This window comes from Primulina eburnea, chromosome 6 (genome assembly GCF_022965805.1).
Source record: "Primulina eburnea isolate SZY01 chromosome 6, ASM2296580v1, whole genome shotgun sequence".
Taxonomy (NCBI): domain Eukaryota; kingdom Viridiplantae; phylum Streptophyta; class Magnoliopsida; order Lamiales; family Gesneriaceae; genus Primulina; species Primulina eburnea.
In genome coordinates this window covers 37,730,030-37,954,608 of record NC_133106.1, presented here as the reverse complement: position 1 = coordinate 37,954,608, position 224,579 = coordinate 37,730,030, and the positions used below count along the sequence as shown (strand labels likewise).

Sequence of the window (224,579 nt, the reverse complement as noted above, 5' to 3'; positions counted from 1 at the left end):
ACCCGGCGAGGCCTTCCACGACTCTCTTGTTTTCTAACATCACTTTTGTTTTGTTTTGTACTATGTATATATTTGTCGGCTTCAAGATTTAATCATAATAAATATTTTGTTGTCTCTGTTTATAAAAAATATTTCTCTTTTACTCAAAAACATGTATCTTACTTAAAATAAAAAGATTTAGGAGAAAAATGTTAAGTCATACTCATTACGAAAATTAGAATCAATTATATCTCTTATTCAATGAGTGAGTCTCATGTGAGACCGTCTCACAGATTATAATCTGTGAGTCGGGTCAACCCTACCCATATTCACAATAAAAAGTAATACTTTTAGCATAAAAAGTAATATTTTTTCATGTGTGACCCAAATAAGAGATCTGTCTCACAGATACGACTCGTGAGACCGTCTCATATAAGTTTTTGCCTATCAATTTCCCTTTCAACGGCCAAATGTTTTTGTCAAATTAATCTTGACAAAAACTTGTATGAGACAATCTCACATATCGTATTTTGTGAGATGAATCTTTTATTGGGTAATTTATGAAAATTTATTACTTTTTATGGTAAAAGTATTATTTTTATTGTGAATATCGGTAGGGTTGACCTATGTCACAGATAAAGATTCGTGAAACCGTCTCAGTACAAGAGACCTACTTAATTACATTTCAATCATTCACAAAAACTTTTAATAGATTATCTCATATATCAATTTTATGCATATTTTTGCACTGTTCCAAATCATAAAAAATGTTTTTTATAATAAAAATATTATTTTTCACCCTAAATATGAATCAGATCGATCATCACAAAAATATAAATTTGTAATATCCTTCCGGAAAAGAACTACTATTAATCTTTTACTAATAAAATGATAATTAACAAGGCACAAACTTGTGTGAGACTATCATTCCGAAAAAAAACTACTATTAATCTTTTACTAATAAAATGATAATTAACAAGACACAAACTTGTGTGAGACAGTCTAACGGGTCGTTATATTGTGAGACGGATCTCTTATTTGGGTCATGCATGAAAAAAATATTACTTTTTGTGTTAAGATTATTTGTTTTTATTGTGAATATCAGTAGGGTTGATCCTTTTCACAGATTAAAATCCGTGACACGGTCTGACATAAGACTCACTCAAATAACAATAGTTAGAATATATAAAATATTGATTATTGTGTTTCAAAAAAAATGATTATATTTAACTATTTGTTTTATATTGCTGATATTAAATGAGTAGCGACGATTGGACGAAATATATAGTCACGGAGATTTAATTTTTTTATAAATATGACATCATATTTGATTTGTATCATTTATTTAAATAATCTCGTTATAATTAATACGTCTATCATAATTTATTTCTGTTATCATAAAAGACAGAAACCTCTTACGTAGGATATTCTCCTGCCATAAAATTAATTGATTGGCAAAATTTACAATAGATTCAGATATATAAATATATATTTTATATGCTCATTAAAAAAAATTAAAAAATCTATAACTATTAACTAAATGACGGACATTTCTAATTCGCTTTTACCTAAATTAGTCTCGTTATTCTAACTTTTTTCTGTGTTTATTTTAAAGAAGTAAAAATTAATAATTATTTTAAAATTTATTTAAAAATAATTATCATTTTTATTTTCATTTTATTTTTTCCATAATATATAAATTTTTCGGTTTAGTACTTCAGATGGTAGAAATAAAATATAAGTTAACATTAAAAATATATATTATATATATGTTTTTTTAATAATTTTTCCATTTTAATTTATATTATTAAAATATATAAATTTATTATTTAACTATTTTGCCTGCAATTATTCCGAGCAAAAAGCTGACGTGGTGGTCAGCGACGTTGACTGGGTCAACATCCACGTGGAATATCTGAGGATGTTGATTGGTGGGAACCACACTACTTGTTAGGGATATGGGAAACACCAAAGCCCACCACTTAATTTACATTTATACCCTTTTATTTTTATTTAATTATTATTACGAATTAACGATGATACCCATGCAATTTAATTTAAACTAGTGGTAATCTTTGTTTACCGGTAACAAAAAATTGGTTTTATTAATAATTTTTGTGTGAAGTGATTTTTCTGTAAAAAATTTATATATTATTAATTAAAACTAACAAGTATTAAATATGGCCTTTATATAATTAGTTGAAATAATCTTTCAAATAGAATCTTCTTGTTATTTTTTAAATTCAATAGTTTTTCCGTATTTTATTTTAATATATATAGTTACAATGAAATAGAATGATACAATATAGTGTGTGAGTTGGATATAACAAAGTCTGTGATATCAAAGTATATTAAATAATTAATTAATTCGGTTCGAGAATTTTTTTTTTAAAAAACATGAATATATTTGTTTGTACTATGCTAAGTATTCCATTAATTCAAAATTAGTGCACATCATAATATTAATGTATTATCGACTAGAAACACTATAATAATAATAATAATAATAATAATAATAATAATAATAATAATAATAATAATAATAATAATAATAATAATAATAATAATAAGGATGGAAAACAGAGAAATATCAAAATTCACACACACGCATACACACACATATTTATTTTAAAAAATACGGATTTTTGTGGTCTTTTTAATTTTTTTTAAAGTTTGGATTAACTATTAATTACTAGTTTATAGGTATATAAAATCAATTATATACACACACACACATTATCAAGAACATAGATATTATAGTAACTCATTTTTGGTAAGTTGGTATGATAATTTTTTAATTATATTTTTTTACTAATTAAGAATTTCTTTCGTATAATATTAACCATTATAAAGAAAAAACTATCCAATTAAGAAAATCGTTTCTCGATAGAAAATTTAAATAACACGAAATTTTTTTGTAAGATTGTATCAAGATTCAACTTTGTCAGACGAATATCGTATTTGGGTTGTTCATGAAAAAATATCATTTTTTATGTCAATAACAGTATTTATTATTATAAATATGAGTATTTTTTTAATGTCAATAACAATATTTATTATTATAAATATGAGTATAGTTTACTTATCTCAGGCATAAAAATCAAAGGAATTAAGAATTCATATATTTTGTAGTTTATTACAATTATATCCAGGGTGTGACAACATATTTGAACATTTTGACTAAATATGAAAGGAATTAAGTATGTATATCTATACTACACTATATGGCATAATATATTTAGGCAAAAACTTGTGTGAGACGGTCTCACGGGTCGTATTTTGTGAGACGGATCTTTATTTGGATAATCCATGAAAAAGTATTACTTTTGATGCTAAGAGTATTACTTTTTATTGTGAATATGGGTAGGGTTGATCCGTCTCACATATTGTGATCCGCGAGACGGTCTCACATGAGACCTACTCATATATTTAATAGCTCAACAAATATCATGATTCATGATCATAATATATATGATAACTCCTCAAGAAGAATTCAATTTGTCATCGATCATTCTGATTTTAATGCTAACGAAAAAGCAGAGAAATTAAGTACGAATTGATCCAAGATTATGTCAGCTGTCTTTTAAGTCTTTATTTTTGGGAATTTTCTACCATTTACACATCCGTCAATCTTCACCAGCGAAACCATTCAACGTACTTTCAACATATGTATATATTTTTCACGAAAATTTTTAACACCTCTTTCTTCGTCTGCTTACGGAACGGTTTTTTTCATGGAAGCTGCAGCTGGAAAGGTGACACTTGATAGAATTTGCTTGCTTTGATTACCCATGGTTTGTTTACTTAATTTGTTGCATTTATTTATTTTCTCCTGGGATTTGCTAATCATAAGAAGGAAAAAATAGGCAAGAGAAGAAATAACGTAACTGGAGAGCTCCACCAAAAACTGAAGTGATAAACAATGTGAGCGTTCTTATCTAATCCGGCCATTTAGTCATTCAACGCGATGGCTCAAGGGTTGTGCCAAGACGTGACTTAACTTACGGAACGTAAGAACTTCCTACATATTTAACCAAAAGAATGTGGCACAAAGTTGATGGCATATTTTTCTCGCTTCTTGTTTCCTACTTTGAGACTTACGATAATATTTACAAACTAAACTATTATCTGCATTGGCCTCAACATAAGATTGACCTTAAAAGTTTGTAGATGAATATTAATTGTATGGGCATATACAGTGTCAACCACAATCGCATTTTAGGCTGGCTTATGTTGCTCCGGAGTCTAGAGTCGTGGGAGCTGAAGATTTAGTTGATGACCCTAAAAATATTGCATTGAATTATTTCTTTGGATATTTTATCATTGATCTCTTTGTTGTTCTGCCTCTTCCACAGGTGAGTGGATGTTCTCTTGTTGCGGTTTTGTCCATCATAATATTGTGATCTCTTCACTTTTACTTTTATAGCTTTCATGTCAAGTGTTGATCAAAACAAAGACTGTCCGTGGGGCTATCAAAATCAAGTATACGTTACTTGAATGCTACTCCAATCTCCCTTATGCTAATTCATCTGTAGTGTGAAAATTTAAGAAATATTTACAAATTTACTCTTGCTTGGAGTCTCTTTCTGTGATTATTTCATTCATATCCCCAGGAATAGGATTGCTTTCATTCTCTTTCTTGGATTCCTTGAGTATATTCAGCGGTTACAAATTTCACTCCTAGTTTGACACTGATTTTTCCCTTGTGTAGATCATTATATTGATGGTCTTACCAGATTCCATCGGAACATCTGAAGCGAAAAATCTCTTACATGCATCCATTCTTGTTCAGTACATCCCTAGGCTTTACAGATTCTTACCTCTGTTAGCTGGGCCAGTCTTCAAGTGGTTTAATATTTGAGTCAGCCTGGGCAAATTTCATCACTTTCATGTTGGCTAGTCATGTGGTGGGCTTATGTTTGTATCTGTTTGGCCTCCAGGTTGGCGTTCATACTTTAGAAACGATTTCATTTATTCCCTCGTAAATCTTGGGGCTTCTTTATCTTAAACAATCTGCTTCAAATTCCAACTTTTACTACGAACGGCATAATAATTATGTGTGAATATGGCCTTTATGGGTGAATCCCATAAGTAGCCGAAGCAGTTGAGGTAGGGAATCGTTGGGTCTGCGGATTATTATGTGTGACTGCTTATGTCATATGTCAGAATGGAGAAGAACTCCTCACATGGTGCCTTGAGCATTCTTCTGTAAACGAAGGTTCCTACTTTTGGCACTAATTTTTCGATATTTTATTCTTCAGTTGGAAGACGAATAAGACTTCCAGGACACAGATTGCTGAGCAACAGGTTGGCAAGATGCTTAACAAACGTGGAAGCTTTTGTTTTACAAGCTGCTGATCTCGAAGAAGTCACGAGTCTTTTCGCTACATTCTTGAGAAGTCCTCGTGTTCAAGGAGGCATAACGTAATTTTCAAGTATCAAACAAATAAATGCACAGAATTCTTGGAATTTATCATCTATCCTTTGGGAGCAACGAGTTTGTGTCTGCTATCGGATAGTTAACTATAATTTCGACAGGAACGAATCGCCGGCGTAGTTGTAAATTTTATGGGCAGACGAGTTAAATTGATATGCAATAAGAAAAAAGTTTTCTTTGTACAAGAAACTTATATTACATGACTCCAGAAACGAGAACCATTCTATCGGACATGGTTTCTTGTTGCTGAATAGGATTTCAATTTCTAAAATCATATATTTAAATAAATAATGTGTATATTCGTAAAAAATAAAATAAAATAAAATCGGTTGGTCGATGTTTTTGTAGGCAGACTTTTTGAAACCACGAATAAAAATGCTAGCTTATAGCCTTATACATTCACACACAGATAGTTAGGTCATAGGTAGGCTAAAAGGCCAAATAAAATATAGCTAGCTAGGGAGTCGATTTGATAGAGAAATTGAGTATTTAACCGATTATCAGAAGTTAAATTTTTCCAGACAACATTTTTTTATAAGTCCGTCGAATATGATTTACTCAATACAGTTTATATTGATTAGCGTGATTTGTAGATTACTACGTTAGATTAAGAATAGATTTTCTATGAGACAGTATCACATATCTAATTATTTATACAGATCGATCCATTCTATATTTAATTGAAAAATAAAAATTTTTATATAAAAATATTATTTTTATAAATCAAGTCGGATTTTCGTCTCGTCTGACTATGCCAAGTGCACTTATAAAAAAAAATTTGATTAGTGATTTTTTATCAATCTTCCTAACGATGACCGTATTGTGGCTCCGGCGCCGGCGGGCCATACCATTAAATACGACCTCACCAGCTCCAAACTGTACACTTTTTGTGAGTTAATATTTTGAATCTACCGATAATAAATTTTTTCTGCACACTCATTGTTGTTTCATGCAATTCCTAATTTATATATTTATTTGTTTCACTCTTTTTTTCAATAATAATATAATATCAAGTAAAAGACATAATTCATTTTTTTCAAAATGAAAACGATGATTTTTTTCCCTTAAACCAAATTAATATTTCAATATCATGTACGTTTATGTAATTATAATATTAAATGTTTTCACCATGTGAAAATAAAGGACACGTGATTATGATCATAGACAAAAATCCAACATCTAATTAAGTGGACATTGAAATATCATTTGATTAAATAAAATTGAATGAAATAAATCATATCGAGTTAATTATATATGGGTTCTTTGAGTCATAATTATCAATCCATTTTTAAAATAAAATAAATTATACCGACTTAATTATCTATGTGCTCTTTGGGTCATGATTATCAATCCATTAATGATATTATTCGACATATATAATATGATATTCTAAATTAACAATTAATACATTTAAACAAGTCGAATAAAGTCGAAATATACAATCAATATATGAATACAGTTAAATACAAGTTGAATAGTTGTCCGAGTTTATATATATATCTATATGACATAAAACTCGTATATATTGCTTGATGTGCAATAAACTAACACGGTAACTTGCAAATCACAATAAAACACATTGTACAAACTCTGTACGAAAAACTTACATGAGAAATTGTTTATAGAAAGAACTCAACCCATGAATATTTAAAAAAAGTAAAGTGTTTACTTATTTCAACAACTCAAATATCATAATAAGTAAGTTATTTATTGATATTATGTTGATATTATATAAAGATAAGATATACTATCATTGGTGAAAATATATATAATGATGATTTAATTCACAATTTTAACGTGTATATATGTGTGTGTGCAAAAAATTTAAGTCCTTTATTTCAATTTTGAAAGTCTTTATCAAAATTTTATTTATGTTTTTTTACAATATTGAATAAATAAAACAGGGTTGACCAAAAGTTGTTTTGAAATATTCATGGGTTTTCGTTATTAATTTTATTTTAGTTAATATATTATAGTTAAAATATATATATAACTAATATATAAAAAGTTGTTTTGAAATATTCACGGGTTTTCGTTATTAATTTTATTTTAGTTAATATATCTATATCTATATAAATATACCAATTGAATTGTGAATTTCCTCAATTATCCTCATTAAAATTGTACTATAATGACACTTTATCTTCTTTTTATGTAATTAGTTAATTATTATTAATCAATTATTATTAATCCATTGACTAATTATTATTTATTACTCTTTCACTCATTTTCATGGCATGACTACAAATAATATCAAAATATTTGTTCAACAACTAATGATTCGAATCAATATGTAATAATATTATTTATAAAATGAATTGGTTTTGTGAAAATACCTTACAAATAATAGTATTAGTGTTATACATTCTTTTATCTATATAAATATATCAATTTGTCTTCCTTTTATGTAATTAGTTAATTATTATTAGTCCATTGACTAATTATTATTTATTATTCTTTCACTCACTTTCATGGCATGACTACAAATAATATCAAAATATTTGTTCAACAACTAATGATTCGAATCAATATGTAATAATATTATTTATAAAATGAATTGGTTTTGTGAAAATACTTTACAAATAATAGTAATAGTGTTATACATTCTTTTATTAAAATAAATAATAAAAAAAATTATACTAAATGAGGTTTCGAACTTATTTTTACAATTTATGTATTAATTATATTTTTCATAATCTTAGTTTTTTACAAAAAATACAAAAAAATTTATAGTTTTCGAACTTATTTTTACAATTTATGTATTACTTATATTTTTCATAATCTTAATTTTTACAAATAATACAAAAAAATTTATATTTAACAAAACATAAAATAAGAAATTATAAATTTATATGTCGAGGTTTAATCTATATCTATATCTATATACAAATCTATATATATAAATGTGAATTCTGAATTTACATAAATATCTTTATCTTCATTTAATAATAATAATAATAATTTACATAAATATTCTTACCTTCATTTAATAATAATCATTAATAAATATTTTTTTCCCATATATTCTTTTAAAAATAATCATTTCATTAATACATTTTTATTTTTAAATTTAAAATTAATTACTTTGATATTTACATTGACATCAAATTCACAGAAAATCACTATCATAAATACATGTTTATTTTTTATTTGTTTTTCATCTATTCATTTAATAATAATCATTAATATATTTTTATTTTTAAATTTAAAATTAATTACTTTAATATTTACATTGACATCAAATTCACATAAAAGCACTATCATAAATACATATTTATTTTTTTTGTTTTTTTCATCTATTAATTTAATAATAATCATTAATATATTTTTATTTTTAAATTTAAAATTATTTACTTTAATATTTACATTGACATCAAATTCACAGAAAATCACTATGATAATGTTATAAATTTAAATAAATTGTTAATATTACGAACATTAAGGTAATAATGGGAAAACAAATAGAGATGAGTGTGATTGAATAAAATTAAATTATTAATAAATATTAACGTCATATAAAATATTTTTTTCCTATTTAGAAGGTAGATATATATATAGATTACTTATATATCAACAAAAATATGTGATTGAGAGAAAATGTTTGTATGTAAGTGATTTCATTGCAAACATTTAAGTTATTTAATCAATTTTCAATATATGATGCTAAATACATATTACATATTACTAAATAATATATTATCTATTAATTAATCTATTAAATATTGACTTTCATTCGTGAGCTTACTATTATATTATTTTTTTGTTTTACAATTTGTCATGTTAATGGTGTTATTTAAGTCATTTTTTATCTTAGTTTAATAAGATCATTAATAGTATATTTAACTCAATCAAAGTAATTATTATTTTAATTTAATTTTAAATTTAATTTTTATTAGTTAAATTTATATATTGCCGTCAAATAATAATAGGAAGACAAAGGGAGATGAGTCGGACTGAATAAAAATAAATTATTAATAAATATTAATGTCATACAAAATTTCTTTCTGTCGTTTAAAATAAAAATATTTTCAGACTCTTTATGTGTCAATAGAGATATGTGATTGAGAGAAATGTTTGTCTGTAAGTGATTTCAAACACTGTTTTTAAGTTATTTAGTCAATTTTTTTATAAATGCTGCTAAATAAATATTACTAAATAATATGTTCCATTTGATTATTTTGTGTTCTTGCAATGAGAGGAGTTTTTTTACCCTAGCGTTACATGTTTGATTGTTATATGTCATTTGTATTGATCATGTAATTGTGTTTGAATTGTTTATGTGATTTGTTTGTTTGTACAAAGAAAAGAGAAACAAAATCAAATATCCAACAAAAATGTTTATTTTTCAATTTTTTATTGTTGAGATATTTTTTTAAATTTTTAAACACATAATGCATGTTTTCTGTTTGCTTATATTACTTAGTTTGAAGTGACTTACAAAATACTAAAAAAATTGAAATATTTCTTCGTTTTTACCTTATGTATCAGAATATCAAGAGATAATATTTTTTATTTATTGAGGTAAATATATTTCCAAACTTCTGTCTATAAATCAATATTTAATTTTTTTACGATATTATTATATTCTCTAATCAATTTTTTTTACTTAGATTGATAGAAGGTATTTTAATTTGAGTTTTTATGTTCTTGCTTATATTATTTTTGTAATATTATTTATTATGAAAATAATAGATGAACTACAAAATTTGGTCGGTCTAAAAGTTCTCTGATGAACGACAAATATGGATAAATTATTAAAATATATAATATCCAATAGATTTTTGGAATGCGATTTTGTTCTAATTCAATGATTATGCATTATTCTAAATTTTAATTATATCAAAAGTTAACGCATGTTTTGTTGTTGCTAGATATATTTTGTCAATAGTATAATATTTTTCTATGGTTTAAGAAAAATTGTGTGACTTTGTATTATATTTTTATGGCTGCTTTTCTAAATGGTTTTATTATGATTTCAAGTCACCATTTTTCATTTGTGTTTTTTTTAAAGAATTGGAATGAATATCTATAAAACGATGACATTAATAAGGCGTCTTCTCTTTATTTGAAAAAAATATTGGAAAATTTATACAAATTGTGAATCATGTGAGTTAATATTTAATTGAAGAGTGATTTATGCTTTCTATTGCTCGTATATACTTCAATTTCTTTATTATTGTACTAAATAAATTATTTTAAAACTTTGAGTTATCATTTTTTTTTCTTATCGAGGTTCTTTGCGTTATGATTTTTTTATACGTTTTGGTTAGTATTGTTGGCGGCAATTGGTTAGTTTATATAAAAATAAGTATGAGAGTATACCAATCAAAGCCACATATTCTGGATCTTCTGTTGTACGAAGAGAATAATAAATGATTTATGTGAATTATATAATTTCTTGGTTTTTCATACATATAGTCTACGAAATGCGTCAAATTTCGAACAAAAAAGTTAAGACAAACATAGTGGATGAAAAAAAAGAGACATGTTGCACCATAGTGGTCGAACCATGGTGCTTGAGCTACTATGCGGTTTAAAAGATTTGAGTTGCACCATTACTACTAGCTATAGCTTTTGGTAAAGCAGCAAGCGCTCGGTCCTACAATTGGTATCAGAGCCAAGATCACGGGTTCGATTCTCATTAATTGCAAGGAGTTCAATTCTTGGGAGGAAGATTGTTGGGTGCAATAATTGTCCCTGCTTGGTAAAGCGGCCGAACCGTGGTGTTTGAGCAGATGTGAGGTTTAAAAGATTTGATTTGCACCATTACTACTAGCTATAGCTTTTGGTAAAACAGCAAGCGCTCGGTCCAACATATTATGTCCTAATTTCTGTATGATATAATTCAAGCACATTTTTTTTATAGATATTTGAAATTAGGTCCAACTAAGTAACATGAAACATATACATATATATTAAATCATATTTAAAGCAAAATGTTAAGATCAAGAATGATTCAGATTTAAATTTCAACGAAGCACAATGAAGAAGAAATTTAAGAATTGTATGTGTACGTTAAGTGTTATGTAATGATTATGTTGCTACTTCATGGTTGTGCGATGTAGTGACCCGTTCCAGAATCACCTACTAGGCAAGAACTAAGCATGCAATTAACCTAATTAACAATAATCAGAGATAACAGCGGAAAAGTCAACAAAAATAGTTATACAACCCAATCGAAGTCTAGAATAACTCCAAATAAAATATCCAATACAACCATATCGAATCAAAACAATACCGATAAACTAAACCAACCAGCTACTCAACGTCCTCCTCCTGCTCCTCCTGAGCTGTCCAACCTGAGGCCTGCCCCGTGGGAATGGGGTGTCCAAGAATAAACAAAACCGAGGACGTGAGCGATAAGAACGCCCAGTACAAAAGTATGAGTATACAGACCTATATGAAATGCACATGCTATGATCATGATACCGGGGTAGTCAAGAAACAGGAGTCACAAAAGGATCTCAACAATGCTCAGTCTAGAGGCGCCAAGTGGATAGTGCCGCGCGGTACACCTCTGGGTCACTGCATCCACTACAAGACAGACGTGGACCTAAAATGTCCCGGACCACCGAAGCCCTCCCGACCCGTCGGCCACTGTGTACTCTCGGTGTCCATGCGTCCACAAGACAGGGCTGAGCGGCCCCAAAATATAGCTTATCTCGAAAGAGATACAGCTCAACAGTAAAGGCTATCTCGAAGGAGAATACGGCTCAACATGAAATGCAACGTGCAGTAATAAACGTGACATAATAGCATGCATCATATGACATATATCAATGCACCACATAATCATGCAACACATATAAGAATGTATACTCAACCAGGATATCTCGGATAGTACTTTCGTACCTCTATCACAGCAAGCCTAGCCTTACGCAACACCGCTAATCAGGTCTAGAACAAGCCTACGCATCAAAAGCATACTCAATCAATACTACCATGCTCGACTAGCAAAACCAGTACTCCCTAGTACTACCAAAGGTTTAGGGTTTACCTTCGTCCGTCGACAGCCCTTTGATGTCGATTGCCTTGAAACTCAGGCGCCGCTACGCTACTACTCCTGGCAGCTCTTGGCTATCGCTCGACCAACAACTAACCCTAGAAACCTTCCAAACTCTCCAAAATGAGAGAAAACTCAAGAAATTGGCAAGTCAAAAATGAGAAATCCGAGCACTATTTATAGGCCATGTTCGGATCCTCCGAACAACACTTCGGAACGTCCGAACGCTACGTGTCCATTGGCTCTTGACAGCTCATGATCGGATCCTCCGATCATACACTTCGGACCGTCCGAACATGCACGGAAAATGACGTGTCGATCAACACTTGACACCTATGATCGGATTCACCGAACTACACTTCGGATCGTCCGAACTCTTCGGTGCTTCCGAACCCTCTTCGGTCCGTCCGATCATGACCATAGCCAAAATTACACCTTAAACCTTCTTAATCACCATTACTCCGTTAATTACCCAATTTGGAATTCGGGCTACTACATTCTCCCCCCCTTAAAAGATTTCGTCCTCGAAATCAAGTTTAGAGAATGAACAAAACGAAAATAACAACATCATTACCCTCAAAATCTAAGGGACAACCCATCACTAGACGCTTGGCTAAAACCGAATGACCCATCGGAGTAGAAACGGAAAGAATGACATCTAGAGAAACATGCGGTAACTTATGACGCTTAACAAATCGTCCTGGTCACCCCAACGACCTACACTTCCCTGACTACTCTCATCACCAAAGTGGTCAGCCATTGCTACAACATAGAATAGGGAAGAATGGTAAAATGGTCAACGGAAATCCCAAAACAGAAATCTATATCCCAAAATCGTATGCATGCTCTGATACCATAAATGTAGTGACCCGTTCCAGAATCACCTACTAGGCAAGAACTAAGCATGCAATTAACCTAATTAACAATAATCAGAGATAACAGCGGAAAAGTCAACAAAAATAGTTATACAACCCAATCGAAGTCTAGAATAACTCCAAATAAAATATCCAATACAACCATATCGAATCAAAACAATACCGATAAACTAAACCAACCAGCTACTCAACGTCCTCCTCCTGCTCCTCCTGAGCTGTCCAACCTGAGGCCTGCCCCGTGGGAATGGGGTGTCCAAGAATAAACAAAACCGAGGACGTGAGCGATAAGAACGCCCAGTACAAAAGTATGAGTATACAGACCTATATGAAATGCACATGCTATGATCATGATACCGGGGTAGTCAAGAAACAGGAGTCACAAAAGGATCTCAACAATGCTCAGTCTAGAGGCGCCAAGTGGATAGTGCCGCGCGGTACACCTCTGGGTCACTGCATCCACTACAAGACAGACGTGGACCTAAAATGTCCCGGACCACCGAAGCCCTCCCGACCCGTCGGCCACTGTGTACTCTCGGTGTCCATGCGTCCACAAGACAGGGCTGAGCGGCCCCAAGATATAGCTTATCTCGAAAGAGATACAGCTCAACAGTAAAGGCTATCTCGAAGGAGAATACGGCTCAACATGAAATGCAACGTGCAGTAATAAACGTGACATAATAGCATGCATCATATGACATATATCAATGCACCACATAATCATGCAACACATATAAGAATGTATACTCAACCAGGATATCTCGGATAGTACTTTCGTACCTCTATCACAGCAAGCCTAGCCTTACGCAACACCGCTAATCAGGTCTAGAACAAGCCTACGCATCAAAAGCATACTCAATCAATACTACCATGCTCGACTAGCAAAACCAGTACTCCCTAGTACTACCAAAGGTTTAGGGTTTACCTTCGTCCGTCGACAGCCCTTTGATGTCGATTGCCTTGAAACTCAGGCGCCGCTACGCTACTACTCCTGGCAGCTCTTGGCTATCGCTCGACCAACAACTAACCCTAGAAACCTTCCAAACTCTCCAAAATGAGAGAAAACTCAAGAAATTGGCAAGTCAAAAATGAGAAATCCGAGCACTATTTATAGGCCATGTTCGGATCCTCCGAACAACACTTCGGAACGTCCGAACGCTACGTGTCCATTGGCTCTTGACAGCTCATGATCGGATCCTCCGATCATACACTTCGGACCGTCCGAACATGCACGGAAAATGACGTGTCGATCAACACTTGACACCTATGATCGGATTCACCGAACTACACTTCGGATCGTCCGAACTCTTCGGTGCTTCCGAACCCTCTTCGGTCCGTCCGATCATGACCATAGCCAAAATTACACCTTAAACCTTCTTAATCACCATTACTCCGTTAATTACCCAATTTGGAATTCGGGCTACTACATGCGACATATGTATGTCATATAAAATGTTAATATTTTTCAATAAAATAGTTTTTCAAAAAGAAAAAATTCTTCATTCAGAAAAAGAAATACATGAAAAACAAATTGTGCATAATTCTCATTCTATTTATAATGGTATGAGAACAATTCTAAAACTTTATTGACACAATATAATAGATCAATTCTGTGCATTTTATTGAGACATTAACCCAGTTTCACTTTATTTCCTCCAATATTATCTCGATATATTTCGAGGTGACTACGAGATTGTTTTTGTCTCTTTTTTAGTCAAAGTGTCTAACCAGCTAATTCATAACATATATGATGGTAGCATAGAAAACTCCTCGTCAAATAAATTCACTTAGCCAAATATTGAAATTCAAAAAAATTTCTACAATATTTTATTAAATTAATTTTGACTATCATAAAATGCTCATGAAATCTAAGTGGTTATATTATTAGATGAGATATTGAATAAGACAAATACTTTGACATATATTTGAATGATATCTCATATGCATAACTTAATTACATTATTCGTATCTCTTCTCAATATTTTTAAAATACAATAATTAATTTTGTATATCGTTCCACAAGATATAAAATATTATAAAACAAAATATAAACTCGATATAAGAAAATTTGTTTTGTTTCAATTAATAATATAATATTATGTTCTAAACGCAATAAATGATATTGAAACTATATCATCCTCATGACATGATGCACGCAATCATTATTTCAAAGCTTCCAAAAAATGACGATCAAGATGACTTTCTTGAATTGCGTCAAATTAAATGAGAACACAATTCTAGGATATAGCCATTTGAAGAGATTTCAAGTATTTTTCTCACAGTGATTGAGAAATAGTTGTTAAAAATTTGTTAACCTTATAGCTATATGATGTAATATCGATACTAAATATATAAAAATGATATCACAAATATCACAATATTTGAAGAAGGTGCAACACTATTCATTGGTTATGTTGTTGAAAAATATATATGTTATACATACTTTTAGTCACAAGTGAAAACTTATCACGAGTAAAAGCATTTTTTCTTAGGAGTTATAGTTGATGATTTTCAAAAACTGAAAAATCATTTAACAACAAAAAAATATTCGGAAAAATAAGATTATCAGATAGAAACAATGTAGAAAACCGAAAAAATATCGTGATAAAGAAGCAAATTTTGAGCATGTCAGATCCCGGATAAAGATTGTAAATAACATAAAAGATGTTAAAGACGATCAGATACTTGCTGAGCATACCAAAATAGTTATATGCATATTATAACAAACTACGACAAAGAGTTGCTGAGTTATCAAAATCAACCAAGAAGCATATTGGAAAGTGTGTCGAGTGGATAAGATAATTTCTCTGATTCATATACCATCTATGGTCATGATTTTTTTATTTTATATGGCTTGGTTTGTTTCAGCTGAGAAATATTATTAGCCATGTTTTAATTCAAATAAATATTATCAAAATTTCGTACATATATTTTCAGTAGTTTAGGTTTTTACGTGCAACGCACGTGCATTTTTCTAGTTATAGTTAAAATATATATATATAACTAATATATATTATGGGTCTGGTCTCTTGTTATTTTGCATTCACTTGTTTGCTTCTCTCTTAATTACCCACACCTTCCTCTTCCACCTTCCCAACACTCCATTTCATCTCCTCCAACCCAACCTCAACTTTTCTCCACCCAATTGCACCCCTCTTAATTATATATATATATATATATTATATATATATATATATACATGCGCACATACAAGTGTGTGCGTGTGTGTGAGTAATTAAGATTATTCTTATCTTCTGGTGCGAGCGTTACTGAATCTAAGCTACCAAAAATGAAATCATGGCCGGTGCCTTAACCATTGCTAATCTCCACCCAAGAATCCATATCTTTTCCTGATATCAGATCCCATATCATTTTCTCTTTCTTTCCGTTGAATCTTGAAGATAAATTGCAAGCACCCTTGATTTTCTTTGGTATAAATGATAAAAGTTTTGATACATGTACCTGCTGCATACAATATTTTTCTTTTTTGAGAAAAGAAGATCAGACGTACCTTAAATTATGATTGCTGTTATTAAAATATAGTAAGTGTAGTTATTACAGTTATATTATGGGAATATCTTGTAATCCGCTGGAGCTTATTCTTTACGAGCACTGCTGCTGTGTGAATGCTTTTAATATTATTTTTATCGCAATTTCCAAATTCTCGGGTACGGAGATTTTTCCTCCTGGTGAGGTGAAGGGATCGTCAATGGAGTTTGGCGGCGATGGCGGTGGCGACCACCCCGATGGCTCCGATTCTCATCGGAGAAGAAAGCGTTACCATCGCCACACGGCTCATCAAATTCAGACCCTTGAATCGTACGCCTCTCTTCCTGCTTCCTCCTCCTCCTTGCAGTGTGCATATTTGCAAACTCAACTGCATGTGTACACATACGCACGCGCAAATAGTTTGCTGATAGAACTATATTTTTACTAGGATTTTATTAGAAAAGAAGCTTTCTTTATTCTTGAACACAACTATAGATTTCGATGATGCCGAGGTTTAATTTTGTGTCTAGAATGTTTAAAGAATGTCCCCATCCAGACGACAAGACGAGGAATCAGTTGAGCAGAGAGTTGGGTTTGCATCCTAGGCAGATCAAATTTTGGTTTCAAAATCGGAGGACTCAGATGAAGGTAATTAGTTTTTTTTTTATTTTTTCATTCTTTTATGTATTTTGAATTTTAATAGATCGAAATAATTTCTTCCTTTGCAACTAATCTTGATTATGTTCTCTTTTTAATTGTTATTTTGTTTAGACACAACATGAAAGATCAGATAACTGTGCGCTTAGAGCAGAAAATGATAAGATTAGATGTGAAAATATAACAATCAGAGAAGCCCTCAAGAATGTGATCTGCCCCTCTTGTGGAGCCCCTCCAGTTTCTGAAGATTCATACTTTGACGAGCAAACACTGCGATTGGAAAACGCCTATTTGAAAGAAGAGGTCTAGAATGTTTCATTTCATCAGTAATTTTCTTTAGATTAATTGCATGATATCCAATTTTAGTGACCTTTTTTATGTTTTTGTATCATTTATAGCTGGACCGAATCTCAAGTATTGCATCAAAATATATAGGGCGGCCTATTTCACAACTCCCGTCGTCGCTGCCTAATCATGTATCTTCATTGGGTTTATCCATGGAAAGTTTTGGAGGTCATGGAGGTTTTGTTCCAGGCCCTTCCCTTGATCTTGATCTTCTTTCTGGAAATTCATCAAGTGTAATTCCAAGTTTAGTCTTCCCTTCAGTGAGCATTTCGGATATGGATAGATCTGTCATGACAGAAATGGCAGCTAATGCCATGAATGAATTGATTAGACTCTTGCAGAGCAATGAGCTTCCTTGGGCTAAGTCCTCAATAGATGGTAGGGAGATTCTTGATTCCGAAAAGTACAAGAGTTTCTTCCCAAGGCCTAATAGTCATATAAGAAATCCGGAGATACGAATGGAAGCTTCGAGAGCTTCTGGTGTCGTGATAATGAATGGTTTGGCTTTGGTCGACAAGTTTATGGATGCGGTTAGTTTATTTTTCATGCTTTTCTACATGTGAACAGGTGCTGAATCAAATTGGGAGGATGAGGGGCAAACCTTACATTTTTATAAAAATTATAAATGCACAAAATTATGGACTTTTTTTTTGTGGGACAACCACTTCCCTCGCCTTCATTTGGATCCGCCTGTCACATTGAAGACGTTCCTGGTTCAGTGGTGTAATTTGTACGAGTATTGACAGGATAAGTGGGTAGAAATGTTTCCGACTATCGTTTCGAGTGCAAGGACTATATGCGTGATATCATCTGGAATTCATGGAAGCCAAAGTGGCACATTGCAATTGGTAATGATAAACATATAATCGTGATTCTCTCCCCCCTTAAATTTTCTTATTAAGATTGTATGTTTCTTGTGTAGTCGTGTATCTGATTCTCGGATTACTTGCTTCATATCACAGATGTATGAAGAATTGCAAGTGCTTACAGCATTGCTACCAATTAGACAACTCTATTTTCTTCGCTTCTGTCAGCAGATCGAGCAAGGCACTTGGGCTATAGTCGATGTTTCTTATGATCTTCCTCAAGAAGAGAGCCGATTCACTTCTTTGTGTAAAGCTTACAAGCTTCCTTCTGGATGCTTGATACAAGAGATGCCAAATGGTTACTCTAAGGTTAAATTTAAACCGAAATTAGATACGGTTACGTGATTCCTTGTTCTAATAATTGATGATATATAATTGAGATTTTTGGCTATGTTTGATGCATTATTGAAGGTTTATTGGATGGAACATTGGGAGATAGAAGATAAAGTTCCAGTTCATGGACTTTATAGAGACCTTATTCAGAGGGGAGTGGTTTTTGAAGCTGAAAGATGGCTTTCTGCTCTTCAAAGGATTTGTGAAAGATTTTCTTGTTTAATGGTTACTGGGAGTTCAACTACAGATCTTGGCGGAGGGGGTGACGGAAGGGGTAAATCAGGAGAAACTTTCTCTGTCTTGATTTATGAAGCAAAATACAACGTGCCTTTGGTTGTTTCACTTTTTATTATTGGTAACAATGTCGTGTATTGATAGTGATTATTCCATCAGCTGAAGGCAAAAGAAGCATGATGAAACTTGCACAAAGAATGGTGAAAAGCTTCTGTTCGAGCTTCAACCCTTCGAATGGCCAACAATGGACCACAATATCAAGATTAAATGAGTTTGAAGTCCGAGCCACATCTCATAAGAGCACTGACCCGGGCCAGGCCAGCGGTGTCGTGCTCTGTGCAGCTGCTACTCTCTGGCTTCCAGTCCCTCCACAGAACGTCTTCAATTTTCTTAGGGACGAGAGAACTCGACCTCAGGTAACTACGCACAACTCGAGTTGATAACATTGGAAATATTGAAATCATGGATTGACATAGTTAATTTAAAATTATAGTGGGATGTTCTCTCAAATCAAAATCCGGTTCAAGAGGTTGCTCACATTGCAAATGGTTCTCATCCCGGGAACTGCATATCCGTGCTTAGGGTATGTTTCATTTCTTCGACCATTCCTCTTCCTTTCAACACTTTAGTTCGACGTTAATTTATGACCAAAAAGGACCATTTATTTTCCAAAAAGCATTCAAGACTTTGGCATATCTAACTCCGAATTCTGAAACCAGGCATTCAACGCTGGCCAAAACAATATGTTAATCCTCCAAGAAAGCTGCATAGATGCTTCTGGCTCGCTCATCGTGTACTGCCCTGTCGACGTACCAGCCATCGAAATAGCAATGAGCGGGGACGACCCTTCCTACATCCCGTTACTCCCGTCCGGTTTCACAATATCCCCCAGTGGCCAGCCTAATCACCTCCATTCCACAGAGGGGGGAGGTGGATGTGACGGGGCTTCGACTAGCTCCACATCCGTCATTGCTACCGAATCCTCAGGTTCACTCCTAACAGTAATGTTTCAAATACTCGTGAGTGGCTTGCAATCCTCAGGAATGACCGCCGAATCCGTTGCAACAATTAATAACCTCATTGGCAACACAGTCCACCAGATTAAAACCGCCTTGAACTGCAGCAGTCCCTGATATTCGTTAACATGCATTTCTTAAATTCTGTCCCCATATCAAGAAAGACAGATCTTTCCGAGCCATCCAACCTTGGGTTAGTTGAGGAAAATGGTATTGAATGAAGTCAGAAACCATTAAATCTTTTGGTTAGTTGAGGAACTTGAATGCTCATTTCTCACACCATCAATAGTTGATGGAGCTGACTTATTGATGCGCCTCAGTGCTGCTGTATTTATATGCCAGCCTCATTACAGTTCAGGACAACTTTTAACAGAGATGCCATTTTTCCCCCCAAAAGAAAAAACCCTTCATTAATATAAGTTGAAACAGGAGTCAAGAACGAACCATTATCTACATTTCTCCATTTTCTTTCCCTTTGATTAGGGTTTTAAGTGACAGTTAATTTGGTTCTTGTGTTGATTAGTTTAGCATGAGCGAGAAATGTTGTACGTATGGTTCGGGTATTGACTTGTGTTTCATGCATGGAATTTGTTTTGAGGATTTAATTTGCCATATCATAATATATTCTATTTAATTTCCTTGATTATGAATTGATGGATGCATGCATTACGGCAATATATAATAACAGAACTATAACTTTTATATATATATATATATATATTTATGTGTGTGTGTGTGTGCGTGTGTGAAAAAGTATGTAAATATTGTGTGAATTAATAAAAGATTCATGCTATATAATTTGCACGCAACACATAATAATTATAGGTTGGGTAAAGGGTACGTAGAAGCAAGATCTATGACTGAAAGAGACCACTAACGGTATTGTGCAGACTCTAGTGCATGCCATGTCATTATCTTAACAAAGTAGTTAAATAGGTAGTAGCTGTACATGTAGATGATATCCAGGCTTAAACAAAAAAAAAACGTGATAAACATAATATATATAGAACATCAGTGCATGGTAATTTTTTATTTTATAGAATTTGAGTGCAAGGTAGGTTAACAATTCATGCGGGGATATATTTAAAGTTCGCTATCTTTCTTGAGAAATAAATTTCAGTCGATATAGAAAAACTATCTTTTTTTAAGGCTAAAATTACTCAGATGTATTTGAATTGAGCCATTTGCTATCGGTCACCCATGAGTATTTAGCCTTACAAAGTCTGAAAAAGTATATAAAAATATCAAAATTCTATATTTGTATTTTGTCGAAGTAAGAAACCATGTCATATATGTTTGGAATAGATTCTATTTTGAGAGAGTTGAAAAAACACTAATTAATGAGGCTATATCAATTAGTATTTGTTAGTTGTCCCACATCGATTGAGTTAGATACAAGTTCCAATCTTAACATAATATCAGAACTCAGGTTTCATCGATATATGTTTGACTACCTATAGTTGGGCCACCCGTTTTGCTATAGTTGGGCCATTTGTAAAATTCACGCTCCATCGATTGGATAAAATTCCTGTGAATTGTATACATGGTCCTGGACAATCTACCCTCCTTGAGCTAGCTTTTGAGGTTGAGTTAAGTCCAAGTTCCAATCTTAACAGTATTACAAAAAGAAAAAAAAAACAATTCTAGACACTAATACAATTAGATCAGCTCTTCATAGACAAACTTGGGATTTGCGATCCCAGGCGGTTCAGGATCATGGGATCTTTTTTATCAGATAGGAAGGGTTGTTGTTGCTTTTGAATATATTTTTTTTTGTTTAAATAACTTAAACAAAAGAAATTTAAATATATCTCCTCCTTCATATTGACATTATAAGTGTACTAATCATAAATATTGGAGATTTATTATGATTAGTGCAGCTATAGTGTAAATAAGCCGGAGATGAAGCTGTGTTTATAAAAAAAAGTTATTTAACTCGATTCAAATGCACCATAAATTTTAGAATACAATAATTTGCAAATCAAATACTATTAATAAATATTAGATATGATATATCATACTTGATCTGTGCCGAGTCAATAATCGACATATTCATTCTATCTGTCCGTATTTTTACACTTTTTTTTTTATTTTTAATGATAAATGGAGGTGGAGTAAGCTGTCTCGCAGGCGAAACGACACAACATGCCAACTGAGCCAGAAGCCGGTGGCTATGTTTGCACTATTTTAAGGTTGGGGATAACGGGCCTCTTCGCTCACTTGCCCACATCAAATTGTGTGAAATGTTTTATTTAGTTGTGTTTGAAAAGGGACCGATTCCCAAATTAGTGGAGTAAACATGTTTAAATATGGGCTCCTTCTCAACTCTCTCGAGCCCATTCCATATTACTAAAATTTCATGATGATGGGAGAGATTTTTGAGAGGTTGGAAATTACTTTTATATATAAAAATTATAGAGGTCTAGTTTCCAAAACCACAACTTGTATTAAATAATTTTATGGTAAAAAATCTAGAGATTATATCATGGAGGTGCCCGAGTTCTGAAGCATCAAAGCTCTGAGAGTGGGATTAGACTCAATAATCCCGAGCCCCTTGAGCAGACCCACGCACCCGTATCATGGTCTAGGATTAGTCAGGCATTGGGCCCGTCAAAATCCAAAGGACAGTCGCCGCATTCGTTTGGTGACAGATACGTGCATAAGCATACCCCTTGGACCAAAATGTTTCTGCTGCAATAAAAACTAGCTAGGCATATGAATCCAACCAAAATTCTTAAAAAACACGAACTCACATAATATATGCTGCTGGCCTTTTCTTCCCTATCAAAAAAACCAATAACTCATTAAACATACACCAATAATTTAAAAGAAATAATTTTCAGTGTTTTTTTAGTACAATTTTTACAAGTTCATAGTGGTTTAGGGGAAGGACGACATTTGACTGACGTGGGTTGAGAGGCTTCTGGCAGCTGAGTCAATTGGTTTAGCCAGTGATCAACTGCCACTTTTCGATCTTGGTTCGAAAACAAATCCAAGTTATTGGTTTTGTTAATCATATATCCAAATCAATTTCTTGGTTTTTAATACTTTACATATTGTTTTTATTTACATAGTTATGAATTGGAAAATACGCAGGATCGGGAAATTTAAATCACTTTATGTCTTACAATATATTTTAAACTTAAGTTAGATAATTTCTCATAATACGATTTTATTATGATATAAATTCATTTTCGTGTCAAAATAATAAAGTTTTTTTTTCTATATAAAAAAACAAGTCTCCAAACTATATCTCGATATGACGAATTAAGTCGTCCGCGAGCTATTCGAAGTTCGGTTAGATTAAAATTTCTTTCAATATCATTCATTAACGTTATCGAATCGAGCTTGTTCGACAATTTTGTGAAACAGAGCTCGAGATAAAAAAAATATCCGGCTCATAAAATAAGAAGTTTATTATTTGACTTTTCATATATTAGTTGTCTTTTGGTTAAAAATATTCAAAGAAATTGAAAATGAACTTCTTTAACGAACTTGTTTAATGAATTCGAAAAAGAGTCGAATTCGAACCACTCTCATTAAATATAATAAAAAAATTATTAACGAATCGTACTCGAATTTAAATATATTAAATCGCTATTATCTCGGTTTTAAGACTGTAAAAAGTATTTCGTATTATTTAAAATAATATATTTATATATATATATATATATATATAATATATATATATATACATATATAATTAAAAATTAACCAACTCCCACAAAACCAACTCCCGCGAAACCGTACGAGTGATCACTTTCCTCTCTTGTCCGAAGCGAAGAATTGGCGTCACATAGAGCGAAAATGGGGTCTCTTTCTCCGCCATTTTCCAACCTTGAAGACCAGAATAGAGAGAAGTTAACCACATTGGACCAAGCCCATTTGCTTAATCTCTTCAAATCCCAGCAAAATTACCTCAACCATTTCTTTCAAAACCTCGATCTATCCCAAACCCTCACATTCACGCAAACTCTTCTTGATTCCAAGGGCACCATTTTCTTCTCCGGGGTTGGGAAATCCGGCTTTGTTGCACAAAAGATTTCGCAGACCTTGATTTCTCTCGGGATCAGATCCGGGTTTTTATGCCCCGTGGACGCGCTTCACGGGGATATTGGCATTTTATCCTCTCAAGATTTATTGGTCCTCTTCAGCAAGAGCGGGAATTCTGAGGAGTTGTTGAAGCTCGTGCCTTGCGTTAAGGCCAAGGGAGTGTACTTGATATCTGTTACGTCGGTGAGGCCAAATGGGCTCGTAGGATTGTGCGATCTGAACGTGCATTTACCTCTGCAGCGTGAATTGTGCCCGTTCGATCTCGCGCCAGTCACATCGACGGCTATCCAGATGGTTTTTGGGGATACTGTTGCGATTGCTTTGATGGGAGCCAGGAATTTGAGCAAAGAAGAGTATGCGGCGAATCATCCTGCTGGAAGAATTGGGAAGACTTTGATTTTCAAGGTGAATTTTTTTACTTATTATCTTTTCTTTTGGTTTCATGTTGCGGAGCTGTTCTGTTGAAAGGAGGTTTGGATGAAAATTGTCGGCGGAGAGATTGTAGCTTGGATACGAAATTAATTGACTGGATAATGTTTTGTAAGTGCAGTATATTAGAATATCTTTAAGTTTCAAGTGCGGATGTGACATTTAATCAATATATTTTTTTAACAAAAAGCTTCAACCTTTTTGAAGAAAAGCGCAAGCACAAAGCTCTATTTCCAGGGTTTTCTAAAATGCCTAATTTCCAATTCCCTGATCTCACCTAAACAACAAGAAGCATTTTTTATAATGACCTCTCTATCCAAATGCACTCCAAGTATGCCTTGAGGTGTTTGTTGGTTGATTTAGTTTGATCTTGTGAAATGAAGGAACTTGGACCGAGTTCTCTGGCCGTATGTTGTGCTTTATGGACGGTTTCTTAATCTGGGTGAACATGTGTTTTTTCTTTTCCGAGAAAATTGGATATTCTTAGTGAAGGTAAAGTTTAAGTATGATAAAAAGTCGCTAGAGAACTAATTATTCTAAAGATATGAGAGACACCATTTTATTTTTGGTACCTACTTAAATTGCTCATGACTTTGTGTTGTAGGTGAAGGATCTTATGAAGAAGAGAGAAGAGCTACCAATATGCAGGGAACGGGATCTGATAATGGATCAGCTGGTTGAGCTAAGCAGCAAAGGTTGTGGATGCCTTCTTGTTATAGATGACGATTATCATCTCCTCGGTACGTTTACTGATGGAGATCTGCGTCGCACATTGAATGCCAGTGGTGAGGGAATCTTCAAGCTCACAGTGGGAGAGATGTGCAACAGGTAAAACAGTTTTTTTTTCACATTGTGGTTCCTATTTTATCATGCTACTATCAACGAGTTGATCTTAAGTTGTGCGAACTTAGGAGTCGGAAGAAGTAGTTTTGATATGATGACTATAGACGTAGATTGGTATCATAAAAAACCTCAGTAGATAAAAAGGGTTTTAATTCACGCTGTATCTTTATATTTTGTGCGACCAAGTATTTTTAAATTTTGTGTATTTTCATACTAGCATCAAACCATTGGCTGTGACTTGAAAGGTGTTCTTTCCCATAGCTCAAGATCCAAACCTTTAATAAACCTCAAGGTTCGAAACATTTATGTTGTGTATCTATTGTGAATGGAATTGACATCTTTAGTCGGTGTTACAGGAACCCGAGGACAATTAGTCCAGACGCAATGGCCGTGGTAGCAATGCAGAAGATGGAGTCTCCCCCCTCGCCGGTGCAGTTCTTGCCCGTCATCAGTGACCATAATGTCTTGATTGGTATCATTACTTTGCACGGTCTTGTCTCTGCCGGCTTGTGATTCCTGCACGGCCATATTGTCTTGATCGACATTGTTTGTGTATGCCCGTGTTATTTTTGGACCATGTACTCTCCAGTTTTTTTTTTTCCCTTTGTTTTATGGTAGTTTGTTATTTCTAGATAATCTGATCTTATGTGTAATGAAATTCTTTAATATGAATGTTGCAGCATTTCGTTATTTTGTACATATCATTTGCTCTATGTGAGCTGTGTAAGCTACACTTGGAAGAAGATGACTCCTTATAGTCTCTCATCTATGTAAAAATGTTTATATCATCAACCTGTGTTTTTTATTTTCTTGTTCATAGTTTCACTAATTTGGGTTGCCTAAAGACAATTAATTGTGATTTTTTTTTCCCGTTTTTTCTCATCACCGCTTAACGAAAAAAATATTAGTTTTATCGAAACTCTCCATAATTTCCGATTCAAACATTTGAAAAATAATCTCCAAAATTATTTTTATATTACAGTTGATCTTGACTAACTTGATTTGTAAATTATTGTATTAGTCATGATGGTAAACTGTTACAATAATCGGAGATAGTATGAAATATTTATGCTTTCTTGAGTTATAATTTATGTGCACTCGATTACATATTATTCAATTTATTTGTGGGCATATTTATGTAAATTGACTTCGTAATTTTTGATTACGTACTAAAACAAATTAAAAAAGGAAAATTTTATAATTAATTAGCAAAGATTTGGAAGATACCATTTACTTTTTGAAATTTGTAAGATACTACTTTTTATTTTTTTTAAATAGAGGAAGATAACATTTTGATGTTAACATGTACGACAATTAATTAAAATAAAATAAAATTTTAGAAAAGGACACGTAATAAAAATCATGAATTGGACAGATGGACTGGACCTTGACATCACGCTGCTCTCTGCCACCCCTCTCCCCGACTGGGAACGGTGTGTTGAGAGAGTGCCGTCCATGTCTTCGCCGCCGACGGTGGCTACTGTGCTGCCAATCTCTTCTCTCCCGCCTACCTACCAATCCTTACTCTCCCTTCAACACAACCTTTCTTCCGTTCTCAATTCGCCAGTAAGCTTTTCAGCAAATCTTTTTCATGTCACTGCACTCATTTTCTTTTTGATATTGATTTGATGTTATTTTTCTCAGTTCTTTCTCAAGTCACTTAGGAGTGATACAAATCGTGGGCCAACTTTAAGAATCTTGTTAAGGCGTCCTCATGCTTCAATTTCAACACACTACATGGGTTGCGAATCCATATAACTCTGCTGATAACCTCAATCTTCTTATAGAATAATCTTATTGGTTGGATTTTCTTATGTGCATGATTGATTTGCTGACAGAAGTTAGTGCAAGCAATGCTTACGATCCGGAGCTTCGTTCTGTACTTGAACTGGCCACTAATTCCGAATTATGTGAACTTGAAAGAATTTTGTTTGGACCCAGGTGATCATCCCTATTTTTTTTGCCTCTTATAGACTTCATTGGTTTTATACTCGCGGTGTTTAGAGATTCTGTTCAATTATGTTCTTGAACTAAAGATCCTGACTATCTGAAATGTAACAAGATGTAGACTTCAACTTTGATTTCCTTAATATAAAATTTTTCCTTGGAGTATGTTGAAATCGCAGGATGTTAGCATATGATACATTCTATTTGGGAGACATTTAATGGTCTCATCATTTTGTTGTATCTTCTTTTTATGCTTCCCCTTGGTTGTCTTTCTTTAAACATGCTTGGTGATGCATAATATTTTATTTTAGGATATTGTAGCTTGTATATTACCATAAATTGACTGTTTGAGAATTTGCATGGCAACAACACTTACCTTATTCGATTTCTGCGGCCTCTGTGTGTTTCGTCGCAGTTGTTTCAGTCCTTTGTTGAAATCAATCTCAAAAAAAGCTGAGGTTGACTATGTTATGATCAGTGAAGACCCAGACGAAAGGGAACATTTTATTTCAATGCTCGAAGATAGGTTTTTGTTTCTTGCAGCTGATGCAAGGTCAACTCTGAGGTTGTACTATCTAGTCGTTAGTATTTATTTATAATGAGATGCTTATGAAACTGTTTCCATCAAGTATGGACAAAGTTTTTCTGAGGAGTTGAATTGAACCGTTTTCTCGACAGTCAAGCTTTTTTAATTCTGTCGAAAGTTTTTTTCCCCTCGTCCCCTTTTCTCTTTGTCTTTCATTCTCCTCTTCTTCCATCTATCTTCCACTTCTGTATTCTCATTCTACATCAAATGTGCCCCTAGCTGAGCACCTCTCATGTTATTAGTGTTAGTATGAAGAAATAAATTAAATCTTCGATCGATTATATCTAGAACCCTTTGGGAAACTTATTAAAAGAAAAGCTTTTTCTTTAGTCCCACTTCTTTAAAAGGAAAAGCCGATGGTTAGATCTGGGCAGCATTATCTTTCATGTTTCGTGAATAGATTTATTTCTATTTAACATTTATGATTCAAGAGCCAAATTAAGATCTGGTTGGTTTTATTTGATGACAGGGGTTGGAGACCATCATACAGAAACGTGTTGCTTGAACTAAGGAAAAAATTAAACATACCTTGCTCAACCAAATTGTTAGCTGAAGACCTAGAAGTTGAAATTTTTCTTCATCTCTTTCAAGAATACTCAAGGTACAACTTTTCTCTTCTTTCTTTTTTTGTCCTGAAGTCACAGTGCCCAGTGTGGATCAGTAGTGCTTCATTGTTTTGCTAACTGATCAACCCTGGAGGTAATATGTTATCGTAAATTAGTTTTGAACCAGTATACTATAATGGTTATGCTTACTCTGTTTTATGCTTTTGATTCTTTGCAAATTATTGAATCTGCAAATTAAAGTAGTTAACACATCGACCTCGTTCGAGATACTCATAAAGCTGTCTTAAATGGAGAAAATCTATATAAATCTGTTAATCTTTAAGGCTTTCGACAACCTTTTCATTTTAGGCATGTCCTTAACATCTGTAATATTAATTTTTTTTATACGTTGTTAGGATCTCCTATTCAACCCACAATGAGCTCTCTAGTTTTGTCGTTAATACTTTATCGTATCATTCATAAAATTGGGAATGTCATCTGTTTAACTGAAAATCTGCAGTGCTTCGCCATGTTTTGTCTTCTTTAGTCTTGAATTATGCAAATTGTCCACTCTCTCTCTCACTTCTTGTTAGGTTGCATTGTGGGTAATTTGGCTTTTATCATGTTGATATTTTGGTAGTCTAATCTTGATGCCACTTTGTCCCTCTGGAACTTCCTGTTTGAGTTTTTCTATACACTTCTTTTTCTATTTCATATATATTTTTGTGTGAACTGATAGATCCATTTTTTTCCTGTTACTTTTATGTCCAAGCAAAAAGTGAGCATGAAACCTGTCATATGCAACATTCTACAAATGTTTATATGGGAACTGTGAAACTTTTAGAAAATATTATGCAAATGTTGTATATAAGTTTGGCTGCAACATTATCTTTACACGTGTACAAATATTTATGTGTACATTTATTGGAAAATATATGCGCGCTTGTAATTGAAATCCCCAACTTCTCAAACTTTATGCATCCTTACTTTCCCTAGTGAAGGACTGGGAAGTTTTCCTAGCACAAATGGTAGCCCAACGAATTCTGATGGATTAAATAATCTGGAAATGGGACTCAACCAATGGAAGTTACAGAAGCTTGCAGCTCTAGGAATAGGTGCAACAGAACTCCGCTCGTTGATATTAAAGGTTTTGTAGTTTCCATTGTTTTCTCTTATTTTTGTGTTAATGTGTGTTGTATATCGACTCATTTTAGTCTTCAGAGTGGTGGGATTCTTACTCTAGCGAAACTGTTTAAATAGTTAACAAATGATTGTATTTTATTTGTTTTTATGCAGTGTTTATATTTTTAACACTGACTCAGTTTCCATGCTATCGCAGTTGGCTAGGAGGTTATCTGGAAAGTTATTCTTGGAAGCTGCTAAATATCAAGTAAAGAAAGAACTTATTAAAAAGGTTCATATTGAGAGCTCTTTCTGTTAGTTTGCCAGTTACATTTCTGGGATGCAATAGTTGAAGATTTCCTTGATTTAGGTTCTGAATATTGCATTTAGTTTTTTCTTTCCAGGGCGGGCAGTTGGCAGCAATTAACCTAGAATCTGGAATAGCGTTGCTGGCTGCCAGACAGGTTCGATTTCTGATTTTTTTTAAATCGTTGATCTAGTGCCACTTCAATTCAATGTAACTTCTCATTTTGGTCCTTTGGTCTGGTGCATTTCTTTCTTGGTGGCTCTTTTTACATGACATAATATTATGATATTTGAAATGAATTTTGTGTTTTTCCTAAATCTAATCCCCTCGACGAAAAGAATTTGTATGGCATCCTTTGACCCAGACTTTTTTTACGCGCCCATTACAACTATGGTATTGGCCATTAGAAAACCAGCTCATGTAATGTAGGAATATAATTCTTCATCAACAATCCCGGGTGCTTAGATATATATATTTCTAAATTACTATCTTATGGATATGTCATTATCTATAGCTGCAAAATAAGATTGATTATTGTGTTTTCTTATACCGAGCGCGCTTAACAGGGACTTAAAGTTGCAGCCAGTCGGTATTTGGGGATCAGAGGCATTGCTCAGTTACTTGGCCTACTGTATGATCCATGCTCTATGAAAATCTATTTCCTTCACGGTTCTTCAGAATATTATCTCATCATACAGCATACAATTTTTCTTTGTTTTATGTCCATCTCTTGCATCCGTTTTCAACTTGTGTAGGATGTGGGGTACCCTTCTGGCAGATGTTGTCATTCAGATGCTTGGAACTGATTACTCCAGGATTTTGCGAGCCATATACGCATTTTCTCAAGTAATGATGCTTCATGTTTTTTTAATATATTTTTAATTTGTCGTTTTCACAATCTCAGATCGTTGTGAAATCATTATTGATTCTAGACCTCCAAGCTTTTAACATCCCTTAATTTATCCATATGAGGATTAACATTTTTTTGTTTTATGAACTTATGTTGTTACCTATTCCAGATTCGAATCTACCGCTCCCATAAAACGTCTGAAATGATGTGAGACGGGTCAGTTTTACTCCGACGTTCCTCCCCTATTGTTTCGTGGAGAAGGTTGATCTTTGATTGTGGTTGTAATGGCACTAGAATTGAGCATATGCATATGCATATCCATTGTCAGATCAGACACATAGACAATCTCCCGAGCAAAATACTTTCATCTCTAGCTCCCAAACATTTACATTTATTGAGTTACAAGTATATGTACAATGAAAGTTATACAAACGATTATAATTTTTTTTTGAAATTACGAAATAAATGCACTATAATTTTAAAAAAATATTTTTGGGGTAGTTTTGTAATGTAAAAAACAATGTATAACTTTCGTCGTGATTTTTGTGTCTTTGAGATTTAGTTGTTCTAATTTATGTTGTATGTAAAAGAACTTCAAAACTTGTGACAATGGTGTAATATTAGCAATCCTTCCCAAAAATTAAATTGACTAAGTAAGAGCCCATTAGTAAAATTTAGAGGAGAGATAAAACTTAATCATTGTGTTTCAAAACAATACGCCTCAACTCCGGTAATATGTATTTATTTTATTATATTTTTATTGATATATCAAAATATATTTTAGTTGTATTTATTGTCTATTGATATGTAATATAATTGTAATGCTATAATATAAACATATATTTTAAATTTTATACGTATTGGATGATCGAGTATATATAAATTTTGGAGATCGTGCAGAAACCAAGCATTTCAAACGGAGATCATGCAGAAGGCAATAGAAAAAGAGAGGTTTTCGACTTAAATTTACGATCATGATGAAAACAACAAGATTGGAGTCCAAGAACTGTTCCAAAGGTAAAAGAAGATTTTGCAATCCTTAAGGTTTAGTTGTGCTCGCTCGTTATACGTTGTGAAAAAGTACTTTACTTTATCATTTGTATGAATTATAATTTAACCTTAGTTTGTTGTATCCAAGTCAACATATAATTCAGGTATTCGACAGTCATTATTTCTATTTTTCGACATTTCGTAAATGTTTCATAGACAGCTGTACTCTAGTTCATCAGCCTCTTAAGAGATGTAAGTATAACAATGCTAGTCTGTTTCAGGAAAAGAGAACTTTAAGCACAATTCTTGCGTTCATTACATCTATATATATCTATATCTATATCTATATCTATATATCTATATCTATATCTATTCTATATATATATAAATATACAGATTGAATTGTGAATTTACTCTATTGTCCTTATCTTTATTATTATCTATTAATTACAATTATGTATTTACTTTTTTGTCCTTATCCTTATTATTTATTTACTAATTACTAAACTTTTAAATTCAATCCTTATTATTAATTATTAATTACAATTATGCATTTACTCTTTTGTCCTTATCCTTATTATTTATTTACTAATTAATAAACTTTTAATCCTTATCCTTATTATTTATTTACTAATTACTAAACTTTTAAATTCAATAGCCGAGATTAAAATTTGTTTTGTGAAAAAACCTTACAAATAATCTATATCTATCTATACTAATCTATACTAATATAAATATATGAATGTGACATTCATTTAATAATAATCATTAATATATATTTTTTTAAATCAATTTTCAATATATGATGCTAAATACATATTACTAAATGATATATTATCTATTATTAATCTATTAAGTATATGACTTTCATTTATTAGCTTACTATTATATTATTTTTTTGTTTTACAATTTGTCATATTAATGGTGTTATTTAATTCATTTTTTTTCTTAGTTTAATAAGATCATTAATAGTGTATTTAACTCAATCAAACTAATTATTATTTTAATTTACTTTAAATTTAATTTTAGTTACTTAAATTTATACATTGTCCTCAAATAATAACAGGAAGACAAAGGGAAATGATTCGGATTGAATAAAAATAAATTATTTATAAATATTAATGACATACAAAATTTCTTTCTCCCATTTAGAATAAAAATATTTTCAGACTCTTTAAGTGTCAATAAAGATATGTGATTGAGAGAAATATTTGTCTTTAAGTGATTTCAAACATTGTTTTTAAGTTATTTAGTTAATTTTTTTATAAATGCTGCTAAATAAATATTACTAAATAATATGCTCCATTTGATCATTTTGTGTTCTTGCAATGAGAGGAGTTTTTTTTTACCCTAGCGTTAACATGTTTGATTGTTATATGTCTTTTGTATTGATCATGTAATTGTGTTTGCATTGTTTATGTGATTTGTTTGTTTGCACAAAGAAAAGAGAAAACAAAATCAAATATCCAACAAAAACGGTTATTTTTCAATTTTTTATTGTTGAGATATTTTGTTAATTTTTAAACACATAATGCATGTTTTCTGTTTGCTTAGATTACTTAGTTTGAAGTGACTTAGAAAATATTAAAAAGATTGAAATATTTATTCGTTTTTACCTTATGTCTCATAATATCAAGAGATAACATTTTTTATTTATTGGGGCAAATGTATTTTCAAACTTCTGTCTATAAATCAATATTTAAATTTTTTACGACATTATTATATTCTCTAATCAATTTTTTTTACTTAAATTGATAGAAGGCATTTTAATTTGAGTTTTTATGTTCTTGCTTATATTATTTTTGTAATATTATTTATCATGAAAATAATAGGTGAACTACAAAATTTGGTAGGTCTAAGAGTCTTCTGGTGAACGACAAATATGGATAAATTATTAAAATATATATCCAGTAGATTTTTGACATGCGATTTTGCTCTAATTCAATGATTATGCATGATTATAAATTTTAATTATATCACAAGTTAACGCATGTTTTGTTGTTGCTAGATATATTTAGTCAATAGTCTAATATGTTTCTATGGTTTAAGAAAAATTGTGTGACTTTGTATTATATTATTACGGCTACTTTTCTAAATGGTTTTATTATGATTTCAAGGCACCATTTTTCATGTGTTTTTTAAAGAAGTGAAATGAATATCTATAAAACGATGACATTAATAAGGCTTCTTCTCTTTATTTGAAAAAAATATTGGAAAATTTATACAAATTGTGAATAATATGAGTTAATATTTAATTTGAGAGTGCTTTAAGGTTTTTATTGCTCGTATATACTTCAATTTTTTTGTTATTGTACTAAATAAATTATTTTTAACCTTTGAGTTATAATTTTTTTTCTTATCGAGGTTATTTGTGTTATGATTTTTTTATTCGTTTTGGTTAGTATTGTTGGCGGTAATTGATTTTTCTGATATTATATCATGTGTCTTGTTGTTTATATAAAAATAAATATGAGAGTACATCAATCAAAGCCACGTATTTTGAGTCTTCTGTTCTACGAAGAGAATAGTAAATGGTTTCTGTGAATTATATAATTTCTTGGTTTTTCATACATATAATCTATGAAATGCGTCAAATTTTGAACAAAAAAGTTTTGACAAACATAGTTGATGAAAAAAAAGACATGTTAAATAAAAAAATAATGTTGTGTATTACTATGTTGGGTGCGATAATTGTCCCTGCTTGGTAGAGCGGTCGAACCGTGGTGCTTGAGCTGTTGTGCGGTTTAAAAGATTTGAGTTGCACAATTACTACTAGCTATAGCTTTTGGTAAAACGACAAGCGATCGGTCTTACAATTGGTATCAGAGGCAAGGTCACGGGTTCGATTCCCATTGATTGCAAGGAGTGCAATTATTGGGAGGAAGATTGTTGGATGCAATAATTGTCCCTGCTTGCTTGAGCGGCCGAACTGTGGTGCTTGAGCTGCTGCGCGATTTAAAAGATTTGAGTTGCACCATTACTACTAGCTATAGCTTTTGGTAAAGCGACAAGCGTTCGGTCCTACATACTATGTCCTAATTTCTGTATGATATAATTCAAGCACATTTTTTTATAGATATTTGAAATTAGGTCTAATTAAGTAACATGAAACATATACATATATATTAAATCATATTTAAAGCAAAATGTTAAGATCAAGAATGATTCAGATTTAAATTTCAACGAAACATAATGAATAAGGAATTGAAGAATTGTATGTGTACGTTAAGTGTTATATAATGATTATGTTGCTACTTCATGGTTGTGCGACATATGAATGTCATATAAAATGTCAATATTTCTCAATAAAATAGTTTTTTTCAAAAAGAAAAAAATTATTCATTTAGAAAAAGAAATACATGAAAAACAAATTGTGCATAATTCTCATTCTATTTATAATGGTATGAGAACAATTCTAAAACTTTGTTGACACAATATAACAGATCAATTCTGTGCATTTTATTGAGACATTGAGTCAGTTTCACTTTATTTTCTCCAATATTATCTCGATATATTTCGAGGTGATACGAGATTGTTTTTGTCTCTTTTTTTAGTCAAAGTGTCTAACTAGCTAATTTATAACATATATGATGGTAGCATAGAAAAATCCTCGTCAAATAAATTCACTTAACAAAATATTGAAATTCAAATAAAATTCTACAATATTTCATCAAATTAATTTTGACTAACATAAAATGCTCATCAAATCTAAATGGTTATATTATTAGATGAGATATTGAATAAGACAAATACTTTGACATATATTTGAATGATATCTCATATGCATATCTTAATAACATTATTCGTATCTCTTCTCAAGCTTTTTAAAATACAATAATTAATTTTGTATAACGTTCTACAAGATATAAAATATTATAAAACAAAATATAAACTCGATATAAGAAAATTTGTTTTGTTTCAATGAATAATATAATATTATGTTCTAAACGCAACAAATGAGATTGAAACTATATCATCATCATGACATGATGCTCGCAATCATTATTTCAAAGCTTCCAAAAAATGACGATCAAGATGACTTTCTTGAATTGTGTCAAATTAAATGAGGACACAATTCTAAGATATAGCCATTTGAAAAAATTCAAGTATTTTTCTCACACTGATTGAGAAATAGTTGTTAAAAATTTATCAACCTTACAGCTATATGTTGATAATATGATACTAAATATATAAAAATGATATCACAAATATCACAATATTTGAAGAAGGTGCAACACCATTCATTGGTTATGTTGTTGAAGAATATATAGGTTATAAATACTTTTAGTCACAAGTGAAAACTTATCACGAGTAAAAGCATTTTTTCTTAGGAGTTATAGTTGATTATTGTCAAAAGCTGAAAAATCATTTAACAACAAAAAAAATAGTCGGAAAAATAAGATTATCAAATAAAAACAATATAGAAAATCGAAAAAATATCGTGATAAAGAAGCAAACTACGAGCATGTCAGATCCCGGATAAGGATTGTAAATAACATAATAGATGTTAAAGACGATTAGATACTTGTTGAGCATATCAAAATAATTATATTTATATTATAACAAACTACGACAAAGAGCTGTTGAGTTGTCAAAATCAACCAAGAAGCATATTGGAAAGTGTGTCAAGTGGATAAGATACTTTCTCTGATTTATATACCGTCTATGGTCATGATTTTTTTATTTTTTATGGGTTAGTTTGTTTCAGTTGATAAATGTTAATAACCATGTTTTAATTCATTTAAATATTATTAAAATTTCGTACATATATTTTCAGTAGTTTAGTTTTTTACGTGCAACGCACGTGCATTTTTCTAGTATGTCTAAAAGTGGAAATACGTAAATATGCGATTGGAATCTGTAGCTTGAAGCTAAACTACATCTAAAATAGCTAAGAATACCTTTATCAATGGCTGAGGTAAATTCGAGGTTGAAAGTTGTGTTAACATATTAACTGCAGAAATAGAAAGAATGCACAACAAACTAAAAAGTTGGTAGCTTGTGTTATGGCAAAATAAGAATCTATGCAAGTTCCAGAACATTCACATGCAAATACATCTAAATTTTACCAATTCACATCAACTGCGTACAGTGCCAGAGACATGCACAGTACCATAGTTATTTCACTGCATTCCACATCCTCTCATCAAAGAATTCATAAGCATTATAACAAATTATCGCCTTGAAGCCTGAGCAGAGCCAGGAGTTCTCGACCGGTTCTTTCTGTTCTTCCAAAATTCATCCTTCTTCCCTTTTTTCTTCTCTTTCAACAAGCCCATACTACTTTTTATAATACCCATTAGAGCACTCTTATCCTTCCTGTTCTTTATCTTAGCTTTCACATCCAGAATTGCCCTGAGCTTCTGATATGATTTGGCATCAGGTACCTGACCATTTTTTACCATCTGTTTATGATAAAAGAATGCCCTCTTGAAATCACGGACTCGAATATAGGCATAAATCATGGTGGAATAAGTAATAGAATCTGGTTTCAGACTAAGAGCAGACATCTCTTTCAACAGCTGTGGTAACTTTGATTCTTGCATTCCCCTTGCATATGCATTTATCAGCATGTTATACGTCAACACGGTCGGTTGAAAACCAAGCTTTCCAAACTCGCATATTACATCTCTTGCTTCGACATAATGACCTTGCTTCGCAAATCCATCAAGAAGAGTGTTAAAAGTAACTTGTGTCCCTCCCACTTTATCCTTAATCATCATCTTCCAAATTTTCATCAGATTATCAGTGTCTCCAGCACGTCTAAACGCATCCAACAGAGCAGTATACGTCTCGACAGAAGGTTTTATTCCCTCCTTCAACATATTTTCAAAAGCCATAAAAGATTTCTCATGCCATCCATCTACTGCGTAAGCATGGATAAGGGCTGTATAAGAATGAGAGTTGGGCTTTATACCAATTTTCTTCATCCTCAAAAATGCATCCGCGGCCATGTCGCTCATTTTCATCCCATAAGAACTAATCAGGCACGTATATGACCTCACATTTGGCTCTAGCCCACCAGCTTCCATCTCCTGAAGTAATCTTTCAACAATCTCAGGTTGCGATCTTTTACTATAGGCATCCATCAATATGTTGTACGTGGCAGCAGTTGGTGCTATTCCCTTTGTCTTCATCTCAGCAAAAAGACATTCCGCCTCTTCAACCTGGTTAGATTTACTATAAGCATCCATTATTGTATTATAAACAATAGCATTAGGCAAAATACCCTTTTTCTCCATTTCAGATTGGATTATAAGAGCTTCTTTCTTTAGCCCCTCGTCACAGAATGATTTGATTAGAGCCCCGAGAACTTCCAAACTCCATTTGACTCCCTTTCCATTCATCTTTTCAAAGAATTCCCATGTATTTTTGGCACTACAACCATCCTTCCTCATGATTGTAATCATTATAGAACACGTCACAGGATCAGGTCTTATGTTACTTGTTTCCATTGACTCGAACACTTTCCATGCGTCTGCATACCTTTGAAAATGGCAGCACATAATAAATAACACGTTACCTTGCCATAAAAAGCATGATCAACCGTAAATACACAAATGTTTTGATGATTACATCCTAAATAAGTCTAAATTCAAATGCACATAAATGCTTTGATGATTACACATATGTGAACATTATGAGCAGATAAGACATTGATGCTGCTAGAAAATACAAAATGAATGAAGAAAAGCAATCGATAAAACTGCTGAATAGCACTAGAACTACAAACGACAAATTTCAACTATCCTAAATCAGTCAAAATTAGATACCTTCCACAAAACAAAAGGCCCGAAATAGCAGCATTGTAAACAAGTACATCTCTAAATCGCTTGTTTTGATCAAAAGGCAAGTTCTTGAACACTGTCAACAACTCGTCCCCCTTCCCCGCTCTCCCAAGAATAGGAAAGAAAACCGAACATGCCCGAGGAGAAACTAAACAAGGCTCAGTCATTCCCATCCATTCAAAAAAATACAAACAACCCATCACATCACCATCTTCACCCAATAATCTTATTACCTCCACACACTCCTCTGCCCCTATTTTCCCACCAAAATCACATCTTTCCAGTGCCTCTCCTAGCGTAACGTTCAGCGGTAACGCCCTCGCAATACCCAAAATTTCCCCGACAACCCCCTCCACTTCTGGTGAAATTTGTTCAGTGTGAGGAACGGGTAATTGAGGGGTTTCACTATCGGAATCAGAATCGATGTTATCAAATGCAGAGGACAAGTGCCAGGAAGTTTTCCGGTTCTTCTGGAGGGTAATTCTGCCTTCTCGAGTCGGGTCAGGGTCTGAAGTTCGGGACTTGAAGAATTTGAGAATCGGGTCGTTTATTTTTTCAATATTATCATCATCTTGCTGGGGTTTTATTCCTGGGTTTTGTAGAAAAGGGAGGAAAATGGAGGAGTTAGGGGTTTCGGTGGCGGCAGAGGAGATGTCAAACTTCAATCTGTTTCTTGAGCTTTCGGGTAGTTTCAGAATCTGGAAGTGTTGGGGTATTTTTTTATGGTGGGGAGAGCAGAGCGAAGGAGTGAAGGAGTGAAAAGAAGAAGTAGCCATGATGCACAAGGTACAAAGAACTAAATAAATATATACAGCATAAGAACGACCCGGCAATTATTTTTTCGAAAAATCACAAAAACTTCTATCGTAAAACAATCTTGAGTGTTTCTTCAAAAAAAAAAAAACAAAAATCGTATGTAAAATAAAAGTAGGACCTTCGTGATAAATTTCCTTTTAGGGGTCTGAAATCGATTTAAGCTTTTCTTATAAAGTTAAAATCGGTCCGGTCTATTTTCTAGTTTAATTGAATAATTGCACACCCTCATTACTTTTAAATATCTGAATTTATTGGTTCTTAATCGAAATGACCGAATGAATTAGGCCTAGACCACGGTCTATGTACATGATTGAATGACTTAATGAATTAAGCCTAGACAACGGTCTATATACCAGATTACTCGTCTACTGGAAAACACGGCTTCGACCCGAAAAGTTAGTACAGTGAACAACAAGTTTATAATCTGATATATGGTTGATTTGAACAACATTACTTTTGGTTCGAAAATGTGAATTCACTTTAGCTCGTAAATGATCGATTGTACTGATTCTACTTGGCTACACGGGAATAAATATTATATGCAATATTCGTGGAAGGGATTTTGAGCAAGGGCGATTGAGATGTACTCGTACAATTTGAAGGTGGCCACTGATACTTGTATACGGATCTTCTGATCAAATGTAGCCTTTATTTGGTTCGTTCGATCCTACAGCCCCCACAGATGGTCCAGATTTAGCCACATTTGTGATTTTTTTAAAAAAATAGTGGACCTCGTGTACTTGTGGCTAAATCTGAACCCTTGATCATGTAGGGTGAAATATTCCCCTTTATTTTGAGCAAACGCAAGGAAGCTTCAAACACTCGAGGCGAAAAGATTACGTTTTAATTTTCTCACAGATCGAGTTCAAGTTTCAAATACTATAAAATACAAAAAGCATTTAAATTTAAAACAATAAAATTAAGTGCCAGTGAATTAAGTTTTAAAAATTAAAGTACGGAAAATTAATCTGCCCCATTTTGAGCAAGGGCGATTGAGATGTACTCGTACAATTTGAAGGTGGCCACTGATACTTGTATACGGATCTTCTGATCAAATGTAGCCTTTATTTGGTTCGTTCGATCCTACAGCCCCCACAGATGGTCCAGATTTAGCCACATTTGTGATTTTTTTAAAAAAATAGTGGACCTCGTGTACTTGTGGCTAAATCTGAACCCTTGATCATGTAGGGTGAAATATTCCCCTTTATTTTGAGCAAACGCAAAGAAGCTTCAAACACTCGAGGCGAAAAGATTACGTTTTAATTTTCTCACAGATCGAGTTCAAGTTTCAAATACTATAAAATACAAAAGCATTTAAATTTAAAACAATAAAATTAAGTGCCAGTGAATTAAGTTTTAAAAATTAAAGTACGGAAAATTAATCTGCCCCCATGCAGGATCGAACTACAGACCTCCAGTTTACAAGACTGGCGCTCTACCACTGAGCTATAGGGGCTGCTGTTTACTTTCTTCCTAATTTAAGATATAAAAGATGTTAATTATTTTATTCAGCTTTTTTCATCGAGTTTGCAGAGACTATACTCGGGATCTACATATAGAAATAGAAATGTGAATTAATTTCCACATGCTCTGGGAAAAGCCAACTTGGTGGTATTGGGCTGAAGTCCATGGGCCAACTCAATAAATGATTTTAGTTTTCTTGGCCCAATTAAGAAATCAGGCTTGTGTCCAATGTATTGGAGAGCAGCTGGCCCAAGTAGCAACAATTGGGCTTCCACACGCAGTTGTGTGGCGGCGCCCAGAAGCAAGTGGAAGCTCGACAGAGAGGCAGGAAGCAGGCGGTGAGCGAGAAAATATGCATTCCACGTCACACTCGGCCATAATAGCTTGGGGTAGCCGCTATCGTGCGCCTATTAAGCTATCCTCCTTGTACCTCACTCCTCTCCTCCTCCACCGCCGCCGCCGTACACGGGAACTCCCTCCGCCGCCGGTCGCCGTCCTCAACACCTCCACCATATCCTCTGGCTGCCGCTTGCTCAATCCTCACTTCACGGGGAACTCTCTCTTTTCCCGCATGGAGGTACTATTTTATCGAGTGGATTTTGCCTCGGTTTTTTAACGTGGGACATCGTAATTTTACCGGAGATTTTTCATTTCTCTGTCAGTAGGATCATGTATATTGCCTTGTTGGCACTGCTTTTTGGCATGAAGTGACTGAAACTACTGAAAACTTTTCATGGAAATATCTTACTTAGAATATATTGATTGTACTGAAGCTGGATTGAGTTTTTTTCTGCCGTAGGAAATGTTATGTTGGATATCTAACCGGTGAAGAGATTCAAAATTAGTCTTGGTTATGCAGTAAAAAGTTGAATTCAACTAGTATATGAATGGAAGCTTTATCAGTTGAATGGGATGTGGAAGGGTGCTCTATCATATCCTCTCTCTTCGGAAAAGGGGAGAATGACCCTTCCTGGCTTCATCAGATTCAGATCATATGGCAGGTGGTATTCACGGGAACTATTAGGTGGCCGGTGCAGTGTTCCTTGTGATGTGATCTAATGAACAAAATTAAGCTGCTGATGCGAGGTCGAGGATAAAGTATATTTTCTCGACCAAATACTTCATTGTGTGCAATGGCTTTTGTAGGATTTGTTAGAATGATAATCTTATCTTGGTAAGGAGGATGGTTTAGCTTCTGTGTTTTTTTCCTGAGGTTATGTTTGGGAATTTATCACTGAATGAGTGCTTTGAGTAGCTATTTTCCATTCAGTGATTGACTGAATTCTAGATTTGTCTTAAGAAAATCATGGTGTGATATTTTCATTCAGTTTCCTGTTCACTTTGTGACAGATATTAATGAGAGGGACGGTCCTGTCACATCTTATCTCAATGTTGTTTTATGTTTCTAAGCAGCGGATCTGGACTGGAAGTTGTATCAATAAGATTAATGAAATGCTGGATCATTTGCAGAGATATGGAGCGATAAAATCAAAGAAAACAGCTGAAGTAATGAAAAGTATAGACAGGGCATTGTTTGTTCCTGAAGGTACACCACCTTATGTTGACAGTCCCGTGCAGATAGGTTACAATGTTACTATTTCTGCCCCGCATATGCATGCCACATGCCTTGAATTGTTGGAAAACAATTTGAAACCTGGCATGCACGCTTTGGATGTGGGCTCAGGTGAATATATATTACCTTATCCTTAAATATCCGGAAGTTTCATTTTGCGTATATCTGGTCGCTGACTATCACATTGCAGCGCATACATTCCATGTAATTAAATTGATTTACACCGGAAATAATAAAAATAGAACGGTTTAAAAACTCTTTTATTGACTCTGTTTCTATTATATATTATGTTTTTCTTGTGGCAAATTTGGCAAAAATAATCTTTTATTCGATGCAATTTTTGGCTTCCGGAATTGAGTGCTTTCAGATTTGCATGTACTGAAACATCTTTGCTTGCGCCTTGCAGGCACTGGGTATTTGACTGCATGTTTTGCAGTCATGGTTGGGCCACAAGGTCGTGCTGTTGGAGTGGAACATATACCTGAGCTGGTTGACTCCTCTATTGCAAATATCCAAATGAGTGCTGCTGCCCAGCTACAGAAAGAAGGAATCTTATCCTTGCATGCTGGCGGTATGTTGTTGATTGCTATTTCATTTCCATTGCAAATTGGCAATTGTGCATTCAAGGGTTGTTTTGTTAGTTTTTAGGCATTTTCTGAGGAAAATGGTTTCATGTGCTTTGTGACTGTGTTTGTCGCCTAACCTATTTAGAAGACAGCTGACATCTGGTAACTTGCTGCGTCATTTTTATGAGCAACATATCTTGCAGCACTTCATAGAAGATTTAACTATAATGTTAAACAAAAGCTTTCAATTTGAAGAATGAAATGTGCATGAAAGAAAAGGAACTTGATGATCATCATGGTAAAAACTCGATTTTTTACGCGGTAGAGTCCATTCTCTTTTGGAGTTAAATGCTACATCTATGCAGGGTGAAGAGAGCAGGAGCGAGCCCCTCATTGAAAAATCAAAGTTTGAGTTGTCCCTCCGTCTACCGCATTGGGTTTTGGATTTCTTATTACCTAGATTATTAAGTCATCTAGTCAGCTTATTTCCGAAATCAATTCATTGCCAAAAATCATGTTAGCTCTACCGGATGTTCAATATGTTCACGAGTTACACGGTTTTCATTGCCGACAGATGGAAGACTGGGCTGGCCCCAGTTTGCCCCATACGATGCGATTCACGTTGGAGCAGCTGCATCTGAAATTCCAGAAGCACTTATTGAACAATTGAAGCCAGGCGGAAGATTGGTGATCCCTGTTGGGAACGTCTTCCAGGATTTGAAAGTCGTGGACAAAAATATGGATGGCTCACTCAGCGTCCGGAGCGAAACTTCTGTACGGTATGTGCCACTGACAAGCCGAGAAGCTCAATTGAGGGGGGACTAGTTGGTATTTTTCATATCTGAGCGCCCCAAAAATGTAAATAATAAGGTAAACTCGTTTGCATCTTCTACCTAGTTGTGTGTGTAGAAAAGTGTTTTATGCTTTGTTGCAACACTGTAAATTGTAATGTTTTTTGTGCATACACACACAGAAGCAGCTTGCGTCTAATGAAAACCGTAGTATCTGTTATTCGGGTCAGTGAATGGCTAATTCTTTTTTGCTTTTTCTGATTTGATCATTCAAAAGATATATTTTTAACAACGCTTAGATGCAGTCAGATTCGCTCTCAAATGAAATTCTTACATTAGAAGTAAAGAATTAAAGATTTGAGTTAGCTGAGAATTGCTTTAAAGCTTTAATTGTTGATTATAGCAAATGATATTGGCTGTGAGAGTGAACTTGTTGCATTTCATTGACAAACCTTGTGATTTATAACCGGTACACTCCTTTGTAGGTAACGAAACAATCTTCTTTGACTGAAACATGAAACTTTTGGTAATGTAACGCCCCTTACAGTCAATTTTATTTAATCTTGAACTGCCCATTGTTATTAAAGGTGTTCCTTCCTTCCTTTTTTTGGCTTTGAGGTGATCCCAACGTGCCAAAAAGAAACCCAACACTGCATCGTAGTGCTATTCGATAATGGAATTTATTGTTCTGTCAATTCCACTCGCTTCTTAACGTAATTTCTTACTGTGTTGAGTTGTTGGCTTTGTGAAAGATTAATAGTATTAGTTGTTGGCTTATTGTAGAAAACAGGTTGTTAGAAGTGTGCTAGAATTCTTTCCCCAAAAAGAAAACGGGGAGATGTAGAAGATTACAAATCCCGATGCATTTTAATATCCTGTTATCAGTTTTACTCTGTTTTTTAGACCCCTTGCATGTTTTCTTGGTCGTCAGTTCACAAACGCAATATTCTTTACACAGCCTAGGTTACTCAATTGAGAAGGTTAGATCAAGATAAGTTGCTAACCCAACTGATAGGCTCGAAAAACTTGCAAAAACCAGCATCCGTTTATTCACCCTTTCTGAGATATGCATCGATCTAATTTTTTGAAACACGAATGAAAAGAAATTATTTAATCGCAAAGAAGATGGAGGAAAACGTGTATGTTGGGGGAAGTATTTTAGATTTGATGGTGGAATGCGATTTAGAGATGATTAGAAAATAATTAAATCGATTCTTCTTGTTTTTTTTTAAAGCAAAAAAACACAATTAGCAAAGTAGTTAATAGTTTATTCTTCCCCCCGGAGGGAATTTTGAAGTACTTGTATACGATGAGTCACACTAGTCTTTTTTGAAGTTTAATTTGTCAACTATTAATATATTCTTATTTGAAAAGAGAGATGTTAAATGAAGCATGATGACATTTTTCATTTTCAAATAATAGATAATAAAATTGGGTAGTTTTAAATTTATTATCATAAAAAATATGAGCTGGTATAACCTTTTTCATTAATTTAAGTTAAATTTGGTAAGGTTGTTGACTATTGAATGTGAATGACTAATCCCATATTTCAAAAACACAGACCATGTTACTGGAATTATATTATGATTTGATTCACGAACACATCACCATTTTTCAAACTTTCAAGTGTTTTAGAAATTATTTTAACTAATTTATGGAAGTTGAATAATGGCTGGTTGATTGGATGATTCAATAGAAGGGAACGATAATTTCATCCCAAAGGCTATTGAATTCCAATAATGAAAAAATAGTTTTTTACTCAATTATGTTAATCAATTTTAGAATTTGGTTCAGTCAGTTTGATTTTGATACGTTGCCTTTTAGTTTTTGGTTATTTCGGTCTAATTGAATACATAACAAAAATTGTTGAATTTGTAGATGTCGCCTTTTTATCCCTTCCAACCAAACTAGCTTTAAATATACAAACAAAAAGTTCTGAAACGAACACAATCCACAACATGGAAATTCAATTCCAGTTCTCTCCGCAGGTGCAGAAACCGTGGCATCCATTCCCGATCTCCTAACTGAAATCTTGCTGCGCCTGCCCATAAAATAATTACTTGATTGCAAATTGGTTTCCAAGCTCTGGTTTTATCTCATCAGTGATCCAAAATTCTGTCAGCTCCTTGGTCCCATTCCCAATCCGGAAGTTGGCCTCTTCTTGCCCTCTTCCGCGGCAGTTATTTCTGGTGAAGATCATCACGAATTTATCCCTTTTTGGTTCCAAATAGTCTACTGAATTTATAAGAAGATCATCTTGCAATAATAACTCGAAATTGATATTTAGTTGGATTAGTTGTGGTGAGGATAAGGAGATGTGGGCTACTTGTAAAGGTTGTTGGACAAAAATAACTAATTTGATTCTTATCAGCCTAATAATATTTTTGTATATGATAAGAGATAGTATAACCACCCTGAAGTAGTAAATAAACTTACAAACTTATAGAGATACACTTAAATTAAATTAAAAAGGGAGAAAAGACAACTTTCAAACATGTATAAATCTAACCCATTGAGAGATACTAGGAATCCCGTTATTGACAACGCTAAGCATGTAATAACCAGAAGGTGCCACTTTGGGAGATGGAGGAGCTTCTAAAACAGCATTCACCCATCCGTTATCACCCCTCAGCATCTTCTTGCGCTTGAGAATCAGCATCCTCTGGTTCATTGATGTGGAATGTGTGTTAAACGGGGGCGAATAAGCTGTAAAAACGACCTCATTGCTTGATCCATTCTTCTTTTCCAAGAAAAAATGAACACTAAATTCTTCCCCATAGCCCACCCCTTTATCACTTCCATTGATGTGAACAGATACATTTCTTGGCCTTTGATGATCGAATTCTTCCCCCATATGAGCCGGTACAAATGCCTCCAGACGTAGTTCGGTGGGATACCTTACATTATTGAAGGCATACTTATTGTTTGGATTGCTACCAGCTATAGAACTCTTCCATCTGGTAAAAGAATGGCTGATGAGTGGTACATTCTTGCAATCTTGGTGGATTTGAGCACCGAGAATCGTCTCCCAAGCGTTTTCTTTGGCTTGTAGAGGTAAGGTTCGAGGGAGGGGTTTGATGCAGAGTCCCATCCAGCACAGCCTTGTTTAACTCCATTGATTATAAGAACATGGCCTGTGGGGAGAAGAAGCATGTCGCTCATCAAGCGGGACTGGGGCATCTTTTCCATTTCCCATTTGTGCTTATTCCCTGTGATCACCATTCTTCCGCAGGATCTCAAACCCTTCAAGAATCTGCCGTCTTTGGCTGCAGAGAATGCCCCGTAATTCGCTCCTCCACAGATCATAACCTCAACTTTCTTGAATCCATTGCTGTGGTCAAGTGGAAGAATTACAGATGATCCTGTGCTGGGGTAACTTCTTGATCCATTACCTGGAATTCGTGGATATTTCTTGACCGCTTTATTTCTTTTATAGTCGAAAAGAATAGAATCCCTATTTGCAAAAATGAAAAGATTCCCATCAGAAGAAAGGTGCATAATAGGATAAAGATTGTTCCCTCCTCCATTTCTGTCATAAGTTTCGTGCAAAAACGGAAGGTTGTAAGACTTATAATTTGATCTTTTCGGCACAAACTCATATGAGAAAACACCCCTCCCACCCATGACAATGATCCGATCATCCTTCTCCGGTAATAATTGATTCGAAGCATACCACCTATCAACAGACAACACTTTCTTCCCTTGTCTCCAATCACAATGGCCATTCTTACACGGCTTAAAGTACCGTATCCTTCGTGAACCAGAGCCAAAGCCACCAGTTTGAATCAACGTCCCATTGCTCAAAATCGAGCCTGAAGAACACCAAGCATTGGTTCCGATGTTTAGAGGCCTAATCTTATTCTTCATCACATCATACTCAATGGAATGAGCATAGCATGAAGAATCTTGCAAATCACTGCGTGTCCCTTTGCATCGTGTCCCATTGTATCGCCTACGCAGTTGGTAGCGGGACTGACCTGATTCGGTCTGGTCAGACATGAGGACAGTGTTGTGGTGAGTTAAGGCCATGTGCATTGCCACAACACCTGTGTTGTTCAATAGAAGCTGCCATTTTCCCTTCCCCAGTACTATTATTGCACAATTCGATAGCAGAAAATTGAAGGCTAATAGTAAGAATTTGGAGGAGAAGTGGAATAGTTTATTTTCCATTAGGAATTCGAGAGTCGGATTCATTGAATTGCTATTAATAATGTGTTTATATAGTTGCTATTTTCCATGATGTATATAATTTGCCATGAAGTTATCTAATTTTTACACTATGAATCTTTGCCTGAGCAAAAACTTCGTAGAATTCACACAAAGCTTATTGTATTCTTGAAAATTGTTGTTTGCATTTCAAGGTTAGAGTTTGTTGCTAGATGGTTTTTACATGATGAGATGTGTTGCATATATTTAAATCTTGTCAAATCTTTTAAGATTCAAAATTTCTAAAAGATCATTTAAATAAATTCAATGTGTTCTTACAACTTTAATATATAATATACTATATAAACACATTCTATCTTTTATTTGCAACAAGTTTAAATGAAAATACTTACTGATGGATTCCGAATAAATACCTAACACACAAAATTTCAAATGAAAAATGGAAGCAAACATACACGCCACCCGTTAAAAATATTGAGGAGTTTATGATAACTCAGCCGAGAATTTTAAAAGCTCGTTGTTTATCCACAAATGCTTTTTTTTTTTCTCACTTTTGTGTCCATCTCATCGTGTTTCATTTAGTTCTTAATTGACAGAGGCCATCAATAGTAAGAATTTATTATTTGTACCGCATGGTTATATTCCTTTCTGCTGTTGAATAAAGATTTACTTGGTGAAAGAAAGGCTTACCTCTGGTGGACTAAATATATAAAATGGTGCATGGGAAGTAAGTGATCTTCAGAAACAAAGATATATATTTAACTTGAACAAGACTGGATAAATAAATAAAGCGGTCACAAATAGGATTGTATTGTATGCATTAGATAACAATTCAAGAAAAGAGGTGCACTAGTCTATGAACTAAACAGAATGCTAAACAAATCGATGTGCCTTCAAATCACAAAAAATAATCTGATGAATGTGTCATCTGATGCTGTACAGATGCAGATGCAAGAGCCAAGGGAGGAGTAAGGGCAGATGTAGCAGATTTGTACATTGAAGAGAGCTTTTATCGGATCGATCTCATTCAATTCTACGAGAAGGTTTCTATTTAGTAAAGCTTTATCCTTGTTTCAATTGCATGTCGGCAGATTGGACATGATGACAGGTTTTGGCCGCATCCACAACAAGTCTGCTTACAGAAAAGGAGAAAAAAACATAAAAGACGAAGTCATAATCACTGGACATTGTTTTTTGAGTAAATCAAGGAATCAAAATAGTGTATTATACCTGATGTCCACAGCCAAATGCCATATCCTTTGGATCCGTAAGGCAGACAGGGCAAAGCTATCAAAGTATGAATTACAAAAGGTTAACATATCTCGATTTTGTCATTGAAAGTTAGCGTACCATTATCGGAATCAATAGTTTGTCATATGCCAAATGCCGAAAAAGGTCTTCATTCTAGAACGGATATGTCATTCCTTAGAGGAGTTCAGTTCCTGTTGCTGCTTAATGTTCAATCAACTTGGGTATATACATGGTCATATAATTCCTAATTATTGTCACACCAAATACCTTGAACTCGAGCTTTTGAAACACGTGATTTTGACGGTTATGTCGAAAAGGATTATGGTACTTAGGCATAACTTCATCGCCGAAGAACCAAAAAAATGAAAGAAATAACTAAAAATTTGATGTACTATTTACAAAAGCGGGATTCCATACATGGTTATCAGAAGCATAGCTTGCAGCTGCAGGCGGCCTCGTATGAGCAACTGGATCATATCCTCGAGAATCAGGTGCACTTGAGTAGAAATTACTAGTACGGGGAGGCTTTGATGCAGTAGCAGCAGCTGAACGATATAGAGGAGGGGGGAGAGGTACCCTGTAATCATCCTTCCCTCTAGAAGCACTGAGCAAACAACTCGATCAATGCACATATCGGTTAAAACTTTCTCAAATGAAAATATATTTATTATACTATTTTACCCAAGAATGTTGAGCTCCAATGTGGCTTTATATTGAGACGGTATCTCCATTAAGGCTCCAAGCGCGAACTCAGCTTCTTTCCTGGATCGGTCCATGTTTTTTGACATGATTTCTGTGAAGTTTACAAACTAGGGATATACAGGGAAGTAATAAATGATGTAAGATTTAAAGATAATTGCCAAAATTTGTACTCTTTTTGTTTCTTTTAAATAGATTTCACCGTGAGCAAGCTACATCAGGTTAACTTGCCTGGAAATTGTCGAATGCTCGAGCAGGGATGTTGTCATCAAATTCCTTCATCATATCCCATGGCCCATCACCAACCCCCACTAAAATAATTGATAAAGGGTACTCACTACAAAATGAACCAAAGAACATAGGAATTATGGTGAAGGGATTCAATTTATTTTTTGCTTGTACGTATGATCACAGCACATCATTGGCATGCACTAATTGCACCTGGCTTTAACTATTGCCTCAACGGTTTTCCTCTCTTGAGTACTTAATTGGCCTCGATCAGTGTCAACACTTCTTGTAACCTAAATCAAATGTTAAACCGTGGATGAACAATGATTCACAAGCCAAGACTCAAAAGTGAAACATTATGGTAAAAACCAGGGTATAGTTCTATCGAGACTTGGAAAAATTGTAGTTTTTATTTGTTCCAAAAAACCACTAGTTACCTGTCCATCAGCAATAATCAGTAAAACATGGTACTGGCCACCGCTATTCTCAACAATAGTGATCGCCATTTCAATGATAGGAGCGAATGATGTTGGCCCTGTGGAGACAAGGAGAACATTTATTGAGAGAAAAGAAGACCAATAAGTTCAGGAAAAATCAAAAGGCTCGAGCTTGAACCTGCAAGTCGTAATTGAGGTACTAATTCTCTATATCGTGTCAACACTTCCTCAAAGCCTTCACAAAATCTCTCATCCGGGAAAAAACTAAAAACTTCTTGGTCATGCGTTGAAGCTGTCAAACTAGAATAATAAAATCTCCAATTTCTTAATCACGGATAAATGAAATGACAAGATTCTCAAGAAAATACCATCTCCAAAACCATAACATGGAATTAAGTTATCTTCGTCAAATTTGGATAATGTCCTCCCAATAATTGATATGGCTTGTTCATAAGGATTTTGCTCATATCCAATGGCATGCAAACTTCTTCGATGAAATGACCTTGCACCTAAAACAAAAGAAAATTCAATGGCACTGCACTTTAATCATTTTAAAAAAATGGCACGTGGAAGACACCAGACCTGTCCATTCATTGCTCTTGGTGAAATCAATACCAACAATTAAATTTGAGGATTCCAGACCGGCACGGGATAGTGCATCGGTCACCTACATCAGGCATATTTTTTTGAGATTAATAGTTCGTGTAAGTTCAAGGAACGCTTCTTATGTTACATAATTCAAAACAGCTTCAACATCAGATACTTGTTTCGTTTTAAGAAGATAAAATATCTCGACATATGACATATCCACAAACATTCGCTTGACATATGCGTCTTTAAAAACTTTGGACAAATCTTAAGAAGGAGTTGTATAGTTTCAACAAAATGCATGACATTAAAATTTCTACACAATCAAATTAAAATTTCTACACAATCAACGATTTAGATTTCAATAATCGACAATCAAGGTTTCAACTAATCGACAAGACGGATCTACTAATCTGCTTTTACTTGCACCCTTTTTTCATCTTATTCAGCTCAAGAATTTCAAATCATAATTCCACCTGTTCTACGGTGTCGTAGTCGTCATCTATTCTCGAGTACTTCCTCTCCAATTTTATCTCGGAATCATATGACCGACCACCATAGGTTGGCGGTGGGGGTGTGTAGCTGTGACTCGGTTGAACATACGATGGCTGTGGATAGGGATGATTATACCATGATTGTGAACTGGAGCCATAAGATGAATACCGACTTGCGATCGGATTCTTTGAACTCTTCCCACCCATGAGCTCTACAGTAAAAAAAGGTTCAAGTACCTAAAACGGATACATAATGCAATCCCCCAAAAAAAATACAACAATAGAAATTATGGGTGTTTTGAGGATCTAGAATTGTAGTATTCTAGATCAGTCTTTTAACCAGTTCAAATAAATTACACACAAAACATTAAAAAAAAAACAAATAAAGCAAGGATTCCAAAAGAAAAGGATGCAGAATAATTCCCACATCATTTCCATCCATTAAATTCAAAATAATCAGTAGCACATTTCGGTTGAAGTAAAAAATCCAAGAATAAAATTCAGATCTACCAAGGAAAAAATTCAAGCATCCACCATCAGTAATCGCACTAAGAATTAACAGAACACCTTTTGTTTCCTATCAGCAGTGAAATACAATATGATATAATCAAGGACCACCAGAAATTTCCAAACTTGATCATCCCAAAATAAAATTAGAAAATATTACACGTAATATATCAAAAATTAAACAAAAAGCAATCCCATTTAAATAATACATACAACCAAAAGGGAGAAGGGAATCAACACTAACAAAAAAAATCAAAAAATTTCCTCATTCCCATCAAGAAATCATATCTCTAACCTTGTTAAGCAAAAGCACCGCACCGAATGGTGACTGTTAACAGAGAATATGGAAAAGATGGATAGAGTCGAAAGTTGAGCAAATTTGTCGTTTGGAGTCCACTCAGTAGATTTATTTTTACCTTAATTAAATTAATTCTCAAAAGAGAGAAATTGGATAACAAAATATAAATAGATCAAACAATCTCTAATTTTAATTTTAGAAGAAATGAAATTAGATATTAATCATACATATATGTTCCTGTTAGTATTTTTTTTTTTAATGTTTTCCAATAGATAAAAATAGTTGAGAGGAAAAAAAAAATTTAAGTGCAATCTGTGATAAAGTAAATTACCTTTTCAACAAGGAAGAAAATGACCATTAAACTAAAAAAAAGTCAATGTTTTCACCAACTTACAAGAATAATGAGAACACATCAAAGTAACTATTTATGAAAGCAATGTTTACCAACCAACGTGACCTTGAGAACTCGTCAAAATGTTTGAGTCAATGGAGTACATGTGTGATTGACGATCATGAATTCGATTTTTCTCATTAATATTTTTTTGAGCAAACCTTTCAGTGCTCTAACACGAGATTTTTTACGTGGTTTATTTGACTAACATACTTTACACGAAACTGAGTTAGTTTGGCTCCATTGTTATTTAAAGAAAAAACGTGAACAAACAGCATAAATACATTTAGTTGCATGTAACTTTCAGACCTTTTGTGAAATAAACCGACAATTGCATACTCGAGTAATTTTTTTATTATTTTCTGAGCCAATTAAATTTATTAATTATTTGAAAATTCGTATTAATTATAGGTTAACTGCCAAAGTTTAAAAAAAAATCAAATTAGCTATTAAATATTTTATTTATGTATCACTATTTGATTTTTTTTACGTAGAATACACGTAATTGAAAATTGTTCTTGTAATTTTGTATTTTCTATAATAAATAAATAGATTGATTTATGGGTAATTTGTAGAAAAATACATCTGTACAAGATTTATTTAAAATTCAGTACCCAACAGTTTTTTTTTGAAATTTAGTACCTGACAAAACACCAACTTAGCTTTTACTACATATTTCATGCATTTTTACATTTTTACCCTTTCAATTAATAAAAAAAGTATATAAATACTTATTTTGGTTGCACATCTTCTCTTTCCACTCATCAATCCCGATTCATTTGGATGACTTGTATATTTAATTTAAATATTTTTTATTAAAAAAAAAAACAAATTCACAACTAATTGAATTTTTTGAAATACTTAGTTTTACTTGTGAAATACTTAATTTCAATTTTAAAAATACTTGATTTAGAAAATGAAATACTCAGAATGTGTATTAAAAACTGGATATTCGAATATGCATTTAAAAAAAAAAACAAATTCGCAACTAATTGAATTTTTGAAATACTTAGTTTTACTTATTAAATAATTAATTTTAATTTTAAAATACTTGATTTATTAAATGAAATACTCAGAATGTGTATTAAAAAGCTGGATATTCGAATATGCATTTAAAAAACAAAAACAAATTCGCAACTAATTGAATTTTTTGAAATACTTAGTTTTATTTGTGAAATACTTAATTTAAATTTTAAAATACTTGATTTAGTAAATGAAATACTCAAAATATGTATTAAAAAGCTGGATATTCGAATATGCATTTAAAAAAAAAATCGTAACTAACTGAATTTTTTGAAATACTTAGTTTTACTTGTAAAATTACTTACTTTTAATTTTAAAACTACTTGATTTAGAAAATGAAATACTCAGAATGTGTATTAAAAACAGAATATTCGAATATGCATTTTAAAAAAAAAACAAATTCGCAAATAATTGAATTTTTGAAATACTTAGTTTTACTTATGAAATATTTAATTTTAATTTTAAAATACTTGATTTATTAAATGAAATACTCAGAATGTGTATTAAAAAGCTGGATATTCGAATATGCATTTAAAAAACAAAAATAAATTCGTAACTAATTGAATTTTTTGAAATACTTAGTTTTATTTGTGAAATACTTAATTGTAATTTTAAAATCCTTGATTTAGTAAATGAAATACTCAGAATGTGTATTAAAAAACTGGATATTCGAATATACATTTAAAAAAAAATTCGCAACTAATTAAATTTTTTGAAATACTTAGTTTTACTTGTGAAATACTTAATTTTAATTTTAAAATATTTGATTTAGTAAATGAAATACTCAGAATGTGTATTAAAAAGCTGGATATTCGAATATGCATTTAAAAAAAACAAACAAATTCGCAACTAATTGAATTTTTTGAAATACTTAGTTTTACTTGTGAAATAATTAATTTCAATTTTAAAATACTTGATTTTGTAAATGAAATACTCAGAATGTGTATTAAAAAATTGGATATTCGAATATGCATTTAAAAAAAACGCAACTAATTGAATTTTTTGAAATACTTAGTTTTACTTATGAAATACTTAATTTTAATTTTAAAATATTTGATTTAGTAAATGAAATACTTAGAATGTTGTATTAAAATACTGGATATTCGAATATGTAACGTAAGCTCACCAAATGCTCGCATTTTCTTCCAAGATGCATTTAAATGACATGTTCATTTCATTTTAATATACTTGATTTGGTAAATGAGATACTCAGAATGTAAATTAAAATACTGGATAAGTACCTAATTTTAGTTTCAAAATACTTGATTTCATAAATGAGATACTTAAAATTGATAATAAAATACTGGATATTCGAATATGCATTATGATGCAATTTCAATGCAAATGAAATTTTAACAAATACATTGCTCATCACTTCTTATGAAATAAAAATAACAATTTATTTCAGTATACAAATAAAGAACTTACTTTTACTCCGGGACAAGTATGCTACTATATTTTTGTTAAAAGTAAATGCTTATTTTGATCTACAAACAACTTACTCTTACTCCACGATCAGTAATGAACTGTTTCATTTCTTTAAATGACATGAATAAGTATTCTAATGAATCTTAGTTGGAAAAACCAATCATGACTGAATTTACGTTGCATATTCGAATATCCAGTATTCTATCACATATTATGAGTATCTCATTTACCAAATCAATTATTTTAAAATTAAAATTAGGTATTTCGCAAATAAAAGTAAGTACTTCAAAATGTTCCATGTTTAGTGATCGAGCAAAACTTTCATTGTAAAATTCTTAGTGATCGACCAAAACTTCAAAATGTTCAATGCTTAGTTGCGAATTTTTTTTTAAAAAAAATAAAGAAAATATCTAAATAAAATGAACATGTCATCCAAATGCATCTTGGATAGAATGCGAGCATTTGATGAACTTACGTTGCATATTCGAATTTTCAGTATTTTAATACTCATTCTGAGTATCTCATTTACCAAATCAAGTATTTTAAAATTGAAATTAGGTATTTCGCAAGTAAAACTAAGTACTTGACAAAGTTCAATGCTTAGTTGCGAAATTATTTTTTTAACAATAAAAAAAATAATTAAATGAAATGAACATGTCATCCAAATAGATCTTTGATGGAAATGCGAGCATTTGGTGAACTTGCGTTGTATATTCGAATATCCAGTTTTTTAATATACATTCTGAGTATTTCATTTACAAAATCAAATATTTTAAAATTGAAATTAATTATTTCACAAGTAAAACTAAGTATTTCAAAAAATTCAATTAGTTGCGAATTTGTTTCTTTTAAATGCATATTTGAATATCCAGTTTTTAATACACATTATGAGTATTTCATCTACTAAATCAAGTATTTTAAAATTAAAATTAAGTATTTCACAAGTAAAACTAAGTATTTAAAAAATTCAATTAGTTGCGAATTTTTTTTAAATGCATATTCGAATATCCAGTTTTTTAATACACATTCTGAGTATTTCATTTACTAAATCAAGTATTTTAAAATGAAATGAACATGTCATCCAAATGTATCTTGGAAGGAAATGCGAGCATTTGGTGAACTTACGTTACATATTCGAATATCCAGTATTTTAATACAACATTCTAAGTATTTCATTTACCCCTCGCTAAACTACTTAATTCGTTCGACAATGATCTATGCTTTCGACGAGATTTCATATCCAATTGAACACGCCCTCTCAAGCTATGCCAAACTAATTCAACTCAGTGAAGTAATTAAATCTCTTTAATTATTTATCAAGGGTGAATTGCATGTCGTTTTATTAAATCCACTAGCTTTCGACCTACTGAACTATGACTATCGACGTATATCCGACTTCATATTTATCTGTAAATTTTAAATACACGGATTAAGTTACTTGTTCCTATCACGGGATATTCTCTCGAAGAACATTGTCCGGAAATCTTCAAATCTTCGCTCTAAGCCTTTTTTCTTTTTCAAAGCTTTGTGGCTGCTGAAAAGTCCTTGAACATGTCATCCAAATGCATCTTGGATGGAAACGTGAGCATTTGGTGAACTTACGCTACATATTCGAATATCCAGTATTTTAATACTCATTATGAGTATCTCATCTACCAAATCAAGTATTTTAAAACTGAAAATAATTATTTCGCAGATAAAACTAAGTACTTGAAAAAGTTCAATACTTAGTTGCGATATTTTTTTTAAAAAAATAAAGAAAATATATAAATAAAATGAACATGTCATCCAAATACATCTTGGATAGAATGCGAGCATTTGGTGAACTTACGTTGCATATTCGAATTTTCAGTATTTTAATACTCATTCTGAGTATCTCATTTACCAAATCAAGTATTTTAAAATTGAAATTAGATATTTCGCAAGTAAAACTAGGTACTTGAAAAAGTTAAATGTTTAGTTGCGAATTTGATTTTTAACAAAAAAAAAAAATAATTAAATGAAATAAACATTTCATCCAAATGGATCTTGGATGGAAATGCGAGCATTTGGTGAACTTGCGTTGTATATTCGAATATCCAGTTTTTTAATACACATTCTGAGTATTTCATTTACAAAATCAAGTATTTTAAAATTGAAATTAATTATTTCACAAGTAAAACTAAGTATTTCAAAAAATTCAATTAGTTGCGAATTTGTTTTTTTTTAAATGCATATTCGAATATCCAGCTTTTTAATACACATTCTGAGTATTTCATTTACTAAATCAAGTATTTTAAAATTAAAATTAAGTATTTCACAAGTAAAACTAAGTATTTCAAAAAATTCAATTAGTTGCGAATTTTTTTTAAATGCATATTCGAATAACCAGTTTTTTAATACACATTCTGAGTATTTCATTTACTAAATCAAGTATTTTAAAATTACAATTAAGTATTTCACAAATAAAACTAAGTATTTCAAAAAATTCAATTAGTTGCAAATTTATTTTTGTTTTTTAAATGCATATTCGATTATCCAGCTTTTTAATACACATTCTGAGTATTTCATTTAATAAATCAAGTATTTTAAAATTAAAATTAAGTATTTAATAAGTAAAACTAAGCATTTCAAAAATTCAATTAGTTGCGAATTTGTTATTTTTTTTTAAATGCATATTCGAATATCCAGTTTTTAATACACATTCTGAGTATTTCATTTTCTAAATCAAGTAGTTTTAAAATTAAAAGTAAGTATTTCACAAGTAAAACTAAGTATTTCAAAAAATTCAGTTAGTTACGATTTTTTTTTTAAATGCATATTCGAATATCCAGCTTTTTAATACACATTCTGAGTATTTCATTTACTAAATCAAGTATTTTAAAATTTAAATTAAGTATTTCATAAGTAAAACTAAGTATTTCAAAAAATTCAATTAGTTGCGTAAAGTTTTTTTTTTAAAATGCATACTCGAATATCCAGGTTTTAATACACATTCTGAGTATTTCATTTACTAAATCAAGTATTTTAAAATTGAAATTAAGTATTTTACAAGTAAAACTAAGTATTTCAAAAAATTCAATTAGTTGCGGTTTTTTTTTAAATGCATATTCGAATATCCAGTTTTTAATACACATTCTGAGTATTTCATTTACTAAATCAAGTATTTTAAAATTGAAATTAAGTATTTCACAAGTAAAACTAAGTATTTCAAAAAATTCAATTAGTTGTGAATTTGTTTTTTTTTAAATAAAAATTATTTAAATTAAATATATAAGTCATCCAAATGAATCGGGATTGATGAGTTGAAAGAGAAGATGTGCAACCAAAATAAGTATTTATATACTTTTTTTATTAATTGAAAGGGTAAAAATGTAAAAATGCATGAAATATGTAGTAAAAGCTAAGTTGATGTTTTGTCAGGTACTAAATTTCAAAAAAAAACTGTTGGATACTGAATCTTAAATAAATCTTGGATAGATGTATTTTTCTACAAATTACCCTTGATTTATTCTCCTCCATCCAAGCTAACCTGACAGGAGGATAATTGACCCTGAATCAGTGGAAGGGTGTTTTTCGCATTCTTCTAAAAATTATATATATAATCTTTATTTTAGTCAGAAAGATTTTTTTTTAAATAAAGATGAATTAATTAATTATTATTTTTCTGAAAGCGGCAAAAATGCCTTTTTTTTTCTAGTTCACCAAGATTGTCGAGGATGAAATGAAGTTGTCCCAAAAAAATATCAGTCTATCTGTGAAAAAAGTTAATTATATTTATATTTATATTAACGAGTAAATCTTTTTTATAAAAATAATTTTTTTTTCATGAGTGACTCAAATAAAAGATCTCAATAACAAAATTGACTAACGAAAACTTCTCACTAATTTTTGTTTTTTTTTAAAAAAAACAACCACTGCTCGAAAAGCTGTAGTTTTTTAATTTATTATTAAAATTTTGAAAAATAAATAATGAAACACATTTCCTAGTTTTACGATGGTTGGACTGTGAAGTGTTCCACTCAACAATCCAACCAATGCTCATCAATGATTTTCAACACGAAAACTTCTATATAATAATATGTTGATTCGATGGATATAATTTGAAAATTCGATTTGGTTGACCAAATTCTCGCCAGCATTGCCATTTGTGTACCATACACAAATGGCCCTTTATAGGCATTATCTCTCAGTTTCAGCACTTCGAGTTTAGGCAATGAACCCATTATTGTCATTTCGTCCCACGACAATTCTGCAACCACTTAGAATTAGCTTTCCGAGTTTGAGTGGGAACACAAAGCTCACTTGCGAAGGATCCACCTTGTAAAAGAGGAAGCATTTCAAAGATTCAAGCTTCTCAGCGTAAACAAGATTGTTGGATTAATTAGTATGATCTTCCGAAGAATAATGAATGATAAGTTTGGTATTCAAATTTCATAATTAAAACGAACAATCGTTTTCGTGTTTATACAAAATATACATGAGGGGTCAATACTTTCTAAACATAAAATGGTACAGTTGAGCAATCAAAATAATGATGATGAAAAACTATTTGTCTTAAAACAGTCGAGATTATTTCACACGAACTTTAAGGCTCTCGTTTCCTAAGCTCCGTTGTTCCTCTTCTATCAGCTTTGCGGACTTCACCGCAGAATCGCTACATGTGTACAGCTCAATCATTTCAAGAGTTGTAATGTCTCCGATGGCAGAAGGGATCTCTGCAAGTTCGAAGCAAAAGAAAACACTCAGCTGCTGCAGGTTGGGGAAGTGTGTTTCACTGGCCTTCCAGTGTCTCAAATGGATCTCATCAAGAAGCAAATATTTAAGTCGGAGAAATTCCCCTTCCTCTGGTTCCCACACTCGGCCTTCGAAGGCGGATTCTTTAAGTTTTAGAACTTCAAGATTAGGCAGTGAACCCACCATCGTCATCTTGCTCCATGAAATCCGACAACCGCTCAAAGTTAACTTCTTGAGTTTTGGTGGGAAAGCCAAGTTCATTAGTATGTCTTTCCAATGTTCTCTATCATCGAATGATAATATCAAAGTCTCAAGACTCTGTAGGTAGACAAAACTGCTAAAGTCATAGGACGACAGTTTTTCCAGCTTGCCAAGAACGTAGGAAATCCCCAATTTCTTGAGATTTGGCATAATCCGAAAGACCTCCTTTCTGCATTTGAAGTTCTTTACTCCAGAAAGTGTTTGCAGGTGTGCCATATCAAAAGAATTTTCCCTATCCAGTCGTTCGCGGGAAGGGCGAGGGAGGAAACATGTCTTGAAAGACAGATGCCTCAGTTGTGGCATTTCCCAGATTTCAGAAGGTAGACGCAAAACTGCATCATTTAAATCATAAATATCTTCACTTAATATTAAAGTCTGCAGATTTTTGAGTTTGACTATTGCTGCAGGAAGTTCGAGTCCGAAGAGACTCTGAATCAATAAACCAAGGTATCTTAAGTTAACCAATTCAACCATCTGAGTTGGAAACTCATAAAACGTTATTGTGAGTGCATCCAACACTTTCAGTAGTCTAAACCTGGCAAAAGATAATGATAGGTTGCTCGATTTATTCTCCGCAAAATATAGAAAAGAACGGACGCGTGAATCGTGCATGCCAACACGCAAAATATGTGAGTGAATGCTAACGCGATACTCAGTATATCCGACTTCAGGAAGATTACGAGCATTGCGATTTAGAACAAGAAGAAACCTCTCATCCTTAGCTTTATTGACGCACAAGTCCCGCAAGATGTCATGCATGATGCATGTTTTGATTTCACCTCGATGACCTCGCTTGCCAACCATAATGAGACTTCTGTGAACAAGATCTTCTAAATAGTCTTCAGCCACCTCCTCCAAACTCTTAGAATAAAGTGGCTTTAAGAATCCTTCAGCAACCCAAAGCTTGATCAGTCGCGAGACCAAGATCTCGCGATCTTCGGGGAAGACTCCCATGTAAAGGAAACATGCTTTGAGATGATGAGGCAAATGGTTGTAACTCAAAGATAAAATCTCCAACAATCGATCATCATTTCCATTTACCCCTGACTTCACATTTCTTGCAATATACTCCCAATAATCTTGAGTCCTGCTTCTGGAGAGGACACCACCAATCGTGACTAGTGCAAGTGGAAGCCCTTTACAATTTCTCGCAATATCCTTCCCAATTTTCTCCAACTCAGAAGGGCAACATTCTTCGCCAAATACCTTAGCACACAGTAAATTCCAACTTTCTTCAAAACCAAGAAGATTCATATCATGAATATAGCTAACAGATTCGGAAGAAAGGCCACCTCTGATAACCGAGTGGTCAAAATTATCCGACTACCGTTATCGTCATCTGGAAATAACCTTCTCACATCATCCCAGAACTTGGTATCCCAAACATCATCCATCACAATCAGATACCTTCTGCCCTTCAAATGTTTGTACACACTCTCTGCTGATTTTTCAATACACACTTCATCATGTGATTCACGTTTGACAAGTGCAATGGAGTTCCAAAGATCCTTCACTACAACTTGCCAGTGGTAATCTTGAGATACAGTCACCCATGCTCGAGTGTCGAAATGATAATCAATAAGTGAGTCCTCATAAAGATTTCTACCAAGAGTAGTCTTACCGATGCCACCCATCCCTACAATTGAAATGATCTCCCGACTAGACGATGATCCAGTCAGCCAATCCTTGATTTTCAAAAAATCTTCATTCAACCCCACCATAGCTCTCTGTCCACATGAAGTCGTTCTTGATAGACGAGCACCAGCCAAAGATTCAGTAACCGGACGCAGGAGTTCTATCATTTTACCCTTCTTAATATTGAAGAAAGAGTCCAAGATAAACTCAAACTCCTCTATACTCTTCCGTAGGTGCTTGATTTCCATCTCCAAATCATGATTCAAGACCTCACTTTGACGGAAGGCAGGAAGCACATTTTGAATCGTAGAGCAGAACATCTCCCAAAAAGAAGTGCTTGATTCTGAAAGGGCCTCTTTCGCTAAATGGGATTCAATGATATCTTCTGCCTCATATGCTGCATCTCTGATTTGGCCTTCTAAATCAGTGATTGTTGAGTTACACTTCTCGGAAGAATCTTCAAGAAAATCCAGCAAGTAACAGACCTTTTCCTTCAGAGATGAAATCTGTGGACAAGGATGAAGGATTTTGTCAAGTGTTTGCATAAGTAAAACTAAAGCAGAATATGCCATCTCAATTCATCTACTCACACACACAAACACACAATGCTTTTGAATTATACTGCCATCCAACACATATTTCAATGGAAGTTTACCAACACTTGATTCTTGATAGAAAAAGATAATGAAATGGACATTATTATATTAGCAACTTGAGAATTTAAAATATAGCAGTCCACTGTGAGCAAGTTTCCACATTGGACAATCCGTGGACAACAGGATTCGATGAATTAAACTATTTTCAATCAAACAATTGATATATTTGGATTAATAATTTCATCTTTTAATTATCAAGCAAACCAATTGATATATTTGGAGAAGTAATTTTCCTTGTATAAATTGATCACATGAAATGCACATCTAACATGAAAAAATTCACCATCTAAATCGTCCCAAATAATTCATTAACAGGTTTAGGATGGTTCCGGATCTGGTTCCAAGAAACCGATTCTTAATGGGAATTTTCCGAACCGGTTATGGATTGACCCACCCGTTAAATATCCCTAAATTATAATCAAACTATTTCGGCTTAAAAAATTAGAGCATGTTCTCGAGTGTGATCATTATTATTATGAGTGTCAATATTTGAATTTTAAGATATACATTTAGCCATTATAATATGATATGATAGAACATAATCATCATATAATGATGAAGAATTTTACTTTAAAATAATATATTGGGTTAATTTTTTCTGAAAAAATCTTAAAGTAATGGGTAATATAGGCTAAGAACCCATTTTGATTATTGGCTACATCAAGAAATATATATTAGATATTGGCTACATCAAGTTTTTTTTTTAAAAAAAATCTTGATTTCACGGAAAGTTTATATTAGATATTGTTGGCTTTTATGTGGTATAATTCATCTAGTAAAAAAAATTAAGTTTTCTCTGATTAAAAAAAATCTTGATTTCACGGAAAGTTTATATTAGATATTGTTGGCTTTTATGTGGTATAATTCATCTAGTAAAAAAAATTAAGTTTTCTCTTATACAAAGACAATGGTCTCAACTTGTTTTAAACATGTGGGTGGGCTATTTTGGTTCAACCAATTTCTTCCCATTGACCAAAAAGGAAGAGCAAAACAAATTAAATTTGAATTGTTGGCTTAATAATTTTGGAGAATTATGATTACAAATAGTGTGCAAGATTCACTTCTTCATACACGACATTGTTGTGGAATTTTTTGCACTAGCAACAATGTTATTGAAACGTCACGATGTCTGAAAACATCTTTTTTATAAAAAAAAATTGATGATTTTTCGTTCCAACAAAAAAAAAATCATTTTATGAAAACATTACTTTGTACAAATTTATGGGAGATGCTTTGTATATTTTAACATAGTACATAATTATAATTTAAATAACAATATAATCATATAAATATATAATTAAGAATAATTGTGGAAACATTAATTAACATATAAATAAAATTTAATTTTTGGCGCGTGGAAATGAGGCTAATTTCCACCTTGCATTAATCCAAAGGCAATCCTTCATTTCCTGCACAATATATATCCATTTCGCCACCGCCCTTCAAGGCCCTCCCTCCGCCTCTCACCGGCTGCTGTCATCCTCTCTCGCACACACTTGGGAACATACACAGATCTTCTTCATCGTGTCCGCGCTTCTGTTTCATGAACACAGATTAACTCGCAGGAAGATGGACTCAGCAACCACACTATCTACCGTTAGAGCTGTATCTTCCTCGTTCCTTTGCAGTTCTAAAAACCCTAAATTTAGCAACCTATCCAATCCAAAACCCGCGCACCATGTGATCAGATGCTTCCATTCGCAAAACACTTGTCGTAATTCCGTGTCTCCGATAAAACCTACATCGAGAACGCCTTTTCATTGCTCAGTCGTCACCTCACAAGCCTCCGGAAGCGGTAATCTGACGAGTACTGCCACCGGTGCTGGCGCTAAGCTGCGTGTCCTAATCGAAGAACTCCAGTCACTGACCGAACCGGTGGACCGTGTTAAGAGACTGCTGCACTATGCCGAGCTCCTCCCTTCTTTCGAAGATTCGTTGAAAACTACCGAAAACCGCGTGCCTGGGTGCACTGCACGGGTGTGGATTCATGTAGAACTAGACAGTGAGAATAGGTTGAGGTTTTTGGCGGACAGTGATTCGGAGATAACAAAAGGGTATTGTGCCTGTCTGGTTTGGGTTCTCGATGGAGCAACACCGGAAGAGATTTTGGCAGTAAAGACAGAGGATTTAGGGCCCTTGAGTGTTGTTGGGTTAAATGGGAAAGGAAGGGGTTATTCTAGCAGCAGAGTGAATACTTGGCACAACGCGTTGATTAGCATGCAAAAGAGGACTAAGGCTTTGGTGGCCAAGCGCGAGGGGAGGTTGCAAGGGGAGCCGTTTCCATCGTTGATTGTGAGTGCTGATGGTATACAAGCTAAGGGAAGTTATGCTGAAGCTCAGGTGAAATTTTCATCTCAGTGTTTGTTATATGGTTGATTAGTCTTTGGTTTTGTGTTCTTCTTTCGTATTTTATTTGGAGAAAGTTTTTCGTGAACTTGTGTTTCATTATGGATTTCTAAAATTATTAAAAAAAGGTTGGTACCTGTTTAAACATATCATTTTACTGTCCTGTGGACTGATAGGATTTCTTTTCAGTTTTTTACGTATAGGATTCTTGATGACAAACACAATACCTGCTTTTTTAACAAAGTTACCAAAGAGGGATCGCTGCCATCTTCCCCCCCTTAGTAATATGGAGGAGACATAATTGGAAGGCATTATGTTTAGTTTTCAAATGCTTGCAAAGTGTCATCCCTTTTTGTGCTTATATCAGTCATTCTTTCTTCTGTATAAACTAGTTTGGATGGTATGCACTCTATTTTTGTTTTTACCCAAAATACTTGTGAGTTAAGTTGAATTAGGTGGACGATCAACATTCAGAACGGATTCTGCCATCGGCCCATTACTCTAGGAAGATTTCACAAATCGTCATAGCATGCAAGAAATATTGCATATAATCGGTCAAAGTTCCATTTGCCTTGGTGAACGCTGTGATATAGGCAGGAGGCAAGAAGTAGTGTGCGTAGCTTTATATTTCTAGGAACATTATGAGTGGCTTGAGCCACAGATATTGGTTCAATCAGTTGATATTTAAGAGATTTTAAAGAAAGTTTTAATGGCCCATTTTAAGGGTGAAAAAATCGTATTTGATCAAGATTTAGGTGCTATTTGATATTTAATAATAAGCAAACAATTTGGCACACCTATCTTTCAGAGGCTTTGGAGCGTACTGTTGGTAAAGTTTCTCTCTTTTGTTTGAATCAACTATATGCATCAGAAGTAGATCATGCAATTAGATTGTTATACTCCAGAAACATAATCTGGGTTGTCTCTTTCTTTCAATAATTCGCAAAATTTGGGTTATGGCTAGTGTGCTTGTGAGGTTTGTAACATAACGTGTAACATCCAAATATTGAAAGCCATAACTTTGATATAATATATCGCAGGCAAGATTTCTGTCCCCTGATGAGGTAAAAATTCAAGAACTTGTGAATTTGCTGGAGGAGAAAAAAATTGGGGTGGTTGCACATTTTTACATGGATCCTGAGGTCCAAGGCATTTTAACTGCTGCACAGAAGTTGTGGCCTCACATCCATATATCTGACTCATTGGTAATGGCAGATTCTGCTGTCCAAATGGCTAAAGCTGGGTGTAAATTTATCACTGTTCTGGGTGTAGATTTTATGTCTGAAAATGTACGTGCAATACTAGATCAGGCTGGATTTACAGAGGTACAGCACCTTACTCATGTTTTCTCTGAGGCATTTCTTCTGTCGATTAGATGTTGAAATAAATTAACATCAACGCTGAAATAAATTAATCAGCCTACACCAACTAATCATGCCATTTTTTACATATATAATTGTGGTTTACATAAAAATGGCTTTTAAATTTTATGGTTATAAATATCAGGGGATTACTTGGTGGAAATTAGAGAATGATGAGATATTAAGAAATGTTGAGAAAATTGGGAAGAAGTATCATCGTTTGATGTTATTTGATATTACAGATTTTTCTTGATGTTTCTTATATGACTGGTGTTTTGCTAACTTATATGTTGGCTAGCCCAAGGTTTTTTCTACGGTAGAAAACTCGCCACTTTGCAGAAGGGAAATGACCGTTTTACTTTTAACAATAAATTTTGTGTTTTAGAGTGAATGAATCTTCCATGGTTAGAGTTATTGATTTGGAGAGCTGTTTCTGATGAAAGCAGTAGGATATAATATGTTTGCTTTATTTATTATGTTTGGTTCTTAACACAAACAATGATTTATGAAACTAGCATAGTTATTTCAGTTTGTTGTGAGCGTGTATGAACAATGAAGTTGTTCAGGTAGGTGTGTACAGGATGTCTAATGAACGTATTGGGTGCTCCTTGGCTGATGCTGCATCCAGTCCTAAATATATGGATTATCTTGCCACCGCTGCAGCGTCCGTTCCTTCTCCCTCTTTGCATGTCGTCTATATTAATACATCCCTCGAGACCAAAGCTTACACACATGAAGTTGTTCCAACAATTACCTGTACCTCTTCTAATGTCGTGCAAACCATCCTGCAGGTTGGCTGTGCCATTTCTTTTTGAATAATCATTTGGTTGTTTACTTTATGCCCATACTTCAGATTCTTTTTACTTATTGTGAGCTGCATCTGGTAATTTTCAAGGCTTTTGCAGAAGTGCCTAATTTAAGCGTATGGTATGGTCCTGACACTTACATGGGAGCAAATATCATGGAGTTGTTTCGGCAGATGGCTGTGATGAGTGATGAAGAAATAGCTAGTATACATCCAAATCACAATAGAAACTCTATCAAAACTTTGATACCTCGGCTTCATTATTTTCAGGTGAATATGTGTTTTTAAGTTGTGATAGTGAAAGGAGCCACTTGCTTATTGGAACTGGGGGTGCAAACTATTAGAACTGTACTATATTCTGCGCATTTTTTCATAGCTTGAAAAGCGAAGTTTCATATGTTCTAATTTACTCGAGCTAGATTTTATGATCGGTATGTTGTGAACTTAATTTCGAGGTTAGCAAAGTTTCAAATCCAGATCAATTCAGTCTCGGGCTTGTAAACTCATTTCATTAAGGCATTTCTGTAAATATATTAAAGGTGATGAGTGGCTTGTGAGTTATTTAATAATATAATTTGACCTCGAATTCAGTGTGGAAATATATCTGAACCCAACTCGAGTTCGATGATTTCGAATATGCATTGAATAATATTTGATTTCGTTTCAAAAGCCCATGAATTGCTTGGTTAATTTGCATTCCAATTTGGAAACCGAAAAGGATGTCATATTTTGTGTAGAAGAGCATATTGCATGAGAGTCCTGTGGTCCACACAGTCATGGTGTTGTCACTGTTTTTTTATCGCCAACCTCTCTTTTTCTGTGCCAGGATGGAACGTGTATTGTTCATCATCTCTTTGGTCATGAAGTTGTTGGTAAAATTAATGAAATGTATTGCGATGCATTTCTAACCGCTCATTTCGAAGTTCCTGGTGAAATGTTCTCTCTAGCAATGGAAGCAAAGAGAAGAGGAATGGGAGTAGTAGGTTCGACCCAAAATATATTAGACTTCATCAAAGAAAGGGTGCAAGAAGCATTAAATAGAAATGTCGACGATCATCTTCAGTTTGTTTTAGGAACCGAATCGGGAATGGTGACTTCAATAGTTGTTGCAGTTCGCAAATTATTAGGCTCTATGAAGTCCGATGAGGGAGCAAAAGTGACCGTAGAGATAGTCTTTCCAGTTTCATCGGAGTCGGTAACAAGAAGGCCAAACTCAACCTTGGGAGAAACAGATGACTTGTTGCAACTTCATGTAATACCTGGTGTAGCAAGTGGAGAGGGTTGTTCTCTTCATGGAGGTTGTGCGTCTTGTCCTTACATGAAGGTTAGTCATTGGAGTTTGAACCTCCAATTTGAGATTTTTGGTTGAAGGGGTGTGAATAATTCAAAGGTATAGTTCTCATAACCTTTTCTACTTTAACTTACCAGATGAACTCTCTTAGCTCGCTTCTCAAAGTTTGCCGCAGCTTGCCTCATGACAAAGATACCCTTTCAGCATATGAAGCAGGACGGTTCAGTTTGCAAACCCCAAATGGAAAACTAATTGCAGATGTTGGTTGTGAGCCAATACTGCATATGAGACATTTTCAGGTACTGTGGGTTCTTGAAAATTCATTTTACTGCTGGAATTATGGAGTGTCTGAATATCTATCGTTCCCCAACTCGTGCCTTTTGCAGGCCACAAAGAAACTGCCGGATAAGCTGATTCAACAAATCCTTCATCATGGAAGATAGTGTAAAAGAGATCAAATGTTAGCCGATCGGTTTTAACTTATACCCAGTAAACTTAGGACTTGCCTTATATTATCTATCATACATCAAGACCTTCAAGAAAAGTCACCCTGACACCGGATGTTCGCCGACAAGGTCCCAAATTGAATGTTCTACAAACTCATTTTCTTAAGTTTCTGATTTTATTGGTTATTTACAAATATGTTACTAGATATAGGGCGATCGTTTTTGTGGCTTATTTACATTATAATTATATAACTGATATGATATCAATAATTGATTTGTCATCCTGGGATTCGACATGATCCCGGCATAAAGAAATTTCTTACTTTTTCGTGTCATGTGCTGAGATTTGCTTGTAATAATCTAATTAATGTGTGTGCAAGTAGACAGTTATGAGATTTATTCATGTAACATGTCACCTCGTTGATGAATAAGCATTTTTCTTTTTGAAGCGTGAGATGAGTTTGGTAGGCGGGGCCTGTTTTAACCTCAAAAATTGTTTTTTAATATTTAAAGATTTTTATTAAAAAATAAATAAACTATGAATAAATCTCATGTTATACTATTTATAATTAAAATAAAAAAAATAATATTTTCAAGAGATTCTATCAAAATTGATTTCATATAAGCATTTTAAAAAAAAAAAACTGTAGACAAATAATATAAATTGCATTAGTATGTAGAGTGAGTTTCATGTGAGATCGTCTTACTGATCTTAATCTGTGAGACATGTCAATTTTACTCATATTCACAATATAAAGTAATATTCTTAGCATAAAAAATAATATTTTTTCATGGACAATCTAAATAAAAGATCCGTCTCACAAATATGACTCGTGAGACAGTCTCACACAAATTTTTGCTTAGTAATGTATTTGTCACATGTCGGCTTACTGTGTTTCTTTTTTATGCTATCCACCTTTGATGTTGTGATGTGTTTCTCTCTTTAATCACCAAATATATTCTTATTTATTTATTATTAAATAATCTGACCTCCGAAATTTCAAAATTTATTGAGGAAAAACAGAGAATAAAAAGTTTAGCCTAGGGATGCTATGAAATATTAGAAGATTTTTTTAGTTATAATATTATGTAGGATTTTTTTGTTTTAGAATTTATTTCTACTTTTAAAGATCGAGAGACGTGATTATTTCATTGTCATAGGTAAAGCATGCGATTGGTCCAAATCTCCATCTATTCTATACACAAATTGAAATATCTACAGATTTTTTTTAAAAAAAATCCAAATTAAATCGGAGAGAGTCCGAATCCAATTCCAACTGGTATGAACCCAAAAGTTTCCCATCATCATCATCAATTAATAAACACATTCCAGCTCCAAAAAGTTCGCGCGAGAGAGGGAGGCACCGCCATTGATGTTGGTTTCTGTGATAATAAAGAAACACATTTTCTGATCGAGAAACATCGGAGGAGGAGCTTGGGATTTTTCGGGCTGGGTTCGTAAGTAATTAATTTTGTATTTTCGTTTTGATCATCAAACTTTTAATTTTAATAATTTATGCTAATTTGATTTATTGTTTATACTATCTGAATTGGGCCAGTTGATTTTTTTTTCCTTTTTTGCAAAAAGCTCAGGCTTTGGAATTGTACGCAGCTTTGTGTTTCTGGGTCCCTGGTAGAAAAGGGACACAATTCAGTTCAAGGGTGTTGGTGTGTGTGATTGCTGATTGAGTTCTTTGTTTTTTGTGAATTTTCTTCCTTTTCAAAACTACGCGTTCTCTGCATGTGATTTTGTCGTTAAATTTTTATTCTCTGGATTGGGAACTGAGATTTAGTATATCTGTTTTGTAATGCTAGCTCTGGTGTTGGCATGTTTTCTCGGATCCATTCTATTTAGAGTTATTTCTGTTCTTTTTCTTGATGGTTGGTGTGGGCATTGAGATAAAGGTTCATGTGATTTCATTGCTACGTTTGTCCGGCGATTTCCTGGGGAAGAGATACTCCGTGATAAACTGTGATCTGTTTTCGGGCTGTCGCTACTCTTGTACAATTGTACCTTAGCTTTTCACCAATCAAAATGGTGCTATATAATTGTGCTATGTAACTGTTGTAAAGTTTATGTTTGCTTCTCTTATTTTATTTTATGGTACCATATATAAGAGCAAAAGAGTGTTTCGGCAAAATTTGGAATTCCATGTCCTTGTTCATGGTTTCGCCACTTTCATTTTAAATAGAATAGTTCTAAAGAATTTTATTATTATTTTCGCTGTCCAGGATTCTTTTCTTGCTGCTCAATGGGTTATGCAAATGGATAGTAAGCGCTCAAGGGAGGCAACCACTGGTTTCCTTTGGGGTGATATCAGATGTCCAGTATGCTGACATTCCTGATGGTCGTTCGTTCCTTGGCGTCCCACGGTATTACAGGCATAGCTTGCTTGTTTTGCAAAGAGCAGTAAAGAAATGGAATGAGCAGCAGCTGAAGTTTGTAATCAATTTTGGGGATACTGTTGATGGCTTCTGCCCAAAGGACCAATCTCTATCTGCTGTCAATAAAATTGTCAACGAATTTAGTATTTTCAATGGCCCTGTATATCACATGATTGGCAATCACTGTCTCTACAATCTCCCTCGTGAGAAGTTGCTTCCAATTCTAAACATTCATAATCGTGAATGTCGTGCTTATTATGAGTTCTCTCCAATTCCTGAGTACCGATTTTTAGTGCTAGATGGTTATGATATCAGTGCTATAGGTTGGCCGATGGATCATCCAAATACATTGAAAGCCCTAAATTTTCTGAAGGAGAGAAATCCAAATTCAGATAAGAATAGCCCAAATGGCCTTCTTGGGCTGGACCGAAGGTTCCTTATGTTCAATGGAGGAGTGGGAAAAGAGCAGATGGAATGGTTGGATCGTGTCCTTCAAGATGCAACAAAGTTAGACCAGAAAGTTATCATATGCTGCCATCTACCTTTGGATCCTGGAGCATCAAGCAATGAAGCACTTTTATGGAATCATAAGGAAGTGATGGATTTGATACATCACTACAAATGCGTAAAGGTCTGTATCGCAGGGCACGATCATAAAGGTGGATATTGTGTTGACTCCCATGGTGTGCACCATCGAGTTCTCGAAGCTGCGTTGGAATGCCCTCCCAGCACTAATTCCTTTGGTCATATCGACCTTTTTCACGATAGATTGTTACTCTGTGGTACAGATAGAATGGGAATGACGGAAATGGTTTTCAGCTAGATAGAGAGAAGGATGTCAGACTTGTAACTCTAGTGCTAACATATTTCATTAGCAGTAAGTTTATTCTAAAAGATGCTGAAAGGTTCAGATTAGTCTCTTTTACTTCTCCATTCTCCTTGTAACCAACCTACCACTCTGCCATCAAATATGCTGGATATTTAATTTTTTTTCCCATTGTGTACTGATGTAGTTTGCGAACTTATACACGAATAAAATTTCATATGCTATATTGTTCATTTGTTAGTGCTCTTAGTTATATCAGATATAGATTATAACACTCCCAAAAGACGGAAAACACATGAATCAGCAGCGAATTAGCAAGTAATAATGCATCTAGCTGGGGTTGGCAATCTTGATCCATGGTTTATTGTGGATATATCTACCTTAATTATTTGTGGCATCCATGGAAATAAATTATTTTTGTTTAATTAAGGCGCGTCTAGATTTCAAGAAAAGCTATGATGTAAATTCTATGTTCGATAAATTAAAATTTTGAAATTTTAGATGGGGAAACTTAAAGTTTAAAACAACTGCGTGTATTTCAAAATTTTATATCCCCTTTTCTTGGATTATTTTGAATTAAAAGATGATTAATAACCTGGAATTTTTTATTCCCTTCCCTTTTCATCCCTAGAATTTCAAGAAAATAACTTAAGATATGATAAGAGAAGAACTATTTGTGTTTGTAAATTTCTGTAACCAAACATATATAACAAACTTTAAAAACAGCCAGGCACATTATGCAGGCACTAATTGTGAATTTTCACTCTATTATTTCCCTCTTTACTTTAATGACGTGGTAGAAATATTGAATTTTCACTCTATTATTTCCCTCTTTACTTTAATGATGTGGTAGAAATATTCCATAGAAAATTATTTGCTTGATACAACTGCAGATTGTTGATAAAGAAGCAGTTGAGGAAGTGAAATCAAATCGAGATATACCCGATGTCAGGCCAGGTTGTATTGTCCAGCTTAAAGTGGTACTGGTTTTTCCCTCACAATAGTCACGATAGTGCATTTTTTCATTGTCTATCTTTTAAGACTTGATTTGTTTTCTCGTGATCTTGCCATGGCAGGAAGTACCAGAAAACAAGAGACGTACTTCAATCATAAAAGGTATTGTAATAGCTAGACGAAATGCTGGTCTACATACCACTTTCAGAATAAGACGACTTGTTGCAGGAGTTGGCATTGAATCTCTATATCATCTGTGAGTATGCATTTCCGGGTTGTCAACCCTTCATTTGGTTATTTTCAAATACGCCTGTCATTCTTGTTCTGGGAGTGCTTATCAGAGAAAAGGTTGTAAATTTCTCGTAGAGTGGTACAAAGTATGGGGTTTATTATTGGTCTGGGGAGCGTACTAGCCAAGATCGTTATTCTGTGCCACCATTACACCCTGTTGCCACTACTTCGCTTTTGGAGTTAGTTCTCAGAATTTAGATCTATTTTTAGCATTTATACTTCCACAAGAAGCGCTCAAATCATACGATTTAAAGAAGTCAGAAGTATTTTTCCGGATGTAAGCTTTGAGTGCTTTCCCAGAGGTCCTGGTTTGACTCCAGCTTGTGATAAGACCTTTGGTCATTTAATATAATATTGATCCTATTTGCTACTTTCAATTTTCTAAGCTTAAGCATGGCCTGCTGATTTTCTTTAGTTACATCTTTCGTGCCTTTTTCATTGATATCGGTTTGATTTATCAGTTATGCTTATAAGAATAGACTCCAAGATGTAAATAATGTTCACATAAAATGATTTCTGTAGAACCACTCTCTGATGATTTTCTCTAGAATTGAGTTATCTTTCTCTGATACTGCCACGAGTTAGCGGCTAAATGAATGGGTGATGACAGGTATTCTCCCAATATAAAGGAGATAAAGGTGTTGGACAAGAAGAAAGTGAGGAGAGCCAAGCTTTATTATCTCAGAGATAAAATGAATGCCCTTAAAAAGCAGTGATCAATGCATCTGAGAAGCAAAACTTCCTGTCTGGAGATAGTGGAGATGGAAAAGGTATATTAATCGCTGAATGGTGGGGCTGCGTTGATGCAAAACTCACATTGATGTTTGAAGGAAAAAGCTTTAGTCGTGTTTATTACTGTCCAACGACTCGATCTCTTAGTACACACGACTTATTAGGCAATCAACATGAGGATTCAAAATATCTGAAAAAATAATGGAATTCTTGGATGCTTCCAGTCTGTTCATTGTTGCTGTCAAAGCACAAGTACTCGAGCATTTTGAGTTTGTAGAGAAAATTTGTAAACTTTAGATAGCATTCTCATGTGGATTCTTATTCATTAAAGCTTTGTTTCTTACCATTTACTGTAAAGTGGCTTGTTAAATGCTTTAAGATAGAATTCCGGGGAAAATACGACTCTTTCTTGATAATGAAAAAGCAAAGAGCAAAAGTATCTATGCATGCTTCTGTCGGCTACTTTTATGGGGTATCCGTGTAGCTTTTCATTTGACAAGAACTGGGGTATTGATTGGTTCAGTTTCTCCGTACTTGGAACATAGTATTTTGAAATATAATAACATAATAATAATAATAGAGTTCTTAGAAGGAGAGATAAGGGTTAAATTGAAAATAATAATCATTTTAACAATTGTAAAGGGAAAGGTTACGAATTTATTTATTGAACACTAAAACAGGACACTTAGACTTTAGTTCTTGTTGCTCTCGATAACTTTTTATGTTGTACAATATTTTTTGATTCGTTTTGACGCTTTGGGATTCAACTTGTTTTAAACAGACGTTTCTTGATTTAGCTGAGTTTCATATTTTGACTGATGCTGGGTATGGAGACATTCTTGCAGTTGTAGTGTGTGTTCAATGTATTGTACTGAACTAAAGACAGATGTTGAATGAAAATTCTGAGGGCTGGTAACCAACTTATCCAGATCACATGATGGCTGTGACTCTCTATGCCATGTTGCTCTTCCTTTTTAATGCCTACCAATATTTTCTTGTGTAATGTTTCCTTTGATATCATAATTATGATCTTTTTCTTTTGTTTGTGTGATAATAGAATTAAGTTTATTTTCAGATGCATTTTTTTTGTTAGTGAAAAAAATATCAGTTGGACATTCAAGATCGGGGCCATACAGATAGTCTAGATAGCCGCATCTTACCTAGCTGCCTTCGGCTATGGTTATTTCAAAGCAATCGAGGAGGGCTCGTCGAGCTGAGCCGCGGTAGTCCCACTCTCGAGCTACTACGAATAAATTTTATTAATCTTGTCTGTGAAAGGTGTTCAGCTGTTTGAAGATGATGAACAGTAAAATTATTAATATAAGTTTTTAATTAAATATAAGATAATAACTATTTTAGGTTCCACCGTGACAATTAAAATGAAGATATAATTCATTTATTTAAGCAAACAAAAGTTTTCAGTTGTTTTATAGCCGTACAAATTTGTTGCGTTCTGGTATGAGAACACGTCAATAAAAAATAATATCTTTTATGTTAAAATATTGGATTATTATTACAGTATCCTTATAAAAGTAATAAATTATTTTCTTTTTTTTTAAAAAAAAAAAAGCCAGTTGTAGCTATAAATTTTTGATTGAGTCTCATGTGAGTTTCACGGATCATAATCCGTGAGATAGGTCAAACATACTCATATTCACAATAAAAAGTAATAATCTTAGCATGAAAAGTAATATTTTTTCATATGTGATCTAAATAAGAGATCCGTCTCACAACTACGATCCGTGAGATCGTCTCACATAAGTTTTTGATTCAGTTTTTTGAAGTTAATATCGCTTCGCATATTAATTTTTTATTAGTTAATTAAAAAATAATTCTACTCAAAATATGACATGAAACTAATAGAATATTACATATCAATGTAAAAAAAAAAACTAAAAAAACTAAAAAAAGTTCCATCGCGGTGATGAAAGTAATTGTCTTTTTTCAGTTTTTCCAAAATGAAAAAAAAAAAAATGAATAAAAAAGGGGAAGTTATTGAAAAATTCCCAACCAAAAAATTTCTTTGGCTTCACTCCCTACCCACAAAATTGTGGTACTATGTCATATAAAATGTGGTACACTTCATGTGGAAATGTGGTACACTTCATGTGAAAATGTGGTACTAAAAAAGTACCTAGGGACTGAACACAAAAAAAAATGGCGGCTGGGGACTGAACCCAAATTTCCCGAATAAAAAAGGGCCTGAGCCAGATAGAGTTTGCTTCTTCATTTCGATCAAATCTTTTTCAATGTTCCCAAATCCAACGTATGTGCGCACAACATACGTAGATTTCTTATATAAATAAATAATACCCAGAATATAAAATTCCAATTCAAATCTGGCAGAGTTAAGAAATTCTTACACATTTTTATTCGTATTCGATATTTTTAATCTCCTTGATCGATTCCGATTCGACTGTCAACTAGCTGAATCAGCCGTAAATACTCCTACTTTTCATCATTTGATAGATCTGAATCTGAGAGGTCTTTTGTTTCTGTAGTTTTTTAATTAACTGAGACAATGCCACAAGATTCCGCGGCGGAATCCGACCCGGACGATTCCGATTCCGAGCCTGAGTTTGTTGAGGTTGATACCTCTGGTCGATACGGTCGGGTGCGTATCCTTCTTACAGTTTCTCTCAATGCTTTGATTTAGATATTTTTTATGTACATGATCATAGCTAATGGTACAATTTATAGTTTGAGATGATTTGCGTTTGCGTTAGGGGCTGAGTTTTCCGTTTGTCGAGTTTTTGAAGCGATCAGCTTTCTATCATCATTTATTCGTTTATTCTCTGCTTGCTGATTTGTTTCGATTTGTTATGATGCAATTTTGTAGTATAAAGAAGTGCTTGGGAAAGGAGCTTTCAAGAAAGTGTAAGCTTTCTGGAATTCACGCTGCTTCAATTTATCTAATTATTAGTATATGTATTCATGCTTTTTTTATGCTGACAAAATAGATATAGGGCATTTGATGAACGGGAAGGAATAGAGGTAGCTTGGAATCAAGTTAAAATTGCTGATCTCATGAGGAATTCCGTTGATTTTGGGAGGTTGTATTCCGAAGTTCACTTACTAAAAACTCTCAAGCACAAAAATATTATCAAATTCTACAATTCTTGGATCGATCCCAAGAACGAGCATATCAACTTCATAACCGAAATTTTCACATCCGGGACTCTGCGACAGTATGTTTAAATTTAAGCGCTTATTTGATTTATTGAGTCAGCTGTGGATGGTGTATTGGGAGCTGAATCTGGTTTCTGTTTAGGTATCGGAAGAAACACAAGCATGTTGACTTGAGGGCACTGAAAAATTGGTCAAGACAAATCCTGGAGGGCCTTTCGTATCTTCATAGCCATGACCCACCTGTTATTCACAGGGACTTAAAGTGTGACAATATTTTCGTTAATGGAAATCAAGGGGAAGTGAAAATTGGTGATCTAGGACTTGCTGCTATACTTCAACAGGCACGTGCAGCTCATAGTGTTATAGGTAAGGTTTGATTTACTTGTATTCTTAGTGTTTGTATGTGGCATGCGATAGTTGTTTATATTTTGAAGGCAATGATGTATTGTAATTTTGCTAACAGGCACACCGGAATTCATGGCTCCAGAGCTTTATGAGGAGGAATACAACGAACTTGTAGATGTATATGCTTTTGGTATGTCCTTGCTGGAGCTAGTGACCTTTGAGTATCCGTATGTTGAATGTGCTAATGCTGCTCAGATATATAAGAAAGTGACAGCGGTAAGTAGTTTGTTACTCTCGGTGTGATATTTGAATCTTTTCTATAATCAGACATTTTGTTCCCTTTAGATTCATTCCTCAGTACTAGTTCTTTATGGGACCCACCTTGTGGTATTGGATGTCAAAAGAAATTAGTCCCTGACAAAATAAAGGTTCTCTTATCAAAACAAATGCCTAAAGTTATGTACACTTTGTCATTGTTGTTCATTAGAGTACTTCTCTACGGAGCTATGTGGATCTCCCATTTTGATACTCGATGTTGTTGAAATATTTTTTTGTGATATAAAACGCTCAACTCATCTCCATCCCATTGAGATGGATCAGCATGGAGTTTGTCATATATTTTTCCACTTTATTTGCATGGTTTATTGATTTTCTTGTCGCTCTAAAACTATATTATTAGTGAGATCCATAGCTCTATGATTTTGATGTTAATAGCCTAGAAGGAAGTAAAAGTAAAAGTTTATAGCTTCTACTTTTATGCAAATTTTAATAGCCACAATTTGGATCGAGGAAAGTTTACTTGTATTTTTCTTAACTTTCTTTCCTGTACCCCGCAACCACATTGTTTTTCATTGTTCCACTTGAGCAGGGAATAAAACCTGCATCATTGGAAAAGGTGAAGGATCCGGGAGTCCGGTCTTTTATAGAGAAGTGCATCTCAAAAGTCTCTGAGAGGTTGTCGGCCAGAGAACTTCTGATGGACCCATTTCTCCTACCTGATGAGGAATCTGGAAGTAGAGATCGCTGGTTGCAATCCCAACCCTCGGATTCAGGTACATGTGACAGGTTTCTGCTGTTTCTTGATTAGAATTCTATCATCCTTCTCGGTTTTTGACACTTCATATTTGAAGATGACAATGGCAATCAGCTTGACCAAGGAAAATCCCCTGAAGACTCTATGCCTGAGGGAAGTCGAGATTTCACAGTGCAGGGTCAAAGAAAAGACCATAATACGATCTTTTTGAAACTTCGAATTGCAGATTCATCAGGTTATGTTTTTTTCCTTCTCGGCTGACTAAGTTCTGTGTTTTTTCACAAAAATTCCTCACTGGTGTAATTGGTTTTCTTCTTGAGCAGGTCATATTCGAAACATTCACTTCCCATTTGATATTGAGGTGGATACTTCAACTGCTGTTGCTAGTGAGATGGTTGAAGAGCTCGACCTAACTGAGCATGATGTCTCAGTTATTAGTGCAATGATTGATTCTGAAATCCGATCCCATATTCCTGATTGGGCTCCTATAGAAATCTCTGGCGATAATGTTAGTGGTGAGATTATTTCAGAAAGTGGTGAATCTGGAGCTCTGGATGATGCTTCCCCCATTACTAATGATTCTGGCCCATTTGTTCTGGAAAGATTACCATCCGGCCGGAAGTATTGGTCTGATTCTCCCAAAGCTAGTGGGGAAACCTCACCACTTAGGCCTGGGCCATCTACCTTGTTGGCAGAGTCGGTAGCCTCTGTAGACAGCTTGTCTGAAGAAAATTTACGATCTCCTAGTGGCCATGGAGATATGAACCCTGACCATTTTACTTCCTTGCTCGGTCATGTGGAATATTATTCTGATTGTGAGAGTAATGTAAAAAAGGAAGCAAATTCTGGACCCCCTGATTCAGAAGTTGGTATTCCTTACAACCGTTCTTTTTCGTTTGAGAAAATCTCAATACAACACGAAACAGATTCAACTAACGTCAGAATTATTGTTGATAAGCTAGAGCATCTATTGGATGAGCAGCTTAGGGAGCTGGGCGATCTTCATAAGAAGCATGAACTAGCTGTTATGGATCTTCTGAATGACCTTCCCCAAGAGACTCGTCAGGAGGTTCTTAGCATCTGCCATCAAAAGCTATGCGAACATAAATGGCACCATACACAGTACAAATAGTCCTTTGTATTAAAGTTCCTGGTCGATGTAAGTCTTGCAATCTGCTATTTCTAGCTCACCCGTAGGAAATTAATTTGATTTGTTCTTTAATCCTGTGATTTTCATCCTTATCATGCGGGGTTGAAGATGTTCCAGAACGGACAATGCTTCTAACAAGTGATAGTGGCGAAAAAACTAAGGTCGGTTAGAAAGACATTTATTGTGGACCTGTTCTTGATCCAGCTTTTTGCTTATAGCTGCTCTTGTTGAAATGGACCCGGAAAGCCAGTATTATAGCACAAACATGTAGGACATGCTGCTAGGTGATATATATATCATTAAATATTTATCTCATAGCAAACTTGAATGCCTTCGATATATTTCTCTATATTCCACAGATCCAACTTCTCGAAAAGTATACATGTAAATAGCTACATCTTTGTGTATTAACAACATTACACGCTTGTCTGAAGAGACTACTTGTTATTTTGCTGGTGAGATTGTACGAGGATGATGGGAAATTGTTTATATTTGTTTTTATCTAATCTGTGCTGTAAAGAAATATACGTTGGCATGGTGTTATTGTGTGGTGTTGTGTTTCTTTGCAGTTTATCGTTGTAACCAATTCATTGAAGCCTTTTATCTCTTTCTTCTTATTTATTTTTTGGTATCATTTCTATAATTTACAAAGCTTGAAACATATTCACGACGTTTGAGCCTGTATAGATTATTGTTTAGTATCTTGTCTTACACTACAGCCTGTTTTTGTACAAGATATTTAAGGGGATGTATCTTGTGTGGCCCAAATATTCGAACGTGGACCAAAAGTAGACTCAATTTATTTTTGGGCTCTGCTGTCTTGTGCATCTCATTCAAGTCTCTTTTCTTCACGTGAAAATGACCAATTTACATGAAAGCCGAGTTCGTCATACCAGGCTGCTAGCTACTTCATACTTTTTTGTAAAACTTTCCAATGAAACGAATAATGTTAAACTCTTGAATTTAACCTAGTAAATTTATTTGATAGGTACTTTACAATTTAATACAAAAATGTAAATATTATTTGATACTATCCCACAGTTTGCTTTATGCTTTTGGTAAAATAGCGACGGTGATTGCAAAACCGTCTATACTTCAAGGTTAATAATATTACCGTCACTATTAGCGACGGTGTTACCAAAACCCGTCGCAAACTGTCTATAAATATACTCTCTTTCCATTTTCATACACATCACTTTACAACACTTAAATTTTTTTTCTCTCACACGATTTTAGTTTCGACTTAAGTTAACATTTTCGCTTTAATTTTTTGTAAATTTTTAAGTGTGTGTTAAGATTATTAATATTGTTAGCATAATCTGATTCTAAGTTTTTTTTAAAAAATTATTAAAATTATTTTTTTTAATGAAAATATTAAACCGTCGCTAATATTTTGAAAATCCGTCGCTACTTAGCGACGGTTTTATAAAAACCGTCGCTAATGTCAAGTCAACGTTACCCCTAACGCCAAACTAACGGTAAGGATCAATTCGGGAATATTTTGAAAACATGAAGGATTAATTAAGCAGTCAAAAATCACAAGGGACTGAAATGGGAAAAGCGGTTAACGAGAAGGACGAAAATAGGTATTATCCCGAATCAGACGAAAGGCCGTATTTGCTCTGCCAAACATACAACACACACTCACACACTCGTTATCCCTCCAAACCCCATACCATCTCTCAATCCCCACTCTCATCTCCTATACTCTCAGCTGTCGCCGCCCATGGCATCAATTTCCGCTGCAGCCGTACCCTCCACTACCGCCACAAAATTGGGATACGCCTCCGCCCCTTCTCTCTCGAATCCCATTTCTTCAAAACCCACCAAAGTCATCCTATCCTCTTCCTTCACACCCTCCTTATCCGCTACCCTCTTCCTTCAACCCGCCACTGCCACCAACGCGCCGCTCCGACGCTTCACAATCCGCGCCGCGCGTGGAAAATTTGAGCGGAAAAAGCCACATGTCAACATCGGCACCATTGGCCATGTCGACCATGGGAAAACCACCCTCACTGCTGCGCTTACCATGGCTTTAGCTTCCGTCGGTAACTCTGCTCCTAAGAAATACGATGAAATCGATGCTGCCCCTGAAGAAAGAGCTCGTGGGATTACTATTAATACAGCTACCGTTGAGTATGAGACTGAGACACGACACTATGCTCACGTTGATTGCCCGGGACATGCTGATTATGTTAAGAATATGATTACTGGAGCTGCCCAAATGGATGGAGCGATTTTGGTGGTTTCTGGGGCTGATGGACCAATGCCGCAAACGAAAGAACATATTTTGTTGGCGAAGCAAGTCGGGGTTCCGAATATGGTGGTTTTCTTAAATAAAGAAGATCAAGTTGATGATGAGGAGTTGATTCAGTTGGTGGAGCTTGAGGTAAGGGAGTTATTGTCTTCTTATGAGTTTCCTGGTGATGATATTCCTATCGTTTGCGGTTCTGCATTGCTTGCTTTAGAGGCCTTAATGGAGAATCCCAAGATTAAGAGAGGGGAAAATAAGTGGGTAGACAAGATTTACAAGTTAATGGATGAGGTAGATTCTTACATTCCTATTCCTCAGAGGCAGACTGATTTGCCATTTCTGATGGCGGTTGAGGATGTTTTCTCGATTACGGGTAGAGGGACTGTGGCTACCGGTAGGATAGAGAGAGGGACTGTTAAGATTGGTGATACTGTGGATCTTGTGGGATTGAAGGATACTAGGTCCACGACTGTGACAGGAGTTGAGATGTTTCAGAAGATATTGGATGATGCCATGGCTGGAGACAATGTTGGGTTGCTGTTGAGAGGTATTCAAAAGCTTGATATTCAGAGGGGTATGGTGCTGGCAAAGCCGGGAACCATCACTCCGCATAAGAAATTTGTGGCAATTGTTTATGTGTTGAAGAAGGAAGAGGGTGGAAGGCATTCCCCTTTCTTTGCAGGATATAGACCTCAGTTTTACATGAGGACTACTGACGTGACAGGGAAGGTGAATTCCATTATGAATGACAAGGATGAGGAGTCAAAGATGGTGATGCCCGGTGACCGTGTCAAGATGGAGGTTGAGCTAATTATGCCGGTTGCTTGTGAGCAGGGAATGAGATTTGCCATCAGAGAGGGAGGCAAAACTGTAGGCGCGGGTGTCATTCAGTCCATTATTGAGTGAAGTGGATGATAAATGGAGGACCATGGATTGATCTTCACTTTGTAGTGTGTATTTCAACTAATGATATACTGGTGACCATGGATTGATCTTCCCTTGTGAGTGCATGCATTTTCATTTAATTGTTATAGATTATTCCCTTTTTGGTTTACTTCTGTTATGCTTTAGTGTATTAGTTTAGCTTAAGAACATCGATGTAATAATTCAATTAAAGATCCAAGTTGTTTTGCTTCCGTTCTTACAGCAACTTATAGTCACCTTGTTAAGTGATTCTGTTCTGGGAAATGTGAAATTTAAATAAATAAATAAATAAATAGCTGCAAGTAATTTGAGAACGCAGCTTTGGAAATGCTTAGGGATGCATCTAAAATGAGTTTGGTCTGTCCCATTTTGCCTTTTGGCGAGGTACAGTTCTAGAATTTTTGAGATTTTTCTTGTTGCAAAACTTTGGCATTCCGATCATTGTGCCATATTATGGCAGCAGAATGAGGAGAATATGAAAGCTAATGATTTTGTATGGAATATATGCTATGGTCTTCCTGAAATAGCTTTTTTGATGCAATATTTGAACTTTTATGTATATTTCAGGTACAATAAATGCTTGATAATTAGTTGTTTGTGCCCGTGAATTTGTTACCGATATTCATTTGGTCACTCACTTGGTTCAATGTTTACTGATCAGTGCATTATATACCTTCTTTGTATGAAAGCCGTAACAAAGTTTGCATCCTTGTATATCCGGGCGAATCCTTCCATATATCAGCGACAATGGAAAACTCTTTCATTGGCTCAGGAAAACCCTTGAGCGATGTCCCAACTGCTGCTTTGGTCACGACGAAAAAGAAAGATTAAATAAGATGTGGTTCTTGAAGAGATGTTTTCTGTTGTAGTTCCATTTTCGTGCCTCCTCTTATTTGAAATCTTGAATTGACAGGATAATTCTGATTATAAATGAAATATATCTCAAGTTTCAAAAAAAAAAATATACAACACATTTGCACAAAGTTATTTGTATGTAACTAATTAATTAAAATTTGTAGTGAGTTAAAAAAAACAATATATAATTTATTTCAAATAATATTTAATCGAAATATTCTATCTTTTGGGTTTTAATTTGAAAATAATAAAAACTAACGATGAAGTAGTATATAATTTTAGAAGTTATATATGTATCTTGTTCAACCCAAACTTGAGGTCTAGGCCTACCATCCCCCGTTACAGTGGAAGTTGACAAACATGCAGCTTCAACAAAAAGTTGAGCATAATATGGTTTGCTCAGTTATTAGCCTCAACTAGGTAAAAGAAATTGTACAACTTATGATACTTAATTTTGATAATTGAAATTCAAAGAATTCAAAGGCACCTATTCAATGACTGTAGCTTATACTTGAGGAAGATTTCAGGCAAGTTGGTTTCACTGAGTATTATATAATTTTAATCTGAAGGACTACAGTCACAGAAAGCTACTTTCTCAAAATTATTGCCAATTGATTCCTTCTGGATCAGGATATCACAATAACATGATTCCAACAATATGATCAACATATGAAATTAAAGAAAAAACATAGGATGCTTATTGTGGTCTGAAGCTGCCCTGTATCCCTGGAAACAACTCTGACTCATGCTTTTCATTATCATGAGAAATTGCAGATTTCCATCATCTTGTAGTTGCTGTCCTCTGTTTAAGGTCATTTATGTCCGTACTCTTAACAATGTCTAAGCATGTATATTCAGGCCCTCGGGGACAGGAAGACAGTAATTTTCCGATCTGCTATATGATGGCCCATTTTGGAAGCTAAAGCCCCAAATTTCTGATAATATCGATTCCAATACAGCTAAAAATTAAAATCTATGCTTGGGTGAGGAAATATGGTAACAAAAATATACGAAAAAATTAAAGTTAAATTGTATGAAAAGGACAGGGGACATACCAGCTTGCCACTTTCAGACAACCATTTACTGAACAAGGAATGTGCATTAGCCTCGATCAACTGGCACCGTGGCAAGAACGGGTGGCCTAATTATAGACAGTCCAACACATAACGGTGGAACCCGGGCTCTGATACCATGTTAAGATTGGAACTTGAACCTAACTCAACCCCAAAAACTAGCTCAAGAGAGGATTGTCCAAACCAATATATACAACTCTCAGGTTATCTATCCAACCGATGTGGGACAATTAACACTTGCTTTCAGATGATTTCTTTTTACTCTATATAAGGTGTCTATAGTCCACTCCATGCAATCAAGGTACGAGACTACAAGTCATCAGACTAATGATGTTCCTACAGATACATTATTAACTATCTAAATCAATGGATGAGGATTCATATTTTAAGGCCTTTATTGAATACAAAGCAATAAAGAGGTACTTATAAGCCACTGTGAAAGGACGCCTATTCCAGATGGCTGGTCTCCTGCAGAAGTTGAGAGAGAAAAGAAGAATGGAGGAAGAAGAGAGTTTGCTTATTTCACAAAATTTTGTTATCAGTACAAAGGTTTTCTTTTCTCTCCTTTTATGCACTTCAAATGTCCACGTGAAATTGTTTAAAAAATTTCAAATTTGACCCACGCCTATGGCAAAAAAGAGTGGCTTATAAATCCAATAGATTACACCACCCAACAAGTAAGCTTTTTGGGACGGTATCTCTATCGGGTTTATAACTTATAACATAACATTGATACTCTCGTTGAGAGTCGGCATAGCGGAAGAGGCGACCTAGAAAATGGCTATCATCATATCAGTGTGGATAAAAAAATGGTAGACTGGACTAAGATGCGTGACAAATATACTGAAAAGTGAGTGAAAGACGTCTAGAATGAGTCGCCACAGATGTCGACTTCTCAAGAAGTCGTACATCTATATATTAAACTAATAAAGAGTGACATATAAACCCAATAAGTACACCACTCAATGGTCAAGTCTTTTGAGATGATACTCTCTTGAGTTTATAACTTAACGCCCAGTTCTTACGATCAACTAAAATCATAAAACTGACCTGAAAAACATCGATGACGAGTCTGACTTGCCAAGTAGAATATCGTGATTTTCAACCCACGTGTCTGCAAACAACAAACCATTTGACGAGAAAAGGAATCAGAGTTTATAGCTCCATATTAATTTTCAAGTACATTAATGCAAAAACAACAATCGAGGAAATCCTCCTTTCATTCCCAGGTCTCTTACTGAAAAAAACAACTTTGAACCAATAAAACTGATTTAAGAAAATAATCAGCAATACCTGTATCACATATACATATCCTTTGTACATTATCTACAAGAAATGAATTATCCATAGGAACCGGGATTGAGCTATCAGCATATCTCATGCTTCTCTTTTCGATCATACTACATACAAGAAACCCATGATTAATAAAGAAAGAACGAGATGAGAAAAGTCTTGACCTACAATATTCAAACAGAAAAATACAAATGCCTAAATGAAGAAGTTAAATATCACCGAATTTCACCTTTCGACTGTTGACCTGACATCATCAAACCGAGTTGTACTGGAAGGTTTCAATAAAACTTCAACTGGGACAGCAATTAAAAAATATTAGGTTAATCTCGAAAATACATTCCACGGTTGGAATCAAAGATTAAATAAACTAAACATATTTTGCAAATTTAAATTGTTTTAGCTTGCACCTGAAACGAGGACTTTATCTTCGTTGTATATAGGCGGATCAGGAGGGCGAGCAGATGGTGCAGCTGGTGGGTCAGTAACAGAAACGTCTTGTTCGAGAAACTGGCATTCGGCAGGGTTCTGCGTGGTGATATCCATGGGAACACTCGTTTCAGCAGCTGTCATAGCAGGAAATCGGAGAACTTGAAAATGAAGATCAGATTGCAGAAACACTAATCGATGGTGTGAATTGGGTGTTTAATTGAAGACCGAACGATTTATTATTATTATTATTATTTAAGAAAAGAATGAGAACATTAGTTTAGATAGCGAGATCTTACTTATTTCATTTCACATATATAATTTCAAAAAAAAAAATGGATCTTATATATATATGAGCAAATCTTAGTCATACATCATATCATAGAGACAATAACCACATGAATAAGATGAAATAAACTGCGTATTACACGATGAAAATATTTTCATATCAAATCGATCCATATAAGGTCGAACCAAAAATCATTATATTATATAAAATAATAAAAGAATATCATAAATAATATATTTTAAACTTTAAATATGTATATAAATAAATTTAAAATCTAAAACATACAATAAAATTGCTTAAATATATAAAAATTTATATTCACAAATTTTAAAATCTAAATAAATATATACATATAATTAAAATATTTTATTGTTATATATTTTTAAAAACAAAAACAATAAACTAAATAAATTATATTATTATTATTATTATTAAAATAATATTTTTAACAAAATCTAAATTTCAAATAATCATGTATATATTAACAAAATATTAAATTTAAGATTTACAAAAATAATTTCTCAAAAAATTAAAAAAAATTCGGATAATCGATTGATTAGTCAGTTCGACTAAACGTAAAATGATTTTAGGATGTTTTGCACCTGATCCATGACCGATTTTTTGTCAAACTTTCCGATCTTATCCAATTTTGAAAACACTTTTATTACATTTATATTATATTTATATTTATATTTATAAAGAAGATAATTATATTTTAAAAAAATTAATTCTAAATTATTATTTTGCATTAATCAAACAAAAATAAAAAAAATCTAATTAACCAAATTTAATCAGTTAAATCAGATATATTATTATTCAATATTATTTCCCTTCAAATATTTTAGTAATTATAATGTTATTTAAGGAAATTGTTTTTTTAGTTTTGTATGTATATTTTTTAAAGATTTTAGTCATCTATGTTTTCACACTTTAGTTAAGTCCACCATATTTGTTATTTTGTCTTTTTTTTAATTGTATTCTTTTTTTTTTTCGATGAGACGTTGACGTGGCACCTAAACAATGGTGATATGACGTTAAAGTGTATAGTGTCGTATCAATAATTTTGATGAAAAGTGATGGAAATCACAAATAATTCGGAAGATGCATGATTAAATTTTAAATTTTATAACATAAACGATGAAAATCACAAAAAAACAAACATAAATTACCAAAAAAATAAATTTCCATATTATTTATCCACAAAATCTAATCGACAGAACTAAACGTGCATGATTAAATTTTAAATTTCACAATTCAATCGACCCAACAAAAAAGACGATTTTATCTCAACAAAGATCCAATTTGCTCTTTGTGGCATACTTGATTGAAGTATTTCTTTCTTTTTTAAAATTTAAAATCTGTATTTCATTCAATCCAAATATAGTAATTTATAAGATAGAATAGAGTTAAGATTTAAACCAAATATAACCAAACAAATAAGAACATTTCCATTTCTCTCACCTAAAATGATATCTTTATTTGGTCTCTACGTAAGTTCCATTAGAAAAAGACACGTGTATGTCTTTTCTCCTCATCTTTAACGGCAACAAGATGATTCATTTCAGCCAAAAATCATCGACACCTGAGGCTCAGATTCGTCCCAACACATTAGCATGGATCCATAAACATCCCACTCACAATACCATGAAGATCAAAAGCAAGAACCATGAACCAGAAAACTATGCCAATATCATCAAGGCAGTGGCACAGGCCTGGCATGGACACTCCAGCAGCCCCGTGATCGAGTCCACTTCGGAGTTCGACGGGCACAGACTGTGCTTCCAGTCGAAACCGACCCGGTTCAAGATCCAGGCGTCGCGGGAAGAAGTTCCTCCACCTGGTGTGAAGAAATGGGATTTCGCTAAGTCGCTCTGGGACTCTTATGAGATTGTGAATGTATCCAGGAAGTTGGAGAGATGCTTGTTGAATATGGATGATCCGTTTTCGGAGTCGAACAGGGTGAAGCAGGTTCCGGTCAAGAGGGGGAATGAGAGCAAGAATAGCCTGAGGAATTTGTTTAAGATATCTTCAAGGAGATTCAGTGAAGTTGATTTTTCGTCAGATCGAGGGTAGCCTATTTTTGTCGAAATTAAAGGCCCTTTTAAAGTGATGTTTCTTCTGGTAAAAGTTAATTGTTTTCGTGTTATTGTGTTAGAAAAGAAGGGATCGATCATGTAATCTTCATGGTTTCCGAAGTGTCGTTACTCCATACCTTTGATGATTTAAAAGATTTTAGCTGTCTGTCTCATTGCAATAATAACCGATTTTATCAGTCACTTGAATAATCGAACTTTGGCATTCGCAGTGTTGGAGATTAACGAGTACTGGTTCAAGATATAATAATTCTTACATGTCCATGAACATCAGTATATATTTCAACAACTTATATATAATATATATATAATCAGTAGCATAAAAGACAGGCACGTTATTTATGCGTATAATTCTAGGACAACATTTTAATAAACATTATTTAGGTTGCCACACAGCCTGCTATAAAGCAATCCATACGTACTCCAACCTTAATTCCTCTTAAATGTTTCCCATTTATCAAAAGTTTGATGATGCTTCTGAATGAATCCATCGGCCTCAACATCGACACTGATCTCCTCATCATGAACTTCATGTTTCCCATTCTTATCATACTCCACATGTTCAACGAAATGAACTTTCTTGTTTACTTCCGGCACCCCATGATGCCCTTTATTTTGATGGCGATTCATTTTGTGAAAATCCTTGTGCTGATGATCCTCGTACTTGTCAGAGCCGTACATGGAGTCGCTCTTGAGCCCATAGTGGGCAGTTGGGGCGTTGGCGGACGCATGGGGAACTTGAGAGACGATGTGAGGCATTAGGAAATATTCATCTTCTGAGATGTTATCTTTGCCGTAATATTGGGCAGAGGTGGTGTAGTAATCGTAGTTTTTTTGCATTTTCTTGGCTTGTTTTGGCCGTCCTGGTTGCCTGCCCTGGAAGAGTAGTGGAATAGAATTCCAAATTTATAGATGTTCATGTCCAAAAGATATTCCATAGTGACTTGATATAGATTAAAATATTTAGTCGATATATAAAAATAAATAAATTCGTGACGAAGGAGTTGCGAAGAAACCATTATAAAACTTATCGATCAATAGATGTCGATAACTCCTGGAGTTGTTTTTTCCCGTAATTAGCTTGGCATGAATCAGATTCTTGCCTTTATTCCATTTTCAGAATATTTGAATTATGTTTCCAGGGAATCTTAAATCATCACTGTAGGACCAAAAACTATTTATTATTAGTCTTTCTACTTGCTAGGAATGGTGATATAGTTGGACCGTATCTTAATTGGAGTTTGTGAGAAAATATTGTTCTTTCAAAGGAATATAAAAAGGGTGATTCTCCAGCATTAGTGGGAATATGAGATACCCAAAAAATACAAAAAAAAAAAGAAAGAGACAGAATTCGAAATAACCATGTGCAGAGGCTAAAAGGTTATGATTGAATTGACTAATAAATCCACAATTTTATTCCACCGGCCGCTTTTGGCTTGATCATTAAAAATTGCCTAAATAAGATGAGATGGAATGGAAAGGGGAAGTCGCCTAAAATTTCAACATAGGACACAACAGCACATACTCCTATAGCTGTTATGTGGTCTTGATGACATACATCACCTATGCTTTGATTGCTTATTTTTTTAAATAAACATAGTAGATCATAAAGACCTAGCAAAAGTTTGAGCTTTAGTTGAATTGGGATTGAAGCCCATCTCCTCGAGTTCCCTCAGAAGTTCCTTTTCTACTTCTTCCATTCCTTGAAGCTCTTCTGTCTGTTTTCTACTGTGTCTCCAGCATGTGGGGGCCAAGAATAGAAAAAAGGTGATGTTGGTGAAGTATAGAGCAAAGCTTGATGTCGAGGAAAGGTCACTGAAGGTGGTGGTGGATAGAACACATGTGGTGGCGGTTGAAGAGGATAGAACGCAGCCAGTTGAGTATAGAGAAATGGCGAAGTTGAAGGAAAGATCGCTGGAGGTGGTGGAGATGGATAGTGCACATATGGTGGAGGGTACACTGGTGATGCCATATCCGACTGATCAATAACAGGATATAAAATCGATGAAGCGGTAGTTGGGGCAAAGTTTGTTGCGCCTCTTCCTACCATTGAACTGTCAGAGATAGGAAACTTCATATCCTGTCCAATGTTTGGCAACGGTGTGATATAGGTGACTATCTTCCACCGGTGGATCCATCACAGCATTATTGATTTCGGGGCCAGTTAAGACGTTGTTTACCAGGAGTAAATTTAGGTTCAAGCCCCAAACTATTAGACTAGAGTTTATTAGTTAGTCATCAGTTAGTTAACTACTCATTAGTTAGTTAGTTAACAGTCAGTTAAGAGTGGTGATCACACTCGATGTATAAAGATCAATGACCTCCTTGTAAACTGACTTGAGTTCACATATATTTCAATATACAAAAATGCATGATTGCACTCTGCACAATATGGTATCAGAGCCAGGTTCCGATAGAAGATTTCCATTTCCGATCGGTTGAAGTTTTCATTTCTGATCGAAGATTATTTCCGATTGCAGATTCAACAATTCAGTTACCAGGACTCCCGATCGTAGATTCTGAACAAAGCAGATTTTAATCGTTCCAGAATTCATGGCGAACACAGGTCCACAAGCATGGAATTTACCAATCCGATCTGTGATTGATGATCCGTCAAGCCCTTACTTCCTACACCATGCCGATAATCCAGGGCTCACTCTTGTCTCCCAACAATTAACAGGTGATAATTTCGCATCATGGAGTAGGTCAATGAAAATTGCATTATCTGTTAAAAACAAATTAGGATTCATTGATGGATCGATTACAAAGCCATCCGAATCTGAGTCAAATTTAATAAATGCCTGGAATCGCAACAACAACATTGTCATTTCTTGGTTGTTAAATTCTGTTTCTAAGGACATATCAGCAAGTATCTTGTTTTCTGAATCCGCTTTGGAAATCTGGAACGATCTCAAAGAGAGATTTCAACAAAGTAATGGTCCTCGAATTTTCCAGTTTTTCCGAGACCTTCTTCAACTTCGTCAAAATCAGGATTCTGTCAATGTTTATTTTACCAAGCTTAAAGCTCTTTGGGAAGAGTTGAATCAATTTCGTCCAATGTGCAACTGTGGGAAATGCATTTGTAGTGGGGTGAAGAACATCGAATCATATGTTCAGATGGATTATACTATGACGTTCCTCATGGGTCTCAATGATTCATTCACACAAGTTAGGAGCCAAGTATTATTACTTGATCCTCTGCCACCGATTAGTCGAGTTTTTGCGTTAGTTATCCAAGAGGAAAGGCAACGGGAGGTTGGAGCATATCAAGGCACACCTCTTCAAAATCAAGGTATGGCATTTATACTCAAGGGTGAACATAATCAGGCACCTCTGGGCACTCGAAAACCACAAAAATTTCAAAGAGGAAGGCCACACTGCACAACGTGTAATATTCCGGGGCACACAATTGAAACCTGTTATAAAGTTCATGGTTACCCACCCGGATACAAGACCCGTTATAGACAGGGAAATAGAGGTACTGATGTCTCTGTCAATCATGTATCTGGACATGACAAGGCATCCGAGACTCGGGACAATTCCAACATTCTTCAAAATTTAAACAAAGGCCATATGGAACAATTAATGGCAATGTTTATTCAACAACTCTCGACATCTGACAAGAAAATGGATATACATGATACTGCTAGTGCTCCATCCACATCAGGTACCTGTCTCTCCATCTCAATTCCAGGTGCATTGAATATTCCTACATGCTGGATAGTCGATTCGGGTGCTTCTAGACATATTTGCTCCAATAAGGATAATTTCATTTTTCTTAAGGCCACCCAAGATTCAAGAGTGACTCTGCCTAACAATGAATATGTGGATGTGCACTTTTATGGTGATATTTGTTTGGGAGATTCTCTGGTCCTTTCGGATGTTCTATATATTCCAGAGTTTAAGTTTAACCTGCTATCCGTCAGTTGCCTTCTTGATCGCACACCGAATATGATAATTTTTAATTCTGACTCATTCATGATTCAGGAAATCAACACACAGAAGACGATTGGCAAGGGTAAGCGCATAGAAGGGCAATATGTTCTGGACTCAAAAATGATGCATTCTGGCATTCATCTTAATCTGGTTGGGACTCATCATACTTGGCACCAAAGACTTGGGCATCCCTCAATAAAGGTCATGCAACTTCTGAAGTCTCATCTAAAGTTTGAAGTAAATAACTCCTGTCATCCCAGAATCTGCAATATATGTCCATTAGCTAAGCAAACCCGTTTACCATTTGTTTCACAGCATAGAGTATCTGATTTTGCTTTTGAACTAATACATTGTGATATTTGGGGGCCTTACCATGTTCCTACATGTAATAATCAGCGATTTTTTCTGACGTTGGTTGATGATCATACAAGATTCACATGGGTTTTTCTTCTACAACATAAATCTGCAAACATGATTGTCTCCAGATTTTGTACAATGATTGAGACACAATTTCATGCCAAAATTAAGATGTTCCGAACTGATAACGCAAAAGAACTAGCCTTTACTGATTTATGTGCACAAAGAGGGATTCTACATCAGTTTTCTTGCGTTCAAACTCCACAACAGAACTCTGTTGTGGAGAGGAAGCATCAACATCTGCTTAATGTGGCTCGTTCACTGTTTTTCCAATCCAAAGTCCCTATATCATTTTGGAGTGAATGTATACTAACAGCCACGTACTTGGTGAATCGCATTCCATCACCATGGACGGAAAATAAATCACCATATGAACTTCTCTATCACCAACCGGTGGATTATGCACATTTTCGAACATTCGGTTGTCTCGCTTTTTCGTCCACTTTGGCAGCAAATCGAGATAAGTTTATGCCAAGAGCTCGTATATGTGTATTCCTTGGCTATCCTCCGGGCATCAAAGGTTATAAATTAATGGATATTGAGAGCAAGGAAGCCCGGGCTCTAGCTTTATTACTTTGTTAGTTTATGTTGACGACATCATCATTGCCGGTCCCTCAATCCATGCTATTCAACAGCTGAAATCTGCTCCTTCATCATCAACTACATACCCTCTCAGCAACTACATCTCGTATGCGACTTTATCTCCTTCCTATAGGAACTTGGTGCTTAACATATCATCTCAAGTTGAACCACAATTCTATCATCAAGATGTGCGTTTTGATCACTGGAGACGAGCTATGCAAGATGAACTTGATGCAATGGATGCAAATAATACTTGGTCAGTGATTCCGCTTCCTTCGGGCAAACAGACCATTGGATGTCGGTGGGTCTACAAGATCAAACACAACTCTGACGGCTCCATTTCTCGATATAAAGCTCGATTAGTCGCCAAAGGATATACTCAACGTGAAGGAGTGGATTTCTTTGAGACTTTTTCTCCAGTTGCGAAATTGGCCACCATCAAAACCATTCTAGCATTAGCAGCAAGTCAAAATTGGCACCTTGCCCAATTAGATATTAATAACGCATTCCTAAATGGTGACCTTTCTGAAGAAGTTTATATGGACCTTCCGTTAGGCTACCAGTCGAGTGATACTTCTCTCCCAACAGGAATCAAATCTGTCTGTCATCTTCATAAGTCCATCTATGGATTACGTCAAGCATCAAGACAATGGTACACCAAATTTTCCAATGCCTTGCTCAACTCAGGATTTGTTCAATCCAAATCCGATAATACATTGTTCACAAAGGGCTCGGGCTCTAGCTTTATTACTTTGTTAGTTTATGTTGACGACATCATCATTGCCGGTCCCTCAATCCATGCTATTCAACAGCTGAAATCTGCTCTTCAAAGCCAATTCAAATTCAAAGATTTGGGGGATCTCAAGTATTTTGTTGGTCTTGAGATAGCTAAATCTTCGACTGGCATTTATCTTTCCCAACGTAATTATGCTTTACATCTTCTTGAAGACACTGGTTTTCTTGCATGTAAACCTACCACTGTCCCGATGGATCCTCGATCACATCTTAATTCTGATGATGGTGAACCTCTTGCTGATATCACAACATATCGACGTCTCATTGGACGCCTTTTGTACCTCACTCTAACACGACCAGATATAATGTTTGCAGTTCACAAACTCAGTCAATATGTTTCCCATCCACGTACCTCACATATGCATGCCGTAAATCAAGTTTTGAGATACATCAAATCCAATCCGGGCCAAGGAATTTTTTTCTCAGCATCATCCTCCATCCAGCTACGGGCATTCTCTGATGCGGATTGGGCAGCTTGCAAAGACACACGCAAGTCGATAACTGGTTTTTGTGTTTTTCTTGGTGATGCTCTCATTTCATGGAAATCAAAGAAGCAATTGACAGTCTCTCGTTCCTCAACCGAGGCCGAATACCGAGCCTTGGCCACTACTACCACCGAGATACTATGGCTCACACAATTGCTCAAGGACTTACAATTTAAGGTTTCAACCCCAGCTGTGATTTTTTGTGATAATCAATCGGCTATCCACCTTGCCAACAACCCTATCTTCCATGAACGAACCAAGCATATCGAGATTGACTGTCACTTCATTCGCGAAAAGATCAAGGATGGGTTCGTTAAATTGCTACCGATCAGTTCTCATCTTCAATTAGCTGACATGTTTACAAAACCTTTACCATTCTCCACTCTTTCGCATCTGATGTCCAAGATGTCTATAAAAAACATTTATAGTACCTCTTGAGGGGGGCTATTAGACTAGAGTTTATTAGTTAGTCATCAGTTAGTTAACTACTCATTAGTTAGTTAGTTAACAGTCAGTTAAGAGTGGTGATCACACTCGATGTATAAAGATCAATGACCTCCTTGTAAACTGACTTGAGTTCTCATATATTTCAATATACAAAAATGCATGATTGCACTCTGCGCAATACAAACACCATGTTGTGTCTCTTCAATGGTAGCAATTAGCATGAACCTACGGGTATGCACAAATATCAGTTTAATTTTGTAGCAGATATATAACATGAAGAAGAAAGAAGAGAACATGATTTAAGTTGTTAGGCTATAAAAGCTCGGTATCAGTACTGAGATCCAGTTTATCATCCCTAACACTTGCATTGAAATGGCTGAGAAAATCCCCGTATTTTACCTGTCAAAATGTTGAGCTTGGTGATCAGGGACAAGGGTCGTCCATGGTGAGCATAGAACTGGACATACAAAACTAAAAAAATAAATTAACATTATATTAAACACAGGCTGAAAAGCAGACTACCAGCTTGCAAAGTGTACACACAGGGGTAACTCAGCAAGATTTAGATAGCACTCATAACAGGTCAGATCTACTAGAGGATCAAGGCTCACTTAAAAATCTTCTCTTGGATCAATGATCATTCAAAAAGCAGTTCACATTATATGTCAACGGCACTAAATAACAGCATGAGGTAAAACATTTGCTTCGAACAGTGATCCATAATTATAGAGAACAAGAGTCGATCACAGTCATATGAAATTAATTCCACCATCCTTTCTAGATCGGAGAGACAAAAATGTAGGAAAAAAAACAGAGCTCAGGTTGCAGAATCACTCCCAGATGCTCACAACAAAGAGAATCAAACTCAGGTCGAGAAATCAGTCCCAGCTGCTGGTTCATGCTCATCGATCCATGCACTCATATCACTAGTTTAGATGGAGTTTGTATACCTTTTTATGTACTTTTATATACAAAATATATTTTTACATGATCTCATCCATGCACTCAAACTTTTTAAGATGCTTTTATTATTTATACATGTATATGCATGAGTTGTATAAGGCATAACACAATTATATGATAATGGGTGCATATGGATACCATAGTTGGTTAATTCCAATGTTTTTTTTTTACCTAAACAATATTATGCTTTATATTCTTCATAATATTTAAAAAGAGTCGGAAACTAGCTAGAAAAATAAATGTATTTCACTATTTTATTCCATCAACCTTCAATTAGATAGCTATCAAAGCAGTTTGATTTGTTCCATAATTTTTTTTGCATGAGATGGAAACCCTCAGTTGTACTTTGATGTACCGGATAAATCATTGGACTATTACAATAACCTGTAAATCATATTAGTCGGGTAAACAACATGATTTGTTCAATATTGCTATTTGGATCAATCAACTACTCTATCCTTCTCGGACAAATTTCTTTTTTCGTTCGTCCCAAATACATAATTCAATTTTTCGTATTTAGTATTGTTTACTCTACTATTTTACCAATCTGCCTATATTTAATTTATTTTTTAATTGCTAATTTGTTCATATAATTACTAAAATTTTCATTAAATAAGGGGTGAAATTGAGAATTTATCAGTAAAATTTATTTTCAAAAATGTTAATATGTGTGCAAACACATATCTATAGGCCTAAAATTAGAACGGAGAGACTATTCAATTATTGAGCCCAAGAGAACTTCCCTTGTGTCGTTTTCACAAACATTAATTTCTGGTTGGAACTCCCATTTTCAGCAAATTTTAAAATAATTTCTCCCGTTATTTTATTTATATATGGCTCACTTCTACTTATTCTGTATTCTCAACTTTGTGTGAAATTTTTTAATACCAACTAATTTGTTCATTCCTACAGAGGAATGAGCGTATTTAGAGATGTAGATAAACCAAATCGTTCGTCTCGGTTCGATAAAAAACTCGTTTGAGTTCGTTTCTTAATCATATCAAGTCAAACTCGAGCTCGACAATTAATCAAACCAAACTCAAACTTAAGGATATTCAGCTCTGAGCTCGCAAGCATTTTCGTTAATAAGCTCGTAAGCTCGAACTCAGCTCGGCTTGTTTAGGTAGCTCGTAAGCTCTAACTCGACTCGTTTATGTATTTTTAATTGTTATGTTTGTCATTTTGATTATTTCTAAATAGATTTTCACTTTTATATCCAATTTAAAATTATTTCATAAATATATTTAATTTTTAACAAGCTCGAATCAAGATTAAACTCGAGAATTGAGATCAATTGTATGTTTTATGGGCTCGAAAACGAGCCGACTTGTTAAACAGATAAACGAACTATTAATGAAATAAACTCGAACCGGGCTTGATTAACATGATAAACAAGTTTTTAATGAGCCGAGCTCGAGCTTAATAATTTCAAGACAAATCAAGCTCTCGCCTGATGAATTTTAGACGAACCAAACTCAAATTTGATATTATTTGGCTTGATTTTGTTCATTTACATCTTAGACGAATTTATTTTATATACCAATCGTTTTATGTATTGTTAATTTTTATAGAAAAAAGTTCGATGTTTATAATGTTAGATATTTTACTCAAAATCATGTTTCTACGTGTATATAAACATGATATATAATATGCGGAATCTTAATCGAGAATTACCTCCGGCCATTAAAAATTTGTTGAAGCTTTCTGATTTCCTTTCGATTGAAGCCTTCTAAACTACTCAAACACTCCTTTAGATGGTGTATTTTCTGTATGAGATTGTGTATCTAGGGACCTCAATGCCTTTGGTATTTATAGGCAAACTCATACCATCAATGAGTTTGAGGGAGCTTTGAGAGTTCAAAAGAAGAGACGTGCACTCCTCAAATTTTCCAAAGTTGAGGCAGCTTACGTAAAGGTTTTGTCAAAAGATGTGTGCGATAGCCATCGCCATTGTTGACACACGTTTTTAATTTTTCTTTTGAATTTTCATAATAATGTGTCATAATTTCTTACATTCTCCCACTTGACACATATATCTCTTTTACCATAGGAGAAAACAAAATACATGAATCATGACGATAGGTCATCTTAAAACGAATATTATCTTCCATGTATTACAATGCATTATGTCTCTCAAATCTGTATAACTTAATGAATAAACCTTATGTTTATTCGAGGTCCAACTTTATTGATATTTTTCTCAAGATAACTGAATATGTACATAACTGAATATGAGAAATATCATAACTGAATGCGTTTCATTATCAAAACCAAATGTATATAACATAAATTTATTATGGAATCAAATCCATCAGTAATTACCATATGATCCTTTAACATCTTAAATTTGCATGCCTTTAGGTTAAAAGATCATCAATTCAGTGCTAACGTGTTCGACCACTTTATTAACACGTTCTCCAACGATTTAAAATACATTATGTCGATATACTTCATTCGACCACCGCTTTAGTCACAAAGACCATAACTGAATTGCAGTAATATAATCTTAATGGCTTAGACATAGAATCCATATTTCTAAGCTCATAATGAAACTCCTTAAAATACACCACACAGTAGTGCTTCAATGACGAATTTTGACTCAACAGTGGAAGTAGTAAATCACTTTCCAAATTGTCAATTCGTCTCACATAAGCATGTAAAACTTTAATACCATAAAGGTATCCCAAAATATTTTTCAGCTTTTTAGTGGTCAAATACTTATATTACTCTGATAATAATTAAGCTCTCACTAACCTTCTGGTATTCATAATGGCCCACAATATTCTCAACAAAACTTAATGAAGAGATAACATTGTAAAACCTGAAATACCACTAATGTGAGACATGTTTCAATCCATATCATTTTCTTAATCATGAAATATTAAATATTCATCATCACTAGAGAAGAATTCTTTATGTTGTTCGATATTGCCTTTATGAGACTTTATTTGTTTCAAAGACTCATTTAAAAAATAATAAATGACAATTGAACCAACTTTTTATGAAATTTATATGATTGGTTTCACAACACACTTTTTAAATGGAGGATATTGTGAATAACAATCAATACATATAACTTGTGTGGATGAATGAGTATCATAATGATCAATATTCTGAATTTGATCGCTCCCACTAATCAAGTCATTCTCAATAAATTAATATCAGAGTAATAGCTATATGCTGCAAAATCAATGAATACATGCTAATGTTATTAAATGAAGCAATAAAACATATATCATATTTTACCCATGTAAATCAGGATCTACATATGAATCACTGACATAAAAATTGTCTGTGTACTGAATTTTTAATTCAATTAGATTCATACAACTTAATGATATAACTATTGAATTATATTTAATTCTTAATCCATGTATTATATTAAGAAAATAATTCAATATTGTATCCTAATTAATTATATTTAACATAACGAAATTTCCTGTGGGATAAATTTCAATGTTCAAATATAATTAATTACAATTTATATCCCTTATAACCAAATGTGATCCTCATAATTTATGTATAATTTTAATTCAATCAAAGATGCTGTGGCTACTCTTCAATTAATTAAAATCATACGAATCACTGGGATATTAAATTCTTTATGCATAAAATATTTATTCTTCATAATTATTCATCTCAAAGTATTGTCAAAATGATGAATAATTTTATGTAATTTATGTCTGTTATAACTTAATGTGATTAAAAATGAATGTATAATTTTAATTCAATTAAAGATTCTATAGATATTCTTTAATAAATTAAAATTATACGAATCACTAAGACATTAAATTACAAAATTTTTAAATATTTATGCTCTTAATATATGTCTTTCATGTGATCCTCAGCCCACTTAATGTATAATTTTGTATAATTAAGGGTGTTGTGGCCAAACCTTAATTATTTAAAATTAGACGGTTCACTAGACATAAATTTTGATTTTATAAATATCCTTTATGTGATCTTTAACCGACTTAATGCATAATTTCTTATAATTAAGGGTGATGTGGCTAAACCTTAATTATTTAAAACTATACGGATCACTGAACAATTTTATTTATTTATTTATTATTATACTTAATAAATGTCCTTAATGTGACCCAAATCTGACTTAATGTATAATTTCTCATAATTAAGGGTGCTGTGGCTAAACCTTAATTATTTAAAATTATACGAATCACTAGACAAAATTTTGTCTTTACTTAATTCTTTATATAATAATTATTTCGCAATCAACACTTTCCAAGAGTGCTCCCAGGAAAGATAGGTAGTGCTAAGGTCCTTTAAATACACAACTCCTAGACAGAGCAATGTTCATCAAGGAGACCAGTGGCTAGTCAAGGCGGTTTAAACCAGTCTATGAAGAACTCCCTCAGATCATGTTTTCTTACGTCACCTTATAATTATTATTCAACTTAATTATCCACATTTATGTGAATCTTTATAAGCCAAAATTTTTCATATTAAATAACTTTATATTCACATTTTTACTTAATATGAACAATTACATGCCCCATCAGTTTTTCTCTTCAATCAGAGTAGTGATAAAGTGATGATCACATAAAAATGTGGGCTCCACATCAGTTTTTCTCTTTTATCAGAGTAGTGATAAAGTGAGGATTATTTGTTCATTTGTGAATATCTCCGGCCATTGAATCATCTTTAAGTTTTCTGATTTCCTTTCGATTGAAGCCTTCTAAACACTCCAACACTCCTTTAGATGGTGTATTTTCTGTATGAGATTGTGTATCTAGGGATCTCAATGTCTTTGGTATTTATAGGCAGACTCATACCATCAATGAGTTTGAGGGAGCTTTGAGAGTTCAAAAGAAGAGACGTGCACTCCTCCAATTTTCCAAAGTTGAGGCGGCTTACGTAAAGGTTTTGTCAAAAGATGTGTGCGATAGCAGTCGCCATTGTTGACACACGTTTTTAGTTTTTCTTTTGAATTTTCATAATAATGTGTCATAATTTCTTACATATAATCCAATGCTTATTTCAGTTTCTTGTTTCTTAAGTTTGGTTTAAATTTTAAAAAGAACCATCGATTTTTTAATTGGTTACATCTATTTCATAAAATTCCAAATTGTGCTAAATACAGTAATCAGTCGGTTCCACAACATCGATATATAATAATATACATATATAATTCATTGTTTTTAAGACATCAAGTTGTCATCGTTGAAAACTGACTCTAGAAAACAAGGAATACATAATTTTTTAAATTAATACAGATTTTATATTTCTTTACACATAAATCCGACAGAAAATTATTTTCAAATACTAGCCAAAGAACGATGCGATTCAAGTACAAGATACAGGAGTCAGGGTCGACAACGAGTGGAGTTTAGACAAACCCGAAACCCATCCCAGCCGTGAAGCCGCCAAATTTATTTATTTATTTTTTTCAAATACTGATAAAAAAATTTAAAATTAATTATTTGATTAAATTTATATTCAAACTTTATATTAATAATATTTATAAAAAAATGTTAACATATGTTAAAATAATTCAATCAATTAATATATTTATTTAATATTAAAATATTAGAAAATAAAATATTTAATATTAAATATTTAAAAAATATGTATTTTAATAATAATATATATTTATTTTTATACACGAACAGAGAATCCAGCTAAACTAAGATCGCCTCGAATGAGCCTAAACAGGTCTAAAACCGTCCTGTTGGAGTGAATTTAATACGAGAACTCAACCCGTTGTCATTTTTAGCAATAGCTAACACCCCTGGTTTCATGTTATTTCGAATGTGTTAGCTAGATTACTTTGTCTCTTGACAGAATGATATGTTTTAAAACTTGAAACATAATATATTAAATATCAATAAAACATACCTACAAAAAATTTTAATCGTTAACGTGTAGACACGTACGAAGGACGTGGGGCTGTATATTTCTAAAAAAACAATGGAAAATATATTTTGAATTTTTAGGTAGGTCGGCTAAAAAATCACATTTCAAAATTTTGGTCAAACAAATTATTATAACTGTTCTCCAGTTTCCGGGATAAATTTCCCTCAGTCAGTGTTAATAACTCCAGGTAAATATGAACCTGCAACCAACGAACAAAACAAAATCAAAATTTAACAAATCAAATAAAATAATACTAATCAACGAGAATGAATGATAAATAGGCAACACAGCTAATTCAAAATTTAATTATATTATATAATTTGTTTTGTTGTTTCTCTCAAGTAAGAAGATTATTCATCGGTCCTTGCACCACAAAAGATGGGGGCCGAATATCTGCTCATTTAACCGAGAAAAAGACGGGCCAACCGGCCAAGGAATTACCCAACTCATCACGACACGTGAACACCACACCATAACTGCGTGTCCCATATACGACACCGCGGTCGCGAGGCCTACGGCCGTCACGTGAAATCCACGCAGATATTTACGGCTGCATAAGGCCGAAAACCGCAGTTAACGGCGTCAGTTCCCCCTTAACAGGATGCGTTCGACAACAGCCGCAATCTATGTTTGGCTAGGAACCCGGAGTTTTGCCGTTCGTAACAAAATTAAATTTTACACTCAAGAATTCAAAGAACAAAATCAATTCCTCAGAGTAATTCGGTATTCACATCACGCAGGGTCATATAATCCAAAGATTAGCTACGGTATCTTGAAGTATTTCATTGTATATCGTTTTTCCCTTCCAATATCCTTTCTAATAGTAACGCGAATGAGAATAAATCCGCCGAGGGATATTTGGCATTGGCACGTTCCTTGGATTCCACCCTGCGTACCGCTGATGATGCCCAGATGCATTACGATATCCAACCACCGGTGAGCAACACTTGTGGATCGCCTGCGAGCAACACCGGTGAACCGCCACATGCGGTGCTGTATTACAGTACGTGACGGCGGATGGGATTATTTTTCTATGAGGTTTCGGAGCCGAGGGAAAATCAAAACACGAAATAGGTGATGGCGGAGGAGAGACTTTCTTCGCCGCTTTGATCGGGAAAAGTACGGCTCTGATTTTCATCTCCGTCGATGCTCTATCATACTCCTCGATCACATTCCTCAGATCCTCGTCGGATTTAACTGAAATCAGTATGTCCAAATCTTCACTCGGTAACTTGCACGTCAGATTCATCGAGAATCCATACGATTCACCAAATTTCACCATCAACTCTGTTCAAGAATAGAATTCAACAAAATAATTGAGTAATCAACACTCTTCTTAGGAAATAATAATAATAACGTAAGATGATCATGAGGGGAAAAATTAAAACAGCGTAGAGCATAAAATACCTAAAAAAGTAATCGAACGATCAACAGAAAGAACTCTAGTGAAACCGCCAACGTAACGTAGAACGCCGTCGGACGGGCGAGGGGTGATTTTGCCGCCGTAACTGTAAAGAAACTTGATTTTCTCCGTACTGTCAACGCTTGAATTCATGGTGGAGAGAGAGAGAGAGAGAGAAGGCGAGGACAGTAGCGGAATTAGAGGAAGCTCTTGAAGAAAAAGGTTTTGAGAGTTAATGGGGTATTTATAGTCCTGGGGTGGGAGGAAATTTCAAAATTAATAAGAACTCAACGCGGAAAAGTAATAGTGTATTTTGGGGACTAGTCTAATTAAATATTCGAATATTCGGTGTTGGGAGATTTGACCATGTAATAGTGAAAAAAATCTTATTATATACTTAATTTAATTAATTTCATGAGATAAATATTTTTATTTTATCAAATTTATTTTTTGATGTAATATACATAAAATATTATATTTTATAACAAAAACATTATTTACATTATAAAAATAGATCATGATCGATTTGTCTCACACATATATTTTACTTGTGAAATACTCAAAATTATATTAATGAATATATCAACAATCTGCTATGTACTTCGGTCACTATTGGTTTTAAAAAGAATCTTATTATATTGTTTTCAATTGTTTGATAAAAATAAAATAGTTCTCCATAGATATGCAAACTGTGAAATTGGATCCATCTATATTTTTAATTTGATTATTTAATTTTATAAATTATATAAACCATCTTATATTACATTATTTTAGGAAATAATGTAATTCAATTTAGTTAACAACTGTAATAATCAATTGTTAGATTTTCGCATAGAATACCGTTTGGCCTCAGAAGCATAAAAAAGGAAAAAGATCCATGCACCGATTGTCTACGAGAATTTGACTAGGACAATATTCCCTATATTTCAAATAAAAACACAAAATTTTTTATATATATTACAATTATTACGATTCTTTTCAGTTTCATGACCCCCCAAAAAAAAATACATGTACCCATTTATCTACGAAAGAATGACGAGGACGATATTCCCCTAAAATTCAGAAAAAAAAAAAACACAACATTCTTATTTTTATTATCAACACAATTATTTTTATTGCACAAAAAAATAACAAAAATAATCCATGCACCTATTTATCCACGAAAGAATGACGCGGATAATATTCCCCTAAATCTAAAATTTTTTTAAAAAAAGCATGCTTTCACATTTTATTTTTCATTATGTGACTAATATTTAATAAAAAAAATTAATATAAATTATATACACACTTTAAATTTTTTTTTAATCAAGACAAAACAAACCTTAAACAAAAATTAGTGTTTCGATTTGATGTTATTCACATCCTCAATTAAAGGTTTTAAATCAAGAGTAGGTTTTTGTGAGACGATCTCACGATTCTTTATCTGTGAAACATGTCAACTCTACCAATATTCACATTAAAAAGTAATACTCTTAGCATAAAAAGTAATATTTTTTTATATATAACTCAAATAAGATATCATCCTCACAAAATACGACTCGTCAGATCGTCGCACATAAGTTTTTACCTTAAATTAATTAAGCCTTTTTTCCATTATTTATTTATTAAGTATGGGAAAATAATTAAACTATAACTTTGTCGTTAGCAAACATGGATTTTCCTACAATATTAGTGGGACCCCTGCTACCCCACGCATTAATTTTTTGCAAGTATTATAAACAGAAAGGAATTTTTTATTGGTCTATAATAATTATAGATGAGATACTAAAATATGTATTTATGATATTTTTTTATTAAATTTAAAATGTAATATATTAATTTAAGTACTTTATAAGTAATATCACATAAGTTGGTTGACTGTATTAATAAGGATACGTACCGTCCATGATTTATCGTAAAATTTTAAGTACATATACCGGTTCATCCAATTTAGTATTATTAATAAAATGATTACGGGTCAAAAATTATTTTAAAATTTAAAATTGACTATTAATCTATCTTTTAATCACTCAACCAAACACACCCTAAAAGAAATATGACAAAAACTTATGTGAGACGGTCTCACGAGTCGTATTTTGTAAAACGAATATCTTATTTGGTTCATCCATAAAAAAATATTACTTTTTATGTTAAGATTATTATTTTTTATTGTGAATATCAGTAGGATTGATCCGTCTCACAGATAAAGATTCGTAAGATCGTCTCACAAAAGACATATTCAAGAAATATTAATATAATATATAATATAATTAAATTTGTAATTATAATAATGCTTAATATTGAAACTAATTTATCCTATGTTTTGTACATTCAAAATAAATATATATATATATCAATATTCTACGAAATGTTACAAAAAATGCAAGAACTCAAGAATTCGAGAGATGATGGTTTTATATGTAAATTATATTTAGGAAAAATTGTAATTTGGTCTTCTAGGTTTTTTTTTTCTTTTGTTTTGGTTCTCTATGTCATTGAATCTAAGTTTTAATCAGTTATTTTTTTTCTTGTTTTATATATATATATATTTTATCATGTGACGTTAATGTAAAACAGATGTGGTATTGATATAACGTGAACACATGCAGTATAACATGAACATTACCAACAATTTGAAATATATATGACTAAATCTGAATTTTGTTTATTTAAATGATTTAAAAAAAAAGGACAAACAAATTATACACATGATTAAAATTACAATTTTTCCCTTATATTAATAAAAAATTAGCTTCCAGATGATTATCATACTTATATTAAGTTACACAAAACACTTCAAAGAGACTGTCTCACTTAGTATTGTTAAAACGGACTAGGGCGGGCCGACCCCACTCTGGTTATTGGTAGGTCAAGATTTTACCAACGTCACTCACATATTTTATACGACGGGTAGGCCGACCCGACCGGCTTTGCCAATTTTATGTTGATTTTGGTGGGGGCGGGCCAGCCCGCATTTTTTCGGGTCGAAATTTTACCAATCCAACTCAACTATTTTGTGTGATGAAGCATATGAACTCGATCTAATCTATTTTGATAGTTTTTTTAGTCTATTCGAACACACTTAAAAAACATTATTATTTTTTTTACTACAGATTGCCTTCGTTCGAGGTCTTTAATGTTCCTCTTCTGGTTTTGGGAGGGGGAGGGTATACAATCCGGAACGTTGCTCGTTGCTGGTGCTATGAGGTTATCCCCTCCTCTCTGCTTATGCCTGTGTATTTTATGATTCTCGAACATGTGCAATTTCTATGTTGATATTGTTTATTGTCTTTCCTTGGTCGGCTGTTGGTCATAATAACGTGAAATCGCCAATGGTTGAAATTTTTTTCTTGGTAGATTTCTGTTGCAGTTGACACAGAACCGGATGATAATTTGCCGTACAACGATTATTATGAGTACTTTGGCGGCCCTGATTATACTCTTCATGTGGAACCATGTCCGGTGGAAAATATGAATACAGACAGAGAGTTGGAGAAAATGAGGTGACTTTTTTGCACTGAGTTCCATTTGAAATTAGAAAACTCATCAGTTAAATCAATCTAAATTTGTTTTACTTTTTGGTGTGTCGTGGAAGTGACTTGAGCTGTTAAGCAATATCTTTACCCGTTTTTCTGAAATCTCCTATTTTAAATTCAGTGTTTTGTTTTAGTATACTGACAGCTTATATCTAATAATAACTGTTGGCCCCATAAATTTCGGTGTATTACTTATAATTTATGTATTACTTAGGCACCAATGCTTTCACTATAAGATTTATGGTAATATGTTGTAATATATGTGGTTTACTTTGTTCTTCCTTGAGAGTCATTGTTTATGTCTGCTTCTATCTGTTACTCTTTTATTCAGCCTCAGCGTATCTTGGGTTTCCATTAATTTTACTCATCAAGTTGTATTACGAGTCGTGTTCAGCTATCCTGCTATGTAGATTCATTACAAAATGCACTGGCCTTTTGAGTTTTGATCTAACATGATTTACTAAAATTTGTTTGTGCCATTTGAAGAATCTTTTAAGGCTAGAAGTGCACATATCTTTTATAGATTGAGATGTAGTGTCCTTGGAGGCAGTGATTGATATGTTGACTATTTCCAAAACATCACTTTCTTTCTCTTTGTCCCTTTTTTGCCATCTATTTTATGAAATTTTCATGTTTATGTACTGGTCTTGGCATTTTTCTTTTTTCTTTTTATTTTGGTGTGAGTATATTCTACTTCTTTACACATTTCTCTTGATTCCTTGAAATTGTAGAAATATGCTACTCGATCAACTTTCTAAAATAGTACCTAGTGTCCCATTTCGAGTATTGCCTCCAACCACTGAAGCTCCGGAAGAGGTAGGTTTGCTGGGGGAGTTCTCAACACTCTTCAAATTTAATTTAATTTCCATCATTCCGTGCTTAAAATCAAGCATTCTCCATTTTCAGAGAGAAGAAGACATGGAAGTGAGGGAAAAACCCCGTATATGGAATGGTGAACTGGATTATGAGTCTGAAGGTGATGAGAATGAGAATTCTCTGTAGGAAATTTGAGTAAACAGTTCAACATATGAAGCAAATGATGTATGAGGTATGTACTGACCTTGTCATTATGCTAGGTCATTTAACGAAAGCAAGAATTTTCATGATAATATCAATTATTTGCTGAAAAAATTGCTGCTGTTAACAAAAGGCGGCCTTACATATTCGTTTTGAGTTGTTAGAGTTGATGAAGACACTGGACCTATTTTTATTGACATTGGCTTTTCGGAAAATATATCAGGTTCTCTTTCATTACGAGTTGATGATCAAACTGAACTCCTTTGAAAATGCTCATGATGATGGAAAAAAATCACTGTTATGTACTTTTCTTCTTGTTGTAAGAAATAATCTTACTCTTGCTATACGCGACTTCACGGTTCTTGGGATAAATAGTCTCTCAATACTCTCATATTCAGTTTTCGAGGAATATGAGAGAAGTTGTAGAAAATTTTCACTTGGTGTTTGGAGAAAATGTTTGAAGGTTCTTGTTTCATCAGAAAAAAAAATTGTTTTTATCATCAGTAGTTGTGAACTGTTCTGAGATAGCTCCGGCTTTAACTATTGTTAATGTTTCAGGGGTTAGGTCATTGTTCTTTCTGATTGCCTTTTATGTTTTTCAAATCACGAGTTTGTGAGTAGGCGGGGGATTGATTTGCATCTCTAGTTTTGTTAAAAAAATAAAAAACTAATGAAAATTCTTTTTGTTGCCTTAAAATGTAAAAAAGGAAAAAAAATGTGGGTGCTAAACATTTTATTCTTAAAAACTTGTGAATTGAGAACATCTTGCGAGAACTTTGAAAGGAATTTACAATGATCACAGAAGTGAGAAAAATATTTCATACTTCTTTTTAATCTGTAAAAAAAGAGAGAGAATGCATTCTTTAAAAGAAGGGGTTGCAAAGTTTTTTGTCCCGATCATTTATTGTTTATGAACTTGTCAAAAATTCCACGCCAGAAAACTATGTATGCTGCAAAGAAAGATAATTCTCAAAATGGTCTTGTAGTATTGAATGTTTTTGAATAATGTAATGGAATTATTATGGATTAATGCTTGATGGATACGTGTCCATCACATATACAGGAATATCTTTCTTTTGTAAAAAAATATTATGGAGAAAATATAAATCGTGAAAGATTAATTTAGATTTAATATATTAAAATTCATGGATGATGTCCTGCTAGACAAAGGGTTAAACAAATTTAAAGAATATTTTCTACAAACCATGCTTCATTCCTGATTTTTAGAGAGATTTGAATTTTTGAATGTTTGAGTTTAACATGTTTATGATGGAGTCGGATTCGAGTTTTATTTAACGAATATATTCATGACTTAAGTTTAATAAATTTAAATATTTATTAAATTCATTAGCAACTAAATTATATATTTAGAGAAAAATTCAATATTCTTATTAAAATTTGTAATTTTATTTTATTTAATAAATAAATTTAATAGAATTTTTTATATTTTTCATGAGTAAAATGTATAAATCAAATATCAAAATTAATTTTTTAAAAACCGACTCATGAGCATACTAACGAACATATTTACGAGATAACAAGTAGAATATTATAAAGCTTGAAGAAACTCATTAAACGAGTTTTTTTATCGAAAAGAACTTTGAATAATTCACTAGCGAGTTGATTTATTTACATCTCTACTGATTTCTTACACAAAAAGGACAGGGAGAAAAGAAGAATAAAGAAGAAGGTTCTTGCTATGAAGAACTGATACTGGATAATCGTTTGATAAATTGATCGAATATTTTATCGCGTGGAAGAACACTTATTCGGACATATTTTTCGTCATCACCAAAATGCTTACCACCTCTGGTTCGTATCTTGTGGTGGCGAAGAAAGCTTTCACAATCATCTATTTCACTTTCACACTTCAACCAAGCGAAGGCTGTAAAAAGTGAAAATTCGAGGGGAAAAAAGTTAATATGAAATAACGTACTGGTAAAATTCAGAACCTTAAAAACCTGATGACTTTGTGAAGAACAAATATTTTTTACCAGGTTGTGTGGTGAACGAACTATTGGTAAAGGTGCAGTGCCAAAGGGGAAACTCGGGTAAGCTAAAGATTTTGACATTGCTCACTGCGTCTCTGAGCTGTTTCCATCTTCTCGCCACGAGTTTATGGCTGTGTTCAAAGAAGGCTTCACCTTCATTAAAATCGCCTCTATACTCATGGCTATCAGATACTACTTGTAAAATCTTGGCAGCACGAATCTGTGACTCTTTTGATACGCCTATGGTGCTTAACACGACGAACTCAGTCATTTTCTTGGCGATATCTTGATCCTTCACGAGAGCCCATCTGCAATTGCATGCCAACAATATGTCATGAACTGAAAATTCTTTTGAGTTCCTTTTTAGGGTTGAGCCTGTTTTCCGTATGTTGAATTTGAGCAGTTGCAGTTTCTCAAGCAATCATTGGAATCTAGAAATGTTGCTTACCCGAGTCGTGTACCAGCATGGCCGGTGCTTTTGGACACCGTAAACAGCATGATGTCGTGATCTGCAGTGTAGGAGATGGAAGTATACTGCGGCCAGTAGTAAGCTAAGTCATGAATTAGTATCCCTTGATCTCCATTGACGACAGCATCTCTTGAAAATCCATCTGGATTGTTTGGAGATGTTACTAGCTCAATGTAAGGCTTGTCTTTCTTGAATTTGTTAGCATCACCACCCCATTTGTAGAGTCCAGACTTCAAAAAGTCCGTGATCAATGGATATGACTGCAACAGTAGAACAGCTTGGATCTTTACAAGAGTGAAGATGAAACTAAAAAAAAATTCTAAAAGAAAAATGTAAGCGTCTGTATCAAAATTTAAGAGGAAGAAAGGTAGAAGGGTTAGTTGGCCATCCTCCCCTTCCTCCGCTCCTGATGACGAATTCACCACGTCACGTTCTTGCCATGAGTTTATGGCTGCCCCCTTGACGATTTATATAATTAGACCGACTAATTCAGAGGGGCGTCGATAAAATTTACACCTTATCATATAAGTTGATCTAGGAAACCATGGCTTACCGAGTAGAATGGCGCAGCGGATACCACATCGATTGGCTCTGTAGCATTTGGCGGAGAAACCGCATACAACACAGCCTGTAACAGTTGTGTAGAACCCGTCCCGACAACAATATAGCGATTTTCGGTCACAGCATTGCCTACTAACTTGTGCAATCTTATGATGGCATTCGCAAATTCGGGCTCCAGAAACCAGCAAATATTATTGCCATCAGAAAAATAGCTGATGAATCTCCAACCAGGGATCAGGACCGTAGTTTTGTCCCCCATTTTCTGCCAATATCTCTCATACATTGTTGGATCCCCGCTGTCCAGAGATCATAATTAAATTACTACACAATGCATAAAAGTTATAAAACTCTAAGATTTACAGCAAATGGTTTTCATTAAGATTCCCTACGGTAAGTATCCAATGACATCACACTTAGGGATGCAAAATACGTTACGTCCCAAGTGCTGCAGAACAAATGCCGGCCAAAATCGCCTCAAGGCACTTTCCGAGCACCACCTTGAACGGCTATTCAAGTTGTTAATCATAAGACTTTATGTTTTCTTAGATGTATATGTTCAAATCCACTGTCGAGCGATAATCAACCGCAAAATAGGAATTAAACGTTTATGCAGCCATGGGGATGTAGATGACTTAACATTCATATTGAAGGTACCAAATCAAAGACAGTGGTCCTCACCACTCCTTTAGGTTTGAAGATGAAATATGAGGGCCAAACTTGTCGGTCATGCTCAATCATGCGATCAAATGATTGGATTGGATTGGATTAAAAGCAAACATCACGAGGTTCATAATTCACTCTTCATATCGGTTACATGACACCGACCCAAGTCGAACAAGAACATAATTTAAATCAATTTTTTTTCCTTTTTCTATATTAACCATCTTCAACTAATGTTTTAGATGTATTCAAAGGACAAAGTGTGTTTAGGTACATCAGATGCAAAAGGGCAAGAATCATCTCCAATGATGCATCTCATCTCATGGAAGAAAGAATGAGAAAAATGCTCCACTTAGGACCACCATGTACCTATGCCTTGAACAAAGAGCATAAATTGAAGAAGCTAACTAATTTTTACTTTGTACTCTTAGCATGCATCATTGGAATTCTCAAGCCCATAAGGACTTGTCCCTGTCTTTAAAGTGACATGACTAACACGTACCGAAGCGCATGTCATGGAATCCCACCAGAATGACAGTTCATTATGCTACCTATTTAAACATATTAAACAATCTCCTGGTTAGAACATCAGAATCGAACCATCACTCTATAGCTACTGCATGGGTGGATGAATAGTAAAGCACAGATCGGCCCTCTCCACTGAATAAAGTTCGAAACTTTATATGTAATTTTTGTAAATCATAAATTTTGGGGGCTTTTATACGTCTTCTTAACAACATGGCGGATGAGCTATTTGGGCAGCTCCATTTCTTACTTTTAGCACCTCCAATGTCGAGGGGAAAAAAGGAGGGCGTAATCAGAAAATTTTAATCATTTATGTATTAAAAACATATAATCTCACACTTGTACACATACTATAAGACGAGAGATATAACCAAGACATAAGCTTTTTCTCGACAATTATAAAATTGTTTTTTTAGTCGTCTATATAAGTACCCAAGACATTGATTAGAGATGACTGATGGGAAATCAAAGAAAGGTACCTTTGTACAAACATCTAGCGTGCACAAAAATTGAAATAACAATGCAATGTAAATACGAACTCAGAAATCCCAAAAAAAAAAAAAATTAACACAAAAAACCCACAATGAGCAAAATAGTTGCCTTTCCGTATCGAAAATAACAAGATCCCACTACTTTTATGATTACTTTCTTTTTGAAAAAACACAGAGAAATGGAATGGGGAGGAGGGAAATAAGAAGAGGAAAGATTTCTTTATAACCAAATAAAAGCTGCCGGGCAAGAGCCCAGCTTCTCCCATGAAGTGATTCGACCCTGTTTATCAGAAGAGAAGATTCCAATCAAAGGGAAAAAAATAGTGGAGCTTTATCGCGATGATTTGACATTTCCGCCACTTTTCCAACACCAGAAGAATGGAAACGTCGTGCCTAATTGAAGGAACAACTTGGAAGAAGATCCGAAGTACCAAGTCCAACCCCACATCAAGATTTATCTTTTTACTTTTTCTTGTTTTGGTCGGGTAAACTACTAAAGAAAAGTGTACTACAAAAGGCCCTTTTTCTCCCACTCAAGCTTATACACCAGCATGGGGCATTCCCTCGAGTTTTATGTATTTTTTATCAAAACAATAGAAACCCTTCATTCAAATCTTTTGAGTCGTCTCGTCCGAACATGAACTTTCCCTAATGCAATTATTTTTACTAAATATAACAAAATTAATCCATCATTGCAATAATAAAGAAGAGGGTCTTCATAAATCACTTACTGGTCAAGATCAATGGTTTCATCAACAGCTTTTGAAGAAGATGTCTCTTCAGTTTCAAGAACAGTACTTTCAACAACATTGTTAGCATCTCGATTTGTGATCAGAGATGCATTCTTCAACTTATTTTCAGAGCTGAAAAACTCTTGAAACTTTTGTTTCCCATTGCTATAGTCTCTGTACAGCAAACCCACATTCAAGGCTAAAGAAAGCATCAACAAATGCCCCAAGATCATTGTTTTAAACTCCATACTTGAACTTAAACATCTCTTCACCAAGTACGGAAAATCCTGGTGAAAACAAAAGGGATCTGAAGGAGCATAAACATAAAGCAAATAAAGTTCAGAACAAGTGCAAAAGGAGCCAAAGCTCCATGCTCACTGTCACTGGAGATTGATGCCTATGTTTGTAGATTTTATTTCACCATTAAGGTTATATCGCATATATTTTGAAAAAGGAAATCTTTACAGCTATAAAAATTAAAAAACCTGAACAAAACAACGTGAAATATTAATTTTATGCTAGAAAACAAAGAAGACTCCAATATTTTAAACATTCATACATGGCTCAGTCATTTATTCGCATAAACAATTACCTGTAGAATCTGAATAGAATTCCCACTTCCCAATGTTCTTTTGAAAAAAAAGAATGCTAGAATCTAAAGGTTTTTTCCACGTTGCCAAATATTGGGAAAGCTTTTAGGGAGAGCCGGTGAGATGCTAAAGAGGGCAAAGATTCTAAACGCATTTATATTGGTAAAAAAACCGAACTTTTACGTTGAAATCTTATTGTTCTTTTATGAAGATGTTTTGGGTAAAATTAACAGAAATTGCAATGGATTATTTTAGAAAGCACTGCAGCTTCCCGTAACCACGAGATACTTGAACGTTGGAGAGCCATCGAATTAAGTGGAGAAATCCCATTATTTTCTATGAGAACTTTTCACGTGCCACTGCGTTTGTTTTTGTGTGTGGCAGTGTGCGCTTTCCTGGTTATGGGTCGGAAGGCAAAGTTAAAAAGAAAAGAATCGCCATGCTTCGCTCCTGTATATAATATGCCACTAATCATTGGAGCATACGCCTTAGGTGCATATAAATTATTTACTTAAAACTATATACTATTTTTTAAATGTTAATATGTTGTCAAAATATGAACACTTAAAAAGACCGTAACCGCTTTTCCAAAATAGCGAATATTTATATTTTATTTGGACATATGAATTTGATTTGAAGAAAAATTTGATAAATATATTTGATATTTGGTATAGACAAAAAATTCTGTGAGACGGTCTCACGAGTCGTATTTTGTTAGACCGCTTTATTATTTGAGTCTTCATAAAAACATTACTTTTTTATTGTGAATATTGGTAGTTGATAGTTCACCTAAAGATTTGTGAATCCGACTAAAGAGACTAAAGGAGTTCATGTGAGACGGGTCAAATCCTATCAATAAAAGATACTCTTAGCAGAAAGTATACTCTTCAGGGGACCCAAATAGAGATCCCTCAAATACGATGAGACCGTCTCACACAAGTTTTGCTTTGCTATATGGAATCTACTAAAAGTTTGAATATTCTTCTGAAATATTTAATTTTACTTGAAATTTTCTATCCAAACAAAACTAAAGAATTTGAAATCTATTATCCCTATTCATAAACAACGGCATTATTAATCTTATACACTTTATTCTTTAATGATATTTTATTGGCCGATAGCATATTTCAAAAAATATATAATAAGTGAGAATTATTTTTTCAATCTTGAGCTTTACACACTACAACTTTCTGTATTTTATCCATTATTAACATTTTATTCATACATTTATCAATCAATGGCAATCGGACATTATTGTTTAAAAAATGGTTTCCTCTAGTAATAACAATGATTTTGGTAAAAGGAAAAAAAGAAAAAAAAAGTGCACTTAAAAAGTATAAATTTTAGATTTATAAAAGAATTTGAAATAATATTTAGTGCAGATCTTTTCAACTCCTAGGGTCAACAAAATCAGACATCCACTGACAACATTGGAATAATAGGCTTAGGCATTCATTAGGGGACCACATTCACATTGCCGAAGTTAATGGGCTGGATCTTGCTTAGATCTCCTAATTAATATTAGTCGCCATCCGTGACCAGGCCCAAAATGAGAAGTGGTCCATTCTTGATAAAATGGGTCACAACCCATCAATTTTTGGACCTCAGCCCAGTTGCAGGTTTCCCTCCACATTCAAGTCGGCTTATGTCAGTTCGCAAAGGGTCCCCTACACTAAGACAAAATAGTAATCTGAAATTAATTAATATTACGAGAAACTAGCTATCCATGACGCTGGAGTTATATTCTATTCTAGATGGATAAACTTTCTTCGGTTTACAATGTTTTTAATTTTTTTATACTCGGACACTTTTCCACATTCCTTGGAAAATATCGTAATTTTTTTGGATTGTATAATTTTAGTGGAATTCCTATATATAATAGAGTACCTACAATCTCTATATTCTATATTCATGAGACAGATCAACCGATTTATATCTACGATGATTTTAAAATTTTAACATAAAAAATAATGTTTTTTTATGGACTAGATCGAGTTAGAGATTCGTGTGTACAAAATTTTATTATACCATCATATGAGTTTTTGTGAATCTTTCTTTTTATCATTATAATAGTAAATAGGAATATGATTCTCCATACAATTTTTTACTCTTCCGATTTGCAAACAGATTTTCACAGGGAATTAACGAGCTAGGCCGTGGTACATTAATAATGGACACTTGTTATATTCCACAAATCACATTAGTGTCAAATACATTATATATATATGAGAGAGAGGAGCATAAATTCAAAAATCCCGAATATAAAAAATCTTGCAACTTTTTTCTCCATCTTTTTAACAGTATTTTTAGTCCCACCTTGAATAAATTGATGCAAATTCCACCACACAATGTTGTCAAGCACCCACACCAAAAATAACACCTTTTTTCCCTCTTAAATGATTATAATTATAAGCTGACATGTAATTACAATATCTGATGTGGCTCAGAAAGCCACGTACTTTAATTGGAAACATATTATCACTAGAGAAAATGTAATATATTTTGGAAAAAAAAAGAGAAATATAATCAATACTTCGAAAAGAGAAAAAATTCATTCCAATCTTATATATATATATATATATATATATATATATATATATATATATATATATATATATATAGTACATGAAATTACAAATTTGAAGCATCTTTTGATCGGTTTCGAGTCTCGCACAATCTCTTTGTACAAACCACACTCTTTCGTTCGAAAACCCCATGGAATCCATATACATCACCTTTATTGAAGCTTATATAACTAGTCCCTCCCATTCAAATCATCACCACTAAGAATTTTAAAGAAAAGGGAAAGAAAGGAAGAAAGAAATCAAGTGTTAGAAGTAGACTTTTATTAGTTTTATTAGCTTGACTTGTCTTTCCACACATACAGTATAAATAGCTTCACTTGTTTTGTTTTGTTCCCAATTAGTTCAGTTTGTATTCTTCAGTTCAGAGCTTGAACTCCGTTTTTCTTTCAATGAAGTCAATTTCATTTCTCTAATATGGTATCAGAGCAATAACCAAAAGTTTCGATCGATTTTTTTTCGATCGCTCCTTTTTTCCTTTAATCTTCAGCTCGCTTTTGCATCATCTGCTTCTCTTCTCGATTCGTTCATTTTTTGACGATGGTGAAAGGCGGTGGTCAAGCGATCAACAACAATGCCAATTCCGCTTCCGTCAATCGCATTTTTGCTGAAGATTCAAGCAATCCTTATTTCCTGCAGAATGGTGATCATCCAGGACTTGTTCTAGTTTCTCATCCGCTTTCAGGCTCCAATTACAACACCTGGAGCAGAGCTATTGTCATGGCGTTGACAGCTAAGAACAAATTAGGTTTTGTGGATAATTCTATAGCTCGTCCTTCTCCTGATGATTTGCTATACGGAGCTTGGAATCGATGTAACAGCATGGTCACCTCTTGGATTTTAAATGCTGTTGTTAGAGAAATTGCTGATAGCTTAATGTACATGTCAACTTGCCATGAGGTCTGGGTTGATTTGCGCGATCGTTTCCAACAAAGCAATGCTCCAAGGATTTATCAGATTAAAAAGCTGCTTAGTGCACTTAGTCAAGGATCTTTGAGCGTCAGTTCGTATTACACAAAATTACGAACGCTTTGGGATGAATTGAAAGACTACCAACCTGTTTCTGTCTGTCACTGTGGTTCCATGCGAGATTGGGTGAATTATCATAATCAGGATTGTGTAATGCAATTTCTCATGGGGCTAAATGAATCTTATTCTCAGATACGTGCACAAATATTGTTGGTAGATCCTCTTCCTGTTATTGCTAAAGTGTTTTCTCTTGTAGTCCAAGAGGAAAGGCAGAGATCTATTACAACTGGAAATATTGATACTTCCTTTGTCCCAAGCACATCAGCTGCTGTAGGCAATACCAAGAAATTTTTGAATTTCAAAGGCAAAGGCGATAAGGTTTGTTCTCATTGCAACTACACTAACCATACTGTTGATAAGTGTTACAAATTACATGGTTTTCCTCCTGGTCATCCTAAGTTTGGGATAAAGCTACCTTTTGGCAAAGCACCAGCACAATCATGTCAGACTTATGCTCCTCCAGAACTTGCTTCCACTGTTTCTGTTGACTCCCTCACACATGGACAGTGTAATCAACTCATTGAGTTTTTAAGCTCGAAGATTCAGAATTTGAGTAACTCCACTTTGGAACAACAACAGCAAGAACCCTCAGTGTTCTGCTTCAATGGTATTCTTCCTACCATTCAACGTTTTGATTGGGTAATAGATACAGGAGCCACACATCATATCTGTTGCTCAATGTCTCTCTTTACCACAATTAGACAGATCAATTCCAAAGTGACCCTTCCAAATAATTTCTCAATCAATGTCACTCATGTTGGCTCGGTTCAATTAACCAAAGAACTGGTCCTTCATGATGTCCTATACGTACCACAATTTAAATTCAATTTGCTTTCCATCACTTCTCTTACTAATTCTTTCTCATGTTCTGTTTGTTTTTTTTCTAATATTTGCAAAATTCAGGATACAAATCAGTCCAAGATGATTGGGATGGGTAGGCGTATTGGAAATCTTTATGTGCTGAGCAAGTTTGGAAAAGCTTCATCTCCGGCCGTTTGTAATACCAATACTTCTGTTGATTTTTCCCATTTATGGCATTTTCGTATGGGGCATCCTTCTTTTGTTAAACTTTCTGTCTTGAATAAATACTTGGGTTCTACTTTTGTCAAACAGAATCATGTACCTTGTTCTATTTGCCATTTATCAAAACAGAAGCGTTTGTCTTTTACTTCTCAACCTACTGTGTGTAACATGTCTTTTGAACTTTTACATATTGACATTTGGGGTCCTTTTAGTTCAATTTCAGTTGAGGGATATAAATATTTCGTAACCATAGTAGATGATCATTCTCGTTTCACTTGGGCATACATGTTGAAAGCCAAAAGCGATGTCCAACATATTTTTCCCGTTTTTTACCAAATGATATCTACTCAGTTTAGTGCCAACATTAAAGGAGTTCGGAGTGATAATGCTCCAGAACTCAACTTCACTGAATTTTTCCTTCAAAAAGGGATTGTTCATTATCATTCTTGTGTTGAAAGGCCTCAACAAAACTCCGTTGTTGAACGTAAGCATCAACACATTTTGAATGTGGCTCGTGCACTTCTCTTTCAATCCAACATTCCATTGATTTATTGGCCTGATTGTATTCTCACTTCCATTTACTTGATAAATAGAACTCCATCAGTGTTACTTCACAACAGGTCACCTTTTGAGTTGCTGCATAACAAGCTGCCTTCTTATTCACATTTGAGAGTTTTTGGGTGTTTAGCCTATGCTTCCACGCTTGTCTCTGCTCGTGACAAATTTTCATCTCGAGCCATCAAATCTGTTTTCCTCGGATATCCTACTGGTTACAAAGGGTATAAATTGTTAAATATGGAAACAAATGAGATATTCATTTCACGAGATGTTATGTTTCATGAACATATTTTTCCTTTCAAAGACATTCCGTCTTCAAGTATTTCTTCTGATATTTTTTCTGATAGTGTTGTTCCAACAAATGATCCCCCATCACCTATTCCAGAAAACTTACAGCAACATACTCGATCCAATCGCCTGACTCGTGCTCCACATCATCTTCGTGACTACCACTGTTTTACAGTTACATATGATCCTTCCTGCACATCCACATATCCGTTGTCCTCGTATCTTACTTCTCATCGACTTTCACCTACATTTTCTGCTCTCGTCAACAATATATCTTCCATCATTGAACCAGAACATTATTCTCAAGCTGTTGTCTTTCCTGAGTGGAGACAAGCAATGGCAGATGAACTCAATGCTTTAGAGGCGAATAACACTTGGTCAATTGTTTCCCTGCCACACGGCAAATCTTTGATTGGTTGCCGTTGGGTTTACAAGGCTAAATTTTCTGCTGATGGTTCTTTACAACGTTATAAGGCTCGTCTTGTTGCCAAAGGGTACACCCAAACGGAAGGCATTGATTATCTTGAAACATTCTCACCGGTGGCTAAACTAGTAACTGTTAAGGTTTTATTGGCCTTAGCTGCTGCTCGTGGTTGGTTTCTCATTCAACTTGATGTTAACAACGCTTTTCTGCATGGTGATCTATTGGAAGAGGTTTACATGTCTCTGCCCCAAGGGTATTGCAGAGAGGGGGAGAAATTGCCTCCAAATGCGGCGTGTAAACTACATAAATCCATTTATGGCTTAAAACAAGCTTCTCGTCAATGGTTTGCAAAATTTTCTGCCGCATTGTTAGACATAGGTTTCTCTAAGTCTCATGCTGATAACTCTTTGTTTCTACGGACAAGAGGTAGTGTTTTTGTTGCTTTATTGGTTTATGTTGACGACATTGTTATTGCCACTAACTCTGAAAATGAGGCAAATGATTTAAAGACACATCTTGACAGCAAGTTTCGGTTGAAGGACTTGGGCGAGTTGAAATATTTCTTAGGTATAGAGGTGGCTAGATCACAGTATGGTATTTCGATTTGTCAACGAAATTATGCCTTAAAACTTCTTACAGAATCTGGTCTTCTTGGCTGCAAGCCGAGGTCTACACCTATGGATGCCAACACTAAACTTTCTCTTGATGATGGGGAGTTGGTTTCCAATCCTACTGCATATAGACAATTGATTGGACGTCTGTTATATCTCACAATCACCCGCCCTGACTTGACTTATGTAGTGAACAAGCTAAGTCAGTATGTTTCTAAACCATGCATGTCTCACATGGAAGCAGCTTTGAATGTTTTGAGATATATAAAAGGAACCATTGGACAAGGCTTGGTATATAAAAATACTTCTGATTTGAAGCTTAAATTCTTCTCAGATGCAGATTGGGGTTCTTGTATTGACACGAGACGATCAGTCACGGGTTTTTGTGTATTTCTTGGTGAGTCTATGGTGTCTTGGAGGTCAAAGAAGCAACAAACAGTCTCCAGGTCTTCTGCTGAGGCCGAATATAGGGCTATGGCAGCAGCAACTTGTGAAGTTATGTGGCTTAGAACATTGCTCAAAGATCTGCAGGTTAAAGTTGATGAACCATCAGTACTGTTTTGTGATAGTCAAGCTGCCATACACATTGGTTCCAATCCGGTCTTTCATGAACGCACCAAGCACATTGACATTGATTGTCACATTGTGCGTGAGCAAGTGATGACAGGAGCCATCAAATTGATGCATGTTTCTTCAGAATCACAGTTGGCAGACTTGTTCACAAAGTCTTTGTTTTGCTCACGTCTTAAAGAGCTTCTAGTCAAGATGGGAGTACACAACATTCACTCACATCTTGAGGGGGAGTGTTAGAAGTAGACTTTTATTAGTTTTATTAGCTTGACTTGTCTTTCCACACATACAGTATAAATAGCTTCACTTGTTTTGTTTTGTTCCCAATTAGTTCAGTTTGTATTCTTCAGTTCAGAGCTTGAACTCCGTTTTTCTTTCAATGAAGTCAATTTCATTTCTCTAATATCAAGCTACATTTCCAGCTCAAAATCTTTAGCTATGATGTCTTACGGCGATCATAAGGTCATTTGGTGCTCACGGCACATGATGGATCACCCTTACTACGAGTATTCACAGTTGGCTGTATCTGTAGAAGGCGATGGAGACGATGACGACGGAGATTATGATTACGCTCCTGCCGCGTGATTTGGGGATACTAACAATTAGTCGTTAATTAGCATGTTATGGTGAAATCTAGCTAGCTGGTATATTAATTCTAGGATGGAAGTTAGATATGCATGCATGCATGCTTGGTTGAGTTTTGTGCTTTCTTTGAATGTACGTAAGTGTTTTACTTTCCTGGAAATAATCACTATATATTTTTATCAGTACCTACAAATACAAAAATCAATTAAAACTAAATACAAATGCCCATTAACCTAATTAAATTATTATCCAGCAAAATGAACATAATTTCTGGCTTTAACAATTAGCGATTAAATCAAGGATGCATGCATGCATGGCTTTCCGCCCGTATTACGTATGGATGGTGAACTTTGACCATCAATCGAACTGATTAATTATATATGTACGTATGTGTGTGTGTGTGTATACTTCATTGTTATCCGAATTTTTAGACAATTTTTTCTCTGAAAGAACTATATCTATATATGTACACACACAAAAAATTTGATAATAAAACAACAATTAACTTTCGAGGCAAAATTAAGTTATTTTTTTAAATAAATTTTATTTAGTCCTAATAAATTAATGAACAAAAATATATCGTCGACGCACAAGTAGCACAGATTTTTAAAATATTTTCACAAGGTTTCGATATTTTATGAAAATCTATAAGTTCTGTTAACTAATTAGTGGAATAAGAACAAGAAATAAAATATGATTTTAATGAAAATGCAAGTTTTAAATACATAATTAACTTGAATATATATATAATTTTCATTAATCAATATATTTTGGTTACCAAGTGTTTTTCTTTATGACAGCATGCAGGAATCTCAAGTCCCACTTTCGAAGTATGCTCCACTAAATTGAAACAATATTGTAATGGTAAATGTATATAGATTTCGATCACTTGAAATTTAAACGTGAAATTTTTAAAAGAAATTAAAAAACAATATATCTTTTTGGTTAGATGGATTGTCTCGTGGACTTCCAAATGAGGAGAGTTGGAAGGCATATATAATTAGGCTATCCCACGTTCTTTACACACTCACCACGTGCAAACCGTTTTACGCCATTTTTTTTTTTTACAGAAAATACTATAACATATAATGTTCGATTTTCTTGTTCTTTTAAATGTCTAATTTTTTTCTAATTGTTTGGCTATCGAATTTTTTATTTGATTTTGTTTGTTTGTATTTTTATGGTGCTATTGATCTGAAACTCTTATTAATTGTGTGTATTGCTTACGGTTACAGATGCTACATTCAAATATCATCGTTGTAGGAGATTTGTGTGTGAATTATATATATATATATATATATATATATATATATATATATATATAATTGTATATATATGTATGCATGTATATCCATATAAGATTAAGTTTTAGCTTATGATATTTCAATAATTCTTGGTAAAGATGATGAATTTATCTTGGCTTTCTTACTTGTGACTTTGTTTAACTTTATTTTAATGTTTATAAAATTGGTCGTGATGTATTTTTAATAGTTAGTAAAATTTTTAAAAAAATATTGTTATAATTTAATCTAAAATTAATTTTTTTAGTAAGAATTTTATATTTATCCCTAATAAGAATATTATTTGAATATGATTTTTGTACGAGTTTTACATCTAGTAGGGTAATGGAAAAAAATGGAGGAAAATAAAAAGGGAAAAAAGTGGAAAAAAAAATTAACAAAATTTAAATAAAATGCCACACAACATCATGTGCTGGATCCCCACCACCGTAGGGGATCCGGATCCGGAATTGACTTGCAGTTGGGCTGAAATTTTGTGAGAGAGAGGCAGTAAAATTGGAGTTGGGCTGAAATTTAGTTGTGTATATACAGAGCCCAATAACTTACATTTAAATTGACCAGCCGACTGTCCATCCTCTTTCCCGCCACCTTTTCTTCACCCTCCTCTTTTGCAATTCACACCCTTCCTTGTCGGATAAATAATGAATTCGAGAGAAATCATCGTGGTTTCTGCAGCGACTGTTGTCGCTGTGGCGGCATCCGCCGTTGCCGTTGCCGTGTACATCAATTCCAGGACCTCCAGTAACCACAGCTCGCAGAACAGCGACGTCAAGAGGAAATTTTCCCCTCAGAGCCCATTTGATCCAGCGAAACGAAAAGGGTAAGCTACTGGTCACGTTTTGTATGAATATTACTTGTTGGTGGTAAGTTAGATATAGAAAAGGAGGGAATCTGAGTCGAGATTTATTCAAAGTACAAGCTGTGGAGAACACGGTGTAAATACGTGTGGACAATACATTTTTTTCTTGCAATAATCTATTTAGCCCTTCATTTTGGTAGGTATTTGTCATGGGACGACTATTTTATGGCAATTGCTTTTTTATCAGCCGAGAGGTCCAAGGATCCAAATAGACAGGTTTATCTTGTCTAGATTTTCTTTTAGATTAACTTATGATTTTGTCAGTTTTTTTTTTACCCTCTTTGGTTTACTTTTCCGCTGTACTACAGGTTGGCGCTTGCTTGGTGAGTGAAAAGGGAATAATTCTAGGTACGATGTCTTAATGGACATGAGTTTTTTTTTTTGTTGAAGAATTTATTTTGCAAGCACAACATCATGTTAATATTACTGTGGATCCAACATCTTATCCGAGCAATATCCAACATCTTATTTGAGAAACCTGTAGTCAGCAAAAAGAAAATATTAAAGCAATCTCAGCTTATCTTGATGGTTGGTTGCATTCAGGCATTGGTTATAATGGATTCCCCCGTGGTTGTTCAGACGACAAGCTTCCATGGGCTAAGGTTGGTACTTTTCTTTATCTTTACAGAGCCAATTTCTAGACTTGTATCTTACTTGTTCCCTGTTCTCTTAGAAATCCAAGAATGGGGATTCCCTCGAAACAAAGTATCCGTAAGTACCATATTACGACATTCAAAATATAAGCTTTTTTGATCGAATAATGTTTTAGGATGTTTTTATCTCGAATCTTTGTTTTGTTTTCTTCCTCTGTCATTTCCTCAATTAATCCCAAAGTTTCAATGATCTTTGTTTGTGGCCTCTTGCAGTTACGTATGTCATGCTGAAGTCAATGCTATTCTAAATACAAATCATGCATCTGCTGAAGGGCAAGTTAGTTCTAATCTTATCTTACTGTCACAATCATTAATTTCTTATTGGGTCCATGTTTGACATTTCTGATAGAGTGTTTACATCATTTTCCACTACAGAGGCTTTATGTCACGATGTTTCCTTGCAATGAGTGTGCAAAGATAATTATTCAGGTGAACATTACTACCTTTTTGGAGCTTGTTTTAAGCACAAACCCAATGTGCTATTAAGTGTTTTTGGGTTCTTGCGTGTTTATGATCAACTTTCTCACGTGTTCGTTTTGTGCTTAATATGGAGAGGGTTTTCCCCCAGTAGAATGTTTCTTTTGGCTGAGCTCTCCTATTGTGCCCATATCCTGATGGTAATGCCCTTGTGACAATCTAGCAAGCATAACTTTATTTTAGGATGCATTTTCCCAAACTAACATAGTTTGTTATCCACTGTTATTATCTGTCATGAAAACAATTTTTATGAAACCGATGTATCAAGATGTACTTTTGCACAGAGCTTAAATAGGTCCATAACATTTGAAAGATGTCAAAAATTAGAAATAACCGTTGTAGTCATTAGCAACTTCTATCAGATTGTTATTTTTTCCCTCCAGCTTCTATCTTTTTGATCTAATCTTTCCAAGTACTTTTGCTCTATGGTTTTGGTAATGGATAGTCTTGTCTTCAGTCAGGAGTTTCAGAAGTTATCTACTATGTGGAGAAGAGATTGGATAATCCAGATGTTGCCTATGTAGCATCTCACAAACTTCTGTCTATGGCTGGTGTAAAAGTAAGCCAACTAGTTTAGTTTTCTGCTATCATCTTGATCTTAAATTTTTTATCACGATGCATCAATGAGTTTTCTCTGTTAGATTCCCCCTTCTCCCCATAGGATTCAAGAAAAAGCGAACAAGTAAAGAAGGCAGAATAAAGAAGAAATGAACAGGATTTCTACAATTTATTTGGCTTCGAACTTTTTAGTACTTCATATTGCATAGCAAATATGGCTACAACACCGGCAAGCACATTCTACTGGATGCAATGATTAATGATTTTATTCACATCACACTTTCTTGATTAATTAGGTAAGGCGGCACCAGCCTCAGATGGATCAGCTCTTGATCAAATTCAAGGATTTGTAGGAGAGTACTGGCCACTAATCTATTATATTTGATGCGTAGTAAGTATGCTTACAGTAAGGAGTCGTCATGCCCTTTTTCCTCCTCGCATTAATGAAGACTTAAAGTGAAACTATTGGAGTGAGAACTGAGTTGTTCCTACAACATTTTGAACAGAAAAGCCTCGGAGATTGAAGGTCTTTTTTTGGTTCGAAAGCTGGAATGGATATGTTGAAAGGCTTCGAACATTTGGAAGGATACGTTCTGTGTGGTATGTGCTCGTTCCAAAATTATTCTCGTGTATGATTGATTTAATCCTCCTTGCAAGATGCTGTATATTTTTTGTAATTCAAATGACATGAAGAATCTCAAAACAATATCTGCCAGCTTATTGAGGAATGCCTCTTTCATGGTTTGTATCCCCTTGAAGAATGTGGCACGCTTCTATTCTATAAATTTTATCCGCTTTTCACACACAAAATTTGTTAAAACTGTTTTGTTTGGGTTTTTTCTTCATTAAATGTGTGTCCACTACGCGCTTATTGTCTTGAAAAAAAATGTTTTTTTGATTGTTATATCCTGATTATTTCCGAAAAAAATTCGATTTCACATCCCTCAGACAAATTTTTAAATTTTACAAGTAAATAATAGGCATCCTTATATTAAATTTTAACGCTGCATTATACTTACAAGTTTAAAAACATCTATATATATATATATATATATATAGTACTAGAAAATTAAATACAATTTTATAAAATAACATCATATTTTTAATGGGAAATATAACCGAACATAAAGTGAGTTTGTGATCTTAAAAAATGATCTACATATCTTACTGTTCAGGCCCGGTGTGGTCTCAACTAAACTAAGATGTATTAATTAATACGACAACAATGTAGTTTTCAACTCTACAATATTCACCTGGAGCAAGTATTCTCCCGATGTGAAATTATCAAACCCCGCGCATTTTAAACATAATAACTACGATAATGTCACTCTAATTTTTCTTTTATTAGTGTTTTAATTTTATACAGAATTTTTCTTCCAAAAAAATTATTATAAAAGAAAATATTTATTAGTATTAGGACAAATATTTGAAAATAAATAAAACAATTAATACGTAATTAAATGTGTTTTTTTTAATAAAAAAACATTATAATTTTTATATGATATTATGTTATTTAATTTATAAAAAATTGTCGTCTTTATTTTTAATATATTAATTATACGTGGTTTGGGTCGCGACATTCTTCGCAAAACCAGAAAGGGAGTTTTTTAGATGAAATAATCAGAGAGATGAGTGACGAGAAAACTTTCGACATTTATGCATATTTTGAAAATTGAAGCAGTTAATGACCAAGAAATGATGCAAACAAAATTTAAGAAGTTAATACAAAAGATTGAAAAAAATAGGAAGAAAAAATTTCTGAAAAAAGAGGTCGGTCTATGTTCGACGACTATTTTCCCTTTTAACCCTGTCCAAAAATTTTGATTCAAGAAGCAACCGGGCATACTCCCTGTTTGCTTCCTGGATCTCTGCCCTAAGTCGTGTTACCTGCATCCGCATGCACAAAAGATTTTAATTTTCACCAGGAACGAAACAAAACACAATATGATATTATAATTATGAAAAAGAAAAATAAGGACCAACGATGTTGAGAAGTTAAAGAGCAAAGCGAAAAAGAAAAATAAGGACCAACGATGTTGAGAAGTTAAAGAGCAAAGCAGACGACCGATCGGTTCAATGCTGGCAGTAAGGACACTGCCCTGAATCAGTAGATAGATAGACATGAGGACAATCCCACTTTCAACTCATGGTTTGGATTAAAACAAAAAAAACTATTGACACATGACAAAATGTGAATGGTTGTGGGCAATGCCCACAAAGGCATCATCGAATATTCCTGATCCTACCATTTGCTTAATCATTTGATAGTTTAAGGGCAGTGTTTTTGCATGTAGGAGTCTCCGCTCCATGGTTTCGCTATTTTCATATACCGCACGTTTCGTGTGAATTGTGTAATTTTGGACTTTATGTCCCATATTACTGCGTTAATTATGCTTAAATATACTAATGCTGTTTTTTAACTTAATTACACACACACACTACGGTAGATGTATACGACCCTACCTTCTTCATACCTAACTCCCTATAAATACTAGTTAGCCAATTTAAGAAATGGATGTGCAATGGGGATTCCTAGAATTAAATATAGGGCTCGAATGAAATTGAACATGCACCCAATACCCACAAAAAAAGGCCGGCAATGAACGGTTAAAGCATAGCGCACACAGTGATTCGGCATACCGTGAAATTGAGTTCGTCCTCGGTCTTCTTATATTCTTCACATCTGTTATTTTAAAAGAAAGACAAGAATTAGGATTAAGAGTGTAAATCGTATGTCGATCTATTATTCCCAGTAGATTTTGGTTGCTTCACTTTACCTCTAGGTCTTAAGACCAGTGAGGTCATTCCTAAGTATTTCATTCAAACATTTAGACTTACTGAGCATGAAGCTTTTGATTTTCTTGAATTGTGCTAACAGCCTCCTGGGGTTCCAAAATGTTTGTAGGAGCAACAGAATGCTACAAAAAAAGGAGATAAAAGTTGGCCAGAGATTTCCTCATGGAAAAATATGAAGAGTGACAGATGAATAAGGTAAAACAGGCCAACATACTTGAAGCTTTCATCAACCCAACACACCAGGGCATATCTCATTAAGCTAATGTTTGATTCAAGACAATAGTTATGAGATAGATCAATTTGACGGCACGATGAACAGACAAATCCATAGTTACAGAAGCTTCAAAGTTGAGTCACATGAGAGAATCATGCCCAACAAACTAAAGGTAATATATTTTATTGAAAAAAAAAACAGAGGGACTTGACTTGTGTAAGCGGAATTTCATTGAATTTTCGAAAAGGATGGTAGAGCACAGTCACAAGGGGTTGTGATTTTCATTGACTGGACTCAACCCTATATGGTCTCCGGCATAGCTCTCTGACTACACAACCAGGTTAGACATGATGTTAAAGTTTCAATTAAGTAAATAATTAACCAATAAGATTAGTGATGGCAATAAGTTACAATCGATAAATTTTCACATAAAATTTAAAGATTGATTTCCACCACAATCAGCCTTTCGCCAGAGTATGCTGCAGTTATGTGTTCGACGGATTTTAAAATATGTTAAATAAACATGGAAACCAGCAAATAACTCAAACTTCATGAAACCTCAAGTTTTTGAATCTACTATGCCTTGTACCAGAAAAAAATAAAAAGCCTTTAGCATCAGGTGAAATTTTAAAAGAACAGAGACAGAAATCTGCAACGGGTAAGAATTAAGGACAATCCGCTGAAATCAATGATGATGTAGTGGAAGATTCAGAAATAAGGAATTAATTAGAAGAATTTTATTTAGTTAACTTTTTTAATATTGTATGCATTCTAGTCATAGATATGAGAAATACAGAAGATTTCTTTCTAGGGAAATTATCTGTCTTCCTCGTATATAAATGGCTGATGTTGGCAAGGAATAAGAATATCCAGAATTCTAAAATCAAATGGTGAATGTGAGATCACGAGGTTCTCTCAAAACGAGCCAATCAGCATCTTGCCAATCTGATGTTGGCTAGGAATAAGATTTTCCCCAGTACAATAGCCAATCAGACCTGATGATATATCTTAGTCAACGTGAAAAGTTTTTTCGACACCAACACAGGCCGGATAAAGACAAGGATTGGCCTCTTTCCACTTTGAGTGTGACGGCAAACACTAGTTCCTCAAATGGGAACGAGATCGACCAAAGTTAAAGTGGGAAGAACTTGAGAATTTGCGCTTAATCCTTGAGATACTTCTACAAAAATTGTTCTTGAAGTGGTGGCGAATTTTTCAGAATAGCAAGAGAGTGGCAACAATTTGGAAGATCATGGAATATCCCATTTTCGTGCTTGAGGACAAGCATGTTTTCCAAGGGGAGACAGATGTAACGGGCAAGAATTAAGAACAAACTAGTGAAATCAAGGATGAAGTGTTGAAGATTCTGAAATAAGGAATTAATTAGAAAGATTTTATTTAGTTTCCTTTTTTTAATATATCATGCATTCTAGCTATGGACAGGGGAATTACCGCAGATTTCTTGCTAGAGAAATTAATTGTCTTCCTTGTATTTAAATGGCTATTGTTACAAAGAATAAGGATATCCAGAATTCTAAAATCAAATAGTGAATGTGAGATTGCGAGGTTTTCTGAAAACAAGCCTCGAAACCCTATCCAAAATACATTGATCGTCCCATAACATGATTCAAACCTGAGACCATAACAAAATCCAATGTAAAAGCGCATCAGAGACGTCAAAAGTTCAAGGAAAGAGTCATCAAACCTCGTGCAAAAAATTGTGTTATAAACCATACAAAGTGTAATACATGATTGCCATGTGATTGATGAGAATATTCAGTCAAAATCAAGGCACCTTTGTCATAAAATCTCAAAGCAGATACAAGAGTGTGGATCAAATTCATATTCCCAGTATGAACAAAGAAAATTATGATGGGAAGACTTTTCACATTGTCAACCTACGGTATACGTTTTCACTGCATATTCCCTTTTGAACTGCACGTGCCAAGTAAATTGGGATTACAACTTTGACATTGGTTATGACTTTCAGAGGATGTGTGTAGGAACACGTGTGATGGTGGGTGTAACTTGTAAGTAGTACCATGTTTCAGAATTCTACTAAAATGAGAGTATTTTATTGAATTTCTGAAATAATTAGGAATGGCACAATAAAATCCACTAAATGACAAAAATATTCAACACGAGCGCATACCTGTACACCTTGACCATGAACAGCAGAAGCTGTTCTGGGCCCTTTCACAGCCATCTTTTTTTCCCTTTCAGATTCAACCACGTGATCATTCTCTTTCCTTTTCAGAGCCACTCCTGTGCGATCAAATGCAAGACATCTTCAAGTTAGGTACAAGAATGACAATCTTCGGAGTTTTTTGCCTCTCCCTTCAAGATTGAGCATTCTAAATCTTTTTTGAGTTTAGATGAAAGATACCACGATTTGGTGCCATGCGATTCAAAGAGGCATTCACTTCATGTCCAGCAGCTACAGATAATTTTGCTCCAGCATCCACCAAGGAATCTTTACCCAACAAAATAGGTTCATATGTGCCACGACCTTGTGTAGAATCAGAAGAAAACCGTGCAATTTCTGGACGGAGTTGTTTCTTAGGTTGGTAACCAATAAGTCCACAATGATGATCCCTGTCAAACTTCAAGAATATTCATAAGCCCAAATGAATCTCATCTTTCTCCCATAAGCAACATTAAAGACCAAATCTTGAATTCTTCAAGATGCAGATACAACCACTGTAAATGACATCACATAGTATTGACAACAGAGACAAACAGGATAACTAGTTCTTTTTTCTTACAGAACACATTATTTGTGAAAACGTAGCAGATGTTCATGTACTTCTCAACTCGTTTTGTTCTAGGTGATGAAGATAAGTCGAAAGCCAATACTATCAAATAAAACAACTCCTCCTCCAAGTTTCCTCAAGCAAATCACTTACCAATATTCCTGAGTCATATCTTTCAAGCGGGTTTCAAGCTTTTGGAAAACTGGAGTTCTCTCAAATTCTTGTTTACTGTGAGTTGGCTCGATAAAATTCGCTTCCAAAACACCTGCCATACCCTATAGCAAATCAGGTGACAGAAACCTGGCACAATAAGGTCAAATATGGCAAGAAGTAACAGGATACAAAACACTTACCCACAACACCTCTGCCTCTGCTGCAAGAATAGCTTACTACATGCCAAAACGGCTGCAAAAGAAAACAATATGAGATGCGTATGTAAGGTGCATGCAGTTGTAAACTGTGAGCACCTCAGAGAATATCATTATATCTTCATTGTTTGGCATGTGTCTGGTTCATTTTTCTTACTAATAAATCTTTTTCATCTTTTGTGTGTTTGAGGGGAAGGAAAAGTCATGAAATGTCTTGGGAGACGCATGCAAGAAAAATAAGATAAGCATCAATGTCATCATAATTCATATTATATACTTGCCATATGGTCTTTATCTTCTAGATAGTGCACATGAACACAAGGCGAGAGTTCATTCTCAATCAAACAGAATTGGACAATAGAAGATTTCTCAAGTCATTCAAGAGGCAGATTCATCAACATCTTCAAAAAATAGTAACAAAAGCATCAACACAAATACATAACGTCAAGTCTGTAAGCTAACATGCGTTCATTTCATGATTTCATCAGAAAACATCATCCCTGGAATTTAATATTCCTCTGCTTTCACCATAGCCTACTTAGTGGATGTTAAGATGACTAGTGCGCAGAATTATAAACACAAAATTAGCGACCCAAATACATGTGTCACATGACAAAATATTGACCGATCAGTCATTCTCCACTAAAACAAATACAGTTTATTCTCCGAAAAATTTCTTTTCACAAGACAGACCAGGAATATTCCATGGTGTATTATACAACTGGCAAAGAACAAAATGTAAAAAAGTAAATAGTGGAAATATATTTACCAATATCAATCTATTCTTGTGGTAAACATTGAAGCCGTGAATGTTCACATTTGGAGCTTCCTTTAAAAACCCAACTGTCGTAACAACCTGACCCTGCAGTCATAAAACGAAGAATTGTAGTCTCATCAAGTTTAATAACATAAACGTTCAACAACAATTAGAAAGGTTGTGGCCAGTTGTTTCGATGAACTGCATTAATGCATATGGGTATTAACACACAGTGATAATTTTGTCTGTGCTAATGAGTACAATGAAAGCTTTCCCAACCTCCACATTTTGTGGCTTATACAATATGAACTCAGGAAATTTGAGATCATTGGCAATGCTGTGATAAATGACAACTCGTCCACGCAATAATATGAAGAAGTTCTGCGGAATTCTCAGGTATAAGATCGATAAATATGCCTGCAGGGGTGAGAAAACAAAACATTAAATAGGTTATGCCATGCTATCAACACATTACAAAGAGTAAAATAACAAAGTATTAAATAGGTTTAGCTATGTTATCAAGACGTTACAAAGAGTAAAATATTTCACAACACCCAAACATACCCGAAGTGAACAGCGAAGACGATTAGCAAGATGATGTTCACTTAATGTCATCCGATAATGCATTTTTGCGTTGGTTTCCTTCACAGATATGCAAATGTCCTGATAGCATCAAACACGGTCAACATTAAACTTACAAAATATGACCATTCATGGAGAGGGAAAAAAAAATCCAATTGACTAAAGCACAATATATTATAATTGATTTGAGAGTAAATATGAACCTCTGGATCAGACTCAAAATTGAGCTCCATTTTTCCTTGATCATCATTCCATAAATTGTAGATTATTATCCTGGTGCCATGAAGACCAACAACCTCACACTGTTCAACAGAGAAAAATAGAAGATCCCAAATCATGGTTATGAGAGGAAAATATAACTTTTGAGAGAGAGAGAGAAAGAGACACTAGCCCCCCAAAAGCTAAGCGTACTTGCTTCAGAAGTTCAGCTTCCGTGGAAAATGGAGACCACTGCAACAAAATGGAAAGATTATTCTCATGATGTTGTTCGTTGTGTAATGAATTCCACGTGCCTTTTTGGGTGTCAAACTGATAATCAACCTACACAAATGTAAATAGATGGTGAGACCTTTCAGGCATATCCAGCATGAATTACTATCTTTGAAAAAAAAAGAAACAAAAAAGAACAACACTCCTCAATGTGAACAGTAATGTTAATATTGATTACTGAGGAAACGAGAAGAATAAAACCACAAGATTCAGCAATACTTTATCAACTTAATATAAAGGATACACCTACTATGATTTCACAACAAAACGAATGATTTTAGCATCTGAAGAAATTTTCAAAAATAAGCATGAAGCTGAGCTGGCTACGAACTTTTGGAATACTTTAGACGGTTGTGATCTTCTAAAGTTTTTGTTTCAGGAGTTGCTATTGTGAAAATCTGTATGCCTAAACTTTCTCAAGAACCTTTTCCTTGATTTTTCCAGACACTGTATAACGGCCCCCGTTAAATCTATAACTAAACTAATTTCCAGTTCTTTTTTGTCTCCATTTTTCCAACAATTACAGGACAACACATTATGCAGCATAATCATTACCAATCATATCAACTTCTCAAGAATGCTAAAATGAAAAAAAGGGGTGGTGGAGGGGACAAGGTAAAGGCCTGGACTTTCTTTTTCGTCATTACAGATTAAAGGACTTGTACCCAGACAAACGTTTCAACCAACAAACAGGTAGTCATGCACGTGAGATGTTTTCAGAAGAATGCAGAAGAAAATTTGCTTATAAAGGAAAATTTTAAAAATAAAAAACAGATATAGAGAGAAAAATATATTCAATTTTCTATTCACCAGTTTTACTGCCAGTTGTAACTAAAAAGAACCAACACTGAGAACTAAAACAATCCGTCAACAAAATTAGACCAGGGCAAAACCTTACCATGGGAACCACTATTCTGTCATGCCGTGTGTGCATTAAAAATGTATATGATAGAAGACCAACACTTTGTGTCGAATTCCTGGTCACAAATAAGGAAGGTTATACACATAAATAAGGTCAAATCAGGATTTAGGAAAGAAATATAAATTTAGTATTAAAATTGATCAAACTAATCGTTGAAGTTAAGAATGAATCAAGATTGTGATTCAAAATTAGGAATACTTAATAGATTATTTGCATATAAGAATTGGAAAGAGGGGGGCGGGGGGATAACAAAGTACCATAATATAATCTTATTTTGACAGATCAAGGAAATTTTCTGTAGAAGATGTGCAACAAAACATTAGCATTTGTAACAACCCAAATTAGCAAAAAGGATAAGTGATTGTTGTCAGTAAAATGAGCGCATAAATATTGTAACCATGCTGAGAGACAAGATTACGAATTCAATGTTCTGCAGCAGATATTTACATAAGTATTAGCAGATTTTTGTTTTTGTTTTTTTCAAGAAAGAGAACCATTTATAATGAGTCTGACGACAGAAAACACGAGTATTGATAGGTGAAGAAAACTCGGTAAATCAATACATAACAAAAATATTTTTACCTAGTGTAAAATTTAATATTTATTCTTTATTAATAATTAATCATATTAACTGACCAAAGACTGACAATAGATGGAGGAGAGGTAGACAAGATATTTATGAAGGTTTATGAGCACTCCGAAAAAATTGCATTATGAAACTACATTATTAAATTAAGTAAAGCTAATACGCCATTTTTAAAGAAGACTTGAGATCCTGTAATGTAACATAAAACAAACCCATGCTATACCTAGAGATTAGAAATCATCAATACTTCTCAAATGTAAAAGTTTTTTTTTGATAAGAAACTAATTTATTAGATTAGGAATTGGTTACAACATATGTGCGGATGAGTAATCCGCAACAGCGTTACAAAGAGACTATTTTAGGGAACTGCTTAATTAGAACAAAATACAATACTCAAGACCATACGAACTTCCAATCCCTAAATATGTCTGACACACTTAAATGCTTAATCTGAAACAAGTTGACAGTCCAAGTGGCGACCCTTAATTTTATTCTCTCCCACACTTGATCATTTGACTCGTATACATCTTCAAAAATCCTTCTATTTCTTTCCAACTAAATGGTCCAAAATGTGCCATGGATGATGATAAACCAAAACTCTCTGAATCTTCCATCGAACGGGTACCACGAGTTGGCATGAAGTAGGTCAGTGGCTTGCCTGGGTACAGCCCATTGAAATCCTAGCTCTGTTAATACTTTGAGCCAAATACCTCCCGCGAAGGAGCAATGTAAAAGTATATGATCTTGACTCTCCTCATGATTTCGACATAGGCAACACCACTGTGGTTGTAAAACACAGTTCTTCCATCTTCTTTGCACGAAGTCGCATGTCGGCAACTTTCCCAAGGCCACGATCCACGAGAAAATCTTTATCTTATGTGGGACAGGAACTTTCCAAATATTTTTGTAAGAAATGAATAATGGAAAATTAGATGTTGGAAAGAATGAATCGTAGAAGGATTTGACAGAAAAGATCCCCGAAACGTCACCCAACCACACTCTAGAATCTTGAATACCCCCTGTAACTTGACACCCTCTAAAACTCTTAACAGATTAGTGAATTCAAGTATCTCACCCTCATTTAGATCTCTTCTAAATCTCACATCCCAAACGCAAGGGGAGCTACCCGCAGAAATGACGGTTTCTGCAAAATGAATAATGGGTTTGTTGACAGAAATGGAGATACGAAACAAAGCTGGAAAACGAGATTTAAAAGACGACTCTCCCTCCCAAACATTCTCCCAGAAACGAATGATATTACCTTCCTTGAGCACCCCCTAACTTGTTGATGGAAAGCCTGGTAAGATCGAGATATACACTTCCAAGGACTTCTGAATGTCCGTTCTCCGCCAAACCCAAATCTCACCCGTTATCCTGACTCCCATAGATACTCCTAATCAATTATTTCCACAATGACTCACTTTCCACAAACCCTCTCCACCACCACTTACCAACAAGTGCCTTGTTCCTGAGACACACGTTCCTCATTCCCAACCCTCCTTTGTCTTTAGGTTTGCATACTTGCTTCCATCCTATCACATGGCAATGGTTCTCCCCGTCAACTCCATCCCACAAGAAGTCCCTCATCATTTTTTCCATTTTATTTGCCACCCTAGTCGGCACCTTGAACAATGACATGAAATACGATGGCATCGCACAGAGCACAGATTTTATCCACGTGAGTCTTCCCCCCCTCGAAAGGAAAGATTTTTTCCAGCTTGCTAATTTGTTATACATTTTCGAAAGAACCTGTTCCCAAAATTCCAGCTTTGTGGGGTTTCCTCCCAATGGTAGCCAAGATATTTAATTGGCCACGATTCTTTTTTGCACCCACAAATAAATGCCATATCATCTACTTCCTCTTCCAAACAGTTTAATCCCAACACCACACTTTTTTCAAAATTTATTTTCAGCCCTGAAATGCTTCCAAACAACTGAATTAAGTCCACTATTGCCTTGACATCCTCTCTTGATTTTGCAAAGAACAGGGTGTCATCCGCATACTGTAAATGCGATATCTCGACTTCGTCTTTCCCAGCTGTGAGTCCCCTGACCACTTTAATTACCCTTGCCTTGTCCATCATCCTCCCCAACACATCGACTACAATATTGAACAAGAATGGTAATAATGGAACCCCTTGTCGTAAGCCTCTCTCTCCCTTGATTTTCCCACACGGTTTTCATTGATAAAAATAGAGAAAGTCACGTTAGAAACACAACCTCTTATCCATCTCCTACATCTGTCTCCGAATCCTTTTTTAAGCAGCACGAAGTCCAAAAATTTGTAGTCGACATTGTCATAAGCTTTCTCCAAGTCAATTTTGAGGACCCATCCCTTCTTTTTTTCCGTCGATATTCCTCAACAGTTTCATTCGCAATGAGACAACAATCCAATATCTGTCTTCCTTTAATAAAAGCAGACTGATTTTCCGCAATGGTATCACACATGACCTTCTTCAGTCTAGAAGTCAATACCTTAGCCAAAATCTTGTACAAACTCGTAGTCAAACTGATTGGTCTGAAGTCGTTTATTCGTCGCGCATCATTTTTCTTCGGGATAAGGCATAAGTAAGTCTCATTCGTAATACCATTAACAATCCCATCTTGAAAAAATTCAACAAACACCTTTAACAAATCTTCCCTCACCGTATCCCAATTTTTCTGGAAGAAGGCCATTGTGAACCCATCCGGTCCCGGAGCTTTGGTACCATCACAATCGAACACCACTTTTTTAATCTCTTCCTCCTCATACGGTTTTTCCAACTCATCGGCGTCTATCCTCTGTATAGGATTCCAATCTATCCCTTGGAAACCACTGCCTTCCTCCTCAAAATTCCCCCCATCACTCACTGTCTTCTTGAACAATTCCCCGTAGAATTTCAGAATTTCATGTTCAATATGGCTTCTATCCGTAACCACTCTTCCATCGTTCAGTTCTATTTTCTCTATCAATGCTCTGTTTCTTCTCTTATTCAATAAGTGCGCTAGAGCCTAGATTCAAGGCGCAAGTCGAAGCATGTGACTTATCAAAGTGAAGCACTCCAAGAACTAGTATTTATAAAATTTAGATTTAGCAAGAAAATTCACGTAGTAAATAATATTTAATTTACAAGTAACTATAAAATAGTAAAATGAAGCAAAACTACAATTTAAAATTAGATTCCACCTGAAATATACAATCATTTCACTTAAGAGGACTTGCTTAAATTGCACTTTTGGCCTCCAAAGCACACCAAAATGCGTACTTTATGCCTGTGGCACGTTGAAGAGTTGTCCTCGGTATGACTAGACTCAGGCTGATCCTTCTCGTGTCTTGAGCCTAGAATCACACCTTGTGCTTTTAATAACTACGATCAACCCCTTATTTATTTCTCGATTTTCAAGAACATCCCCAATACATCAGAATAAATAACACAACTCACTCCATTCCAACAACCACCTCACATCTGAGAACAAGACAATCAAATGGTAAATTGACATGAGGATCGAAGGTTCCCCCCAGTTGATGCCTCCAACAAGGACAGTTCCATAGTTCTGTAGCTCGTTCACCCGCACAAGCACAATTCATCAGTTTTTCAAAGAATTCATACCCTAAATCTAGGTACTTAATCCATTATTTTCACATATACGAAGCAATCAGAAGGATTTCAAGCATGTATGAATACCTCAATTACATGACTACGTCTCAATAGAACATTACACAGAATGCAAATTAACTGAGAACTCACAAATAAATAGATATGTATCATAAATACCATATACGAATACCTCAAGTACATCTCCATAGAACATTACACACAATGCAAACTAATTGAGAGAACAAATAAATAGATATGTATCATAAATACCACTAACCGAAAAACCAGAAAAAGAACAACCTGTCCTTGCAGCGACTGAAGACAACAACATCAGCACCAAGTCTCATTGAACTGGTCTTAAACCCGTTTCCATCTGAAAGGCTAGAAGTCAACTTCTCTCCAGGAGCCATATGGTTAATAAACGATATTTTTACGCTTACACTGTCCAATAGTGGTTTTTGAGTTCTTATCTGAAAAACCGAAACTAATGCATCGGCGCATTGCTTCTGGGCCCATTCCACCACCATTGTCTAATAGAAAAATCATCACGGTTTACAATTATGTGACTTTAAGTTATCGATCACAGAATGTTAATTAGAAGCATAACCAATTGACTAAGATTTATATCATGTTATTTGATGAAAGCGAAAAATAAGTACCTTGAATGAGTAAGGCTGGTGTCCCATCCCTTGGATTTGAGGTTTTATCTATTACGACAAAGGTGGCCCCATTGTGTACCTACCAATCGATGAGACAAAACATGAATACCAAACCAGCTTTAGCATTAGCACTCATTCAAACATGATGGCAGAACTTGCAGTGAACTTGCAACCTGAATCCCTCAAAGATATCCTATCCTATCCGGAAATCAAACTCAATACACAACCCCCGTCAATGCTAAGTCAATTTGATTTTTACCACTAAATGACTGAATACAGGGACAGCAAATGTTAATCATTGTAACCTTCAGATATTTGCCATCCTCACTTTGCTAAATAAAGGAGATTCCACACCAAGGCAATTTTAATTCGAATAAAATCCATATGTCACCATGGCAGGGAACAATATAACCTCATCAGAACTAAACAGATTATTAAGAATAAACCAAAGTTTCAAATGTCAAACCTTGAAGCTAGTAAGAGACTAAGAGTGCAATGAGATAAATATGACAACAAAGCTTCAAGGTTTATCTTTACATCACCCACTCCTACGAGGCAAACATGTAAAAAGAAGGAAGAGAAGTGATAAACTTTAATGGAATATCACCTCATCCACAGCATTATCAACCAGTTCTGCTATAGCTGTGAAAATTGAAGTCGAAAAAGGAATAAGAAAAATATACTTGCAGCCATATCCAATAAGATATCTTCAAGTCAACAGGGAAACAACATAAGTAGTGCATACCACCAAACACCCATTTATGTGAAGTGGCATTTGAGTGAAGAAACTTGGGGTGAATACGAAGATAGCCTGTTCCAGCTGAAAACCAAAGAGCACAATGTCAGATTACCATTAGTTGAAAAAAAATTAATGGTGGCAAGGATAAGAAATTGCTGGAACCACATTCAAAATTTAAAAGCTGATAAAGCAAGGTAATGGTTTGTGTCTAAGTTCAAAATTAGAATGTCAAAGATCATTTATCACAAAAAGGAGAAACATCAGATCTCTGAGAGCATAACACCTCCACAGGTGGGCTTGGTGGACTTGGAATTAAGCGTCTCGTCATAGTTTCCAGCATTCCAAAACTGCCTACTAATGGGTGCTGGAGTTATTGATGATGTGGAGCATAGCGTTGAATCGTCAATTGAAGACTGCCCTTTATTCGAGATATGTGAGCCACCATGTTCAGTATTTAAAGCACCCAACCTGCTATTCTCTTGTGACTGCAAAGATATTTTAACCAAATTTTGCTCCAACTTAACAGTTTTCTGATCTACCTCTCCAACACCATGGAGGCTACTTAAATTGACACCGGTAGAGCTCATTTCAGAGACTGGAAAGGAAATGAAACATGTCAGTGAGTTATCATACTAAAAAAATGATTGCAAGTTTACTTTAAAATATCCAACATTGCACGAGGAGAAACTGAATTTTCAGAGAATAAAAAAACTGTGACATAGTAAACTTTTTGAAACTATTGTACAGTAAACTTTGGATAAACTTTTCCCCGCCCATGGAATGCACCGACAACTTTCCTGTCATCTTTGTCAGAGTGGGAAAAAAACTCCCATCACTCGTTGGACAACCATACACTCACTGGTTTGAACAAACCAACTTGTAGTCATTTGAAATACATCTAATGCATACAAGTACAACAAACATCAAGGGAGGTAAATAACACTCTTATGGGTTTGTCATTCATCCAAACAGGACCATACCTGATATTTTTAGGCCTCTGTCAAACTCCAAAATTTGGGCCCTTTACAACAATAATATTCAATTTTTTTCACTAATTTCCTCAAACAACATAGAGTTTTTAAAACTAAACTTGTGGAATTTTGGCTAAAAAATAGCTTTAACAGTTTCCTACGAAACACAGAACTTTGAAGAAATCATCTAATTTTAAGTGGGCCTTTTATTTATGGGCAAGATTTGCGAAGGTTTCTTTGACAAATACTGAAAATTTTGCACTTGAGCACCAAAAAATATACAAAGACAGAAACCAAAAGCATAACACAAATCCAATTAAAATTCTATGCAATTTTGAGCATTTACAACAATAATTACAAGTTGAGTTTCATTTTCCCAACCCCGTATATTTAATCTAATCCAACAGCCTGTTATTCACACTAACAGATTTATTAAATTTTCAACGATCAATATTCTTAATAATGAAAAAAATCAGACTTTTCGTTAAATTTTAACAGAAAAAAATAAAATAAAAAGAAAAGAAAAGATTTTGCATGTATACCTGAGAATCTAAGATTGAAAGTAACAGAATATTGCATGGAACTAAGATATGGCAATTGGTTAATAATGAAAGAAATACTAGAGTCATTAAACATGAAAAGATTGGAGGAAAAAATCAATGCAAAAATTTTGCAATTGGTTCGCAACTAGAAGATGACATCCCCTTATCACAAACAAAGAAAAGAATAGTCGGATTTATTTAGAGATATTACTAACATAAAAACACAAGAAACATAAGAAGAAGCAAAAATACTTTGAAATCTAGAGTTTGGTGAACTTGTTCACTTTATTGCAAGGGTAGGCAGCAGCCGTCGAGCCAAAAAAGGTAACAACTAACATGTAATACTAACATTTTTCCAAAATTTTGGGCCTCCATTTAGAGGAGAAAGGATCTTCTACAGTGCACAGTATGGTGTTGTGCATTGTATAGCCGTTGGATGATCCAACGATGGTGTTGTGCAAGGCACCAAATCCAAAACTTATTCAGATTGAGCCTGAGGCAAGGTCTAAGCGCCTCTCACGCCTCGCCTCAAGTCCAGCCCTGCATCTGAAACACCTAAGATCGAGGATGGACATTATTCTTCAGGGGTGTTAAATCTAAACCCAACCCGCTAACCCGATCCGAGTCGACACGAAAAATATTAGGTTAGCGTTAGGGATTTTAATGTTAGGGTTAAATCGGGTAGGATCCAAAAAAAATTGGGTTGGATTACGTTCGGGTTGACCCGAGATGACCCAAATTAAGAATCAGATCGCACATCAACCCGAACCCACCCAACCCATTTATATCTTTTTCACCATGCAAACATCCTAGACATTTTATTTTAGGGTTAAGTTACTTTGTTATGCTTGAAGATATTTTTTATTTATATTGATACAATCACATTTCGTCGTGTAATATTTATTTTTGTGAAATATTTGAATTTTCTAAACAATTATTTCTTTTGTGGAAAAATAATAATTTAGAAAATTAAACTTTTAAATTTAATTTAAATATTTAAGCACATGAAACATAATTACCATACTTGGGTGAAGTTTGTTGTTATATGTTTAGATTAAAAATATTACTAATACGTGGTTTGAATTTTTATTTAATTATTTTGTTAAAGAATAAAATAATAATGTTGCATGGTAAAAAATCATATAGTCGATCGAGTTCATCGGGTAGGATCGTTTTATAGTTTTTGGATTGGGAAATTTTTGTTAATACCCATGCTTCAACCCGACCCGAACTCAGCTGATCCATCCGAATTGACACCCCTAATTTTCTTGCACCAGGTCTTTGCTCAGCACTGTTGTAGATCAGTACAAAACATGTTCAAGCATCTTAGTCATCAGATAAACATACTTTAGCACACCGTCAACTTGGGTTTACTTTTCCTTCAGGCAAGACCACCAAACGATTGTTTGATTTTATTTGATAAAACCTAGGAGCGATGAGAAAGCCACAATCATTGTGCATGAGTTGGAGCATGAAACTAATAAGTGGCTTCTCTATTAAGGGCTAATGTACTATGTGGGCAAAGCTGGGCTTTTGCCCATCAGGAATTTTGGGCCAAATTTACTTATAGTTCAGCATCTACTTTGAAATGGTCCAAATATATCTTAAGTTATCCTTGCTTAATATTAATAGTTCAACCCATAACTTTTGAATAGTTCAAATATAAATTACATTCTCTAATATTGAGGGAACTAATGAATTTTTTTTTCATTACAAATATGCACTTTTTTATGTTTGTATTTAATATTTTAGATAAATTATTTTGTTTGATAAAATTTGGGTGTGATGTTTCCAATGTAATTGTTAATTGTATGTTGAGATTATTAATTATTATATACTATGTGTTTTTTAATATTGAATTGAATATTTGGTAAAAAGGTTGTCATTTGTGTCGTTGGAAAGGTCGGAATGAAGTGAAGACAAAATCGAAACAAATTTCGTTCACCAGATAAAAGTTTTTTGTTATATACCTGATCGATAGCTCATTTTGCCTAGAAGTCTTGCCATTTATAGACAAGACAAAAGAGAATAAAACAAAAGTTCCCCAATATCGAGTCCAAATCTCTTGCCCAAAAGGTTGCAAATCCCAAAAAGGACTTGAAGTCCTCTAATCTAAATAGCCAAGGATTGGGTAGGTTATAGACATCTTTGATTTTCGAAGTATTATCCATTAAATGCCTAAATTTACTAGTAACAAGCATAAAGGTGCAATAGAGGGCTAGCTTGTCAAGTTTTAGGCACAAACACATCATAGACAAACTACATGCCCACAAGTAACATGAGACCATGAAGTTTCAAAGACACACAGGCGCATTGAAGCCCAAAACTAAATATCATTCTTTTTTTTTTATCAGAAACTAAATTTTATTAAAGTAATATGATAGTAAGTTTACAAGGCAAGTGGATGAGCCATCCACAAAATACCACATCTACCTACAACCAGTATTCGTTCAACAGAAAATATCATTCTCTCTTCCACGTCATCAAAACTTCTAAGAAGTAGAGCGATTGATACTTCATTATGTAATTGTTCCTAAATCCTACATTATCTATCCATAATTTAAAGCTATTGAAGATATCAAGTGCCAACATGCTTCGAAACCAAAAATAATTACGAAGGAGCAAAGCGAAACAGACTTAAAAGGGCGAGACTTTCAGTGATTGCATTAAAGTATTTTACCAAGGAGAGTTGAATGTTGCATGAAGAAATGATTAATCATTTTCGTTCACAAATCATTTTGAAGAATTGAAAAGAAAAGTAAGCAAACCTACAACATGTAGTGCTTAAATGACATACTAACTAAAAATCGAGTGCATGCTTGCCTCGAGGTGTGGCCGAGAGTAGGCATCCTTTAGGATAAAACGCAAATTGTTTTTATGCTTTCAATATGTTTAGGATGAATATTTATAAAAATTAGAACACGGATCTAAAAATGATAACATAAAAATGACAATAGTGTTCCTCAAATTTCTCCGACATTAACTATTCTTGCACTAATATCTTGTCTACTGCTTTCTTCATAAGGTATGCATGCCCCACCCCCCTTCAAACCTCATCTCATCATACTTCATGACCCTCAGTCTCAACCATCTTACTCATACGCTTTTAGTTCCTCGATAACTCATTCATTTGAAGCTTCTACTCACTCGGTGTTAATTCCTATTTACTCTTCATGGATTCCATGCCGCTTACATTGTTGCCACCGCCTCCATTACCCTGCTCGGCTCGAAAGAAGCTTCTTTGCGTACGGGATGAGATAGTCCATTTTTTAGTATTTGCATCCCAGGTTGCCTCTTTATTGGCCCTTGGCTTTATTCTGGGTTGAAAGGGCAAGCCTGGCACACCAATCTTTTGGGGTGAAGTGTGCTAGGGTTTTTTGGGCTACAATGGTGTGGAATTTTTGTATCGTTCGCAAACATGCCGTCACTCTTCGTTTGACAGCACATGGAAAGCTATTTAATAAAGACAAAATTCCCTTGGGGGTTTCGGGAATAAGCATTGTGTTTTAAGTTGTGTTATTGACAAGACTATTGAGCATCGTTCTTGGCTCTGCATATGGTTCTCCATGTAGAAATTTCAGAGTGTTCTTAAGTGGTTTAAGAAGCTATTATTGGCACTTCTAGACTCACTAGGCCAACCAAAACTATAGCCTTGTGCGGTGTTGAAGAGAAAAAAATTCCCCTGAAGGTGTTTTCCCAGTCCAAGCAGGCTTGATATGACTATCGTCACCCACCTTCACCCACCAAGGTCGAACACCTAACTCGAGCTCAGTTTTTTTGGCCTGGTCAAATCTCGAAAAATGACTTATTTTGAGCTCAAGTTTGGTTTGACTTAGAATCTGGATTTAGGTAGTTTAGTTATCAAGTTATTAGAACATAACTGATATGTTATGGACGTGAAATTGCCGGAGTTATCGACTAGCCATTTGTACCAACAGTCCAATCGCTTAATCGTGTGTGAGAAGTATCGATTGTAGAGAATGCTATCATACAATTCATGAGTGGTGAATGGAAATGACAGCCAGGATATGTAAATATTGTGTATATGCAAACAGTGATTTTCAAATATCATATAGTAGATTCCTAGGGGTAAAGAGATTCACCTTCCAGTCTCTATAATTCCTATGTAATATTTTCTGGTGTGTAGCTAAATTTTTCACTTTGCTTATTTACTCGTCTAGTCGAGCATTTTCAAATGAGTTTCATCATTCCGTTAAAAAGGTTTCCGCGACTGTTTGTTTCTCAACCCAAATCTATTGTATCACTCCAGCTTCAATTATCACAACGCATCTGCACCATTTTAAATCCTATTACACACAATCTAACTGTAATTAAATACAAATGTCAAAGAGATATGAAAATAAAGAGGCTTATACCTTAACATCAGGCATTATATTTGGTCCTTGAACCCTTCCATCTTCGCTTCACATGCAAACAGGTTATCCTACGAAAGAGTGGCGAGAGTATTTTTCCAATTGTCCATCTGAAATTAAATTGATGTGTTTTTCTTATTTTTATAGAAATGATTAATAACTCAAGCTTACAAGGCCTTTATATACACTTCAAAAACTAACCCTATATTTGGAATCAAGGATTTGTGGGGATTTGGATTTATAAATCCTGGTTTTAATCGCTTGGTTAGTTGGATTTTAAAAATGGAATTGGATTTTAAGGGATTTGACAGGATTTGAATGAATTTCATTATATATAAACAAATCTTCTCAAAATTGGTCAGATTTGATGGGATTTAAATTTGAATAAACCTAAAAAAATTATCCATAACAATTTTTTTAATTATTATCCTTCTACCATCTTTATATGTAATGGTTGGATTAAATAATAAATTTATTTATTTTTTATTTTGCATATTTGATTCTTGAGATCTATTCTTATAGTTGTCATGAATATTGAACAATCCTTATTCGATAATAATTTATTTTTATTTTTATAAAATTAGGATGACGTTGAATATTTAATTTTGAAATAATTTATTTCATATAATTTAAATTTGAATATTTAGATGTTATGTTTGATTATTTTATTTTAATAATTCATTTTGTATTTGTTAAGATTAGTCAATTAATTATATAAGAGTTTATGTAGTTAGTATAACACAGATACATAACTGAAATGATATAGAGAAATAATGATAGATTTAATTTTAATTTTTCAGTTTTTTAATAATGTGAATAATATGTTTTAAATATTGATTTATGTAAAAAAATAATTAAGATTATTTTAGTAAAATTTTAAAATTTACATTCGAATCTTGTTTTTTCCAAACAAGAAATGAATTCAAATAGAATTTTTAAATTTCAAACCAAACACAAGATAAAATCCTAAATCCATGGATTTCCAAATCCAATTCTAATTCCAAATCCAAATCTAAAATTTTAAGCATCAAAACACACCGAAATTTACAAGGAAACAAATCAAATGTATGAAGAAAATAAACTGAAATAATTAGCGAAATCTCAACAAAATCTAACCAAATATAGAATATATATTTACCAAAAAATGGTGCAAGTTTTTCACTAAATATGAGTGAGAGTCTATTTATATCCGGGCACGACGGTATTTCAAAGTTTGGATTAAAGGAGAATTGAGCTGGTTAGAGTCATATAGGTATAAGATTTCTATCAAGTTATGATACAAATCTGAATCAGATAAATGATAGTTATCTCGAGAACAATAAAATGTTAATTATCAGCAAACCAGATCAATATTCAAAAATATTAATTATTAGCAAACAAAATCAATATTAAAAATAATTGGTGATGGGGGGTTTACGTACATTTTGTTTAAAGAAAATACAGATGGGATAAACTACGGAACCAGTTATACGGGTACTCTTCTACCACATAAAACCATAATTTACAGACTAAATCATGCCGAAATCGAACTTCATCAAGCGCTCGAGGTTAATCAAGGAGACCATACAATTGACTCATTCAACTTTTTTTCTCGGAAACGTTAAGCCATCGACTGAAAAGTGGGAAACTATCAATCCATTATATTATTTTCAATGAAACAAAGACCCAGATAACTAAAAATACCTCGACGGAAGTGAATACTCCGTTGAATTGGACTTTACACTGGTAACTTCGGATCAATTACCAGTTAAACCCCTCGCGCGCGTATGTCAGATGGGTAACGGTTCGCTTAAGCCTCGGAGGAATCGAAACCCTTGGGCATAAATAGAAAGAAAGGAAATATACAGATCACAAAATAAGAAAGAAAGAGGGAAATCCCTATATTATTATATCATTAAAAATGCCCTTTCGTTTACCGCGATTCATGTTTTTTGTTTTGTTGGCTACTGAAATTGAAAAACATAATGGAACAAATTTTTTTATGACATATCTACCACAAATATTTGCAAGTATTTTTTTCTCGATGAAATTCTATACAAAATATTAAAAATATAAAATTAATATATGATATTTAAGTATTAATTATTTTAAATCTAAAATAAAAGATAAAATTTTGATTATAAAATTGAAACTATATCATATCGCACTTGGTACATTTATTTGTGTACTCAAATATCATATATTATCTATCATATCTTAAGAAGTTGATACTGACATATCATATATTAGTAATACATCTTTAATGTTTTGTATCGATTTTTATCTTAAAAGAGACATATGTCGTTAATATCAATATTTGTTATACATGTTTTGTTACTCAAAATTCATGTATTAGTATCTCATATGAAATATTGTATACACGAATATCATTTATCAGTCTGGTATTTTAAATTTTGTATCGACTTTCATCCGAGAAAATACTTGTCATTAATATTAATACTTATTATACACGTTCGAGTACTAAAAATCATACATCAATGTACACATTCACGGTATCTGCAATCTAAAGACAACAAGACTCAAGAAACTTTAACGTCCCGAAAATCTGAAAGTTCACGTGAACTATATGCATGTAAGTTATTAAATTTCTTATGTATTTTAATTAAATTGTTTTAATTGCATAAATTGATTATGGTAGGCATGTTTACATGTTTAAAACGTAGTTTTATGTTAGAATGCATAAAACTGTGTTTTTAAAAGGTTATTCGAGACGCGATCGAGGAACGGAGACCGGAGACCATATGAGAGAAAATATTTTATTAATAGTTATTTTTAATTGTTTAATGTGTGGTGTATTTTAAATAAGAATTTTCGAAAATGAGTTGTTTCTATACGTCGAGTCATGTTTTAAATCGGTAATCGATTTTCGCTAAAAATAGAGACTTTTTGAGAACTCGGCTAATACTTTCACAAACTTTCCTAAGCAAAATATTTTAAATAATAATTAATGAGCCTATTATACCGGGTTAATGGGCATAAGCTTGCAAGATGAGTTATATATAAAAAATAAAGCCAACAAAACCTAATCCCACTACACAAAACTCACGCCCATTTTTCTAAAAGCCCTAGGATTCTTTCTCCACTAGCACGCACATGAACACACGCAAATTTGAAGGCTTTTCACATGAAACTTGAAGAAAACTCATCAAGGTTCCTCTCTGCCGATGTTCCTCGCATTGCAAGCCGTTTTTTGTGCTTAATAAACGCCAAGACACGTCTTAATTACTTCACTCATCTTTCACATCATATTATATGTTTGATACATGATTGCATGAAAAGCATGATACATTTTATATATTTTCGTTTATGTGGCTATACATGCACAAAACTAGTGTTTTCATCTTTTAAAACTCTTGTTTATGATGCATAAAGGGGCTTCCTGGTAGGGCTATGGGAAGAGATGTTTTTCAACATCTTTAAGGACCCTTAGTTGCATGCTTAAAGGCTAGACAAAGAGAGTAACAAAGATGGACGCAAATTGGGGCTAAGGAAGGCTAGGGTTTTCGAATTGGGTTCCTTGAAGGACATGGTTCTTAGCTGCTGTTAGGGCACGTCCAGGGGCCCTAATGGGGCTGGATCAGGGTTCTAGATGGCTTGGAGGAAGGCTGGTGCAAGTCCTGGGGCTGTAGGGGAAGATAGATGCGCGTAAGGCTTAGGAAGCGTTCATAGGGGGCCGTCCTCGTGCAAGGGCTATAGAGGTTGTTCTAGTAGCTTGTCTATGGTTTGGTCATGGTCCTAGGAGGGTCAAATAAGGTCTGGACATAGTGGTTAAGGGTTGGAGCTGAGGCAAGCTAGAGTTCGAACCAACTAGGGCTAGGGTTCTTTTGTGCAGAAAATTTCAGAAGGTTCCTAGGATGTTCTATGGGTTTTAATTGACTTGGTTTGGGACGAAAAAGGGTTAGTTAGATGTTAATAAGCCATGATTCAAGTTTCGTAAGGTTTGGTTAAGTTTCGAGTCAATTCGGGTTAAAACCGAGGTGTACGTCTAAGTTTTAAATACGAATTGAGAAATTAGTCGAGAAGCTTGAGTTTACGTCTAAGAAATATTTATGGACATATTTTAAGGTACTATGTTAAGTTCGGAATGATTTGAGTTGTCGTTTTAAGGTCTAAGGATAAATTGGGAAAATTAGGGTTTCAGGGGCAAAACAGTCATTTTACACCTGAAAAATGTTAGACGTCCTGGTAGTGTCCTAAATGTTGTAATAAATGTTAAAATATTTATTTCAAATGTTTATGAAACGTTAATGCTAAAAGACATGTTGCATGATTGATTTAAAAGAAAAATGATTTATATATTAATGAATTTTTTTAAGTCATGGAAATATGAAAAATTGAAGGAGGTGAATTGATTGTGACTAATAAGATTATATGATTGGGGATATCGTGAGGGAAAAGGCCCCAGAGGGAGCCTGTTTACGGGATAAGGCCCCAGAGAGAACCCGATGATCGTATTTCCATCGAAATGATATGATGATATGTAAGGCCAAGATTAGTTGACGGGCGAGAGTGTCGTTGATGCCTCCGTCGTCCGGTACCGTGGTAATACGTAGATGGATCCATCAACCTACAGCTAATACGAAAGTCACAATTGAGGATCTGAATTCAATAAAAAGAAGAAATGCATATGTATATAATGAAAGAAAATATGATATGATATGATGAGATGAAAATGTTCAGAGTTTATGTTAATGAAGAGTTATTTTATTAAAAAAAAAATTCACTGTTTCTTGTGAATGTATATATGTATTACTTGCTATCATGGTTTTGATGAGTCAATGGAGTCACTATGTGTGATCGATGCATGTGAGCATGATATTGATGTTAATAGAGTACTTGATGGTTGAACTAGCTGGACTGAAGCTGCACACAACCCGACAACCGTCGCTAGTTTTCCGCAAATAAAAATTATGTTTATGATTTAATTTACTTTAAAAAGATTTTTTGACAGTTATGCTTTTGAGTGATTTTGAGAGGATGTTAGTTAATTTTATTTTTGAAATAATGTTAGCTTAGGGTTGGTTAACGTTTACGATTTTATGTTTTAAATGTGTTCTTTTGAATTTTCAAATAATAGTTGATTGGTTTATTTTAAATTGTTCAAAAGTATCTTAAAATAAATTTATGTATGCTTTCGGCCGAATGCTTAGGTGTAAACAAATTTATAGTATATTTTAAAGAAAAACGAGTGGTAGATGTCTGAGAAACTATGTTAGCAAATTTGAAATCGATGCAAAAGAGAACTATTTGTTCTTAAAATGATTTTTCCCCGCACATGGTGCTAATGGAATTCCGTTGATACGTTGGTCAACTCAAAGTCTGCTAGTTTGACACTATTATTTTGGGATTAGTCCCCTCCATTGGCGTTGCTTGAGATAATGTTTACCAATGTGCAACGGCCAACAATCAAAGTTTTGACAGTTGTATAACGAGTCAGTTAATGGAAATGAAATACTGCATTCTTATTGAGAATTGGATGCAAGTTTTCATGAGCAACTCGATCAGAATGTAGTTTAAATTTAATCTTTGATCGAGCTTAAGTATCAAATTGGGTCATAATTCATTTACTTCGAAGATTTTCTATACTTCATGAAAGGATTTTTGCACCAAACATTCATCTGAAATATAAAAAATGCACATTTCTCCAATGTAAAAATAAAAAATGCCACACAAGTTTCTCGTATATGAATAATATACTGAGTTGTTTTTATCCATATATAGGGTATATCACTGTTCAGTTTGCATTGGACAAACAAAGAGGTTCGTTCATTTTTTTTCTTAATTTTAATAGCAATATGTTATTATCATTTAATCCCTAAAAATTAATTTTCCATCGTTCAATATATTTATGCATTCAATTCAAATCTTTACATCCCCAAAAAATGACCCCGTCATCATACAATAATAATCTAATATAGTACATTTTTTCAAGCGATACGGCCTACCGCTTGATAATAATAAAAAAAAACACCAACAAATAAAAATTTACTCAATCTGATTGTTATCGTAATTTTTTTAGAAATAAAGATAAATATTATTTTAATTTCCAACACAGTTTCAAAAGAACAATTTCTTAAAACTAAACTAATCTCCCGGATGTGTATAATATAATATTTCCCGACTTTTCTGTAGGAAACGCTCTTCGAAAGTCGAAACAAGCTGCTGTTGAAAAACTTGTGTACAAAGATGACATACACAATGTCGCACAAAATTAACTTCAAAAGTCCAGGCGGCAGTAGTATATAGGCGCTTCTAGATTTTCTTATTTCTCTTTCTTTGACTCCCTGAAGGAACTTTACCTTGAGACATCAAAGGCAGTTGTTTCAACTTCAGTTTCAGCGACCTGACCAATGAAGATGACTCGTGCTTCTCATTTCCTCGAGGCAATCCTTCAGTTTTTTCATGTTCATGTTCATGTTCGTGCACTTCTGACACTTGACCAAGAACTTCCGAGCGAACCATTAGGTCATTTTCTTTATTGGTAATCTTCCGTTTTTGTGCAATCAGCCTAGAATAAGTCGCGCTCCTGTAGCGCCAAAACCAGATTTAATTTTGATAGTAGACATTGAGTGTCTAAAAATTTGATTTAGAGTTTTGGGGGAGTGGGGTGGGGGGGGTGTGGTGGTTCTCTTTCGAAAGATAAAATAAAAAATATTATCAGTACCATAGTGTAGGCAGTAGCGTGGTACTGCATAATAGAAAAGGGGATATGTACCTTTTAAACTGAGGATCTGTTGGATCCAGAGCAAAGTGGGATGAGGTGAATAAAGACGAAAAACGTGGATCATCAACGTCAGCAGTCGGAATTTTCCCCTCATCTGGAATTTCCGTTCCTTTCTTCCCCTTCTTTTTCTTAGGCTTCAAATTGTAGCCCTTTATATTTGTATCTCCTCCATTATCATCAGCAAGTAACAATTCAAGCTCTGCTTTGCTTGCTTCAGCTTCTTGGGCTGTTTCTTGAATGTAACTTCCCCTTTTGGTGCCTCGGACTTGATTCCCTCCTTTACTCTCTGTGGCTGAAGGCTCATCAATGAAAAAGTCATCATGTTGTTCTGCATGTTGTGAAATTTTCTGATCAGTATAAACGTCTTCCTCATCTGATGAATACTTGGACCTGTTTTTATTAGCCTTCTTTTTCTCTCTCCTCTTTCTGAGATGCTCATCCCAAACAGTTTCTGATTTCTTGTCTTTCTTTTCTAGTATGCGTTTGCTAATATTTTCTAAGCTAGAATTAAAAGTGACCTCCATGTCCTGATCATCTCCCTCTTCCTCATTATCATCTGAACCATCCCCGGACTGGATCAGTGCACGATACATATCTTGTTTTTTGACTTTTCTCATCAATATGTCTTCTGTGTCTTCGGCACCACTATCATCAGTTTCGCTCTCATCAGATGCCAAAAACTCTTTCAACTCCAGCTCAACAAGCTGAAAAAAAAATAAAACTCGTAACAAACTGACAAAGTAGGGGAATTTAAGTCGGCCAGAGACCCAAATTCCATTTTCACCTCCTTAATAAAAAAAGATCCTTGCAAACACAAATACTGAGCCAACCAATGTCCGGCAATTACCTCATAAATAAATTCAACCATCTCCGATGGGCATGGAAATCAATATCAAGCAAAAGATTGAAAAAAAAGCTGCTTGTGTAGTCTATGCTAATTCTCATGATGCACTTGGTTTGACCTCTACACGCTAGCAATTCTAAGTTATTTTAGTAAAAAACAATAAGGATATGGCAGAATATATTCATGCTCTCCCCAACTTCCACAAATAAAGAATTTCTACATGTGAGGTAATTATATATTGGATCATTTCATTATAATGTTGATTCCCATTAAAAAACTTTTCCATAGACAGACAGAAGATGACTCATAGTTTAAACATTTTATAATATGTGTATGTGTGTGTGTGTGTGATAGGACCCAGGCAAAATCGTGAATCTTGCATGATAGTGTGTAAGCAAAAGGCAACCAATAAACATGAATAAACTCGAACCTGATCAGTATTTAGTTTTCTTTTCAAGGTCTTCGATCGCTGTGGTTCATCTTCATCCCAAGTAAGATGAACATTGCTTTGTTGCAATGCTCTAGTTTGAAAATTTAGACCTTCGTAGTCAGCTGGTGCCTAACAAAGGACAGAACCAGAATTCACAACAGTCGATCAAGATGCTCGAATAAGAAGATGCAGACAAAAGAGAACTTCTATCACTATCAAATGCTCACAAAAAAAAAATATAATTGGAGGGCAATATATCAACTTATTCTCTTTTTACAAATGAGCTTGTGTCGAAATCTGCCTTGATTTCTAGGGATCCGCAAGATTTATTCTTTCCAAAAATAAGGAGATTAGGACAATACCTTATTCTAGTCTCCATCTTATTAGTTTTTTCCTGTTTTACTTTCTTTACTATATTGTTTTTTCCTCATCATTTGGTATAAAATCTCTCTAAACCATTAGATCAAAATTTTTCTATGATCACATACGGCATGGCCAGTGACAAAGAACACTCAACTATCTTGAGATTCTTCGGCAGAGAGTACTCCTCTTCTCATTAAAGAGCACAAACTAAATGGGAATAATTATCTTCAATGGTCTCAATCTGTTATGATGTGTGTCAGTGGAGAAGGAAAAGATGAATACCTAACAGGTGAAGTTGTTTGTCCAAAGCCAGGGGATCTCAAATTCAAACTCTGGAAAACAGAGAACAAGATGGTCATGTGCTGGCTGGTAAACTCCATTACCAACTAGATAGGTGAAAATTTTCCACTATATGCGACTGCTAATGAAATCTGAGATGCAGCAAAAGAATTTTATTCAAGCAAAGAAAACACCTCAGCAATTTTCGAAATAGAAACAGCTCTTCATGATCTTCGACAGGGAGATCTTTCCAGTCACTTAGTACTACAATCTTCTCACTCGGCAGTACCAGCAACTTGATGTATTTGAGGACCATAGATGGGGCTGTCCAGAAGATGCCAAGAAATTCAAAGAGATCGTAGAAAAGAGAAGAAGTTTTAAGTCTTAACGGGAGTCAACAAGAACTTAGATAAAGTACGAGGAAGAATTATTGGAATGAAACCCATATCCAGCATCCAAGCAGTTTTCTCCGAAGTTCTCAGAGAAAGCAGAAAAAAGGTATGCTTGGAGATTAATGAGTTGCCCCCATACAGAAAATACATTTGCCCTAACTGCTCGAGGAACAAAAAATACCAACCATTACAATCGATCCAAGAAACGAATACGGTGGTGCGATTATTCAACAAAGCGGGCACACCAGAGAGACATGTTGGAAGTTACATGGAAAACCCGCTGATTGGAAGTCTTCGAAAGCGGCAGCTGAGAAAGAAAATTGCAACAATCATGCTGCCACTGAAGAAGGAAATCCTTGACATCCAATCCATTCAACAGTGAACAACTTGAAGCCCTTCAGAAGATGTTCTTACAATTGTCATCCCAAAATAACATCAGAACAGGATCATTGGCTCAAAAAGGTAATCTTTCAAATGCCACTGCAAAATCAGAAAACAAGAGCATGTGGAACATAAACTCTGGAGCATCAGGCCATTTAACGGGAGATATATCATTTTTTAATGATGCTAACAGATTCTATCATTCTCTCAAAGGCAGGCTCTAGAATTAAAACATGTCCATGTTCCTAGTTTAGATTCCAACCTGTTCTCCGTGGACTTGAATGTGCCATTCCTCCCTGCCACCCAATTTCTCTGGTTATCCCAGCCATTTCTACTTCAGTACAACTGATTCCCCACAATGAGCTCTTTTCCAAATTTATCTTTAACCTCGGAATGCAGCATAATGAGTTCAGAATCTCCATCAAAAAACGCATATGACTCTCAGTCTTAATAAAAAAACAATGTATCGTCCGCAAATTGCAGGTGTGATACCTCAACTTTATCTTTACCAACTTCCATTTACCATAAATGGTTCAATGCCTTAGCCTTCTCCACCAATCTACCCAACACATCAATTACAAGACTAAACAAGAAAGGAGAGAGTGGATCAACTCCTTGCCTTGGACCTTTCTTCCACTTAAATTTGCCAATCGGTCTACCATTTACAAGGAGTAAAAAAACAGTCGAGATGCATTTTTTTATCCACTTCCCCATTTCTCTCTAAACCTTTTTTAAAAAAAAACAAACTCCTCTTCAAAAAGTCTTTCCAATTCATCTCGAGCCTCACCATCAATAAGACTGCAATCCACTCGTTCAATACCCCACCCCCACCCTCAAATTCCTTAAATTAAGGAAAAACCTTATTATTGAAGTTTCGATCTGCACATCATCTGAAACCATCGATCCATCCTCCAATTCCAAATTATTTATCAAAGATATGCTAATACGCTAATTCGGTAATGAATGAAAAAAAATATGAGTTTTGGTCCCATTCCCTCAACCACCTCAATTTTGCTTTTAGAGTATCAATCTCACTCCTTCGAAACAACTACTTTTCCATTTCACACTTTGCTTCATTTTTTCCCTATGTTAGTTCATCTGTCCAATTACCCCACATCTCTAAGCCATCCAACTGTCTGATTTTCTTTTCTAACTCCGAAAGTCTCATATATCTGCATCTCCAAAAACCTTGTTATTCCATTTATTGATAATATTTTTATGCCTTTATGTTTCCTCGTGAATTTGTACCCTTCACACCCCTGAGAATCTATAAATGCTAAAAATGATTTAAAGGATTTATGTCTCAACCACACAATCTCAATTTCTAAAAAATCACGGTCCCCACTTTATCTTTGAAGTATCTAACATAACTAGGAAGTTATCTGAGGTTATTCTCGGTAAAACTATTGGTATGTAGAAAGGAAATATATCCGCCCAACCCCTTAAGCAAAAATATATGTCCTGCCTACAGTAAATAGGTGTATCCCCGAAGTTAGACCAAGTGGTCCAAGTGTATTAAGCATCCAGAAAAAGCAGATCACACAACTCCAATTCCACCAAATTATCAAAACACTTCATACTCGTGGTTATGGATGTGCTATTAATTTTTTCACTCAAAGATCTTACAAGATTAAAGCCCCCGCCCAAACACCACTTATCGCCACAAATTACTCTCGGCCTGTCAATTCACCCCAAAATAATTTTCTATCTCTCGGCTTACACGGTCCATAAATTGCAGAAAACCCCCAACTATTATCACCATTCATTTCAATTTCAATTGAAACCGAAAGCTCCCCAGATAAATTATCCTAATCTGAAACCACTATCGATCCCATATCACCAATATTCTTCATGACCTTCCAATAGCCTGTAAAAAAACTCATTCAAGAAAACCACTCACTTTTACTGAACTCATTCCCAACTCATTTTCCTCCACTTAAAACATGTTCCCCAGCACATCCCCTCTAAAATTATTTCTCCCCTTACCCGGCTTAACACCCAACAGCGTCTGTCCACATTCTTGCACAACACTAAACCAAATTTGATCCTAAATCCTAGCTCTAAACACGTTACTTGTATGTTTGAGTCAACCCAAACACAAAAAAGCCAAAATCCTAGCTCTAAACACGATGATCAGTTTGAAACCCATACCATGCAGCCTATAATGATATAAAAAAACCTTCCGTGTTCTGTTCCAACACAACATGTGGAGACTATTGAGTTACGTGTTTATACTAGGAGGAACAAGACTGTCGAAAGAGAAGTAATACAGCCAACCAATCACTGTCATGACTCCAATGTGATACTGGAATCTCAAAATTCACCAGGTAATATTTGTATTGATCCAGTTGAAGAAATCATTGATGACCGATTGATTGCCTTAAAGAAAGGCACTCGCTCATGTACCAACCATCCTATTTGTAATTTTATCTCCTATGGGAATTTGTTACCCAATCAGCATGCTTTAGTTAGTAACGCGAACAGAATTAAAGTTCACAGTTCAGTCGATGAAGCCCTAGCATACCAGAATGGGAAAAGACTATTTTGGAAGAAATTCATGCATTAGAAAAGAACGAGACTAGGATGATATCTGATCTACCTGAAGGAAAAAATCCAATGGGTTGCAAGTGGATTTTCAATGTCAAATACAACTCCGATGGTAGTATCAACAAGTTTAAAGCTCATCTAGTGTCCAGGAGATTTACACAATCTTATGGAATTGATTACCATAAGACTTTGGCACGTGTTAGACATAATAAAGTTTGAGTACGACTCTCATTGTCTTCAAATCCTGATCGACCAATCTTATCAACTGGATGTAAAATATGCATTTCTTAATGGTGATCTTGAAGAAGAAGTGTACACGAAAATCACTCCAGGACTGCCAATACCAACAAGTCTGCAAACTTAAGAAATCATTATATGATCTCAAACAATCACCTAGATCTTAGTTTAACAAGTTCACTCACACAGTTCAAACGTTTGGGTATAATCAGTGTCAGAGAGATCACGTCGTGATTGTCAAGCAAGTGTCATCAGGGAAGAAAGTCATTCTCGTTGTTTACGTCTTTGACATCATCCTAGCTGGGGATCATGGGAAGAAATTCAAAAATTCAAAAGCTTCCTATCTAAAGAGTTTAAAATCAAAGACTTGGGCAACGTCAAATTCAAAAGCTCCTTCTAAGAAAAGCATTTCGGAATCTCAAAAGAAGTATGTAATTGACCTCTTAAAAGAAACATGAAAGCTTGGATCTAAGCGAGTTGATACCCCAATGGATGCCACTGCCAAATTAGGTAGCAAGGACAATTGTGCACCCGCGGATAAAAGGAGATAGCCAAGACTTGTTGGAAAACTTACTTATCTTACTAATACCAGGCCAGATATCAGTTTTACCATTAGTGAGGTAAGTCAATTAATGAACAGTCCTACAGAAGAGCATATGGAATCAGTTTATAGGATTCTGAGATACTTGAAGATGACACAAGAACAAGGATATTTTTCCAGAAGACAACAAACAAGGAAGTTGAAATATTCAATGACACTAATTGGGCAAGATTTATAATTGATAGGCGAACAACCTCAGGATACTGTACTGAGGAAATTTGGTCACATTACTGCAAAAAGCAACCAGTTGTGTCACGCGGTTCAGCCGAGGCATAATTCAACTCTTTCTAATGGTATACGTGAGGGAATTTGGTTGAAAAGACTACTCAATGAACTTGGGGTTCCTATTTCAGGGTTCATAAAGATGTTTTGTGATAATATGCTAGTCATCATTGTAGCCAAGAATCTTGTACATCGTGATAGAACAAAGTATGTGGAGATTGATCGTCACATTGTCAAGGGAAGGATAGAGAATAACATTATATCGCTTCAATATATCCCTACCAATCAACAGACAATGCAAACATTCTGACCAAAGCACTGCATACGAAGACTTTTGAAGATCTTCCTTCCAAGCTAGGATTGCTCAACATTTACAATCTAGCTTGAGGGAGAGTGTAGAAATTTCCTGAATTAGTTTATTTCCTACATTGTTTTTCCTCGTCATTTGTTCTTGATTTGAGGAAGCGGTTGAAGCTTCCCTCTTTATTTAAACATGTATGTATAATACAGAACAGTACGAGAAATATCACAATTCTATTCTCGAAATTCCAGAAGCAAACTTTGAAACCCGGTAAACACCATGATTTATTAGCACAGTGAATAAAAATGATGAAAGTATATTTACCGGTGGCTATTAGGTTAAGTGATTCATATACAAATGGAAACAAGCGTACAAATGAGCGTGGGTAATAAATGAAAAAAGTGACATTAAACTTCCTCGATCGAGTAATCTACGGGATGCAAACATCAAATTATTTGGAACAAACTTTGAAAAAAGACAGTGCCATCAAGTAGGTGTGAATGAATTATATTCAAGTTTGCGTTTTTAAGAGTTCATGAAAATACAGACTCTGTTATATTAGTTAGATAAGTCAAACAAAGAAATAACAGGTCAACTATTTTGTCGTCCTGTTTGACTTCAGAAAGCGTTGCTAACAGGAAATTGTTCCGTTTTTCATCAAAACTAGTACCTAATTTTAATAATATACTCTCCCAGTTTCGAAATCTTGTACACTACTAAACTCTAGTGGAAACTATCAGATTTGCAACTTCCATGGCATTACAAGTAGTGATTGCTAATTTCATGGAAGACAGGAAATTATCTATAAATGTTCCTCAACGTAGAATTAAGCTTCAAACCGCCATATCCCATATACAGAACAGTTCGGACTTCTGATCTAGGGGGAAAAAGGAAACTTTTGCACCAAGCACAACAGTTTGTTGTATTGAGTGTCGGGGTTTAGGATAACACCCACAAGCTCTTGCTAGACAACCACTATGAACAAATCATAACAAATTTGGGATCTTGTCTGATAAGTAATCTCATGGCTTTAAATTGTTCCTCCTATCTAACAATAATATATTACGGCACCTTAATTCTATATGAAACCAAACAAGCATACCACGTAAGAAAGCTCGAGTTAAGTTAAAAATTAGCCTACCAAATGTAAGATTTTCAAGAACACGAGTAACCAAAGAAAGAACAAGAAATTTGGACCCAAGAAACTACTCACAGTGACATGTCAGTTTACCGAAAGCTATGTTCAAGCAACCATATCATACAAGGGCAATCATGAATTGGGCCAGATGCCTTAACATAGCTGTTTAGACTTGTAACATAGTTTGATGTGATGCTAGAAAACTACAAATTTTGCTTTGATGACCAATAAGCTTCACTACTAAGGAAATAGTTAAAAGCAGATAGATTATACAGAGAAAATTTGTTCATGTACTGATCAAGAGTCAAGATATTACCTCCGTCGCCACATCTCGTGGCTGATGTTCAAAATTCGTAGAATCTGGAATAAATCTTAAATCCAGTTTATTTCCAGACCTTTCAAACTCTACCCCATCACAAGTTTTGTAAAGGTAATCTGCTGTAGCACTTGAATCAAATATCACAACCGCAAAATAGTACCTAAAGCAAGTAGGTAAATATCTCATACTCTAGAACTGGAGATCAGTATTAACAAGTTGGTAAATATTTGCATCGCTTCAAGTAAATTAAGCAGTGGCTCTGATTTTTATTTATATGAGACCGATCTTCAACTGATTTGCATTTTGCAGTCAGGACAGTTTAGCATCTGAACCCATGCATTAGGTATGCAGCGGAAAAACAAGCACCAACAAAAAGTGGAACGAGTAAATATATATAAAAACTCAAATTCAGCAATAGATGTCACCTTAGCCTACTTAATTCGTAAGCACGAAGCTTTTTTTTATCAATGTCATCATCGTCCTTGTTATCATCTTCCTCCTCATTATCATCAAACAGTCCAACAGGACCACGGGTACCTTCCTCTTCCATGCGTTTGAGTCCAAACTCAGATGGATAGACAGTTACAGAGAAAATTTGACCCCCTTTAGGAAGAAATGATGTAAGCAAGACATACAAGTCAACTGCCTACAAAAATGGAGATTTAGTTAGAAACTAAAAGCACTGACACGGTGCTGTCAATATTGAGAGATGCATAAACTATCCGCCAAATAATAATGCAGCGCCACTTAGTAAATGGTCGATATTCTAAGATAAGTAGTACATAAAATTCCCATATTGAGATAACATTTAAATTTAATTTAATTCATGGAAAAACAATGCATACCCTCACTTGACTCCAGTCCAGATTAACAACAGCTAGCCTCCGTGTTTCTTTTTCTATGTCTGGTACGTTTTCTACCTGTTGCACCACAAAGATGGAAAGCGAAATTAGAGAGTTGATACAGAATTTGAGATCCTTGTATAATCCATCTCTGCTGAATAAATCAATTCAAACGAAAAAAAATCGAAACGGTTGTGACCGATTGCATAAAAGTATCTTCCTCTTCATCGACCATAAATTCATCATCTGAATCTGTTGAAGTAGTGGATGCTGACTCATCAAAGCCCTTCTCCTCATTGCTGTCATCAGATTTCTCACCGTCACTTTCACTCTCAGCATGACTAGCAATGCTACCACTGTCAATGTCGTCAACTTCATCTTCGCCTCCTCTTCCTCTTCCTCTTCCTCGAAGAGCAGACTTCTCATTCTCGTCTTCTTCTCGAAAAATCCGGTAGTAGTGTTTGAGAGACGATGAGTTTTTGTTGTTGCCTTTGTTGGTAGGTTTCCCTCGCTTATCAATATGGGCGCTGGAGGAGGTAAAGCTTCTATCAGTGAATACACGTTGGAAACGAGAGTCAATGGCCACTTTCGCCCTCCTCTTTGGAGCCTCCATGAAGCGAGGGTCTGACTGTGCTGAGACGAATCGATCATCCATTATCACTTTAGCCTCATCATCGTCCTTTCCCTTCCCAGAACTCTTCTTGTTGCTGCTTTTCTTTTTCTGCTTCTTTTTATCCTCGGATCCCATTGGTCAAGCCAATTTTCTGGAGAAATTAAGAGGCTTTCTTATCGACTCGGTCTGAGAATGAGACAATGCAAGACACACGAAACAAAACATCCATTATTTGCTACGATCAAACCGATAAAGACAGTGAAATTCAAATCATATCATAAGATGATTCACATAACCAGAATACAAGAGGTCCAATCCGATACGTACTAGACTTCAAAATGAATTTAGCGTCGGAGCTTCGGTAGGAGGCCCTCAGCACGAGGAGCCGATCAGGTGCAAAATATATGACGCGAGTACTGCAGGATGAGCGGAGGAGACAACATGGAGGCCAATGGCGGACAGGCGGAGGAGGAGTTGGTAGCTACAGCCTAGAGTTCGAAGGCATGGAGTGCTGTACAACTTTAGGGTTTAAGCAAAGGAGTGAGAAGCCGCATTTGGGCCAATTTGATTGGGCCTATGTGTAGCTACAAATTATATTCTTCGAGCCCAAATAGATTTCCTACCAACAAAATGTATTACTTTTAAGTGAGAGAGGGTTAGAAAAAATAATAAATATTAATCCAATTTAGGAATATAAATTAGTATATTTTAAATCAACAATAAAATAAATAACTCATTTATATTTGAGCAAGGCCGATGATTAAAAATAAAAACACCTGAACGAGTTGGCTTTTAATTTGAAAGTTTCAATAATGTGGCATTATCCTTTATATATGCGGGCTTTGTCACCTTACGATTACATTTCTTAGCACATTTCAAGACTTTTAGGTAGAAGAATAAACATTCAAGGAATTCCACGTTGTCCGTAGAAAGGTTGATTTCATCTTACATGTAGAAGCACTATCTCATGATAGAATCAAAGGCAACACATACATGAAGTCAACTAATTTTTTTAAAATCGCATATGTATGTGAATCTTGTTCATCTAAACCAAGTGGAAACAATGCTCCCACATGTAGCATCGAAGCAACCCGTAAAGACGGTCTCATCTTCTTGTCTCCCAGCAACGGCAGCAGATAAAAATTGTGAGCAATAAATTAAAGGCTCGCCGGTAAATCCAAGCCGCCAGTTGTAAATTTTCCCCTCTTTTTGGTTACGTAACTGCAATGCATGTCTTTCTTTAAAATAGTTTATAACCTCGTTCATATCTTATCCACTATTTTTTTCCAAACAAATGATTTGGTTGGTAAATGGAATGACTTCACTCTAGTACTATGCTCTTAACATTTCGGTATTGCGTAAGTCTAGGCAATCTAGGATACCCTAAGAATTTCATATCAACCTTTTGAAACTAAGAAAAAAATTAAAATTATTTGGACTCCCGTTTTACAATCATGGCCCATGACTGGGCTTGCAGAGAGGGCCTAATAATGCAGTGGTCTGGGTTGACCGTGGCCACGAGCGGTAAAGGTCGCCATTCGTCCGGCCAGATCAGCCCACTTGAAATCCGATCCAAGGTCCACCTTCTGCAACATAAGCCCACTCACTAACTCACAATTTCTAAAGAACTTTCCTCTGTTATGATCCCATCTCCTATTTGTTCTACAAGAATATCAAGAAACACAGTACACACGCATATATTTCATAGAGAGATGAAACGATGCATACTAATTGTAGTTCATATATACAATCATATCAGCACATACCTCTCCATACATGAAAGAAAATTATGGGGCATGAATCACGATCAATATTTAAATCCTACCCACTCTTACGCCCCCAAAGAGGGGATCTACGAGTAGCGATGCACTTTGGAATGCATCGCGAAAGGGAATGATCCTCAGGGGGCTCGTAAGATGAAAAGAATTTGGGGTCTTGCTCTAGTGACTCCGAATAACTTTCGAGAATGCTCACAATTTCATGGAAATGCGGTCGCTTGTCAGGATTACCCGACCAACAACGATGAATGAGGTGACGAAATGCTGATGGACACGAAGAAGGCAATGGTGGCCTAGCATCCTGCACGTAAAATAGAAAACAGTTCATAAAATTTTAACGTCAAAAGGAAGTATACATTAATATCGGTAAGTTCTACAGGATTGGTTAGTACTTAACTAAGGCTGTAGAACCATGGATACAATATTGTCAACTTTTCTTGAAAGAAGATACATGATATTTTTTTTAAGTAGAAGTGGATCTATAGAAGAAACTTGTACTTTAGTGAACTTGATAAATTTATATATCTTGTGAAAATGAACTAAAACATGATCTTTTTATGATCAAATCGAGCTTAACAGAGGCATCATATCAAAAGTCAATATATAGCAAAGAAAAGGAGTTAAATACGAAAATTAAAAATGAGTACGTTGAATGCTAGATAAATTACCTTTTGGCAAACAGCAAATGCTGCTTGCTCCGGAGTCATGTCATCAAATGGTGTCAATGCAGTTAAAAGTTCCCACAAAACAATACCAAAACTGTAAACATCAACTTTCCTTGTGTGGTGCTTTTCTTTAATCATCTCTGGTGCCATCCAACGATAAGTACCTGTAAATCCTTTTGCACTTCCACACTGAGACTCCAAGCACGATATTCCAAAGTCGGCTACTTTCACACTCATATCTTCATCGAGAAGCATATTTTCTGATTTAAGATCACGGTGTAGAATCCCTTGAGCATGAAGATATAACATACCACGAGCAATGTCGAGGGCGAACTTCAGTACAAGATTGAGGGGAAGCGAATATGGTTCTTGCTGATGGAGGAATTTTCTTAGAGAGCCACCTGGATAGTACTCGGTGATGATACAAAACACTGGTGGTTTCTTGCATGCTGCTATGAACTGGTTTAAAAGTTAAAACAATATAGATGTCAAAAATTGAGATTCCACTATCATTAGACAAACAGTCAACAAGCTTGAATGACAAATTTAGTAAAATGATAACTGTTACGAGAGTATTCAGACATTCAAGTGCTCGATTCTATGTTACCACTCTCACGCTTCAGGCCTCGGGGATTGCATAAGCAAAACTGTGCATGAATTAGCAGCTAATACACTTCAATCCTAATTTTACAAATATGGTTTGCTCAAATCTTATACACAGTCCTATTCACATCTCTCCTAAATCCGATGTATAACTAGATATTACAGCCAGACTGTACGCATTGTAATTACAAGCCACAGAGGAAAGGTACCAACATGACATATGTGATCATCCTTGAAACAGCTAACCACATCCTTTTTGTGCAAGTGCGAAGGTCAATAGCTCGGATCCCTTTTTTGGGGCTACCAGAATTCAGTTAATGATTTCACATCTAGGCTACTTTTTTCTCAGATAAGGAAAGGCACCAAAACTTTTTAGATAAAGCACCGACATTTAGCATTCAATTGCCATTAATTTATAACTAACCGGTTTTCGCCGTCGTTTTCAATTATCACAATGCAATACCAAAGAAAGCTCCTTACTTTGCCCAACCACTTGACCTAAAACTATGTTGAGACAATCCATCATCACTCTTCCTATGTGTGTATCATCCAAAAGCATATTCCACCAAACATGCAGCATGACATCTTCAAATTTCGGATGTGATGTCTATAAAAATTGAGAACGGCAACCCCTCATATTTCCTTACCAGGGACGGAGGATGAGGGGTCAGAAGGGGTAATTGCACCCCTTTCTCTTGAACGGTGACCCAAGAAGAGGGAGAAGGGGTAGTCACCCCCTTCTCTCTTTAATATATGCCTTTAACATAAGTATCATCTTTATATACAAATGTACGGGTGACATAGTATTTTCACTCCCCCTGCACAGCAAAATAATCCAGCAATCAAGCCCAACAATGGCGGAGGGAGCTGGGCTGGTGAAACGATTTTATTTTTTATTTTGAGGAAAGGATCGCCTCAACTTTGTTACATGTGAGTAAAAGTATTCGTTCACTGTTTCGTAAAGCTTGTAGCTTCACCACTGCATCCAAATACTCAGAAGATTAACAAGGGAAAAAAATTTCGGCGCAATTTACGCACAACAAAGCATTCAAGATTCAACCACACAAAACAAGGAACAAATTAGATCCCACTTACAGTGATGATATTAGGATGCTTCAACCTGAACAAAAGAGCAACTTCTGATGTAAACTGTTTCTCCAAGAATGCAGCCAACTCTCCATCCTCTTCAGGCTGGCTAATAAGCTTAATAGCCACGTCTCTCTGATGATAAACCCCTCTGTAGATTCTACTATGTCTACCAGAAGCAAATTTGTTCCCTATATAAAGTTGGGATAGATCAGCATTCCATTCTTCTTGTCTTCCACCTTTGATTTCTGCACCCGAAGAAACCAAGTATTTTGACCATGAAACTGCTCTATTGTACTCTCCCAAAGAGAGCCTCCTCTCCAGCTTGCTGTGGGTGCTTGCAATTTTTTTCAGCCACTGATGTTTCTTCATAAGTTTTTCCCAATAACATAAAAAAATTTCCAGATTTTCTCAACCTTTACAAGATAGTAAACTAAGAATCAATGGGCGCCAGTAAGCTTAGTATCGGAGCGCAGTCTTGGCAATAACTTAGCACTGAAAAATGGAATGGCTCGATTCCAAGTTTTTCCTTCTCTGGGCTCCCGCAGACCAAACGTACTCATAAACAAAATAAACGGATGCTAAAAGAGAAACAGAGGAAACCCACAACTCATTACTCCAAGAATAGCTTACCGGAATGTGCATGCGAAAAATAAGAGAGAAAAGGTGAACACTTATCAAGCATCGATCTTGACGCCGTAAACAAAAGAAAAAACCAAGCTTTGAAGAAAATAGGGTGATGGGCACACAGATTCGCAAGAACAAACACCTCCAAAGCAAATGAACGTTTGGTAGGAAAAGTATATCATCAGTTAGCAACAAAAGCCAGAAACACGAGAATCTGTGTGTGTGAGAAACTGCTTGATCTTTGCTTCTCGGCAGAGAGAAAAAGGAAGAAAGGTTGGCAGTCTGGTTTCTGTCACTGTGCAACTCCACCGATCAACGCAGCGCAGATACAGATAGAGAGAGTGAGTGACGGAGTAAATACAGAAAACAAATATAAAAACTGGAAACATTTATAAGTCTTTTTGCCCTTGGACACCAGTATTGTGAATATCGATACGTGAGATCGTCTCACAGAAAATCTACTTTATTTTTTATCAAATTATAATTTAGTTCCAAATAAAATTGCAATATAGTATCTCATCATTTATTATTAACTTAATAATAAAAAATATTTACATCCAACTCTTTTTTTTTTTGAAATAATAAAAAATTGGTCCGAAAGACTAATATAGATTCATCTTGTGGGGACCGAAAAACTAGTCTAAAACCATACATTCAGGGTATTCTAGACATTTCACGGCACGTGCAATAAAGATAGGTTTGGAATGTGGAATCGAGGGTGTTGGGGCCCACCGTCTGGCCATGGTTGTTGTACTGTTGCCGTATGCACCCATCCGTATACGGTCACTCTCCTCTTTTATATATTTAATTTAATTCCGATTAAATTTACTAAATAAATTATCTTTAAATGCTCAACATTATTAAATAATACTCAATTTATTTATGAATATTTTAATGCCTGGATAAGAACACTTGATCATCCATTATAAAGAAAGAAAGATTATCACAAATATATCTAATCAATGTCATTATGGTGTCTGATTATAATTTCTAGTTTTTTTTAAGTATGGTATCATTTAAAGAAAAAGAAATTGATCAACTAAAATAGTAATTTATTTTAAAACATATTATTATCATCTGAATTAAAAATAAGTTTGTTACAGTTGAGTTTCAAATCGAGTAGTCGTCTAAATACGATTTAATAAACATTAAAAACAAAATGCTAAAGCAAGAATGTAATTTAACTAAATAACACAATATTTTTAATGTAATTGTCGAGACAAAAAAAATATAGTGCTGACGCATGTCTTCAACTACCAACCGATTACATGTGACAATTAATTCAGTTTGAAACTGGTTTGGGCCCGACCCATGTGCCACAATACGGGTAAGTACGGTCCATTTTTTATTTTATTTTATTTTAAAAAATTGTAATGTGGTCCATTTAATGTCGAGTAGTAAGTACAATAGGATGATGCTTAAAAGAATTAATATATAAAAAATCACAATTAATTAATTAAGCTTGCACATTATTGACAAATGATTATAAATTATTATTCGTAAATTGAATGTTCATGTTCGGATCCAAATGCGAAATGGGCCCGCCCCGTCCCACTTCTTGATTCGTATCCCTATAATTACATTTAATCAATTTTTTTAAGTTATATTTAATTATTTTTTCAATGATATGATTTGAATGCAGTTGATGGGATATTTTTGGACCGAAAGATTTTTTTGCAAAATTCGACGAATATTGCTAAATATGATATAATTATATGTTGTCACTTCACCTTGTGATACAGTGACATATCATCTCACATATATGTTGTCTTTTAGGACTTGTTCAGTATATTTTACATGACTAATATAATTTACTAATTATTATGTTAGTTCGAGAATTTACCTAATAGTTATCAAATGATAAAAAATGGGAGTTCTCGCGTCATAAAAAATAATAAAAATATAATTTTTTTAATATACAAGGGATGATCAGATTGTTCTTGGGCCCTGTCCCTAGGCAGTTAGTTATATTTATTCCTTAGAAAAAATTAGGTGGAGTAAGGAGGCATGTGTAGCCTAATTATAATAACGGCAAGATATTTTTTTAAAATAAGGGAGATAATAATTGGCGGTCGGATCCACAAATATGGAAGAGGACTTCTGAGGACAGAACATGGCTGATAATGCACAATCACATGTACTGTTTTTATACAAAAAAGACATTATCTTTGTCACCATATGTATTCAGTTTTACATATGTTTTTCAATTTATTTTAGGAAGAAATATATGTTAGATAGTAAAATGTAGGAAGATTAAGGTTGCGGTTAAATTGAAAATATCGTGTTTTCATTTAAACAATCTTCAATTTACACATTTATGTAACACTTTATAGCTTAATGATTTACATAATTTGTAGGACCAAACGCTTGCCGCTTTACTAAAAGCTATAGCTGGTGATAATGGTACAACTCAAATCTTTTAAACCGCAAAACAGCTCCAGCACCACGATTCAATCGCTCTACCAAACAGAGATAATTATTGCACACAACATAATTTAAATGAAAATGGCAAATCAAAGATGGAATAATATGCCAACAATCAATTATATATAGGAATAAATAAACTTGCAGTGAATAAGTTGGGTACAACACGAAGCTGTAGCTTGTGAATTGTGGTGTCCTGCAGACCAAATTCAATTACATGTTTCGACATACTCTGGACCCGATTTAGTCATCGACTGGAAATAAGAAGCAAAATTATCGTTCGAATAATAATATATATCGAATTTTGGTCCATGGTAACTATTTATTTAAACTAGTTATTCTGCACACGCGTTGCGTGTGTGTGGACAATTTTTTTTATCATTATAGATGGACTAAAGTGAGATCGACAAATTATGGAGGGACTTAATTTATATTTGAATGATTGAAAAAAAAAAAATAAAATAAAAGTGTGTGTTGAAATTAAAAAAAAAACAAAAAACAAAAGTGTAATATTAGTAACATATAAGGGTAAAACTGGAAAAAAAAGATGGTGTCCTCCTTGACAGTTTTTATAAGATGCTCAGCCTTAATATAATAGTATAGATAAACGGATTTTGGGCCATGCATTCGACTGGAAGAAGTAAATGATTATTTGGAAGAATGAGGAGTTAATTTTAAATTTATTTTGTTATTCTTGGTTATATATTGAATGTGCTAAAAAAAAATATAATATGTGTATGCTAATTATATCTTAAATTATACAAATCGATAAATTTTAATGTGTGAATCATTTTTATCAAAAAGGCTCAGTTCTTCTGCCATTTTCCACATTATAGAACTTAAAAAAGATCAAGAGTTTGTGTTGTGGACAAGTTAATATAGCCAAGTAACGGAAAATAATGTATCATAGATTTTACACAACCAGTCAGAGAAGGTCTTTACCGTCAAGATAAGAGTTTTCCAAATAATATCCCGCAATAAACAATAGCACCAAACCATTTGTTGGATACAAACCTGACGACAAACGGTAAGTAGTCTTTAGTAAAATTTAGAAGATCGAAATTTAACATATTTGATGAATCCAAACTATAGCAACCAGAATGATATCCATTTTAATGCTGATATAGTAATAACTCGCTAAATATACACAAACAGATAGGCAAAATGTAAACCATTGAAACTGAATCTCAGAGTACTCACTTTTTGTTGCAATCAACTCGACTTGAGAGGTCAACTGTCATGATTTGCCAAGCTAACTGGGAAGATGCAGCCATCAAGAATGAGAAATATGGCCATGCTGCTCAAAACCAAAACAGAAATACCATAATAATGAAAAATAGTCAAATATCATTTCATATCAGGAATAAACAGTATACCAGGTCCAATGGTGGTTTCCCCAAGAACACAGATTAACTTAGCAGAGTGGAAGTAAGTGAATATACCAAGATTAGCATTATATCCGCTAAGAGCAAGGCTTGTAATGCATGCGATTCCAAAGCCAGTAACCCATTTTTTACTGGAATCACCAAATCGTAAGGCTGTTGATTTGACACCAACTCTCAGATCATCTTCTTTGTCCTAATTGTACAACTATCACATTATCAACAACAAGGAATATAAATTTGTGTGATTATAATGAGCATCTCATTACAAACAACAGAATCTCATGCAAAAGCTATTATCGAACATAACAGCATTTTATAGATAAATTAATGTGGAGGTTATAACTGATGTTAAAATCCAAAATGAGGATACCAAGATTGCATAAAATGAGGCATTAACTTCAAATCATATCATGTAAAATGCTTAACAAGCATGGTGTTAACAAAAACACATGAAAAAAAAGCCCAATTTCCACTCCCCTTTTGCCAAAGACAAAAGATGGATGCATTTAGGACACAACAATTTTAAACATTATCTTTTACAAGGATGTTTTAAGCAGTCAATCAAGCTCAAGGAAGCCAAAACAATCATCACTGTTTTTGAAACATATGAAAGATTTGAAGCCCATGTGACGTGTCCTAAATCCTAATCAGTATCCAATCTTTTGCATATGTTCTTGTTCATAAAATGCATGCAAGAAAAGAATATTTCACCATGTACTAACCCAAGCACGTCTCAACCATTGTAAGAAGCACAACTATTCATCTCACTTCCAGATTGTAAGAAGCACAACTATTCATCTCACTTCCAGATTTGGATTCAGAGGATTGAAAAATGTCCATATATTTTATATCCAATGTGAGGGTAATCCTAAAGGTAAAAACAATGTACCTGATGAGCATATATTGTATCATATACAAGCGTCCAAAGCACACCTGAAGCATAAAGTGGGAGTACAACAGCTGGATCGAGGCTTTCTTTAACAGCAGCCCAACCAAGTAAAGCGCCCCAGTTAAATGTCAAACCAAGATATGCCTGAGGCTGCACCAACACTAATATGGTTCAGATACATTAGCTAATTTAATGAAAGGCTACTTGGTGCATGTGCATGGCTCTTTGTTGGCCTCAGGGAAGATTGAGGAGGCAGAAAATGGAATGGAAGGGGTTAGATGAAATAAAAAATTTAGGGACAAATGAATAGAGATGAAAATGCAGTACCCAAAATGTCAGCCTCTTCATGAGAGGATATGAAAATACTAGCAGCAAAGATGAAGCTCCCAAAACACGACTGCAAGATATTTGGCGAGTCAGATTACCAAACATCATCATATACACCACATAACCATCTTTAAGAGCACCCAATTTTGGAAACACATATTTTTGACATATGGCTTTGTAAGCCGGAAGATACGCCTTCCTTATATTAATTAGAAAAATAACTCCGAAGACATGTTTCCTTAAAAATTTATGTACGAGCTATACTGGGAAACAAGTGCTCCATCAACATTTACAGATTTAAGTCATCTTTTGTAAAACTAGAATATGGAGCAAGTACGAACCTAAAATTGTTAAGTTGTAGTAGAATTCCCAAACCCAGAAGCAATTGAAAACCAAGAAAACAAAGTCCTTGAAAAGGCGTTAAAACACCGCTAGCAATGGGTCTCAATCTCGTCCTCTCTACCTACATGCAAAGCTATGAAAAATGAAACAACAAAGATTACAATAGCGAGTAAGCATATAAATTCATACGAACATGCATAAAAAAGAATCAGAAAAAATAAATGTTTAATCAAAGCAGCTAAGGATGTCTGAATAGATCAACATGATGTCGACTCTGTAGATCAACATGATGTCGAGTCTGTCGGTACACCATTTAAGATGTGAAGATAAAATTCCGTTCAACAAAGTGAATAGAGGTGTAACAAAATTCAACAAAGTCGAAATGACCATCTGGGTGCCATCTCCAATTTTCCAGTTAAAAACAAGAATTTTACATCAGTTATTTCGGATTATCAATAGACGAAAAATATATCTATGCTGAAGTGAAACAGTCCTTACCTTCGTATCAATATCCCGATCAAGTAGATCATTAATGGTACACCCCGCACCACGCAAGAGCAACGCCCCAGTGCCAAACAGCACCATCATCTTAGCATCCGGAAAGCTCCCTGGCGCAGCTGCCATTGTAATCGACCTACATTTAACAATGTAATGCACGTGACATTCAACAAACATCAGAAGCAGTTGACCTCCCAGCCTGACTGGGGAAAAAAAAAAGCACGAGGTTTTCCACAGCTCCAATTTTTTTCCATTTTTCTAATTTTGTACATGAAGATTATAGGTTGAAATGCTGCCAACAAGAAAATTTAGTAAGACATTTAACGCCAAGTGACAGGTAAAAAGGCTCACGCAGCAAATCAAATTCCACTTGAAATGTAACACGAAATCTAAAGGATAAACACTTTTACCACATGCAAGGCCAAGCAAGGAGCCAAGTACCAATAGGCTTGTCGAGCCGAGCAAGGAGAGCGAAAGGTCGAGCTTTTCGCGGCAAATAAACATCAATCCACGAACTACCACCGCCGTCATCACCGTTCGAAGTTTTGGTTTCCTTTTCATTTTCTTTAGATGCAACATTTGAAAAGCAAGAGCTCTGAAAAAGTACGTGATGCCCGCCAAGCAGTCGAGAATAGTCAAATTGGCGTTGAAAATTAGAATTTCCGTGGAATTCAGAGAAGCTGCGTGGGTGACGACGAGAGTCCACGAAATCGTTAGGGCTACGTGCCGCCGTATATTGCCGGTGGGAGTAGGCGGCGGATAATAAAGAGTAGCGGCGAGTGATTCGAGAAAGACGACTGATTCCCATTATCAGAGAGGGTGTTTGTAATAAAGTTAGAAAGTAAATATATTAAAGGGTTTTTGAATAAATAAAAATTAGTTCATTTTTTTTTAGTTTGTTAAATTAATTATTTTTTATAATCTCCAAATTTATATCATGTAAAAATTTAAATTAAAAACTTGTTTGACAGATTAAATTACATGTAGATATTATAATATAGTATTCAGTAAGTAGTTTAATTCATTTTCACAGGTAATGATGTATCTCATAATAATTATCTATGTATATAAACTAAATGTTTTTTTTAATAATATAGAGTTTGATTTATTTTTTGTTTAATTTGGTTTCAATCATTTTTATACAGAAATTGATCAAAACAAATAAATTATTTTGTAATATATAATATAAATTTTATTAAATTCAGATATACATTAGAATGTCTAAGTATACTTGTTTGCGGTGTTGTTTAAGTGGACTCCCGATTGCAGAGGTTGTAACCCCACACGAGAGCTCAAGGAGAAAGCTAGAAAAGCAAAGAACGACATCCCTATTGATTCACTGGCCATCGTCGTGAACTTATCACTGCCCCAGATCGTTATACAGTCGTCTACTCTGACGGCAGCCGATGACGATGATGACGTTAAAAAAAGCCAAAATCTGCTAGACACACGGAAAAAAAAATGCGAAAAAATTTTAGGTAGTACCAAGAAAATATAAAATTTATCTGAAATTTTCGAGGAGGTCGGAACTTGCCTGATCCATTGAGAAATCAAAATGGTAACTTAAATGGTGGGAGATTACATCTTTTCCTGTGCACAAATGGTATGCCAGATTGTAGGCTTGAAAACCAGAATAAACAAATCCAACGACATTAACAGAAAGACAGTACCTGTACAAGCAATTTCAAGGGATATATCAGTAACATGAAAACATATTACATCAGAGACACCAAAATCTATCCTTCTCCACATGCGAATGAATTTGATAATGATTCCAAATGTGAGATAAGCGTAGGATCCTAATGGTGAAACGCATGAGACTATTATTATGTGAGCAAGACAAATTTACACTCATGAGTTGCGTGATTAAGATCGAGTTTTAATGACATTTACACCTTCAATGAGTTTTCAAGAGAACGGTAGCTTGGATATACTTGATTCAACCTGATCATTCCCAACTATAAGATTGGAAACCATAGATATCAGATAGAATGAATGATCTTACATCTCTTATCCAAGACAACCAAGCAAGATTTAGAGAATCAACTACCAGTCTGCATATAGAATGGCAAGATCAATGCTCAAGATAAAAGTATACAATGAACATGAGAAGCCATTATATTCTATGGTATCGGCTTCCTCAAATCATTTATCTAGTTGAATCTCGTGCCAAAACTGTCGAGAATGTTTTGGATAAAATGCAGAGACAAGCGATGAATACTGATTTTGTGACCTTCAATGAGTTTTCAAGAGAACGGTAGCTTGGATATACTTGATTCAACCTGATCATTCCCAACTATAAGATTGGAAACCATAGATATCAGATAGAATGAATGATCTTACATCTCTTATCCAAGACAACCAAGCAAGATTTAGAGAATCAACTACCAGTCTGCATATAGAATGGCAAGATCAATGCTCAAGATAAAAGTATACAATGAACATGAGAAGCCATTATATTCTATGGTATCGGCTTCCTCAAATCATTTATCTAGTTGAATCTCGTGCCAAAACTGTCGAGAATGTTTTGGATAAAATGCAGAGACAAGCGATGAATACTGATTTTGTGGCCTAAATCAGGATGTTTGCGCACAAAATGAAAATATAGTAGTTCAACAGATGCAAACACTCTAACTTTAAACCTCATCAGCTGTGTTTTGGGATGTTATCCCATCTTTTTATTAACCACCACAAAATAAATGTAATATTGTTCATTTTCGTCTCTTAGAACCCTTTAAATTAGAATAGATTTTGCTTTCACTTTAAATCGATTTTGTTTTCAGTATTTTCTAAAAATTGGAAGGTGTTCTGTTTTTAAAATACTTCAACGAATGTATATTTTCATTGATTTTTTAATGAAAAAACTGATATAAGCGTTGCATGTTCTAGCGTTTTCTTATTAAGAAGTAAATACAAAAAAACACCAATTTTTTTTTTTTTTTGTGAAAAATGTGTGTATCCTAAAAGTGAGTGGCATCCCACTTTTTTATATTATAGTTTTGGGAGTCGGCCAATTCCCTCGTCTTTTACCTTTATTCCTCCTCGCGGATTCTCCATCTTACAATCATCAAATTTCAGAAAATTTTTCCTATTCCTTTCTAATTAATGTTTGCTTAGTTTGAATAAGCCGATAACTCGAAATGGACTCGAGAGTACACATTTTAAGTGTGTAATTTAGAAAATCTTTTCTAAGTTTAGGAATCTTTTTCTTTATTAAATTTGATGGAGAGAACTAAGATGGGTTTCCTACCACTTCACGTGCACATGAAAAGTTGCCAAGAAAACTGCGTGGCATTCCACTCTCCAAGAAGTATGGTGCCACTAAACATATTATCACATGAAATTAGGTTAGCTATGGATTCATGATAGCTATTTTTTATGGAGAAAAACAAAATTCATATTCTTAAAATACTTTATATAAAATTTTGATTTTTAAAATAAATGCCACACCCAATGGATCTCGTAAACAAGAAGCACATATGAAGATATGGTAAAACACATTATTACACGAAAGAACACAACCAACGATGCACAAATTTTACATTCGCTACAAAAGTTATGCCACTGAACCAAATACATCAGATGGTTTCCATCGACTATCAGTATTTTTTCTTAATCACAACTGGTCGAATCCCACATTGTTAAACCGTACTCAAAATGATCCGCTACCACTAAAATAGCTCAAGATTGATGCAGGGACGACACTTCAACCACCACTTGCACCCGTTCCCCTATTTCCACATTTTGAGAGGGCGGTTGGATCCCTGTGCTTGATGGTGTTGCAGCACCATCTGCCTCTCTGCCGGATGAAGAATTCTCGGCGCTGACAGGGCGAAGCAAACCCTGTAACCTTAGAAGATATCTCTGACTAGGAGTTTGGTTTCTTACATATCGAGTTGTTGTAACAACATTGGAAGATGACCTCTCTGCATCAGTGTGAATGCTAGATATTGCACTTAGATCAAGATTTGGAAAGACAGAACAACGGCATCTGGGGCATTTTACGTTTAGCCGGAGCCACTCGTCTATACATTCCACGTGAAAGTTGTGAGCGCAAGGAAGTCCGCGAACCTGTATGGTGTCCAGTGAGAAGCTATAGCGGAACCAGGATTCTCCTTTAGGGGGAGGGAAAATACAAGATTACCCATAATAGAACACAAATATAAAATTGGTTTTAAGAAAAATTGACCAGAGGCCCCACCCACCCACGTCTTACTGGTGAAATTCTTGACATTTTTCAAACAACTTTTTGTCAATTAAAATATTATTACATTCGAAACATAAACATACATACCTCATTTCCCACATGAAATTCTTCCAAACATATAGGACACTCGCTGCAATCAGTAGGCACAGCCTTCATTCTGAACTTAGGAAGTTCTTGAATAAGCGCCTCCACTGCTTCTCTCTGCATGTGACAATAAAAGTTTCAAAGGTTTGGAGGAAAGCTTGTGATATTAAAGTGAGCGCATATAAGAAATACCAAAGCAAAACTAAGACAAAATGAAGCAGCAGATATTTATCTGATCAGGTGATTTTCTGACAGTATTTATACATGCTTAACTTAAATCTCGATCATGAGCCAACCATAAATTACTGAAAATCAATAAGCGAACTTCACCAGTTAATTTAGTCGGACCCATTCTGTGAAATCTTTGAAGCAAGTCGCTTGTTACCTGAGCTGTGGTCAAATACATTCCAGGTTGATAAGAAGCGGCATCTTGACCCATCCCTCTCATTTCTTGGCCAGCAGCTTCAAAAGCCCAATCTGGCACTCTAACCATGTCTACCAAAACCTGAAGTCAGATTCAACATTGAAGCAGGTCAATTAAAAATAAATGTGGTGAACACATTCTCTAATTCATAACCATGTGTTAATATGTTTACTAAAATCGATGCAAAAGAAATTGTAAGAGCTTACTCCATATTCTGAAACAGGAATCCCCTGTTGTGCTTGCAATTGATGTGCCTGTCTTCTTGTTAACCACTGAAATAAAAGAGGAACGAAGCATAAGATCTGGATAGCCATTGTTTGTTACAACTTTATAATATATTTAAGCATATAGCATTTGAGGTCCTGCCAGAACCTTCTCCTCAAGTAAAAGAAAATAGAGGAAAACAAAAAGGCACACTGGCAACAGCTGGGGGAGGGACAATTATTCCAGTATTCCACTATTCGTCTTTCTAATCCTTGTTATATTATGCATTATATTTGCCATTTTTTGTATAAATCTATCATCTATCTCATGTTTATCATAATTGCATGATTTAAGAATTGGAAGGATTTCATGGGGGCAACATGTGCATAACCTGTTTTCCAATAAAATATTCTACACAGAAAATTCCAGGTAACATCTGATAGCAGGAACATAAAACTTGTTGGACAGTAAAATATTGTCAAAACTGAAACTAACCATTCCCAAAGAGATGCCAGCGATGCACACAAGTCCACAATAGCTGAAAAGCAGCCAAATAAGAAATCCCCACTTCTGACCTTCTTCAGGCAACTGCAAACGTTTCCACGATTTTATAATTTTTCAAGATTCGTTATATAATGCACGATCACCTACTTGGAAGCGAAAGTGAAAATATACTTACACAATCTCTAGCACTAGAGAACCATAGGGTACCAATAATAGTCCAAGTCCAAAGGAAGGGATACAAGAGCAGAGCAAGAATGGAAAGCACAACAATCCTTCCACAAAAACGTGCATATCTCTGCTGCCAACCAAGATCCCTAATGCCATTTTGAATACAGTACAAAGTATAAAGCTTCTAAATATGTGAAATAAACCCAAACACACGAGATGATAAAAGGAAAGATAATTGTACAACTCCAAGATGCAAGTCATTGTTACTTCCAGACAAATAAGCACAACTTTAAATAAATGTATAGCTTGACAATTTTCCTTTTGTCATACAATTATTTTTTCTCTTTCTTTGAGAAAATTGATGACTCCATCGCACAGCCTACCACATATCGTAAATGAAAATCGATAATACAACTTACTAAATAAAGCTTAATATTAACCATGACGTTTTTCAGGTGGGCAAAACACCGAGAGGATTATCAATCAAATGCTGCCCATCGTTAAATAGATAATTCCGTTACCTATATAGATTGTAGATAAAACATATACAATTCCATGACTACTTATAAAATAAACCTTGAAAGGAAACAAGGTCTTACAGCCCCATTCCAGCAGCCAGTCCATTATCCACAAACATCAAGAGCCGGAAAACAAACACTGCGGTGTAGTCTACCTAATAAAGGGAAGAGAAAAAAATCAAAACATTTAGTCATAACCTCAAGTCTCATCCAAAATAGATGGCATCTCCTTGACTCGTTTCAAAAGTTTAAAGATCACTTACTACAATCCATATATGCAATGGATGTGTACATAAATGGTACCGCTTCCAATTGATTGCCACAATAATTCTGATACAATAGTTAAGGAATGATCCAAGGCTTTATATAGTAAAAACATATCAAACCTGCATTAATCTAATTAGCATATACGAGAAATTCAAAATAAGAATATAAAAGACAAACCAAATCAGCATCCAAAAAAGCATCCCATTTAATATGAAACCAAATCTTGAACATCAGTGAAAAGGATACATGCTTGTAGCGAGCATAGACAAGAAGAACCCATCATACCTGCAAGAAACCCACTCAAAATTACCCCTTTAAACCAAAAATAAAAACCCTACATGTAAAAATCCCCAGATAAAGAAAATACACAAGCAGGTGCGGAATTTGTTCCCCGTTTAAAAAGAACAAGATTTCTTTACCACCATTTCTCATGATGAACCGTGAAACGTTCTTGAAAATACTCACCACTTGAAATCAACGCCTCTAATCGCCATCAAATATCTTAGTTATCGATCCAAGAATTGATTCTCATTAAACTAATCTGAGCATCAACGGAGTGAGTCTACTCGTCAAATTTCAAGCATTAAAAAGACACATTTTTACACGGAAAAGGGGAACACTGAATTCTGTATGTTGTCTGTGAGGAGGGGAGGGGAGGGGAGGGGAGTAAAGATTATAATGAATTCTCTGGATTTGCAGACCGAGGCAAATTGAAAGACGGGACCTTTTCTTTTTTATTCGTTTTTGTCAGTTGGGGTGATGTACGGGGAAAGTTGAAAGATAGAGAATCCTTATTAAATTTAACTTTCAAATTTCCTACTCATATTATATATTACATTATTAAATATGAGACTCTTAAAATAATCATTTTATAATACATCAAAATATTTAACTTTTATCATTATTTTTCTTAGTTATCAAAAACTTTCTCAATTCACCTCTCTAAACAAAAATTCTTTTTTTAAATCGAATAACTCTTCTAAATTGAAAATAATTTCGTTTTAATTATTTAGTAGTATTTGAACAAATTAAAAATAATAATAATAACACATACAACAAGTGTACATTTTTTACTAGTGTATATTATTTTTACACGTGTGCATTTTTTTATTTGGATATATGAGATCTATATATTTTTATGGAACTCACGTACCCAGATCAATTTTTTATCGTCGAATTTGCATTAAGACGTTATCCATATGCTAGCGTGAACTCAGCAATTATATATACTAGCCACCGAGGCACACGCGTTGCGTGTGTTATGAATATATGAGGCAGATATATTAAACCTTCAAGAGTTTACCACACCACGATTGTAAAAAAAAATTGTAATTGATCCATAAAAAGCAAGGGATTCCAAAGTTAAATAAATATGCCAAAATCAATTTGTTACCTCACATGATATAATTGTTGATCATAAAAAAAATAATATTTTTTGAAGCCTTGACGTCATCTAAGGTGAACTTCAACGTAAAATAAATAAACACATAGTCAAAATATTGTCTAAAAAATATGATAATATAATTAAAAATTCAGATTTTGACATCAGAACACTGCTAGATATTTCAAATTTGAGTTTAAAATCTAAATTTGTCTGTAAAAATTATAATAAAACAATGTTTAAGAAGCCTTAATATAATGATTTAGTGAAACTGTTGAGAATATGTGAGAGATTACTTCATAAGATCTTGAAGCTTGTAAAAAATATATTATCTCACCTGCAAGATCAAAACAAACAAACGAATTTGATATGACCATAAAGTAACATAATAAATCATAGACCATAAATATAGTTATCGAAAACTTTCTCAATTCACCTCTCTAAACAAAAATTCTTTTTTTAAATCGAATAACTCTTCTAAATTGAAAATAATTTCGTTTTAATTATTTAGTAGTATTTGAACAAATTAAAAATAATAATAATAACACATACAACAAGTGTAAATTTTTTACCAGTGTATATTATTTTTACACGTGTGCATCTTTTTATTTGGATATATGAGATCTATATATTTTTATGGAACTCACGTACCCAGATCAATTTTTTATCGTCGAATTTGCATTAAGACGTTATCCATATGCTAGCGTGAACTCAGCAATTATATATACTAGTATATCGACGCACGCGTTGCGTGCTTATACAATACTTTTTATAATTTATTTTAAATATATATATGAACTTAAAAAATAAATAGGAATAAAAAAACCCAAAGAGGATTTGAACCTACCAACTTCATAGCTAAGAAACAAAGATTTTATCCACTAAACAACATGTGATTTACATTAATTTTTAACAGTTTATTAATATATATAATCAGTAAAACAGACCATGACACCAAAAGTTAGTTACTCTAAAGGGCTCTTGCTTAATAATATAGTATAGATATATATATATATATATATATATATATATATATATTTTCTGAAAGATAATTACGTGATGTAAAAAGCCATATAATAGTATTTTTAGGTAAAATCAGTTAGTTCTAAAATTTAAAATACAAAAGCTCTTATAACATCATATTACTTTTTATGTGATAAAATTGATTGATCTGTCTCACGAATATATAAAATTTATATGTGATATATTTTCATAATAGACCTAATCAATTTTACAAAGTTGAATCGTAAGATGGATATTTGATCCGGATTTTTTATGTCAAATATGCTATTTTCACTTATGTTATTAAAAAATATTAAATATTATATAATATATGTTTATTTGAGTGAAAATTTTTATTTCAAAATCATCTTTTTCTCGGTATATATAGACCAAATCTCACAAATATTGATCATGGACAACATTGTACACAAGTCCTACTTTAAATATTGATTCCAAAAAATGCTTTTTGATTGGTTATCACTTTGTCTGCTTAACTAATTAGTACCAACTCAACAACTGGAAATTATTATTTATTTATTTTTATCAACAAATGGAATTCATTATTCTTTTGAGCGAAGAAAAAAAATTTCTCTTTCAGCTCTGGTGGCCATGTATTGACTTTGTTTATTTCTTTATTCCGACTTCATACATAATTTATTTATACAAAATACAGATTTAGAAAAAATTTTCTGAAAATAACCACCAACAAAAACAGACATATCATTCACTTTCGAGGGTGGAAAAAAAACTTCCCATTCATTTAATAATGATAGAATGAACACACAAATGTTGGACTTGCAGGCCTAATTTTGATCTGTTGCACTTCAAACTGCAGAGGAAAGACTTGGTCATGGAGGCAATCTTCTTCTTTATGTTGCTTTGCTTCTCCCCGTTTCCAGTTTTCTCACTCGACAGTCTCAAACCGGGGGAAACACTGAACTCATCTGCATATTTGATTTCTTCCAAAAAGATTTTCACTTTAGGATTCTATTCACCTGACAATAGCAACCGGAGTTATGACTGATTTTATAATAGTATTTCGTCACGACGATTATAGTATTCGAATCCACGATACACAGTAGAACTATCAATTGTACTTGAAGATCTATTCTCGGGACCATAACCTCTAACACCATGTCATATAGATGATGAAAACAAACATTTATATAGAAAGATACATGTAAATGCTATATAATCGAGACTTATATCATAAAGAATGACATGGAGGAACAAAATCATTAGTGTATTCTTCTTTGAGATTCAGTTGGGAAAATTGATCTCGACGATATAGACCAGGATTAGCGACGGTTTTACTAAAACCGTCGCTATATTCGCGACGGTTTTACTAAAACGTACATCGGCGACGGTTTAATAAACCGTTGCTAAATAAAGAAAACCGTCTCTATTAGCGACGGTTATATCTAAAACCGTCGCTAATTGCGTACCCTTTCCGTTAAACCGTTCCATCTCCGTTTTCCACCGTTATATCGCTTACGAAACGCCGCTACAAGTCATCTACCGACCCACCCCGGAACTTTGGAACGGCAAAGGCCGTTCCCGTTCCGGAACGGCCGTTCCGGTGGCAACACGGCCGTTCCGGCGAACCATGCTTTCTTGGACTAGTGGGGACTTGAAATTTTATTATGAATATGGGAGTCTGAAGATTTACTCGTTTGACAATATAGTTCCTAAGCCTGATCCTTTAAATCTCAACTACATTTTTAAAAATGTTTCCAATCAAGATGAAGAATACTTCACCTATTCCCTCTATGTAGATCCCTTCACGCCTGAAAATCGAAAGATTATATCTGGATGGACACTGCAAAATCAGGGGAATATCTATGACCATGACAGAGTTAACGTTGCCCTAGTTGATCTTTGCTATGGTTACAATACTAGAGGTGTTGGAAATGATGTTTACTTGGGCTGTGAACTCTGGGAGCAGCCTAAGTGTCGAAACAGGCATTAGATGTTCAATTACACTTATGGACGGTTTCCATTCGTTGCAACATATTCATATGACAACACTTCAAACCTTACCCTAAGTGATTGCAGGGCAAACTGCTGGAACGACTGCAAATGCATCTCCTATAAGGATGAGAATAATGGATGCTCGTACTGGAGAGGTGAAAATGCAGAGCTACTGCAAGATTATGGGCCACAGTTACAGTTAAGATATTTCCTAGTATCAGCAGCATCAGAGGAAAAAAGAAGTATGTTTACAACTTCCCGGGTCCAAAAGCAATGAGCATGATACTGCGAAAAATCTCATAGCTCTGTTTTATGGAAATATTTGTTTAATTAATATGGAAAGTTTGAGTTTATATCATTCTAAATGATCTTTAACAGGATGGAAGATCTGGCCTCTTCCTGTGGCAATCACTTTATTTCTGGTTTCAATAGTCACAGCATCCTTCGTTATCCGAAAATTTAGACAAGGTACTCATAAATTATACATTGTAACAAATGATTTCAGTGATCTTTCAGTGCTGATATTTTCTTTGTGGGTACAATTTGATAGCGAAAAAGAAGAAGATGAAAGTAATGCAGGAGCTAATGACACTTGAAGGATACACTGGAATATCAGAATTCGAAAACAATGGGGGTCATGATCTTAAAATGTTTTCTTATGCGTCTCTTCTGGCCTCAACCCATGATTTTTCTTTGAACAACAAACTTGGAGAGGGCGGTTTTGGCCCGGTTTACAAGGTGAATTTGAGAGTTGAATCCTTTTACCTTAAACTGAGAATAAAAATCCTCTTACCTTGTCTGTAATAAATATAGCTTCCTTCTTGAAAGAGGTATCATAATTCAAAAATATATTAACCGAGTGATCTTGTTTAGATATGGTGGCAAATTTTTTATCCTTATGTTATAATACTGAGCTCACCAGTCACCAGCCTTGGTTATTTATGAACTCTTCTAAAGCTACCCATGTTCTGCGTCATATATTATGTTTTTCAGGGGAAAACTCCTGAAGGACGTGAAATAGCAATAAAGATACTGTCACGAAGTTCAAAACAAGGATTGATCGAGTTCAAAACCGAACTAATACTCATATCTAAACTCCAACATAGAAATCTAGTAAAGCTATTGGGTTTCTGCATTCATGGAAATGAGAAGATGATAGTCTATGATTACATGCCCAACAAAAGCTTGGACTTCTTTCTCTTTGGTGAGTTATTATGTTCAGCTTGAATTAACTATAGCATAAAGTGAAGCGAAGAAGACTGAAGTATGTCGAATATCTTTTTACATAAACTTCTGATGCAAGTAGTTCAAACGTGACAGATCAAACAAAGAGAACTGTGCTGAATTGGGATACACGTTTCAATATAATCGAGGGGATTGCTCAAGGATTGCTTTACCTTCATAAGCACTCTAGATTACTAATAGTTCATAGAGATCTGAAAGCTGGTAACATATTACTGGATGAGAACATGAACCCAAAAATTTCTGATTTCGGTTTAGCGAGAATCTTAAAGCCAAATGTCTCTGAAGAAAATACGAGCAAGCGTGTTGGAACATGGTAAGTGGCAATTATAGGCAGGGCTAAATATTCTTTGAGTTAGTTTAGATTGAACCAGAATTGGAACTATCAAATAAGCTTCACTGATTATTTTTGACAGCGGATACATGGCTCCTGAATATGTGACACAAGGTACTTTCTCTGTCAAATCTGATATCTATAGTTTCGGAATTCTGATACTGGAGATTGTGAGTGGGCGGAGAAACAACAGCTTCAAGAATCTTGAAGGCCCTCTGACTCTAACAGAATTTGTAAGTCATTAACATGATGCTAGTGAAAATATGTATATGGCATGAGTCGTCTTTCACGTATGTTACACTAAAATTGGGGTCGGAATGAAAAATTTTGATTTCAGGCTTGGGACCTGTGGAAGCAATGCACTGAACTAAAGCTCATTGATCCTATGCTAAAGACTACAGACAAGAAAGATCAACTGAGAAAATGCATTCAAGTTGGTCTTTTATGTGTACAAGATAAGGCTATTGATCGGCCCTCTATCGAAGACGTTGCATCCATGCTGAAAAGTGAAACCAAGTCTTTGCCAGTGCCTGGGAAACCAGCATTTGTTGTGAGAAACGATGGAGTTCCGACGAGGCGAAAACCCGAGCCAGAGTTCTCTAAGAACGCCGTATCAATTTCTGCAATGTATGGAAGATAATAAGTAATGTTCTTTGTTTATTTATCTGATGTTCCTTTTGTAGGGGATCCCAACTCTGTATATTCTAAGAAATACTCCACTTAGGGATAAGTTTTTGGATACAATAAATGGGATTTTATTTTAAACTTAAAATATAAAATATTTTATTTGCTTAATACATATAAAATTATTGTTATTATTATTATTTAGAAAAAAAAAATTATTATTTTTAGATGTGCATAGGAAATGATTTAACTTATTCTAACTCTTACTTTTTGCGTAGTTTTATCACAAATGAATTCATGAAATACTACTAAAAAGAAAAAAATCTGAGATATTTTTTTTTTAAAGTATAAGAAATGTCATATGTTGGGATTTGTAGAAAAATGTTGCAATTGAATCGTAATTAAAATGTTGGTGTAATATAAGTTACAAGCCACGTTTGCAAAAATTATTAAAAACCCCCGCCACGATGCCCGTGCCCGGGAGACAGAGGCGGGAGTGGGAGATTGATCCCTCTAAGCTGGTTATTAAAGGTGCGATTGCACGTGGCACCTTCGGAACTGTTCACCGTGGCTGGTATATAATTAACATTATAATATTATCAATATAAGTATAACAAAAGTTTGGTTAAAGCTCAGCTCTACCTGTTTAAGGGTCGTGCCTTCTTGTCTGAATATTGAATAAGATTTATTGACGTTCAGTAAGAACTTCAAATTTTGGAATTGACCTGATATCAAGTACGGATTGCGGAGTATTTTATTTGGGGGGGACTGCTATGCGGTGCGAAAGACCCACTTTTAAAAGTGCCTATAAATATGAGTTTCCTGCCCGATCTCCTCTAGGCCGTTTGCCTTCCTTTCCAAGCGGCACCAATATAATATATTCAAGATTTTGGAGCCTCTACCATTGCCACTTGTAGTAATTTCCAATTACCTGTGATGATACATGCATTTCCGCTTTTCTTTTGTCATCAACATAAACGTGTTCACTTGACACACATTAGATGTCTGTTGTGTCTTGAAATCATGCATACCTCATAAAGAACTGGAGAAAAAAGCTAGCATTTAAAGTGGTCGTACAGATGGCGCTCGATCTTGCTCGGGGGTACCTTGAATCGAATTTGTCCATTCTCAATTTCTCACAATTATCAGTCTCTAACTCTCTCTACTGATTGTTTTTGCTTACCGAGTCTTGTTGACTATATGTATGGCTAATTTTGCCTGTCGCTGTGTAGGTTAAGTCACCTTCACTCACAGAAGATTAATGTTCACAGATACGTCAAGACAGAAAACATGTCGTATGCCTTTATAAGCGGATATTTAAAGCACATGCAAGTCATTTTTTAATCCAACTAATAGCATAATTTGCCAGTGGTGGTGGAGAGTGGGACCAACAGGAACCATTTCCTTCCACTCTTACTATTTGAAGGAATGTATATATGTGTTATAATTTCTAAAAAGCCAAAAAATACTTGTTCGATTTGCCTCTATTTCCATTAATCCTAAAAAATTGGAAACATCTCTAATCCTAGAATTATATCATTCATGCACTTGGTGGTTTTCAAGGATGACAATAATTAAATTACATTAACCCTGAGGCAAACAATGCCATTGATCTCAATCACCGATGTTAGCATAAAAATGAGCCCTCCATCCTTTGAGAAAAAAGTTACTGCATTACTAACTTAAGCCTCGTGTCTACGAAACTGCAGGTTCTGAATGGGGAAACCTGTATATATAACAGAAAATGTGCGTCTATAGTTTTGGCATTTGCTTATGGGAGATATATTGCTGTGACATGCCGGACCCTGATCTTAGTTTCTCCGAGGGGACTTCAGCAGTAGTTCGCCAGGTACTGTTTATGGTTAGTTATCACGTTTTCTAAAAGCTCCAGTTACTATAAGTTGTTCATAAAATCGCATTCGTGTAGCCTTACATTTTATCCCCAGAATCTGCGGCCAGAGATACCGAGGTGTTGTCCAAGCTCCCTTACTAATGTGATGAAATGATGCTGTGATGTTCCGATGATAGAGGGACTGACACATCGCGAGGCGGAGGAATGATCCCCATCGATCAGCAACAAGGTTGTCTTTTTTCGGAAAACTCGTGGCCTCGAAAATGTACCTTCGGGAGCATGTAAAATTACCATATTTCTTTCGCATTCTAGAAAATTGGAGAAGCTGATATTTTTTGGTCACCATGGTCATCCGTAATGTGTTCATTTATCTAATGTGTGTTTGTCGATACCTAAAACGTGAATCAGAAAAGGCAAGCTAAATTTGCATTGTGCCCATTAATTTAAAATTTAAATCCGAAAATACATCAAATAATTGATTTTTTTTTTACAGGTACACACACATACAATATGGAGTGTCAAAATCAGTTATTTTACATCAGTGCTAATTGAATTTTTACACAGGTATTCAGCATGATCTCAATCCCTAAACCCTAAACCTTTGGTAGTACTGGTTTTGCTAGTCTAGCATGGTAGTATTGTTCATTGGGTATGCTTTTGATGCGTAGGCTTGTTCTAGACCTGATTAGCGGTGTTGCGTAAGGCTAGGCTTGCTGTGTTAGAGGTACGAAAGTACTATTCGAGATATCCTGGTCGAGTATACATCCTTATATGTGTTGCATGATTATGTGGTGCATTGATATATGTCATATGATACATGCTATTATGTCACGTTTTATGATGCATGTTGCATTTCATGTTGAGCCGTATCTCCTTCGAGATAGCCTTTACTGTTGAGCTGTATCTCTTTCGAGATAAGCTATATCTTGTGGGGTCGCTCAGCCCTGTCTTGTCTTGTGGACGCATGAACACCGAGAGTACACAGTGGCCGACGGGTCCGGAGGGCTTCGGTGATCCGGGACATTTTAGGTCCACGTCTGTTCTTGTAGTGGATGCAGTGACCCAGAGGAGTACCGCGCGGCACTATCCACTTGGCGCCTCTAGACTGAGCATTTTGAGATCCTTTGTTATTCCTGTTTCTTGACTACCCTGGTATCATATCATAGCATGTGCATTTCATATAGGCTTGTATACTCATGCTTTCGTACTGGGCGTTCTTATCGCTCACGTCCTCGGTTTTGTTTATCTTGGACACCCCATTCCCACGGGGCAGGCCTCAGGTTGGACAGCTCAGGAAGAGCAGGAGGAGGACAGTGAGTGACTGGTTGGTTTAGTTTTCAGTACTATTCTTTTCGATATGGTTGTACCGTATATTTCATTTTAGTTCGAGTTGTTCTGGATTTCGATTGGGTTGTATAACTATCGTTTGTTGGCCTTTTCCGCAATTATCTCTGATTATTATTAATTAAGTTAGTTGCATGCTTAGTTCTTGATTAGTAGGTGATTCTGGAACGGGTCACTACATTTATAGTCGTTGAAATTTACAGGTGATCCTTTTTAATGTCTTGGTAACATGCTAATTAATTATATTGTATAATATAATTTTTCATGTTATTTGGTATTATTGGTATTACGATATAACAATTTATATTATCTGTACGTGTTTGATGGACTACTGACCTCCTCTATCTTATGATTTTCTTGTCACGTCAATTTATTGAGAAAGCAATTTTAATCTAATTTTAATTTCCACTCTATAATTATTTAAATTGTCATTTACTCAAAGTTTAGGTATGCTTTTTCTTTGGTCAAATCATTCTCCATCAAGAAAAGAAAAGCATTTCATAATTATTTTAATTTCAGTCAAATTTAAATATAGGTTAAAATCTTAAGAATCTTATAAGATTATCACTTTTAAATGAAATTTGATGATATATTTTATATATATATATATATATATATATATCATCAGTCAAGTTGTAACTTAGGTTTTCAATTTATAGTTTACACCACAAGATATTGTGTAAAGTTATAATTTTAGACCAAAAAAATAATTTTTAATGCTGTTTTGGTTGCCGTTGAATACAAGAAGAAAACGAATTTTATGCCAACTTGCAGCCAAATGCCATTGTCACTTCATATCCACCAAACTAAAGCTCCTTAGACTTCAAATAATACCTCTTGTACATTTTTCTCCTCCAAGATATTGTTTCCACTCTACGCCATCAACCAAAATAATAGTAATAATAATAAAAAGACCTATCAATTTGCAAATAAATTAAATGAATGAACCAACACCTGATGTCTTACATAGATACATGTTTATTCCTTTCTTGGCTTCTACATATTGGAATTCACTTATCTGTTTTTTTGTTCTTCCTTTGTCTGTTTGTTTGCATATAAAAGCAGTGTTTCTAGGCAAGAAATCTAAATCTCGAAAAGGGTTCTTTTTCTTGGAAAAAACCAAGCTACTTGCTTGATCAAAATGCTATTATTTATCGTAATAAAGCCATGATCATGGAGATTGTATTATCTGTGACACTTCTATTTGTCGGGATAGCTGCTTTGGTGATCATTCACATTTGTGTGGTGGGGAGAGCTTTCAGTGGTGATTTCCCAGGGAGGGCATCGATTTCGGACCGTAGTCGAGCGGTTCGGATTCCGAGCATGAGACAAGAGGATATAAAGGAGTTGCCATGTTTTGATTACAAGGTCGAAGAGAATGGGAATAGAGAATGTTCTGTATGTTTGGAAAATTTCAAAAACGGGGAAACGTGCAAGAAGCTGCCCAAGTGTAGTCACAGTTTCCATTCCGAGTGTATTGATTCTTGGCTTTCGAAGACCGCAGCGTGCCCAATATGTAGAGCATCTGTTGGATCATTAAACTTTGAACAAGTTCACAATAGGAGCCATTCAGATGAAGTTGGAGTAGAATTAGTCTAGCGTCGCCTCACTGTATAGTTTTTTTTGTATTGATTGAATGTTTGCTGCGTACGATATAAGCATTTTGCCAGTGCTTAAGAAATTACGTGAATGTGCAGACAAGGCAGCATCAGCCTATGGTGGGAGAGAAGAAAGAGTTGGATTCAATTGTTTTTATTATTTTTTTGGGAATCCATTTGGAATTTTTCTTTTTATTACATTTGATCGAGGTTTTTCTCTATCACCAGGTAGGTATCAAATCCAAGTTTCTCGCATATTTAGTAGAAAGGGGTTTATGCCACGGTACCGCAACTAGAACGACTAATTATCGAACTGGATTCTGAAATTTCATATTTATTCTCGAGTATTCATGGCTCCTCCCATTAGTAGAATAATTAATTTTGGTCAAATCACACTGCTCCCTAAATATAATAATAATTTCGTAAACAAGTAAAGACATAATATGTCTCATATGTTGACAATATTCTTTCATTTGGTTGAAAGATCAAATTAAATAAAATAAATATGACTTTAAATTAAGAGAAGTTTATTTTATCATGTTGGTATTTTTAACCATGGTTAGATTGTATTGTATAAGACTATAATTTGAAAACTTCCAAGATGAAAGTGTGTTTAGAAAAGATAAGAAGATAAGCATAAAATTAAGGAGACGACAAAACTTCATTAAACGACACTGTTTCGTCACCAAATATGATTGGTTCTCATTTTCAAATTTGTGCGATTGTGGTAGACGGTAGGCAACTAGGCAGGCTCTTGAATTTGGCTCTTCCAGATAAATCTATGGGCAAAACCCACCTGCTCTTGATAATACCCTCCCCAGAAAATATATTTAATATTGTCATCTTATTTTCAAACATCACATTTAAATTCATTTTCAATCACTCCAAAAATACCATATTTAATATTGTAACACAGTATTCTTTATAGTTTAAAATGTTGAAATACTACAAACCTTGTTAAATTAAAAGCTTAGAGAGGGATTCTATGTCAAATCCAAGATTTTACGCCTCTACTTCTCATACATAGACCATATAACCGATAATTATTCTGAATACAGCACTCTCCTCAAATATACTTTAAACACAATCATTTTTCAGATGGAATAATCACGATTCATACATACGAGGCCTCCAGTTTTATTTTTATTTTTCTAAACCAGCGATGCAAGAACAGCATCAGCTGAAAATTGACTTCTGATAAGGTGTTAAAAGGACTTAAATCACGACGAGATACAAGCCATCCACATAATATCTAGATGCTTGCAATTTCAGATATCATGAACAGTAATCGCTTCATTAAAAATGTTCAGTAATCATAATTACAGGCAAAAAACATTAATCCAGGAATAATAGACGATCTATGCAGATAGAATCTGCTTTTACCAGTTAGAGTTCAAAATAAAAACGTTGTGTCAGTAACAACAAGGCCATGAAGATGATAACCAACACATTCAAAAGTAACCTCATAAGGGCAAAGCACGACCATCATCAACCAATCAAGTAGACTTGGCCTCACTCTTCTCACCGATGCTCTCTAATTCCTTGCGAAGCTGCAATGAGAAATCATCACTGACATCGTCATCATCCCAGTCATCTTCCCATTGCTGAGTCACTTCTTTGCCTTCCTCTTTGTCATCCCACTCTACAAACTCCAAACCCGTGAGGGGGCAAAAAAAAATCCACAAAACTTGGCATTAATAAAGATTTTGAGTACTCATAATCAAGTTACACATTAATGACTTCATGATTCCAACGAACAAATGAAAAACCGACAAGATAAAGGAGAGAGTTTTGCATTGCATGTCCATCGTTTAAGAAAGGCCAAAGGGCGATAAATAATAAACAGATCTGACCAAGTCGAGTAACCAATACAACATAGAATCTTCAGAATTCAATTTTCAGTCTTTACACATCCCGAAGAAAGACGTGCAACAAGAAGATCAAAATGAGAAAACACGAGCTGCTGATCATCAACTTGTGAAAGGTATGGATGACCAGCTAGAGGGGAGTCTACTAATTTCGAAGTCTAATGAGCATGGAGATACACTCACCCACCCAACTAACATGTTAAAATGACTGTAGTATTATAATACAGGGCAACTGATTATTTCCAAGTTCAAACACTTTCAGAGACAGATGAACCAAGTAAATTGGAGTAAAAGGCTACAAGTTTGGATCTCAGAATCAACAGGTCCTAGATGCTTCAACACAAGGGATGTTAATTTTGATGAATCAAGAATGCGTTACAATCTTAAAAGAGCAAAGATAAAAAGTGGCAGTCATGGAAAAATGGAGTCCCAAGTTGAGGTGGAGTTTCCAGACAACAACAAAGCACCCGAAACTGACACTCAAAAAGTTGAGGTGGAGTTTCCAGACAATAATAAAGATTGGTGCCTCCCGCAGATGTATGCTTGGATCTTGGTTTAATAAATATTGGTGCCTCCCGTGGATGTAAGCTATTGAAAGCCGAACCATGTAAATCCTGTCTCCAGTTTAATTTCTGCCTTGATTTACATATATTAAATTGCTGGTTGAGACAAAATCTTTAAAGGTCATATTGCTTGTTCTGTGATTGCAAGCCTTTCTGGGCATTCTGGTCAGAAGTTGTGCTCGATTCTTGGTGAATTTTGGGCAAATCGTGGTTGCTTACATAACAAAGCGCTTGTGAGTTGTAAGTAATCTCAAAGATTTAAATAGTAATCTTTCAGGTTTCAACTTCAAAACCTTGGTTCATACTCCATGACACAAAATGAAGGACATTGCATCAACATCGCCAGTGTTTTCAACCAAGCAGAGTAACATAATTATCAGTTGCAAACATTTTAATTACTTAAAACACTGGCCTAAAATATCCACCACATATTTGAATGGATAAAACTCAAATCCTAACACAATCACAGTTCACAAAAATACACTAAAACTTAGAAAGGTTACCACGATCAATATCAAAATCCTCAAACTCGTCATCGTCTTCGAATATATCCATCTTCACTTCTTCAGTTGCAGGCTTTGGGGGTTCAGTCTCCATTCCTAAATCATGCAACATTTGGTTTCATACCGAAAAATAATACACAGAAAAAGCAAAATCTCCGGTGTAAAACCTCCTAAGAAGTCTAGCTTTGAACATACTCGATCAACGATTCATCTTACCAGTTACGTTGGTTGAGAGGTACGATATGAATGAACGATAGATCTTTCTCCAAGTTTGAAAGAAATTCAGGGAGGAAATCGAATTTACAAGAGCCGAATGGGTGAGGTTTCCATCTCGACGACGTCGTATGTGCAACTGAATCAAATTACGAAACCGCACCCTAGGAATATAGAAAATGTAATTTTAGCCCACGATGGAGAAGTTGCACCAAGAAAGTGGAGCAGCCCAATACCAATAAAATATTTAATGTGCATCTGAAATTATCAAATTTGGGTCATATTCAAATATGATTGGAAAAACTCAAGTCGAATTCGAACCTAAAATTATTTTATTTGATAATTCGCAAGTTTTAATATTGTATTAATATAATTATGTATTAACTAAATATATTTAAAATCATTATTTTCGATTAGTTCGCGAATATATTTGAATATTTTGATATGAATTCGAACTTGAGTCTTGACTCAAATTTAAAAAATATTTAGAGTGAGTCTCATGTGAGATCGTCTCACGGATCCTAATCTGTGACACGGTCAATCCTACTCATATTTATAATAAAAAGTAATACTCTTAGCATAAAAAATAACGTTTTTTCATTAATGACCTAAATAAGAGACTCGTCTCACAAATACGACCCGTGAAACCGTCTCACACAAGTTTTTGTTAAAATATTAAATATTTGATATTTGAATCGAAATTGAGCTCAAATATATTTAATTCAAGACGAAATCTAGCCTCGGTTTTTTCCTTATTGAGCTCATTTCAATTCGTTTAAAAGTAGCTCTCTTGTAAGACGATCTCACGAATCTTTACCTGTGAGACGGATAAACCCTACCAATATTCACAATAAAAAGTAATACTCTTAGCGTAAAAAGTAATACTTTTTCATTGATGACCCAAATAAGAGATCTGTCTCACAAAATACGACCCGTGAAACTGTCTCACACAAGTTTTGTCTTCGATTAAACTCCAAACTCAAACTAATTGGCCGGTCTAAAATCTTAGACGTACCAGTATTTTAAAAGTATTGAATCTCAATAAAAATCTTTTAGTACTGATTTCGAATCTCTTATGATATTAGTAAAAAAAATTATTAGAATAATTTGTTGAAACAATATAATATTACTGGCTGGACTTAGGGATGTAAACGATTCAAACCAAGTCGAACAGTATCAGGCTGGAGCTTGGCTTGTTTAAGATTAATTCAAGCTCGAGCTCGAGCTTGATTCAAGCTTTTATAATCTGGCTTGAGTTTGGCTCGTTTAAGATTTATAGACCTCGAGCTCAGGCTCGAGCTTTATTCGAGCTTTTATCATCATGCTAGAATTCGACTTGTCTTGAAATTACTAAGCTCGTGAAAAGCTCGAGTTCGACTCGTTAAAAGCTCGTTTATCATGTTAATCAAGCCGGGCTCGAGCTTGGTTTATTAATAGCTCATTTATCATATTTAACAAGCCTGACTTGAGCTCGGCTCGTTTTCGAGCTCGTAGAACATACAAATGAGCTCGAATTTGAGCTTGATTTGAGCTTGTTAAAATTAAATATATCTATGAACTAATTTTATATTAGACATAAAAGTTTAACTTTTATTAGTACTAATATTTTTATTTGTCAACTCAACAAATGGATCAAACTCGAGCTTACGAGCCATCTAAACGAGCCGAGTTCGAGCTCGCGAGCCTATTAACGAACATGTTTGCGAATACGCTTAGGCTAGAGCTTGGTTTGATTAAGTTGTCGAGCTCCAAATCGAGTTTGAGCTTGGTTTGATATGATTAACAAACGAACTTAAACAAGCTTTTTATCGAGCCAAGCTCCGAATAGCTCGCGAACGGTTTGGTTTGTTTACATCCCTAGCTGGACTTCTTCGATTTTTTGGAATCAATTACATCCAACACAATCTTATCAATTCTTTTAATAAGTTAGATTTAAGTATCGATACAAAAATATATACGATAAGCTACAAAAGTTCTAAAAATAATTTTTTAAAATATAATTTTATATTATTTTCCTAATTCTTAATTTCTAGCTATCCTAATCAAAATTTAGGAGTTAGAGCTTAAGATGGGCCAACGTTTCTAAACCCGACCCGTTATGGTTGAAACCCTTCTTTCTTTTTTTACGGCCAGGGTTAGGAACTCTATCTCTTGAGAGAGGAGCGTCGGAAATCTTGTTTTGTATTACAAACTCATTTTATATTATAATTTGATAACTATAATAATTTTTTATATTATCTAAATAAATAAACCTAAAGTTTTGTATACATGCTTCCTTCAATTTCATTTTTTTATTTTTTTTCTGAATCCACTTACAATTCATTTTAAATATCAAACTCATGTTTTTAAAATCAACCGATCGAACCAGTCAAGGTCTTATATGAATCATATTTTAAAATAATTTAAAAAAATCAAGGCAAAAACTTGTGTGAGACGGTCTCACGGATCATATTTGTGAGACGGATCTCCTATTTGGGTCATCCATGAAAATGTATTAATTACTTTTTATGCTAAGAGTATTACTTTTTATTGTGAATATGGGTAGGATTGACTCGTCTCATAGATTAAGATTTGTGAAACGGTCTCACATGAGCCCACTCAAAAATCAATTATCAAAATCAATCATGACCGTTTCACTATTTTTTTTTATTTCATAAGAATTTTTTTAGAATTTAACTTTTCTTATATTTGAAAGCTTAAGTTTTATTTTTGGTTATATATATATATAATATTTGTCAATGTATAACATATGGAAATGCCAGGCTATATATTTGTCAATGTATACATGTGGAAATGCCAGGCTGTGGCCACCATCATCTGTACAATAAACTGGAAAGTACTGCCATACCCTTCTTAGACACTGTACATGTCCCCACGGTAAAGGCAAAAACGACCTTTCAAAAATCATATATATACTACGCATCTCCCTTTAGCCGTTACTTTCTTTCAAGCCAACTTTCCATCTACACGCAATAATTGCTCAATTTGATTTCAGAGAATCCGGAAAATATATTCCTGCTTTGCAAATAGATTGACAAAGTAGGGCAAAACCCTTCTCCATTTCTCCACACACACATATATATATATACGCACACGCACGAACGACTGTGTCTGTGTCTGTTTTTGTGCTATAGGGCAATGGAGGCTGGTGGGTTCTCGCGCCAAAGCGTGCAGCCAATCGACGAAGCATCGGAGACTCTCTTCCAGAAGCGCCGCTGCTGTTTTTTCTTCCACACAAACTCCTCGCCATCCCCCGCTGTCGGATTGGCGTGGTGGCAGAAGGTACGGGCGTCCGAGATCCCTTCCGGAGACTCGCTTTGGTCCCGTGGAGTGAGCTTACTGAAGAAGATCCGAGAATTGTCGGAGATCGTGGCTGGTCCGAGGTGGAAGACCTTCGTACGCCGGTTCAATCGGAATAGGAATAGGAGCGGGAGCGGAAAGCACGTGAATGTACAGTACGACCCATTGAGTTACGCCATGAACTTCGACGAGGGGCCGGGGCAGAACGGTCATTTCGATGACGACGGAGAGGATGGGTACTTCTCGCGGAATTTCTCTTCTAGGTACGCCAAGGGTTCCATGGATTTCGGCAAGGAAGGTGTCACCTTCGTTTAATTAACGCCGGAAGTGCTGTTCTGCGCTGGCGTCCGAGGTATTCTCGATCACAGCTCATCAAATTTAGCGAGTCTCTGTATTTTCCCCTTTTTTGTTGTCCAAAATTATTATTTTTTGGTCTTTGATTTTTATTTTGTATATAATATTTAGTGGGAGAATTACATAAAGACATCAGATTATTACTAGTTTGCGTTTGATTATCTGATAATTTTTGTCAACTTTCTATTAAATTATTGTTTCTTGTTGGAGGAATAAAGTTTGACGTGGACAGTACGAGTCAAAATCTGAGTGGAAAGTTGATATTTTTCCTCTTATAATTATTTTTATCGACTATTTTAATTAATCATTATATTCTACTACTTTTTTTGGAAATGTATCGAAGATATGATTTTATATATAGAAAGTGCATCAAAAATGTATTTACTCTAAACTTCAAACAAAGAGTAAAGCATCTATTCTGAAAGTTATCGGGAGCAGTAAATTGCTATTTACTGTGGTTAAATTGATTTTTTAATCGACGTTCCAGACTCTGTATCTATTTTGTCTCTGACTGTCAACTGGCGTCACAAGATTCACGCACACATTAATCACTATAATAAAATAATTCAAATAATTGTCGACTTGATGTCTCTATTTCACAATATAAGAAATACTTTTGAAAATTAGGTCGTTTCCAGTTGTCAGACATTCCAATTGGAAAGCAAATAAAAATCCTCCGTAATATCTGTCGAATAATAATAATAATAAACTTTTTTTGCCCAAAATACAGCCGCCCATCGGATTTTCCAACTGGGATTTTTTTTCATTGTTTTAGTTTGTACCATCGCCACTAAAATAGTTAGAATAGATGATTTGAAATGAAAGATCTTTTAATTTTTATTTTTATTTTCATTTTTATGTTTAGGGAATGTTGAGTAAGAGAATGTTTGAAGATGCAATCGAAGTAATACTAGTAAATGAAATTTTGGGAAACAAAAGATTGACTATATAACATTCTTTATATAATAGTAGTAAATGAATATTAATTTGATATTTGCTGGGGAATTTCAAAGGTTTCGTACATTTAGTTTCTCTTTAAAAGGGAGTCTGTCTGAGTGTCATTTAGACTATATTATATAGCATAGCTGACAAATCATCAGCGGTCAGAACTTTTAGATTTCTCTTCGTATTCCTTTATCGAGTTTACCAGATGAGCAACTTCCCTCATACTTGGCCTCATTTCTGCTGAAGAACTGATGCATTCCGAAGCCACCTGCAGCAAATTCACCATCCTCTCCGCATTTGCACCTTCTGAAACCAATGATTTTTCGAAAACCTCTTTGGTCCATTCTTCTCGAATAGCAGAATCAACCCATGCAGCTAGATCATACCCGTTGTCTGGAACAAGTTCCCCTGTCAATAACTCGAGGAGGATAACTCCAAAGTTGTATACATCGGCCTTAAAGATGTTGTTTCTTTCATTTACAATGGGGAAATCATTGTCTTGAGATCTCTCCATTTGGGCCAGATGAGAATCAGCTTGATTGTTGATCACTGCCAAGCCATACTCGCTTACTAGAGGTTCCATTTCTTTGTTTAGTAGGATGTTGGAGGATTTTAGATTTCCATGAGGGATTCCAACTGTTTGTAGTCTCTCATGCATGAAAGCTAACGCATCCGCAATTTTGGCTGCAACGTCTAGTCTGCTTTCCCAGTGGAACTGTTCCCCTTTCTCGGGTCCTGGAATTGGCAGTACGAGAACTTTATAATTGACGTGCAAATTTTATTTTACTTTTTTGACATGCATATGAACCACATATAATATAATATTGGGCTACAAGTTTGAGAGAAAATTTCGATGCCGAAATGTTAGTTTGTGAGGTCTATTAGCATCAGACTGGAGGACCTCTCAAATATATGAATCATCATACGACGAATTGCTAGCTAAACCAATTTATGACCGTAACATTTCAAAGATGCAACAAAGAAATGTCTCAGAAGATTCGGAGTGAGTATCTTGTAGGATGATTTTTAAAGGTAAGTTTCACTAGCAATGATATAACCACAGGGATGCGAATAGGGAGTAAAAAAATTACCATGAAGAAGCTTGAATAGGTTGCCTATCTCTTGGAAGTCATAAACCAGGAGTTTTTCTTGTCTGGAACAATAAAACGCAATCACAGGCAATACATTTGGATGCTTCACTTGATCTATCGCCTCCATTCTCTTCGTGAACTCATCCTTTGAGACATCCCAACCCTTGATCCTTTTCACTGCAAGAATCACTCCTTCACTTAGTGTAACTTTATACAGACTTCCATTTTTGCCTCTTCCAATCAATATGGCCGGAGCACGTAACAAATCCTCGAATTTCAACCCTTCAGACACTGGACTGTGTAGTACGGTTAGGGAAGAATCCTTCCCACTTTCAACAGATGTTATAGAAAATTCAGACCGGTTTCCACCACCAATGCTTTTAGACTCACTCGACGGGCTGATGACCATGCCCGTCTGGGAATCCTTTGTGGAGACATCATCTTTCTGTTTACTTTTGCATTTCATGATCAATTTGAAACCAATTAGGCAAAAAATGAGCAATCCAATTACAGCATATCCAGAGTACATCAGATAATCTTGCAAAGTTTTCCCTTTATTCTTTTTTTGGGTGCAAGTATTAGACGTAGGCTTTCCACATAATCCTGGATTCCCTAAAAAGCTAGTCTCATGGAAACGTTCCTTGACATCAGGAATCTCACCGCTGAGATTATTGTAAGAGACATTGAAATCTTGAATCTTGGAGAAATCAAACTGAGGTATACCTCCAGTTAGCCGGTTATTTTCAGCTCGAAAAGTCAGCAAACCTGAGATTCTTGACATGTCCGGTATTACGCCGTAGAATCCATTTCTTGATACATCAAACCTCTTCAAATCACTTAAACTGGAAAGGGAACCTGGAAGATCACCCGAGAAATTATTTCCACTTAAATAAACATGTGTTAAAAGACTGCATGCTGATATCTCTTCTGGAAGCATCCCAACAATGTTGTTCGAGTTTAGGCTCAATACGAGAAGAGCCCTACTGACACAAAGAGAGGCTGCGTCAAATAAACCTGTTAGGTTTTCCTCATTGAGTACAATTTTCTTGATTCTTGGCGAATCAACGTAACAAGTTACTCCTTTCCATTTATCTCCACAAGGGTCCGAGCTCAAATTCCAACCAAAGTTGGGTTCTCTCTGAATGTTTTGGGGAGCAAGTTTTTGCATGAATTGCACCATTGCTTCCCTTACTTCCGTTGTTTCTGCAGAAGCCATCGACAAGAGAAGAAAGAACTGCCACACCCGAGGTCGATCCATCTTCTTCTTAAAATAGCAAGGATTTTCTTGATTTTGCTAAGGTTAAACAATGAAGGGCATTATGTTATGGTGACAAATTAAAGTAATGATATCATAACTAAAAGTATTATGGATTTTCCGATTAATGGTTGGATTTCTGGAAGATCATTCCAGGGAGTGGCCGATGGATTGTGATCTGTATATACAAACAAATACAAGAGGGGTAACAGAAAATGACAAATGAGTGGAAATAAATATGTTTGAAGCCGGCAGTGGGAAAGTGTCAAATTCATTTATCTTTGTTCTGTTTATAACCTGAGCTGCCTACCTACTCCTCGACTTTTTTCTTGAGTTCTTAGATACGCTTATTTATTTATGCCAAAAAACCAAATGGCATTTAATTAAGAAAATTTGATGATAGAACCCATGTGTAGGCAAATGGAAACTCTCCTCGTCCAATGATAAAGAAATCGAATTTTAATATAATCTTCTTAGAAACATTATAAGTTTTGTCACCTCTTAGGGCACCTACATTGGTGCACAGGGGCGGAGGTACAACTTAAAGTACCCGGGCTATAAATTTGATATTAGCCCGGGTAGATCAATTTAAAATATTAAAGGATGTTAGAGTTTAAAATTCTAGCTCGGATAACGCCAGATTCCTGGCTCCGCCCCTGTTGGTGCATTAATGAGTGATTATTAACACATATTAATATTCATGCACCAATGTGGGTGCATGGATTATTAATCTTGGCTGCCATGTCAGCCATGAAATTCACCAGAATGAACGGCATTATTTCGCAAATAGCGACGGTTTTTCGTAAAGCGTCGCAAATTGAAAACGTCGCTACTTGCGACGGTTTCTCAAAACTCGTCGCTACTTGCGACGTTTTCTCACAAACTGTCGCTATGTGCGACGCTTTCTCACAAACCGTCCAACATTTTTTTTTCATTTTTTAATAATATTTTGATGAATATTGAAATTAAGTTATTTTTAAAATAATAATACTATTTGTTTTTAATAATATTTGTTGTAAAATTTTAACAAAATTAGAAAGATATTGAATTAATTAAAATTTAAAAAAAATGCGTAAGTGGACAGTGGGACCCATAAATAATGAAAGTTGATATTAAATGAATGTGAGTGTGTGTTAATAATGGGAAAATGTTAATGTAATGAATATGTGGCTCGTGGACCCATAATTTTTGAGGAGATGGAAAGTTAATAACATAGATTAATGTGGACGGATGCGGATGCACTTATTACAATATATGATATATTTTAAGCAAAATACTTCAAAACACTTCTCAACATTGAATACGAGAAAATCACCAAAAGAGAATTAACACCGCAAATAATTAATTATAGCAACGGGAAATTTCCATCGCTAAACAAGGTTAGCGACAGAGCAACGACGGAGATGTAGGAATATGTTGTCTATTAGTGACGGAAATATGAACCACGGTTTGATTGTTTCCGTCGTTGTATCGAGCCATATCTCTAAATCCTCATTTCCATTTAGTGTATACTAGTAAAAGATGCATGTGTTGTTGCATGTGTTATTATTATTTTTTATTTGATCAAATAATATTAAACAATTAATACGAAATTATTTTCAATTTAGAAGATTGTGTAGTTTTACATATGGATTATTTTCAATATAATTACGTAATTATGAAATTAATATTTTGGTGTCTTCTAAAGTAGTTATTTTAAGGATCTCACACTTAGTAATATAATAATATAGATAATATAGATTTTCAAAGTAATTGAAATGTTAACCAATTATATACTATTTCTAGAAAATCTTCAATAGTTTGAATTAAAATCCTTTCAAAAATCCAAGTTTACCATCGAAGCCTATTCTAAAAGAATTTGGACCAAATTTGTTGAGTTTTTGAAGCATGGATGGGGGGACCAAAACTGATTATTTTTTGCTCATCTTTTTTTTTTTGGGAGAAGTTTTGTTATAATTCAATCTTAGAAAAAGAACTCTTGTCAAACTTAGGACATCGATACTAGATGTGCTACAAGCCAAGGAAAGCTGAAATGTATAGGTACAACATCAGAATCATCAATAAACGTGTATATGAATGCTCAAATTGCAATTTTGACTTTTTTATATTTTAAACAATTTTATTGTATTCTCATACGTTAATAAATTATTATATTTGAGTTATATCCATATCATGCATAGGTGGAGAGTCGGTGTTAGATCGCAGAAATTTACTCAGTGCACACCGAAATATAAACTACGAAAAAAAAGAATCATCCTTGTTTTGGGTTACAATTATTGGGCTTGTTCTTTAATATTTTTTGGATTGAACATTGTTGGCCAGAAACACAAATAAACTGGATTTCATCAACATATCTCTCGGGCTCAGAAAAATATAAGCATATGAAGTCTGTATCCTTGTATTAATTTAGAAGTAAGTCTCTTGTGAGACAATCTCATGAATTTTTATCTGTGAGACGGATAAATTCTACTGATATTAACAATAAAAGTAATATTTTTCATAGATGACTCAATAAGAGATCTGTCTCACAAAATATGACACGTAATATGGTTTCACACAAGTTTTTGTGTTAATTAATGGTTACAACTGGTAATTAAAGGAAATATAGGTTATTACTGGATATGATATTTTTGGATCGAATTAAGATAACAACAAAATTAAGTACATTTAAAAGAATGAGAAGGAATAAAATAATAATAAGGAATAAAAAAAATTGTGGAAAGGGATACGCATGAAAAGTTGATCTCACCAACCAAATTTAAAAGCTCCTATAAGAAAACGATCAAAAAAATCAACATCACTTGGAAAGCAATAGCCAACAAACAGAGGTTGCGAATGGAATTAAAAATAATAATGAGGGAGTCTATCTCCAAAAAAGAGTAGATGGGAAAATTTTGTAAAATAATCTGGATCAATTATTTAATTAAAAAATCAATCTTTTTACCTGTATAATTGACTGAGATTAAAAAACAAAATCTTCCAATTTGTGGACTTGGACAATCATTTATCTTGAATTGATTTTTGGAATTGAGTTCTTTCACCGCCAGCTTCCAAATTACAACAGCGGACCTGATTTTGCTTAGAGAGAATCTTTAATGTCGCACATTTCAAAACGCACACTTTCTTGTTTAATAAAATGTACTGAAACCCAAGAATCCTGTCAAGAACACAATAAAAAATATTAAATTTTTTGCTGAAGACTCTATCAAGTATTCGCTAATGGTTGACAAATCTTGAGCTAGTTAATCGTTACACTTTTGGCTCTGACTTGTTTCTCGAACTATTTCCTTGCATTTTATGGAAAAAATTGCCAACCATCCGGTAAAGTTCTCTCCTTTTCTCCTTTGTCACCTCCTTGGAGAGTCTTGCCTTTTTACTGAAACTTTTCTAGAGGTGGGGTCTTTGATTTATTGACTTTGCCTGTTTCGCATCCTCGTTGATTTGGTTCTTGACAAGCTCCCTCGTATCACGAGCAGGTCACTTTCTTACTTTTTTGTTTTGTTTTTGTAATGATAATTATTTTCTATTTTGTTGCAATTATGACACTTAATATATACACCTCTTCTGTTACATTTTCATTGTCCTGATTTATTTTTCCCTATGATTTTATGTTCTTCTACTTTTCAATGTTACCATAAAGCGGTGGGCCGCGTAGCATAGTGTGGGGGAAGTTACATGTGGGTTGTTGCGCTTTTATTACTTGGATCTTCATTTGTTCCCGAGTTCCTACGGTTTTCACATCGTTTGCATTTTCTTCCCTTGGAGTTTTTCAGCATTTCCTTGAAGATTTCTGATCTGGGTGTTTGCAGATTTTGGGATTTTTCGCATTTTGCAGGCTCGTGAGTCCCACTGAGAAGTCTTGAAAACTGTTTTTCTATTCTATTTCTCCATAGAGAGAAGAAAAATGGCTGGGGGAGCAGCACCGAAGTCAGATGAGCCAGCGCCACACCCACCAAAGGATCAGCTTCCAAATGTTTCTTATTGCATTACCAGTCCGCCTCCTTGGCGTTAGTATCTGTTCTATGAAATTAGACACTTATTTCTTCACTTTATTTAGTACATTCTTTTATTATTCTTGTAAAATTTGGCATATAGTGGTTGTGAATTGTTTGAGCTACTGGCTTTCCTTTCCTTTCCTTTTTTTGGGAGAGTTAATTTTCTTCAGCTTTCCTTTTTCTTTGTCATCTTTATTTGAGTGGTATATTCTCGTGGCAATAATTTTTTTTCTTTTATTTTGATGGAATATTCTCGGGGCAATTTTTGTCAAGGTGTTGGCAGAAGGTGTTGCAGAGTATCTGCGTGGAGACAGATTTTAGCAATCTATGTTATTCTATAAGGACTTTATGCATTTTCCCTTGCCTGGACGACTAGTATCTACTATTTTCCGATTCTTGTTAATCTATGTACGCTTTCCTGCCCTTTTTTGAGATCTTTTTATGTTCAGTTTTTGCTGATCAAAAGACTGTTACATCTACTTTAGCCTTTAAAATTGAATGTCATGTTTGAATCTGAATCTACCTTTCTGGAACTGATGCTTTCACTAAATATGTTTTTTAAATAGCATGTTTTAATGGTTTTGTGTGCTTTTCTGGCTATTTTATTACAGTTCATGTTGATACTTTACATAGATCCGCTGTTTTTTGTTTCCTTCTTTGGAGACATCTAACTTGTTTAATTTTGAGGATCCTGGTTCGACAACCTTTCGGTCTATTTGGTACTCAAGATAACCTTTCGTTGTTTTTCCAGAATAACTTTAAGTAGTTATCCTAATTCGAGGCATTGTAAAATCATTAAGCAGCAATGCATTTCCGAGTGATCTTCGAGTTTATCTCGTCCCCTTTTTTGCTTTAACGGCTTTGAAATTATCAGTGACTTAATCAACATTGTCTATCTTTCCAAATGCTTGAATACATGGGTTCTGATTGAATTATTTAACTCTGATTTTTGTTTTGCAGCTGAGGCTATTCTTCTTGGATTTCAACATTATCTTGTGATGCTCGGTACAACCGTCATCATCCCGACTGCCCTGGTTCCTCAAATGGGAGGAGGAAATGTGAGCCTTCAAGTGCTTGTATTATCTTGAAGTTCGTTTTCTGCTTGATTTTGTATTCCTTATGTAGCCTTGCACATGCCTTTAGGGTGAGAAAGCACAAGTTATCCAGACTCTTCTTTTCGTTGCCGGATTGAATACTCTGTTACAGACATGGTTTGGAACCAGATTACCTGTTGTAATTGGAGGATCGTACACCTTCGTCTCACCCACAATTTCCATAATCCTGTCTGGAAGATGGAGTGATCCAGATCCTATTTCGGTTTGTGATCTTCATACTATTTCGGTTGATACTTTTTATGTTCCTTTTTGAGAACATTGTTCTTGTGCCATGGTGCTTGTTTCGGCTAAAATTATAAGCTTTCCTCAATTTAAGCTATACAGCTGTGAAAGAATTAGAAATAAAGAAACGCTAGAAGGTTTTAATACTTCTATTTATTTTTGCTAATTATGTTAAATGCAAATGATGGTGCAGAAGTTCAAGAAGATAATGCGTGCCACCCAGGGTGCATTTATTGTTGCCTCCACCATTCAGATAGTCCTTGGTTTCAGTGGTCTTTGGCGAAATGTTACAAGGTCTGATATGAATTACGTTTTTGATATGCCTATCCACCAAGCTTGGAGTACTCAGATTGTTATTTTATCATTTACATAATGTTGCTGGTCTTGCCTGCACTTGCGCTATGCGCATGCTATTTTGAAGAACATCATGACATTTTGTAGAGAAATAAAATAGAAAAACTAGTGATAACACTTGACCGTATAAAAATTATTAAAGACAGAAATAAGACAGAAACGAGAGATTAATTTCCCCGCATACATTGGCAGATTTTATTCTTTAAAAGATTTTCATGATTGCGTCAACATGTTTATATATATGGTTTAATGATTCCTAGCTAGAGTGCAAAAGCAAAGAATCCAAACCATAATTTCAATGGAGATTATGTCTGAACCCATGTGAACTATGGAAATATGGATAGAGAATTATTGAAATTTAATGTATTTACTTTATCTTACCATACAAGTGGAATAAAAATGTGTAGGTAGGCAGAATCACATATCCACGTGTTGGCTTGGTCAGCTTCATGGCTAACAAGGTTCTAATACCCTGTAAAAGCTAGTGTTAGCTTAAGATTGGAATTAATTTTCTTTTTATAGAAGACCAGTTAGAAGGTACGTAAATAAAACACTAGGAGAGGTCTGGGCTGTCCTACTATCCTTCAATGTCTTAGCTCTCTTAAGTAAATACTATTTTTCGAGGAGAAATCTCACCTATTCTTGACCAATTGCTTCCGTTTAGATAATGCATTATGATTTGGATGCTTTTTGGCTGGGTCAATGTCGACACTTCGTTTTGTGCTTTAGCATCAAGAATTATTGTGTTTATAGCAGTTGAATTTTGTGTTGTTTTTAAATCTAATTGGTTCGCCAGTACAGCAAATTCGACATTAACATAGTAGTCAATGAAGTAATCTAATCCAGCTAAATAAGGTATAGTATTTGTGATTGATGAGTGGGCTGTAAAGAACTTGGTCTTTGTCTGTTTGACTATATTTGAGTATATTTTTCTAGCGAATGATACCGTTGACAAATTTATTATTGAGACACACGCATTTACCCAAGATTTTTGTGCGACCAAATTCACTTCACGTAGTGTTTCTGTTTTTTCTCATCCATGTGTAACTACAGGTTTCTGAGTCCACTTTCTGCTGTTCCTTTGGTGGCTCTTGCCGGTTTTGGACTCTACGAGCTTGGATTCCCTGGGGTACGAACAAGGGCTACTTAATTTCATTCTTTGTGTTTTCTTGAACATATTCGTCACAGTTTCCTTCTGATAAAAGAAACAGCTGGATTTGATTCGCCATCCTTGATTTTTAGGTTGCCAACTGTGTTGAGATCGGGTTACCACAACTCATCATTTTGGTTATCTTTTCTCAGGTGACATCTTGAATTGCATGTCAACTGCGTATTACAATCTTGCTTTGATAGGACTAATCGGAGATTGCTTTCTCTAAATATTTCAATTTTTGTGCCCAAGAAATTTTTCTGCTATAAATGTTAGCATAGGACTTATTTTACTTTTTGTTGCAGCATTTATCTGATGTACTGTGATTGAATGGACTTGGATTTTTCTTGTTGCAGTACTTGGTCCATTTCATACGTCCAGGAAAGAATATTTTTGATCGCTTTGCAGTGATATTCTCAGTCACAATTGTGTGGATATATGCACACCTGCTTACTGTGGGTGGGGCCTATAATGGAAAGCCGCCGAAGACTCAAACGAGCTGCAGAACTGATCGTGCTGGACTTATTGCTGCTGCTCCATGGTATGCTGAAGGTTTTGCTTAATCATCAGTTGTGTTTCATAACCCTATGATTGTGAGCTATTTGCATACTTCTGTTATTAAGTGCTGTTTGGCACTATATATGTGTATGTGCTGTGTAGTTTTTTCACTCTTTCCCACGCATTACCAAGTTTGAACCTGAGACATAACTCTTTGGAAACCAACTGATCCACAATGGTAAGCTGGTTGGCCACATGGATCTTGAGTCAATTTTGGGTTTAAATAAAATATGCAGTAGCATCAGACATTAAATTTTATTTGGACTCAAATAAGTTAACATATATATGTTCTGTGTTTCAAGAACATTTGATTCTCGTTGGTTGATCATATAAGTTTTTGAGCTTGAGATATGCAGCTACTGTTTCAGTGCAAGGGCCAATAGGCTATGAGCCCTCTTTGTGCAGTGTAGGATTCAGTTAGTTGTGAATTGTGAAAGTTCTGACTTGTTGCATACAATGATTTAATATTCGCCTTCCCTGATAATTTGTTATTTCTCTGTATTGGCAATGACTTACTTATGACCATGTTGACCTTGCACATACAGGATTAGAGTTCCATATCCCTTTCAGTGGGGAGCGCCTTCGTTTGATGCTGGTGAAGTATTTGCAATGATGATGGCTGCATTTGTTGCCCTTGTAGAGGTTTGTTTTGACCTCAGTTTCTCTGTTATCAATAATTTTTTTTATCAATTTTTGTAGAGCATCTATTGGTGTTCCTTTTGAACTCAAGCAGACCAAAACTTCAATAATTGATTTCATTTTGGTGTTCAAACTCTTCCAAAGGCAAAAGCGAATTTGCTCTCTAATTCATTTGATGGGTTTTTCTTTGTCTCTTATCGGAAATCAAGAAAATACTATAGAAATGGATTTAATATTATCAAGATTGGTATGTATATTTTGATATGATTTTATTGAGCTCAATTAAAATAATATTTTCTATCATATTTGTCCTCAACTTGCTTTTTTTGTTGTTGTATAAACAGTGATGATTATAATAAAATTACGGTTGAATAATATATGATTTTTAGAAATTTAGTATGTCTTGTGAATATTGGTCCATGCCCAAATCAAATTACATTGAGTTATGTGTGATTTTCTCTTTTATGTAAAGGATCTTTTTCATGTTGTAGGTCATGTATGCCATCTATAATATATCCGTGATCTGGTTAACGTTTACCACAACCCCAAAGATCTATTCACAATTGTTGTTAACATGATTATTAGTATCCGTGTGATGAACAATTTTTGTGTACCTTTGCTATAAAATTATGGCCGTCTCATTATCACATTAAGGAGATGGAACCATGCATATCAATCGTTATTATCCATTCTTTTGTGAGCAAGATATTTTCTGTCTTAAGCTGAATAATACAAAAAGTTACCCGCACTTGACATCAGGGTAGTGTTGGACATCAAATAAATAAATATGGGGGAAATTGGTTAAATAACTTTGGTCAACTTTTTTTTTAAGAAATGACCTCCTCAAGTGTATTTGAAATACACTTGAGGAGGTCATTTTCTTAAAAAAAAAGAGTTGACCAAGAATATGTTGTTCAATCAGAACTGATGTTGTCAAGATCATTTCAGGAATTGTTTTCTTTCATGTTTATCTCCAACACGTTTCACCTATGTTAGGTCTTCAAATTTTAACTGATTTTATAAGAATTTTAGTCACGTGGACATCTCTCTGGTGGATACAGTTCTTGTAAATCTTGTGCTCTCTCACGAAATTTCATATTTTAACAGACGTAACACGTAATTTTGCTTGACATGTTATGAAATGTTTAATGCAGTCCACTGGTGGATTCATTGCTGTGTCCAGATATGCAAGTGCAACCCCTTTGCCACCATCAATTCTTAGCCGTGGTGTAGGCTGGCAGGTAATTAGACTCGGCATGTTGGATAACTCAAGTTTTGATTTTGCAGCTTCTTTTACTCAACAAATAAAGTAGAAAAATATGATATTTACATTCTTGACAAAAATCAAATAGAATTTCAGTGAGATATTTTTCATATAAGTTTCGTGTGTTGCAATCAACGTTAGTATCAAATAAATACTTTTATAACATTTCTCCTTGATTATTTTCATAGTGTCTTGTTCATTTGGATAACCAAAATGATTATTGTCGGAATTTGATTGCTTTTTTTGGCCCATCTCTGAATGACAGGGTGTTGCAATCTTGTTGTCCGGTTTGTTTGGAACTGCAAATGGATCTTCTGTATCCATGTAAGATATTCACTTTTCTCCAGTCTGTCTGTTTTCATTTACTCAGATCTTCCTTTTCTTGATTTCGTATCTAGTGAGAATGCTGGTCTATTAGCATTGACCCGTGTTGGAAGCCGGAGAGTAGTGCAAATATCTGCTGGATTTATGCTTTTCTTTTCTGTACTCGGTAAACTTTTCTGCACTTGGCTTTCTAATCAGTAATCACTTGTTTTATTAACAAATGTCACTTTAACAAGCAACGATTATGCTTAACAGGGAAATTTGGAGCTGTCTTTGCTTCAATACCGGCACCTATTGTAGCTGCCTTGTACTGTCTCTTCTTTGCATATGTTGGTATGTAAATGAAGCTTGACAAAATATTCTGAGCCCATTTCTTTTAGGTATGATGTTTATGAGAAATTTGAGCGTTAATCTTGAATTCAGGTTCGGCCGGTTTAAGCTTTCTTCAGTTCTGCAACCTCAACAGTTTCCGGACAAAATTTATCTTAGGCTTTTCTATTTTTCTGGGCTTGTCTATCCCCCAATATTTCAACGAGCACACCGCTATCGAAGGATTTGGACCTGTCAACACGACAGCCAGATGGGTATGCACGACTATGAATTTCCTATAAACTTCTTGGCTAAGAAAAATGATATCTTCTTTGTTCTTTGTTTCTTTCCTCGACAACTTTAATTGATGCCTGCTTTTTTTTTTTTTTTGTGGCATTCTTGGAAAATAATGTAAAAAAGCGTTCTTGAACAATTTTTTCTATCCCTTTATTTCCAGTTCAACGACATGGTAAATGTCCCCTTCTCATCAAAAGCTTTCGTAGCTGGCATAGTCGCGTATTTCTTGGACAAGACGTTGCACAAAAAGGATGGTCAGATAAGGAAAGATCGAGGCAAACATTGGTGGGACAAGTTCCGGTCCTTCAAGACTGATAACAGAAGCGAGGAATTCTATTCACTACCTTTCAATCTCAACAAATATTTCCCTTCTGTGTAATTCTGATACCGAAAAGGGGAATGGTTAGTCTCAGCTCTAAATTTTCTGCTTCAAGTAATATTGAAAAACCAAGTATGGGCCACTAGAGTACCACCATTGTTTTCAGACTCTTGTATTTTAACACGTGGTGGAACAAACACATATAGCCTTGGTCCAATGGCAAGATGACTGACTCATCTTGTGTTTGGATGCTTGGATTGTAATTGTAACTCGTCTAAGTACATTTCTCGGTTCCTTTACACGAAACACTATGCTTATAGTATTTTTAGTGTCGTCTTGGTTTTCTTTTTTGGTGAAAAGTTTGTGGATTTGGAGAGATTTAAATGGCTTGATAATCAATATAACATTTCAAACACGAAGGAACATTTCTTTAATTTATCATTTAAGTGGAAGAGTATGATTAATAGATGAAGTGGTAACTTCAACACAAGGGCAAAGTGGATAATCTTTATTTCCCTGTTTATGCTCAACAAATCATGAAGATGAATCCTGGCCGTTATGTCTCACAACCACCTTGTACTCAGCCGCGAAGAGTGACAAGACCCCGACACTAGGAGTGACGCTCGTTCTTGAGGAAATTTATCATTTAAACAGTAGAATTATTTTCTTGATATTATATATAAAGTTACAGCCAACAATTATATATTATTTTTCGTTTGTTATTATTATTATTACAGAATGTGATTATAAAATTTAATATTAATTTTTTTTTACCATATTGTGATTATAGAATCATTTTAAAATATCATATTATGCATTTTCTTTATTTTTTGAAATGATGACACTTAAGATATTACATCCGATGACTTTCGGATCCTAGTTCCGCCCCGAGACAGCAATTAAGGAAACACGAATAGTAGACCATTCTGACAGTCTCATTTTTGTGCCAAGTCCTGAAAATGAAACAAAAGTGATCCAAAAAAAAAAAAAAATACCCGAACCAATTTGAAGTACCGGTTAAAAAATGGTGGTAAGCTTGGAACTGAAATTTTGTAGCAAGGAAGCGAGATAAAAGAAAACTTCTACATGCCAAATTCCCCAGTCTCAACTCTCACATAATTGAGTAGTATACTGTATATTAAACACTTTATTCTCCAACACAGATTTTTGTAATTAAAGTACCAAAAAGCCCTGACATCATGAATAGCTTCTGGTGTTACACGCTCTCTTCTGCTTGTTTACGGGCTTCCTCTCGCATTACTGCTCTAACATAGATCTCGTAGCAGCATCCTGGCAACAAATATCATGTATGGTGTGGAGTATGTAAAACTATGAAACGGTAAGTAGCTAAGACTTGTATTAACGACTGAAATATTGATACATTCATCTATCCAAATCATAAGATCAAACAATGAGTTTGTTGTAGGACGAGCGCGCAAAGTGAATCAAATAGTTTAGTGGGATTAACAGCTTTCACGCAATCACAATAACACACCTCAGAATTGGAATATTCAAATTTGTAGCGCAGAGAAAAGCATACCAGCTACAACGACAATAGTAAGAACATCTCCAAATACTTTGAGGCGCTTCACGCTTTTCTTATATGACTTGAACCGATTTAGTGCTGGGTCTTCTGCCAAAAGCTGAAAATCAAAAGAATCATTTCCAAAAGAAACCCATGTAACAGAAATAAATTCTTGAATAAAGGAAAGAAAGTATAAAAAGGGCACAGTGGACATGCAGGATAGCTGGCCAAGCTTCTGTCAAGAAATCATTTGATTATATAACCATTACTTGGGAGCAACGTAATTACAAAACTTAGCAAGTGTAAACACATTTCTGAACACATGTACAAACGGTAATACTTATTGAAATAATTAATACGACTTGAAAATATTTAGAATGGGAAGCATGTGCAACACAATAAGCTCGATAAACTGTGCATAATATTATAGAATCAATGAAATAAATATAAGAGGAAACCATTAATTCAATAAAAAAAATTACAGAACTCCTTTAGCATATGAACTAATCTCTAAAGAAAGGATCCGTTTGCCTGTCGATAAAGAATATATTCGAAAGCAGTCCAACTTTTTATAAAAGAAAACAAAAGTAAATCATTAAATTACTTCTATCTATTGAGAGCTTAAGAGTCTAATGTCACATTTTAATAGCATTGAGGTTGTGCTTAGCTCTATGAATTTGATCTGAAACGGATATGTATTCATAGATATAAAAAAATGCAAAAAATGGGAGAACTTGAAGTTATTTACCCATACAAAAATCGGCTAAAATTTTGGCTAAACAATTTTGAGATTCAATAGACTTTATAATCTCCAAAAAAAGTGGAGGTCTAATGCATCACTATCCATCAAGTGGAGCGCATTGCCACCCAAATTCTGGCCGGTGGAGATACTAGGGGCAGATCCACAGCATAAGAAACAAGACGAATTAATGGATTCTAGGCTATAAATTATATTTTCTTAAAAAAAAATGACATCTGAAACTTAACTCTTTCATTTCATTTGGTTGGTGACTACAAATTGGCCTCATAGGTTAGGTCAAAGAGCTACCAAAAACCAGAGAGAGCCCCTCTTCATTTGTATAAAACTCTTTTATCCTCTGTCTCTCGAGACAAGGTCAGGGTTTCATTCTCGATACAAATCTCGTCCTCATCTGAGACAAAAAAGTAATACTCTTTTACCTCATTCCCCTATTCTAATCCAGGAACCTTACATAAGTGTCATATATACTTCATTCCATAACGATCCCAAAAGCCAACACAATCAAATTAACATTAAATCAAACGAGTCTAATTTCAGAATCATATATATAAACTATAAAAATGTAGAGAATATAAGTACTTACAGCCTTCTCGCGAGCCCCAGGTTCAACATGAAATCTACGCCTCGAAAGATTCGACGAACCGTCAGCTTTCTGCGCCTGTGAATTGAGCCGAAGCGCAGAAAGGGTAGTTTTGTTGAGTAAGAACGCCATCTTTTTCCCCGTACATCAGAGCTCGCGGGATGCCGAGAGGAAAAGGTAAATATAAAAAAGTGTCATTCACACTCTGATGCGAATATTTGCAAAATCATCCATATCAAATCATAAATTATGTTTCCCTACCAAAACTAGTGGCGTCTGGAGATCTGCACAAATTATAAAAAATTAGATATACCAAATTTTATATATAAACAAATACAATAAATCATACACAAGACATTTGATTAATCTTTTTTTTAAAAAAATATCTCAAGCACTATAAACAATTAAATCAATTCATTTTTTATTTTTTTTTAAAAAAGAGTGAACAAAATGTTTCATATGTGATTTATTATACTTTGTTTATCTATAAAGTTTGGTGCATCTAAATTTTTATAATTCGTGCAGACGAAACTTGTTTAAATAAAGTATAACACGATTTAGAACACCAAATCCGTCCTCCATTTATTTTTTTATGTTAAACTTAATATGGATGCTAAAAGGATCGATCAAGATGCAAATTGAGAGATTTTAATTTTCGATCCCTAAGATCTGTGGGACACATCACTATAAAAATTGCTTTTTAATGTTTTTTTTTGGTTTTCTTTAATTCTAATTCTTTCTATTTTCTATTTCTCGTAATTTTGTGTTTCACTATTCTTTCTATTTCTCGTATAGACTTGATTCGAATTTCCTGGTCCTTTATGTCAAATTTTCTTCTAATTATTAGCCTACCATTACGATATTAGAAAGTTTGTGCTGAGAGATGAAAATGAGACGAGTCTGAGACGGTCTAACCAAATATGAGAACCGCCACGCCTCGCTTATAGACGGATGTAATTTGGGTTGCTGTGGTTGTGTGATCCGTTCTCTTAATGCACATCATGAAGCTTTAGTTAGTAGGATTCATGAATCTCGTAGGGATTACAATTATGTAACTCAACGTTTTTAGGCTTGGAACTTCACGTTCAGTCTCATGCATAGACCACTCAAGGGCGGTTTGGATAACAGTTATGTACACATCTAACTTCGTCTCGAACATGGTTTTTCCGAGCCATTATATATCCTTCTAATCGACAATCTCCGATCCATCTCAATAAGCTCGACAAATTATTCCACTGGCTTCTAGTTTTATTGACAGCAACTGCCGAAGCAGGCAACAATGCATCCATGCAGTGATCTGTAAATCAGATGGTAGTTCAAAATCTGAACTTCGGAGCGAGAAAACTCTCACACCGAACTACATATGCTCGTTTCCACAGAATGCTCCAGCCATGGAATCGGTGTCATAGATTAAGCTACCGGTTTCTTGATTCAGGAAACTCGAGTTTTGTCCAATCCCAATCTCCATGGGTTCGACGACACCTTGCGGATAGTGGATGTTATATACCGACTGCATGAAATCCGGGGATGATAAATTTTGCAGGGAGTAGCTGGATTCATCGATCTTTTGAGAGATGATCAGTTCTCGAAGGTAACTATCCTCGAAGTGCAAACTTGAAGGTGATGGGCCGGTAGATAAGCATGATGAAGAGGTTAACGTATTTAGAGACGATTCATCATAAAAAACGATGATATTCTCCTTATCTTTAAATGCAGAGATTACCAGCACGCTGGCATCAGCCTGAAATAAAAACGGTCACGAATATACTGAGGCGTATTTGAGCCTAGAAAAATGATGATCGGAGAAATTTATTCTATGTAACAACCAACGAGGTTAAAAGGTATGAGAATCCTGCCTTTTCTGGTTCAGACAGGTTATCAGCAGAAACGTACTGGCCATTCGAGAACGTCCCCATCACTTGTCCGACTACATTAAAAACAACCCCATTTCTTTGTTGAGATGGAGAGGAATCATACAAGTATAATTTCTTATCAAGAACACATGTCCGAGCATGTTCCACCATAGCATCCCACATCTTAGGCGGCATACCTAACCCAAAGATCTGCAAACATATAAACAGTCACGATTATTGACAATTAAGGAAAGGTAATTCTTTTTTGATACACGAATACTTAAGTAATGCAAGGCAATAATCAACATTATTATATCAATTTTTTTAATATGATAATTAAACATAAATATAATGCATCAAATCTTACACTTCGAAGCCTTGTGGGATCTAAGGAGAGTAAACACAGAAAATCTTGCACGGTGTTTACTCTTTCCTTTCGTAACCGCTTGTGGAAAGCTCCTTCTTTGCCAATTTTTTCCAGACGCCATACTTCATCGGAAAGAGAAGGAGGGTGGTGTTTCTTGTACACTGGAGGATGAACAGAATGAAAAAGTTAAATCATATATGACTGAAATTTTACACGTTTCCAAATTTCTAGCCTCACCACTTCTGATGATTGCATGGAAATAACCATAAGAGAGCACAATAAAAATTCGAACGAAAGAAATCCCAACTGATATCAACGAAGGACTCACATTCTCCACGATGATCTCTTACAATAAAGGCTTCTGATTTTGCTTCCTTCACTCTGGTACCACCAGTATTTTCAAAGAGTCTAGCTCCCAACCTGAATTTTCGACTTCTAGTCCAGCTCGAATTATCTGTGAACGAGATATCATCAATGGGAGCAATACCATCTTTAAGAGTAACAATCACGTCCCCCGTCACAAGGGATTTTTTGCCTTCTCTTTCTCTCACTATATTATTCTTGAAATCTTCAGTAGTCCAATTGTCTCCTTCATTGCCGTCAAAATCTCCCTCAAGAACCACAATTTCAACTTGTCCTGATGATCCAGGGCCACTCGAAACAACTTTCCCCGTATGAACATCAAATAAAGCTACAGCCAGATTGTTGCACCCTTCTCCTTCGATTCGAGTCCCAGTAAACACAGGAATGGATACGGCGTTTAAAAACTGCATAGTTCTTGATTCAGAATCTTGCGATTTTTTTACACAACTCCTAGATTAAAAAATCATGTTAATCTCTTGACTTATAAGAAAATTATCAAAGGACGATCATTAATTCTTTCCACTAAAAAACCTGATCCTATACCGTTTCATATTGGTTGAGTATTTTCTTAACGCTAAATCCACTTCCTCTTTCACCTGAGATCCAACAATAGAATAGACCAGAGTTACTAATTTGTACATAGAGTAGTGATTCAAGAATCAAAGGGATGCTGAGTAGAATTTCACAAAGAATGTATTTCAAGGCCGTAAACTTACAACTCGACGAATCAAAGGCTCCAGAACTGGCTCCGTTAGCTGTTGGAGTTTCTGCAGATTCATTACATCTAGCACCACTCTACAAAAATTTCATGGATGAGACATTCGAGAAAACTACGAGGAGAAACACCGTGAAAACTCGTGTCTCCAGTGAACAGATAAATTGCAAATCGAGGCCGGTAAAAATTCCAAATTCGTTAGTAGTTGTTTTTCAGGAAATATAAATTTCCCCAGAATGAAACTAACTCAATCTGCCTCTCATTCCGGCTTCAACTAAATTCTTTCAACTTGTTCCAAAGGAATACAAATTATTCAGCTCAATTATTCCATGTTATTGGTCAAGTACTAGACACACGAGGTACGTTCATGCGAATTGCCCATTGAGAAAATATATCTTAAAGTTAAGGTGTATGAAAAAATTATGCCTTACAGCAAAAAAATAAGTAGTTTATAAGCCATTGATGACTACCAAAATGGATATTTTTTGTAGGACAAGCAAATACAAATGGCTACGACATTCATTAAAATACGAAATAAGCCATGCTTAAAATCTGCCTTTAGACCTCTAAATTAAGCACTGTAAGATGCGCGCGGGATATATGGTCAAGATGTACGCAGCTCATTATATTAAAGGGCTGTGTGAGGAAATGTCTCCAAGTACAAAAGCACTTCAGAAAACCCTTCTGAGCGAACAAAAGAAACCAAAATTTTCCTACCACAAAGTGTAAACCACACATACCATATTCTTAATGTTCTTTTGCCTTGGCCCTTGGCATAAGTTAATGGCCAACCAAAAAATGAAATGCCACCCAAAATTCCAAGCCACAATGAATCAAACTCTAAATAATTGCCGGAAGTGCAAAATTAAAAGCTCAAGTTCTCTTGCTAACAAGTTAACCAAACTGAAATTTTTGTATTGCAGAATTTTCAAAACTACCTTCCTGCAATGCACAAAATTACAATAATATTTTTAAAATACAAAGATATTTAATAACTGTACTATCGACTCTAATGAAGCAAGAACCAAGATGAATCATGATTGTAGCACAGCAGTAAAGGTACGATATACAGTCACTTCAAGAATCATGAAAAACCAACAAAAAAAGTCTAGAGATGAGCAAAATCCCACATCTCATTACACTGAAACGTCCAGCCAATTTAAAAAATAATTCAATAAAAACGAGCATATAATTTTTATGTCGGGCTTTCAAAGACTTAAACCTTCTAAAAGAAGGTAATTTCCTGGGACGCATGCCATCGGAGGAGCAACCTTCCTCTTGATGCGGCCGCTTCTGAGACATTTCCAGAACGGCGCCAAAGGAAACGAAGACAGCACGTGCCGACTCTTGTACCCTACGGCTTGATCATGGTAACTCTCAAACGTGTAATAACAGCAAATAATATAGATAAAGCATCCGCAGAGGCATGGATAAGAGAAGGCGTATTTCTTCAGGGAAAAACCCGATCGCGAACAACATGCAGTGCTACATTAAATATTTATGTACCAAGGGATGCAAGAAAAAGTAATAAAATAAAATAATGGGGTTTGTTCTTGTTTGTGAGTGGTATGAGAAGATGAAAGAACAAAAGATTTATGATATGGGAATGAAACTGAACGATAAAAAATTTAGAAATCACAGATATAGAACATATTATGGTTTCACTGTTCGGGCTTCAGCTTCTCAAACGATTCACGGCTTTCTAGATTTCCAAAAGGCAGATTATTTACAGGATTAGTAGGGTTTTCTTTGTTACATTTGGAGGAAAAAATTTCTGGGAGGTGTGGGTTATCACGAATGATGTTCATGAACTAACCAAATACGAAGTTGGAGGAGGGGCTCTGGTGTGGGGCCCAACTTGACCGACGAATTATTAAAATTTTATTTGTAAATATTACGAATTGCCATTTTATATTCTTAAAATACGGGTGAATAGTCCCCATTTTAATTTTTTCATTAAAAATAATTAATATACCAAAGAAGGAAAGATATCGACTACTTTAAGAAAAAAGACAAAATTTCACCCAAAAGACCTGTAAATATTTTTCCCAAATAGTATATTTTAATATTTTAATTGTTATGTGAACTATATTTTATTTATTTGGATATCATATTTGAAATTAGATATCATTTGGCCTGTTTGGTTATTTACTAACATATCCTCCCGATATAAACTAATTAAAATAAGGTAGGACATAAAAATAATAAAAGTTAATGATTATGCAAACTGAATAATACTTTGCAAATATATTTTCCATGTAACATGCAATTGTTACCATTCAATTTATAAGGAAAATCAGACGTGATAATATGTAAATCATACTAATCGTTTAAATCATATTGAATAAATAATGTGTATTGTGTATTTCAGATAAAATATTGATAAGAAGAATCAAATACATGAACAAAAATAATCCAACGATCACATATTCCATCAACTCATATGCTACCATCCAAAATTAAAAGATAAAAAACATGGTATATGCAAAAATTTAAGTATTTTTGTACGCTATTATGCGCAGGCGCACACACATTTTTATATAAAATTCTCATTCCAAAAAAATAAAAATAAAAATACAAAACCATGCGAGTTGCATTGTAAGTTAATGCGAAGCCAAACCAAAATAATATAGATAGCAACCCGACAAGCTGAACTTAGTTTCTACGAAGCTTCCTTACGACAGTGAACGATTTGATTTTCTTACCTTTCAATTATTTACTACAATTTGGATTTTTGTGGTTGCAATGTTTATATATTGTGTTATTTCTCATGTGAATTTTATTTGAAAATGGTCATCATTGTACTAGGAAATAGGAATCACGTGCATGCATGAATTATTATGTGCAGCTCTATAATTTTTTCTAACAAAAACAAAAAAAAAATATTTTATATTAAAAATCTCAGGTTCATAATTATAGGTAACAATAATTTTTGGCAGGAAAAAGAAAATCAATTAACAAGTTTCCCTCGTTAATAGTATATATGAGCGGTGCACAAATAATTAAGAAACTGTAAAAATAAAGTACTCTTTTTAAGTATATATCTGTTGTGATTGAGCTTTTTGTATTTAAATGATTGCTTGAATTTCATTAAAGATTATTAATAATATATGTTTGTTTGTGAAAATTTATTCACAAACAAACATATATAAATCATGATTATAATTAATAATAGATCGATTTGATTCATAAAATTTTGTTATAATTTTTTATTATTATTTGGATAACGGTAATGCAATTATATTAAATATGTAATTTTGTATAGATATGTGAAATTCTTTTTATAATTTTTAATTATTATTTAGATAACAATAATTCAATTATATATTAAATATTATATTAAATATGTAAAATTTTGTTTCACGTTCCAGCGGAAAGCATAGTCGGTTCGTCTTCCAAGATCCTGGATAGAATGTGTAAGATGAACTCTCGTCTTTTCCATGATCACGCTTGTATATTATTTCTCCTTAATTTATTACTAATATAATTTGGTCGACAGGAGTCTGACTGCTGGCTTTGTAAGATTGGATATTCAAGATATTATATCGCCATTTGCTGGTAAAAAGCAATTTTTGCTTGTACGAAACAATCAACTTCTGGGATGATATCCATTACTCTTTCTTTTATGGGAAAAGTTAATATTTAATTCTAATGATTCGTGCTTACAATTTTTTTTTTTTCCTGTGCAGAATGTCTTTATAATGTTCTGGCTTGTATTTAGATCAATTTCGGCTTACCTCATCTCATCTTCTGGTAAGTGGAGATGACATGAAGAAAGCTTCCATTGCTGGTGAAGTATTTATTCACCCATCCGCAAAAATTCATCCAACTGCAAAGAGCGTGTATGCTGAAATAATGAATTCATTAGTTGAAACATCCGCCAATCGTTTTTCTTTAAAAAAAACTAGAATTTTTTTTCTTTCCAACACATTCGACCGAAACACTAAGCATTTAAAATATGAATAATTTACATCATTTAAAAATAAACCAATCGATTATTATTTGAAAATCCAAAAGAAATTAATTCAAAACATAAAGTCGTAAAAACATAAAGTCGTAAAACATCAATCAACCTAAACTACATTATTTCAAAAATAAACTTAACTGTAACAACCTCTCGAAAACATCTCAAAAACATCATAATCATAAAATCTTTAATTAATCATAAATCATGAACTTATTTTATTTTCGGAAAACTAGCGACGGTCCTCGGGTTATGTGCACCTTCAGTCCAGCAAGATCAACCATCAAGACCTCCATTAACATCAATCTCATGTTTACCTGCATCAATCACACCTAATGAGTCTATTGACTCAACAATCACATATCATATCATATTTTCTTTCTTCATATACGTATATGTTTCTCTTTTTATTGAATTCAGATCTTCAATTGTGACTTTCGTATTAGCTGAAGATCGATAGATCCATCTACGAATTACCACAATACCAGGCGGCGGAGACATCAACGATCCTCTCACCCGTCAACTGAGTATTGGCCTTACATATCATCGTATTAGTCACAATGATCAATTCACCTCCTAAGACTTTTCATATTCCCATCACTTATAGAAATTCATGCACATATAAATCATTTTTCTTTTAAATCAAGCATGCAACATGTCTTTTAGCATTAACGTTTCATCATAAAATTTCATAAATATTTAAAATAACTATTTTAACATTTATTACAGCATTCAGGGCACTGCCAAGACGTCTAACATTTTTCAGGTGTAAAATGATTGTTTTGCCCCTGAAACTCTAACTTTTCATATATATCCGTAGACCTTGAAATAACGACCCAAATCATTCCAAACTCTAACTTTTCAACTCACTTCCCAATTCGTTTTTAAACTTAGATGTATATCCCGGTTTTGACTCGTATGAACTCCAAACTTGACCAAACTTGAACCATGACTTATTGACACCTAATTAGCCCTTTTCATCCCAAACCAAACCAATTCAACCCTTGGACCAGCCTAGGACACCTACTGGATTTCTTTGGTGCATGTTCGAAAACCCTAGCTAACCCACCTTGAGCCTCTTTATGCCTAAGCCCTAACCATCATGTACAGTCCCTAACCATCGACCCTACGACCCTAACTGACCCTTACAGACCCTATTGGACCGAGCTTGAGAAGCTTAAATCCCACATCCCCTCAACCCGTCCCCAAGGCATGCGCACGGCTCCCGCAATGATCCTCACGTGATCGCCCATGCCCTTAGACCCAACCCTCGTGCAGCCACCCTAAGACCATCATGTAACCCCCTTAGGTCTCCTGCCCAAATAGCAGCTAAAAACCGTGGCTCTCAAGGTGTCCTAGCCGAAACCCTAACCCATGCAAACTCCTAATTTTCGTTCAGATGTGAATCATTCACGTCCAACCATTATGCCGCCTCCTATATAACTCCTAAACCCTCTGAAATTATTCCCTTCAAGTTACCATATCATGGCTGCCCTTTTGTGCATCATTACCATGAGTTTTGAATCACAAAAACATGAGTTGTATGCATGTGTGCCCCTAAAGACGAAAATCTACCATGTTTAGCATGTTTATGCATGCAAGCATGTATCAAGAATATAATATGGTGTGAAAGATGTTTGAAGGAAGATTAAGACGTACTTGTGCATATTTCACGCACCAAAAACAACTTGCGATGCGAAGAACATTGGCGGAGTTGGACCTGGTCGAAATCCTACGACTTCCACGTGATTTTTCTTCTCAATTTCGTGTGGTGTGTGTGTGGCTATGTTGCTGATGGAGAGTCCTTGTGTTGTTAAGGTGAGAGGCGTGTGATTGAAGGAAATAAAAGACTTGGAGGCCTTGTTTATTTGATATAAAACACATGGTGCAAGTTTGGGCTTATTAGCCATGTATAATATGCTCATTAAGCAAATTAGTTATTATTTAAAATATTTTGTTTAGGAAAATTTGTGAAAATATTAGCCGAGTTCTCGAAAAGTTAATATTTTCGTCGAAAATCGAATACCTTTTATAAATACGACTTGACGTATAAAAACATCTCAAAACACCCCATTTTCGAAAATTTCATTTAAAATACACCACACATTAAACAATAAAAAATAATTATTTAATAAAAATATTTTCCTTTATATGGTTCCCGAGTCTCCGTTCCTTTATCGCGTCTCGAATAATCTTTAAAACACTGTTTTACGCATTCTAACAGAAAACCCTGTTTTTAAACATGTGGTCATGCATATCTTAATTAATTCATGCCATTAAAATCATTCAATTAGTCATTTTTCATTTTCTTAGATTTGCATACAGTTGAATTACGTCGTCGTATTTTGGAGCTTACATTAGTTTTACTGAAATTTTCTGTCAAACAGTCCGCGGTTGATAATTGATGGTTAACTTAGCTGGTTTCTTGTCTTGATTTTCTTGACGCAACATTTCTTAAGCTTAATGATGTATATCAGGCCTCAGGCGGTTACAATGCAAAGCTTGGTGCCACTATTCTCGGTATGTATACCACGAATTTTCTCTGCTGGATTTTTTTTTTTGGAAAAATAAAAAAAAGTACCACCATGTTTTCTGTGTGTTCTGCAATAAGGTGAATGCGTGGTGGTAGTGGATAGCATAGTTCTTCCGAACAAGACTCTTGATGTTAGTGTTCAAGGGGAAATCATATTGTAATATGGGCCATGCTATTGCCCAAGATTTCAATCACTTTTGCTGCAGTCATTTCACGTGTAGCTAGCTATGCTTTTCTTTTTCCTTTTTGCATTTCGTTATTTCTTGTGGATTCGCATATCCTCTGTCAGAAAAATTTGGCAATGTACTATTATTATCAATGTTATTATGGAAATTTTTTTATTGATGGTTTGTGGTAACTCGGCGCGACTCTAAACTAGGTTTTTCTTTGGGTTTGTTTTCCCGAGGAAGAATGAAATAAA

General features: G+C 34.5%; 29 protein-coding genes, 2 long non-coding RNA genes, 1 other non-coding gene and 1 pseudogene across 69 annotated transcripts; 16 read left to right on the top strand and 17 right to left on the bottom strand.

The window, feature by feature from the left end:
• Positions 1 to 16,379: 16,379 nt before the first annotated feature.
• LOC140835078 (homeobox-leucine zipper protein HDG11-like) lies at positions 16,380 to 20,846 on the top strand. 2 transcript variants are annotated; one of them, XM_073200414.1, is made up of 10 exons: positions 16,380 to 17,110; positions 17,311 to 17,428; positions 17,552 to 17,740; positions 17,836 to 18,312; positions 18,529 to 18,630; positions 18,745 to 18,957; positions 19,060 to 19,243; positions 19,375 to 19,631; positions 19,709 to 19,798; positions 19,935 to 20,846. In XM_073200414.1, exons 1-10 carry the CDS (start codon positions 16,860 to 16,862, stop codon positions 20,346 to 20,348), a joined length of 2,295 nt encoding a protein of 764 aa, XP_073056515.1. In that variant the 5' UTR covers positions 16,380 to 16,859; the 3' UTR covers positions 20,349 to 20,846. The 2 variants fall into 2 exon arrangements, with proteins under 2 accessions (XP_073056515.1, XP_073056514.1); XM_073200413.1 differs by having other exon boundaries at positions 16,382 to 17,110; positions 19,060 to 19,255.
• Positions 20,847 to 23,955: 3,109 nt separating this feature from the next.
• Positions 23,956 to 26,360, top strand: LOC140835077 (probable arabinose 5-phosphate isomerase). The gene is made up of 3 exons (XM_073200411.1): positions 23,956 to 24,689; positions 25,318 to 25,541; positions 25,913 to 26,360. The coding sequence occupies exons 1-3, from the start codon at positions 24,039 to 24,041 to the stop codon at positions 26,067 to 26,069; spliced, it is 1,032 nt and encodes a 343-aa protein (XP_073056512.1). The 5' UTR covers positions 23,956 to 24,038; the 3' UTR covers positions 26,070 to 26,360.
• Positions 26,361 to 26,908: 548 nt separating this feature from the next.
• LOC140835075 (uncharacterized) lies at positions 26,909 to 31,306 on the top strand. 5 transcript variants are annotated; one of them, XM_073200409.1, is made up of 11 exons: positions 26,909 to 27,122; positions 27,201 to 27,297; positions 27,398 to 27,497; positions 27,982 to 28,068; positions 28,559 to 28,690; positions 29,631 to 29,781; positions 29,974 to 30,048; positions 30,161 to 30,220; positions 30,630 to 30,694; positions 30,819 to 30,909; positions 31,083 to 31,306. In XM_073200409.1, the coding sequence occupies exons 1-11, from the start codon at positions 26,919 to 26,921 to the stop codon at positions 31,122 to 31,124; spliced, it is 1,104 nt and encodes a 367-aa protein (XP_073056510.1). In that variant the 5' UTR covers positions 26,909 to 26,918; the 3' UTR covers positions 31,125 to 31,306. The 5 variants fall into 5 exon arrangements, with proteins under 5 accessions (XP_073056510.1, XP_073056509.1, XP_073056511.1 ...); XM_073200408.1 differs by having other exon boundaries at positions 27,395 to 27,497; XM_073200407.1 differs by having other exon boundaries at positions 26,934 to 27,122; positions 27,919 to 28,068; positions 31,083 to 31,305.
• Positions 31,307 to 36,764: 5,458 nt separating this feature from the next.
• LOC140835074 (pentatricopeptide repeat-containing protein At5g50280, chloroplastic) lies at positions 36,765 to 39,516 on the bottom strand. The gene is made up of 2 exons (XM_073200405.1): positions 38,677 to 39,516; positions 36,765 to 38,389 (listed from the first exon to the last, which is right to left on the bottom strand). The coding sequence occupies exons 1-2, from the start codon at positions 39,465 to 39,467 to the stop codon at positions 37,078 to 37,080; spliced, it is 2,103 nt and encodes a 700-aa protein (XP_073056506.1). The 5' UTR covers positions 39,468 to 39,516; the 3' UTR covers positions 36,765 to 37,077.
• A 1,375-nt stretch (positions 39,517 to 40,891) lies between these two features.
• On the bottom strand, positions 40,892 to 40,963 carry TRNAT-UGU (transfer RNA threonine (anticodon UGU)). Its single transcript has one exon. It is a non-coding gene; the product is annotated as a tRNA-Thr (tRNA).
• Positions 40,964 to 41,220: 257 nt separating this feature from the next.
• LOC140835073 (protein-L-isoaspartate O-methyltransferase 1-like) lies at positions 41,221 to 44,130 on the top strand. 7 transcript variants are annotated; one of them, XM_073200403.1, is made up of 5 exons: positions 41,409 to 41,548; positions 41,831 to 42,069; positions 42,385 to 42,655; positions 42,951 to 43,115; positions 43,685 to 44,130. In XM_073200403.1, the coding sequence occupies exons 3-5, from the start codon at positions 42,424 to 42,426 to the stop codon at positions 43,933 to 43,935; spliced, it is 648 nt and encodes a 215-aa protein (XP_073056504.1). In that variant the 5' UTR covers positions 41,409 to 41,548; positions 41,831 to 42,069; positions 42,385 to 42,423; the 3' UTR covers positions 43,936 to 44,130. The 7 variants fall into 7 exon arrangements, with proteins under 7 accessions (XP_073056501.1, XP_073056498.1, XP_073056503.1 ...); XM_073200400.1 differs by lacking the exon at positions 41,831 to 42,069 and having other exon boundaries at positions 41,221 to 41,548; XM_073200397.1 differs by lacking the exon at positions 41,831 to 42,069 and having other exon boundaries at positions 41,243 to 41,548; positions 42,322 to 42,655.
• A 1,642-nt stretch (positions 44,131 to 45,772) lies between these two features.
• LOC140835072 (aldehyde oxidase GLOX-like) lies at positions 45,773 to 48,309 on the bottom strand (annotated as a pseudogene).
• Positions 48,310 to 48,809: 500 nt separating this feature from the next.
• LOC140835071 (E3 ubiquitin-protein ligase RGLG2-like) lies at positions 48,810 to 52,713 on the bottom strand. The gene is made up of 12 exons (XM_073200396.1): positions 52,568 to 52,713; positions 51,748 to 51,977; positions 51,266 to 51,350; positions 51,052 to 51,192; positions 50,862 to 50,975; positions 50,684 to 50,781; positions 50,460 to 50,539; positions 50,250 to 50,355; positions 50,001 to 50,128; positions 49,737 to 49,923; positions 49,299 to 49,355; positions 48,810 to 49,200 (listed from the first exon to the last, which is right to left on the bottom strand). The coding sequence occupies exons 2-12, from the start codon at positions 51,970 to 51,972 to the stop codon at positions 49,120 to 49,122; spliced, it is 1,302 nt and encodes a 433-aa protein (XP_073056497.1). The 5' UTR covers positions 51,973 to 51,977; positions 52,568 to 52,713; the 3' UTR covers positions 48,810 to 49,119.
• A 6,750-nt stretch (positions 52,714 to 59,463) lies between these two features.
• Positions 59,464 to 62,764, bottom strand: LOC140835069 (putative late blight resistance protein homolog R1A-10). The gene is given in 2 exon segments (XM_073200395.1): positions 59,464 to 61,675; positions 61,678 to 62,764. Coding segments are annotated over 2 exon segments (2,631 nt in total). The 5' UTR covers positions 62,597 to 62,764; the 3' UTR covers positions 59,464 to 59,963.
• A 1,291-nt stretch (positions 62,765 to 64,055) lies between these two features.
• Positions 64,056 to 69,264, top strand: LOC140835068 (quinolinate synthase, chloroplastic). Its single transcript, XM_073200394.1, has 7 exons — positions 64,056 to 65,020; positions 66,067 to 66,351; positions 66,954 to 67,178; positions 67,283 to 67,462; positions 68,019 to 68,516; positions 68,621 to 68,782; positions 68,870 to 69,264. The coding sequence occupies exons 1-7, from the start codon at positions 64,250 to 64,252 to the stop codon at positions 68,924 to 68,926; spliced, it is 2,178 nt and encodes a 725-aa protein (XP_073056495.1). The 5' UTR covers positions 64,056 to 64,249; the 3' UTR covers positions 68,927 to 69,264.
• Positions 69,265 to 70,167: 903 nt separating this feature from the next.
• LOC140835067 (manganese-dependent ADP-ribose/CDP-alcohol diphosphatase) lies at positions 70,168 to 72,373 on the top strand. 3 transcript variants are annotated; one of them, XM_073200393.1, is made up of 2 exons: positions 70,168 to 70,387; positions 71,162 to 72,373. In XM_073200393.1, exons 1-2 carry the CDS (start codon positions 70,212 to 70,214, stop codon positions 72,135 to 72,137), a joined length of 1,152 nt encoding a protein of 383 aa, XP_073056494.1. In that variant the 5' UTR covers positions 70,168 to 70,211; the 3' UTR covers positions 72,138 to 72,373. The 3 variants fall into 3 exon arrangements, 1 of the variants encoding a protein (XP_073056494.1); XR_012118806.1 differs by having other exon boundaries at positions 70,196 to 70,383; positions 71,162 to 71,310; XR_012118807.1 differs by having other exon boundaries at positions 70,246 to 70,597; positions 71,162 to 71,310.
• A 492-nt stretch (positions 72,374 to 72,865) lies between these two features.
• LOC140835066 (large ribosomal subunit protein bL19cz-like) lies at positions 72,866 to 74,463 on the top strand. The gene is made up of 4 exons (XM_073200392.1): positions 72,866 to 72,892; positions 73,034 to 73,120; positions 73,217 to 73,350; positions 73,996 to 74,463. Exons 1-4 carry the CDS (start codon positions 72,878 to 72,880, stop codon positions 74,099 to 74,101), a joined length of 342 nt encoding a protein of 113 aa, XP_073056493.1. The 5' UTR covers positions 72,866 to 72,877; the 3' UTR covers positions 74,102 to 74,463.
• Positions 74,464 to 76,402: 1,939 nt separating this feature from the next.
• LOC140835065 (probable serine/threonine-protein kinase WNK3) lies at positions 76,403 to 80,377 on the top strand. Its single transcript, XM_073200391.1, has 9 exons — positions 76,403 to 76,731; positions 76,957 to 76,994; positions 77,078 to 77,305; positions 77,389 to 77,612; positions 77,710 to 77,867; positions 78,460 to 78,643; positions 78,722 to 78,859; positions 78,948 to 79,783; positions 79,883 to 80,377. The coding sequence occupies exons 1-8, from the start codon at positions 76,639 to 76,641 to the stop codon at positions 79,754 to 79,756; spliced, it is 1,872 nt and encodes a 623-aa protein (XP_073056492.1). The 5' UTR covers positions 76,403 to 76,638; the 3' UTR covers positions 79,757 to 79,783; positions 79,883 to 80,377.
• A 999-nt stretch (positions 80,378 to 81,376) lies between these two features.
• LOC140835064 (elongation factor Tu, chloroplastic) lies at positions 81,377 to 83,164 on the top strand. The gene has a single exon (XM_073200390.1). The coding sequence runs from the start codon at positions 81,501 to 81,503 to the stop codon at positions 82,932 to 82,934; it is 1,434 nt and encodes a 477-aa protein (XP_073056491.1). The 5' UTR covers positions 81,377 to 81,500; the 3' UTR covers positions 82,935 to 83,164.
• A 1,958-nt stretch (positions 83,165 to 85,122) lies between these two features.
• Positions 85,123 to 86,839, bottom strand: LOC140833611 (pachytene checkpoint protein 2 homolog). The gene is made up of 5 exons (XM_073197945.1): positions 86,581 to 86,839; positions 86,403 to 86,466; positions 86,174 to 86,280; positions 85,931 to 85,994; positions 85,123 to 85,348 (listed from the first exon to the last, which is right to left on the bottom strand). Exons 1-5 carry the CDS (start codon positions 86,741 to 86,743, stop codon positions 85,231 to 85,233), a joined length of 516 nt encoding a protein of 171 aa, XP_073054046.1. The 5' UTR covers positions 86,744 to 86,839; the 3' UTR covers positions 85,123 to 85,230.
• A 1,693-nt stretch (positions 86,840 to 88,532) lies between these two features.
• LOC140835551 (uncharacterized) lies at positions 88,533 to 88,961 on the top strand. The gene has a single exon (XM_073201035.1). It carries the CDS (start codon positions 88,533 to 88,535, stop codon positions 88,959 to 88,961), a length of 429 nt encoding a protein of 142 aa, XP_073057136.1.
• A 13,264-nt stretch (positions 88,962 to 102,225) lies between these two features.
• LOC140835063 (uncharacterized) lies at positions 102,226 to 104,080 on the bottom strand. The gene is made up of 3 exons (XR_012118805.1): positions 103,888 to 104,080; positions 102,922 to 103,767; positions 102,226 to 102,679 (listed from the first exon to the last, which is right to left on the bottom strand). It is a non-coding gene; the product is annotated as an uncharacterized lncRNA (long non-coding RNA).
• Positions 104,081 to 106,241: 2,161 nt separating this feature from the next.
• Positions 106,242 to 109,384, top strand: LOC140835549 (histone deacetylase 6-like). The gene is made up of 5 exons (XM_073201034.1): positions 106,242 to 106,281; positions 106,929 to 107,068; positions 107,219 to 107,364; positions 108,129 to 108,213; positions 108,304 to 109,384. The coding sequence occupies exons 1-5, from the start codon at positions 106,242 to 106,244 to the stop codon at positions 108,397 to 108,399; spliced, it is 507 nt and encodes a 168-aa protein (XP_073057135.1). The 3' UTR covers positions 108,400 to 109,384.
• A 613-nt stretch (positions 109,385 to 109,997) lies between these two features.
• LOC140835061 (tryptophan aminotransferase-related protein 2-like) lies at positions 109,998 to 114,854 on the bottom strand. 7 transcript variants are annotated; one of them, XM_073200383.1, is made up of 6 exons: positions 114,435 to 114,854; positions 113,843 to 114,149; positions 111,428 to 111,731; positions 110,854 to 111,134; positions 110,409 to 110,713; positions 110,000 to 110,299 (listed from the first exon to the last, which is right to left on the bottom strand). In XM_073200383.1, exons 2-6 carry the CDS (start codon positions 114,088 to 114,090, stop codon positions 110,112 to 110,114), a joined length of 1,326 nt encoding a protein of 441 aa, XP_073056484.1. In that variant the 5' UTR covers positions 114,091 to 114,149; positions 114,435 to 114,854; the 3' UTR covers positions 110,000 to 110,111. The 7 variants fall into 7 exon arrangements, with proteins under 7 accessions (XP_073056485.1, XP_073056484.1, XP_073056483.1 ...); XM_073200382.1 differs by having other exon boundaries at positions 113,843 to 114,129; XM_073200387.1 differs by lacking the exons at positions 113,843 to 114,149; positions 114,435 to 114,854 and adding exons at positions 112,598 to 112,646; positions 113,339 to 113,791 and having other exon boundaries at positions 110,001 to 110,299.
• A 9,048-nt stretch (positions 114,855 to 123,902) lies between these two features.
• Positions 123,903 to 126,747, top strand: LOC140833609 (uncharacterized). Of its 3 annotated transcripts, none has more exons than XR_012118507.1 (10): positions 123,903 to 124,223; positions 124,403 to 124,478; positions 124,571 to 124,610; positions 124,806 to 124,864; positions 124,936 to 124,973; positions 125,129 to 125,192; positions 125,291 to 125,344; positions 125,850 to 125,951; positions 126,247 to 126,356; positions 126,457 to 126,747. XR_012118507.1 is itself a non-coding variant. In XM_073197944.1 (10 exons), exons 1-9 carry the CDS (start codon positions 124,045 to 124,047, stop codon positions 126,301 to 126,303), a joined length of 669 nt encoding a protein of 222 aa, XP_073054045.1. In that variant the 5' UTR covers positions 123,903 to 124,044; the 3' UTR covers positions 126,304 to 126,341; positions 126,457 to 126,747. The 3 variants fall into 3 exon arrangements, 2 of the variants coding, with proteins under 2 accessions (XP_073054045.1, XP_073054044.1); XM_073197944.1 differs by having other exon boundaries at positions 126,247 to 126,341; XM_073197943.1 differs by having other exon boundaries at positions 126,247 to 126,747.
• An 832-nt stretch (positions 126,748 to 127,579) lies between these two features.
• On the bottom strand, positions 127,580 to 148,228 carry LOC140835059 (protein MICRORCHIDIA 6-like). 13 transcript variants are annotated; one of them, XM_073200370.1, is made up of 22 exons: positions 147,963 to 148,226; positions 146,283 to 146,389; positions 141,139 to 141,251; positions 140,677 to 140,988; positions 140,400 to 140,474; positions 140,262 to 140,296; positions 139,655 to 139,733; positions 139,436 to 139,525; positions 139,296 to 139,368; positions 134,808 to 134,886; positions 133,832 to 133,960; positions 133,624 to 133,722; positions 133,403 to 133,501; positions 133,118 to 133,255; positions 132,851 to 132,943; positions 132,067 to 132,118; positions 131,867 to 131,978; positions 131,347 to 131,555; positions 131,113 to 131,225; positions 128,789 to 128,868; positions 128,591 to 128,633; positions 127,580 to 127,837 (listed from the first exon to the last, which is right to left on the bottom strand). In XM_073200370.1, exons 4-22 carry the CDS (start codon positions 140,978 to 140,980, stop codon positions 127,727 to 127,729), a joined length of 2,013 nt encoding a protein of 670 aa, XP_073056471.1. In that variant the 5' UTR covers positions 140,981 to 140,988; positions 141,139 to 141,251; positions 146,283 to 146,389; positions 147,963 to 148,226; the 3' UTR covers positions 127,580 to 127,726. The 13 variants fall into 13 exon arrangements, 12 of the variants coding, with proteins under 12 accessions (XP_073056471.1, XP_073056475.1, XP_073056479.1 ...); XM_073200374.1 differs by having other exon boundaries at positions 146,283 to 146,350; XM_073200378.1 differs by having other exon boundaries at positions 148,024 to 148,226.
• Positions 148,229 to 152,237: 4,009 nt separating this feature from the next.
• On the bottom strand, positions 152,238 to 163,036 carry LOC140835056 (pre-rRNA-processing protein esf1-like). 2 transcript variants are annotated; one of them, XM_073200367.1, is made up of 8 exons: positions 162,836 to 163,036; positions 162,099 to 162,684; positions 161,903 to 161,977; positions 161,483 to 161,703; positions 161,055 to 161,217; positions 154,278 to 154,406; positions 152,995 to 153,707; positions 152,238 to 152,805 (listed from the first exon to the last, which is right to left on the bottom strand). In XM_073200367.1, exons 2-8 carry the CDS (start codon positions 162,645 to 162,647, stop codon positions 152,532 to 152,534), a joined length of 2,124 nt encoding a protein of 707 aa, XP_073056468.1. In that variant the 5' UTR covers positions 162,648 to 162,684; positions 162,836 to 163,036; the 3' UTR covers positions 152,238 to 152,531. The 2 variants fall into 2 exon arrangements, with proteins under 2 accessions (XP_073056468.1, XP_073056466.1); XM_073200365.1 differs by having other exon boundaries at positions 162,099 to 162,698; positions 162,840 to 163,035.
• LOC140835058 (uncharacterized) lies at positions 154,429 to 156,419 on the top strand. The gene is made up of 2 exons (XR_012118803.1): positions 154,429 to 154,994; positions 155,255 to 156,419. It is a non-coding gene; the product is annotated as an uncharacterized lncRNA (long non-coding RNA).
• Positions 163,037 to 164,185: 1,149 nt separating the features above from the next.
• On the bottom strand, positions 164,186 to 167,660 carry LOC140835057 (serine/threonine/tyrosine-protein kinase HT1-like). Its single transcript, XM_073200368.1, has 3 exons — positions 166,654 to 167,660; positions 164,959 to 165,414; positions 164,186 to 164,591 (listed from the first exon to the last, which is right to left on the bottom strand). Exons 1-3 carry the CDS (start codon positions 167,014 to 167,016, stop codon positions 164,334 to 164,336), a joined length of 1,077 nt encoding a protein of 358 aa, XP_073056469.1. The 5' UTR covers positions 167,017 to 167,660; the 3' UTR covers positions 164,186 to 164,333.
• Positions 167,661 to 170,622: 2,962 nt separating this feature from the next.
• Positions 170,623 to 173,981, bottom strand: LOC140835055 (4-hydroxybenzoate polyprenyltransferase, mitochondrial). 2 transcript variants are annotated; one of them, XM_073200363.1, is made up of 8 exons: positions 173,547 to 173,981; positions 173,137 to 173,272; positions 172,638 to 172,759; positions 172,297 to 172,366; positions 171,970 to 172,119; positions 171,138 to 171,273; positions 170,896 to 170,992; positions 170,623 to 170,709 (listed from the first exon to the last, which is right to left on the bottom strand). In XM_073200363.1, exons 1-8 carry the CDS (start codon positions 173,942 to 173,944, stop codon positions 170,640 to 170,642), a joined length of 1,179 nt encoding a protein of 392 aa, XP_073056464.1. In that variant the 5' UTR covers positions 173,945 to 173,981; the 3' UTR covers positions 170,623 to 170,639. The 2 variants fall into 2 exon arrangements, with proteins under 2 accessions (XP_073056464.1, XP_073056465.1); XM_073200364.1 differs by lacking the exons at positions 172,297 to 172,366; positions 172,638 to 172,759.
• A 2,609-nt stretch (positions 173,982 to 176,590) lies between these two features.
• On the bottom strand, positions 176,591 to 180,276 carry LOC140835054 (E3 ubiquitin-protein ligase SIS3-like). Its single transcript, XM_073200362.1, has 10 exons — positions 179,978 to 180,276; positions 179,759 to 179,797; positions 179,509 to 179,575; positions 179,327 to 179,400; positions 178,735 to 178,873; positions 178,551 to 178,643; positions 178,058 to 178,123; positions 177,813 to 177,932; positions 177,431 to 177,544; positions 176,591 to 177,207 (listed from the first exon to the last, which is right to left on the bottom strand). The coding sequence occupies exons 1-10, from the start codon at positions 180,004 to 180,006 to the stop codon at positions 176,818 to 176,820; spliced, it is 1,131 nt and encodes a 376-aa protein (XP_073056463.1). The 5' UTR covers positions 180,007 to 180,276; the 3' UTR covers positions 176,591 to 176,817.
• A 3,232-nt stretch (positions 180,277 to 183,508) lies between these two features.
• On the top strand, positions 183,509 to 186,162 carry LOC140833608 (G-type lectin S-receptor-like serine/threonine-protein kinase At1g11330). Its single transcript, XM_073197942.1, has 7 exons — positions 183,509 to 184,108; positions 184,245 to 184,334; positions 184,417 to 184,604; positions 184,860 to 185,070; positions 185,187 to 185,424; positions 185,525 to 185,675; positions 185,780 to 186,162. The coding sequence occupies exons 1-7, from the start codon at positions 183,865 to 183,867 to the stop codon at positions 186,080 to 186,082; spliced, it is 1,425 nt and encodes a 474-aa protein (XP_073054043.1). The 5' UTR covers positions 183,509 to 183,864; the 3' UTR covers positions 186,083 to 186,162.
• A 4,267-nt stretch (positions 186,163 to 190,429) lies between these two features.
• LOC140835548 (RING-H2 finger protein ATL66-like) lies at positions 190,430 to 190,861 on the top strand. The gene has a single exon (XM_073201033.1). It carries the CDS (start codon positions 190,430 to 190,432, stop codon positions 190,859 to 190,861), a length of 432 nt encoding a protein of 143 aa, XP_073057134.1.
• A 1,272-nt stretch (positions 190,862 to 192,133) lies between these two features.
• On the bottom strand, positions 192,134 to 194,176 carry LOC140835053 (protein DELETION OF SUV3 SUPPRESSOR 1(I)-like). Its single transcript, XM_073200361.1, has 3 exons — positions 194,011 to 194,176; positions 193,795 to 193,890; positions 192,134 to 192,502 (listed from the first exon to the last, which is right to left on the bottom strand). Exons 2-3 carry the CDS (start codon positions 193,886 to 193,888, stop codon positions 192,357 to 192,359), a joined length of 240 nt encoding a protein of 79 aa, XP_073056462.1. The 5' UTR covers positions 193,889 to 193,890; positions 194,011 to 194,176; the 3' UTR covers positions 192,134 to 192,356.
• A 2,951-nt stretch (positions 194,177 to 197,127) lies between these two features.
• LOC140835052 (probable inactive receptor kinase At2g26730) lies at positions 197,128 to 201,196 on the bottom strand. Its single transcript, XM_073200360.1, has 2 exons — positions 199,698 to 201,196; positions 197,128 to 199,341 (listed from the first exon to the last, which is right to left on the bottom strand). Exons 1-2 carry the CDS (start codon positions 200,953 to 200,955, stop codon positions 198,758 to 198,760), a joined length of 1,842 nt encoding a protein of 613 aa, XP_073056461.1. The 5' UTR covers positions 200,956 to 201,196; the 3' UTR covers positions 197,128 to 198,757.
• A 2,996-nt stretch (positions 201,197 to 204,192) lies between these two features.
• Positions 204,193 to 211,820, top strand: LOC140835050 (nucleobase-ascorbate transporter 6-like). 3 transcript variants are annotated; one of them, XM_073200356.1, is made up of 15 exons: positions 204,193 to 204,428; positions 204,762 to 204,959; positions 205,908 to 206,005; positions 206,091 to 206,264; positions 206,478 to 206,578; positions 207,692 to 207,767; positions 207,881 to 207,940; positions 208,145 to 208,329; positions 208,892 to 208,988; positions 210,140 to 210,226; positions 210,515 to 210,573; positions 210,648 to 210,739; positions 210,829 to 210,906; positions 210,997 to 211,157; positions 211,340 to 211,820. In XM_073200356.1, exons 2-15 carry the CDS (start codon positions 204,857 to 204,859, stop codon positions 211,556 to 211,558), a joined length of 1,590 nt encoding a protein of 529 aa, XP_073056457.1. In that variant the 5' UTR covers positions 204,193 to 204,428; positions 204,762 to 204,856; the 3' UTR covers positions 211,559 to 211,820. The 3 variants fall into 3 exon arrangements, with proteins under 3 accessions (XP_073056457.1, XP_073056456.1, XP_073056458.1); XM_073200355.1 differs by lacking the exon at positions 204,193 to 204,428 and having other exon boundaries at positions 204,636 to 204,959; XM_073200357.1 differs by lacking the exons at positions 204,193 to 204,428; positions 204,762 to 204,959 and adding an exon at positions 205,026 to 205,355.
• A 709-nt stretch (positions 211,821 to 212,529) lies between these two features.
• Positions 212,530 to 214,574, bottom strand: LOC140833607 (succinate dehydrogenase subunit 7B, mitochondrial-like). The gene is made up of 3 exons (XM_073197941.1): positions 214,367 to 214,574; positions 213,039 to 213,141; positions 212,530 to 212,788 (listed from the first exon to the last, which is right to left on the bottom strand). The coding sequence occupies exons 1-3, from the start codon at positions 214,493 to 214,495 to the stop codon at positions 212,715 to 212,717; spliced, it is 306 nt and encodes a 101-aa protein (XP_073054042.1). The 5' UTR covers positions 214,496 to 214,574; the 3' UTR covers positions 212,530 to 212,714.
• A 905-nt stretch (positions 214,575 to 215,479) lies between these two features.
• On the bottom strand, positions 215,480 to 219,459 carry LOC140835051 (calmodulin-binding protein 60 A-like). Its single transcript, XM_073200359.1, has 7 exons — positions 218,884 to 219,459; positions 217,663 to 217,741; positions 217,490 to 217,542; positions 216,912 to 217,396; positions 216,584 to 216,744; positions 216,220 to 216,426; positions 215,480 to 216,104 (listed from the first exon to the last, which is right to left on the bottom strand). Exons 1-7 carry the CDS (start codon positions 218,961 to 218,963, stop codon positions 215,721 to 215,723), a joined length of 1,449 nt encoding a protein of 482 aa, XP_073056460.1. The 5' UTR covers positions 218,964 to 219,459; the 3' UTR covers positions 215,480 to 215,720.
• Between the last annotated feature and the right edge of the window lie 5,120 nt (positions 219,460 to 224,579).

Bases quoted from the DNA above. Each gene is read 5' to 3' on its own strand.
- LOC140835051 (XM_073200359.1), bottom strand. From the start codon at position 218,963: ATGTCTCAGAAGCGGCCGCATCAAGAGGAAGGTTGCTCCTCCGATGGC. The intron at 217,397-217,489 runs GTATAGGATCAG...TTTTTAATCTAG, and splicing joins TACTCAACCAATATGAAACG to GAGTTGTGTAAAAAAATCGC. The intron at 216,745-216,911 runs GTGAGTCCTTCG...TTCATCCTCCAG, and splicing joins AAGAGATCATCGTGGAGAAT to TGTACAAGAAACACCACCCT.
- LOC140835071 (XM_073200396.1), bottom strand. From the start codon at position 51,972: ATGGGTGGGAAGAGTTCAAAGAATCCGATCGCAAGTCGGTATTCATCT. The intron at 50,356-50,459 runs GTGCAATTAGTG...TTCATTTTGTAG, and splicing joins GAGGCAATAGTTAAAGCCAG to TGAGTACCCTTTATCAATTA. The intron at 49,201-49,298 runs GTATAATACACT...TTCTGTAAGCAG, and splicing joins CATTTGGCTGTGGACATCAG to ACTTGTTGTGGATGCGGCCA.
- LOC140835059 (XM_073200370.1), bottom strand. From the start codon at position 140,980: ATGAGCTCTACCGGTGTCAATTTAAGTAGCCTCCATGGTGTTGGAGAG. The intron at 140,297-140,399 runs GTATGCACTACT...CAATTTTCACAG, and splicing joins ACATAAATGGGTGTTTGGTG to CTATAGCAGAACTGGTTGAT. The intron at 132,119-132,850 runs GTAAATATATTT...TTTCTTTTGCAG, and splicing joins ACAAGAATAGATTGATATTG to CCGTTTTGGCATGTAGTAAG.
- LOC140835054 (XM_073200362.1), bottom strand. From the start codon at position 180,006: ATGGCGATTAGAGGCGTTGATTTCAAGTG. The intron at 178,874-179,326 runs GTAAGACCTTGT...AAATGGCATTAG, and splicing joins CTGGCTGCTGGAATGGGGCT to GGATCTTGGTTGGCAGCAGA. The intron at 177,933-178,057 runs GTAAGCTCTTAC...ATCTGACTTCAG, and splicing joins TTCCTGTTTCAGAATATGGA to GTTTTGGTAGACATGGTTAG.
- LOC140835064 (XM_073200390.1), top strand. From the start codon at position 81,501: ATGGCATCAATTTCCGCTGCAGCCGTACCCTCCACTACCGCCACAAAA.
- LOC140835075 (XM_073200408.1), top strand. From the start codon at position 26,919: ATGAATTGGACAGATGGACTGGACCTTGACATCACGCTGCTCTCTGCC. The intron at 27,498-27,981 runs GTGATCATCCCT...TGTTATGATCAG, and splicing joins AGAATTTTGTTTGGACCCAG to TGAAGACCCAGACGAAAGGG. The intron at 30,049-30,160 runs GTTCATATTGAG...TTTTCTTTCCAG, and splicing joins AGAAAGAACTTATTAAAAAG to GGCGGGCAGTTGGCAGCAAT.
- LOC140833608 (XM_073197942.1), top strand. From the start codon at position 183,865: ATGTTCAATTACACTTATGGACGGTTTCCATTCGTTGCAACATATTCA. The intron at 184,335-184,416 runs GTACTCATAAAT...ACAATTTGATAG, and splicing joins TATCCGAAAATTTAGACAAG to CGAAAAAGAAGAAGATGAAA. The intron at 185,676-185,779 runs GTAAGTCATTAA...TTTTGATTTCAG, and splicing joins CTCTGACTCTAACAGAATTT to GCTTGGGACCTGTGGAAGCA.
- LOC140833609 (XM_073197944.1), top strand. From the start codon at position 124,045: ATGAATTCGAGAGAAATCATCGTGGTTTCTGCAGCGACTGTTGTCGCT. The intron at 124,224-124,402 runs GTAAGCTACTGG...TCATTTTGGTAG, and splicing joins GATCCAGCGAAACGAAAAGG to GTATTTGTCATGGGACGACT. The intron at 125,193-125,290 runs GTTAGTTCTAAT...TTTCCACTACAG, and splicing joins ATGCATCTGCTGAAGGGCAA to AGGCTTTATGTCACGATGTT.
- LOC140835551 (XM_073201035.1), top strand. From the start codon at position 88,533: ATGAAGATCAAAAGCAAGAACCATGAACCAGAAAACTATGCCAATATC.
- LOC140835549 (XM_073201034.1), top strand. From the start codon at position 106,242: ATGCAAGAACTCAAGAATTCGAGAGATGATGGTTTTATAT. The intron at 106,282-106,928 runs GTAAATTATATT...TAGTTTTTTTAG, and splicing joins GAGAGATGATGGTTTTATAT to TCTATTCGAACACACTTAAA. The intron at 108,214-108,303 runs GTAGGTTTGCTG...CTCCATTTTCAG, and splicing joins CCACTGAAGCTCCGGAAGAG to AGAGAAGAAGACATGGAAGT.
- LOC140835074 (XM_073200405.1), bottom strand. From the start codon at position 39,467: ATGGCTACTTCTTCTTTTCACTCCTTCACTCCTTCGCTCTGCTCTCCC. The intron at 38,390-38,676 runs GTATCTAATTTT...CCATTTTCAAAG, and splicing joins GGCCTTTTGTTTTGTGGAAG to GTATGCAGACGCATGGAAAG.
- LOC140835055 (XM_073200363.1), bottom strand. From the start codon at position 173,944: ATGGGAATCAGTCGTCTTTCTCGAATCACTCGCCGCTACTCTTTATTA. The intron at 172,367-172,637 runs GTTCGTACTTGC...AATATCTTGCAG, and splicing joins CTACAACTTAACAATTTTAG to TCGTGTTTTGGGAGCTTCAT. The intron at 170,710-170,895 runs GTGAGTACTCTG...GTTTGTCGTCAG, and splicing joins CGAGTTGATTGCAACAAAAA to GTTTGTATCCAACAAATGGT.
- LOC140835548 (XM_073201033.1), top strand. From the start codon at position 190,430: ATGATCATGGAGATTGTATTATCTGTGACACTTCTATTTGTCGGGATA.
- LOC140835061 (XM_073200383.1), bottom strand. From the start codon at position 114,090: ATGGAGTTTAAAACAATGATCTTGGGGCATTTGTTGATGCTTTCTTTA. The intron at 111,732-113,842 runs GTAAGTGATTTA...ATCTCTGGACAG, and splicing joins GAAACCATTGATCTTGACCA to CGGGGATCCAACAATGTATG. The intron at 110,300-110,408 runs GTAAAAAATATT...CACTTTTTACAG, and splicing joins TTCGTTCACCACACAACCTG to CCTTCGCTTGGTTGAAGTGT.
- LOC140835073 (XM_073200397.1), top strand. From the start codon at position 41,324: ATGCATTCCACGTCACACTCGGCCATAATAGCTTGGGGTAGCCGCTAT. The intron at 41,549-42,321 runs GTACTATTTTAT...ACTTTGTGACAG, and splicing joins CTCTCTTTTCCCGCATGGAG to ATATTAATGAGAGGGACGGT. The intron at 43,116-43,684 runs GTATGTTGTTGA...CATTGCCGACAG, and splicing joins CTTATCCTTGCATGCTGGCG to ATGGAAGACTGGGCTGGCCC.
- LOC140833611 (XM_073197945.1), bottom strand. From the start codon at position 86,743: ATGACAGCTGCTGAAACGAGTGTTCCCATGGATATCACCACGCAGAAC. The intron at 85,995-86,173 runs GTATTGCTGATT...TGTTGTTTGCAG, and splicing joins GATATGTATATGTGATACAG to ACACGTGGGTTGAAAATCAC. The intron at 85,349-85,930 runs GTCAGTTTTATG...CAACTTCTGCAG, and splicing joins TCGTCATCGATGTTTTTCAG to GAGACCAGCCATCTGGAATA.
- LOC140835052 (XM_073200360.1), bottom strand. From the start codon at position 200,955: ATGGATCGACCTCGGGTGTGGCAGTTCTTTCTTCTCTTGTCGATGGCT. The intron at 199,342-199,697 runs GTAATTTTTTTA...TGCCAATTCCAG, and splicing joins CCTATTCAAGCTTCTTCATG to GACCCGAGAAAGGGGAACAG.
- LOC140833607 (XM_073197941.1), bottom strand. From the start codon at position 214,495: ATGGCGTTCTTACTCAACAAAACTACCCTTTCTGCGCTTCGGCTCAAT. The intron at 213,142-214,366 runs GTAAGTACTTAT...TTTGATTTTCAG, and splicing joins CTGGGGCTCGCGAGAAGGCT to CTTTTGGCAGAAGACCCAGC. The intron at 212,789-213,038 runs GTATGCTTTTCT...ATTTGTTGCCAG, and splicing joins TACTATTGTCGTTGTAGCTG to GATGCTGCTACGAGATCTAT.
- LOC140835077 (XM_073200411.1), top strand. From the start codon at position 24,039: ATGGGGTCTCTTTCTCCGCCATTTTCCAACCTTGAAGACCAGAATAGA. The intron at 24,690-25,317 runs GTGAATTTTTTT...TTTGTGTTGTAG, and splicing joins GGAAGACTTTGATTTTCAAG to GTGAAGGATCTTATGAAGAA. The intron at 25,542-25,912 runs GTAAAACAGTTT...TCGGTGTTACAG, and splicing joins GTGGGAGAGATGTGCAACAG to GAACCCGAGGACAATTAGTC.
- LOC140835078 (XM_073200413.1), top strand. From the start codon at position 16,860: ATGGGAATATCTTGTAATCCGCTGGAGCTTATTCTTTACGAGCACTGC. The intron at 17,111-17,310 runs GTACGCCTCTCT...TTTTGTGTCTAG, and splicing joins CAAATTCAGACCCTTGAATC to AATGTTTAAAGAATGTCCCC. The intron at 19,632-19,708 runs GTAACTACGCAC...TTAAAATTATAG, and splicing joins ACGAGAGAACTCGACCTCAG to TGGGATGTTCTCTCAAATCA.
- LOC140835067 (XM_073200393.1), top strand. From the start codon at position 70,212: ATGAACCCAAAAGTTTCCCATCATCATCATCAATTAATAAACACATTC. The intron at 70,388-71,161 runs GTAAGTAATTAA...TTCGCTGTCCAG, and splicing joins GGATTTTTCGGGCTGGGTTC to GATTCTTTTCTTGCTGCTCA.
- LOC140835053 (XM_073200361.1), bottom strand. From the start codon at position 193,888: ATGGAGACTGAACCCCCAAAGCCTGCAACTGAAGAAGTGAAGATGGAT. The intron at 192,503-193,794 runs GTAACCTTTCTA...TGGAGTTTGTAG, and splicing joins GGATTTTGATATTGATCGTG to AGTGGGATGACAAAGAGGAA.
- LOC140835056 (XM_073200367.1), bottom strand. From the start codon at position 162,647: ATGGGATCCGAGGATAAAAAGAAGCAGAAAAAGAAAAGCAGCAACAAG. The intron at 161,218-161,482 runs GTGACATCTATT...TACTTGCTTTAG, and splicing joins TACGAATTAAGTAGGCTAAG to GTACTATTTTGCGGTTGTGA. The intron at 152,806-152,994 runs GTACATATCCCC...TTGGCGCTACAG, and splicing joins ACAGATCCTCAGTTTAAAAG to GAGCGCGACTTATTCTAGGC.
- LOC140835065 (XM_073200391.1), top strand. From the start codon at position 76,639: ATGCCACAAGATTCCGCGGCGGAATCCGACCCGGACGATTCCGATTCC. The intron at 77,306-77,388 runs GTATGTTTAAAT...GTTTCTGTTTAG, and splicing joins ACATCCGGGACTCTGCGACA to GTATCGGAAGAAACACAAGC. The intron at 78,644-78,721 runs GTACATGTGACA...TCATATTTGAAG, and splicing joins ATCCCAACCCTCGGATTCAG to ATGACAATGGCAATCAGCTT.
- LOC140835050 (XM_073200356.1), top strand. From the start codon at position 204,857: ATGGCTGGGGGAGCAGCACCGAAGTCAGATGAGCCAGCGCCACACCCA. The intron at 206,265-206,477 runs GTTTGTGATCTT...ATGATGGTGCAG, and splicing joins GTGATCCAGATCCTATTTCG to AAGTTCAAGAAGATAATGCG. The intron at 210,907-210,996 runs GTATGTAAATGA...TCTTGAATTCAG, and splicing joins TCTCTTCTTTGCATATGTTG to GTTCGGCCGGTTTAAGCTTT.
- LOC140835057 (XM_073200368.1), bottom strand. From the start codon at position 167,016: ATGAAGAAACATCAGTGGCTGAAAAAAATTGCAAGCACCCACAGCAAG. The intron at 165,415-166,653 runs GTAAGTGGGATC...CTTTTAAACCAG, and splicing joins AGCATCCTAATATCATCACT to TTCATAGCAGCATGCAAGAA. The intron at 164,592-164,958 runs GTAATTTATCTA...TTTTACGTGCAG, and splicing joins CATTTGCTGTTTGCCAAAAG to GATGCTAGGCCACCATTGCC.
- LOC140835068 (XM_073200394.1), top strand. From the start codon at position 64,250: ATGGACTCAGCAACCACACTATCTACCGTTAGAGCTGTATCTTCCTCG. The intron at 67,179-67,282 runs GTTGGCTGTGCC...GTAATTTTCAAG, and splicing joins TCGTGCAAACCATCCTGCAG to GCTTTTGCAGAAGTGCCTAA. The intron at 68,783-68,869 runs GTACTGTGGGTT...TGCCTTTTGCAG, and splicing joins TGCATATGAGACATTTTCAG to GCCACAAAGAAACTGCCGGA.
- LOC140835066 (XM_073200392.1), top strand. The intron at 73,121-73,216 runs GTACTGGTTTTT...TTGCCATGGCAG, and splicing joins GTATTGTCCAGCTTAAAGTG to GAAGTACCAGAAAACAAGAG. The intron at 73,351-73,995 runs GTGAGTATGCAT...GGGTGATGACAG, and splicing joins ATTGAATCTCTATATCATCT to GTATTCTCCCAATATAAAGG.